The 288,358-nt window shown below is 42.8% G+C and overlaps 4 protein-coding genes across 4 annotated transcripts; 2 read left to right on the forward strand and 2 right to left on the reverse strand.

Moving 5' to 3' along the window:
- Positions 1-47,207: 47,207 nt before the first annotated feature.
- Positions 47,208-176,950, reverse strand: dusp22a (dual specificity phosphatase 22a). The gene is made up of 7 exons (XM_041192676.1): positions 176,709-176,950; positions 156,245-156,278; positions 152,202-152,284; positions 121,582-121,631; positions 75,840-75,914; positions 75,527-75,698; positions 47,208-47,909 (listed from the first exon to the last, which is right to left on the reverse strand). Exons 1-7 carry the CDS (start codon positions 176,727-176,729, stop codon positions 47,700-47,702), a joined length of 645 nt encoding a protein of 214 aa, XP_041048610.1. The 5' UTR covers positions 176,730-176,950; the 3' UTR covers positions 47,208-47,699.
- A 14,162-nt stretch (positions 176,951-191,112) lies between these two features.
- Positions 191,113-200,833, reverse strand: LOC121280491. Its single transcript, XM_041192535.1, has 5 exons — positions 200,715-200,833; positions 197,906-197,985; positions 195,349-195,513; positions 192,298-192,429; positions 191,113-191,376 (listed from the first exon to the last, which is right to left on the reverse strand). Exons 1-5 carry the CDS (start codon positions 200,825-200,827, stop codon positions 191,240-191,242), a joined length of 627 nt encoding a protein of 208 aa, XP_041048469.1. The 5' UTR covers positions 200,828-200,833; the 3' UTR covers positions 191,113-191,239.
- Positions 200,834-232,940: 32,107 nt separating this feature from the next.
- On the forward strand, positions 232,941-252,194 carry emc8 (ER membrane protein complex subunit 8). The gene is made up of 5 exons (XM_041192175.1): positions 232,941-233,154; positions 237,805-237,881; positions 239,973-240,042; positions 240,438-240,532; positions 247,135-252,194. The coding sequence occupies exons 1-5, from the start codon at positions 232,951-232,953 to the stop codon at positions 247,292-247,294; spliced, it is 606 nt and encodes a 201-aa protein (XP_041048109.1). The 5' UTR covers positions 232,941-232,950; the 3' UTR covers positions 247,295-252,194.
- Positions 252,195-277,478: 25,284 nt separating this feature from the next.
- LOC121280077 (40S ribosomal protein S28-like) lies at positions 277,479-277,712 on the forward strand. The gene has a single exon (XM_041191704.1). The coding sequence runs from the start codon at positions 277,479-277,481 to the stop codon at positions 277,710-277,712; it is 234 nt and encodes a 77-aa protein (XP_041047638.1).
- The last annotated feature ends 10,646 nt before the right edge of the window (positions 277,713-288,358 follow it).

Raw genomic sequence — 288,358 nt, forward strand, 5'->3', positions numbered from 1 at the left:
TCCAATGCCGACCCGGCGGCCGATTCAGAAGCGGCCGTGGCAGCCACTCGAAGGTTACCAGTGAAGCAGACGCACATCATCATGGAACTCATTACTGCTGAACAGGGCAGGTCAGCAGGGCAGTCGGCCCTGTGTTTTTCTGATGAGCGTCTCGCTGCCCTCCTGGAGGAGGTGACAGAACGAACAGAGATCCTTGTCCCCAGGGAGGGGAGGAGGAGGCATCCCCCCCCCACCCCCCCACCCCCCAACCTCACTAAAAATGCCTGGGAGGAGGTGGCATCCTGGGTCAGCTCCCAGGATGTGGTGAGGCGCACATGGGTGCAGCGCCATAAGCGCTTCAATGATCTCCTGCGATCAGGAAGGGTGAATATCGTGTTGGCATGGGTCACTTAGCACAGCAGTTAGGAGCTGCCCCCCCCCCAACCCAACCCCCAGGACCTCAGAGTTCTAAGAGTGTGAGTGGCAAATGTCACTGAGGCAGCATCTGGGCAAGGGCGTGAGCCCTGGCTGCTTGGAATGAGTGTCTTGTGGCTCCAGGGTCACAATCAGCTGAGCCCTGCGAGGTTTTCCTCAGGTGGGGTTGGCCAGGCTGCAATGGCAATGCAGGTACAGGGTGGACCAATCAATGCTCCTCTGTCCTTTCAGGAGAAGACATCCCATAACAATGCAGAGAGGTTGCAGACTGGCGGAGGACCGGCCCACCTTCTAATCCTAAGTAGGCATGAGCAGGAAGCCCTGGAGTTGGAGAGGCGTCATGCGCCTAGGCCAATCAGCCACGGTGAGGTTGGGGTACCACAGGGAGGTAAGATTGCAGTGCACTGAGGTCAGAATGTCCGTCATAGCAACCATTCCATTGTTGTCTCTATATTGAAGTGAGCCTCGAACATGGAATCCCCATTGATAATGGAAAAACGAGGGCACCCTGATCCGGGTGCCGGGCATGCAGAGAAACAGTGTAACAACTTCAACTAATAACATGTCCTCGTTCTTCCTTTCAGGTTCACCAGCAGCCCATCGGGGTGAGGGGCCTGAAGGCCCACCACTGACCCCAGTGGACTCCAACCATCACAACGCACCTGCGTTACACCCTCTCAGCCAAGCAGGCATCAGCGCAGATACCAGCACGTCGGTGGGCATTACATCGGTAGCTAATATCTCAGTGCACATCAGCAAGGGCACTTCACAGTCGCATGAGGTGCAGGTGGAGGCAGAGAGTGCCCAGGGCGCCAGCAGTTGGAGGACTGCTGGAGACCAGGAACATGCTCATTCGGTGGCTGATGATGTGCCTCTGGAGGCGTCCCTTAGGCAGCAGATGCTGGAAGTCCAGCAGGGTGTGTGGGAGAATCTGGTGGAGATATATGAGAGAATACATGCCATAGTCTCCATGATGGAGGAGTCCTTGTGGAGCATGAGCAATGCAATGATCCTCATGGCTGAGTGAACTGCCTCCACTATGGCGAGAGTGGCGACTCTCATGGAGAGGCTCCTCCAGGAGCTGAATTAGGCCTTCCTGGTGATGCGCTCGGACCTACAAGCCCTCACAGCGGCAATGACCTCAGGTGGTCACTGTCAGTGTGGGGGATGGATTGGCACCTAGTATCCCAGCCAGGTGCCCATCCATCGATGGTAAGCAGGGAGGTCCAAAGTGACCTCACGTTAGTGCACGAGTTGCTTGTTGTCTTTGAGGGCTCCTCTCAGGGCGCTCCAGATGATGGCAGCAGCTCCTCTGGCTCCTCTGCCAGTGACTGTGGCATCCAATGAGGCTGCGGCAACTGGGAAATGCCAGCCATGGCACTGGCCACTCCCTCCAAGGCGGGGCCAGCACAGGGTCCAAGGGCCAAAGGACGCCCACCAAGGTCATCAAGGCCAACAGGACAGCAGAGTGAGCAGGATATCCCATGATTCCATGAGTGATTTGTTTGTCATTCAACTTTATTGAAATGGCACATAGTGCATGTTCACAAAGCAAATGTTCACCAAACCAAGTATTGAGAATGGAACCTGCAGCCCTGGCATGTGGTGGGGGTTCTTATTTGGTGGGCTAGCTGAAGGAGCATTGGATCAAATGTCCTGGGTGCCCCTGTCTCCCTGGAGGTTGCCCAGGTCAGCGGCTATCCCCTCAGCGTTCTCCTGACTGTGCTCGTCCTCGAACTCACAACTGAACTCATCGTCCGTTGCCAGAGCAGCTGCATCAACATCTTATTCCTCCACTGCATCCCGCCTTTCCAGTGCCAGATTACGGAGAGCACAGCATGCAACCACTGTCAGTGACACATGATCTGGGGGGGTATTGCAGTGCGTCCCCTGAACAATTCAGGCATCGGAAGCACATCTTGAGAATACCGATGGCTCTCTTTACCACTGCCCTTGTGGAGGCATGGCTCCTATTGTACTACCACTCGGCCTCTGTTCTTAGATGCTGGAGAGGCGTTATGAGCCACCTTCTAAGGGGATAGCCCTCGTCACCCAGCAGCCATCCATCCAGCTGGATTGGAGCACTGAAGAGCCCCGGCACCTAGGAATGTCTCAGGATGTAAGTGTCATGGGAGCTGCCTGGGTATCTTGCACAGACTTGCAGAATCTGCATCCTATGGTCACACACTATCTACAGGTTCATGGAGTGGAAACCTTTCCTACTGTTGAAGGCACCCGGCTCACCCACTGGCGCATTGATGACCACATGTATACAGTCGATTGCACCCTGGGTGCGGGTGAACCCAGCAATTGCTGCAAAGCCTCTGGCTCACTCTGCCTGGCTGGCCTTGTCCATGCAGTAGTAAATTAAAGTCAATGCACGCCTGAACAGAGCGTCTGTCACCAGCTTGACACAACTGTGGACAGCTGATTGGGAGATTCCACAAAGATCTTCCTCCAACCCCTAGAAAGAGCCGCAGGCTTGGAAGTTGAGAGTCACTGTGACCTTCAGCACCACTGGCATAGGGTGTTCACCCACGCAGTTAGAGCTGATCTCAGGGCCGATCATCTGATAGATGTAGGTCACTGTCTCCCTTGAGAGGCAGAGCCTCCTTCGGCATTGCACCTCAGACATTTTGAGGTAGCTGCATCGCTGCCTGTAAACCAGCAAGATAGTGGCATCTTCTGCGGCCCCTTCCACCTTGGACTTCCTGTTGGCCTTGCACCCCTTGTGCCTGTGCCTGTCTTCCCACAGATCACTCCCCTGAAGGCTGAATACAGACATGTCTCTTCCTCCTCAGAGGAGGTGCCTCCAGCAGAGACCACAAGCCCCATTCCCAGGATAAGCGAAAGCTGTCTGATACCTGGAAGGACCCAAGCAGTATGACTCTTCCAGAGTCCTGAACTGAAGCCTTTTATTTCTGTCAAAGTAGCTCTGAAGCGAAATGAAGATGTTCTGTTCACACGAGCAAGCAGCAGCAACTGATAAGCTAAAGTACAAACAACTCGCATTAGCAAGCCCAGTCACCCATCTTATCCTGCCTGTGGATGAGGTTTTTGAAAATGTGGCCTATCGACCTGCCCGTTGCACCCGTGCACGATAATCGCACTGGCTTCGTAAAGTCTGAGACAACTGGTGTCTCAAGAGCCTTAATTGGCCCGTTAATTAATGGCGGGCGCACCTCTGTTTTCATCGCGCGCGCGCCTAACGAAATATCATAAGGGTGCGCAGTGACATCAGGATGCACGCTCAACATCATCACGCGTCATATTACGTATGGGCATGTTGGGCGCAAACCCGCACGCCCAATGTAAAATCCTGGCCTTGTTATACAGATAAGGTAGGTCTAAGGAAGAACAATTTAGATTTTGGCAAAGATGCAGGTCCAGACCTGGATCTTGGAATTCTTCAAAAGATCCATTAACATTGGCAGATGGGGATAGTTGATCTTTTTGTAGAACGTTGTGGAATGTTTTATTTAGAATGTTGTTGATTGTTTCAGAATGTTGTGGATTGTTGCAGCTACTGTGTAGCAATTTGTCACAGCTGTCAAAATGTGAGCAGAGTTTTCAAAGCAAGTTGTTGGGTGTCGATTGGCCTGAAACCTCCTCAGTGAAATGGAAGTTCTTAATAAAAATATTTCTTTATGCAGCTTTGTACTTATAGAGCTTCAAGCAGGCAGGGGAAAGCCTCTAAGAAGAACTGCATAATTGTAATAATGCCTGAGTTAATACAGCATGATGGAGGTGTACCCTATACTAAGGCATATCAATGCACCTGATGTTTTCATACATGCTCCTTCCATTGGTTAAGAATAAAGCATCATATATGATTACTGGAAATGGGTTATACAGCTCATTAAACAAAGGCAGAGCTGCAAGCAAATGGGCATTTTTCACTTGTATATAGAGTTGTTCAAGAAAATCTATTTCCTGGATTATTAGTTTTTCTGTAATAATTTCAATTCTGCTCTATGCACCATATTATCATCTTTATTTGTCCCTATCTTTCTGTTCTGAATGAGCATGTTTTTGAACAGTCAGGGATATCCCAATAGCAAATAAATAATAGAAACAAACACGTAGAAATAGAAATAACCTAAGGAACCATAGATTTTTTTCAATGTATATATATTGTGCAAAACACTGCTTTTCACGTTCATAGAGTCACAAGTTTTTGTAAGTTACATTTTTTTTTCCACATTTAGAACACCACACAATTTTCAACCAAGCTATACTACAGATTCAAAGAAGTGAAGCCAGCAGTAACACTGCTCTGTAACCACATGCAAGTATTTCAGATTCTGATTTCCTTCCTACCATTGGGAGATCACTCACTTCATGTGACAATCTAAAAGCATGGCTCAGATAAGGAATTCACCAACAATAGATATTCAGTTACACTGTAACTAAAGCCTACTGCACCGTTCAACATAGTTATAGGGTTAATTGGATGATAGCTTTTATCTGAAGTAAGATTTATCTCAGTGGTTTCCAATAACATGGCATCATGAAATCAACTGGTATCAACTTGTCCATTAACTTTGAGGCATTGAAGAAATGTTTGATGACTGATTAGATAACTGAGAAAGAGAACAAGCTATAAAATGCTGCTTGCTAGTGACAGGTTACAACGTGACTGAAGAGCAATGTTTTAAGTTTACTGGAGTTTTTTTTTGAGAGGGGATTATTTTTCTCAGAGTCTGAGAACGCCAGTGCTACCATTTCCAGTCAAGCCTGGCAGAATGATATCCTTGATCTTGCACTGTCATGTGAAAACACGTGCAGTGACGGGTGTCTCAGCCGAAGCAATCAAAAAGGTAATTTTAGATACTTCAGTTAACTTAGAATGAGTGAGCATCAAAGTAGGAGGTGATACACTCCACAAGTGGCTGCTTATCTCATGAAACCCATTCTTGATCTGCTTTAGTAGTGAGAGAGGAACCTCCTGGAATTTGAAATATTCAGAGAAGTAAGCTCCTCTGCTTGTTTTCGTTAGCACCCCTCTTCTGAGTGCAAGAACTCTTAGTAGGGTACATTTCCAAAGCCACTGGCAGCTTTCAGGTGCCTCATCCAAATAGGTATTTATACGTGAACATGGCAGTGAGTGTTAGCAAGCTGTTCCACCATGGCAGAATGTCACAGCCACATCCAATCCCATCCTACGTCAGCAGCAATGCCTGCACTCTTCCAAGCAGTCAGCACTTTCATAAGAACTTTCCATATACCCCAACAAAGTCTCTGCCAATCAAATACTCTACAGAAGCTCTTCAGTTCTGCTGGGAGCAGGGAATAGTTCTCCGTGGAATGCAGCTGGGTTAAATAGTAGAAGTAAAGATATTGGATTGTCAATGGCTGTGGTGTCAATGCAAGCAACTGAGGTGATTTCCAAGCACTCAGTCTATAACGTGGCCGTGATAAAAAGCTTTTTTTTTCTCTAGACTTGCCAAATTCTGGGACATTCCTGTCTGACATCAAAAGAGGCCCAGAACAGGTTCCAGGGGATAACAGTCACTATGAGGTATATCACCCAATAACCTTATCTGGTGTACACAGCAACATCAGACTCCACTAGGAACAGTCCAGATCCCTTTTCGAGATTTGTGGAAAATCCGCACTCACTGCACAAGCCAACAACTTTTTCCAAAAGCCTATAATCCTCGGTAATAACAAAGAAACACCTAACATCTAATTTAATCTTATGCCTAGGTAATTTATGTGCAGGTTCCCTCATTGTCACTAATCTAGTTCAAATGACTTATGCACATGTACACAGTTCAGTCCCTTCATCCATTTAATGTTTCAATCAAATAACCCAGACATTCATACTTTTCTGAGTAAAAGTGCACAGTTCTCTTAACCCACTGGCCACCCTCAAGCTGTACTGCCCCTGCTCGCTCCCCTTCTCACCTAACTACTAGGAGTGCTTCTAAATGCCAGTGCTACATCTCAGATCATTCTGATCCTGACCCTCCTAACTGGTACCTGACTACCTAGACCGTCATTGATTCCTCTTATCCCTGTTCCCATGAAATAGTCCCCTGCTCCCAGGCCTCACACCCCAATCAATTAGAACCTCAGGCCTAGTACTTCCCCTTGAGTTGTTCCCAGACTCTTCCCCTAAAATCTTCCCTGATCACCTCCTTCGGCAACACCCAGGCCTAACGCCTTCTCATCATTCTGAAGTCATAAACCCCACTCCATACACCCTTCCATGGATCCCTTGCTTGTTCCTGGCTTAACCCTCCAAAGATTCTCGGGAATGCAGTCTGCCCTGGTGCTTCTTGGCAAAATGCCCATTTGTTTGCAGCTCTGCCTTTGTTTAATGAGCTGTACAACCCATTTCCAGTAATCATATATGATGCTTAAATCTTAACCAATGGAAGGAGCATGTATGAAAACATCAGGTGCATTGATATGAGAAGGTGAGGCAAAGATAAAAGAAGGGAAGCATTCCAGAAGGCCAGAACGGAAAGAAAAAAGAAAAAAAGGAGGACTGAAAGGGGAGAGCAAAATGTAGGAAGTCAAATAGAAAGACAAATAGAGGATGCAAAAAGAATTTAAGCAACACATAAGCAGAGACGAGGGCCTGAATTTTCGCTCCCGGGTTGGGGGGGTACAGAGTCAGGACAATTCCCAGTTCGGCAAACCCCACCCGGGAGAAATTGCCCCAGAGGTTCAGATTTTCATTCCAGGGGTGCGGGTGAAAATGGAATTTTGTGGCCGCTGCCCACAGAAAGAGCTCGGAGGTTGCCACGGGCAGAGGCAGGCTGGGCAAAAAGCAGGCTTGGTGTTCTGGCACTTTGTTGAAGCTATGAAAAAAGGAATAAAACAAAAAAAAAACAACCCCCCTCACACTCCCCATGCCTATCCATGCCACCTTGTCCTCCACCCATCCATCATGGCCCCTATACCCTCTGCCAATCCATGCCACTTCATGTCCCCCACCCACCCCCATAGCCCCTCATACCATCCATGTGAACCCATGTCACCTCATGACCCCCACCCACCCTCCATGGCCCCCATACCCTTCATGTCAACCTATGTCCCCACGCATTCCCATAGCCCTTTATGGCCCCTATGCAAACTTAGTACCAACTCATGCCAACCCATACCCCCCACACACCACCCTTTGCCCTTACACTCTACATACCAACTCACCAACAATCCACTATGGACAGGCCTCAGGGCCCATGCTGAGTTTAAATAAAGTTGTGTCTATTGTTGAATTCACTATTTCAAAAAAAAGTCACTCTCATTGATAAAAAAATACCCATTCACTTGATTTAACTTCCTTTAATCCTTTATAAAAACAAGTATTTGTGTTCATAGTCCACTTTAAAGACTTCATAAGCACTTGGTGTAGTCAATCAAACTGTGAACTGACAAACACCACACTGTGGTAATGATAGGTTGTGAAATCAGTCATGCAGCACTAATTCTATAAGGGTAACACTCAGTGAAATAGCAAGCACTGATTTTTTTTAACAATGTAGACACTTTTTAAACATTTAAAGGGAAAGAGATTTAAATACCTTGACAGCTCCCTTTCACAGCTCCCTTTGACAGTTCTTGACAGTTTTCTTGACAGTTCTTGTTATAGAGTTGATTTTCCAGGCAATTCTTCTTGGTAGAAACATTGAACTTTATTTACAAGACAGCAGCAGTGTGCATCAAATTCTATAACTAAAGAAGAACTCTACTTCTAGAGGTTCCCCACACTGCTAACTCATTGGTTCACATAGATCATGTGACCTTACAACACAGGATTATTCTTAAAGCTACAGTCCTACATTTATCAGAACTATAATTACTACATTCCTGCCCCTTTCACTTTTCTGTACATTTTGTATTTACAAGGATATTTATCTCATGACATTACAATATTTACATAGATCGTGAAATTACATGTTCAGTCTTTCAGGTGGTTTCCTGATCTGTGTGGAATGTCGTAGCTCCACGACTTCCGATTCTTTTGCAGGAACCACATTCTCTGGAACCGCATTAACATCAGGTACCTCATTAGGCACAGGCAGTTCAGTGTCATCCACTCCAACAGAGATATCGGACATGTCTGTCCTTCGTTGAGCAACTTCAATAGGAACTACAGGTTCAGCAATGGTTAGAGGTGGAACATCATTTTGTTGGGGTATCTCCCTTCTTCTTAAATGATCCACATGCTTATGGTTGATCAGGCCCACCACTTCCACGTGGTATGACAATGGTCCGTTCACAGAGCTTACTTTACCAGGTAACTGCTCCGTTCCTCCACCAAAATTCCTTACATGCACTCCTTCTCCAACAGTAAATTGTTGCTCACAACTATGCAAATCATGAGTCAATTTTTGGTTCCCTTGACTTTTCTCCACCTTCCCTTCCAAATTGGGAAGTATCAGGCTTAGTCTTGTTCGAGGATGGCGCCTCATCAGTAATTCTGCAGGTGTCATAGTGTGGGGGTTTGTTCTGTAGTGAAATAGGAAATGAGCAAGTTTAGTTTCCAACAATTCACCTGTTAACTTTTTCATTCCCGCCTTAAAAGTTTGTACTGCTCTTTCTGCCAGTCCATTAGACGACCGATGGTGTGGTGTAGTCTTCACGTGGTTAGGCTGACAAACCTTTGAAATTCAGCGCTAGTAAACAAAGTACCATTATCTGAGATGATTACTTCTTCTGGCAATCCATGGATAGAAAAGCTTTGGTGAAGTTTTTCTATAGTAGTGCCTGACATTGGCCACTTAACCTCATAAACGTCTAACCATTTGGAATGAGTGTCTAATCAATAAAAACATGGTTCCAAGATAAGGACCAACGTAATCTATGTGCAATCTCATCCAGGGTCTGGCAGGCCACTCTTATGGTGTATTGGGGCTGCCACCAGCAACGTTTGTAGCTGTTTGCATTGCAGTGTTTAACCACCTTCTTAATATTGCCATCCAGCCACCAAAGATAACTTCACACTATCGCCTTCATTCTTGAGATTCCTGGGGAATGGGCACTGTGTTACTCTACTAAGAGGGGTTCCATTCCTTGTGAAGGAACTACTACTCATGTACTCCATAATAGAATATCATCTTTACTGCTCATTTCGTGTCATCAGTTGAAAAATGGCTTGAATTCATCAGAGACTGGTTCCTGGGACCACCCATGTAAAACTTAGCCTCTCACTCGAGACAGGACTGGATCACAATCCGTCCAGTTTCTTATCTGCCTGGCACAGACCGGTGAGGAATCCAGGGAAATTCATCACTAATACAAACTCTTGGGGAATTGGGACATAGTCGTTGTTCTCTTGCAAAGGAAGGCGACTTAGGGCATTGGCGTTGGTTATATGAATCCCTGGTCTATGCACAAAGGTGTATTCATATGCCACTAAAATTAGGGCCCATCTCTGAATTTGTGTAGAAGCTATGGGAAGGATGCATTTTCCTCACTAAACGGACCCAAAAGTGGTTTATGGTCTGATACTATCATGAAGTGTTGCCCATGCATGAATTGGTGTAATCTTTTTACACCAAATATAATTGGTAGACCTTCCTTTTCGACCTGAGAACATTCTTTTTCACCTATGGTAAATGTCCTGAATACATAGCCTATCAGCCTCTCTGTACCATGATCCATCCTGTGTGATAGTAGCGCTCCCATTCCATAGGGGGACGCATAGCAAGTTAGCACCAATTCTTTTGTTGGGTCAGGATGCACTAACAAATTTGAAGAGTGCAAGAGCTGTTTTACTTTCATGAAGGCCTCTTGGGGTGACTTGCAAACCCTTCGCTGGTTTGTCTTTAGCAGCAAATGTAAAGGGGCTAGAACTGTTGATAAATTTGGTAGAAATCGGCCATAATAATTTACTATCCCTAAAAATGATTTAAGTTCTTAGGCGCAGGTGCCTCTCTGATTGCTTTAACCTTCTCTTCAATAGGGTGTAACCCTTGGCCATCTACCCAGTGGCCCAAATAAATGACTTCATTTGCCAGAAAAGTGCATATTTCCCTCTTTGGGAGCACTCCTTCTTCTAAAAATTGTTTCAGGACTTCCTCTAGATTAGCCAAGTGTTCCTCTTCTGTGAATTTAGTTATTAGTACATCATTCAGGTAGACCACAACTTGAGGTAGTTCTTGTAGCAAGCTTTCCATTGTCCTCTGAAAAATGGCACAAGCTGAAGTAACACCAAAGGATAGGAGTGTGTCGTGACATAATCCTTTGTGGGTGTTTATGGTCACAAATTCTCGGGAGGCATCATCCAGTTCCAGTTGCTGATATGTGTGACTCAAATCAAGCTTTCCCAGTTCATCCTTGAGGACGGTGTCATTTATTTTAGTTGCTATGGCAGTCCTCCTGCTCACAACTGGAAGATTTTGGGTCCATTTAATTTAATCTCTTTCAACTAATCACGACCTAGAAGGCTTGGTCCTTCACCTTCTGCCACCAACACTGGTAGTTGTGCTGGTTAGTGTCTATAATAAACATGTACTCTGGTGATACATTTTAAATGGATTTCTTTGCCTGTGTATGTTTTCAACTTGGCAGAGGCTTGCTCCAAATTTAATTGTTGAGCACCTTTATTTAAATATGTGAAAGTGTGTGCTCCTACTACAGTGGCAGAAGCACCAGTGACTGTTCCATTTTTAAGGGTTTACCATTCACTTGCAATGTGAGAGTAATTGGCTCTGCCTTCCCAGTTTTCAAGTCGAATAAGGAAAAAATGTCAGAATTGGTTATTTCTGGCTTTTCCACACTATACATTGGACTTCATTTGCTGCATGGAAGGCTGTTTTAAACTCACTTTGTAATGTTTCAATATGTGCCCACTTTTGTGACAAAAATAACACTCCATCTTTTTAAATTGTCAATTGTTAGGAGTATGATTGTTTCCATGTTGATAAAAATTAGTTTTCGTATTTGCTGCTAAGCTGTTCCCTCTAAATTTTTGGTTAGCGGGGGCTGTTTCCTGCTTCACAGTGGAGTCCCAGCTTTTCGTGCCACTTTCAGCTGACCATTCCCGCCCATTTTGCGCACCTTAAATCACTTGCGCATCCCTTACAGTGCTTTCCATTGCAAGCGCTATTTCTAATGCTTTCTGAAAATCAAGATCCATTTCAGCCAGCAATATTCGCCGAATAGCATCCTCTTGCACACCACAGACCAAATGATCCTTGAGCATGTCACTCAGGGTTTCACTGAAATCACAATATTCCGTTAGTTGTTTTAAGTTTGCCACATAGGTAGCAATGGTCTCCCCCAGGGCTCTATTCTGTGAATTGAACCTGAACCTCTACATTGTGACTAAGTTGGAAATGTCCCTTAACGAGGTGTACTAATTCACTGAAGGTCTTTGAATCAGGGGCACTGGGGGCCATTAGGCTCCAAATTAAACTGTAGGTCTTGCTCCCACAAATACTCAGGACGATCGCTCTCCTCTTTTCCTCCCCCATGATTTTGTTGGCTTGAAAATAGAATGCAAGACATTCTATATATTGAGACCAGTCACCTGTGGCTGGCTCAAAGGGATCGATTCTGCCAAACTGCGACATCTCAGATAAGTATATCTTCTTTTCTTTTTAATTATCTCAGACACTCACAATCACTAGGTGAGGGGCAGCACCAGATCTGATTTATCCTCATTGCCAGTTTGTTATAGAATTGATTTTCCAGACAATTCTTCCTGGTGAAAACATTGAACTTTATTTACACTAGAGCAGCAGCAGCTACATGTGTGCATCAAACTCCATTACTAAAGAAGAACTCTCCCTCTAGAGGTTCCCCACACTGCTAACTCATTGGTTTACACACATTATATGATCTTACAACACAGGATTATTCTTAAAGCTACAGTCCCACGTTTATCAAAACTATAATTATTACCGTTCTCTTGTCAGTTCCCTTGACAGCTCCAATGATCTTGTCAGTTCCAATGAGTTTATGCACTTTTTATACACATTCATGGCTACTTTTAACAATCCCAAAGGGCACCTTACCTCTCCCAAGGACACCTGACCTCTCCCAAAGGTGTCCTGGGACCACAGCCAAAAGGGTACCTTATCTCTCCAAAAGGGTAACCTACCACTCCAAAGAACTCCAGTAAGTTTAGACCTCTCCTACCAGATCTAATGCGCACAAGTCATGTTTTGGAAATCCCACTAACAAGAATCAGATATGATTCAGGGCGTGGCACTTTAACATGTGCAATTGCCTCTGTGGGCCATGGATGTGCAATTTAGAACGCACCCCCATCATCCACCCTGCCACCCATGAAAATTTCAGGGCTGCTTTCAAGGGCAAGACTACCAGATTCATGCCTCCAAAGCCATTTTCACTAAGACAGAGATTTGCATGAAAAATTCACGCCAGAATTACAGGAAGGCAGAAACACAATGGGTGGAATCTTGCCCCCTTTAAGAATAATGGCAGGGCCTGAACCATTTCCTGGTTGTGACCCAGTACTTGTTGGCAGCACACCCGCCTCTGAGGCCTCCCCAGAGGCAGCCAATTAAAAGGACACATCTAGGATCGCCGTCCAATTAATGATCGTGGGCGGGGTCCTGAGGTCGCAGACCCAATCAGAGAGCCTGCAGCCTTGGAAGGGCGGCCGCCTCAACGGCAGAGGACTGCAAGCTCGTCAACATCTTGAGGCGCCTTGAGAAGAGGCTTCAGTTCTTTAAAAAATAGGCCACCCTTGTGGAAACCCCATCCACAGGATGGTCTGCAGCTGCAGCTCTGGCCTGCTGATCCCTCGCTGCTCAGGTGGAGGGTTGGGGGGCTGAGTATAGAAGGTCTTGCTTCCACCCCCGGCTCCCCCGACACTGGCCTGATGGCAGCAAGCCACCTTCGGGCACCTGCTGGGCTTTGGCCTCATAGGGTTGGGGGGGGCGGTGGCGCTGGGAGGGTGAGGAGAGGGTGGGGGGGGTGGGTGCAAGGAATGTTTAGGGGGTTGAGATGGTTCCCATTTACTGTCATGCCAATCTGCCCACAAATAGGCAGTTAATTATTCAACTTGGTCAACCACCACTGCCGGACAGGTAGCCATTGACAGTCACAACCCACCTCTGGCAAGATCACCTGGGAACATGTTGGGCCACTGACACTTCCCAGGCCCACCTTTAAGCCTGCCCCTGCAGGACCACAAAGACTCCACCAGATTATTTTTTTTAGTCTTGATAAAGAAAATAAATGAGCGAGTTTCTTTTCTATAATTACCACTAAAACCTTGAAGGCTGTACCAGAAAGTTTTATGTTCCAGCTGCAGATCAAATAAAAAGTCTAGAATTATTGGATTAGCTTTGACAAGCAAACAGTGTTTTCCAAGTCCTGTGGGTGTTTGGTATTAATTAACTATTATGTTTGTACAAGTTTAATAGATACGGTAAGATTAGATGTTAATGCTTTACAGTTCTGTAACTAATTGCCAACTGCCTTTTATAACAGAAAGCTTATCATGTCAGGTAATCATAAACAATATGTGCCAGTAATAGAGATCACATCCTGATTCCAGTAAGTATTACAAAGGCATTTATATTAAAGATCCACCCATACACCTCCAGGTATCCCTAGTTGTAAGTCACTTTAAGTAGTAGGTCAACAATAGTGGAAATGATAAGATGTAATATTAGTTTTATGTGGACTGGGTAAGCAGTGAATGAGCACACTTTCACTTTTGAGAACAGGATTTGAATCCAGTGCAAAATGTTGGGATGTAATCCACCTGCAGTCCCTGTCAGCCATAAGTGTTCAAAGTTCAATGATTTAGGGCAGTCCTATGAGTAATGAGTCCATAATAACTTGGCACAAATTGTTATTCTGACTCAAGGAAGTCACAAGGGTGGTCAGTGGGCAAAGTGGAAAAACTCATAGGGGGTAGGGAGTGAGGTTGGTGCTAAGGCATTGCATTGAGGCAGAATATGGGGTGCATCTAACCCATGCAAAATCTGTCCTGTTAATAATTAATGCTAGCAGGGTGGCAGGAGTAGAAAAGTGCCACATATATCTTAACACTGACAACTTACACCTTGATCAGTGCAATGATAATAATTTATTTAAATGGTTTTGTTCGCAAAATTACTAGTGATTATTAAAGAAAATAGGAAACAATACCGTCCTCAATAGGATCTCAAGCATCCTTTGCACGTGAAGCAGAATTTGAGTACTTTCTGCAATTTACTATACTGCTCACACTGTGATCTCTTCTCTATTCTAGAAAGCAAACAGTGATCACTTAGTCAAACACCACCACTCTGTCTGCAAATGTAACATTGACCAGTCTGAGGCCTTCCCCACACTGACCTGCCCTCTTTAAACCCCATCCTACTCTGAGCTTTGACCACCTACACAATTCCAAGCTGCAGCACAAGCTCCAAGAACAGAATATGATCTTTTTCCAGTGCACCCTTCAACACTTTGGTCTGAACAGTGACTTTAGTAACCTCAGACTACAGCTGAATCCAACCATTTTCCTCTCAATGGGGGCTGCTCGAGTTGTGGAGGAGGGTTGTTGGCATTCGGAGAGGGGTTGAAGTGGTGCTGAACTCTAATAAGGTGCCCTGCAATTGGTTCCTGGCCTCCCGTTGTCCCTTTTTGGGAGTAGTGCTTCCAGTTTTAATTTTGGATCTCAACCATTTGCTGTGTTGTTCATCATCCTGGCTATTTTCATGTTGATTTGGTCTTTTAATGCCTTTTCGTTATTTTACTGCCATGGTCTTTCATCTCCCCAACGAACATAAAACCTTCATTTCCTGACCTGGCACTGACTTCTTTTCCTCTGGATATCTTCCTGCCATCACCTCCAACCTCATGACAATTTATTGCTATTTGTTTCTAATGACCAACATTAAGTCTGGCACACCTTAATCTGGAGTGCAGATTTAAGTGCCTAATAAAGCCAGCTACATACACTGGATGTTCCAATGTGCATGTGCAGGCAATAAAGTGTCGCTTTAAATAATACCTAACTAACGCAGTTGCCCTGAGTACACCAACAGCAGTCATTCCTTGTTTCTGTGCCTAATGTTTTAAAACTGCTTGTCAGAGACAGTCTGAGAGCAGATATTTTAGGGTCAGTTTTTACCCCTGTCTGCCTGGTGAAAACTTAGCAGGGCAGTTGCTTAAAATGCCAACAGTGACTTACCCCATGTGATCTTACACTGCTACCCGTGGAGTTATAATTTTAACCCATACTTCTGAGCAGGCAAGAGGGACACCCACTGCAAGCAGTGGGGTCCTTCTTTAAATATGCAGATCAAGCTCAAATGACATCTTTTGGGGACCGATTGCAATTTTAACCTGAGGTCTGCATGCGGAAGTCATTGTGACTTTGCCGGCAGCCCAATTTAATGACCAAAGGAGCTGGGGTCAGATAAGGTGCAAACAATTTGATCATCGTTTATTTTTTATTTAGTTTATTTATGGGCCAGGGGCATCAGGAGTGCTCATTTGGACCCCACAAAGAAGCCTAAGGCCTTCTGTACCCCAGACTTCCCATCCCATCCCTTCAATATATATCACATTAAATTATTCATTCCCTTGGCACTGCTGCAAGCAACCCAGAGAGAATAATCAATGGGGCTTTTCGTTGTTTTTCATTTTCTTTGAATGCTTTGTTGGTAATAATAAAATCGGGAACAATCCAATAGAAAAACAATTGCTTTCCAGTTGGTGCAGGAAGGTGTTGCGGAATGACCAATGGCAGCAGAGGGGTCCAAGGCATCTTGAAGTGAAAAGGTCAGCTGCTGAAGCTTCCAGGAAACTGTCCAACCAGAGTTGGCAACCCTACATGTCTATGGCCCCCTACTACCTGGAAACCCTCTCCCGACCTTTGACCAGAGAGTTCTTCCTGCCAGGTTCAGGCACAAGACTGATGGAGCCACATGCAGATGGGGCCATCCGCCCTTGGACCCTACCCATCAGGGCTTCTGTACTGAACCCACCAACAATGACAAACTTGAAACTGTTTGCTCACAGCTCTCTCGCATCAGCCACAATGTCACTGAATCAGAGATTGTACATGAGTGTCCGCTACCACAATGCATCCAATCAGCAATTTAAAGCACAAACCACGGAAACAAGGAAGGATGAAGAGGTCCCAATAGAGCTATTAAGTCTTAAGGCGGCAGTAAATTAGGAGATGCAATTTCACAAGGGACACATCACAGGTTGCGAGCCAGCAGGTTCAGGAAGCTTTGAACTTCTGGTGCCTGCGATGGTGTAGTGGTATTGGCATTAGACTAGTAGTACAGAGACTCAGAGTAATGCTCTGGGGACCTAGGTTCAAACTTGAATTCAATAAAATATCTGGAATCATGTTAGTTGTAAAAACCTATCTGATTCCCATTAGAGAAGGAAATCTGCCACCCTTACGTGGTCTGGCCTACATGTGACTTCAGACCCACAGCAATGTGATTGACTCTTTAAACGGCCTCTGAAATGGCCTAGCAAACCACTCGATTGTAACAAACGCTAAAAACACATAAATGATGAATGAAACTGGACAGACCACCTTGTATCAACCTAGGCACCGGAAACAACAATGGCAAACTCGGCCCTGTCAACACTGCAAAGCCCTCCTTACTAACGTCTAGGGGCTAGTGCTAAAATCGGGAGAGTTGTCTCACATGCTCGTTAAGCAACAGTCTGATATAGTCATACTTACGGAATCATAACTTACAAATAATGTCCAAGACACCACCATCACCATCCCTGGGTAATTCCTGCCCTACCAGCAGGACAGAGCCAGCAGAGGTGGGGACACAGTTGTATACAGCCAGGAAGGAGTTGCCCTGGGAGTCCTCAACGTCAACTCCAGACCCCATTAAGCCTCATTGCACCAGTTCAAACACGTACCGCGCTCCTTCAGCTGATGAATCAGTGCTCCTCCATATTGAACACCACTTGAAGAATGCACTGAGGGTAACAAGGGCTCAGAAAGTACTCTGGGTGGGGGACTTCAATGTCCATCACCAAGAGTGGCTCAGTAGCACTACTACTGACTGATTTGGCTGAGTCCTAAATGAAATAGCTGCTAGACTGGGTCTGCGGCAGCTGGTGAGGGAACCAGCAAGAGAGAAAAACAAACTTGACCTCATCCTCATCAACATGCCTGCCGCAGATGCATCTGTCCATGACAGTATCAGTAGGAGTGACCACCACCCAATCATTGTGAAGATGAAGTCCCGTCTTCACATTGAGGATACCCTTCGTGTTGTGTGGCGCTACCACCGTGCTAAATTGGATAGATTTCAAACAGATCTAGCAATTCAAGATTGGGAAACCATGAGGCTGTGTGGGGCATCAGCGGCAGCAGAATTGTACTCAACCACTATCTAACCTCATGGGCCGGCATATTCCCCCACTCTACAATTGCCACCAAGCCAGGGAATGAACCCTAATTCAATGAAGAGTGCAGGAGGACATGCCAGGAGCAGCAGCAGGTATACCTAAAAATAGGGTGTCAACCTGGTGAAGCTATAACACAGGACTGCTTGCATGCCAAACAGCATAAGCAGCAAGCAATAGACAGAGCTAAGTGATTCCAGAGCCAAAGGATCAGATCTAAGCTCTGCAGTTCTGGCACATCCAGTCATGAATGGTGGTGGACAATTAAACAACTCACTGGAGGAGGTGGCTCCACAAATACCACCATCCACAACAATGAGGAAGCCCAGCACGTCAGTGCAAAAGATAAGGCTGAAGCATTCACAACAATCTTCAGCCAGAGATGCCAAGTGCATGATCCATCTCGGTCTCCTCCGGAGATCCCAGCATCACAGATGCCAGTCTTCAGCCAATTCGATTCACTCCACGTGACATAAGAAACGGCTGAAGGCACTGGATACCGCAAGGGCTATGGGCCCTGACAATATTCCAGTAATAGTACTGAAGGCTTCTGCTCCAGAACTAGATGCGCCACTAGCCAATCTGTTCCAGTTCAGCTACAATTTGTATTTACCCAACAATATAGAAAAGTGGCCAGGTGTGCCCTGTAAACAAAAAACAGGACAAATCCAACCTGGCAACTACCGCCTCATCAGTCTACTCTTGATCATCAGTAAAGTGATGGAAGGGGTCATCAACAGTGCTATCTAGCGGCACTTGCTTCAAAATAACTTGTTGCTGACGCTCAGTTAGGGTTCCAGCAGGGTCATTTCAGGCTCAGCTCCTGACCTCATCACAGCCTTGGTTCAAAAATGGACAAAAGAACTGAACTCCAAAGGTGAGGTGAGAGTGACCGCCTTTGACATCAAGGCAGCATTTGACCAAGTGTGGCATCAAGGAGCCCTAGCAAAACTGGAGTCAATGGGAATCAAGGGGAAAGCTCTCTGCTGGTTGGAGTCATACCTAGCACAAAGAAGATTGTTGTGGTTGTTGGAGGTCAATCATCTCAGCTCCAGGACAACACTGCAGGAGTTCCATTGGATAATGTCCTAGGTCCAGCCATCTTTAGTTGCTTCATCATCAATAACCTTCCTTCCATCTTAAGGTCAAAAGTGGGGATATTTGCGGATGATTGCATAATGTTCAGCACCATTCGTGACTCCTCATATACTGAAGCAGTCCATGTCCAAATGTAGCAAGACCTTGGCAATATCCAGGCTTGGGCTGATAAGTGGCAAGTAACATTCGCGCCAAACAAGTGCCAGGCAATGACCATTGAATGGCATTACCATCACAGAATTTCCTCACTGTGAACATCCTGGGCGCTACCATTGACCAGAAACTGAACTCAACTAGCCATACAAATACAGTGGCTACAAAAGCAGGTCAGAGACTAGGAATACTGCAGTGAGTAACTCACCTTCTGATTCTCCAAAGCCTGTCCACCATCTACAAGGCAGAAGTCAGGAGTGTGATGGAATACTCCCCACTTACCTGGACAAGTGCAGCTCCAACAACACTCAAGAAGGTTGACGCCATCCAGGACAAAACAGCCCACTTGATTGGCACCCCATCCACAAATATTTACTCCCGCCACCACTGACGCACCGTAGCAGCAGTGTGTACCATCTACAAGATGCACTGCAGGAACTCACCAAGGCTGCTTCGGCAGCATCTTCCAAACCCACGACCACTACCATCTAGAAGGACAAGGGCAGCAGATAGATGGGAACACCGCCACTTGGAAGTCTCCTTCCAAACCACACACAATCCTGACCTGGAAATCTATTGCGGTCCCTTCACTGTCGCTGGGTCAAAATCCTGGAACTCCTTCCATAACAGCACTGTGGGTGTAGCTACAACACATGCACTATAGCGGTTCAAGAAGGCAGCTCACCACCACCTTCTCAAGGGCAGTTAGGGATGGGCAATAAATGCTGGCCTAGTCAGCAACGCCCACATCCCATGAGTGAATAAAAAAAATGTTACTGCTGGAGGAACCAGTTCCACAAAATGAAATTCCTATCCAACAGTCTGACTGGCACAGTTCCATGCTGTACAGGCACCATTATCACTCAGATTCTCACAATTGATAATGTTCTATCTTATTCTGCCTGAAAAGAGAGGAGCAGTGTGCCAGGTACATTTAAGATCTTGGAAAGGAATGTGGTTGATAACTGACATTTATTAATTATTTTATTGTGCAAGCTGCCTTCTTGAAAAATCTCCAAATCTTTCGAAGATCTTCATGAAGCAATCACCAGCTTTCTGACAATTGCAATTTTCCTTTCTGAGTTTTTTGTGGTTTCTTTCCATGCCAGATGATGTGTTAAACTCACAATGAGATGTGGAACTGATTACACAACACACTGGAGATATATGCCATGTCATATATTTACATACATTACATCATCCCAATGGTTGAAATAGAATTCTGCTGGAAATTAGTCACAACTCTGCTCTGAAGTACAGTAAGTACGGTTCAATACTGGCACGCTTCACCAAATCATTCCTGGCACTTTCAATTGCATTGCCACTGTGGGAAATTAATTTACCTTTCAAACTGAATTATCTTTCATTTCAGGTTCACTGGCCACCTATTGGAACTTCTTAGAAATAGCACAGAATCACAGAATTGTTACAGCGCAGGAAGAGGCTATTCTGCCCATTGGGTTTGTACCTGCACTCCAAATGAGCAATTCACCTACTGCCACTTCCCTGCTTTCTCCCTGTAGAACTGCACATTCTTCCTTTTCAGATAACAATCTAATTCCTTTTCAAATGCCTTGATTGACCCTGCCTCCACCACACTCTCAGGCAGTGCATCCTAGACCTTAGCCACTTGCAGCATGAAACAGTTTTTCCTCATCTCCCCTTTGCTTCTTTTGCCCATTATTTTAAATCTGTGCCCTCTCGTTCTTGATCCTTTCGTGAGTGGGAACAGTTTCTCCCTATCTACTCTGTCTAATAATTATTTATTATTTCAATTATTTCAATACACCACCATAATGTTAGATATGGGAAATTATCATTTGGAAGAGAAAGTTATTGGGATGTTTGGTCTTTTTCCACTGGAGCAGAAAAGGTTGAAAAGGGAAAAAGAATACTCACAGCCTAAGGGCTCCCTAAGGTGATTTTCAGCAAAGCATAGTGGTATTGTCATGGGCCTAGTATTCCAGAGACCCAGGATAATGCTCTGGGATTGTGGGTTCAAATCCCGCCATGGCAGATGGTGAAATTTAAATTCAATAGAAATCTGCAATTAAAAATCTAGTGATGACCACAACATAATTACTGATTGTCATAAAAACCCATCTGGTTCACTAATGTCCTTTAGGGAAGGAAATCTGCTGTCCTTACCTGGTCTGGCTGTGAGAATGGATGTTTGTTTTTAATATTTTGGGGGAATATTGTGTTATTGAGTCTAGGAATAGTGTTCTCTGCAGTCACCATCGCTGTGAAGCAGTCTGGGAGGAGTGTCCTCTGCAGTCACCGTCGCCGTGAAGCAGTCTGGGAGGAGTGTCCTCTGCAGTCACTGTCGCCGTGAAGCAGTATGGGAGGAGTGTCCTCTGCAGTCACCGTCACCGTAAAGCAGCCTGGGAAGAATGTCCTCTGCAGTCACCGTTGCCATGAAGCAGTCTGGGAGGAGTGTCCTCTGCAGTCACCGTCGCCGAGTGAAAAAAAACAGAGTGACTTCACAGGAAAACCGTAAGTTCATTAGTTGGTAAGTAACTGCTAGTTTGAACTACCAATTCTAAGTTGATTTCAGATTAAAAGGTGACTACTGGGGCCCAGGATAGGAGGCCTAACACTTCAGCTTCAACTCAGCAGAGAGAGTGGGTTCCAGTTGATTTTAAAAAGTATATTTTGAATCTCTATTCTAACTTGCTTTCAGATTAAAGGTAAATAAGAGAAATATTTTATAGACTGATAAACTAAAGACCAGTAGGAAATTTGAAAACAAATTGAAAAACTAATTAAATAAAATAAAGATGCAGAACCAGGCGATGTGTTGTACCTGCATGATGTGGGAGCTGGTGGACCCCATTGTGGTTCCTAGTGACCACATCTGTAGCAAATGTTCGAGAAACTCGGGCTCAGAGCTGATGAGCTGGAGTCTGAGCTTCGGACACTGCGACACATCAGGGAGCTGGAGAGTTACCTGGACGCCATGTTTCAGGAGACAGTCACACTCCTTAGATTAACAACCTTAAATTCAGCCAGTGGTCAGGGACAGGAGGGTGTGACTATGAGTGAAGCAGGTTGGGAGGGATCCAGGAAGTTGCACTACAGGAGCCTCAGTCCTTGCCCTTATCCAACAGGTTCAAGACTCTTGCTCCCTGTGTGGACGAGAGCAGGGACTGTAGGGAGGATGAGCAAACTGACCAGAGCACCATGGTATAGGGAGCCTTTCAAGTGTGGGGAGAAAAGAGAAATGTGGTTGTAATCGGGGATAGTATAGTTAGGGGAATAGATACTGTTCTCTGTAGCCAGGATCGAGAGTCCCGAAGGCTGTGTTGCCCACCTGCTGCCAGGGTTAAGGATAACTCATCTAGGCTGCAGAGGAACTTGGAGTGGAAGGGGAAAGATCCAGTTGTCGTGGTCCATGTAGGTACCAACGATATAAGTAGAACGAGGAAAGAGGTTCTGCTGAGGGAATACGAGCAGCTAGGGGCTAAATTAAAAAGCAGAACCAAAAATGTAATAATCTCCGGATTACTACCTGAGCCACGAACTAATTGGCACAGGGTCAATAAGATTAAAGAGGTAAATGCGTGGCTCAAAGGTTGGTGTGAGAGAAATGGGTTCGAATCCATGGGACATTGGCACCAGTACTGGAGAAAGAGGGAGCTATTCCATTCAGACAGGCTCCACTTGAATCATGCTGGGACCAGTGTCCTGGCAAATCGCATAACTAGGGTTGTAGACAGGGCTTTAAACTAAATAATTGGGGGGAGGGTTCAGTTGCATGGAAATATAAAAAATCGAAGTTTAAGTAGAGGATAAGAGTGCAGGTTAGTAACGAGGCTGATTGTTACCAAAAAGTAAAAAGAAGGGACAGGGCGTGTGAACGCCATATTACACCAAAGAATCATACAAGAGTAGGGAAAATCGACAATAGGGCAAACTTAAATGCTTTGTATCCGAATGCGTATAGCATTCGGAATAAAATTAATGAGTTAACAACACAAATAGAGATAAATAGGTATGATTTGATGGCGATTACTGTGCCATGGTTCCAGGGGGAACAGGTTTGGGAGTTGATTATCCCAGGATACTCAGTGTTTTGGAAGGATAGGCCGGAAGGAAAAGGAGGTGGTTTAGCTTTGTTAGTAAAGGAAGAGATCAGTGCTATAGTGAGGAATGATATAGGCACTAGAGAGCAAGAAGTAGAGTCAGTCTGAGTAGAAATAAGAAATAGCAATGGAAATAAGTTCTGCTGAAGGGTCATGAGGACTCGAAACGTCAACTCTTTTCTTCTCTGCCAATGCTGCCAGACCTGCTGAGTTTTTCCAGATAATTCTGTTTTTGTAAGGGAAATAAGTCCCGGGTGGGAGTAATCTATAGGTCCCCAAACAGTAGGGCACAGTATAAACCAGGAAATACTGGGAACATGTAAGAAAGGCACGGCAATAATCATGGGTGATTTTAATATGCATATAGACTGGACTAATCAAATTGGCAAGGGTAGCCTCGAGGGAGAGTTCATAGAGTGTATTAGAGATTGTTTCTTAGAGCAATATGTTGTGGAACCAACCAGGGAGCAGGCTATTCTGGATTTGATTTTGTGTAATGAGATGGGATTAATTAATGATCTCATAGTAAAGGATCCCCTAGAGAACAGTGATCATAGCATGCTAGGATTTCAAGTTCAGTTTGAGAGCGAGAAACTTGAGTCCCACACTAGGGTTCTGGAGTTGAACAAAAGTAACTACATAGGCATGAGGGCAGATTTGGCCCTAGTGGACTGGGCAAGAAGACTACAAGGTAGGACAGTTGATGAACAGTGGCAGATATTTAAGGAGATATTCAATTCCTCCCAAGTAAAATATATTCCAAAGAGGAAGAAAGATGGTAAGAGGGGGAAAAGCATCCATGGCTAAGCAAGGAAGTTAACGATAACATAAAGGCAAAAACTAAGGCATACAAAATTCCAGTGGCAGGCTGGAAGATTGGGAAACTTTTAAAGATCAACAAAGGGTTACTAAAAAAATAATAAAAGGAGCAAAGGTGAATTATGAAAGAAAACTGTGCAAAATGTAAAAACTGATAGCAAAAGCTTCTACAATTATATAAAGCAAAAGAGAGTAGCTAAAGTGAATGTTGATCCCTTGGAGGGTGAGACTGGGGAGTTAATAGTGGGGAACGCAGAAATGACAGAGACACTTAATCAATATTTTTTCCTCAGTTTTCACGGTGGAGGACACTAGTACCACCCCAATAATAACAGGTAGTGCAAAGGGTATAGAGAAGGAGGAACTTAGAACAATCACCACCACTAGAGAAAAAGTACTGAACAAGCTATTGGGATTAAAGGGTGACAAGTCCCCAGGATCTGATGGCCTACATCCCAGGTTCTCAAAGGAATTGGCAGCAGAGATAGTGGATGCTTTGGCTATAATATTCCAAAATTCCCTGGATTCTTGAAAGGTTCCAGTGGTTTGGAAAAATGCCAGTATAACGCCCTTATTCAAAATGTCGTGGGTGGGGGGGAGAGGCAGAAAGTAGGAAATTATAGACTAGTTAGTTTAACATCTGTCATTGGGAAATTGTTGGAATCCATTATTAAGGAAGTAGTAATCAGGCATTTGGAAAATCAAAATGCAATCCATCAGAGTCAGCATGGTTTTATGAAGAGTAAATCGTGTTTGACTAATTTGCTAGAGTTCTTTGAAGATGTGACAAGCAAAGTGGATAATGGGGATCTTGTAGGTGTGGTACATCTGGACTTCCAGAAGGCCTTTGATAAGGTGCCACACAAAAGATTAATACACAAGATCAGATCACATGGAGTTAGGGGTAATATATTAGCTTGGTTAGAGGATTGGCTAACCAACAGAAAGCAGAGAGTGGGGATAAATGGGTCTTTTTCTGAATGGCAAGCTGTAACTAATGGGCTGCCACAGGGTTTGGTCCTTGGGCCCCAATTATTTACAATCTATATTAATGACTTGGATTCAGGGATAGAAGGTATATTTGCATATATTTGCATATAGCTATATTTGCACTTGACACCAAAATAGCTGGGAAAGTAAGTTGCAATGAAGAAATAAGAAATTTACAAATGGATATGGACAGGTTAGGTGAATGCGCCAAAATTTGGCAGATGGAGTTTAACGTGGATAAGTGTGAGGTTATCCATTTTGGTTGGAAGAATAAAAAGGCAACTTTTTATTTAAACAGAGAGAAACTTCAAAATGCGTCTGTGCAGAGGGACCTGGGTGTCCTCTTACATGAATCGCTGAAAGCTAGTATGCAGGTACAGCAGGTAATAAGGAAGGCAAATGGAATTTTGGCGTTTATTGCTAAAGGAATAGAGTATAAAAATAGGGAAGCGTTGTTGCAACTGTACAAGGCATTGGTGAGATCACACCTGGAGTCCTGTGCACAGTTTTGATCCCCTTACTTGAGGAAGGATGTGGTTGCATTGGAGATGGTTCAGAGGAGGTTCACTAGATTGATTCCAGAGATGCGGGGCTTGTCTTATGAGGAGAGATTGGGCAGTTTAGACCGATACTCGCTAGAGTTTAGAAGGATGAGAGGAGATCTAATTGAGGTACATAAGATGCTAAAGGGGATAGACAAAGTAGACGTGGAGCAGATGTTTCCCCTTGTGGGGCCTCCTTGAATGAGAGGTCATAGTTTTAGGCTAAGGGTTGGTAGATTTAAATCAAAGATGAGGAGGAATTTCTCAAAGGGTCATGTATCTGTAGAATTCACTACCTCAGAGTGCAGTGAATGCCGGTACACTGATTATATTTAAGGAGGAGATAGATAGATTTTAAATTAGTAACGGGTTGAAAGATTATGGGGAGAGGGCGGGAAATTGGAGTTAAGGCCAAAATGAGATCAGCCATGATGGTAATGAATGGCGAGGCAGGCTTAAGGGGCTGAATTGCCTACTCCTGCTCATAGTTCTTATGTTCTTATTCAGTAACGAAGGAAGGGTGTCTGTGTCTGTGTGTATGATTTAATTAAGCTGGGCAAGAGTTTGATAGGAGTCAGATTGCCTGGGTGTTTGGAAACATGAAAAGGATAGAGGCACTAAGTTGAGGTGCAAGTAAGTAGGTTAGATCTAACATCTGCATTTTTGTTCATTTGAATATCAAAGGGGAGTCAGAGGCAACAAGGAACATGTTTGCATTTTGCAGGAGTTCTTGGGAAAAAAGGTAGTAAGGATATGATATATTGTTGACCTAAAAGCAAAGGCAAGATGGAAACATGAAAGATCTTATATTTGGAAGGGTTTGAGTTTCAGATGGTTATATTAGAATTACTGAGTATAGTTGTTAAGCTGGAGACAGCTTTTGAGCTGGATAGCTGTTGAGCTAGAGATAGCTGGAGCTGTTGAGATAGCTGGAGCGCTGGGCTGGAGGAGGATGCACAGTTTGAATCATCCATCCAGTCAAGTCAGAAAAGTCTTGGGCTGCATCAAGCAACTTTACTTTGAAGTGAATCCCACCGCAGAGTGGAAGAGGTCAAAGGTTATGTGGTACACCTTTATTCAAGCTACAGCAGTTTGACTTATGTAATATTACTGGATTTTATTTTGAAATATCTATAAGCAAGTGTTGCCTGGCAGGTGTTTACTTGTGCATTTGCCCAAGTAGAGAGTTTTTTGGGGAATGTTTTGTAAGACTAACCTTAATTGTGTAACTGTAATCTTGAGTACTTAAAGTTTTTTTTATTTTTTGTTAATAAAACTATTACTTTTCATTTATAAAATCCTAAAAGTGTTATTGGACTCTTACTGCGGAGATCGCTACATCTTCCTCTCGGTTTCAGAAGACAAAAGAAAAAGACTGAGGCCCGCAAGCTAAGTTTCCCTCTGGGATTTGGTTTGCGCAATATTAACACCTGCGATTATAACATAACATGTGACTCCAGATCCACAGCAATGCGGTTGACTCTTAACTGCCCTTTGAACGAGGGAAATTAGAGATGGGCAATAAATGCTGGCCTAGCCAGCAATGCCCACATCCCATGGATGAATAAAAAAACACATCCAGGCTTGAGTTGATGAGTAGCAAATAACATTCGCAACATAGGAGTGACAGTCAATGACCATGCCAACAAGGAAATACCTAAACATCTCTCCTTGACATTCAATGGCATTATCATCGCTGAAACCCCCACCATCAACACCCTGGGGCATCACTAATCAGAAACTTAAATGGGCCAACCGCATAAATACTGTGGCTGCAAAAGCAGGTCAGAGGCTGGGATTTTATTTCCTGTGACAAGCACCTACTGATGCCAAAGCATTTTTCACCATTTACAAAGCATAAGTCAGCAGTGTGATGACGTATTCTCCACTTGCCTGGGTGAGTGCAGTCCAACAACGAGCTCAGCACCATTCAGAACAGAGCACCCCAACTACACCTTAAGCATTCACTTCATACACCACCAGCACAGTGGCAGCAGTGTGCACCATATACAAGATGCACTGCAGCAACTCGCCAAGCCCCTTTTGACAGCACTTTCCAAACCTGTGTCCTCTACCACCTAGAATAACAAGGACAGCAACACATGTGAGCACCATCACCTGCAAATTCCCCTCCACATCACACACCATCCTGACTTGAAAATATATCGGTCTTCCTTCATTGTTGCTGTGTCAAAATCCTGCAATTCCTCTAGTGCAAGGGGGATGAAGTATAATGTCTTGCTACAGCTGTACAATGCATTGGTGAGACCACACATAAAGTAATGTGCACAGTTTTGGTCTCCTTACTTAAGGAGGGATACACATCCATCAGAAGCAGTTCAGAGAAGGTTCACAAGGCTGATTCCTGAGAGCAGATGAATAGCAAAAGAACCAAAGATGACATGAGGAAAATCTTTTTCACGCGCCATCTGTTTAGGGTCTTGAACGCACTGACTGAGAGGGTGGTGGGGGAAGACTGAATCGTGGCTTTCAAAAGGGAATTGGATAATTAATGTGAAGAGAAAACACTTTCTACAGGGAAAAGGGAGGAGAATGGGACTGGTTGAGTTGCTCTGCAGAGAGAAGACATGGGCACAGAGGGCCTAATGGCTTCCTTCAGTTCCTTCACTTTGGCTTTAGGGGTGGAATTTTCCATGCTACTAATGTCGGCGTGTTCAGTGATGTGAGCAGACGATAAGGCCAAAAATCAGTTTCACAACGTTATGAAACCAGTTTGCGATCATCTGCTCAGGCTACCAATGGAGGGCCATTTTTCCCACCGTCAGACTTCAGGAACCTCATTGTAATACTATTATCCTAAGGCCAGCCTGCCGGAATCATCCCTCCTCTGGATCATTGGATTGTCCACCCCCATGCCAGTCTGATTGCACGCATAGAGGGCATCCAATGCCAGTAGCCGTGAAAGTGACTGGGGCACTCAATTTTTACAACAGTGACTCCTTCCAGGGCTCCACAGTTAGCTTCTGTGGGATATCACAAGCCTCCACCCACAAATGTATTTATGAGGCCAGAATGCCATCTTCATGAGGGCACACAACCTTATGCATTTTGTCCGGGACCAGGACAGCCAGGATGCAAGAGCGATTGGATTCACCCAGATTTTGGGTTCCCCATAGGTGCAGGATGCCATCGACTGCGCTCATGTGGCACTCAGGTCTCCGTCACAACAAGTGGTCAACTATAGCAACCACAAGGGCTTCCATTCACTAAATGTACAGCTGTGTGCAACCACCAGAAACGCATCCTGCAGGTGTGCACATGATTTCCAGAGAATGTGCACGACTCCTACATTCTCAGTCATTCACAGATCCCTTGCATCTTCCAGAGTTCACAGAGGCTACAAGGATGGCCTCTTGGGGACAAGGGCTACCCGCAGAATATGTGGCTGGTGACACCCGTGCGGCTGCCTCAGACTGCAGCAGAGCGACGGTATAGCGAGGCTCGTGCTGCAGCTCACAACTTGGTGAAGCAGACCACCGGGATGCTGAAAATGAGGCTAGGATGCCTGGACCGGCCTGGTGGAACCCTGCAATATAGTCCACAGAGGGCGTCATGCATCATTGTCGTCTGCTGCGTCCTTTACAACCTGGTACTGCGGGGTGAGGAGCTGGCTGAGGAGGAGATGGAGGAGCTCCACGTCTCCTCCAATGAGGAGAACACCAACAGGGATGAGGGTGAGGAGGTCTTCGGGGCGACAATGATGGTGATGAGGCCCTTGCATTGACCAGATCAGGCAGGCACATGAGAGGCCCTCATAACTGCTAGATTTGTGGAGGCTGATGATGACGACATGCAGTGAGGAGACACCTTAGACCCTCTCATTACATGTATAAACATTTGACTCCAGTCTGGCTAATGGCAGCACACATACCCTCTGTGTGAATGCTCTTGCCATGGAGACGCAATGGAAGCCCTAATAGTCACTTGATTGCAGGAGGATGATGTCGACATGCATTGAGGACACTCCATAGACCTTCACGTAGCCTCTGAGGATGTCTGACTCCTGTCTGACTGAGAGCAGCTCGCTTGCGTTCTATGATCAGGGTCACATCATGGAGACGCAGCCGTGAAACTTTAAATGCACTTGATCCTTTGTCAGCCTTCAGCGCCTCACCCCTTCAGGAGCACAGCATCAACGGTCATAGATGCTGAAGAGACGGGAGACCAGCCCCATCTCAAAAGGTGCTGATAGCACACAGAGAGAATGACGGAACTCTGTGATGCCTGCCCATGACATTCTGTAAGCAATGACTAGCAACATTGAGATGTGGGCATCAGTAATATGTCCAGTGAGTGAGAAGCTGGACCATCGCTTTGGAGTGAAGGTTACACATTGCACAGGGAATAGGCCCTGGATTAAGACACCTGCCTTTATCTTGTGCAAGCACCAAGGATTCACATCTGAGTGACATGAACACTGCTCATTATAACAAGGAGCCATAGGCAAGGAGATATTCTGTGGAGTTTATTTACAAGAGTGAACATTATGTACAATCGATTAATACCCGTGCCCAGGCTGTGAAACTACATCTTCTTAACCTTCCTAACCCGGCCGCTGTGTCTTGGTGCTCCCCCGACATCCACAGCGGAGGTGGAGGCAGCCTGCTGACTGCTACACCCTGTCTGCATTGGCCTTGGTGGGCATCCACTGGAGGGCCCAGGACTGCTTTTGGGGTCTTGCTGTGTGGCAGTGGTACCTTAGTTGACCTGTGGAGCTGGAGCTGCTGGGGTCATAGGGAGCCGGGATTCAGATGGGCCGGACACTCATAGGGTTACATGGGTGGATGGCCCCAGGGTGTGCACCTGCTGATCCTCCTCCCTGTGGACACCCAGAGGCCCCTGGCTGACTCCTTGAGGAAAAGGGGAAGCTGGAGTGAGATCAAGCTGCCCGGCACCCTTTTCGCGTACACACTGTTGGAGGCCAAATATGGTATCAGTGATGGGGTTCAGCCCGCGCAGCAGTGCAAGTGCATTTCCTGGAACAAGGTCACCATGGTGGCCGCCATCCTACCAGTGTTGACCTTGGTGCGTTGGCATGCCGGCGCTATAACCTCAGCCTGAAAGTGGACAGACTCCTCCATCATGCCTTGCAATCTGCGGAGTGCAGCGGACATCCCTTCCTGACATTCCTGAGCTTGCCTTTGCAGCTCCAGAAACTGTGACATGACCGAGTCCAGAGGCTCGTCATCTGGCTCAGACTCAACAGATTTCTGGCCTCCAGCAGCCCTTCAAGTGCCAGACACTTGGGCAGTCACTACTGTCACATGCTGTGGATCAGACAGTGCGATGTGCTCACCAGGTTGTGATTCAAAGGCTACTCTAAAGCTAGGTCCCACTGAGGTGTATCTCTCTGAGCTGGTGGAGGGTGTGGGTGAGCGCTGTGATGGGCCTTCCAGGACGGTACCTTCAGATTCCACTTCAGGGATTTCTTCGCAGCTTGACTGGAGGCCCTGGGTCGTGGACTCTCTTTCCCAGATGTGCCTGCAAAAGCAAGGGGAGGTAATTAGTGCATGGCACTGGTCTGTGAAACATGACACATCAATCACAGCATGGTTGTCTGATGGATGTTGCACTGCTGGGTCCTCACTTGGTAGAGCAGCACCAACCTCACCATCAGCACAGGAATAATCCAGATCATCTCTGGCCAGCTGGATGACTCTTTTCTCAAAGTCCATGTTGACCTTGATTTCAGGCATTCCTCCACCAGTCTGTGACCTCTCCCTCTTGTTGTGTGCCAACTTGTCCTGCATGGATGGAGATGGAAAAAGTGTAAGCAGGATGCCTGCCAAGCCAGACAATAAGTATACCTGGCCTGTGTGGGTGGTGAGTGGTCCCGTGGTCAGGATGAGGACAATGAAGGTGAGTGGAGAGAGTGAATGGTGATGCCCCTAGTATTGGCAGTGAGTGAGGGCCCTGAGGATGTGTGATGGGTTTGTGAGTGTGTGAGTTGAGAGTGATGAGAAAAGTGACTTTCCTGGGTGAAACAGAGGAGGAGATCATTCATCCCATTCATCCTCTTTCGGCACTTGGTCGCTGTCCCCTTTTGCAGGGCGTTGGCACTAACCACTATTGCCACCGCCTCCCACGCTGGATTGGTGATGTTGCTGCCCATCCTGCAGCCAGAGCAGGGGGTAAAGGGTCATTACAGTGGGCCTCCACTGCGTCCAAAAGGCAATCAAGGGAAGCGTCATTAAACCGGGGAGGGGGGGGTAGGCGGGGCTGGGGCTGAAGCCTTCTTGTCTTTCAGAGCCATGTTTTCTGTGCAGCAGTTGTGGGCTGGAAGCACTAAGAGATGTATGCAAGGCTGCACTTTAAATATGGTAGCCGGCGTGATGAAGCAGCGAGGTGATGGCATGGCGGGCAAATGAGTGCCCACCCACCATCGAAACGGCATATTTCCCACAAATGCATAATTAATGTGGTGGGATTGGGATGACTCAGCGTGAGAAGCCACTTAATTTTTCCCTGCCACTTAGTGCAAATCTGGGACAATTCCACCCTCTGATTCAAACAAGTGAAGAGGGCACTCAGTAGACGTGTACCTCCACCACACTGTATTACACAACATTATTACAATTATGCAGCTTTTGCATGAGGCTCTTCTCCAACTAGTTGATGTTCTATAATTTCAAAGCTGAAACAAGAAATCTTTTTATTAAGAGCTTCTATCTCACTGAGGAGGCTTCAGGCCAATCCACACCCAACAACCTGCTCTGAAAACTCAGCTCACATTTTGACAGTTGTGACAAATTCCACCACAGCAGCTGCAACAATCCACAACATTCTAAAACAATCAACAACATTCTAAGCAAACCACCCACAACCTTCCAAAACAAAAGTCAATTTGCCCTGTCTCTCAATGTTAAGGGATCCTTTAAATATTTCCAAGATCCAGATCTGGGTCCACAGCTTTGTCAAAACTAGGTAGTTCTTCCTTGGGCCACACCCTATCTGTGTACCAGGTTTCAGTGAAAGCACATATTTGTTTTTGAAATATATAGTTTACAGACCAAACAAACAGGGGTGAAAACATCATCTCCGCCCACCCTCAGTGGCAGTAATAATCAGGGATGCACTATAAATGCTGACCTTGATAACTATACCCACGTCCCATAAGGATTGAAAGAAATCTTGTATTTTCAGAGAAGGGAAGGTTAAAAAAGAATCAATATCTTTCAAAGGTAAATTATAACAGATAAGATTCTGGCACAATTATCCTGTATCATAACATGAATACCTGCTTCAGAGGAAGCTATAGTTGAAAAGCTATAATTAGTTCCATCACTGAAGGTGGGCAGAGGTAATGGTTTCAACCCTGTTAGTCTGTTTATCCATAAACAATATATCTCAAAAACAAATGAATGGATTTTAACAAAACCTCTTACACGTTTAGGTTATGGCCCAAGAAAGAACGATTAGTTTTTGGCAAAGATGCAGATTCGGATTTTGTTCTTGGAATTTTTGAAGGACCCATCCCCTAAATTGGGAGATTGGGCAAATTGACTTTCTTTTTAGAATGTGGTGGACTCTCTCAGCAGCTATCCCTACCAGAAAATTTTGGCATCGATTCTGCATTCAGTTGCACTCCAGTCAGGATATCATTTGACATCAAACGATATAACTTGGAATGAGTCTTGATTGCAGGTGATGCAATTTATCGCAGCTGTCAAAATGTGAGCAGAGTTTTCAGAGTAGTTTGTTGGTTGTGGATTGGTCTGAAGCCTCCTCAGAGAAATGGAAGCTCTTAATAAAAAGATTTCTTTTTCTCAGCTTTGCAGTTACAGAGCATCCAGCAGGCAGGGAAAAGCCTCAAGGAAGTGTTGCGTAATTGTAATAACATTGAGTTAATTTAGCGCGGTGGAGGTATGCGCTTTTCTGAGTTCCCACTTCATTTGTTGCTACTGTATTTATTTTGCATTTTCAGTTATTAAGCAAGGTGATATGCACTAATTAATTTTCACCAGTTGTTGGCTATATATGACCAGACTCTCAAAGAGGCAGTTTAGGTATGTTGTCAGGAGACGCCAGGAGCCACAAGCCTCCCAAGAAGCCACAGCTATCTTAAACATCTTCCAAACACTCAGATAAGAATTTCAATGACCGGTGTGTAGGAAAAAATGATGACAATAAATGCTGATTGGTTGACTTACAGAGGTAGGATGTATGCCCAAAACTGAAATCAATGTCATCTACAAACTTTAAGTATCATCAAAAAATTAAAATATAAAATACATTGTTAAAAGTTTACTCTGCAGCAAACGTGGCTTCTGAGGCTCGACAAGTCAGTGCAGTGTCTGAAAGCCCTCGACGAAAGAATAGAACTGAGCAACTAACTGCTCTTTTGAAGCCAATGGCTACTGCAGGCTGTTTGGTATAGAAAATAATTGAGTTATTGGGTAGAAATTCTGATTGGCAGCATTCACCTAGGAATGCTTGTACAACACTTATATAGCCTTCCTGATTTTAGACAAGCATTAACCTGTTTATTTCACACAGCTTAATGTTTGCATAACATAGCAAAGACTGAAATGTAATATGTCTGCTTTAAGCGTTCCTGTGTGAACTTCACCAGTTGTGACTTCTCCTCTCATAAGCCTAGCATGATGCAAACATATGAACATACAAACAAGGAGCAGGAATAGGCCATTCGGCCCCTCCAGCCTGCTCTGCCATTCAATAAGATCATGGCTGATCTGATAGTAACCTGAAAACTGCATCCCGCCTACCCCTGATAACCTATCACCCCCTTGCTTACCAAGAATCTATCCACCTCTGCCCTAAAAACATGCAGAGACTCTGCTTCCACTGCCTTTTCAGGAAGAGAGTTGCAAAGACTCACGACACTGAGTAAAAAATTTCACCTCATCTCCATTTTAAATGTTTACTTTTAAACAGTGAGCCCTAGTTCTAGATTCTTTCACAAAAGGAAACATCCTCTCCATATTCACCCTGTCAAGTCCCCTCAGGATCTTATATGTTTCAATCAAGTCGCCTCTTATTCTTCTAAACTCCAGCGGATACAAGCCCAGCCTGTCCAACCTTTCCTCATAAGACAACCCACCCATTCCAGGTATTAGTTTGGTAAATCTTCTCTGAACTGCTTCCAACAGAATAAGGTGACCAATGCTGTACACAGTACTCCAGAGGTGTTCTCGCGAGTGCTATGTATAACTGAAACATAACCTCCTTAATTCTGTACTCAATTCCCCTCGCAATAAATTATAGCATTCTATTAGCTTTCCTAACTGCTTGCTGTACCTGCATACTAGCCTGTTGTGATTCATGCACTAAGACACCTACATCCCTCTGCATCTTAGAGCTCTGCAATCTCTCATGTCTCTAATATGCCTCTCATTTATTCTTTCTGCCAAAATGGACAATTTCACATTTTACCACATTATACTCCATTTGCCAGGTCTTTGCCTACTCACTTAATCTGTCTATATCTTTTTGTAGCCTCCTTGTGTCCTCTTGACAAATTACTTGTCTACCTATCTTTGTGTCATCAGCAAATTTGGCAACCGTCCCATCAATCCTTTCACCCAAGTCATTTATATAAATAGTAAACAGCACTGATCCCTGTGACACACCACTCGTTACATCTTGCCAACTAAAGAAAGACCCATTTATGCCTACTCTCTGCTTCCTGTTAGCCAGCCAACCTTCTATCCATGTCAATATGTTACCCCCTATACCATGATCTTTTATCTTCTGCAATAACCTTTAATGTGTCACTTGATGATGTTCAGTTAAAGTGATTGAAATGAGCCAGCAACTTCTGGTCTCATATCCCTAATACTGATTACCTTATCTTTCCATAATTATATTGAAAATGGGTGGATGGACCAGCTAGGTTGCTTCCGAGATGATGCAGGCAATAGTAAAAGCTATGGCTTGGCTGTATTATCTTGTGCCATTCATTTAAGGAGCTTTAGGTAATCTTTAACAATTTGCCATGTTTGATGAGACTTCACTATGTATTCAAAAAGTGTCAATAACAACATACACCAAAAGCGTATACCGTAACAAAATGTTCATAATGAGACTGCTCCTATTTCCTATTATTTATTTAAAACTATTAAAGAAACAAATGAAAACTAACCACAATCACTCTCCAGATCCTTAAACCCTGACCAGTTAACAGTTTGATCGTGGATTCACCACCTCTTAGCATCCTTTTTTGAAGTTTCTGAATGACAGATTCAAACCACGTATTCATTAACCCTTTCCATCTGCAGTCACAGGGATATGCAATTTTGTATGGAAGTTCAAAAATGGGTGCACAGTTGGATGCAGTATATATTTTTCCTTCCACCAATTCTCTGCTACTTTTTGCCATTGTCCCCACTTCTTAAGTTAGGTTTAAAATGCTTCAGCCTCATTTATAGGGGCCACAGACCTAATGTATTTAGAAGCAGGAAGCTGTACTACACGGTTAAAGAAAAAATAACTAACCAACCTCTTAAAAGAGATATTATTTTTATGTAGTGAGGCCCCTCTGGAATTAAAGTGCCGGGTAAAAGAATTAAAATATCATGATATATCAAGATAGCAGATAAACCATCAGGAAAATAATTTTGGCTATCTCCACCTATCACTGGCCCTCTATCCAGCTCTACCTGTCCCACGCCCCCCCCCCCCCCCCCCCCCCAACGAGTTTATATTGCACCTCTTTTCTATTTTTCCTTAGTTCTGTTGAAGAGTCATGCAGACTCGAAACGTTAACAGTGTTCCTCTCCGCAGTTGCTGTCAGAACTGCTGAGTTTTTCCAGATATATTTTATTTTTGTTTAGGAAAATAATTCCACTGGAGAGAGTATTGTTCGTGGTGATAGATTATGGCATGCATTAGAGCTATGTTGTAAACTTGCCAAGTCTCAGATTATATCTTACTTTTGACAATCTGTGACATTCAGTCATTTGGTCACTGGTAAAGATTACAAGTCACAATCCCACCCAAGGTTCTTTCAGCTTTCAGTCCTCTTGCAGGGAAAGGCTTTGGCCCTTGATGCTGATTGTGGTAAAATGGAAAGCTGCCAAATAGCATCCCCAAGATAAAATATTAAGAAATAAATCTATTCCTGACGATATCAAAAACCCAATACAGCCAAAGTCCTTCAACTGGAACCTCATTAACATTACAGTCAGGTGCTTTATCATCAGAGAGGAGCTATATTTTATGGCATATAAACGATTTAATGTTCAGATCCTGCGGCAGAATAAAAATTAAACTCTGTAGCTCAAAAATGGATTTGAATGATAAGTTTAGCCAAATCACATACTCAACTGTCAGGAGTGGTTCATTGAATATTTCTCCACCATTCCTTTGAGTTATTTACAGGGCTTGATATTCTGAATTACTTCTGTTAAAATATTTATAAGTATTTGTGCCCTGAACAGAAACATATTGGATCCTGAATTGTGTTTGACAGAGGTGATTGCATTGCAAAAGGCTCCATATTGACTTAACATTGAGTTCATTCCAGTAAATCTGTTGAGTTAGAATGATAAGGTACACAGAGATCTATCGAGATTGGGATATGCCAGTGATTAAGTTTATGGTAATTAGATTCTACATTACAATAGCAATTACACTTAAAAGTACTTAATTCACGGTGAAGCACTTTGGGATATTCTAAATCATAAAAGGTGCTAAATAAATGCAAGATTTTTTGTTTGTTCATTGGATTACATGTTTATTCTTGATGTGAAACTTCTTACGGTTTCAAATTTGTTTATGAGGTTTATAAATTCTGTGTTTTATATGACTATAACTCTAAATGGGGGAATGGGATTAACTGGATTGCTCCATGGAGAGCCAGCTTAAACTCGATAGGCCGAACAGCCTCCTTTTTTCATTCATTCACCAGATGTGGTGATAGATATGGCATGCATTAGTTATGTTGTAAACTTGCCAAGTCTCAGGTTATATTTTACTTTTGACAACCTGTGACATTCTGTTGATTTTAGGTCACTGGTAAAGATTACGAGTCACGATCCCACCCTAGGTCCTTTCAGCCTTCAGTCCTCTTGCAGGGAAAGGCTTTGGCCCTTGATGCTGTTTGTGGTAAAATGGAAAGCTGCCAAATGGCATTCCCAAGCTAAAATATTAAGAAATAAAGCTATTCCTGACAATATCAAAAACCCAATACAGCCAAAGTCCTTCAACTGGAACCTCATTAACATTACAGTCAGGTGCTTTATCATCAGAGAGGAGCTATATTTTATGGCATATAAATGATTTAATGTTCAGATCCCGCAGCAGAATAAAAAATAAACTCTGTAGCTCAAAAATGGATTTGAATGTTAACAAGTTTAGCCAAATCCCATACTCAACTGTCAGGAGTGGTTCGTTGGATATTTCTCCATCTTTCCTTTGAGTTGTTTGCAGGGCTTGGTATTCTGAATTACTTCTGTTAAAATATTTAGAATTGTTTATGGGTTGTGCCCATCCCTAGTTGCCCTTGAGTAGATGGTGGTGAGCTGCCTTCTTGAACCGTTGCAGTCCATGCGGTGTAGGTACACAGTGCTGTTAGGGAGGGAGTTTCAGGATTTTTCAGGTTATTTGTTCCACCAACAGTGATGTTAGAAAGGGAGTTAGATCGAAACCAGGTGGTCCATCTGGTTTCATTCCTTTTTTATGATTTTATAGCGGCTTGATACAACTGAGTGTCTTGCTAGGCCATTTCAGAGGGCATTTTAAGAGTCAACCACATTAGGCTTGGAGTCACATGTAGACCAGGTAACACAGCAGATTTCCTTCCCTAAATGAAGGAAAGGACATTAGTGAACCAGATGGATCTTTATAACAATTTCATGGTCATCTTTACACTTTTAATCCCAGATTTTTATTGAATTCAAATTCCACCATCTACCATGGTAGGATTTGAACCCAGGTCCCAGAGCATTACCGTGGATCCTCATGGATTACTAGTCCAGCAACAATACCACTACACCATTGCCTCCCCTCTCATTGCTGTAAATGACTCTATAACTCTACTCTCAGCATAAAGTACTCATGGATTTTCATGATGGATTTGGGCAAGCAATTCCTTTCATCCTGCTTCAGTGAGCAATGTTAGTGCAATATAGAATAAGTTCCTCTGCTACTCATTTATCAAAAAAGTCAGCGTAAGTACAAAATTATTACAGCTTGCAAACCTGATCAGCATTCCAGTGAAAGAAAATAGCTGCAGTTTTGTTTCAGCCACTAGAATCATGACATTGACCTCGAGGTGCTTTGTATTCACTCATTTGCCTGCTATATTTATCTCATCATCAATGTGTAAGGTACAACAGCCATCTGCAAGCAGGTTAACCCATGACCTATGATTACAGTTGGCACATCATTGATCATCATTAAGCATACATCCCTGGTCTTACTTACTGTTTTGTGGTGCTGGTAGCAGGATACTGAGTTTCATGACCCAGCTCTTGTATGCTAAGGAGCCAAGATACTCTGAAATAATACCATCAAATATATTATCCTAAGTATATGTTGGGGTAAGTGGCTTTTATTAATTGAAGTAAGGTGACGGTTTGGTTTTGATCAATATTCCACAGTAGGTTGTTTACAAACTTATTTTTTAAATTCATGGCACCTGCCTGTTATTTTTCCATCCCTTTTAGACCACTGTATTTAACAAACCATTCTCCAAGTTTAATACAAGTTAGGTTCTCCACTCGGAATTCTCTCTAATACATTCTTTGGCCAACTGCTAGGAAGTGTGCAAAGGCCAGCTGAATTGAATCATTCACCGACATTTTCTATATGGTCAAACTGGGATTGGAAAATAATTCCGTCTGGAATATAGATATCAATCCATGTTCACCATTTCCAGAGCAATATACTCACTACATCAACATCTCAACAACACCAGATCTGTTGATTTTGTTTCCTGAATCTTTAATCAGGGCTGAAGGAGTGAACAGGAGCCTCTTGCTTCAAAGTAACTAGTTGAAGATCTGGCTCTGTGATTCTGGAGGAGAAAAGGGAGTCAAATTGGAGGTCATGTTCTTCCCCTTGAAAAGGGCCTGACATATGGGTGAGTCTACCTGTGGTAAAACATAAGTGTTTCTTAGCCACTGGCTTAACAGTGAAATGGGCAGAAACTATAGTTGCCTATTCTGTCAATCGATTAACCTGTAAATAAGCTACCAAAGGTTATCTTAATGATGCACAGCAAAGTCAGAAGGCAATAACTCATGTGCTGAAATTTGCAACCAAACAGGGCAACTACAACTCTCTACGACAATGAATCCAGGAATACAGATAATACAGGAAACATAAGGACTCTTCACGTATCCTTGATAACCATATCTGCAGGAAGTGCCTCCAGTTGTTCAAACTCGAGCTCAGGGTTTCTGAGTTTGGGGAGCAGCTGGAGTCACTGCATGGCATACGGGAGACTGAGAATTTTGTGGAACGCTTAGTCCAAGAGGCGGTCATGCCACAGCTACAGCAAGCCCAGGAGATTAACGGTCCTGCCAAGAGCTTTAGAATATTTGGGGTTTCATGGGTAGAAACCCGATTATTTTGACAACTGCTAGAGCTACAACTTCTCAAAGGAAAAATTTGATTTGGATTGTGAATACATGATGAACTGAGTTTACTTCCAGCCATTCCAACCCTGAACCACAACTTATTTTCCAACAGAGAAATGGCTCAATCTGTTAGTTGTTTGTTTCAAATACCAAGTTTATCGGAGTGTAATGTTTTGGGCCTATGTCTTTAACTTAGGGTGAAATGGAGGAATAAAGTTGGTCACGTGACCTGCTCTAAATTCTGCTGACACCTAGGCTGGGTGGCTTAGTTATTAAAGGTTAAAGGGGGCCCAGTTTGTCTTACTGGGAAGAAGGTAAACAATGACCAGAGCTGCTGTGCTGATGGTGGTAGACTGTTAGTCTCCAAGTCCCAGGGAGGAATGGTTGCTCTGCTGGTTAGTTTGGGTATTGCTTTCTCTGTCCTGGACTGCCCCTGTGCCTTTGTTGCATAATTAGCTGATCTGTGGGTTGGCTTCCCCACCACTGTTTATTTTCTCCTCTTAAAATTGTTTTGCGCTGCTCTCTGAGTTCTGACTGCCTAAGTTTCTGGATTGCCTTTTCCAGGGTTAGACCTTACTTTGGTTGCATGAGGTCAGAGAGTGCGTCGCCTGCAACTCCTGACCCTATTCTGTCTCTGGTGTGTTCAGATTTAAAGTCTCCATATTTGCAACCTCCTGCCACCCAGCATAGGTCATTGATGAGCTAATCAATGGGTTCTCCCAGCTGCTGGACTCGCTTGTCAAATTTAGCTCTTTTGAGTGTTTTATTGCTCCTTAGGTTGAACTAAACATTGAATTATTTTAGTACTTCTTCAAATTTAGCAGATGATTCATTGATTCCCTGTCTTGCAATAATGTCATCCACAATCAGGCCGACTGAGTAAAGCAGTGTGTTAACCCGCTCTGCTTGATTTTTGTCTGAACCTGAAGTGATGCGGTATCTCAGGAAATCTTTCCTCCAGAGTCCCCAGTCATGTGGTTGATCCGGGCCTTGGATTAGTCCAAATTGTTTTGAAAGCGTGGAATACTGTTCTGTGGTTAATTTGTTAAAAATATAGGTTCTGCTTTAAGAACTTTCAGGATTTCAAGATGTCGTCGTTGTTCACTTGGAGACAAAAAGAGTTACCACGCTTGCAGTTTTGGCGGGCTCCACTACAATGGATTCATCTTGAAAATAGATTTAAACAATGGCTGCCTGGATCGACTGCCTGCAGATTTCTCTTGCTCAACATTTCCTTTAAAGTAGCAAATTTGTTGAATCCTGGCTTTTGCTTGCAATCCAGCTAAGTTTGGAAATTACAATTCTTCTAGATTATTTAGTGAATTTTCTTTTCATTCAGTGCGAGCATGGATGCCATGTGTTTGAGCGCAAACTCGGGGCTCAGGTTTTAATGATGGGTTTTGTCAATCTGCACTTCTGACTCAGCATTATTTAAAGATTTCTCTGGACATACTGTCACCTGGAGTTTTAAAAGATTTAGCTCACCCCTGCTTGGTCTGCTGATTCCAAACTCTGGGATTTGAAGCTGGGCTTCCAAAACAGATTCAATGGAGTCTTCTGCTGCAGTAAGAAATTTTAAATTGCTGACCCCTACTTCCAAACCTTTGGAGCAATTTCCTGGTGATTTTATCCTCTGTGCCCCTGTTTCTGGAGATCCTTTTCAGGTCAGACAGCTTTGCTGAATTTTTTCTCAGTCTTCCAGCATTTTACCTTTTCTCCGCACTTTCTGCAAGGTCTTTGGGTTTTTCCACAAGCTGCCACCATGTTGTAGTGTGTTGGATACAGTTTGATAGGTCTGAAGAAGTCTTCGTAGTAACGCAGAGGTTAACTGTGAGGCTTTATTGACCCTTAGGCCTGAATCTTGCGCATGCAATCGGCAGGCCCAGAAGGCAGACGCGAAAGTGCTTCTGCCCGCGATCAGCCCCCAGACACAATTTCACGCTGGCTGGCCAATTAACAGCCACCCAGCATGAAATGCACACTGAGAAAAGCTCAGCACTGCCGGGAGGGGTGCAGCAAGAGTGCGGGCGTCGAGAGAAGGGAGAGTGTGGGCTTGCACTCCCTAAAGGCTGGTAGCTGCTGTGGAGCTGCCTCGGGGAGTTGCAGTAATTTAAAAATGAATTGAGCTCAATAAACTGCTGCAAACTGTGACAGTTCTGTAAATGCAAGCACCTGGCAGCAGACTACACTGCAGATCATCCCGCAAACACCTCCTTTTGTTTTATTTAACCCTGGACATTTCATCCCACCCTGGATGTAGTTTGCAGTGAAAACATGAAGGCCGCCTGGCCATTTGGCCCATTCTCCAACCATAAAAGTACACGGGTCGCGTAAAATCGCTGACAGTTAGCTCCTCAATGGGCTTAATTGCCCACTTAATTGTCAGCAAGCGCACTTCCAACTCCAGCGCAAGCCCGCCAACCGTAGTGTTGCGGGTGAGCGCAATGTCACCGGGGCACACAAGTGACATCATTTCACGCAATTTCACGTGTGTTCGGGGCACATGCCAGACCTCAGAATGCAGGTTTCTGGCCTTAGAACTGTTTACAAATATACAGGAAAGGGTACAAGCCAGGAGTTGTCTCCATGCTTGCTGGTACACACAGCTCTGTCCAACCCTCAACTAGCCCTGGGTGCAGGTCATGTGCTCCCTTACATCACTGTATGGGTAGTACTGTACTCAGTTCCACATTAACCCTATATATTCCAGACCTTTATAATGTAATCAAAATATCATGAACAGGTACAGAAAATAATCAAAAAGGCTAATGAAATGCTGGCCTTTATATCTAAAGAACTAGATACAAAGCCCTGGTTAGACCAAACCTGGAGCAGTTCTGGGCACTACACCTTCATAAGGATATACTGGCACTGGTGGACATGCAGCATGGATTGACAGAATGATACCTGGAATCCAAAGATTAAATTAGGAGAGGTTATACAAACTGGGGATGTATTCCCTGGAATTTAGAAAGCTAGAGGCTGATTTGGTCAAAGTTTCAATAAATGAAAGGAAAGTGATAGGATGAATCAAGAGAAATTATTTCCGCTGTTTAGGGAGTCTAAGGTTAGGCAGCCATGATCCAAAAATTAGAGCAAGACCTTTCAGGAATGGAATTAAGAAACATTTCTAACTCTTGATGGGTGGAATTTTATGCTGGCTGAATTTTATAGTCCCACTTGTTACTCACAATAAGAGTTTGTGGTGGAAGAATTAATCCAGGCTGGTCGCTTGGTTAAAGTTTGTTTATTTCCAAGACAACTCCTCAATGCTACTAACTTCCTGGTAGTTTCCACATAAAATGTTCCAGCTGTACCTTTTTATTCTATTCAATTGAGATAATTAATGCCCATCACCTGTTTAACTAGCAATTGGTTTTAACAAGACGATTACCATGTTAACACTGCTGAATTCAATGGACTTTTGAACAGCTCGCCACATATTATGGCTCCATCCCCACCATGACGGGGCATTAAAGTCCACCCTATGAACTCTTATTTTTTAGGTTGGAAGCATTTTTTTTTATTTTTAATTTATCTTTCTGCAGAAGCTCCTCTTCTGCTGCCAAAGGCAAGAAATGGACAGACCGGCTACTTTCTCGCCTTAGCGTCTTAATCTTCCCCTTTTAATGTGAACCTTAGATGAGGGATGAAGACACAGAGCACAACAGGATGCGACCAAGATGGACGAAGGCGGCACAACAGGTAATTTCACCAAGTCGTGGCCCGTACTGCTAAACAGGATGTTTCAGGACTAGAGGGTAGGCAAAAAGGAGAGGAACGTTCCACAGTGCTGAGTATCAGTGAACTGTAGTAGGAGATGGTGTAGTGAACACAGGAAGGAGGAAGATCAGACTAGATACTTTTACTTTCCAATACACATGATACCACTTCTCTAGCTGTATCATGCGCACAATCTACAATGAACTTCCTACATACTGACCACAATATCCCCAAAACAATAAACATGAGCTGAGAAGTTGAGCTAAGCTGGTGAAAAATTAATTGTTTGTGAGAGTGTGGAAAACACAGCCCTAAATGGCCGTGGCTGACCTATTTAAAAGGGAGGCATTTCTGAGATTGACCCAGCACAGCTGACAACATTTCCGAAGCAAGCTCAGCAGGAGGAATGGAGCACTCTTCATACAATTTTTTAATGATGTTTGGTAAAGACAGAGGGGCTGCCTTTGAAAGGTTATATTGTTATAGGGAAGAATCGTCACAGATTTGCAAATAAGTGCAGTAGTGGGCGTGGAAAGTCGTTTTACCCGCCGGCCGCATTGGTAGATTTTTGCGCCATTTCATGGTGTTCCCGGCGCAACCTGCCTCAATAATAATGCGTGCATGGGAATCACTCCAGATCACTGGCTGAGAAACTTCAGATCAAAGGCCAATGATCCAAGTGCCATATTTAAAGGGTGCCCCTGCACAGAGCTAGCTCTCTCTAAGGGATCGAAAGCTACTGCAATATCATGGCTGCCAAAGGGAGGAAACATGCTGCCCCATTATTTAGTGACACCTCCCTCGGGCACCAACTGGGAGCAGTGGAAGCATGCCATGAAGTCCTCTATCCCCACTCTGGGTGAAGACCAGCAAGCCAGCATGGGAGTCGGTGGCAGCAGTAGTCAGTGCCAATGCTCTGCAAAAGAGGACAGCCACCCAGTGCCGAAAGAGGGTGAATGATCTCCTCCATTCTGCCAGGGTAAGTCACTCTTCTCATCACACTCAACTCACACACTCACAAGCCCATCACACATCCACAGGAATCTCACTCTGCCAGTTCAAGGGACATCACCATTTGCTCTCTCGTACACATATTCATCTGCCCTGCGAATCATATCCTTATCCCATGCATGGCACCACTCACCACCCACGCATGGCAGGCATCCTTCTCATCTGGCTTGGCAGATGACCTGTTTACACTCTCTCCATCTGTTTTCATGCAAGAGAAGCTGGCAGACAAAAGGGAGAGGTCACAGACGGGTGGAGGAATACATGACATCACGGTCCTCACAGACTTTAAAAATAGTCATTCAGCTGGCCAGGCAATGATCTGGACCATTCCTGTGCTGATGGTGAGATTGGCGGTGCTCAACCAAGTGAGGACCCAGCAGTGCAACATCCATCAGACAACAAGGCTGTGAGTGAGTTCCCCTATTCTGCAATCCTCTGCCATGCACTAATTATCTCTCCTTGCTTTCGCAGGCACATCTGGGAAGCAGACAAGAGATGGGCAATAAATGCTGGCCTAGCCAGCGATGCCCACATCCCATGTCAAAAAAAAAAATCTGCCACACAGGAGTCAAACGTTCACAGATGCAAGGTGAGGATATCGGGGCTGTCCTTGCTGCATCTCATCATCACCTTCCACAAATCTTGTGGCCATGAGGACTCCCAAGTGCGCCTACCATGTCTGACCAGTGTGATGGCCTCATCACCATCATCATCGCCTTCGAGGACCTCATCATTATCATCCCCTTCAACATCCTCCACAAATGCGCGTCAGCTTCCTTGATGTCCTACGGGCAATGCTCGCAAGCGCTGTGCAAGGTTGTGTGCACTCACCTCCAAGTTCCCCTCGGATGTTCGGCTCGCCGCGTGCACATTTTTTAAAGGCAGTCGTGAAGCTCCCCATTTTGAAATCACACCGATGTGGGCGGTAAACCTGATGTTGTGGGGGAATGAATCTGGCGAGCAGAGCTTATAATGAGATGCTAAAGTATTGAAATTAGGTTCCCGACATGCAGCAGTGGGAAACGCGGCCTGCCATTGATGGACAGAGCAGATGATTGTAAACTAGGTTGACGATGGCGTGAAACTGATTTTTGGCCTTCTTGCCCTCATGTTCCCCCACACCGCTCGCCTTGAGGCCTGACGCCAATGGGACCAGACAATTCCACCCACGTTGCTTAAAGGCAATCTTCCTTCACGTCTTCCAAAAATTTGAAAAAAGTTGAAGAGCTGAATCTCAGTAGTTTTAGCACTCCCTTCCCTTTTTGAATGATGGATCATTGTGGGCATAATCATGTCAATACATGTGATACATATCCAAGTTGGAGAAAGGTGCCACGAGGGCAATGGGGCACTCATCTTGTTGAGGATTATAGCTTGCTAAACCAAAAATCACAGCCACAATCTCCCAGGCTGAATTTGGCTCTCCTGATCCTGTGCCATTCAGTCAGAATTTTCCCATAGCATGTGGTTGCCACTGGCAAGGCCAGCATTTGTTGGCCATCCCTAATTGTCCCTTATCTGAATGGCTTGCTAGGCCATTTCAGAGGGCAGTCAAGAGTCATCCACATTCCTGTGAGTCTGATTGTCTTATCATCAGACCAGGGAACAATGGCAGACTTCCTTCCCCAAAGGACATTGGTGAACCAGATGGGTTTTTAACAACAATCAATGATAGTTTCGTGGCCACTATTACTAAGACAGATTTTATGAATTAACTGAATGCAATTTCACCAGCTACCATGGTGGGATTTGAACCCATGCCTCCAGAGCATTAGCCTGAGCCTCTGGGTGACTAGTCTAGTAACATTGGCATTCCGCCACCGTCTCCCTGTAATAAAGTTTCCTCATCAATGAGGGAGGAACTGCGCATGGTTGTCATGTAATCCTGTAAACATCTTTTTGAATACGCTGATGATACCTTTGTGCATTGCAATTCTCCCCACAACCCATACACTGTGACTGTGAATAAGGACTGGATGGTGCAATTTAATTCTTCCCAGCTGAAACTGGTCACATGAGGACGAGTGTTTTGGAAGCAAAATGGGCTGCGCAGCCACGATTTCCTGAAATGCAGTCCCGGTGACAGCCCCTCCCCACTGGGAGCAGCAGATCAATGACAGCAAGTTGCATTTACATAGCAACTTCAGTATAACGAAACACCTCGAGGCGTTTCACATGAGCATAAGCAGGTGAAAACTGGCACGGCGTCCAAGAAGTGGACGTTAAGACAGGTCATCAGACGCTAAGTCAAAGAGGTAGGTTTTAAGGAGGGCCCTACCGGGGACAGAGACGCAGAGTTTTAGGAAATTCCATAGTTAGGGAGGGAATTCAAGAGGGAATTCCAGGGTTAAGGGCCGAGACAGCTAAAGGCGTGAAGGCCAATGGTGGGGCAAAGGAAGTGGTGGATGGACAAGAGGCCAGAGTGCATAGACCCACAACTTATTATTAAAAAAGTACAACAGATTCAATTTTCAATTTTATTTTACTCGTTTTAAAATTCAATTCGTTTAATGAGTAAAAGTAAACACAATAAACAATCACTGGCACGTGCTACATTGAAAACAATTTACATGGTTTCACGTCCATTTAACAATACTGTCAATGCCTGTAGGTAAAAGTAGCAACATTGTTAACTGTTGAATAATTTGTAGTCCTAAATGGCAGTGCCCAAAGTTACTGCAGCAAGCATCTGTTCTGAATAAAGGCTGGGAGCAAAACCAATTCCAATGCAGTGCAATTTAAAACTTGCAGTCTTAGTTAGGCACTTAGTTTAAGAAAAGGCACAACCTGCATACTGTAGCTAATGGGAACATTTTTGAAATGATAAATAGAAAAAGGAGAAACAATGGTATATAAATTATCTGCCTTTCTCCTGCTTTGTATTGCACTCTAGGTACATATGGCTGTATATATTCTTGCTGATTTACAATGAATAAAATGATGTTGAAACATCCAGCAGCCGTGCCCTGTCACACCCCTTATCTGTTCACCCAGCTGTGGCTGCTGCTGCTGCCATAGGCATTGTAAGGAAGAGGGTAGACCGTTGCTGTGTGGTTTGTCCAGTGACGCTCCCCATGTCTCAGCTGCTGTTGCTTTTGTTGTTCCTCGTACTGAGAGAGCAGCTTTTCAATCTCCTGCTTGTCATCAAATCGATTTTGGCCATATTCCGTCTGAAGCCATCTCCGATACTGAAACAAACCAGGCACATGTCAAAATTCTGTTTTTCTCCCCTGAAGGTACTCGGGCAGATTTCTGACAAGCCACCAAAGTTCTCCAAAGCGCAGGAGTGCCAGGATTTCCCATCCCAAGCCAATATCTATAGACTGGGGCTAGCCCTCAGCTGTGGCTCAGTTGGTAACAGTCTCTACTGAGTCAAAAAGTTGGTGAACACAAAATCTAAACTGGCATTCCAGTGCAGGACTGAGAGAGTGCTGCACTATCAGAGGTGCTGCATTTTGGATGAGATGTTGAACCAGAGCCACGTCTGCCATCTGAGGTGGACATAAAAGATGGCATTAAAATGAAATAGAGCAGGGGAGTTCTCCCCAATGTCCTAAATAGAAAGAAAGCTTTGCATTTATATAATGCTTTTCCCAACCATTGGAACATCTCATAGTGCTTTACAGCCGATAAAGTAGTTTTGAAGTGTAGTCACTGTTGCAACATAGGAAACATGGCAACCAATTTGTGCATAGCAAGATCCCACAAACAGCAATATGATAATAACCAAATAATCTGTTTTAGTGATGTGGATTAAGGAAAAATTTTGGCCAGGATACAGTGGAGAACTCCACTGCCCTTCTTTGAAATAATGCCATGGAATCTTTTACAGCCAGCTAAGCAGACAGATGGGGCCTTGGTTTAAAGTCTCCATGATGAGATGGCACCTCCAACAGTGCAGCATTCCCTCAGTACTGCATTGAAGTGTCAGCTTTGATTTTTGCACTCAAACCCTGGAATGCGACTTGAACCCAAAACCTTGTGACTCCAAGACAGGTGTGCTGGCAACTGAGCCACAGCTGACACTGGCTAATTTCAATGCTTCAAACAACATCAATTAAATGGTAAGATTCTATGCTTATTATCATCACACTGCTATGTGAGCGAGCTTGCTTTGCATAGATTGGCTGCTGTGTTTCCTACATTACAACAATGACGACATTTGAACAATATTGCATTGGTTGTGAAGTGCTCTGGGATGTTCTAAGGTTATGAAAAGCACTATATAAATGCAAGTCCATTTTTTGTTTCTGTCAGGACACATTGCCCAATATAAGTGGCTGTATATTGAAGCATAGCAACGTGTCAGATCTCCGAGATTGGGAGCTTTTGGCTACTGATGGAGGTCAGTAGCCAGAAGGTCCCTATTACTTGTGGAAATCTAGAGATAGTGAAGCAAGGGTAGAGATTTAAATTTAAAATTGTCTGTCTTTGGTCTGCCCCAGGACCTGCATAGGCCCTTCCAGTGAGCCCGGGTAGTGTCATGATTTCCCATCCCAAGTCAATAACTGTACACCATGCCACCCCTCAGAATGATAGTACTGATCACACAAGAATATCCTGCATCATGAGCACTGTTTCAACGGACCTTCACTCACTCTCGGCACAAGACCAGTCTTGTCCCACCCCACAGAAAACTCCTAGAAATCCCAGGACAATGCAAAAATAGTCTCCATCCCTGAGCCAAGAGTCAGGAAAATCTGCTTTACTGATTGCCATAGTGATTCTTGCTGGGCAATTGTCCCATAAGCACTGCCAACCCACCTGCACGTCATCCAAACATATGAGGCTGGCCATTTATTGGTCAAGTGGCTATTGAACCAGCAGCTGAGCCCAATCCTGTCTTTAGTCCATATCTACACGCTCTATGCAAGGATACAGGATGGCTTTTGGGGCACCCAGGCTGATTTTTTCTCTCCCTTTCCCAAGGCACCAATTAAGGCCAGGGGACTACCACCATTGCCACACTGGCTGAGATCAGTCATCAGCATAGGCTGAGAAACAATCCATTAGCCTTCCTGATCTGCATGACGCATTGGGCAGTGTGTTTGCCAACTAGGCTATCGTGGATTTTTTTTCTCTAACCATAGAAAAGTTCGGCCCATCTTATCCATGCCAGCCTGAGGACACCAAGGCGCCCTTTCTAATCCCACCTCCCTGCACCCGGCCCATAGCCCTGCAGCTTACATCACTTTAGGTGCAGATCCAGGTACTTTTTAAAAGAGTTTAAAGTTTCTGCTTCTACCACCATCTTGGGCAGCAAATTCCAGACATCCACTACCCTCTGCGTAAAAAAGTTCTTCCTCATGTCCCCCCTACACCTTCTGCCACTTATCTTGAATCTATGTCCCCTGGTTATAGAATTCTCCATCAAGGGAGACAATTTTATCCTGTCCACTCTATCTATTCCCCTCATAATTTTGTACACCTCAATCAAGTCACCTCTCAGCCTTCTTTGTTCTAAGGAAAATAACCCCAACCTATCCAATCTCTCCTCGTAGCTAAACTTTTCTAACCCTGGCAACATTCTTGTAAACCTCCTCTGCACTCTCTCCAGAGCTATTACGTCCTTCCTGTAACATAGAACTGTCAAGTGTATATTCAGCAATTATTGGCTTGTGATGATTCCAGGGATTTTGCAGATCACATTTTGCAATTGCCTTTTCACAATGAGACCCAGTGGATTGTGGTGCTTGAACAAGTCAAGTTTATTTTTAAAGCAGCATAATTCAGGATTATGATATTCCACAAGGCTCCTTAAGACAGTCCCTTCCAAACCCTCATGGGAACATCATTACCTGCAAATTCACACGCCATACCAAGCCACACACCATCCTGACTTGGAACCATATTGCCGTTCCTTCACTTTTGCTGGGTCAAAATCCTGGAACTCTCTCCCTAACTATGCACCAGAGTCAAAGGTCTTACTGAAAAGGAGTTGACTTTTTTCTTAGAATGAAATGAAAACCTATGTCTCAAAACATTTAGCTTGTCAGACACAGATGAAATCACATAAACAGACCAGCTTAGCTAAATATTAATGTAACACAAGAAACAGGTCCACTTTCATTACAGAGGTGCAGAACTTGATGCTAAGGCAAGACAGAAATAAAGTTGATCTGGAGAGGTTCTGTGTATGGGCTTAAAAAATGTGGCTTGACTGGCCTGTTGGACTCACCAGAGAGTGTTGATGTATCATCTGTAGAAGGATGGGCTTAATCAGGTAAATGGGCTTTTCTTATTCCAAACTTATGCTACTGTCATAACTTGTATTTTTATAATTATCAATAAGATTTATATTGTGCTTTTAACATAGCAATAAGTCCCAAGGAGCTTAACAAGAGCGTTACCAATAAAAATATTCTTAACACCAAGGCCTGAATTTTACCCTCGGGGTGCACCCGAAGTCAGCGAGGGCAGAAGCGGGCGCAAAACCCGTTCCTGGCTGAGATAGCGCTGTGTACGCGATCTTACGCTGGCTGGCCAATTGCCTGCATGAAATGTGCCCGGAGAAAGGCTCGGCATTGCCGGTAGAGGTGGGGAGAGGGCAGGCGCTGATGTCACCGTGGCCCACTGCGCTCCCTGAAGGCAGATAGATGCCTCAGGGAGCTGCAGAACTCCAACTAATACAAGGAAGCACAAAAATGCTGCAAAAAATGTCCATGCAGAGCAATCAAGCACCTGGAAGCATACTTCAAGAAAGAAAAAAGGCCCCAGATATTTCTTTTTATTTTATATCCTAACGGAGGTTTCACCCCACCCTTGGGTGAGGTCTCATTAAAAATGTAAAGCCAGCCTGGCCGACTGGCCCGTCCGCCAACCGTAGGGTTGGACGGGCCACTAAAAAAAATCACTTTTAATTGGGCTGCTAATGGGCTTAATTGCCCGCTTAATTGTTGGCGGGTGCCCTTCCGACTTTTGCATGCGCCCGCCGAGCGAAATATCTCGCGAGTGAGCGTTGATGTCGGACCTTTGCCCGATGTCATCTCGCGTCATCTTATGCCCGTTTGGGTCGAGCGCGCCCGCCTGCAAGATGTAAAATTCCAGCCCAAGGCACAGAGGGAGATATTACGATAGGTGATAAAATCACAGTCTTGATTCAGAGATGGATGCAAGAGCTGAGAGCAGGCTGAGTAAGTACTCTCAACGTCGAGGCTGCAGTCGACTAAGTTGGCACCAAGAAACCCTCGCAAGACCGAGATCAAAGGAAAAGCTATTTCGTGGGTGGAGCCATTTCTTTCAGAAGCGTGTCCCCAGAATCCACAAGGTAAGATCAATGTCACCTTGTACCTGGTTCCTGGCTTAACCTGCGGCTCTTCAAGTGCACTACTGCCGGAGTTATTGCAGACGTTGTGCTGAAGCGGCCAGTTTTCTGGCCCCAGGCTCTTTCTCAGTAAATCATAGGTTACTTTGATTAAACTGGAAACCCAGAATGAAGGGCCAAGGTACGTAGAATAGGGTAGCTCAAAAGAACCAAAGGTGAAAATGAAATAGATCGAGAAGTGATGGTTGGGTGAGATGGATAAGGAGGAGAATAAAAAGAGGGAAATCAGACAGAAAATAATCGCTGAGCTGAGAGAATAACATTATTTATGGAAATGGTAAAGATTTTGTATTTAAAACTCTTATGATCCCATGGCCTGTTTGCCCGGCAGCCCTAACTCCTACAGATCTTTCATTACTATCCTCACCGAGACCCACAGGCCCTATGTGCCCTAATGGAAGATCCTCAGCCTTATTTTCAAATCCCTGCATGGCTTCGCTTAACCCTATCACAGCGATCTTCTGCAGCCATACACCCTGTCCCATTCGCCCATCTTTCAGCTCCAAATTACTACATGCTCCCTGCTTCCTTCGCTCCACAGCCAGGCGTCAGTCATTCAATCACAACCGCCCCTGCCATCTGAAATTTCCTCGCAAGGCTTCACCTTGTTACTTCAAATCCCTGGCTTCAGAGGCAGGCAAAGCATATCTTTCACCGTCCCCCTCCCCGACATTTCTTGTGCATTTCCTGCCTGTTGACCACTTTTCCCCATGGTTCCTCAGGTTGTTGCTGAGTATTGTTGGATTGTCACTTTGGGACCATCAGCTGCTGCCCAGCTGCAGTTAAAAAGAGTGCAAAGGGTTAAATTTGTCAAGGGGCCATGTACACAGGGAAAGACATTATATTTGTGACTGCACAAGGCACTAGTCAGCACATTATCTGAGGAGATATTATTGTTCTATGGAGTTTAAAAGCAAACAATGAATATAATTCCAGGTGTCAGGAATTTTCACTTATGAGGAAAGGTTAAAGAAATTGGTCTCACTTTTTTTGGAAAAGAGAAATCCATGCAGTGACCTAACTGAAATTCTCAAGAAATGAGAAAGTTGGCTCCGGCATATTGATAATTATGACAAAGGATTCACTGTTGGCCCATTGAAGTATGCTGCATGAATGTACAATTAAAAGCTGTTGTATCACCTGCTGATGCCTAAATCTATTTAGTTTTGCAGGAATTACATTCAAATAAGGATCAATATCAATTGTGCTTTGAAAGAAAAGTTCTGCAGTTCTGAATGAGTCTTGGTTTAACAAGGCTGCATTCGTGTTGCAGCATATAACAATGAATGGCACAAAATGACTTCAGTGGGTGTTTTCTTACCAAACTGTACTAGGGTATTTCCAATAGAATTTCCCCCTGCTAAATTCTGGCTCAAAATCACTCTGTGGCTGATAACTGGTTTAACGCATTGTAACAATCATAAAGGCAGTCTGCCCTCCCATAACAACACATCCCCGCCTTTTGCTGGTTCACCTGATAAGTTGTTCGAATAGCAAACTGTAAAGGCATATCGATATTAAAGGTGCATTGTGCACTTAAAAAACATTTGGAAAAACTTTCATTCTCTTGTTTAAAATCACCCTCATAAATAATGTAAATCCCTTAGGAAGGTTTTGTTGCATCGCTTGGGAATAAAATCATCGAATCAATGTCAGGAATTATTGCTGGTGGGGATTTTGGGTTTGGAACTATTGCAGGAGAAAGCATCTTCGTTCTTTTCAAAAATAAAATTGGACAAGTGTCTTAAAGAGAAACTCATGATCAGATGAAACTATCAGGACAGCAGAGAGGTGAACTCGATGGACCTATGGCATCATCCAGCCTTAAGATGATCCGCTTCGAAAATTACACTCGATTTCCTGTCTATTGACTGTGAATGGCAGAGGATAAATCCAAGCCAACAGATATTTACCTTCTCTCCAAATCAAAAGAACATTCATCAGAAGACACAAGACACATGTCACATTAAGGAGCTGTGAATTATATGTACATAAGATTATTGCACTGTGTTTGGGCAATGTGCTATGGATAATCAGCAGGAAGTATGCACAGACAATTAAAGGTGGGTGTGATGCTGGCAGCATACATTTTATTCTTTCATGGGATGTCAATGTCACTGACAAGGCTGCCTATCCCTAATTGCCGCTTTAGAATGTGTTGGTAAACCACCTTCCTGAATCACTGTAGTTTGTCTGATTCAACTTTTCTGTAGTGGTTTGCTACAACTGAATGACTTGCTAGGCCATTTCAGAGGCCAGTTAAGAGTCAACCACATTGCTGTGGGTCTGGAGTCACATGTAAGCCTGACAGCAGACTTCCTTCCCTCAAGGACATCAGTGAACCAGATGGGTTTTTAACAACAATAAATGATAACATCATGGTCACCATTACCGAGGCTAGTTTTCAATTCCAGATTTTTATTAGTCCAAATTAATGCTATAGTTGATCTTTGACTGCAGCTGTACCACTTTTACTGTATTAGATGCAGGGGTACCAGAAAAGACTGAGATTGCCATGAAATCTGTGGTATTGATGCCACAGAAGCAGTAGCAGCAGGCAGGCACATCAGGAAAGAACTGTGGAGGGGCAAAGAAGATGATGGAGGCAAGGGCCAAAGAAGTATTACAGTACATGGGCCTTATGGAACAGAATGTCATACCTCAACATGTCAGAGAAGCAATGTGTCAAAAATTTATGCTTCGGCAGTTCAGCAGTCACTGACCTTTGTCACCTGGTGAATGGAGTTAAAGCCAATTGGCAGAACACGCAGAGGATTTCCTGTGACTCTGAAGGTTATGATGGCTTGTGATTTGTACTCCACAAGCTCATTCCAGAATGTAATGGGTGACATCTGCAGCATCAGTCAGTTTGCTGTCCCTTTTGCAAGTGATGGCTGCCTGCTTTACAAGGAAAGAGTAACATTACCTTCCCAATGCAGGCTGCTAATCAGGAGAGGAGGTATCTCCGATTAGCCCACACAGCTGGATTTCCCCAGCTTCGAGATTTCACTGGCTGCACGTACATTACCTTGCCTTCTCCCCCATCCCGAATCAGCCACGTACTATACATGGAAGGAGTTCCACTCCTTGAATATTCAGCTGCTGTCCGACCACAGGCAGCATGAGCACAGAGTGAAGAACAATACAGGAAGCCCCTGCCCATTCTCTCCACTAGTGCTCTCTATGGATTGATGGGCTGAGGGGATGCTAGTCTCCAGGTCCATTTTGGCAACAGAGCTCCCAGCAAATCAGAGCTGTCACCAGAGGCTCCATCAATGTGGCATTCATCGCTCCTCAGCTGAGTGCAGGGTCTGAACGCATCAGCAAGGGGCCAATATCGTAGCCTGTACTGCTTGAAGCTAGCCTATACCTCTTAAAGAGGAGGTGCATTGTGGCTGGAGCAGTCAGGAAGTGAACCTGGCCTGTGAAACACTGAGCAAAGACACAACATGGGAAACAGCCAGCTCCAAGATTCATGGGTGCACTGGCAGTCCGAGAGCAGGAGGCGGAAAGGAGAAGTGATGTCCTCTTCCGCTGGAGGCCTGCAGGCCCTCCAAGTACATGCTCAGAAGTGGGGGCAGATAGCCATGGAAGTCAATGCCAGGAGGCTGAATTTTCCCAACCCCCTGGCAGCAGCTTTGAGGGTGGGCACAGGGAAGCTGGGAAAATAGGGCAAAGCCAGATTGGAGTAGCTCCTCAATCATTCCCATCTCACGGGAATTTTCCCAACGGTGGACTGGGAACCAGATTGGTTGCCCACTACATAGAGGTGGCCAGCCAATCAACATTGCTGAGGCCCCATGAGGGCCTGATTTTACCAGTGACGGACTCTCCAGCATGCAGAGGTCAACATCTCAATGGATCTGGCCTCTGCGCAGCAGGAGAGTTCATGGCACAAAGAGGGGGGGGGGGCGGGAGGCTGCATTCACAAAACTCACAAACGTAGCTGAGACTGATCCAGCGAGGGGTTCCTCCCCCAGCTCGATTCACCGACCGGCCTCTATCCCAGTTATTCCAATCTTGATGTGCAGGTCAATGAGAGTGCTCCCATGTTGAGGCACCCTCATGGTCGCCAAACCGCCTCAGCAGCTCCCATTTCCCAGTGGGGTTGCCACGGCTCTGGAGCTCTGGCTTTCTGACTGGGCATGCGGCATCAGGAGCATACCTGCCATCCTTAATAGGATGGCGAGTCCAAAGGTGGTCAATAAGGCAGCTGCCTCCTGGAGATTGTAACTCTGGTCTCACTGCCGGCAACTGCAGGCTTAGGGTACCACTTTGGTCCTAAGGTCAAGGTCTCAAAGCCCCTGGGAAAATCTGCCCTGGAGTCAGTGCCACAAGGAATTCAATTATCCCACATGAATGGTCAAGGTCAGTGGATTCATTTTCAAATGTAAAAAAACAAAGACTTGCATTTATCTAGCATATTTCACAACCACAGGACATCCCAAAGTGCTTTACAGCCAATTAAGCACTTTTGAAGTATGGTCACTGTTGGAGGAAGCACGGCAACCAATTTACACACGGTATGTTCCCACCAACAACAATGTGATAATGCCCAGAGAATTTGTTTTTGTGATATTGATTGAGGGATAAATATTGGCCAGGATGCCAGGGGAGTAGGGCATTCTTACCGGTGTCCTGGCCAATATTTATTCCTGAGCCAACATTGCTGAAAACAGATTGTCTGGTCATTTTTCTTGTGTGCCCTTGCTGCCTGCAAACTTTGCTGCAAATTTCCTACATTACAACACTGATCGTATTTCAAAAGAACTTTGTTGACTGTAAAGCACTTTGGGACATCCTGAGATTGTGAACGGTGCAACATAAATGCAAACCTTTCTGTTGGATTTCCTCACCTGACATCCTCCCACTGAGGAAAGATGATGGGCACACAGCAAATAGATCCATTTCAGGTGAGGTACGTTCCTGACAGCTGAAGAAGCCAATCCTTGAGAGGCAGGTTCTACCGCAAGTGCCGCACATAAAGCTGCCAAGTATCATTGTGGGTTGTTGTTTTCAGTGTTGGCGTTTGTCATCAAGCCGCTGGTCATCATGGTGGTGCCCACAGGAGGTGTCACCATTTTCTTCTGTCGTCAACGAGTGACTCCAAGGTGCGATAATCAATGTCAAGGGCTTACATATCACGCTTGTAAGTAACCTTGAAGCAGAAGCTTTGGGCATCTCACTGGTCGCCTAGCCCTGGCTTCCTCACCACACAGATAGTCCTTGCATCCTGCAGACATGCTCAGGACAGTGAGGCCGCCTCTGAGGAGCGCTGACAAACGTGAGAGCTCTGCCTTCAAGAGCACTGCCGCATTCGTGAACTTGTCCTGCTGGGATATACCCATAATGCACCTCAGGCAGCAAAGATGGAAACTGTTGTGCTTCTTTTCTCGATAGCTGTAAGTCGTCCAAGTTTGACAGCCATGCAGCAAAGTGCTGACAACACAGGCCTCATAAACCATCAGCTTGGTCCTCAGGGTCAAGCTTGATGTTATTCCATTTTGCATTTCACAGATCAACCAAAGGTGGTAGCGGCTTCCCCTATTCCTGTGTCAAGTTGTGAATCATTGGAATTCTCTACCGTAGCGGGTTGGAGCTGCTCCATCACTGAAGACATTTAAGGCTGGGATAGATGGATATTTGGTCTCTCAGGGAGCGGGCAGGGAAATGGAGTTGAAGCCCAAGATCAGCCATGATCGTACTGAAGGGTGTAGCAGGCTCGAAGGGCCAGGTGGTCTACTCCTGCTCCTATTTCTTATGCTCTTATGTTCTTAACTTCTGCATCAAGGGGCAGATTGTCTGTCACCCTGGACCCAGGTTTAACTGAGCTAAGGTTCAACTGGGAAAAGCAGAACTCTCTTGGCGTGAGCCATACCCTGCAATCCACACACGGGCGAAGCCGATTTTTTTTAATCCTCAGACGAAGCTTTAAAAGGTGTGTCCCCACACGTGGGGGAGTACCTACAATAATGGAAGCAGACAATCCATCGGCAGGTGGAGGGAAGCTAAATTAACTGCAGCATTTTAAGCTTCCTGAACAGAGACAGACAGATGAGCATCGTGGATTGGCACACGAATGCATTAGCTCAGCTTCAACTGACTCAGCAGGCAACATAACTTCTGTCTCACCAGGAGCTGTGAGATTAGATGATACACTGGTCCTGACCTTTCTTCCAGAAAGGTTCAAAATGCATCGCAGTGGCAATTCTGGCATGTCTGTTTATTGAATCGTTTAGCCCCAATTTTAGCCTAACAAGCCCGGCAGGGGGCACATTCGGGTCAGACACCCGGGGCTGGATTTATACTCCCCCCGTTGCCCACTTTTTGATGCCGTGTCCCTTGATCAGCCTTTTGATTGGGGGGGTGGGGTGGAGGTAGGAGCCCCACCTACCCTGCTGGAGGTCACAAGCTGGCCACACAGGTTTATCTGTCATGCACGCTGCATGTGGGCAGACCTGCCTGATACTGGGATGAGGCCCTCAAGTGGTCATTAATTGTCCACCTAAGGGGCTTCAATTGGCAGTGGGGCAGCAAGTCTAACCACAGGCCTTTCCACCCTGACTTAATTCTGGCAGAGGCAGGGTCCAGGCACGCTAACCGCCACTCCCCACCCCCCCCAACCCACCACCCAACCCCCGCGCCCCCACCCCCACCACCCCCACCTAATTAAATGCCCTTGCCGCCTCCAAACAGAGAGAGGCCATAAAATCCCACTTGGTGTAACCACAGCTTTACAAAATACTGAAAAGCAGCCCAGATAGCCACAACCCACCCTAATATCAGAAAATTAAATCATCCACACCTTTCCAATAAAATTACCTATAAAAATGGATAGAGCTCTGAATTCATCATGTCTGAATTTTAAATTAAGGAAATAATAGCAAATAATACCTCATTACAGCCTCGCGCCCCCCCCCCCCCCAGGCGTAAACATGATCTGCCACATTATGGGGCATGTTTCCAACTGGCCACACACGTATACAACCGATGCTATGGATTGCCCTATGGTTTCAATTTCCTTTGGCCAGTTTTATAACATGGCAGAAAGTTGAAAATCCGGCCCCACTTTTAAATTTAACAGGAGCTTCTCTGTGTGAAAAAAATAAACAGTCTGAATGATTCCACCAAGACTCAGGTTTATGACGTTTGTTTTTATGATAAACTCTCCATCATTAGGCAGGAAATACCTGTCAGGAGCTTTTATACTTTTGGGTCCACTCCAAACTTTTTGATCAGGATTATTTCAGCTCCCAGATCATTTTTATGGTGAGACTGAACACCCTTACGCCTTCAAGAACATCCGTTCTTGCAATTCTAAACACTAAGTTAACTCGTTTAGGTAGCAGAGGTGCTTTGCCTTGTATTTCTTAGCAATCCAGTGGTTTCTCTTTCAAGAATATCAGTCTGACTCCTCGAGTAAGGAGACTTTGGGCGGAACAGTCCCTGATTTGTACTAAACGCGGTAGCGGGCGTGTAAAAGAACGTTTTACCCGCCGGCCGTAATGACAACTTTTCACACCGTGTCGTCCCAATCCCGCCTCAGTAATCACGCATTCCCGGGAAACACGCCGTTTCCATGGCAGTCTGGCTCACATTCACCCGCCACTCCGTCAGCTCGCCACTTCCTCACCTCATATTTAAAGTGCCGCCGTGCGCACACCTCTCACGACTGTGCTTCCAGCCCACAACTGCTGCACGAAGACATGGCCCTGGAATGTCTTTCTGGATGCTGTAGAAGCCCGCCGGGGTGTCCTCTACCCCTGCTCTGGCCCGCAGGAGGGGCAGTACCATCGCCAATCCAGCTTGGGAGGCGGTGGCAGCAGTGGTCAGTCCCCTGCAAAAGGGGACAGCCGCCCAGTGCTGAAAGAGGATGAATGATCTCCATTCGTTCTGCCAGTGTAAGTCGCTCTTCTCATCACTCTCAACTCACACACTCACAAACCCATCACACATCCTCAGGGATCTCACTCACTGCCAGTTCAAGGGACATCACCATTCACTCTCTCACACACCTTTATTGTGCTCATCCATGGCACCACTCACCACCCACACATGCCAGGCATACTTATCATCTGGCCTGGCAGGCGCCCTGCTTACAGTCTCTCCATCTGTCTTCATGCAGGACAAGCTGGCACACAACAAAAGGGAGAGGTCACAGACTGGTGGAATGTCTAAAATCAAGGTCCTCAGGGACTTTGAAAACAGAGTCATCCAGCTGGCCGGCGATGACCGGGACCGATCCTGTGTTGACAGTGAGGTCGGCGCTGCTCTACCAGGTGAGGGTCCAGCAGTGCAACATCCATCAGACAACCATGCTGTGAGTGAGGCGTCCTGTTTCACAGGCCACTGCCATGCACTAATTATCTCCCCCTGCTTTCTCGGGCACATCTGGGAAACAGCCGAGGGCGTTCACAACCCAGGACCTCCAATCAAAATTAGGTTATTTGTTATACAAATGACTTTGTAATACACATAACAAGCAATTAATATGGCTCTGTGCCATGTACTCTATAATAGAATTTGGTTTGTTGTCTTCTCTTTTACAGTTCACATCTCCCAAAAAGGTTTCTCAAAGTTTCTGCTATTTTTGAACCAAACTTTTACAGAGCACCCTGGTGTTACATTTCAGATCCCCTTGCGAACAATGTATGTACTTCCTCTTTTTTCGGGACTGTGGTCCCACAATACTTCCTTGTAGCTATCATTAATCTCAGTTTCAGTCAAGACATGGAAGTTTCAGGGCTAAAAATTCGTCCACATCATTTTTGTTGGGCACAGGAGTCTCGATTCTCAACCTGCCCCCGCCCCTTGAGGTGGAGGTAAGCAGCATGAAAATTTTGAGCTGTCATCTCCTTTATCTGATTATAGTGCAGGGCTGAGCTTCTGCCACATTGCTGGCTGCCTCAGCAATCAGCAGCAAGTTGAGCATTGGGTGTTAATAGCGCATGGTGCAGCCAGCCTTCTGTTCTTAAAGGTAGTCTGCCCCTCTTAATAGGAAGCTGCATTAAATGACATAAGGCTTCTGCCAAACGCTGTTGCTGAAAAAGAAAATGGAACTGTCATGTAGAGATATTAATGTCTATAACATTACTGGAAATTATTTTTAAAAAAGAGTTCTAGTGGTGTCTATGTGTGTGTCTTAATTGGATTAAACACAGCTAGTCTGGGTGCTTAAATGTATAGTAGTTTTGAGGTGTTAATTAGATAAACGTAAGGAGGATAGAAGGTAAAGTGTAAATTTGCAGTTGTTGAATAAAGCATTCAAGAGTGGGAGTAAAATCTTGCACCTAGCTGGGCGACGCCAAACAATGTGTTTATATTATTAATGAAATTAGTGGAATGAAAATGTTATTGTTAGGAGCTGTAATGTTAAACTCTAGTGACGCAATGGAAAATTTACATTCAAATGACAAGCTAGGTATAAAAAGAAAGGAGTTTGTGTGTATAAGGCAGAGGCAGTGAAGATCTAACCAGCCTGTAAGCCTAGAACTGTGTCTGCAAAGGAACCAAATTGTAGGGAACCTTATTTTGAATTTGTAAGGTCAAATGTGTTTTGCCTGGTGTTTGTTTAAAGTCTATGGGTTACTGTTGCCTTGATAGAGATTTACCTGGGAGTGATTAATTTGGGGATTTGTTTAAAAGTTAGTATGGCAGTAATTTGTAGATATGTATGTGTTTAATTTGTTGTAAATTAATAAATGTTCAATTTATTTTTATATAAAAAATACCTTCTGAGGGTCGGTGGTCTTATTCCTGAATTCAGAGCTGCATCTCAAACATACCAATTGAAAATATATTGAAATATAGGTATTGACAGTTGTTTCAAGTTTCCCTCTGGGGTTTAAACAACTCAGCCTTTTTACCAACTGCTGTGTCATAATGACTGGGGGCTTTTGGCAAGGTAATACTTATAATTCCTTGATTCATTTGGAACTGCTGAATCTTAAGGTTATGAGTATGAGAAGCACTTTTGAATCCAAAAGTTGGTGAGGTTTTTTAATAAGCGTTGAGACTGCAAGATGGCTTTGGCAATTGCTAAGACTTGTCTGGGAGTAGAACTTGTAACTCTGATTGGGTACAAAAAGTATCCAAGAATAAGTTAACAGAGTTGGCAGATAAGTTAATATAAGGGTTACCTGTAGGAGTGAAGAAAGCAGATATAATTAAAGGTATAGTACAGCATCTACAGTTGAAGTGATGCCTGACACTAGTGAGTCACAGCTGGAGGTAGTGAGACTTCAGTTACAAGTGAAGATGCTTGAACTTGAACAAGCAAAGGAACTGAAAACCTTAAATTAGAAGCAAAGGAAAGGGTATTTCAAAGGGAGCAAGCAGAAAGGCAGGATAAAGCAAGGAAGCTGGAACTGGAATTTCAGGCAAGAGAGAAGGATAAAGAAAGAGAGGTAAGGGAAAGAGAGAAAGAAAGAGAATGAGAATACCTGCTTAAAAGGCTGGAAGTTAAAAATGAGATCTCAGATTCTGAGGAGAGCTCTAATGTTGAAAAATCCTTTAACCTAAAACCCAGTGGGGAAATGTTTAGGTTTGTACAAACTCTTCCAAAGTTTGAGGGAAAAGATGTTGAAGCATTCTTTATTTAATTTGAGGAGATAGCTAAACAAATGAAATAGCCACAGGAATACTGGATATTGTTGTTGCAATCCAGGTTGGTATATGCTTCACTATCTGTAGAGGTATCAGTGAGTTATGATGTGGTGAAAAAGGCTATTTTGAGTGCATGTGAGTTGGTTCCTGAGGCATGCAGGCAGAAATTTAGGAAGATGAGAAAACAACCTTGGCAAACTTATGCTGAGTTTGAGAGAGTCAAACAAAGTAATTTTGACCGATGGATACGGGGATTAAAAATAGAGACAACATAAGCAGCTCTTAGAGAGGTAATTCTTTTGGAAGAATTTAAAGATTCAATTCCTTCAGTAGTGAGAATGCATGTGGTGGAACAGAAGGTTCAAATGGTAAGACAAGCAGCAGAGATAGCTGATGATTATGAGTTAGTGCATAGAGCTAAGTCTTTTTTCTGTCACCCTTTTAAATCAGAGAAGGATAGAAAATGGGAAGGTGAAAGGAAGGTGGGTAGTCAGGGAAGAGGAATAATCGTAAATTCCCAAGAAGTTTTTTTATCTGAATACAAAGGAAGGTGCTGAGGGTCGGAGTAACATTCAAAAATTGAGGTGTTTTCTTGTAATGAAATGGGGCACATGAAGTCAGTGTGTTGGAAATTATTGGGAAAATCAGTTGGAATAATTGGGGTGCAGAAAAGTTCTGGAAATAAACACACTGTGGATTCTAAGGTTCAGGCACAGGAAAAACCAGTGGTGTGGGCACAGGTAAAACAGGAAGAATCAGTGATAGGTAAAGAAGTGGGAATTTGTTCACAATTTACCCAAGAGAATTCTGAGGGGCAAGTTGCAGAAATGTTTAAAGACTTTGTGAAGGGAAAATCTTTCCATGTGTACAGGATGGAGTAGGTAAAGATGTTACAGTTTTAAGCGACACAGGGGCTAGTCAATCCTTAATGTTGTGGGATAGTGACATTTGTTGCTCAGAGGGAGTATTGCAGGAGCAGGTGATAATACATGGGGTTCATGGAGATGCTAAACCTATCCCCTTGTGGAAGATAAATTTAAAGAGCCAATGGAAGACAGGTGAAGTTATTGTTGGAGTAGTGGAAAAATTGCCCATTGCAGAGGCTCAATTTATTTTGGGTAATGATATAGCTGGCTCACAGATTTGGGTGATGCCTAGGGTAATTGAGTGGTTTCAACAGAGGTGTTACAGAAAGTGCATCCTGGATTGTTTCCAGATTGTGTGGTAATGAGATCACAGGCTCATAGATTAAAACAAGAAAAGCAAGAAGGGAAGGCAGTTCAAAGACAAGAAGAAGTGTCAAAAACCAATTATCTGGCACTGTATTTGATAACATTGTTCAGGGAGAAAGATTACAGGGCAATTCAGATGAAGTGCTTAACTCAAGGAGGTTAGTGGAGTTACAGAAAAATGATTTGCAATTAAAATAGTTATATCAGGCAGCTTACTCAGAAACAGAGGCAAAATATATTCAGTATGTTATTACCTCAAGGGTGATATTTTAATGAGAAAATGGAGGCCGGATAATGTCTCAGCAAATGAAAGCTGAAGGGAGGTGCATCAGTTATCCTAGTTGGGTATAGAAATAAGATGCTCAAGATTTCTCGTGAAATTCCAACGGAGGTACATTTAGGAATTAGGAAATACAGGAAAAGACACAGAGTTTTTTTCTGGCCAGGATTGCATGGGGATGTAGTCAAATTTTGTGGAACATGTCACATATGTTAAGTAATAGGGAAACCACAAGCAATGATTAAACGGTACCTTTAATCCTAATACCAGCATTTGAAGAACCTTTTACTAGGGTCACGACTGATTGTGTATGACCCCTCCCTAAGACTAAAAGTGACAATCAGTACTTACTGACAATGATGGATGTGTCTACTAGGTTTCCTAAAGTGGTACCTTTAAGAAATACCACAACCAAGAAGATTGTGGAGGAGTTAACTAAATTTTTTATGAGATATGATTTACCTAAGGATATACAATCAGATCAGGGGTCAAATTTCATGTCACAGCTGTTTAAGGGAGTAATGAACAGTTTAGGGATAAAACAGTTTAAGTCAACAGCCTATCATCCGGAGTCACAAGGGGCTTTGGAAAGATGGCATCAAACTTTGATAAGAGCATACTGTCAGGATTATCCACAGGATTGGGGTAGTGGAATTCCATTCTTGTCATTTGGTTTTAGAGATGCTCCTAATGCATCGACTGGTTTTAGCCCTTTTGAACTAGTTTATGGTCATGAGGTAAGGGGACCACTGAAATTGATTCATGAGAAATTGGTGGGTCAAAATTCAGAATCTATTCTCCTGGATTGCGTATCAAATTTCGGGAGAGAATGAATGGAGCATGTGAGTTGGCTAGGGAACATTTAAAGAAGTAATAAAAATGAAGGCAGACAAGAAAGCAACAGCTCGCAGTTTTGTTTCTGGAGAGAAAGTGCTAGTCCTGTTATCAGTACTAGGTGATTTATTAAATGCAGGGTTTAGTGGACATTACAGGGATGAAAAGAAGCTGAGTGAAGTAAATCATTTAACAAATACTCCAGATAGAAGAAAGAAGCAGGGGGTGTGTCATGTAAATATGCTTAAAAAGTACTTTGACAGGGAAGGCAAACAAAAAGAGGTATTAGTGATAGTGGGTGGTGAGAAAGAGGTGGAAGTGCAGGACTCTGAAATTGATTTTCCTCTAATCAAACTGGATATTGAGGGGGTGCTTGAAAATTTAAGTGAAATATTGAGTTACCTTCCAAACAAGTGTCAAAGTGATTTGGAAAAACTATTGTAGTCACACAAACCTATTTGTGGGAATAAGTAGTGGGGAACCGATTTAGCTATACATGATGTGTCTGTACAAGTTTCATCTTCAATAATGCAACATCCTTATAGATTAAATCTGGCAAAGTTATCACAAATACAAAAAGAAATTGACTTCATGCTTCAAAACGATATCATTGTATCTAGTTGCGGTAACTGGAGTTCGCCTATTGTGCTATCACCAAAACTGGATGGAACACAAAGGCTGTGTGTGGACTATCAAAAGGTGAATGCGGTGACAAAGGCGATTCCTATCCTATACCACAGTTGGAAGATTGCATTGAGAAAGTGGGACAATCAAAATTTATTACAAAAGTTAACTTGCTAAAAGGATATTAGCAGGTACCATTGGCGGAAAGAGCAAAGGAGATATCAATTTTTGTAACACCAAATGGACTATATCAGTTTAAAGTCATGCCATTTGGTATGAAGAATGCACCTGCGACAGTTCAAAGATTGACTAACAATCAAAATATTTGTAAGTCTAAGCAATTGTGCTGTTTATATTGATGATCTGATAGTTTTCAGTCAGATGTGGGAAGAGCATTTACAGCATCTGAAAGAATTATTTTCTCATTACAAGAAGCTAATTTGGTGATGAACTGGGCCAAAAGTGAATTTGCAAAAGCGTAAGTAACATATCTAGGCCATATCGTTGGATATGGTAAGGTGGCCCCAAGAGATGCGAAAATCAAGGCTATTGGATTTTGCAATGCTTACAACAAAACGAGAAGTTTTGAGATTTCTGGGCATGATTACGTTTTACCAGAACTTTGTACCAACTTTTAACAGTGTGGTTGCTCCACTGCCTGAACTATTAAAAAAGAGCAAGAGGTTTCAATAGACACTGGAGTGTCAGAAGTCATTTGACAGTTTGAAAACTATATTAACTACAACATCAGTTCCGCAATACTCAATTATGCCAAGCAATTTAAGTTGGCCATTGATGCGAGCGATATAGGCATTGGGCCCATACTGTTGCAAGAGGATGACACTGGAATTGAAAAATCGATAGGGTATTTTTCATGGAAGCTGAATGTACAACAGAGAAGCTATTCAACAATTGAAAAAGAGACATTGCAGCATTTTGAAATTTATGTTGCGAACAATTCATCAGAAACAATTGTTTATACAGACCACACTGTTTGAAGTTTTTGGACAAATTTTGAGACAAAAGTGCAAGACTTTTCAGACGGAGCCTATTATTACAAATAATTAATCTACGGATTATACATGTTGCTGATAGAGAAAAGCTGTTTGCAGGTGCGTTATCGAGAGTTTGAAGCTTAAAGGGAAAATTGGACATTAAAAAAAAACCTGGACACTGGATTGAAGTGATTTTTATTGATACCAAGGACTTGTGTGTACATATATTGTTATGTTAATGATCCATCTAGTAATGTAATAGTGTATTAAGTTCAGGAGAGAGTGTAAGATGGGTTATTAGAAATGACCATCTTTTAAAATTATGACAGTTCATTTTTCAATAGGAAATGGGATGTCATGAAGAGATATTAATGTCTGTAACATTACTGGAAATTATTTTTAAAATAGAGTTCTAGTGAGGTCTGTGTCTATGTGTGTGTCTCTGTGTGTCTTAACTGGACTAAAGACAGCAGGTCTGGGTGCTTTGATGTATAGTAGTGTTGAGATGTTAATTAGATAAACATAAGGAGGATAGAAGGTAAATTGCATTTGTTGAATGAAGCATTCAAGAGTGGGAGTGAAATCTTGCACCTAGCTGGGAGACGCCAAACAATTTGTTTATATTATTAATAAAATTAGTGGGATAAAAATGTTATGGTTAGAAGATGCAATGTTAAAAATCTAATGATACAATGAAAAATTTACATTCAAAGGAAAAGCTAGGAATAAACAGAAAGGAGCTTGTGTGTGTCAGTCAGAGGCATTTATGATCTAACCAGCCTGTAAGCCTAGAACTGTGTCTGCAAAGGAGCCAAATTGCAAGGATACTTATTTTGAATTCATAAGGTCAAATGTGCTTTGCTTATGCCTGTTTAAAGTCCATGGGTAACTGTTGCCTTGGTGGAGATTTTCCTGGGAGTGATTAATTTGGGGATTTGTTTAAAAGTTATTATGGTAGTAATTTGTACTCATATGTATGTGTTTAATTTGTTGTAACTTAATAAATGTTTAATTTAGTTTTATATAAAAAAAACCTCCTGAGGCTCGGTGGTCTTATTCCTGAGCTGCATCTCAAACATACCGATTGAAAATAATGGTTTTGACAGTTGTTTCAACTTTCCCTCTAGGATTTAACCAACTCAGCCTTTACCAACTGCTGTGTCATAACAGAAACACCAGGACCAAGAGAGGATTCCAGGGTCATGACTGTAGTGTTGGAGTTCTTAGTAGTAGAGGTAAACAAGAGGAGAGACGCCATGGTTCTGCAGGGTAATGGGTGGGGGTGAAGGAAAACAGGTAGTCCTCAAGGACAACCCTTAGAAGGGATTGGGAACAGGTGGCCAGGGAGGTCAATTCCTGATGTCTGGGACTGAGGATCTGGTGGTAGTGCCACAAGAAGTCTAATGACCTCATATGGATGTACAGCAGAGCCAGTGGGGAGGAGGATGCCTCCATCCCCTGAGGCTTACACAGGAGATGGCCCTCAGCATCATATGGCCAGCTGTGACCATGGTATCCAGAGCCACTGGGGATGACAGTATGTTCCTGCCTTATGCCCCTTCTCAACTCCAAGCTCCCTCTCTCCCTGATACCTATCATGATGAGCAAGCTGTAGATGAAGTGACCATGGACCTCTTGCTTTCCACCACACACCGCTCCCCTCATCCAAAACTTCCCCTACTGAATTTCTGATTCCACACAACCAAGAATTACCACCTGCCCAGCCACAGCACACTTAGAAGGTGGACAGATAGCAACAACATAGTACTAATGAAGAGGTCCATAGCATGATCCGACACACACAGCCACCAGCTCAAGTACTGACACTGTACACTTGGAAGCTAGTATAAAGTTGAGATCAGCACATGGTTAATCATCGGGCACAAGTAAGCAGTAGTGGGGCAACGGATAGTTTGTGTGCCAGGAGGACAAGTTCACAGCTAAGGTCTGCTACTAGGGACTCAGCTGAGGATCTCGATGTGGCAGCATGCAGGAGAATGCTGGTGGGCTTGCATTGGCTGACCTGCCAGATTGCCGCCTGCCATTGTCAAGGAGCCTGGAGGTGTCGTGTTCTGAGTTGGCTGAGGGCATCATGCAAAGCTTGCCCATTCCACAGCCTCTGCTCCATCCCTCTGTTATGCAGTAGACTCTGAGGCACTGCAACTGTAGCTCCAAGACCTGTTTCAGCCTTTGTGGGTCACCAATTCCTCTGTCTTCCTTGGAGAGAAAGACAGAGTTTTTTTGAAGAAGAGTCATACGGACTTGAAACGTTAACTCTGTCTTTCACTCCACAGACGCTGTCAGGCCTGCTGAGTTTTTCTGTTTCTGTTTCAGGTTTCCAGCATCTGCAGTATTTTGCCTTTACCTCTGTCTTCCTTGTCCGGGTGAAGCAAATCACCTAGCCAAACCCAGGAACTCACCACAACGCTTCCAAATTAACTACAAAGTAGTGACTTTGCAATAGTATAAGTTATTCATAATGACCTCACCTGTAACTTGGGTGCCTGGTGCGTTAAATAATACGAGTGCTGGGCCCCTATTGCAGCTGACTGTTTGATCTTTGTTGAGTGATAGTCGAATTTTCCCAAAGGTCCTGTGTGTTCCAAATTTGGAGAATTGTCATCATGTCACCCACTAGGTCTCTCTGACATAATGATAAGACTAGTTCAGTTGCTTCAGGTACACCGAGTAGGTGTCCGCATGAGTACCCTTCTCAACAATGTGTGCTACCCGTGCTGCCAAGCAGTGGCTCATCTTCCATAATGCATGCCAAGCACCACTATAACACAAATTTCACACCACTATTCTTTCTTAAGGCTTTCATTTAATGACCACAACTGGACACTTCATCAGCATCCCACTGTTAGATGTTATTACAGAAGATTCCTCACATTTTATACACCATTGACAGAACCTCTTCTCGCAGCTTTTTTCTTGGCAGCTCTACAACTATGGAGCTACAGCTATAGTTCAGACTACTAATGCAGCCTGGAGTCTACTGCAGTCCCCGCCCTTTTTAATTGTAGACCATAGAAGATGCTCCATGTATCTCTCAGGTTCCTTTCAATATCCAGTACAGGAGGTTGACCAAGTTGAGATTCAGTTTGCTCAAAATCTAAAATGATCTGTAACATCATTCAGTAATCGTTTCACTGACACTGCCTCATTTTGTTGGCTTTCCAGCACCTTCTCACCCTTCTTTACTGATTCCATTAAAAAGCTATTCATTTTTCATTTCCCAGCTCCAAAGAGGTGCCAAGCCCAAAGTATTGAATTTTTCTCTACAAATGTTCACTGACCAGTTATGTGCTTCCTGTGTTTTCTGTTTTTTTTTAATTCCCGTGGGATTCAATGTCCTTCCCTCTCCATTTATTGATTAGCAGAAGGCTGCATTAAAAAAAAATGCGCAGCAGGCTGTTATGAAAGGGCGGTGGGAGCAGATTCAATATTAATGTTCCAAACCAAAATGATATCAGAAAATGAATGGAAAAGCCAGACAGGTCTGGCAGCACCTGTGGAGAGAGAAACAGAGTTAACGTTTCAAGTCCGTATGATTCTTCTTCAGAGCCGAAGAAAACCAAATTGGATAAATACTGGAAAGGAGAAAACATACAGAGCTATGGCGAAAGGGCAGGGGAGTGGGGCTAGCACCAGCATGGACATGATGGGCCAAATGGCTTTTTTCTATGCTGCATCAATCTATGATTCTGTAAGAAGTTATAGGAATGCCATTAGAAGGAAAAGTTTTCCCACTTTCCAGACAGCAAATAACCTTGCTCTGTTAACTTCATAGTACTAATGATTCTGCAGAATCCTTAGGAATGTGCTTGACCTCCACTTGCTAATTGCCCAGTTACATGATTCATACCAAGAGCTCAGTGTGGTGTGGGTTAGGGTGGGTTGGGGTGAGTGGGTGGGTGGGGGGGGGGGGGGGGGGGGTGCAAATCAGATTAAGAACTGTGTGTGGCTGACCCAAAGTATCCACCCTGATTCAGATCACAAGTACCTAAATGACATGCTTTAATTAAATTGATGAGAGGAAAGCACCCTGAGATTTTTTTAAATGGATTTCAGTCAACAATTCTCTAGGGAAAGGTACTCTTATTTCAGCTTGCTAAGCAAATTTGGATGGCGAAATTGCCGGGTTTGATGTCAATGTGATGAAAATACAGTATTTCTCTCTATGTTTTATTATTTATTGGATGCATTCTTGCTAACCATAGTGCACACAGAAATAAGGTCTCATCGCTGTTTGATGTTTCAGGTTGCTAAAGGGACCCTCAACCAACACGCTCTTCCATGCTAACATTCCTTCCCCACTAAGATTCATTCCCTTATATCAGTAATGTCTTGGGATCTTTCATGAGGTAGTGGTTTGACTGACAATTCTCTGTTGTGAAGGTATGAGAGAGGCTGGAGCCAATAACTCTTTGTAAACCCTCTAAAAAACAGCTTTACTTGTAGAGCTTCCACTTGTGGACATACCACCTGTGCTGACCTCACCAATAAATCTGAAGCTACCTGTGGCTGGCAGGGGTTCCATATAAAAAGTGAGCAAACCAACAACTGAGATTCCCCATAGAAAACTGCTGTTACCAACCTCTTACAGGCTTTGAACATAGCCTGGAATTCAGAACTGTTATTCTTAAACCAACTGCTTCATTAACTTCCTTTAGGAAAGGGTAAACAACAGCAACTTGCATTTATATAGCATCTTTGACATAGTAAAATGTCCCAAAAAACTTCCCATGAGTGTTGTCAAACAGAATTTGACACCGAGCCACATGAAGAGATTTTAGGTAGGTTTTAAAGAACAATATAAATAAAGTTTTAGGTAGGTTTTGAAGGAACAATTTAAAGAATGAGATTGAGCTAGAGAGGCAGTGAGGGTTAGGGTGAAGTCTAGCGCTCAGAGCCTTGGCAGCTGAAGGCACAGTTAGCAATGGTAGACCGATGGAAACCGGACATGTGCAAGAGACTTGAATTGGAAGAGCACAGAGATCTCATAAGGTTGTGGAGCCTGTACTAGGAACTATCTTTTGGCCCTGGTGGGAGGATATTCTTGGTATCAAGAACTGTCTTATGTTAATACTCCATATGATGGCAGCATCTTGCATAAGCTGTTGGACCAGCTTATCATTGTTCAACTGTGACTAGCTGTCTTTCTCTTTCTTCAATGTTGCTCCTAAAACTTATCATAAGCAAAGTAGATCTATGTTGTATTTTTAAGAACCTAAATGTGATCAAGATCAGTCACAATCAGGTCCAAATTCAGCTCAGTTATCCAATTTTGTTCAGTTTGCCATCAGCTATGGTCACGTGCATCACAATATATCTCAATAGCTAAAAGTAAGGCTTCAAGTATTTCTAAATGTTTTTGTTCATGTGCTCTCATTTTCACAATGTGTTTATCCATGTAGCCTTCTGTCACTGAGAGCCCATGGAAATAGTTCTTGAAGCTTGATTTAGGGAATTGCTATATCTTTGGCTGAAATTCACCAACCTTCCACAATGATATAAAAAATACTTTGGAGAATCATTAAGATCTCTATCATTATTGTCAGACCTTAAACACACTTCAGTTCTCCCATACTGAAACTAACTCATCTGGAGATCATCAGTAATTTGAGAAAGGAAGCATATGAATGAAGTCCCGGATGCACTGTCTGTGGTGTTGAAAGTGTTATTGCTCTACATAGACACACTAAAGATATTCTCTGTTTAAGAACACATTTTCCATTTCGCTCAAAACACACATACTCTGTCTAAAGTAACTCTATATATTACTGTCTTATCCATCTTAAGAAGCTTTCCCTTATTTGTCTGTCATCCTTCACAATGTTGCAACTGAACTGTGTGCCTACCAAAGTCAGCCTGAAATGTTTGCTATTGTTGTCAGTTGAGAGCACCTGCTAATCCTTGCTTTAGTTTCAATTCTGCTGCTGCTTATTTTGGCATTAATAACTTGCTGTGTGTAAAGGATTTGAATTTCCACTCCCCCAACAAAAAAAGCCCAGTTTTGCCATTTTCAGAGTAGGGGCCGGGGGTGGGTGTAGTTGGGAATGGGCTGGTTAATAGCACAGATCAGTTGCGGTATTGATCCACTGATCTCACTTAGAGAGAAATCAGGTTGAGAACTTTGTTTAGTCACATAAGGAGAAAGATCATTCAGCCAATGAAGCCATCAAGCTAGCTCCTATACAGATCACATACTAGACTATCCTAAGGTCACCTCTGCCCCACTTACTTAATCATTTATGGGGCAGTCCTCAATAATTGCTTCCTGATTCCAATGATAATCAAGTCAAAGTACTCACATCTTCTTTGTTCAAACCTGGACACGTATCTTTCACAGATGATCCCCAACATTCATTCTCCCCCATAGGCTCATAGCAACCATCGCAAAATCAGAATATTAGAATACAGAGAAAGGTAATTTGGTCCAGCAACTCTGCACTAATGTTTTTCAGCCACTCCAAGAATCACCTACTCTCATCCATCCCTCCCCCCGTACCTTTTAACATTTCTCCTTTTCAAGCAACCTTCTACATCCCTTTTCAAAGATTTCCCTTTTAAAGGGGTTTTGCTTCAACAGTTTACAACAGAGAATTCCACATTCTAACCACTCTCTTGCACCTTTCATAATCTTGAAAACCTCTTCAATTCTTAACCTTCTCAGCTCTAATAAAGAGCCTTAATTTCTCAAAATTATCTTCATAATTGTAACCAAGCATCATTGGTGTGATAAACAAGGGCAGTAAACTGTTTTGTTATTCGGCACTCTACCGGACAGAATTACCTACTAACCAGAATTTCTGGTGTTCCCCTAATACGAATCATCACTTTAATTTATGTTTACATGTACTATTGAAGATCAGAGGCAAAAGGAATACTGTTCCTTACTTCCTGAATACGTGCATATTTGTTCATATTACAAGTATTGCACTGTATTCCATCAGTAAATGGAGCTCTCCATTAATCAGCATTTTTGATTAACTGGCACCATCGGTTCCCTGCACAATACAGGCACAAAAGATTTTACTGCATTTGCCATAGCACACTGTTATCAGTGTGATGTAATTCATAGAGTAGTTTAATGAGAATTTCCTCCTGCAAAAATTATACCAAGCTTCCTATACTTGGACTCACGTTCCTAATTCAGATGCTGGGTCCCTGCACTTTTCTACCCCTACCAAGCCCTCTCAACCTTTGAAATTCACACAATCCTGGATCACTAATGCTTGCTACACTTTATTTCTCTACAGAAGATGAGTCTCAGATTATGAATGGTCTGGATTTAAATTTAGCCACAGAAATTACATATGAAGGGTGCAGAACAAGACAAGGCTAGATATAATTAACTTGACCTTCTTAAAACTCCATTCTATTCCTGGTTAAGCTCAAGTCCATTTACCAACATTGAAACATGCCCAGTGCTCAATTTATTTTCATTCCACTCAGGAACATCATTTCTTTCCACAATTTCCTGGTTCTATTTTTCTCCCCCTCTCTAGTGTTTCAACTAAAAGCTTGAATGTTTCATTAGCCTTTAAACTGCCTGGAATGCAGACTGAAGCTCATGCACACATAAGAAAAATGCACATTAATGTTAATACTTGCTCTGGCAATCCCTTCCCTAGGTTGAATAATCCACAGGAAGCTTTTGTTTACAAAATCTAAGCATTGGCTTCCTGGTTTAATTAAAGCATTAATACTCAATGGAACTGGAATGCAAAAGCCATCTCCAGGAAACTAAACATTGTAAATCTGGATAGGCTGAGTATATTGGGTCTACATCCTCTGGAGTTTAGATGAATGAGAGACGATCTCATCAAAACATACAGGGTAGACACTGAGAGATTGTTTCAGCTGGTTGGGGAATCTATTTAGGACTGATACGAGGAGAAATTATTTCACTCGGAGGGTTGTGAATCTTTTGAATTCAGCATCCCAGAGAGTTGTGGATGGTCCATTTTTGAATATATTTAAAACTGGGATAGGCAAATTTTTGGTCTCCCAGGAAACCAAGGGATATGGGGATTGGGCTGGGAAGTGGAGTTAAAGCCCAAGATCAGCCACGATCGTATAGAATAGTGGAGCAAGCTCGACAGACCATGTGGTCCACTCCTGATTCTATTTCTCGTGTTCTGCAGCCTTGGCTTTACATTTATCCAGAACACAATGGGGAGATATTTGTTCATGTAGCGCCATTTCTAGAGGTCTATGCAGATTTACATCAATTCACCAGGGTAAACAGCATTGATATCAATCAGAAGCACTGCACAGAAAGTGGCCTGCCCCCAGGAAATCAATGTAAGTCTGCATAGTGCTGCTGAATTTCTCCACCTTATTCCATTAACTTATATCTGTACACAAAGAGAGTTCTGCCTCTATCTATTCTTCAGTGACAATATCATGGAACTTGTCATACTTCTTAGCATTCTAGTAAACCTACAGTGCACCTTTTCGATTGCTTTTATATCTTTCCTGTAAGGGAATTCCCAACAATGTACTTAACATCTAACAAAAACATTCCTCCAATAAGAGTTTACCTTACATCATGTCTGGATATAATGGAGACTAACTGACAGAAATTGATTGCTATGATGAGTCAGAAACTTGTATTGTGCAACTTACACCATGAACCAAATGGATCCTTTCTTTTCTTGTCTAGAGACATGGCGGGATTGCTATAGCAACTCCTGTGTATCTTCTTTATAATGAATTAAGCATTTCTTATAGGCCTATTCCAACAACAATCACAGCAACACCCTATGGCAGCTCATACTTTACGGTGAGTTCTGTTGCACACAAATTCTTAGATCGATGTATCGCATTTGACTTCTTTAGCATTGATCATTTCAGTCTAAAACTCAGAGATGTCAGAACATTGCTCCTGGGCTTCAGTTACCTCTTTTACAAGAGTCGCCTCAAACTCTTGGAGCTGTTGCTGGAAGCCATAGTTTGGGCTGACAAACGATCGGGCAGCCTTCACCGCAGACAAGCACTCTTCCCAGCCATAGTCGGTTACTGTCATGAGGTAAGCCACCACCACTGTTGTGCTGCGTGAAACTCCAGCTAAACTGTGCCATGAAAGACAGAGGGTTGACAAAGGAGAAGACATTTAATAATGCATTGTACTGCACGATTCTATGAAGGAAGCAACAACAGACATGGAATAATTTCCAAATTTTACAACGTTACGAAGCTGATGCTGCACCTACCAGTGAACAATGCACCCTCCTCCTTGCATTCGACATTCATGGATAAACTTGATACACTCCTTAAAGTGCTGCATCCTAGGAGACATAAATCAATGATTTTCATTGAACAGCCCATTTACATTATTTTTTAACACAGCTCCGACACAACAATGCAGGGTCGGCTGTCCTGTGAAAATATCTTGTCCATTTTCTCAAGGAACTTTCTGCCTCTGCAGATTATCACCATGAGGTTATCTTATCTTTGGCAGTCAAATTGGTCTTTGCCAGTGATGCGAAACACACTGGTAACTCTTTCATAGGGGAGCATTTGGCTCTGATAGACTCTAGCCTACCATTTGGAGGCTGCTAACTAGGAGCTGACAGGCACCACACTCAGCTGGGGGCTACTTTGCCGTTGGGGAAGTGCTGCCACCTTTGGAAAATGGCCCCTAACTAGGGTTTTAATTGACTGCTCACCAATGTGGAGCAAGTTGCCAACTTTTTGCCCAGGAAATTGCAATATCCCCAGCCCATTTTCCGCCTATTTTCCTGGACCCATCTCCACAGGGACGGGGAACTTTCAGCCTAGAGACTTACAGCACAGGGGCAGGCCAGTCATCCCATGGTGCCAATGCCAGCTCTTTGGAAGAGCTATCCAATTAGTCCCAATCCCCTGGTCTTTCCCCAAAGCTCAGCAAGTATTTATCTAGCTCCCTTTTAAAAGTTGCTACTGAATCTGCTTCCACTACCCTTTCAGGCAGTGCATTCTAGATCATAATAATGCAATTTAAAAAATTCTCCTAATCTCCCTTCTGGCTCTTTTGCCAATTAGCTCTTTTATGTTTAAGTAATGTGAGGTTCATACAGAAGATGTGTTGAGAACTGCCATTTCTATTTCTAAAAGAAAAATAGAACACCAGCTCACTTGCCCTTTAAAGATCTTTTTTTTTCTTTATTCTTTCATGAGATGTGGGCATCACTGGCAAGGCCAGCATTTGTTGCCCATCCCTAATTGGCCCTTGAACTGAATGGCTTGCTCTGCCATTTCAGAGGGCAAGTTAAAAGCCAACCACTTTGCTCTGGGTCTGGAGTCATACATAGGCTAGACTGGGTAAGGATGGCAGATGTCCTTCCCTAAAGGACATTGGTGAACCATTTGGGTTTTTATGACAATCAGTGATAGTTTCATGGTCACGGTTACTGAGACTGGCTTTCAATTCCAGATTTACCACCAGCTGTGGCAAGATTTAAGCCCATGTCCCAGAGCATTAGCCTAGGCCTATGGATTACTAGTCCTCTGCCATAATCACTAAACAATATCACTCTTCTAAATCATTTATCACTCACCAAAAAGCCCCAAATATAAAAATTTCCTATTGTGTATAAATCACTCTTCTTTGAATTAAAAACGAAGAACAGGGCCACTCTTTTTATTCTGTAGCTAAGGAAATTGCTTCACCATTTCCTGATGCTTATTAAAAGAGGTGACAAGCTCCTCTATTTCTGACTTTAAGAATTAACAGTCTCTTTTTCATTCAAAGGCATATGTTATTTTTTTTTCTAAAAGCCTCCCCAAGGGTTTCTCTTTAAGGTACCAACTCAGGCTAGATAGCCAGTCCAGTAGCTGCAATGAACCTGCAGTCTCAATAGTCACAGAGACAAGAACATTGAGAAGCAAGGAGTTCACACTTTCAAAGAAACATAAAAGGCAAAAAGCTGCTCCAGCGAGAAGTACTCAAGCTTGGAAAATGAATTGCGCCTCTTCGCTGGGGTGGAGAAGGGGCGCAGTGGGGAGAAGGCACCAAAGAACTGCCAATGTAGAGGAGGGTGGAGAAAATCTAGCGTATGGCTGAGACAGGAATAAGCATAACTCAAACCAGTACGGAAAAACCAGCTAAACTTAACCAATTGCCTTTTGGGAATTGCGGCCAATTGGCAGCGCTTGTCGCCAGTTGGCTGAGCTCCCCATTGGTTGCAACTGACGCCAGACGTCACCAGTCAGCTGTGTCTCCAGTTGGAAATAGTCGTTGCCAATAGCTACAAACACTCTTACAACATCAGAAAGCAAAACCATGATTTATAGGGCAGCTTTACGGTAACTGGGTTCCAAAAATGCCTCATAATTCAAAAACAACCTAAATTTAGCCCTTACAAGGCAGATATTTAAGCCAAAATAAAAGCAAAAAACTGCGGATGCTGGAAATGCAAAACAAAAACAAAAATACCTGGAAAAACTCAGCAGACCTGACAGCATCTGCAGAGAGGAACACAGTTAACGTTTCGAGTCCGTATGACTCTTCAACAGAGCTAAGGAAAAATAGAAAAGAGGTGAAATATAAGCTGGTTTAAGTGGGGGGTGGTGGGACAAGTAGAGTTGGATAGAGGGCCAGTGATAGGTGGAGATAGCCAAAAGATGTCATAGACAAAAGGACAAAGAGGTGTTAAAGTTGGTGATATTATCTAAGGAATGTGCTGATAGGTGACAATAAGGGTAGAAAGCAGGACGAGCAAGGTACAGATAGCCCTGGTGGGGATGGGGTGGGGGAAGGGATCAAAATAGGCTAAAAGGTAGAGCTAAAACAATGGATGGAAATACATTTAAAAATAATGGAAATAGGTGGGAAAAGAAAAATCTATATAAGTTATTGGAAAAAAGCGGGATCGGAAAGGGGTTGGGGATGGAGGATCTCTGACACCTCCCCTTCCTTGAACTCTCTGTCACAATTTCTGGTGATAGACTGTCCACCAATATTCATTACAAGCCTACCGACTCCCACAGCTACCTCAACCACAGCTCCTCACACCCTGCTTCCTGTAAGGACTCCATCCCATTCTCTCAGTTCCTTCGCCTCCGTCACATCTGTTCTGATGATGCCACTTTCAAAAACAGTTCCTCTGACATGTCCTCCTTCTTCATTAACCGAGGTTTTCCACCCACAGTGATTGACAGGGCCCTCAACTGTGTCCAGCCCATCTCCCGCGCATCCGCCCTCACACCTTCCTCTCCCTCCCAGAACCATGATAGGGTCCCCCTTATCCTCACTTATCACCCCACTAGCCTCCACATTCAAAGGATCATCCTCCGCCATTTCCGCCAACTCCAGCATGATGCCACCACTAAACATATCTTCCCTTCACCACCACCTCCCCCCCACCCCCACCCCCGGCGGCATTCCGCAGGGATCGTTCCCTCTGGGACACCCCGGTCCACTCCTCCATCACCCCCTACACCTCAACCCCCTTCCACAGCACCTTCCCATGCAACCACAGAAGGTGCAACACCTGCCCCTTTACTTCCCCTCTCCTCACCGTCCAATGGCCCAAACACTCCTTTCAAGTGAAGCAGCATTTCACTTGCACTTCCCTCAATTTAGTCTACTGCATTCGCTGCTCCCAGTGCGGTTTCCTCTACATTGGAGAAACCAAACACAGACTGGGTGACCACTTTGCGGAACACCTTCGGTCTGTCTGCAAGCATGACCCAGACCTCCCTGTTGCTTGCCATTTTAACACTCCACCCTGCTCTCATGCCCACATGTCCATCCTTGGCCTGCTGCATTGTTCCAGTGAAGCTCAACGCAAACTGGAGGAACAGCACCTCATCTTCCAACAAGGCACTTTACAGCCTTCCGGACTGAATATTGAGTTCAACAATTTTATATCATGAACTCTCTCCTCCATCCCCATCCCCTTTCTGATCCCCCTTTTTTCCAATAATTATAAAGATTTTTCTTTTCCAACCTATTTCCATTATTTTTTAATGTATTTCCATCCATTGTTTCATCTCTACCTTTTAGCCTATTTTGATCCCTTCCCCCACCCCACCCCCACTTGTGCTATCTGTACCTTGCTCATCCTGCTTTCTACCCTTAGTGTCACCTATTAGCACATTCCTTAGATAATATCACCACCTTCAACACCCCTTCGTCCTTTTGTCTGTGATATCTTTTGGCAATCTCCACCTATCATTGGCCCTCTATCCAGCTCTACTTGTCCCACCCTCCCCTTAAACCAGCTTATATTTCACCTCTTTTCTATTTTTTCTTAGTTCTGTTGAAGAGTCATACGGACTCGAAATATTAACTGTGTTCCTCTCCGCAGATGCTGTCAGACCTGCTGAGTTTTTCTAGGTGTTTTTATTGATATTCAAGCCAGTTGTGTTATCTGACTGTAAGCTGGAAGCATTGATTTTTTAAAAACTGTTTGACGACAACCAACCAACCTTTATAGTTATATTTCATTCTATATGACAAAAAGTTTATAAATAAGTTGCATTTAAGTCTGCTGATTTCACTTATAGGCATTCAACAACATGATATTATGTAAGTTTCTTTCTATCTACCTGCTTGTCTATTAATATATACAAAACCAGAACTATATGCATTCAATACAACAGAATCACTTCAAATACTCGAGCGAAAGCTAACACACTCAAACCCGCCCTCCATCTTCCTGCTTTCAAAAAGTAACACATTTAAGTTACAGATTTTCCAACTTGACATTGTCAGCTTCCTTTCCATTTTGGTTTGAAACATAGATTAAAAAAAACAAATTTCAGAACAGAAAGATGCATCAAGCTCACAGGAAGAATGATGGGCGAATACATTTCAGGTGCAATCACACTAGCTGAAACAGACCCACAGAATCACATAATTGTTACAGTGCAGAAGGAGGCCATTTGGCCCATTGTGTCTGCACCAGCTCTCCAAATGAGCTTCATGACTTAGTGACATTCTCCTGCTTTTTACCCGTACCCTTGCACGTTGTTTCTATTCAAATAATCACCTAATGCCCTCTTGAATGCCACAATTGAACCTGCCTCCATCACACTTCCAGGCAGTTCATTCCAGACTCGAACCATTTACTGCGTGAAAAAGTTTTTTTTCACATCACATTTGCTTCTTTTGCAAATCACCTTAAATCTGTGCACTCGCGTTCTTGATCCTTTTACGAGCGGGAACAGTTTCTCCTTGTCTGCTCTATCCAGTGCCCTGATGATTTTTAACACCTCTATCAAAGCTCCTCTTAGCCTTCTCCTCTCCAAGGAGAACAGTCCCAACCTCTCCAATCTATCTTTATAAGTCAAGTTTCTCATTTCTGGGACCATTCTTGTAAACCTCTCCTGCACTCTCTGCATCCTTCCTATAGTGTGGTGTGCAGAACTGTACACAATACTCCAGCAAAGGTCTAACTAGTGCCTTATATAAGCTCAGCATAACCTCTCTACTCTTGTACTCTATGCCCCTATTAATAGCGACCAGGATACTGTATGCTTTATTAACTGCTCTCTCCACCTGTCCCACCACCTTCAATGACCTATGCGGCATATACACCCAGGTCCCTCTGCTCCTGCAAACCCTTGAGAACTGTACCCCTTAGTTTATATTGTCTCTCCATGTTCTTCCTACCAAAATGCATCACCTCACACTTCTCTGCATTGAACTTTATCTGCCACCTATCTGCCCACTCCACCAACTTGTCTTTGTCGTTTTGAAGTTCTATATTGTCCTGCTCACAATTTACAATGCTTCCAAGTTTCATATCATCAGCAAACTTTGAAATTGTCCTCTGCACACCAAGATCTAGATTATTAATATATATCAGTAAAAGCAAGAGTCCCAATACTGACCCCTGGAGAACTCCACTACAAACGTTCCTTCAGCCGGAAACATATCCATTGACCACTACTCTCTGTTTCCTATTACTCAGCCAATTTTGTATCCACATTGCTACTGTCCCTTTTATTCTATGAACTATAACTTATCTCACAAGTCTGTTGATTGGCACTGTATCGAATGCCTTTTGAAAGTCCATGTACATCACATCAACAGGATTACCCTCATCAACCCTCTCTGTTACCTCCTCAGAAAACTCCAGCAAGTTAGTTAAACATCATTTCCCCTTTAGAAATCCATGCTGGCTCTTCCTAATCAACCCACATCTTTCCATGTGACTACTAATTTTATCCCGAATAATTGTCTCTAGAAGCTTCCCCACCACTGAAGTTAAACTGACTGGTTTGTAATTGCTGGGCTTATCCTTACAACCTTTTCTGAACAAGGGAATGATGTTTGCAATTCTCCAGTCCTCTGGCACCTCCTCTCGCTCCTCTCAGTCTAAGGAAGACTGAAAGGTTATGGCCAGTGCCCCCGCAATTTCCCCTCATGCTTCATTCAAAATCCTTGGATGCATCTCATCCGGTCCCGGTGCCTTGTCAACTCTAAGTACCAACAGTCTATTCAGCATTTCCTCCTTATCAATTTTGAACCCTTCCAGTGATAGAGTTTCATCCTCTGCCACCGTGGCCTCGGTAGTATCTGCTTCCTTGGTAAAGACAGATATAAAGTATTCCTTTAGCACCTCAGCCATGCCCCTGCCTCCATGTGTAAATCCCCTTTTTGGTCCTTAATTGGCCCTCCTCCTCCTTTTACCACCCTCTTACTATTTATATGCCGATAGAAGACTGGAATTCCCTTTTGTGTTGGCTGCAAGTCTTTTCTCATGATCCTTCTTTGCTTCTCTTATTTGCTTTTTCACCTCTCCTCTGAACCTCCTGTATTCCATTTGGTTCTCAGTTGTATTTTCTACCTGACACCTGTCATAAGCACACTTTCTCTTCTTTATTGTAATTTCTATCTCCTTTTTCATCTAGGGAGCTCTGGGTTTGTTTGCCCTACCTTCCCCTTTTGAGGGAATACACATTGACTATGCCTGAGCCATTTCTTTTTTGAAGGTAGCCCATTGTTCAGCCACAATTTTTCCCTCCAGCCTCAGGTTCCAGTCTATCCGGCCCAGCTCCGTTGTTGCTCCATTGAAGACGGCTCTCGTCCAGTTAATGATTCTTACTCTGGATTGCACATTGTCCTTTTCTACTGTCATCCTAAACCTTACGATACAATGAACACTGTCTCCTAAATGTTCCCCCACTGACACTTGATCTACTTGGCCCACCTCATTTCCAAGAACCAGGTCCAACAGTGCATCCTTTCTTGTTGGACTGGACACATACTGCTGTAGAAAATTCTCCTTAACACAAACTAGGAACTCTTTCCCCTCTCCACCCTTTACACTACCTCTGTCCCAGTCTACATTTTGGTAATTAAAGTCCCCCACTATAAATACTATATAATGTTTGCATCTCTCTGTAATTTACTTGCAGCTTTGTTCCTTGACATCCTTCCCACTGGTTGGTGGTCTATAAACTACACCGAGTAATGTAATTTCACCCTTTTTGTTCCTTAGCTCTAGCCAAATTGATTCTGTCCTTGAACTCTCTTCGATATTCTCTTTCAGCAGCATTGCAATGCTCTCCTTAACCAATACCGCCACCCCTTCTCCTTTTCTTCCTTTCCTATCTTTTCTGAACACCTTGTACCCAGGAACATTTAGTGCCCAGTCCTGCCCTTCCGTGAGCTAGGTCTGTTATTGCCACAACATCATATTTCCACATGGCGATCTGCACCTGTAACTCCCAATCTTATTTACTACACTCTGTGCATTAACATACATGCACAGTTACCCTGATTTAGACATCATGACTTTCGCCCTTGCTCTGATTCCAGCTCTTGAACAGATTGCAGCACACACTAATAATCTTTCCTCTGCAAGATAAAGTGGTAAATAACAGGAGAGAGCAGCAAAGAACCGCAGGGGACAGGCACACCTTCATTTCCTCACCGTCTTGTAGGAGACGGTGTTCCTCATTATTGGCATGACCTTCACTGAGATCACAACAATCGGCACCATTGAAGTCATCCAAGATGACGAGTTGTTTCTGCCTTATGCAAGATTCTTAGGGGGTTTGACAGGGTAGTTGAGAGGTTGTTTCCCCTTTTGGGGGAGTCTAGGACCAGAGGGCATAATCTCAGAGTAAGGGGTCACCCATTTAAAACAGATGAGGAGGAATTTCTTCTCTCAGAGGGTAGTGAATCTGTGGAATTCTTTACTGCAGACGGCTGTAGAGGCTGGGTCATTAAGTATATTCAAGACTGAGATAGATTTTTAATTAGAAACAAAAACAAAAATTGCTGGAAAAACTCAGCAGGTCTGACATCTGTGGAGAGAAAGACAGAGTTAACATTTCGAGTCCATATGACTCTTCTTCAGATCTAAAGAGAAGTAAAAATGTGGTGAAATATATACTGTTTAAGGGGGCAGGACAGGTGAAGCTGGTTAGAAAGCCAGTGATAGGTGGAGGCAAAGGAGAGATTGCAAACTATATCATAGACAAAAGGTCGAAGGGGTGTTGATGGTGGTGATACTGGCTGAAGGAGATGCTAATGGTGACATTAAGAGTAGAAAGCAGGATGAGCAAGTGACAGATGGCCCTAGTGGGGCTGGGCTGGGGGGAGGGGATGGTGTAGGAGAAAAGACCAAAATAGGCTAAAATGTGGGGATAAAACAATGAACGGAAATAAATTTTTAAAATAATAATAAGTAGGTGGAAAAAAAATATATATAAAAATTTTAAAATAAATATTTGAAAAAAGGGGATCAAAAAGGGGTGGGGATGGAGGAGAGAGTTCATGGTCTGAAGTTGTTGAACGCAATGTTAAGTCCAGAAGGCTGTAGAGTGCCTAATCGGAAGATGAGGTGCTGTTCCTCCAGTTTGCGTTGAGCTTCACTGGAACATTGCAGCAGGCCAAGGATGGACATGTGGGCATGAGAGCAGGATGGTGTGTTGAAATGGCAAGCGACAGGGAGGTCTGGGTCATGCTTGCAGACAGACCGAAGCTGTTCTGCAAAACAGTCACCCAATCTGCATTTGATCTCTCCGAAGTAGAGGAGACCGCATTGGGAGCAGCAAATGCAGTAGACCAAATTAAGGGAAGTGCAAGTGAAAGGCTGCTTCACTTGAAAGAAGTGTTTGGGTCCTTGGATCGTGAGGAAGGGGGAAGTAAAGGGGCAGGTGTTGCACCTTCTGCAGTTGTGTGGGAAGGTGCCGTGGGAGGGGATTGAGGTGTTGGGGGTGATGGAGGAGTGGACCAGGGTGTTCCAGAGGGAATGGTCCCTTTGGAATGCTGCCAGGGGGGCGGGGGGGGATGTGTTTGATGGTGGCATCATGCTGGAGTTGGCAGAAATGGCAGAGGATGATCCTTTGAATACGGAGGCTGGTGGGGTGTAAAGGGAGAACAAGGGGGACCATATCATGGTTCTGGGAGGGAGAGGAAGGTGTGAGGGCAGAATCAGTAAGGGAATCAAAGGATATGGGGAAAAGGCAGGAAAGTGGAGTTGAGGATTATCAGATCAGCCATGATCTCATTGAATGGCGAAGCAAGCTCAATGGACCAAATGGCCTACTTCTGCTCCTATGTCTCATGGTCTTATGGCCACTTCAACCTCATTTCAAAAACTGGTATCAAGCACAAGCTGCAGGTTAACTTATTAGTCTCTGTACCATTGCTATCTGTCTCTCCCAGTATTTTGTGCACACTGGTATTTCTCTCTAGTACGCTCTCCGGTTCCCACACCCCCGCCCTCCTAACAGCACTAGAAAAACGCCCCAAAAGGAAGTCAATCCCAGCTCTGTTCAGGTGCAACCTGTCTGGCTTGTACAGGTGCCATCTTCCCCAGAGCCAGTCCCACTTTCTGAGGAATCTAAAGCCCTCCCTCATGCACCATCTTTCCAGCCATGCATTCACCTGCCTTAACCTTCTATTTCTGTACTCATGGCTTTTGTCTGGGGTGAGACCATGAGCTAAAAATTGGAAAAGAACCATTGGTGGGTGCAGAGATCGCAATTGCGATCACCCCATGCTCAATAGAAGAAATGCAGGCAGTATGCAAGCTTTGTGCTTCCTGTTCATCTACATAATTGTGCATGCAGCCCAGTGCTAATCGTGCCACTGAGTGGCAGAACACCAGGCAGATCGAGAGGTTCATATGAGACTAGCACAAATTAAAGCCAGCCCACACTTCTAAAAGCTAGTCTGCCCACGTTAAAGTGGAGATGACCTCTTGCTGTATGGGAAAGATCCTCTCAACAGGAAAAAACCAGAACAGACCAAAGAGAGAGAGAGGAAGGGCTCCCAGGTTCAGCATGGGATGGTTTAGTGCAGGAGGTGGAAAGGAAAAGAGACTTCATCTTTCTACAGGCGGCTGGGAGACACATAAGACAAGCACTTAGAAGAGAGCAGAAGCAGATAGCCACCAAGGTCAATGCTAGGACTCTGGCCCCTGAACGCCTGGCTACATTGTGGGAAAAAGTTCAATGATCTCCTGCGAGTAGTCAAGGTCAGTGAAAGCTTCTTCAAATGCCATCTGTTACTTACCACACCACCAATCTCACACATCGCTCAAAGCCACACACCTGCACCACTGATCCATCCAGCAACCAGAACTCATGTCTAATATTTATATGATCCACTTCACCCTCACAGGCTTACCATTGCTGGAAACCTCACTCACACTTCACAGCTTCCATATGCTTCTAGCCATTCAGCTATGACAGGCACATTACTTAAACAGATTGCAATACACACACTAATAATCTTTCCTCTGGGAGACAAAGTGGTAGGTAACAGGAGAAGAGCAGCAGAGAACTGCAAGGGACAGGCACACCTCCATTTCCTCACCCTCTTGTAGGAGACAGTGTTCCTCATTATTGGCGTGACCTTCACTGAGACCACAACAATCGGCACCATTGAGGTCATCCAAACCGACGAGTTGTTTCTGCCTTTTCCACCTTCTGAAATCCCACTTCAACCTCATTTCGAAAACTAGTATCAAGCACAAGCTGCAGGTGGTATAAACGTGCACCTTTTGCTTTCCACGTCCTCCCCCTTCCCCCACCCCAGACCTCTCCTTGTGCAGTTATCCCTGAAGATGGAGGGTGTGAAGAAGAGCATTGCTTAGAGGAAGAAACACCATTGCTCAATCTGCCATTTAGAAGCACCGGCCCAGATACTGGCATTGCACATACCCTAGAGCATGGTATGGGGGTAGGATCTGCACATGGTGACCCAGAAGACACGAGTGGGCTGCAGAGGCAGAAGCCACCGAACGTCTTAACTGCTGCAGTGGAAGATCAGACTGAGGTCATGAGATCCATGCTCATTGCCAAGGAGACTCAGCTTGGTGGTATGAAGACTCAGATTTTTGCCATCATGGCTGTGGATACCAGTGCTTCAAGGGGCTTGTAGGCTCTCACTGCAGTCCTGCAATCTGTGCTACAGCAAATGATCGCATTGAGGCGCTGCCCCAGGGAAATGGCACTGGTGCTGTTATGCCTTCCCTCAGGATGACAGCCTTCATGCTCCCAATACTGCCACTCCACCAGTGTCCCTGCTGTTGCTGGTCAGCCGGTCCAGACTGCTTCCACCCATACCAAAGTGGTACGGTCCAAAGCCGAGCCCTCAAGGCCTAGAGCTGCTCGAGGGCATCCTGCAAGGTCCTCAGCAGTCTCCCCCAGAGAAAGTCAGGTGCCTTCCACCCACCATGCTGCAGCCACTGGGGCAGCAGTGCACAGCCAGGCAAAGACACCCACAAGACACGCACTAAGGGAAACCACAAAGGTGAACAGTTCAATTTTGTGTGTATTGCTGCAAGTGTTCTTGAATACTGGTATGGAATCTTTCATTTGTTATGTCTTTTATTTAAGGACTTTGGCTAGAACGACACTTTTAAGGTCCATAACAGAGGGATAAAAAAATGGAGAAATGTGGATCAACTGTAAACTGGGGATTTTTTCAGGGGAGTTGGAGTCTGATAAGACACTCATGGACGGCCTGTCTGGAGCAATGAAGTCCTAGATGCCTCATCTCTTCCTTTTCCTCCTCCTCCTGCTCCTCTTCCTCCTCCTGAGGTGGTTGCCAAAAGCCTGGAAGGCAGCACTGCACCCTCATGATTGTCAGGTGTTGGGATGAAGCAGACCATCATGAATTGACATCCTCCAGCACATACTAGAGGGTTCTCCCCAAGCGGTCCAAGCAGCAGAACCATTGCTACAGGGTGTTAATGGTCTGCTCCAAAATATTCCTAGTTGCACGTTGTTTCTCATTGTAGTAGCACCCTCCACATATGGTCAGGTGGCAGGGTGGAGTAATGAGTCACTACTCAGGGGGAGCCCTTGTTGCCAAACAACCACCCTCTGATTTGACAGTGGTGGTTCAACGATGGCTGGATTGGCTGAGTAAAACAAGATGGAAGCATTGTGGCAGCCGCGAGGATAATGGGAATTTACCAGCATGAAGGTCTGTGCATGGTCACACACCACCTGCATGTGCAGGGAGTGGAGCCCTTTGCGCTTCCCACACATCCTCCCATTGAGATGTGGCACCTGCTGAGCCAAGTGCCTGCAATCAGTAACTCCCTGCACCATTGGCAAAACCATGTGCGCACTCCCCCCGCTTCTCTCTGTCTAGAGAGAAGATAATGAAGCTTCTTTCCTGGTGTAGGAGGCCTAAGTGATCTCTCTGATGCAACGGTGCATGTTGAACTGGGAAATGTTAGTGATGTTGTTGGCTGCAGCCTGGAAAGATCCACTGGTGTGGACATTGAGGGCCATGTCAACCTTCACAGCCATTGGTGTGGACATTGGGAGCTATGGCAACATTCACAGCCAATGGGAGCACCATCCCCTCAACCTGCACTGAGGCTGTGTGCCCAATTATCGCAGGTGGCACAGTGCCTTCTTGGTGAAACCGCAGACACTGCGGCTGAGGTCTCTAGGTGGGTAAGGCCTCCTGCTGTGACACCCCCCCCCTCCCCGTTCTTCTGTGAACATCTCTTCCCTGCTGCCTCTATTCCATCTCCCTACGATGCTGCAACCAAACAGGAACTGCAACCTTAGCCCCCCCCCCCATCTCTCAGAGGGAATTTCCTGCTCAGAGACCTTCAAATTCCATCCACCCACTTCCACACATCTCTCCTCTGCCTAAAAGAACGTCTGTCAACTCCCCCATCACTAACATTTCCCAGTTCAACATGCACCGTTGCATCAGAGAGATCACTTAGGCCTCCTATACCAGGAAAGAAGCTTCATTATCTTCTCTCTAGACAGAGAGAAGCGGGGGGAGTGGATCGTCCGGGTATGTTGGCGGGTTTCACAAATGTACATAAGTGACGTGCACTCGGCGAGCTGCACTTCTCTCGGGACTTTGAGGTTTCTTTACCAACCTTGCTTCAGTCAGCACTTGCAGTCATCAGCGCCAGGCTTCACAGACAGCACCACATCACTGTTAGGGGGGGTCATGGGCAGGTATCTACCAACCAGACCAGCCGTAAGGTGGGGTTGGCTTTTCAACAGCTGTAGGGCCAGGGCTTGTTCGAGGAAGGGGGAGAAGTGGCCTCAGGCAAGGGAAGAGGCTGCAGGGCGAGGGCTGCATTGGGGAAATGGGGTATCCCAGGGTATGTGTGGGGACACAAGTTGATCGGTGCAAGTGGCCTCAAGCTGGTGAGGGCTGAGGAAACATCTCCAGAGGAGATGAGACCAGATGGAGATGTGAGGGTGTATGTGAGGGAGTGAGTGGTGATGTCCCTTGAGCTGGCAGTGAGTGAGATGCCAGTGAATGTGTGATGGCCTTGTAAGCGTTTGAGTTTAGAGTGATGAGATGGTTGCCTTACCCTGGTGGCACGGATGAGATCATTCATCCACTTTCTGCACTGGGTGACCAACCTCTTGTGTGCAGCATTGGGCACTGACCACCTCTGCCACCGCCTTCCAAGCAGGAGTGGTGAGACTGATGGGCCTCCTGCGGCCAGAGCTGGGGTAGAGGACATTGCAATGAGCCTCCACAGCGTCCAGAAGGCATCCCAGGGATGCACTTTTCTTGGCTTTTGGGGCTATGACTTCACCGGAGCAGTCCTGGGCTGCAGGCATCGAGAAGTGTGCGCGCGGCTGCCATTTAAATATGGCGTCCTGCATGAGGAAGTGACATGGTGGCGGTGTGGCCGGCAAATCGGAGGCCACCCACCTACATGTACAATTGATGAGGGGCGAATGGGACGATACAGCCCGAAAACCCACCATTGCGGCTGGCGGGCGAAACGACTTTTTTTTCCGCCTCCTACCACACTTTGTGCAAATCTGGGATGATTCCGCCCATTGTTACAAAATGCTCCTTTGTTCATTCTTTCAGTTCAAGGTAAGTGGGCTTCTGTCAAACTTGTGTGCTTTTGGAATTGTAACTGGGGAGCTTTATGCCTCCATCATTTATGCTCCTTTATAATGAATTGTAATGAGCCATGGCTCATCCATATGCATCTACTTCAGCACCGGCTATTTATATTCTGTTGCACAACATATGGTTTAAACACTAACTGCCCACTCCCACAGAAAAGAGGAATCGAGTTTTTATTTAACTTTAACCTAGAAATTAGGAATCAATAAACATTCAGTGGGCTGTTCTCAGTCCAACTGCGAAAGAAAGAAAGTATAAGGGAAAGGCAAAAGTGTTTATAGGACACTGGCTCTCCAATATGTTAATAGTGCCACATGGTAGGCCAACAGATGGTTGTCAACTGTTCAACAGTTGTTGATCTGGACTGTGCAGCCAGAGAGAGGTGTGGCTCAAGTACCAGGTGCTTCCTGACAGGCAATGAGCAACAGTTCAAATAGATAGTACTGAAGTAAATGTATACGGATGAGCCATTGCTCATTACAGTTCATTGTAAAAGAGCATAAATGATAGGGACATAAAGCTTTCCAGTTACAATTCCAAAAGATTCTGGATGGCTCCTGTGACATCTCTTCTCAGCTTGTCTCAAGACTTGAGAGGGGCAATTGTGACAAGCCAGCCGTCTGCCTTGTCAACCAAGGTCTTGCAAAGCAGAAGGGAAGAAGATCAAATGAGGTGAATTTTTACTTTGAAGCAGGAGAAAAGAAGTAAAGCTGACCAAATGGATGGCAACAAGCTAGAATTACACATGTAATTTAACAACAAGGGAAAGGATTGGATAAGGCACATTTCTGGGTGCCACCCCATCGAGCGAGGCAGCATGCAATCTACATGCTGTTCCCTCATCCCATCCTCATCTCAGCCACCTCATGATGTGCTGCTGACTGGCTGCAGCCTCCACAAGGGGCCCCACAGCCTCCATGGCAAGAGCTAACCTGGGCCTTAAAAAGATAGCCTACCCCTCGTAAACCGAACCACACTCACGCAACTGGAGATACAGCAGACTATTGTTGGAACACTTGGCTAGAAGGAAAAGCACAACAAATGGATCAACAGTAAAGGGAGGAGGATGCCAGGTTTGCTGATGGGGCGCTGGAGGTAATAGTGAAAGAGATGGAAAGGAGCAAAGATGCCATATTCCCGGAGGGGGTCAGGAGGATGTCAAAGCTCACACTGAGAAGGAAAGGAAGCAGTTGACCAGGGGGATTAATTCCCGGAGTCTAGCCCCAAAGACCTGGCTGCAGTGCTGGAAAAAATTCAATGACCTTACACGGCTGGTCAAGGTCAGTTAATGTTTCTTCATGTTAAATCTCCTACCCACTACTACCCCAACCTTTCACGCTGCTCAATACACTATGCACCCTCATCACTCACCCAGCAGCAATCAGGACCAATGCCTAAAAGATTCTCCGCCTCACCTTCTGACTCCTACCAATGCTGCCAGCCTCACATCCACCCCTCACAGCATTCACATACCTTCAGCTATTCAGTTATAGTGGGTACATCATCCAAACACATTGTGAAGTGCTTACAATTTTCCCCTTTCTTACAGGGGAGAGTGACACAAAACCACAGGGAGCAGCAAAGAACCAGGAGGATACGGGCTCACGTACATCAGCTGAGCCCTCTGAAGAAGTCATACAGAATCGAAACACTAACTTTGTTTCTCTCTCCAAGGATGCCGCCAGACCTGCTGAGTCTTTCAACATTTCAGTTTTTATTCCCTCCAATAACATTTTGATTGGAAGGATAGGGAGGACTCTTATTACTTGGAAGTTGCAAGACCAGTTCGGGTAGAGGAACAAAGGGATTTCAGAGTACAAATATGCCAATCACTAAAAATTGCAGCAAAGGTTTGCAAGGCAGCAGGTAATAAAAAAAGGAAACCAAGCACTGGGTTTTATTTCTAGAAGGATAGAATTGAAAAGTAGAGAAGTAATGCTAAACCTGTATCAAACTTTGGTTAGACCACGCTTAAAAGTACTACATGCAGTTCTGGTCGCCATATTATAAAAACGATATAGAGGCACTGGAGAATGTGCAGAGAAGATTTACAAGGATGATCCCAGAAATGTGTGGGTATACATATCAGGAAAGGAAGAACAGGCTGGATGTCTTTTCTCTTGAAAAAAGAAGGCTGAGGAGGTGACCTAATAGAGGTCATTAAAATTATGAAGGCTTTTGGTAGAGTGGATACAGAGGGAATGTTTCCTTTTGGAGGGAAGAGCATAATTAGAAGCCATCAATATAAGATAGTCACCAAGAAATCCAATAGGGAATTTAGGAGAAACTTCTCTGCCCAAAAAGTGGTGAGATTGTGAAACTCACTGTCACTGGGAGTGGTTGAAGCAGATAGTGTCGAAGCATTTAAGGGGAAGTTAGACAAACATATGGAGAGAAAGGAATAGAGGGTTACAATGATAGATTTAGATGAGGAAAGCTGAGAGTAGGCTAGACTGGAGTGTAGACACTGGCATGGGCCAAGTGGGTTGAATGGCCTGTTTCTGTTCAGTACATCCTATGCAAACACAGAACACAGTACTTCCACTAACTCTGCACCAACAAAAGAAAGTCAAAAGCCCCTCACCTGGAAGCTGGATGGTAAGTCCACATGCAAGGGGTCCCTCCTACAGCTGAATGCACGTCCAGCTTGGAGTGATTAACAGTGATTAACACGACCTGTGTGATCCAAAATTGCAGATTATGTGTCAAGTCAAAGTTAGGGGCTGTTTGATATCACAATTCACCCACTCTGCATCCTTCTGGCAATGGCAGGCCCATGCTAGTGCCCATCATTGAGGGCACGCCGTGTGGGCTACGAAGGGAGTGGCTGGAAGCAGCCCACCTGACATTTTTTGAGCTCGGGGCTTCCTTAGTTCCGGTGCTACATTCTCTTCACTTTGTGCAGGAGTTCCTTAGCAATAACTTACTCCCCAAGAATTGCGCGTGGAGAAAGAGGATTGGGACATTGATTTGCCATGCATTTCCTGCATTTTCGATATTCCTGAATTCAGGCACAAATCTTTGTTTGAATGTTAATCTTGTCATTTCCCCAATCTTTCCATTTAATTTAGGCATTTGTTAAAAATTTCTATAAAGTGGAGGTAGCATTCCAATGTCACCATTACTTTTGCTTGTTATTGGAACTCGCACGAAATTTTCCCGTGAGATATTATCCCCTCCACTAAGGCCAAAGTGCATACTAAACTTGTTTTCTTTCACGTGCTATGAGACTTGAACCTTGAGAAACATGATATGCAAATATTTGTGTATACAAGACAAGTTAGAGCAAGCATCAAAAAACTGATCTAACCTCAACGATCAGATCTTGGTTACGTGAACATGTAAATGTTCCTAAAGAAAGTCACCTTTCTGCCAGGTAAGCAAGTGCAGACATCTGCTTTCTCAGTGTTCCGATCATAACCTGAAAATCATGGCAACGCTGGCTAGGAATCAGTTGAGAACATAGGAAGTTAAACCACTAGAGGGCAAAGATGGAAGAAAGAGATGAATTAGGTGCTTATTAATGAGGGAATTGGCTTCTCAATGGCTAAGATAAAAGCAAAAAACTGCGGATGCTGGAAATCCAAAACAAAAACAAAAATACCTGGAAGGTATTCCTGAAAATACCTGCAGCTCTGGCAGTATCTGCGGAGAGGGACACAGTTAACGTTTTGAGTCCGAATGAGCCTTCAACAGAACTAAGTAAAAATAGAAGAGAGGTGAAATATAAGCTGGTTTAAGCGGGGGGGTGGGACAAGTAGAGCTGGATAGAGGGCCAGTGATAGGTGGAGACAACCAAAAGATGTCATAGACAAAAGGACAAAGAGGTGTTGAAGGTGGTGATATTATCTAAGGAATGTGTTAATTAAGGGTAGAAAGCAGGACAAGCAAGGTACAGATAACCCTATTGGGGGTGGGATGGGGTGAAGGAATCGAAAAAGGCTAAAAGGTAGAGATAAAACAATGGAACTGTGTCCCTCTCCGCAGATGCTGCCATACCTGCTGAGTTTTTCCAGGTATTTTTGTTTTTGTTCTCAATGGTTTAGTGTGTTCTATGTGGTACAGTACTAAAATATACAGGCCAGATGGTCCCAGGTTCAATCCCCAGTCTGTGCTGAATAGATTGATTTCAACTTGTTTGGCAGTTGGCACATTAGAATTTGAGTCAGCAACTTAGCTAGGAAGAGATGGAAATAATTCAGCCAGGACTCCTGCTACCAGTTACTTTCCAAACCCCTGTAAAAAAAATTAGCATGTGTGTGAATAGCAGGTAAGATCCATTGATCGATAACTAGCCAAGATTTACTGCCTAGATTTGTAAATGTCAATGATCCTGTGGATAAGGTACCATTGGGCTTTTGGTACCCATGGAACTATTCCCCAGTTATTGTTAGAGTCATTGTGATAGGAAGGATGAATACTGGTAATGAGTATAGAAATGAATATGGGTTTTTGGTTAAAGTGAAGAAGCAGAAATGGAGAAAGCCTGACCGCTAGAAAAGGTGCGGTGAGAGTTTGGTGCTGACAACAATAGAAGGTGAAACATCAAGAAAAAACAGGCCAAGTCAGAGAAGGATAGATAAACAACATCAGAAACTGGACTGAGGGAGGAATGACAGTGGAGCGCAGAATTGCAGTGGACAGGGAGAGATGGTTACTGCACATTGTCCACTATAGCTAATTATGGATGAATGGAAAAGAACAATGTTAGTGCCAGGAGAATGGAATAATTTTCCATTTTTATTCTCTACTCTTGTCCATAAGCATTCCCAACTTGGACTCAGAAGCTCATGAAACCAGCAGCTGATTTTACACCAGAATTAATAATTGAATCAAAGGAGGCAGTTGAGGAAATACAGATATTCTGATTAATAGATTCTAAGTGGGCATATCAAAGGCTGATGAAAATTAATAACATCAGTACACAGGAAAAGAAACATGGGGACGTGGCTCACAAGCAATGTGAAAATAGCTAAAGATGTCCGATCACAATGGAGTTGCAATCAGCAAAACAAATAAAGTGCTTTGACAGTACATTCAGGAAAGTACAGTACAAGTCAAAGTAAGTCATAATGAAACCGTACAGAGTTGAAGGCAGAGCATATTTCAAATGCCGCATCCAGTTCTGGTCACCAAAACTCTGGAGAGCCATGAAGGAGGTTCAGAGGAGAGGCACAAGGTCAATCCCCTCAGGGAGTTCTTTCTCTCTAGGAGAGTGACTTTCAAATTGAATACTGAAGGCAAAGACCCTGGAATCACTAAATAACCCATTACGTGTTGCAATGGGGAGGACATTAATGTCTTCTTGAATAGATAGACTAAATGGCCATCCTCAATCATAAGGAAGGACCTTATGATTAGTCTAGAGATTTGAATGGTTAGAATAGAATGAATTTGGAACTTTGGCCTATTTATCTCTAGTGGGCTTTCATGGATTTGCCTTACACTTCCAGCATTTTTGATATTCATGAATTCGGACAGACACCTTTGTTGGAATGTTAATCTTGTCATTTCTCCAATCTTTCGCTTAACTTAGCCATTTGTTAAAAGTTTCTATTAAGTGGAGCTAGAGTTCCAATGTAAGAACTGGTGTTTCTTAAACATGGGCTCAACAGGTGGTGTACAAGGAAATTCCAAGATAGGACATTCTTGTAGGGAATCTAGATAACGTGTGAGATGAGGTTTGTGCAGACCATTAACACCAGCAATAGATCAGTTGGGCCAAATGGCCTGTTTCTGTTCTGTAAAAGTCTATGCAGGAGGAAAATAATGATATGTCTCGAGAGGAATAGAGAAACCGGCAGAATGGGCAGACTCTTGGTGGATTAAATCTAATGCAGAGAAGTGTGGAATTATATATTTTGGTAGGAAGAATGATGAGAGGTGATATAAACTAAAGGGCACAATTCAGAGGGGTTGACATAACAGAGAAACCTAGGAATTGGTGTGCAAAAGCTGTTGAAGGTGGTAGAGCGGGTTGAGAAAGTTGCTAAAAATGCATATAGGGTCCTTAGTTTTATAAATAGAGGCATATAGAAAAAAGAGCATGGAGGTTATGGTAAAACTTTATAGAACACTGTTAGCCCCAACTGGAGCACTGTGTCCATTTCAGGGCACCACACTTTAGGAAGAATGGGTGCAGAATTTAGAGAGGCTGCAGAAAAGAATTAGGAGAATGGTTCCGGGGATGTGGAATTTCAGTTACACGGATTGACTGGAAAAACTGGGGTTATTCTCCTTAGAGAATAGTTTGACAGTAGGTTTGGTCAAGGTGTTCGAAATCATAAGGGGTCCAGAACAGATTCAGAAATAGAGACAATCTGTTAAATGTCACCAACCCTCTCAGCCCATGAAGCAAAGGCTTGTTGCTGCTTTCCAGTTACATGTGTCGTTGACATCTTGTTCAAAGCAAATAGTCATTGTAAATTGGTTCTACAATTTGAAAGACTATTATACAACAATCCAAAATTAAAGAGTAAAGTTACCAGTCTAACAGCTATCAATTTATGTGTAATACAATACAAGCGTCAGTCATTTGATTGGCAAGGACATCAACACTGCTGCTTTGCAATTAACTTTATAGCACACTAAGTTATGTTGCAAGCTTCAAATGGTTGCTATAGCTGCCATCTATGTTTACTAGCACTGAGCAGGCAGGCTACTCTCCAATAAAGATGTAACTTTCACCTGAGTTTTTAAAAGCTAATTTAAACTAGGAGGTACAAAAAAAACGATCCAGAGAAAAAGAAATCACAATCCATAAGACAAGAGAATCTAAAAGGGACACAAGTGTATTTAATATACATTTGAAGGAGAAAGTACTGGTCATGGAAAAAGCAAGTTCCAACACTCTCACTTGGACTAATTCCAGCATTTTCCATTATTGACCTTAAAGCTGTGACGCTGCTCCTGACGCCCATTAAGTAAGGGAACAATGGCCAGAGTTCATGTCGGTAGATCTTGCATGGTTTCTTGTAACTTGCAGAAAGATTTTCTTGCAGCTGCTGGCAGTTACAGGTTGTTACAGTCTAAATAAAGGTGTACTGCTCTCAAGGTACTAAATGATACAATTTTATTGCAGATGCAACAGCCTGGGGCTGTATGTGCACAAATCCACGAAGATGGTAAGAAGGGTTGAGAAGGCTGTTAAAAAAAATCATATGGGATCCATGGCTTTACAAATAGAGCCATAGAATACAAAAGCAAAAAGGTACCGCTAAACCTTTATAAAACACTGCATTGCCCTCAGCTAGAGTACTTTGTTCAATTCTGGACACCATACTTTAGGAAGGATGTCAAGAGGAGATTTGGTAGAGGTGTTCAAAATTGGGAGGGGTTTTGAAAGAGTGAATGAGAGAAACCATGGCCTGAATCTTGCGTGCGTCCAGCGTGCATAGTCAGCAGGCCCGGAAGCAGGCACAAAATGCAGTTCTGCCCGCGATCGGCCCTCAAACGCAAATTCACACCGGCTGGCCCCAAGGCCAGCATGAAATACACGCTGAGAAAGGCTCAGCGCTGCCGGAGGTTGCAGGAAGAGGGCGGGTGCCGAGAGAAGGAAGAGTGTGGGCTCGTGCTCCCTGAAGACTGATAGCTGCTGTGGAGCTGCTTCAGGGAGCTGCAGTAATTTGAAAATGAATTGAGCTCAATTAACTGATGCAAATTGTGACAGTTCTGTAAATGCAAATGCCTGGCAGCAGACTACATAGCAGTTCATCCCTCAAACATCTTATTTTATTTTGTTTAACCTCGGACATCTCATTCCACCTTGGATGTAGTTTGTAGTGAAAATGTGAAGGCTGTCTGGTTGTTTAGCCCGTCCGCCAGCCATAAGATTGGACAGGCCATGTAAAATCGCTGAAAATTATCTCCTTAATGGGCTTAATTGCCTACTTTATTGTCAACGGAAGCAGATTCAATAGTAAGTTTCAAAAGGGAATTGGATCAATACTTGGTGAGGAATCATTTTTGGGGCTAAAGGGAACAAGTGGTTACCTCTACCACAAATCCAATGGACCAAACAACATCCTTCTGCGCTGCACCAGTCATCATTCCATGATTCTATGCTACTAGTTTGGGAGAACATAGTTGCCTTTCTGTGAATAGAGCAAATGCCTATAAGAGCATAAAGGAGGATGGACCAGAAAGCTATTGAATAACATGACTTCCAAATAGCACTGTGCATTTTGCTGCCTTAACGTTATACACCCCTTAAATTGCACTGAGAATGTCTCTGAATCCAACCACTAAAAAGACCAGAACCACCATCTAAGTTACATGCGCTATTCGTGAGGAAGCATCTTGCCTCCTTTCTTGTGGTAAAGCCAAGAATCATGATAAACAGTGTGTGTTCTATCACTTTGTGGTTACCATGCTTTTATGCATTCATCAATCGGTTGACCAAATTGCCCAAAGTGCTTTTGATACTATCAAAGTTATCAATATTGAAAAGATTTTAATCTGCCTGGTCTCAGTCACTATTTCTGCTCCGCTAAAATGAAACGCAGCTTTAAAAGAAACACAGTAAATTGTGTAACCAGTATATCAGCTTCTATAACTGCACTTCACATTTGTCCTTTTATCCCATTATGCCACCCCAAATGTCCCATCAAATCCACATAGCTCCCCTAGATCAAGAGTCCAAAATGGTCTGTTCCATGGTCATCTCCAAGGACACATGAATGGAGCCAAGGTAGGTGGATGGAGTTAGAATACATATCAGCAATGATCTCGTTGAATGGCTCAACAGGAATGAGGGGCCCAATGGTCCACTGCTATTCCCGTGTTCCACTGCCATTCTTCAATTAGGCCGTTTGTCTGTAACCACAGCCTATGGAAACCCAAGAGAAAACCTCAATCAAGACAGACATGAATTGATTCCTCCTGGCAGACTTGCATTTCACACAATGACTTGCCAGATCTCAAAGTGCCTCAGAAACCTTCACATCCAATGGACTGCTGTAACGTTTTAGCCAAACTCAGAGTCATTTTGTTCACAGCAAGATCTCACACAGAATAATGAGATTATTGCTGGGTTTTGACAACATGCTAACCAGAAGTAACACCTGTAAAAAGCGACACCAACTGGAGATAGTATGGGAAATGTTATTGTTCTACAGCAATAAACAATGGCTTAACAGTTAAATTTTTGCAACGCGTTATATGGCCCATTAGTAATAATGTAGACAAAGTTGATTATGTATGTGTTTTTCTTATTTACTCATAGTCTGTGGGTACCACTGATGCGGGGACAGTTATTGCCTGTTATGACACAGCAGATGGTAAATGCTGAGCTGTTCAAATCCCAGGAGAGAACTTGAAACAGCTGTCACAACTAATTTTCAATTTGTATGTTTTAAGATGCAGGCTTTAAATACCAATAATAAGACCACCGAGTCTTAAGAGGTTTCTATAAAACTAAATTAAACATTTATTAATTTAAAAAAAGATTGTAAGCACATATGTATGTCTACAAATTGCTACTATAATAACCTCTAAATCCCCTAATTAATTTAACTCCCAATTACACTTTCGTTAAGGCAACACTCAGACACAGATTTTAAAAGACCCAGGCAAAGAAAACAATACCCTGAACAGTCGGATTCAAAGTGAGTTCTCTTAAGTTCAGTCCCTGGAGACAGCAATTTGGTACACAGGCTGTAGGCTTTTCACACTTGTTGGATCGTAACCTTCGTACTTACAAACAGCCTTCTCTCCTTTATACATATTTTCCTCTTTGAATGCAAATTCCCATTGTTTCACTATGTGTTTTGAACTTTACCTCTTTACTAATAGAAAATCAATCATAGCACCAATCCCACCAATAATCTTTAGGAAAATTAAATAAACATACTATTTCTTACTACTTCTGCTGGCTAGGTATACATTACACCTGCTCCTTTGAATTCAAGCCACTTTAGTTTGTTTAAAAATGTAAATATTCCCTTTACACTTCACATTCTAAAACATTCCCATGTTTATCTAAATAACATTTCAAACTTAACTTCTCTTCTTACATCAAAGCACCCAGACTAGCTGCCTCTAATTCAATTAAATCTCACAAACACACACACACATACATATAGACACATCCCACTATTACTCTATTTTACAATAAATTCCAATAACATTATGGAAATTATTATATCTTCCCAACATTGCCCACCCTAATTGCTCTTGCAAAGGTGGTGGTGGTGGTGCTTGACAACTGAGTGTCTTGCTCAGCCATTTCACAGGGTAACGAATTAGCCACATTGCTGTAGGTCTGGAATCACCAATATTCTAGACAGTGTAAGGACAGATTTCCTTCCCTAAAGGACATTAGTGAAGCAGATGGGGTTTATGACAATCTGGTAGATTTATGGCCACCATTAATTTCCCCCAAATTAATTTAATTAATTGCATTTAGATTTCCAAGCCATCATGGTCATATCTGAACTCATATCTGCCAATTATTCATCTAGGCCTCTGGATTACTAGTCTAGTAACATAACTACGATGCTGCCAAACCTGAGATTTACATGCCTTGTCTTGGTGCTTTTCTTGGTAATGCTGAATTTCCTAGGATACAGCATGAACTCATTATGCTATCTGTAGTTATACTCTACCAAACAATAACAAAGGGAGCAGGGAGGGAGCTTCTATACCAATGGAGATCCATTCATTTTTGACCCTCTTCTTGCAGCAGAATCCCCAATGAATCCTCCAAAAGCACCAAACCTTGCCACAAACACTTACTAACTCATTCCTTCTTCTTCAACTATTCTGCTCCCCTTCAATGGCAAGTTGCAGCCCTTTAAAAGCTGTTGTTTCACTTCTATTCTTTTACAGGGTGTGGGCATTACTGGCTAGGCCAGCATTGGTTGCCCATCCCTAATTGCCCTTGAGAAGGTGGTGGCGAGCTGCCTTCTTGAACCATTGCAGTCCATGTGGTGTAAGTCCACCCACAGTGCTGTTAGGGAGAGAGTTCCAGGATTTTGATCCAGTAACAGTGAAGGACCGGCAATATAGTTCCAAGTCAGGATGGTGTGTGACTTGGAATGGAACTTTTAGGTGGGAGTGTTTCCATGCATCTACTGCCCTTGTCCATCTAGAGGTCATGGATTTGAAAGGCGCTGGCGAAGGCAGCTTGGTGAGATCATCATGCACATTGCTGCCACTGTGTATTGATGGTGGAGGCAGTGAACGTTTAAGGTGGTGGATGGGGAGCCAATCAAGTAGACTGTTTTGTCCTGGATGGTGTTGAGCTTCTTGAGTGTTGTTGGAGCTGCACTCACCCAAGCAAGTGAAGAGTATTCCATCACACTCCTGACTTGTGCCTTGTAAATGACAGACAGGCTTTGGGGAGTCAGGAGGTGAGTCATTCTCCGTAGAATTCCCAACCTCTGACTTTCACTTGTCACCACATTATTTGTATGGCTGATCAAGTTCAGTTTCTGGTCAATGGTGACCCCTAGGATGTTGATAGTGGGAAAGTCAGCAATGGCAATGCCATTGAATGTCAATGGGAGATAGTTGGTTTCTCTCTTGTTGAAAATGGTCATTGTCTGGCACTTGTGTGGCACGAATGTTACTTGACACTTATCAGCCCAAGCCCAAATGTTGTCTAGGTCTTGCTGCATATGGACATGGGCTGCTTCAGTATCCGAGGAGTCGCCAATGGTGCTGAAAATTATGCAATCATCAGTGAACATCCCCACTTCTGACCTTATGATAGAAGGAAGATCATTCATGAAGCAGCTGAAGGTGGTCGGGCCAAGGGCGCTACCTTAAGGAACTCCTGCTGAGATGATTGACCTCCAACAACCACAATCATCTTCCTTTGTGCGAGGTATGAATCCAACCAGTGGAGAGTTTTCCCCCGATTCCCATTGACCCCCGTTTTGCTGGGGCTCCTTGATGCCACACTCGGTCAAATGCTGCCTTAATGTCAAGGGCAGTTACTCTCACCTCACCTATGAGTTCAGATCTTTTGTCCCATGTTTGGACCAAGGCTGTAATGAGGTCAGGATCTGAGTTGCCCTGGCGGAACCCAAACTGAAGGTCCATGAGCAACTTATTGCTGAGTAAATGCCACTGGATAACATTGTCAAAGACACCTTTTATCACTTTACTAATCATCGAGAGTAGACTGCTGGGGTGGTAATTGGCCTGGTTGGATTTGTCCTTCTTTTTGTGAACAGGACATATCTGGGCAATTTTCCACATTGCTGGGTAGATGCTAGTGTTGTATCTGTAATGGAACAGCTTGCCAAAGGGCGTGGCTAGTTTTGAATCACATTCTACAGTACTATTCTCAGAATATTGTCAGGGCTGATAATCTTTTATCTATCCAGTGCTTTCAACCGTTTCTTGATATCATGTAGAGTGAATTGAATTGGCTGTGGTGGTGGGGATCTCAAGAGGGGCCAAAGTGGATCATCCACTCGGAACTTCCAGCTGAAGATGGATGCAAATGCTTCAGCTTTGTCTTTTGCGCTGATGTGCTAAACTCCCCTAGCATTGACGTTGGGGATATTTGTGGAGCACCCTCCTTCAATTAGTTGTTTAACTGTGCACCACCATTCACGACTGGAGGTGGCAGGGCTGCAGAGCTTTGACCTGATCCGTTGGCTGTGGGATCGCTTAGCTCTGCCTTTTGTGTGCTGCATCCACTGTTTGGCACGCAAGTAGTCTTGTGCTGTAGCTTCACCAGGTTGACACCTCACTTTTAGGGTATGCCTGCTACTGCCCCTGGGATGCTCTCCTGCACTCTTCATTGTAACCAGAATTACATGAGTAGCATCAACCACTCTGCATATATTTTCCATACACTTTTGGGAAATTAGAGGAAAGGGCAGCCTCACAGAATTCAGCTAGGTTATTCTATACTGCTGCCAGCTCTGGCAGGCCTGTTCCATGACCCTAGTTTGGCTGCTCTTGCAGAATTAGCGCCATTAAATAGTTCACAAGATGGATCTGAATGGATAAAGTTGTTTTGCTCATTTGATCTCATCCTTTGAGAATATTAATTCTGTTGTCTCCCATCAAAGCTGTTCCCTCAATCTGCTGTCCTTGATTCAAACTGGTCACTTGTTGTATTACTAAGTTAAAAAAACATTTTTGACATCAGTCCTAAATTTCTTCTTTACCAGCCTGTCTTTGGCATACTTGCTCTGATAGCAATAGTGCATATGGAAGTATTGCTACAGGTTTACTTCCTCTATCCCATTAACCACTGTGTGTTGTTGCAGCTCAGTTGGTAGCGCTCTCATCTCTGAGTCTAAAAGTCCCACTCCAGAGACTTGACCATAAAATCTAGGCTGACACTCCAGTGAAGTATTGAGGGATTGCTACACTATGAGAGGTGCATTCTTATGAGTGGGACATTAAGCTGTGGCCCCATATCTACCTTCTCAAGTGGGTTGCAAGATCCCATGATGGTGTTTGGAAAAGAGCAGGGGAATTGTCCCCAAAGTCCTGGTCAATATTTAACCCTCAGTCAACATGCAAGTCTATTTTCTGCCATACATAAGCTCATAAAAAATAGGAGCAGGATTAGGCCATTCAAGCCATAGAGCTTCTTCGCCATTCAATAAGATCATGGCTGATCTGATTGTGGCCATAGCCCCACTTTTCTGCCTAAACCCCAATAACCCTTAGCTCCCTTGTCGATCAAAAATCTGTTGTACAATGTGCCCTGGCAGTTGTTGTGAAGTATTTTCTGTGCAGGTGTAGCCTCATCCAATGTGTTATTTAAGTCAGTAAACCCGTTCCCCACTCCCCAGCTTCAAACTTGCACCCAGTATCTCCCATTCTTTCATTCACACCCTCCTCTCTCTTTGCTCGATCAATCTCAATGCCACAAGAATGAATTGGAAACTATTCTGTTCCAGGAGCTATGAATATGTAACACATTTTAAAAATAATGATTGTAGTGAACCATTGAAAAGGAGTGACTGACCTTAATCACCTTGTAGTTTTCTCCCGAGTCATAGATATATAGTTACAATTAACTGTATTGTGCAATAAGGTTAACTATTTTTATATATCAGAAATAAAATTAAATGCATGTAGGGATTAAAATTAAAGGCTTTTCAATAACTGAAACAACTGAAAGACACACTGAAACAGGAACATATCATACGAGCAAGAGTAGGCTATTCAGCCCCTTGGTCCTGCTTTCCCATTCAGTTAGGTCATGGCTGACTGTGCCTCGGCAAAAATAGACACAAAACAACTTACACCAGGCAAGTTGTGAAACTGATGGGCCAGAACTTCCTGTCAAAATAACTGTGAGGCAAACGGTGTTCAGTATTATTTATGCACAAATCACAAGGCAACTTCAGGCAAGAACAGTTAAGTGAAAAGCGAAAATCCAGCAGTTTCTGAACAAGATACACTGCTCCATTGTTAGTGGAAATCTGGCTCCTCTTTCAAGCGTATTGAACATAAAGTTCCTGTACTTTTGTAGCAAGTAGGAATTATACTCACCACAGAAAATTAGGGCTTGTCCATTTCAGTCTAAATATCCTTTTTAATGGTGTGCTAATTTCCAATTGCTACCAAACAATCTTTCTGGCAGTATAAGTTAACTATTACAAGTGAGGTGTCTCATTCCTTCAGCTTTTAATTATTGTTGGAGATGTTTTTTCAAACTGTAAATTCAATTTTGTGTTTTTTTATTTCCATTTCTGTCAATTATTTTCTCTCTCTCTTAATTCTACCTTTCGTTCCCTCACTTTATTTTGCTTCCTTTACCTAATTTGACATTGAATTCACTATTCTTACTGGCACTTCCTGGTTCAAAATCTACACCGTTCATTTCACAATCCTTCAATTTGATTGGTTGAGGAGACACTCAGTTGCTTGCCCTATTCACACAGGTCCCAGATGTTTTGTTTCCATTTCCCACTTACAAAACTTCCAGTACAGAGTCTCATGGAACTTAAACAACCAAGGACAAGTCTAATGAACACCATGTACTGTTTGTTCACAGTAAATTCTGTTCCTCTACGTATTTCTTTTTGAAAGATTTTGGTGAACCTTTGAGCTAATTGAGGAAACTGAGCCTATTTTGCGAATGGAAAACCTTTTCACTTTGGCTAACCAAACATTCCCAGGTCAGGTATCCGTATGGTCACAGACTGAGTACAGGTTCCGCCAGACTCCCCCAGAAACATTCCTTTACCCCCCAACCCCCCCACCCCACCCGCCCACCAGCCCCACTCCCCCAACTGCCCAACCCAGCACTCTCAGATTTGCAAAAGTCAACTCTCTTGATTTTATTCTCATTTATAACATGGAGCAGGATTTCCCCCTCGTCAGGCGGGCAGGCCCAGGAGTGGCCTCAAAACTGTCCGCTGCCCGTGATTGGGCCACTACTGTGATTTCACGCTGGCTGGCCAGTCAAGGGCCAGCCAGCGTGAAACACGCGCTGGTAACCTCAGCGCTACTGGGGTAGGGGCGGGAGGAGCACGAGCGCTGAAGTGTACGCATGTGCAGGGGTGCACCCAGTGAAAGCTCCCTAAAGGCACAGAGCTGCCTCAGGGAGCTGAAGGTTTTTAACATGAAAAATAAAGATCTGAAAAATAAGGAAAACACGTCCCCACATGTGACTCTGTCACATGAACAGGGACGTGTGGAAAAATGAGTTTTAAATTTTTTTTATTGTTTTATTAGTGGCTGACCGGAAACCTCATCCCGCCCGTGGATGAGTTTCCCAAAAACTGTAAAGGCCGCCTGGCCTACTTGCCCACCCACCAGCCATAAGGCTGGACAGGCAGCGGAAAAATTCAATTTAATTAATTGACGAATGGGCTTAACAGCCCTCCTAATTGTCAGCGGACGTGCTGCCGACTCTCACGTGTGCCTGCAGACAAAAATATCACGCGAGTGCGCAATGACATCGGGACGCTCGCACGACATCACTGCGCGCTATTTCATGCTCATGCATGTCGAGCCTGCACACTGAGCTCAAAATCTTGCCCGTGGTTTCATAAAGTGTATTTTTGTTATTTAATAAGTTTATAACGTTGTTGATAAAAAGGGAAAATGCTGGAAACACTCAGCGGGTGAGGCAGCATCATTTGAGGTAGAAACACGAGTTGACATTTCAGGGGCAATGGTTCCACATCAGAACTGAAAGGTGTTAAGAGATTAGTGATGTTAGCACTCTCTGACACCTTCCAGTTTGATGAAAGGTCATTTTGATCTGAGGCATTGGCCGGGATTTTCCGATCCTGCCAGCGGCGGGCATCATTGCGGAGGGGACTGAAAAGTTTGGATAGCGGCCAAAAGTTAGTTGACTTTCCTACTGGCGGGGACAGAAAATCCCCCCAATTAACACCGTTTCCCTCTCCACATAGGTTGTCTGATACGCTGAATATTCCCAACATTTCCTGTTCAGGTTTCACATTTCCAGCGTTCACAATATTTTGCTCTTGTTCTAAAATTATAGATCTGTATCGTTCAGTTTCCTCAATTTGTGCTGTCTCCTGACCCGGGAGCTCAAAGTATGAGGCCTCTGGGCTACGTAGTGCTCCACTGCTTCTGTGTCAGTGTGGCGTTCCCAATTCCATCTCCTACACCATGGCAGCATCTCGGAACAAGACTGCAGTTTGTCCCAAACCACAAGTAGTTTGTTCAGCGATCCTGGGAATACGAAATGAAACTGCCCCAAAACCTGTATAAGGACCTACAGAGCCGGCACAGGAACTGGTTGCTTCCACCTAATTAGTTGGAAATAAATCCGGGGTACGAGAGTGGAAAAGATACCTCACTTTACCTCCCAGGAAACCATTCATGTATAGCTCAATCACATTTTATGCAAATTCGTAATTTCATCTTGACTCAGTTACCACTACACTGGCTTCTGACTCAGACTTGGCTTCAAGACACATACATGCTAGAATCAGACAAACTCTCCGGTGCTGTACTTATTCATTCTCTGGCTAACACATGAGACTTAAAGCCACCTGCTTGTGCCGGTGGATGTTAAAAAGATCCTAAGGCACTATTGGAAAGCGAGCTGGGAGTATCTAACAGTTCCCTGACCAGCATTTCTTGTTTGTCATGAACAGATTAACCCTGGATGAAATGGCTGCTTTATTTCGCTGGACAAGAACAGGAACTGCCCTTCTAATGATAGAATCACAGAAGCATACAGCATTGAAGGAGGCCACTCGGTCCATTGTGCCTGAGCTGGCTCTTTGAGTGAGCAGTCCATAACCCTGTAAGTTCATCATCGTGTACCTGCCCAACGCCTTTTCAGAATTATTCATAGAATTAGCTGCCATCACCTTTTTGGGCAGAGCATTCCAAATCTCAACAACTCTATGAGTATAATAAATACTTCTCATTTCCCTGCTAGATCTTTTTCAAATGGTTTTAAATCTATGACCTCTAGTTATTGACCCACTCACCAGAGGAAGTATTTTTTCCCAATTTATCAAAGGTTCTCATCATCTTGAAAACCTCTATAAGGACAGCTCTTTATCTTTTCGGTTCGAAAGAGAACAGTCCTAACTTTCCCAACCACTAAGTCCTCATTCCTGGTAACATCCTGGTAAACCTTCTCTGTACCCTTCTTAATGCCTTTCATTCTTTCCTGAAATGTGAGGTCCAGAATTGTCCACAATATTCTAGCTATGGCCTAACCAATGATCTTTAAATTTCTAGCATGCATTCTTTACTTTTATTCTATTCCAAGACTTACAGACCCAGTAACCCATTTACCTTATCAATTTGCCCTGTCAACATTTAAGGAGCTGTGTGTAGGGCCACCAAGGTCTCTCTGCTCATTGATACATTTCAAAAGAGTGCCATATATATTGTCATTTCACACCTTTCTGCATTGAACTCCATTTGCCATCCTTCAGCCCATTTCACCATTCTGCCTATCGTCCTGAAACCTATAACAATTCTTATCACTACCTACAGCTTTGCCAATTTTCATACCATCTGGAGTCCATACAATGGTGCTTCCTGCAGCCAAGTGAAGGTTGTTTTTAAAAACTGGGAGCACCACTGAAAACCACCCCTAGTCTGAAAAACACCCATCCATCACCACCAGCATTTGCTCACTTTTGTATCCACACTTCCAGTTTCCTCATAACCCCATGGGCTTTCATATTCTTAATAAGCCTCCTGTGTGGCACTTTGTCGAATACCTTACAAAAGGCCACGTAAACAACATCTACCAAACTACAGACTCCCCAAAGCCTGTCCATCATCTACAAGGCACAAGTCAGGAGGGTGATGAGTGCAGCTCCAACAACACTCAAGAAGCTTGACACCATCCAGGACAAAGCAGCCTGATTGATTGACACCTCATCAACAAACATTCACTCCCTCCACCGCCGACGAACAGTGACAGCAGTGTGTACCAACTACAAGATGGACTGAGGCACCAAGCCTCCTTGGACAGCACCTCCCAAACCCACGACCACTACCATCTAAAAAGACAAGGGCAGCAGGCACATGGGAATGTCAACACCTGGAAGTTCCCCTCCGCACACCATTCCTTTCCTATCGCTGGGTTAAAATCCCAGAACTCCCACCCTACACCACATGGACTGCAGCAGTTCCAGACGGCAGCTCACCACCCCCTTCTCAAGGGCAATTAGGGATGGGCAATAAATGCTGGCCTAGCCAGCAACACCCATATCCCATAAATGAATTTAAAAAAAACTACCATGATCAACCTTTCCTATTACCTTACCAAAGTATTCATTCAAGTTAGTCAAAGGCAACTTACTTGGCTCTCCTTGATTAATCAATGGGCTGATTTTAAGGGGCACTATATTCCCCGCCCCTCCAACTAGAAAGTCAGTAGGCAGCCCACCCACCCAACATCCGGCGGCCTCGCAGCAATATTACACTGGGAGCAGCCTTAGTTGTTGCAGAGTTGGAATTCTGGCCCTATCCGAGAGGAAGCCCTTTCCCAGAGAGCTGCCAGCTCTGTAGTCCCAGCAGCGCCAGGATCGTGCGGTGGCCACTGCTGGTACTACAGGCAGTCTCCAAGACGAAGAAGTGATAGACCCTGGACTTAAAGGTAAATCTGGGATTTTGGATGGACCTGGATGGCAGAACCCAGTGAGAGGGGGGTCAGGTTGGAGATGCCGGGGGAATGGTTGAAAGAGGGGTATGACCTTGGCGGGGTGCCTCCGATGGGCAAAGGGGACCTCCTAAAGGAGGTATCCCCACACCTTGCCCAACTGCAGCCCCGCAGAGTGAAAGATGCCAGGCTATCCTCCTTACCTCCGCCTTCCACTGCCACATGTAAAATAGCAGCGGAGGCAGAATGAGGTTCTCTAAGTGGCCATTAATTGGCTACTTAAGAGTCTCAATAGGCCTAAATGTGGACGGGCTGCCAGGCAACTTCCCCACCCACCGAAATACGGACGACTGGTCGGGGGTGTGCAGGAGGGAGGTGGGCAGGCCACCCGCTTTCTTTTATGAGTACTCCCTCCCCCCAGCTTTAATACACTGATGGAGGGCTGTAAAATCCAGCCCCATGTCTTTCCAAATGAAAGTTTCTTTTATCCCTGATAATAGTTTCCAACAGCTTCCCTACCACTGACCGTCTGTAGTCTCCTCGTTTGTCCCTCTCCCCTTTGTTGAATTAGCTAACCATCCAATCCTCCAACGCTATTTCTGTATCCAATGAGGGTCGAAAGATTGTGACCAATGCCTCTGCTATTTCTACCTCTGCTTCTTTCACAACCCAGGATGCATTCTATCTGGGCCAGCTGGCTTACCCACTTTCAGTAATGATGATCTTTTTATTACATATTCTCTATCTAGTAATGTCCTGTCCGTAATTTCCCTCTCCTCTGTCAGTGTGACCTTACATCATCTACATCCTTTGTGAAGACAGATGCAAAGTACTTTTGCCATGTCCTCTGTCTCTGCATGAAGATTTTCCTTTGCATCCTTAACAGTCCCATTCTTTTCCCTAGCAAACCGCTTACATTCAATGGCTCGGACTTTGCAGTCAGTTGCAAAGAAAGCCTCACTCAGAAATCTAGCAATCTTTGTGATGATCACTTTAACTGTCTCAATGTTCAATTAGTTGGGGTATTGTTTAATGGGGATTCCCAGTGTGCAGCTACGGTGATGTCACTGTCCAAACAGACACTCATATTAAAGAATTCTCATAGACAGCCAAACGGAAAATGAAGAACACTAAAATCAAGCTGAAACATCGACAATAGTTATTACGCAGATCACCATTGAAAACCCAGTTACACCTGATTAAACAAGGCTTAACTTTGTCAGGCTTTCCTGACAGTGATGTGAGAGTGGAAATGGGGAAGTTCTCGCCACATCAACTGATTTAAATGATTGCTGCCTCAAGCCGTGTATGGGGGTGGGGGTGGGATGCAGCGATGGCTAAGTAGCGAGGGACAGGCCGCTGCTTCAGGATTTTGGCGTAAGTCTGTCCATGCGCTAAATCCTGAAATTGTGGTTGGCTTCAGAGATGAAATGACGGTGAACACTGACAATTTGCCATCAACAAAAACCCTCATTACATCCTTTTGTCACCCCAGGCGCATTAGCTTTGGATGGTCTACTATTTCCCTGAAAGGAATATGCCTGGATTGTACCTGAACTACCTCTTCTTTGAATGCCCTTCATTGGTCCGTTACCCTGGAAACACCTTTTCTAATCTACCTGTACTGAAATTAGACATTTTTAGCTTTGATAGTTTCTGGCCTCTTTCCATAATTCCTTTGAACCAAAATATGTTGTCATCACTGTTAGCTACATGATCTCGTACCGCAACACACTCCATTTGACACACTTCATTTCCCAGAACCAGATCCAACACTGCTTCCTTCCTTGTTGGGCTGGAGACATGTTGACGGAGAAAGTTCCCCTGTTCCCATGCCAGAAATTCTTCTCCTTCTCTACCCATGGCACTGTGTTTTCCCCAGTCTGCATTATGGAAATTAATGTTGTCCCAGAACTTCCGATATCCAGATGGTCCTAACCGGACGTACACCCCAAGATGCTGTACGGGACCCCTCGCAAGTCCCGACACACCGACTACTCAGGAATTGCCCGGGAAGTTTGCACCTATGATGGGCAATGCCCCTGTGTCCAGAAGCCTCCATATAAGCCTCCAACTTTGAATTAGAGTTAGAGACTTCAGAGGGCTCCGATTTACTTACCTGGATAGTTAACCTGCCACTCTATCCAGCTAGCACCTGGCCCACCCTACACACCCTGCCAGCCTACTCACCCTGCCACCCGCCCCAGCTGGCCCCCTACCCACCCCTCCCACTTACTTAGCTCACAATCATTCACTACACAGTGAAAAGCTATTTAAATGCCCCACAGCCTTTCACCGTGTTGGCGAATGAAGACTTACTAGAAAATGGCAGCTCGTGCCTTAAAAAGGGGGTGTGGCTTGGCTTCCCCGGTGATCCTGCCTCCGAAGGAGGGCTCCCAGAACAGGTATACTCCGCACTTCTTAAGAGGCCTGGTTTGGAAGTCTAGACCAAAAATGTGGAGCTCTGGTGCAAGGTTTAAGAAGAGGGGCAGAGTGGCAGTCCGATGGTGACTGACACACCTCGGAAGTTTAGGCCCAAAGTTTCCTAATACTCTATCTTTGTTACACTTTTTAAAAATGTGCCAACAATCACTTTCTCAGTGTTCGGAGCTTCATAAAAAGACTCCCAACGATATAACAGCTCCATCCCATTCCTTAACTCAAATCATTTCAGTCCTAGAACCATCTAATAAATGCTTCCTACTTAGAACTGTAGTATCATCCTTAATCAATAATGTCAACACCTCCTCTCTTTCCTGCTTTCTCATTCTGGAATCTTTGGTAATTGTAATATAAGGGTCTGGAACATATAAGGTCAATGTGAGGCTGAGTACTGTACCACCCACACAGTGATGTAAGACAGCACATGACCCGCACCTAGGGGGTCAGTTTAGTGTTGGACAGAGCTGTGTGTACAAGCCAGCAGGGAAACAAATCCTAGCTTGAACCCTTTACTCTATATGTGTACCTAGTTCTTGTGGTTAATTAATACATACAGTTAACCTACTTAAGACTACTAAGAATCCATTAACTGTATCCAACACCCAACAACAGGGTGGCAATGAATGGAAAAACCCAAAACCTCTCAAAAATGCAGATAAAAACTAAAACCCTGCAAGACTAAAGAAAAATTCGAAGAAGCATTCTGACCTGAAGAAAAGCTCGAGAAACAGAGGAAAATCCCCAGGGAAAAGCTCTCAAGAAGGGGTTGGGAGCTAAAGACAGAAAGTTATAATTCCTCACTGCAGCAGAAGACTCCATAGGACCTCCTGGAAGTCCAGCTTCAATTCCCAGAATGCAGAGTCAGTAGATCTAGCAGGGGTGAGCTGAAGCTTTTAAATTCCAGGGTGCAGAAAGCCCTGAGAAACATTGAAATAGTTGTGGTCATAAATTGCCATTTATAAACTCTGTTGGAAAAACCAGGTTCCTGAGTCGGCGCCTGAACACGAGGCATCCGAGTTCACTTCAAAAACAAAAAAAGGAATTAATTCATTAATTCGGAAGAATGGCAACTAAAGAATCAGATTTAAAGGGCAGGTTTCAATGCTATCGTGACCCTAAAGCATGGTGCTGAAACAGAGAAGTCTGCAGCCAGTCAAGCAGACAGTGTTTAAAATTGTTTCAATGCTAAGCGCGATTGACATTGCAATGGGAGCCCATCAAAACTGGCAAATGCAAGTAAACCCTTTGCCTTCAAACGAATGGTGGGGCCATCTTGGATTTCAGCAATTTCTTAAAGCTGAACTTAAACTTTAAAATATTTTAACCATGGATCAAAAATCCAGTTTACCAGATCAGTTTGGACTCATCAAGAGCCATACCTAATGGAAAATTGGGCATCCTGCATATGAGAATTTTTAAACTACCAGAGTATATCAGGTCTAAGTAGGAAGTCAGAAAAAGTCCAGATTAATACCTTTTTATACTGGTTTGGTGTGCTTGCTGATGAAGTAATCATGACACAGTGCATTGATGAATCCTCAACCAGCTTTGACGAAATATTAAAAGCCTTTGGTGAATATTTTAATCTTCAAGGTTGTGAAGCTTAAAAAGACACACAGAAAGCTACCAGTGAAGCACTGAAAGAGAAAACGACAATACTCAATAAAACACACAAAGGCGTCAGAGAACCATAAGTCTCAAAAAGATATCTTTTCAGCAATCCCAACACATTACCTGAACTACAACAGCAGGTGACAGTGCGGAGTGAGCAGTTGGCTGTGAATGAAGGAAAACCATCTGATGAAACCCAAAATAAATAAAAACTTCAAAAGAAAAATGAAATAAGCTTAGAAAATGTTGGAAATGAATTGAATGAATGAATTGGAAGATTTGAAACTCAAGATTCAAGCTGAGTATATACCCTTGAAAATATATGTGATATTAAAGATGTTAATGAACCAAGCTGTTGAAGATCTAAACAAACAAAATTTTGAGGTGTCACAGAGGTACAAGAAAGAGGCTACAGAGCTGAAGAAAACGGTTGGACATTTGATAGAAAACTTGGAAAAACATTACATTTCCAAGGAGATATATCAAGAGGTAAAAATCAAGAACCTAGAATGACAAGATAAAGTAGAAGTTCTCACAGAAGAGCATGAAGAGTTTCAAAAACAATTAGTAGAAGCATAATTACAGAATCCAAGCTTGAACGATAGCACAAAGTAATTATACTCTGCCAAGGAAAAACTGATCAGTGTAGAGAATCAACTTTCATGTTCTAAAGATGCATTTGATTAGGAAAAACAAGAACTAATGAGAACACTAGAATATCGCTCACATGAAACAGAACACTTGAAAAAGAACTTGAAACACTTGAATGATAAACTTGTAGAAACAAATTCAACAAAAATTAAAACTTAATGAACTTCAAACATTAGAAGTCTCTAGTAAGCGTCATGCAAAATGTCAGGAACAGGGATAAGAATTGCTGATGAATCAGAACAGTTGCTTGAAAGCGGAATTAACAACCAAAACTAATGAAATTCTTGAACGTCAATCCAATCTGAACAACATGAAGGATGGAATGTGCAGTATGCAAGAGCAATCCAGTACTGAAGACTTGTGCTCCAGAACTTGCCGCACACCTAGCCAAGCTGTTCTAGTACAGCTACAAGACTGGCATCTATTCGGCAATGTGGAAAATTGCACAGGTATGCCCTGCACACAAAAAGCAGGACAAATCCAACCCAGCCAATCAGTCTACTCTCGATCATCAATAAAGCAATGGAAGGGGTCATTAACAGTGCTATCAAGTGGCACTTGCTTAACAATAATCTACTCACTGACGCCCAGTTTGGGTTCCGTCAGGACCATTCAGCTCCTGACCTCATTACTGTCTTGGTTCAAACATGAACAAAAGAGCTGAACTCCCAAGGTGAGGTGAGAGTGACTGCCCTTGACATCAAGGCAGCATTTGACCGAGTGTGGCATCAAGGAGCCCTAGCAAAACTGGAGTCAATGGGAATCAAGGGGAAAACTCTCGGCTGGTCAGAGTCACACCTAGCACAAAGGAAGGTTGTTGTGGGTGTTGGAGGTCAGTCATCTCAGCTCCAGGACACCACTGCCGGAGTTCCTCAGGGTAGTGTCCTGAGCCCAACCATCTTCAAATACTTTACTAATGACCTTCCTTCCATCATAATGTCAGAAGTGGGGATGTTCACTGCTGATTTCACAATGTTCAGAACCATTCGCAATTCTTCAAATACTAAAGCAGTCCATGTCCAAATGCAGCAAGACCTGGACAACATCCAGGCTTGGACTGACAAGTGGCAAGTAACATTCATGCCACACAAGTGTCAGACAATGACCATCTCCAATAAGAGAGAATCTAACCATCACCCCTTGACATTCAATGGCATTACCATCACTGAATCCCCCACTATCAACATCCTGGGGGGCTTACCATTGACCAGAAACTGAACTGGATTAGCCATATAAATACTGTGGCTACAAGAGCAGGTCAGAGGCTAGGAATTGTGTAACGAGTAACTCACTCCCTGACTCCCCAAAGTCCACCATCTACAAGGCACAAGTGAGGAGTGTGATGGAATATTCCCCACTTGCCTGGATGAGCACAGCTCCCACAACAATCAAGAAGCTTGACACTGTCCAGGACAAAACAGCCCACTCAATTGGCACCACATCCACAAACACTCTCTCCCTCCACCACCAACGCAGCAGTGTGTACCATCTCCAAGATGCATTTCAGGAATTCACCAAGGCTCCTTCGACAGCACGTTCCAAACCCACGACCACTATCACCTAGAAGAACAAGGGTAACAGATAGATGGGAACACCACCACTTGGAAGTTCCCCTCCAAGACACTGACCATCCTGACTTGGACATATATCACCGTTCCTTCACTGTCACTGGGTCAAAATCCTGGAACTCTCTTCCTAACAGCACTGTGGGTGTACCTACACCACATGGACTGCAGCGGTTCAAGGAGGCAACTCACCACCACCTTCTCAAGGGCAGTGAGGGATGGGCAATAAATGCTGGCCCAGCCAGCGAAGCCCACATCCCGCGAATGAATAAAAATAAAAAGCAGAAAAGTTGAATTCTACATAACAGATTGGAGATCAAATAATAGAATTGGAAGAATCTAAGGGGCAGTCAGTGACCATGGAAGAAAGATTCCAAAAAGAACTTAATGCCCAGGCAAAGTTGTTAAACTTACACAAGAGTTCTGCAGATAACTCTGAAATATAAACAGCTCAACTTGCTGAGCTGGATGAAAAACTTCATGAGCTCAAAAAGCAACTGGAAAAGGAAGTATTCAAAAATTTGGCTAAAGTTGCAAAACAATTGGGAATGAAGGTTTCATTGTTGAAATGTGAACTTCCATTAATGTCGCAGTGAGCAGCGTGATGAAAGGTGAGGGAAAGCACGATGGGGACAAGAACAGCATTCGCCCACCCCGGAAAAAGCAGGATAAATCAATAAGTACCTTTCACCACAACTGCCGAATCAACAAAGAGCGGTTCTAAACTAAGGGATGGAAATAGAGGATAAGGAGATACTCAGATGGGCGAAACAACCTCCAAGTCAACAGAGTTCACCTGCAACGACAGAGCGTACCACACCTCTGACAGTAATGCGAAAGGAATAATTAGAAGGCCTCCAGGCTGCCTGAACCTATGAACTCAAAGACTTGAAAGGGGGAGGTGGGGTTGTAATAATGATGTAAGTACATAGGGTAAACTAGGATAACTTGAAATACATTGGATAAAGACTTGGGGGGAGGTGTAGTATAAGGGTCTGGCACATATAGGGCAGAATTTTCATTCGGCGTGCGGGGGCAAGCCCGACACACCGGAATATAAAATGACGCACGATGACGATGTCCCACAATACTTCATTGGACAGGCGCATGCCAGAGTCGGCTGTGCACCCGCCGATAATTGATAGACCTATTAAGGCCATTAAAGAGGTAATTTAACATGAATTTTATGCTGCCTGTCCAACTTCATAGTTGGCCATCGCATAGGCCAAGCGGCCTTTATGTTTTTTTAGGAAACCTCAACCACGAGCAGGATGAGGTTTCCTAAAGCTAATAATGATTATATGAAAACTTTTTCTGAAAAATAACAACATGTCCCATCTCTTGTGACAGACACATGAGGGGACATGTTTTATTAAACTTTTATTGTTTTTATTTATTTTTTTAAAAAGCGCTTCCACACGAAAGAACGCTGGACCCGACTCTCCCTCTTCTCCCTGCCCGCAAAGGTAGCGATCAGAGCTACCGCATATGTATGATGCTGGGCGGGCCTTAATTGGCCTGCCCGCGTAAAAGGCAGTGCGGAGCTGATCATGGGCGGATTCCCGACCGCCCCCACCTGCTCCCACTGAGCCTGCCTGATGAATGGAAAATCCTGGCTATAGGGTTAATGTGGGATGTGTACAGTATCGCCCACACAGTGATGTAACAGAAAACATGACTCTAGAAGTCTGGCTAGTGTTGGACAGAGCCATGTGCACACACAAGCATGGAGACAGCTCCTAGCTTGAACACTTTACTGTATACATGTCCATTGTTGTAGTTAACGTTGTAGCTGACCTACTTAAGACTATGAAGACTTCATTAAGACCTACCAAACAGTACCCAGCACCCCACCACAGTAACCAGGAAGGCAACCCTTCTTAAGGGCAATATATACTGGCCTAGCCAGTGACACCCATATCTCATGGGTGAATTAAAAATATTAAGAATCCTTTTCCCGGCTATTTTTGCACCATATCACTGTTAAGGTAAACATGTTGCAGTTAGTGCCTGCAACTCACCAGGCTTACTAGTTACAATTAATGTATTGTATGTGTAGTACTTTGAGAAATTTGTCCGGTGCAATGCAGGGACCTGTTCACTGCAAACAAAAGGAATATGATCAAGAATTGCACCGTTTTTGAATTACCCGGGAGTTTGGGGAGCCTACAGTTCCGTGTTGCTTTCTCCATGACAATGCCTCAGTCAATCAGAGTCAACTTGTCAACCAATCAGCACCCTTTTCTCCTGTAGTATAAATTGTTGTGATCGTTTGAAATCTGGCATTCTTGCATTTGTCCTAATGAGTGCAAGATGAAAAGCTTCAGCAACATGTCTCTATTTTCAGCAATATCCTAGTTCTGTAATACCAAGTGACTGTTTGTCCTATGTAGTGAAGTTCCGCACTGTGCCTTGCACGCTAGCAGTACCTACTAGATGGTCGTGGACTTTTTACCCATAAACGTACAATATGCGTGGAATCCCCTTTTAGCATCACAGCCTTTCGCAAAATTCACTTTACTTTACTTCCACCTCCACAATATCACCTACTCCGACCCTGTCTCAGCTCACCTGCTGCTGAAGCAATCATCCATGCCTTTACTACCTCTAAAGACCACTATTCCAGTGCTCTGCTGCCTGGCCTCTCAACTTCCATCTTACCCCTAATTCATGGTAATCCTGCTCATCATCACCCTTGTGATATTGGTTCCTTGTCCAGCAACAGCTGAATTTTAAAATTCTCACTCTTGCTTTCAAATCCCTCACTGGCCCCTCCCATCCTTTCCACATAACCTCTTCCAGCCCTACCACCCTCCGAAATTACTACGCTCCTCTAATTCTACCTCTTGCGCATCCCTGCGTTCCACCATTGGTGATTGTGTTTTCATTTGGGTCCGAAGCTCTGAAATTCCCTCGCAAACCTCCATGCCTCTCTATTTCTGTCCCCACCCCCCCCTACCGCCCTTCAAGATGCTCCTTAAAATCTGGCTGTTAGGCCAAGCTTTTGTCCTTATGTGGCTCAGTGTTCAATTGTCCAATAATACTTTTGTGGAGTGCTTTGGGACATTTTACTATGTTAAAGACACTATATAATGTACGGTGTTGCTGTAATACAAAAACAGGTCTTTCTTTTTAGAATTTATCCATGCTGTCTGTTTTCATGACCTCTGACATCTCCACAATGGCAACCAGTGAACCCATTGACAGATCGCCATCCTTTTAGCATGAAATCGGCCACTGTCTCAATCAGCACAGCTGCTGGCTTACTCTTCTTTCAAAGATCTCGCAGCTGCAGTGTCAGCAGTTCAGGAATATTAGCAGAAGCCGAAAACGTAGACGGAGACATCTGCACCAATGCTTTCAGCTATCACCATTTTGCAATGTGTCTTTTAGCCAAACCAAGCTCCTTACTCTGCCAGCGGAAATCTAGCTGTGCAAAAAAGAAGCGTGTGCACAGTTTTTGATATGCAAAATGGTCTGCTTTTACTGTTGTGCTTTGGAAGCAGGATCAGAAATCTCACAGTCCCCCTGTTTGAAATGTTCTTGGTGTCTGCACGATCCCAGATGGATTTTCACGCTTATGGCAATTGTGAAATCAAAATTTTAAAAGCGCACACGGCTGCAGAAGAGTCACTTCTGTAAAAAAGAGACCTTGTGCCTTCCTTCCTGTGGTATTTCTCCTGGATACATTCTGATTGCAAAAAGGAATAAAAAGTGGTGTATTGACCAGAAAACCATTTCTTGTAAACGGAGACATTAGTTCTCTATAATCCAATTCGAGAGGCAGAGCCAACACTCACTTTGTTTCTTTATGTCTGATGTTCAACAGGGATGTTTGAAAACCTGTTCTCCTAGGGGGTTGGCTGAAGGGTTTGCAGTAAAACTAGCTTGCAGAGAGTCAAAACAGACTCAGCATAATATCCCCAGAGAAGATTTCCTTACAGGCAACAGGGTGTCACTCAATCGCTCCCATCAGTAGAGAAGTCTCTCTGGGGCAGCAATCGTTATTATTACAGTTAAACAAAGTGCAAAAAGCATTAATTGCGAGCACAAATTCCGGATTACATAGAGTTTCAGACACTGGAGACTCCGTTACAGTTTAAAATTGAACGTGAATGGTGGACAACACCTGGGCCACCCACCCAACCCCAGAAAATGCTGACTGCTCACAACTAAACTGGCGCACGGTATCTGAGGCAAAGCATTGCTTAAAAGGTAGCAAAGGATCAGAAAAAATCTAAAACTCCAAAAGAGCAGAGAGAAAAGATTTTTGCATTCATGTAGACTTTGACAACCTCAGGATGTCCCAAGGCACTTCACATGAAGCACATTTGAAGGGTAGTCATTGTTGTAAGAAACGAGGGAGCCAATTCACAATAAGGTCCCAAAAGCAGCAATGTCATAATGGCCAGATGTTGAATGAGGGGTAAACATCAGTCAGGACACTGGGGAGAACTCTCCATCTCCTCATTGAAATAGTGCCTTGGGATCTTTTATGGGGCCTGAGTTGAATATCTCATCTGAAAGACAGCACCTCTGACAGTAAGAATAGACCAAGGAAATGCTGGTACAAGCTAAATGAGGACAAGACTGAATATTAACTAGCCTGACCTCAATTCAAAGCAATGTAGCCCAGCACTCATTTCTTCAGTAACAGCCAGAATCGGTTTTCTGCCTATAAATTGTACTATAGTGAAATGACCATTGGAAAGGTATATTAAGCACAGTTAGTTCTTAACCATCTTACTGTTATAAACATCAAAGCCAATAAACAGGGACATCATAATGCATTTTTTGATAGCGTCTGAACACTCTCAATGGTGGAGGTGTGATGAAGGGGAAGTATTTTCAATGTGAACTACTTCTCTTCATCGAAGGGATTGCTTCATAGTTTCCACTGGGTGGAAGAAAGGAAAATCAGACATATCACAATGAGGATGCAGCCACCATGCTGGTTGCCTCCATCAAACCAGGTCAGACCAGCAGCAGTTTGACTACACAGGACTTTCATTATGTCAAGCAGGTATTCAAATTTTCCCTGGTATTCAAGTTCTGGCATTCAAACGTAACACCCTCTCTCCTGTGAACACTGGAAGTGATAGACTAACCGGGCAGAGGTTGTTCCACTACCATTTTGCTCTTTATTGACCGGACAATATTTTTCTATCCTGGCAAAATATGAAGACTGGCCCTGGAACGAACAACCATTTTCAGGAAGTGAATACCTTCTTATTAAAATCATCGGAACTGAAGAAATTAGAGATGGGTACACCTTCCCTGGATCTCAGACACAGTTAGCACTAGGAGTAAAACAGAGTTTCACTCTCTGGTTCTGGGTTGGGCAGTCTGATTGCTGGTGTGTCTAGAAATTTTCTAAATTCCAAACTTTGCTGCTTAATCAATTTTGAACTTAGCAAATGGTGAGAACAATATGTATACAGGCTTAAGATCTAAAATCAGATTGCTCCATTTATTTTCTGCCTTATTTCATATTCCTGTCTTTTCTTAACCATTGATCAAGACAACCTGTTCTTGGCTTCTTCCCAGAAAGGTGAGAGGTGTTTGAAGCCATCCTACTCAAATTTAAAGTTTTGGATAGGCTTCTGGTCATAAAGAGTTATCATCTGATCACCTCTAGCCTCTGTCCAACTCCCTCGTCAGGTCCTTGCTTTATGGTTATTTTTATGGACCTTTTTCTCTCTCCTGTTCCTCAGAAGTTCCAAATACAGCATCCTACATGCCCTTTCTTCTTCCTGTATCCTCAATGTTGAAATCAAGACTTGTTAAATTGTGCCTTACTCAAACTCATTCTGTGCCATTATGTCAAAATGTAGAACTCCTTAGCTCCCTTAGTTTTCCCTTCTTCCTACCACCCGCAGGCTTTAGAAACTGATTTCTGGCTTCTCTTCACCATTATCCCTTGATTTACCTCATCTTCTCTGTGACTCTTTGCAAACTTGTTTACGCCCTGCAATGCAGGCCTCGTCTTAATACTTTTCTCTCCAATAATTTTTAAAAAAGAATCAAAAGGTGCTGAACACCAGGTAGGTTTCTAAATTATATGAAACCTTGGTGCAGCCATGCACTGCAGAAATGCGATTTATCCTTGCAGCCTTTAATGCCACAATTATCGACCTCTTAAAACCAAATTCAGATTCCTCCTCTCTAGCATGTGAAACCAGAAACTAAAGCTGCCAGAGGGGAGGAACAAAAAGCACAGCAAGATATACAATTGTGCCAGTGCTTTCTCAGATAAACGAATGAAAAGGGTTCCTCAGTAAATCCCTCTCAAAGGTTTGCTTTCAGTTCAGCTTTAAGAATTTGTGGTGGTCAATACTTACAGATTCTGGCTTGAAGAATCAGCTGCAGCGATACAAAGGTATGTCATATCCTGCCAAGGGAAAAGAAGCACAGTGTCAGCAAGGTAACTTCTCTGCCTCCTGCGCTTTTCATACATGGTGTGGGGCAGTGTAATTTTATCCTAACCTGCTAGTGGGAAGAGGAAACCCAGACAAGGTTGAATGGTGGTGGATTTTACATCCTGTCTTATATTCCTCTCCAGTGATTTCAATAGTGAGGACAGGTGGTGTTTAAAATCAGCTTTGCATCTGAACCCCTGATTTTTGCGATGGGCAAGTTGGGTTAAACCTTTGAAGTGCAGCCACGTAAGGAATATATCAATCAAGTTACGCACAGCAAGCTCCCACAAACAACAACGCAGATCAACTGCCTTTTCTCGGTGACATTGATTGTGGGATAAACACCGGCAGGACAGTGCAGCAAACTCCCCTGCTTTTCTTCAAAAATAGTGCCAGGGGTTCAATTATGCCCACCTGAGGGAGCAGATGGGGTCTCAGTTTAAGTCCTCACCTGAAAGATTGGCACCACTGACAATGCTGCCCTCCCTCACTCCCGCACTAGAGGATCGGCCTGGGCTTCTGTGCTTAAGTCTCTGTCTGAAGTGGTGAATTTTAAATTTGTGTCCAGTAGCTCCTTTTTACTAAATACCTCATTCTTTACCAGCTTGTCACCACTGCTTATTGTTATGTAAGATCTGTATGACATAGGTGGGAGATACGATGTCATGGACACAAGATTTGTCAATGTCTCCTTAACTCCCATCTATCCCTGAACTTCTATCTTGCTCCACCTGCTCCACCCCTCCTTATACAGTATATATTTCTACTTCTCTCTAGCTCTGAAGAAGAGTCATATGGACTTGAAACGTTAACTCTGGCCTGAGTTTTTCAGGCGGCGGGTGGGCTCAGCGGGAGCGGGCAAGAGCAATCACAGAGCCGAACGCCGCCCGTGATCGGCTCCACACTGCCATTTTACACGGGCGGGCCAATTAAGGCCCGCCCAACGTAAGACGCGAGCCATAGCGCTCAGTGCTACCTGTGCAGGCCGGGGTGGGGGGGCGGGGGGGGAGCAGTGGTGGTGTGGAGGAGAGAGAGCCGGGGCCATGCACGCATGCAAAAGAGTGCTTCAATCTCCCTGAGGCACAGGGCTGCCTCAGGGAAATTGCATCGCTATTGTAAATAATGACTAGAAGGTTTACAAATTTATTTAAACATGTCCCCTGATACGACTGTGTCACATGAGATGGGACATGTTTTCATATTTATGAAACTTTTTTAATATAATCAATAAAAGCTTTAGGAAACCTCGTGGATGAGGTTTCCTAAAAAGCCCAAAGGCCGCTTGGCCTTTTCGCCTGCCAGCCAACCTTAAGGTTGGACGGGCAACATTAACAAGCACCTTAATCAGTTCCTTAATGGCCTCAATAGGCCGTTTACATATCGGCGGGCATGCAGCCGACCCTGGCCCGTGCTCGCCGAATGAAACATCGCGAGACAGTGCAATGGTGTCAGGACACATGCCCGATGTCATCGTGCGTCATTTTATGCATCGATGTATTGAGCCCATCCCCCACAGGCCGACTGAAAAATCCTGCCCTCTGTTCCCCTCTCCACAGACGATGCCAGACCTTCCAGCATTTTTTTTAATATTTCAAACTCCAAAACCTTTATACAGGGGTGGATATTACAACAGGAGCTTGTATTTATACAGTAACCTTGTAAAACATACCAACGTACTTCACAGGAGCATTATCAAACAAAGTTTGATTTCAAAAAAGCCACATAATGAGGACAGTATGACAAGCGTTTTGTCAAAGAGATGGGCTTTAAAGTGAGTCTTCAAAGAGCGAAAGAAGGGAAAGAGGCGGAAAGATTTAGGGAGCAAATTCCAGAACTTAGGGCCAAGGCAGCAGAAGGTATAGCCAGCAATGGTGGTGTGTATTTGGGATACATAAGAGGCCAGAATTGGAGGAGCGCTGATGCGAATTTTAAAATCGAGGCATTGCCAGACCAGAAGCCAATGTACATCAGCTTGGATAGGGATGATGGGTGAACAGCAAATACACAGCAAACCAGGCAATGCGACTGCCTGCCACGAATTCACAACTACAAGTAATGAAAATAGAATAGCAACAGAAAACATTAGAAATATACAACAGGTTCATCAGCATCTGAAAAGGAAAAGACTATTTAACAGTTTAGCACCCACAACTGAGCTCAGTGATCCAGATGGCATCTGACCAACCCTCTATACAACTGAAGTGCTGCGTTCTCACCTTTGACTTTCAATCCATTTCACATAAAGGCCAATATTCCAGTTGCCTTTTTTGATTGCATTTTGTATCTGTACACTAGCTTTTATGGATTTGTGTACAGGGACACCTAAATCCCTTTTCTCCTCCACAGCTCCAAGTCTTTGAACAATGAAGGAAAGATCCCAATTTGCCTTTTCCAAATTCAAAGTGAGGATTACAAACGTCCTCACATTGAGCTCCATCTGCATTAGTTTTGCCCATTCGCTTAGCCTATGTTCCACCCTCCAACTTACCATGGCCCCTTAGTGCCATACACTAATAGAGATATACAACTCTCTCTTCCTAATTGACCGCACTACTGACTTAAAAAAAAAATTAGTAGTTTACTCAGTCATGACTTCCCCTTCATAGATCCATGTTGTCTCCCTTTGATCAATACTTGTCCAAGTCCACCAGTCACCCTGCTGCTGATAAATACTTGCAGTAGCTTCCCTGCAATTGATTAAGGTCTCTCTTACCTTCCTGCTGTCTCCCTCCCTTTTTAAATAATGAGGTGACATTTGAAATGTTCCAACCCAAAGGCAAAATCCTTGCATCAGGAGAGCTTTGGAAAATCTTGCCTATAATTGCGAAATATGATCTGCGATTTCTTCACCTATATCTTTGAATATGAAAGCCATCACATCCCATTATTTTCTCCATTTTTTAAACTTCACTAAGTTAGTCCCCTTGCACTGCTACTATTTTGTCCCTTCCTCCACTGTGAAAGTGGATACGAAGTGCTCACTTAACAAGTCTGCAATTCACTTTTTGAGTATTGCTCAAAAAAGGGACATGCTGTCAAAACTTTTCATCTTAGACTTATCAGGACAGATTCATAAGAATACCAATTCTAAAGGGAAGAAAAACTTATACTGCATGAGAGAGAAATGAATTCACTTCTTGTCCATTACAGTCTTGGCTAAATCCATCTTAATGAGTCAACATTTCCCTTTACTACCCTTTTCTCTTAATAAGTCTTTTAATGACCAGCACAGTATTACTCAGTATTTAATTTCTCAGTACGGTATAGCTCATTATGCAATTTCTCAGTGAGGTGTCTCTTAGTGTGTAATTTCTCAGTGCCACATAATTCGGCGTGTGCTTTCTCAACGCAGTATAACTCAGCACATCATTTTACCGTGCTGTATCTCCCAGGATAGACAACTCAGAGTGTAATTTCTCAGCAGGTTGAAAGCAGAATCTTTGTGCAGTTTTGCCCTCAGTATGGGACCTCAGACTGTGCTATACTTAAACATTAAATTCTCAATGTGGAATCTAAGGCCAGAACTTTACGTCCCGCGGGTGGGTGAGCGCCGCACGACCTGAACGGGCATAAAATTGCGCGAGATGACGTCAGGCAAGTGTCCCGACATAGTCGCGCACTCGTGCGATATCTCACTCGGCGGGCACGCACGGCAGTCGGAAGAGCGCCCGCCAACAATCAAGCGGGCGATTAAGCTCATTAACAGCCCGAGTGTAAGTGACTTTTCGTGGCCGGTCCAGCGTTATGGTTGGCGGACGGGCCAATCGGCCAGGCGGCCTTCACATTTTTGATGAAAACTCATCCAAGGGCGGGATGAAATCTCCGTTAGGGTATAAAATAAAAATAAATATCCGGGGACAGAATTTTTAGGGGGTATGCTTTCAGGAGCTTGACTGTGCCGCAGGGACATTTTTTTGCAGCTTTTTTCTGCTTTCCTTTATTATTTGGAGGTCTGCAGCTCCCTGGGGGCATCTGTCTGTCTTCAGGGAGCTCAGCGGGAGCGCTCACCAGTACCCGCACTGGCGTCGGCACCCGCCCTCTTCCCGGCCCCAACGGCAGTGCTGGGCCTTTCTCAGGGCGCATTTCACACCGGCCGGCCGGCAATTGATCAGCCAGTGTGAAATCACAGTCGGGGGCTGATCACAGTTGGGGGACCTTTTCCCGTCCACTCATGGTCCTGCCAATCACATGCACCCGACGAGCGCAAGATTCAGGCCTTAGTGTGTGGTACGCTGAAATATAAATCAGCATAATGTGCTGGCCAGTTTACACCACTCTCCCATTTATTTTGTGCACCCAGCAGCTCACCCTCATCCTCCCCCTGAATTTAAAGAACTGGCTGCATTTGCACATTAAACTCAAATTAAACTTGCTGCTGAAGGGTTGGGTTTATGTTTAACAGCTTAAGTGTCCATTTAACAACGTAATTGTTAATGCGATGCCAATCACCCCTCCTGCCCTGAAAGGGAACTATTTAAGATAAAAGCTAAATATGCAGAAGCTAGAAATCTGAAATAAAAAGAGAAAATGCTGGAAAAACTCAACAGGTCTGGCAGCATCTGTGGAGAGAGCAACAGAGTTAACGTTCTGAGCCCGTACCACTCTTCTTCAAAGCTAAAGAGAAGTAGAAATGTAATGGATTTTATACAGTTTATACTTGAAAGTGGGTGGAGCGGCTGGAGCAAAATGGGTCAGCGATAGGTGGGGGCTAAGGAGAAATTTGACAAAGTTGCCATGGACACAAAGGGAGCATTAAATGCTAAAGAAGGTGCTGATAATAGCATAAAGGTAGGAAAGCAGAACTATTTAAACTCTTCATGCCCATTCCTGCATTTACTAAATTCTTCTAAGAGATTTTTAAAATATATGTATTTTTCTTATTTTTCCTTTCTGCTTATTTTTCCTCTCTTAATGGATATAATAAATAGTAATCCGTCCTGCTGAGCATTTCCAGCATTTTACATTTATATTTCAGATTTCCAGCATAAGCAGTATTTTGTCTTTCCTTTCCTCTCTTTATGTCTCCTTCTTTATCTGATTTGACAATAATTCACCCTACTTCCTCCTTCTGCTTCTTTCTCAATCTGTAAATCCGTTTTGGTTAAGGAGTTAGGCTGTTGGTCTTGGCGTCTGCTGAGGTCACAGATGCATCATTGCCCTCACCACACTCACATTCTATCAGCTCTCACTTACAGCAACTTACAGGGTGAAAGATCTTCTGGAAGAAGGTTGAGGAGGAATGTCTAACCAATGGTATATATCGCAAGATGGCCCATTCCCACAATATTTCAGCCATTATAGTGAATATAGTACATTAGGCAATCAGCACATTATATATTACAGTAAATTCACTAGACTGGACAAGGCAGAGACACATCCCATGTTGTAGTAATGATGATGCTTGACCTTCAATCTCAAAGTAATTGACATCAAGTGTCTTACTGCCTTATAACAGAGGACTAACTCTCCACTGCTGAGAGGAACACAGTTAACGTTTCGAGTCCGAATGACCCTTCAACAGAACTAAGTAAAAATAGAAGAGAGGTGAAATATAAGCTGGTTTAAGGGGGGGTGGGACAAGTAGAGCTGGATAGAGGGCCAGTGATAGGTGGAGATAACCAAAAGATGTTACAGACAAAAGGACAAAGAGGTGTTGAAGGTGGTGATATTATCTGAGGAATGTGCTAATTAAGGGTAGAAAGCAGGACAAGCAAGGTACAGATAGTCCTAGTGGGGGTGGGGTGGGGTGAAGGAGTCGAAAAAGGCTAAAAGGTAGAGATAAAACAATGGATGGAAATACATTTAACAATAATGGAAATAGGTGGGAAAAGAAAAATCTATATAAATTATTGGAAAAAAAGGGGGGAGGAATCAGAAAGGGGGTGAGGATGGAGGAGGGAACATGATCATGAACTCTCTCCTCCACCCCCTTTCCGATTCCCCCCCCACTTTTTTTCCAAAAATTTATATAGATTTTTCTTTTCCCACCTACTTCCATTATTTTTAAATGTATTTTCATCCATTGTTTTATTTCTACCTTTTAGCCTTTTTTGATTCCTTCACCCCACCCCACCCCCACTAGGGCTATCTGTACCTTGCTTGTCCTGCTTTCTACCCTTAATTAGCACATTCCTTAGATAATATCACCACCTTCAACACCTCTTTGTCCTTTTGTCTGTGACATCTTTTGGTTATCTCCACCTATCACTGGCCCTCTATTCAGCTCCACTTGTCCCACCCCACCTTAAACCAGCTTATATTTCATCTCTCTTCTATTTTTACTTAGTTCTGTTGAAGGGTCATTCAGACTCGAAACATTAACTGTGTTCCTCTCCGCAGATGCTACCAGACCTGCTGAGTTTTTCCAGGTATTTTTGTTTTTGTTTTGGATTTCCAGCATACTCAGTTTTTTGCTTTTAACTAACTCTCCACTCTCTTGTAAGTAATATAGCCCGCCATTGCTTTAACAGTAGTTATATCTAGGAAATATCAATGTTATTATTTCATGTCGTTATTTAATACTTTTATTAGATTCCTAATAGATTAAGAGACTTTGATACCCATATATCTTATTATTACAGTTCCAATTGCTTGGAGTTCCTGGAACAATAGATCTTCAGTCACCCAGGAGGCATGTTGGAGGTCATTTTTGGTGACGTGCCCAGCATGAAGAACAGGATGTTCATCTAAATCACTCAACAAACTTTGCTTAGCTATTGCTATGACAACATCTCACAGGGCAGTATTACTAAACAACTTAGTATGTCTCAGGAAGAATGCCATTCTGTCACCTTAGCTGAAATAGTTTTGTAGATGAACTGTGCAAGGAAGGCTTAAGTAGGGAAATTATCACATCGCCTCAATTATATCAGCACCAAAGGCAATTAAATAGCTTTTAAGAGTGGATCTTCTAGCATGTTGCACGAAATTGGAAGATACAGAGACAGGAATTACTTACAATTTTACAGCACAGAAACAGGCCATTCGGTCCAATACATTTTTTACATGTTTGTGCTTCACAAAAGCCTCCTCCCATCTTACCTTATCTCACCTTACATTCCATTTCATTTAGCATCTTTGTCACTTGTCAACTGCAGTCATGATCATGAATTTCCCTTTATCCTGCACGTAACTTCATTAGCACACGGGAGCAACAGCTGCCCCTACTTTACAACAGTGACTACACTTCAGAAGCATATTGGCTGAAAAGTGCTTTTGGACCTCCTGAGGTCATGAAAGGCACTATATAAATGCAACTTGTTTCTTTTTTTTTTACCACTCCTCCTTTCATCTGTTCTCCTCCTTTAAGACCCTCATCAAAACCCACCTCTTTGACTGAGATTTAAGTCACCACCTTCAGAAAGTCACTCTCTTTGGCTCGCTATCCAACTTTGGCTGATCACACTTCCATGAAGTACTTGGCCTGTTTTTGAACTCAAACTGTTCTAAACTCAGCTGCCTGTATCCGAACTCACACCAAGTCCTGTTCAACCTCACCTTGTGCTTGCTGACCTGCATTGGCTCCTTATCCCTACAATCCTGCAAGGTCCCTACTGTGCTCCTCCAACCTTGGCCTCTTGTGCATCCCCAATTTTCATTGTTTAACCGCTGATGATCATGCCTCCAGCTACCTGGGCCCTAAGTTCTTGAATTCCCTCCCTAAACCTTTTCACCGCTCTACCTCTCTCTTCACCTTTAAGAATGCTCCTTCAGGCCTGACTCTTTGACCAAACTTTTGGTCCTAATATCTCTTTTATGTGGTTCAGCGCTAAACTTAGTCTGAGAATGCTACTTGAAGTGCCTTGGTATGTTTTACTATGTTAAAGGTGCTATATAAATGTAAGTTGTTGTTGTTGCTTTACCCATTGGGTGCCCTCATCCAAATACCAATTATTTATGTGCCAGGCTGGAAAGGGAACGCCAGCAGGTTTCCCAACTTCCAAATGTGCCCACTGCTAGCTGCAAGTCACTGGTTAGTGATCACCTGCTTATTCTACCCTCCCTAACTCTGTACCAACTCGAACAATCCTGCCACACAACTCTTTCTGTTTGGTTTATCATCAGGGAACTGTGTACTGGATAGGAAGAGGAGCCACAGGAGTAAATTCCCTTTCAGTTTTCCCTCCCTGTAATTAACCTTTACCGAACCTTTACAACAATAACTGAAAGGCTTTCGGGTAAGCTATTGCCGTCCACGCTCTTAACTGCCTTAACCTCACATTAACCTAGATATCAGAAGCTGTAACAAAGTAAATTACAGTTTCAGCTTTCAGAGGTCCATATCTGCTCTGCAGAACCTGAGTAAAAGCTACTGCAAAGTGAAGATGACTTAACATATGTAACATGATACCACAGTGACAGAGGCAGTACTACCGCTTATTATTAGGCTGCAATGATAATCAAATTAGGTCAGATTTTGTTGTGGCAGGGCATCGAAGATGTTTTGTAGGGCACGTTGCTGATAGTGTGAGCTGATGACACCACAGTGAGGGAAAGAGTACATCTGGAGTCTGAGTGAACACAGCTAGCATCTGTGTTCAAAATGAAGGATTGTGAAATTAATGTTACAAGGACTGAGGAAAGAAAAATAGAGAGTGAAAAAAAGAACGGGTTGAGAGAGATAGAGAAAAGAAACGGAAAATAAAAAAATCATATTTTACATCCTTAAAATTTGCAACTGCAATTAATACATTAAGGAATAAGACTCCACACTCATACTAGTTAATTTTCAGAATCAGGGAGGTTGCTTGGCAGTAATTGACACAGATCACAGTGTTAAAAGCATACATAAACTGAAATGGACAAGACTTGACTTCCTGTAATGAGTTTAGTTTTTATCTACAGTGCAAATCTAGCAATGTCACGCAGTTTAGTGTATTCCAATGATCAGGCAGACTGCGCGATGTTGTATTTGCAAAGCTAATGGTGGAGCAAAAACTCTTGGATATTTGAGCACCATTAATCTTGCCATTATTTTGACAGCAAGTTATGGCCCAACAGAGACAAGTATAAGTGGAGCTGCTATTTGGCCCATCTAGCTCATGCATGAATCGAAACCTATCTTTTCTCTGCTCCCCCTCCCTCCACCTTCATCATATCATCTAGCTCTGTCCAAAGTATATTTGGGATGATATTAACAAGATTTCTGTCAAGCCTGGAAAGCAAGTGAAAAATTTCCTCTCAAATTTATGAATTTAACAATAGTTACTGTAGGATCTGTAAATCCCAAGATTGGAGAACAGGAATCAACTGGAGTGAGACATTAGAGTGAGTTTAAATCCGGAAATAAAATTACTTAAAACATTTCCCTACTGTTGTCAAAAACAAAATCCAACGCATATCATTTTAGTTATCGATGGGTTGTGTGGTTAGCTGAAGAAGGTTGGGAAAAGGTTAAGGTGGAGCATAAACACCAGCACGGACCTTTTGGGCTGAATGGCCTCTTAATGCGCTGTAACTTTGCAATATATTTAACTGAGGTGCTGCTTTGCCAGCTGATGCAATGGAGGCCTGTTACAACAGCAACTTTCAAAGTTTACATAGCACCGTTGACATAGAAAGGTGCTTCAGAGGAGCATTATTACAGAGATCCCTTTGACCGGTAACCCAAATGGTCACTGCAGCTGGCAGATCAATGTATCGGAAGACTGCAGTCCCTGATGTGTGCTACTGATTTTGTGATCCTCAATGTGTCCCGCTCTGCTGACTAGCACTGCTCAATACCCACTGACGCTTAAACCAGCCACCCAGCTTTTCCTCTCCAATCTGCTGCTCAAGGTTTCAGTGCTACATAATGAAAACATTTGCACTTTTAATTTGCTAAATTGTGAAGTGATACTCCAAACGAAACAATATTACACAGTTAAAATGTTGTTGTTTACCGAAGGAACACCACTCTTCTGAATCGTACACAGCCTTAATCGGCACTCAGGGAAGGGACTGTCACTGTCCAGGATGCATCTGAAGTGGGGAAGGTAGATTTGCTGACTGACTCAAACTCTGCTGAGTGATGCATAAGCTTTGTACTACTGCCCCCTGGTGGATTCCTGCTGTAATATATTGGCAGTGCTCACGTTAAACCTGGTTTTGTTTCCTGCAAGCAACGTAAGATTCCTTCCTTAGGAAAAGTTTTTATCAAATGATCATTTCATTCATAGCCAGAAGAATATTTCCTTGTACCGCGGTATTCTTGAAGTGAAAAGTTAAAAACTGTACAGTGCTTTACTGTTTATCTAAAACATCATGGAGAAACCTTGGTGAAAGATGCTATAGAATCCACTGGTGTAATGGATCATTGAGTTCATATACCACCAGAGTAAAGCATGTCCATGTACTACCATGGCACAGTATGTTCATATACCATCAAGACACAGTGATTATGTACCACCATGACACAGAGTATTCATATACCATCATGACACAGTGTTTATGTACCACCATGACACAGAGTATTCATATACCATCATGACACAGAGTGCTCATGTAACACCATAGCACAGTGTATTCATGTACCACCATGGCACGGTGCATTCATGTACCATCATGGCACAGTGTGTTCTTGTAACACCATGGCACAGTGTGTTCATGTACCACCATGGCACAGTGTATTCATGTACCACCATGGTACAGTGTGTTCATGTACCACCATGGCACAGGGTGTTCATATACCACTATGACACAGTGTGTTCATGTACCACTATGGCACAGTGCATTCATGTACCATCATGGCACAGTGCGTTCTTGTAACACCATGGCACAGTGTGTTCATGTACCACCATGGCACAGTGTATTCATGTACCACCATGGCACACTGTATTCAGGCTATTACAAAGTTAATAAAGACATCAGTCAAACAAAGCTAGCACTCCCCTTTGCAATTGGGTAAATAGACCATCGTAGGCTGGATCCATTCCTTATTCTTTGAGCGCAGCCAAGCATTCATATGGACACGATCTGTAAAAACAGATGTCTAGCCGTCGGCTCGACCTGCTTCTGCTGAAAGATGCCAGATGGACTCATTAGGAAAATGTTCATTATACCTTGGCAGCCACACCCCTCAAGTCAACAAAAGCCCTGGAGAATAGAGCAGTTATTGTCATCGCTCCTGTACTACATTGAGACCTGGACGATGTATCGGCGACACATGAGAATGCTAGGGAAATTCCATCAGCAATGTCTCCATTACATCTCGGGATTCAATGGAACAACTGTCAAACAAATGCTAGTGTCTTGTTGAAGCCAACTGCACAAGCATTCAGGCAAAACTCCTGCAAAATCAACTCCAATGGACTGGACACTGTCTGGACAGCTGAAAAATGTCTCCCCCACCAGGTACTTTTTACACAACTCTCAGATATTAAATTCACTGTTCATACATTGAGGAAAGGATAAATCTGGAGCCAGTCTTTTCCTTAATCCAGGTTTATTTGCAAGACTACAGATTAATGTACCACTATAACACAGTGTATTCATGTACCACCATGGCACAGTGTGTTCATGCGCCCACATGGCACAGTGTATTCATATACCACCATGACACAGTGTATTCATGTACCACCGTGGCTAAATGTATTCATGTACCACCATGGCTAAATGTATTCATGTACCACCATAGCACACTGTATTCATGTACCACCATGACACTGTATATTCAAATACCACCATGGCGCAGTGTATTCATATACCACCATGGCACAGTGTATTCATGTACCACCATGGCACAGCGTATTCGTGTACTACAAGGGCACAGTGTATTCATGTACCACCATGGCACTGTGTATTCATGTAGCACCATGGCACCGTGTTTTCTGTACCACCATGGCACAGTGTGTTCATGTACCACCATGGCTAAATGTATTCATGTACCACCATGGCACACTGTATTTGTGTACCCCATGACACTGTATTCATGTACCACCATGGCACAGTGTGTTCATGTACCACCATGGCACAGTGTATTCATATACCACTATGGCTCAGTGTGTTCATGTACCACCATGACACAGGTTGTTCATGTAGCACAATGGCACAGTGTATTCATGTACCACCATGGCACGTTGTATTCATGTACCTCCATGGCACAGTGTGTTTATGTACCACCATGGCACACATGTATTCATGTACCACCATGACACCGCGTATTCATGTACCACCATGGCACACTGTATTCAGGCTATTACAAAGTTAATAAAGACGTCAGTCAAACAAAGCTAGCACTCCCCTTTGAAATTGGGTAAATAGACCACTATGGGTTGGATCCATTCCTTATTCTTTGAGCGCAGCCAAGCATTCATATGGACACGATCTGTAAAAACAGATGTCTAGCCGTCTGCTCGACCTGCTTCTGCTGAAAGATGCCAGATGGACTCATTAGGAAAATGTTCATTATACCTTGGCAGCCACACCCCTCAAGTCAACAAAAGCCCTGGAGAATAGAGCAGTTATTGTCATCGCTCCTGTACTACATTGAGACCTGGACGATGTATCGGCGACACATGAGAATGCTAGGGAAATTCCATCAGCAATGTCTCCATTACATCTCGGGATTCAATGGAACAACTGTCAAACAAATGCTAGTGTCTTGTTGAAGCCAACTGCACAAGCATTCAGGCAAAACTCCTGCAAAATCAACTCCAATGGACTGGACACTGTCTGGACAGCCGAAAAAAGTCTCCCCCACCAGGTACTTTTTACACAACTCTCAGATATTAAATTCACTGTACATACATTGAGGAAAGGATAAATCTGGAGCCAGTCTTTTCCTTAATCCAGGATTTTTTGCAAGACTACAGATTAATGTACCACTATAACACAGTGTATTCATGTACCACCATGGCACAGTGTGTTCATGTTCCCACAGGGCACTGTGTATTCATGTACCACCATGGCACACTGTATTCATGTACCACCATGGCTAAATGTATTCATGTACCACCATGCCACACTGTATTCATGTACCACCATGACACAGTGTATTCATATACCACCATGGCACAGTGTGTTCATGTGCCACCGTGACACTATGTATTCATGTACCGCTATGGTACAGTGTATTCATGTGCCACCGTGACACAGTGTATTCATGTACCACCATGGCACAGTATATTCATGTGCCACCATGACACTGTGTATCCATGCACCACCATGGCACAGTGTATTCATGTACAACAATGGCACAGTGTATTCATGTAATACCATGACACAGACTGTTCATGTGCCACCATGACATAGTGTATTCATGTAGCTCCATGACACAGTGTATTCATTTACCACCATGGCACAGTGTATGCATGTACCACAAGGGCACAGTGTATTCATGTACCACCATGGCTAAATGTTTTCATATACCACCATGATACAGTGTGTTCATGTACCACAAGGGCACAGTGTATTCATCTACCACCATGGCTAAACATATTCATGTACCACCAGGATACACTGTATTCATGTACTACAAAGGCACAGTGTATTCATGTACCGCCATTACACAGATTGTTCATGTGCCACCATGACATAGTGTATTCATGTAGCTCCATGACACAGTGTATTCATGTACCACCATGGCACAGTGTATGCATGTACCACAAGGGCACAGTGTATTCATGTACCACCATGGCTAAATGTTTTCATATACCACCATGATACAGTGTGTTCATGTACCACAAGGGCACAGTGTATTCATCTACCACCATGGCTAAACATATTCATGTACCACCAGGATACACTGTATTCATGTACTACAAAGGCACAGTGTATTCATGTACCGCCATGACACAGATTGTTCATGTGCCACCATGACATAGTGTATTCATGTAGCTCCATGACACAGTGTATTCATGTACCACCATGGCACAGTGTATGCATGTACCACAAGGGCACAGTGTATTCATGTACCACCATGGCTAAATGTTTTCAGATACCACCATGATACAGTGTGTTCATGTACCACAAGGGCACAGTGTATTCATCTACCACCATGGCTAAACATATTCATGTACCACCAGGATACACTGTATTCATGTACTACAAAGGCACAGTGTATTCATGTACCGCCATGACACAGATTGTTCATGTGCCACCATGACATAGTGTTTTCATGTACCTCCATGACACAATGTATTCATGTACCACCATGGCACAGTATATTCATGTGCCACCATGACACTGTGTATCCATGCACCACCATGGCACAGTGTATTCATGTACAACAATGGCACAGTGTATTCATGTAATACCATGACACAGACTGTTCATGTGTCAACATGACATAGTGTATTCATGTAGCTCCATGACACAGTGTATTCATGTACCACCATGGCACAGTATATTCATGTGCCACCATGACACTGTGTATCCATGCACCACCATGGCACAGTGTATTCATGTACCACAAAGGCACAGTGTATTCATGTGCCACCATGGCTAAATGTATTCATGTACCACCATGGTTAAATGTATTCATGTACCACCATGGCACACTGTATTCATGTACCACCATGACACTGTATATTCATGTACCACCATGGCACAGTGTATTCATATACCACCATGGCACAGTGTATTCATGTACCACCACAGCACAGCGTATGCATGTACTACAAGGGCACAGTGTATTCATGTACTACCATGGCACAGCGTATTCATGTACCACAAGGGCACCGTATATTCATGTACCACCATGGCACAGTGTATTCAAGTAGCACCATGGCTAAATGTATTCATGTACCACCATGGCACAGTGTATTCATGTACCACCATGGCTAAATGTATTCATGTACCACCATGACACAGTGTATTCATGTGCCACCATGGCACAGTGTATTCATGTACTACCATGACACAGACTGTACATGTGCCACCATGACATAGTGTATTCATTTAGCTCCATGACACAGTGTATTCATGCACCACCATGGCACAGTGTATTCATGTACCACCATGGCACAGTGTAATCATGTATCACAAGAGCACAGTGTATTCATGTACCACCATGGCTAAATGTATTCATGTACCAAGATGGCACAGTGTATTCATGTACCACCATGGCTAAATGTATTCATGTACCACCATGACAGAGTGTGTTCATGTGCCACCATGGCACAGTGTATTCATATACCACCATGGCACAGTGTGTTCATGTACCACTAAGGCACAGTGTCGCCTACTTGGACTTCAGCAAGGTTTTTGATAAGGTCCCGCACGGAGACAGATAACGAAGGTAAGAGCTTATGGGATCCAAGGTAATTTAGTAAATTGGATTCAGAATTGCCTGAGTGGCAGGAAGATGTGGGTGATGGTTGAGGCGTGTTTTTGTGACTGGATGCCTGTGTCCAGTGGGGTTTCATAGGGATCGGTGTTGGGTCCCTTGCTGTTTGTGGTATATATAAACGATTTAGACTTGAATTTAGGAGGGTTGATCAGTAAGTTCACGGATGACACGAAAATTGGTGGGGTGGTAAATAATAGGACGATAGCCTTAGATTACAGGAGGGTATAGACGGGCTGGTCAGATGGGCTGATCAGTGGCAAAAGGAATTTAATCCAGATAAGTGTGAGGAGATGCAATTGGGTAGGACAAACAAGGCATGGGGATGGTAGGACCCTGGGAAGTACCGAGGGTCAGGGGGACCTTGGTGTGCATGTCCACCAGTCCCTTAAGGTAGCGGCACAGGCAGATAAGGTGGTTAAGAAGGCATATGGGATACTTGCTTTGTTTAGTTGAGTCATAGAATATAAGAGCAGGGAGGTTATGCTGAAACTGTATAAGACACCAGTTAGGCCACAGCTAGAGTATTGTGTGCAGTTCTGGAATCCGCATTATAGGAAGGATGTGATTGCACTAGAGAGAGTGCAGTGGAGATTTACCAGGATGTTGCCTAGGCTGGAGAGTTTTAGTTATGAGGAGAGATTGGATAGACTGGGGTTATTTTCCCTGGAGCAGAGGATATTGAGAGGGGACACGATTGACTGTATGAAATTATGAGGGGCATAGATAGGGTAGATGGGAAGGAACTTTTCCCCTTGGTAGGGGATCAAAAGCAGGGGGCATAGATTTAACGTAAGGGCAGGAGGTTTAGAGGGGATGGGAGGAAGAATTTTTTCACCCAGAAGCTGGTGGGAGCCTGGAACTCACTGCCTGGAAGGGTGCTGGAGGCAGAAACCCTCATAACATTTAAGAAGTATTTGGAAGTGCACTTGCGATGCCATGTCATACAAGGCTATGGGCCTGGTGCAGGAAAATGGGATTAAGATATTTAGCTACTTGTTTGACCGCCGCAGACTCAATGGGCTGAAGGGCCATTTTCTGTGCTGCAGACCTATATGACTCCATGACTCTTTGACTATGAGTGTATTCATGTACCACCATGGAACATTGTATTCATGTACCACCGTGACACTGTGTATTCATGTACCACCGTGATACTGTGTAATCATGTACCACCATGGCACAGTGTACTCATGTACCACCATGGCACAGTGTATTCATGTACCACCATGACACTGTGCATTCATGTACCACCATACTACAGTGTATTCTTGTACTACCATGACACAGTGTATTGATGTACCACCATGACACAGTGTATTCATGTACCACCATGACACAATGTATTCATGTACCACCGTGATACTGTGTAATCATGTACCACCATGGCACAGTGTGTTCATGTACCACCGTGACACTATGTTTTCATGTACCGCCATGGTACAGTGTAATCATGTGCCACCGTGACACAGTGTGTTCATGTACCACTGTGACACTGTGTATTCATGAACCATCATGACACAGTGTATTCTTTTACCACCATGACGCTGTGTGCTCAGGTACCACCATGACACAGTGTATTCATGTACCACCGTGACACTGTGTATCCATGTACCACTATCTCACAGTGTATTCATGTACCACCATGGCAAGGTGTATTCATGTACCTCCATGACACAGATTGTTCATGTGCCACCATGACATAGTGTATTCATGTACCTCCATGACACAATGTATTCATGTACCACCATGGCACAGTATATTCATGTGCCACCATGACACTGTGTATCCATGCACCACCATGGCACAATGTATTCATGTACAACAATGGCACAGTGTATTCATGTACTACCATGACACAGACTGTTCATGTACCACCATGACATAGTGTATTCATGTAGCTCCATGACACAGTGTATTCATGTACCACCATGGAACAGTGTATTCATGTACCACAAGGGCACAGTGTATTCATGTACCACCATGGCTAAACGTATTCATGTACCACCAGGATACACTGTATTCATGTACCACAAAGGCACAGTGTATTTATGTACCGCCATGACACAGATTGTTCATGTACCAACATGACATAGTGTATTCATGTACCTCCATGACACAATGTATTCATGTACCACCATGGCGCAGTATATTCATGTGCCACCATGACACTGTGTATCCATGCACCACCATGGCACAGTGTATTCAAGTACAACAATGGCACAGTGTATTCATGTACCACCATGACACAGACTGTTCATGTGCCACCATGACATAGTGTATTCATGTAGCTCCATGACACAGTGTATTCATGTACCACCATGGCACAGTGTGTTCATGTGCCACCGTGACACTATGTATTCATGTACCGCTATTGTACAGTGTATTTATGTGCCACCGTGACACAGTGTATTCATGTACCACCATGGCACAGTATATTCATGTGCCACCATGACACTGTGTATCCATGCACCACCATGGCACAGTGTATTCATGTACCACCATGGCACAGTATATTCATGTACCACTATGACACAGAGTGTTCATGTGCCACCATGACATAGTGTATGCATGTACCTCCATGACACAGTGTATTCATGTACCACCATGGCTAAATGTATTCATGTACCACAATGATACAATGTGTTCATGTACCACAAGGGCACAGTGTATTCATCTACCACCATGGCTAAATGTATTCATGTACCACCATGATACACTGTATTCATGTACCACAATGGCACAGTGTATTCATGTACCACCATGGCACAGTATATTCATGTACCACTATGACACAGAGTGTTTATGTGCCACCATGACATAGTTTATGCATGTACCTCCATGACACAGTGTATTCATGTACCACCATGACACTGTGTATTCATGTACCACCATGGCACAGTGTATTCATGCACCACCATGGCACAGTATATTCATGTACCCACCATGACACAGAGTGTTCATGTGCCACCATGACATAGTGTATGCATGTACCTCCATGACACAGTGTACTCATGTACCACCATGACACTGCGTATTCAGGTACCACCATGACACAGTGTATTCATGTACCACCGTGACACTGTGTATCCATGTACCACTATCTCACAGTGTATTCATGTACCACCATGGCAAGGTGTATTCATGTACCTCCATGACACAGATTGTTCATGTGCCAACATGACATAGTGTATTCATGTACCTCCATGACACAATGTATTCATGTACCACCATGGCACAGTACATTCATGTGCCACCATGACACTGTGTATCCATGCACCACCATGGCACAATGTATTCATGTACAACAATGGCACAGTGTATTCATGTACCTCCATGACACAGACTGTTCATGTACCACCATGACATAGTGTATTCATGTAGCTCCATGACACAGTGTATTCATGTACCACCATGGCACAGTGTATTCATGTACCACAAGGGCACATTGTATTCATGTACCACCATGGCTAAACGTATTCATGTACCTCCAGGATACACTGTATTCATGTACCACAAAGGCACAGTGTATTTATGTACCGCCATGACACAGATTGTTCATGTACCAACATGACATAGAGTATTCATGTACCTCCATGACACAATGTATTCATGTACCACCATGGCACAGTATATTCATGTGCCACCATGACACTGTGTATCCATGCACCACCATGGCACAGTGTATTCAAGTACAACAATGGCACAGTGTATTCATGTACCACCATGACACAGACTGTTCATGTGCCACCATGACATAGTGTATTCATGTAGCTCCATGACACAGTGTATTCATGTACCACCATGGAACAGTGTATTCATGTACCACAAGGGCACAGTGTATGCATGTACCACCATGGCTAAATGTATTCATGTACCACAATGATACAATGTGTTCATGTACCACAAGGGCACAGTGCATTCATCTACCACCATGGCTAAATGTATTCATGTACCACCATGATACACTGTATTCATGTACCACAAGGGCACAGTGTATTCATGTAACACCATGGCACAGTGTGTTCATGTATCACCATGTCACAGTGTATTCATGTACCACCATGGCAAAGTGTATTCATGTACCTCCATGACACAATGTATTCATGTACCACCATGGTGCAGTATATTCATGTGCCACCATGACACTGTGTATCCATGGCACAGTGTATTCATGTACTACCATGACACAGACTGTTCATGTGCCACCATGATATAGTGTATTCATTTAGCTCCATGACACAGTGTATTCATGTACCACCATGGCACAGTGTATTCATGTACCACAAGCGCACAGTGTATTCATATACCACCATGGCACAGTGTGTTCATGTATCACCATGTCACAGTGTATTCACGTACCACCATGGCTAAATGTATTCATGTACCATCCTGGCACCACAAGAACATAGGAGCAGATATTAGGCCCTTTGGCCCATCGGGTCTGTTCCGCCATTCAATCATGGCTGATAAGTTTCTCAACCCCATTCTCCCACCTTCTCCCCGTAACCTTTGATCCCCTTACCAATCAAGAACCTATCTATCTTGGTCTTAAATACACTCAATGACCTGGCCTCCGCAGCCTTCTGTGGCAATGAATTCCATAGATTCACCACTCTCTGGATAAAGAAGTTTCTCCTCATCTCTGTTCTAAAAGGTCTTCCCTTTACTCTGAGGCTGTGCCCTCAGGTCCTAGTCTCTCCTATTAAAGTCCGCTCTATCCAGGCTTTTCAGTATTCTGTAAGTTTCAATCAGATCCCCCCTCATCCTTCTAAACTCCATTGAGTATAGACCCAGAGTCCTCAAATGTTCCTCATATGTTAAGCCTTTCATTCCCGGGATCTCTCCAGGGCCAGAACATCCTTCCTGAGATACAGGGCCCAAAAGTGCTCACAATATTCTACATGTGGTCTGACCAGAGCCTTATAAAACCTCAGCAGCACATCCCTGCTTTTATATTCTAGTCCTCTGGAAATAAATGCGAACATTGCATTTGCCTTCCTAACTACCCACTCAACCTGCAAGTTAACCTTAAGAGAATCCTGGACTAGGACTCCCAAGTCCCTTTGCACTCCAGATTTCTGAATTTTCTCCCCATTTAGAAAATAGTCTATGCCTCTATTCTTCCTACCAAAGTGCATGACCTCACACTTCCCCATGTTGTATTCCATCTGTCACTTCTTTGCCCATTCTCCTAACCTGTCCAAATCCTTCTGCAGCCTCCCCACCTCCTCAATACTACCTGTCCCCACACCTATCTTTGTATCATCTGCAAACTTAGCCAGGATGCCCTCAGTTCCTTCATCTAGATCATTAACGTATAAAGTGAAAAGTTGTGGCCCCAACACTGACCCCTGCGGAACTCCACTAGTCACCGGCCGCCATCCTGAGAAGGACCCCCTTATCCCCACTCTCTGCCTCCTGTCAGACACCCAATCTTCTATCCATGCTAGTACCTTGCCTCTAACACCATGGGCTCTTACCTTACTGAGCAGCCTCCTGTGCGGCACCTTGTCAAAGGCCTTCTGGAAGTCCAAGTAGATAACATACATTGGCTCTCCTTTGTCTAACCTATTCGTTACCTCCTCAAAGAATTCTAACAGATTTGTCAGGCATGACCTCCCCTTGATGAAACCATGCTGACTTTGCCCTATTTTACCATGCACTTCCAAGTATTCTGAAATCTCATCCTTAATAATGGATTCTAAAATCTTACAAACGACTGAGGTCAGGCTAATCGGCCTGTAACTTCCTGTCTTTTGCCTCACTCCCTTCTTGAACAGGGGGGTTACATTAGCGATTTTCCAGTCCTCTGGGACCCTCCCTGACTCCAGTGATTCCTGAAAGATCACCACTAATGCCTCCACTATCTCTTCAGCTATCTCCTTCAGAACTCTGGGGGTTAATCCACCTGGTCCAGGTGATTTATCCACCTTCAGACCTTTCAGTTTTCCTAGCACCTTCTCCTTGGTAATGGCCACCATACTCACCTCTATCCCATGACTCTCTTGAATTTTGGGGATGTTACTCATGTCTTCCACCGTGAAGACTGATGCAGAGTACCTATTTAGTTCCTCCACCATTTCTTTGTTCCCCACTACTACTTCTCCAGCATCATTTTCCAGTGGCCCAATGTCCACTTTTGCCTCTCTCTTACCCTTTATATATCTAAAAAAAACTCTTGCAATCTTCTTTTTTATTACTGGCTAGTTTAGCCTCATATTTAATCTTCTCCCTCCTTATTTCTTTTTTAGTTGTCCTCTGTTGGTCTTTGTAGGCTTCCCAATCCCCTGGTTCCCACTGCTCTTTGCCACATTGTATGCTTTCTCTTTAGCTTTTATGCTGTCCCTGACTTCCCTTGTCAGCCATGGTTGCCTCGTCCTCCCTTTAGTATGCTTCTTCTGTCTAGGGATGAATTTTTGCTGTCTCCCAAATTACTCCCAGAAACTCCTGCCTTTGCTGTTCCACTGTCTTTCCTGCTAGGCTCATCTCCCTGTCAATTCTGGCCAGCTCCTCCCTCATGCCTCTGTAGTTGCCTTTATTCAACTGTAATACCGTTACATCTGATTCCAGCTTTCTCCTCTCAAGTTGCAGGGTAAATTCTATCATATTATGGTCACTTCCTCCTAAGGGTTCCTTCACCTTAAACTCCCTTTTCAAATCTGCCTCATTACACATCACTAAATCTAGAATTGCCTGTTCCTTAATGGCACCATGTATTCATGAGCCACTATGGCACAGTGCATTCATATACCACCTAGGCACAGTATATTCATTTACCACCACGGCTAAATGTATTTAGGTACCACCATGGCACGGTGTATTCATGTACCACCATGGTACAGTGTATTCATGTACCACGATGACACTGTGTATTCATGTACCGCCTTGGTACAGTGTATTCTTGTACTACCATGGCACAGTGTACTCATGTACCATGGTGACATTATGTATTCAGGTACCATCATGGCACAGTGTATTCATGTACTATCATGGCACAGTGTAATCATGTACCACCATGGCACAGTGTATTCATGTACCAACATGGCCAAATGTATTCACATACCACCATGGCACAGTGCATTTATGTTCCACCATGGTACAGTGTATTCATGTAGCACCATGACACAGGGTGTTCATGTGCCACCATGACACTGTTTATTCATGTACCACCACGGCACAGTGTGTTCATGTACCACCATGGCACAGTGTGTTCATGTACCACCATGGCACAGTGTGTTCATGTACCACCATGGCACAGTGTGTTCATGTACCACCATGACATAATGGTTTGGAATATATGCTGTAGGCAGGCTCCGCACACCCCAGCATAAATGTCAGAGGTAAGCCACATCTGTTTCACCAGCTCGCCCTACTTTAATTTTTTGGGCAATAGCCCTTTACTTAGTATGATGTTGGATTTGTGTCCATCTCCAGGAAGACGTCACAGTGCCTCATAGAGCTGCTGGCCAATCGGAGGCTGGCAGCGCCAGCAGGAGCCGCGGCCACTGCCAATACTGCAGGTAGGCTAAGGAGGTGGCATTCAGTGATAAACCCAGACATTCAGCTAAGTCCATGATCTCCCCTGGTGCCAGGCTGACAGGCCCCAGTGAGGTGGTGTGGGCAGCAGAAGGGAATGGTGGACATGGCGAGGGGCCTCCGATTGGCAGCGGGTGTCTGGCAAGAGGCAGTCCTACCACACCTCCCCACCCTCCCCCCCCCGCCCCCCCACCCCATACCGGGGTGCTGGTGGGATGAATCCTTTAATCACCCACTAAAGGGCCTCAGTTGGCTCAGAATCGGATGATCCATCTGATACCTCTCCTGCTATTCGTAACATCGCAGTGGGGATGCATACATGTCAGTGGCAGGCCAATGGCACAGCACCCAAATTTATGGGCACACCTGCCTGCTTTCCACTTGCCAATGACCCGTAAGATCCAGCCCCTGAATCTGGGGCCATGCTGGTACCGGTGGTCAGATGCCAGCGTGGCACAAATGACTTCTGATACCCCCATGGCACAGTGCATTTACTTCATGACTATTTGTGGGATCGCGTTGTGCACAAATTGGATGCTGTCTTTTCATTACAGCAATGACCATGCTTCAAAAGTACTCTTTCATCTTTGCAGCGCTTTGGAACGTCCCCAGGTTAGGAAAGGCATTGTATAAATTAAAACCTTTCTCTCCCTGACTCGTCTGCCTAACTCTGTCAAGGGCATGTACATCGAGAAAGATAAGGGGAGAAAAACAGGAAAAACATCGAAATGTGCAAGTTCCTGTGTCACTTTGTTTTTTTAAGGTCAGCCAGGTCCTACACCAGTGGCTACAGCAATAATTGCTCTACCGCTTCAATCAGGTCATGAATGGTAACAAGGTGAAAATAGGTTCCTGGCCATTATTACTTATTTTTGTTTTTTAGATTTTGTTTTTATTTATGAAACGTATCAGTTTCCTCTTAAATAGTTGTCAAAGCCCTTGAAAACAAGACAACTGCAGCCTACAATCTTGTGACATTTCCCTTCTTGATCTATGTTGCACCATTCGCCAAGTTTCTTTCTGTCGTCAACCTTAATCAGGTTGATCTGATGCTCAGCACAGAGTGCCTCGATCAAGTTAACACACTGTGCCTCGTCGCAGTTGCCTGCCAGGACACACAAGCGAGCCTGCCGTTTGTCCAGCACTCGGAGGCCACAGCACAAGCCATCGTGGATGTCTGCAGTCTGAGCATTTCCTGAAGCGCAGTGTTAACATCCAAGATGTCGCCTGCAGTTGTGCATCCCTCGGCCACTGAGCTGTTTCTTGTCCCACAGAAGGGCAGTTTGCCTGCGCAAGTGGAGCACAGGCTGTCACTGACCTCAGAATCCAGCTCAGAGGAATTAACTTCCAACTGATACCAGGCGGACACAGCAATTAGGCCTTCCGGATTTGGCAGCAGACATCGCTTGCACGCACAGTCACACCTCAGCAGCAGAGGACATCATTTGTTACATGTTATAATGCTCCCAATATAAACTGAGCAGCCTGAGACTCACTCTGACCGTACAGGGTCCACTAGAATTTTGAACACTCCATGGGGTCCACTAGCATTTGTGGACATTCTACCCGAATTCACCCAGATTGATGACACAGCATGAAGCTCACCCCAAGGGGTACCATCTGGCAAAATGGTTTAGAGCTCGCTGTACCTAATTTATAATCAGGAATGTCCCAACTGCCTCAACAATTGTCTGTTTAGGAAAACTATTGAAATCCATTAATTCAGATGGATGAATGCCAATTTAAGGCGAAAATAAGATCACAACTGACCGACCACAGTACATACTGGAGCTTTTGCAACAAAAGCCTTCCCAGGCAGCCAACATAGCAGCTCTGACACCCAGGTTAGGAGTAGACTGCTTGTCCCCCAAATCACAAGAGTGACCCTTTGGTACAATATCTGGAGTCACTCCTCAAACAAAGAATCACCAGCCAAGTTCAGAAAACCAACATCAATTAAAAAAGAACATCAGAGATAGCTAGATTTCTGGAGACTGATGACATCAAGGGATATGGAGATGGTGCGAGAAAGTGGCATTGAAGTAGATGATCAGCCACAATCTAATTGAATGGTGGAGCAAGCTTGACGGGCCGAATGGCCTACCCCTGTTCCTATGTTCTTATCATCTATTCATTATCTCATTGCTGTTTGTGGGATCTTACTGTGCACAAATTGGCTGCTGTGTTGCCTGCTTTACAACTGTGACTCCGCTTCAAAAGTCCTTTTTTGGCTGTAAAGCACTTTGGGGCATCCTCGGATTGTGAAAGGCACAAAATAAATGCAAGCGTTTCTTTCTGTTGTTACGACATCCGTCTTTTCAGGCAAGTTCTGAGCTCTGCAGCTTTCAAAAAGTGAGAAGCAAGTGCAGGTCTGTATCGCAAAAATTAAAATCGGTAGAGAGAAAAAAATCACCACGTAAGTTAACACCCTGCTCCAGACACGGCCGCTGGAACTCGCCACACTCTTCAGGCTCAGAAACCCCTTCCATCTCAGCTGACCCTGATCAGAATTTCCCTTTGTGATTCTTCGTCCAACTTACACAGAGGGGTAAAAGCAGGAAAGTCAGAGCTGCGGTGTCATTGCTTTCATGATAATCTATACTGATGGAGTAACCAGGCACTCGCTGGGCAGTTCATTGAAAGGGCCAAAACGGCATGACAGAAGTAAAGGGGTAGGGATGAGATGGATTGATGGAAGGGAATCAAACCTGGGGCAAAAAACGTCTTCCTCTTGCCCCCAATTTGCGAGCTAAAGGAAAGTTGCTTGCTCCAATTATGTGCTAAAAATACATTGAAATTCTAGTCTAGGAACTTTATTTTTCCATGGGATGTGAGGCAAAGCCAGCATTTGTTGCCCACCCCTAATTGTCCTTGAACTGAGCAGTTTGCTCAGCCATTTCTGCTGTGGGTCTGGAGTCACATGTAGGCCAGACCAGGAAAGGATGGCAGATTTCTTTCCCAAAAGTGAAGCAGATGGGTTTTTATGACAATCAATGATAGTTTCAGGGCCACTATTACTAAGCCTAGATTTATGGCCCCAATTTTTAAAATTGCATTCAAATTGCACCAGCTGCCATGGTGGGATTTGAAGCCGTGTCCCCAGAGCATTAGCCTGGGCCTCTGGATTACTGGTCTAGTGACACTACCACAACACCACCATCACCCCTTCATTGGGGTGTGATAAGTTAGTGAAACCTGTTTCACGCTAGCTATCAATGTTACATCACATAGAAAACCCTCAGCCAATGCTGGCGGTATGGTCAATGGGCTTTTCCCAATGCTGTGTTATAAATGGAGCCCATTTAACTCTCAGTGAACATTATAGAACTAGACCAGACTGCACAAGACTCAAAGCTTATCTTTTTTTTAAGCCATTTTTAAGAACATCTACAAGGCAATTTAAATCCAATTACTTTTATGAATAGCCCCGTCTACTACCCTAGCGCCTCACCATTATCGACTCTGGGTCTAAAGCATAAATCACCTGCTTTACAGCACATTTAGAATCAATCCCTTTTTATTTTGCATTCACACATGTGCCTTTATTTTAGTTTCTTGAGGTATCGCAAACTTTCCATTGCTTATTAAAAAAATCAAACCTGCTTTCCATTCATAACCATTTACTTTAAAGGACCTGTTTCAATTATAAAAAGTGAGAGTTGCCAATACTCACAAATTTTTAAAAATTAGCCATTGCAAGAAATTGATTGACTTTGTTGCTTTTACAATAACTTCTTTGAGAAGTTATTGAATACAAGGGAGCTGTATTAATTTGTACATTTGGGATGGCAGAGGTCCAAGTCTAACAACTGTCACTGCTCATTAACCCAGGTGCTTTGCACTATCAGATCCAACCGTTAGTCATTGTGGAAATTGCTTCTGAGCGTCACTCAGCTTGGTATCCCCTCAAAACCAGGCGCTTACAAATTTTCATCTCCAATATAAAATGGCTGCTTGTCAAGCTTTATAATTTTGACACTTTAACATGTGGCAGATTCAAAACACACATATACCCTTTTTTTTTTCCAAACCGGTACCAATGGTGATTTCCCCTTCCCTCCTAGCTGTTTTTTCTAGGTGCACAATACCATACCATTGCCCGGCAATCTGGGTGTGAAATTAAGAAGGGTGCTTAAAAAGGCCAAGAAGAGGGGGGGACGGAAAGGAAGAAACAGAATGGAGAGAAGTGGAGGGGCGAGGGGGGGAAAGAGGCAGGTCAGCGAGAGAAAAACAAAGAGAAAGAGAGTGCTGGAGAGAGAGAGAGGTAGGGGAAAGAGGCAGGGGAGCAAGAAGGAAAGAGGGAGTGAGAGATGGGACAGAGAGAGTGGAGAGAGAGCGACAAGGGAGCAAGAACAAGAACTCAGGAGAGAATAAAGGGGGGGAGAGAGGGAAGAGAGAAGCAGTGGATCAAGAGACAGAACAAGAGAGAGAGAGAAAGAGAGCAAGAGAGAAACACTATCATTTCATAATTCACTTCAAAAGTACCAAGGCCAAACTTTGTTTATGACAGCCTGTGCCTGCTTACATCCAAAGAAACCTATTACTTCTTTCCTATCTGTTACATTGCACAATCTAATCCAATTCAAATCTATTAATCTAAGCTCAATCTAGTCGCCCTAGCATCTGCACTGAAGCTTGATGTGGTTCACTGGAAACTGTCAGACCACCCAGCGGATGTGCCCTCTGGTGTGTCAAGACAGGACAGGAAAATTGTGTAGACGGGCTCCTAATTGAACTGTTTACACCAGCTTGATTCAAACCAATTTGCTTCTGGGTTTGTTTTTTGACCAGTATCAGGAAGTGCAAGGCTTTGCTCCAATCAAACATCATCGCAAAATTAATTTGCATCCTTTGTATTGTCCACTTGATTCAAAACAGCTGCACGTTGGAAAACCATGGACAGGGCTTTAAAAACCTAAAACCAAGGGGTTTTCACTCAATGTGCAATACATCACACACAATTTTGTGCCAGGATGGTACGCTGTGCTTACAAAGCAGTTTGAGTCATATACTGTAAAGAAATGTCAGTCCTATGGGGTTCAGCTTCCTTCAGTAATTTGGAACCCCAGGGCCAAATCAGCAACCCAGCTAAATACCTTAACGCTTTGTCAGCTAGGAAATTTAAAAATGGAAGAGTTCTGGGGAAAGAACAGGGGAGTGGGACAAACTGGATAGCTCTTTAAAGGGCCAGCACAGGTACAATGGGCCAAATGGTCTCCTTCTGTGCTGTGTCATACAATGATTCCATAAAGTTTTTGAGGTGCCCCTTTACAGTGCAGGCAATAATAGATATTCTGATTAATATGGTAGATGCATTAAAAGAAACATTTCTCAGGAGTGCCCTGAGTGATTGGCTATGGATTTGTAGCTGCTTCTATTGCACAGCAACTTTCCCCCAACATTAGTCTTGCCAACTTGGAAAGACACAAAGGAGAGACCATTCCCTCACTATGAAGAGGGAAAAAGGAAACAACAGCATGGCGAGTAACCAGGAGCTGCTCTCAGATACCCACATGCCTCCCAGTGGCGGTAATTAGTGCACGACTGGCACAGCTCAACTGGAAAGGGCGATGTGTTATGGTGAGATTTTAGTCCAAAGAGGCACAAAAGAAGAAAATAGTTTGCTAAGAAAAAGAGACAATGTTTACAGATCTTAATTCAGGTTGTATTTTGTAAAGTTTTCTGGAAAGTTTCACATCAAGAGTTGGTCTACATCTTTTTTAAGAGTTAGGAAAAGTCATTGATTCTTGGCAACAGCCACAATACCCTGCAAGCTCTTTACATTCTCACTGGCTGCTGATCTGAGCTCTGACGTTCACTCGATCTTACTTCCTTACTCACCCTGTTCCCCCCGCCCCAAACATATTGCTCATCTACCCTCACTGACCGCCTCCTTTCCAAACCTGTCAGCTATCACTTCATAATTGCCTAGTGGCTCTGTGAGTTTGTCCAGTGAATGCAGCAGACATACAGGCTCGGCTGAGATGAATTAGCTGTGATGAATTCATGTGGGATGAATTAGCAAATTGCTACTGGGGCACTGAGTTGGGTTAGGTTCACATACAAAGGATGTGTAAGTGGCAAGGCTGCCAGTGCCCACAGAAGTGAATGCCAGCACAAAGTAAATGGCGCAATAGCAACTTGGGGCTGAATTATATCGGCTGCCCATGGGCAGGAAAGGAGGCCAATGGACCTGTATATTAGGACATTGTGCCATCGGCGGCATGCCCGCTACCCATCCAGTGGCCCCCACCACCCCCCCCATTGCGATTTTACAAGCAGCATGGGAGGCATCAGGTGGATCACCCACACATGGCCCATTTCAGGCCCCTAAGTGGGCAATTAATGCCCAGTTAGGGGCCTCATCCTGCCGCTACTGGGAATTTCTACCGGCGAGAGAGACTCATGCCAAGCAGCCACCGCAGCAGGTTTCCCTGCTTGGCTGGTGATAGGCAGGGGGCAGCTTCCTTAACTGACCCCCTGGCCCATTGGAGGGTCCCCCCCACCCCACAAGGTGTAACCCCTCACCAGGTTCCCTTCCCTCCCATGGCCTCTCAAGCTCTGGCCCCAGTGCCCCTCATGACCAGGCTCCCTGACACCCGCTTGCAAATTTCCGATCCATCGCAGCTCGCCTCCTCAGCACTCGGGTGGAGTGCCAGCAGTGGCCATCTTTCCCACGGGAGGCAGCACTACTTCTTGTCCCTGAGGGGTGGAAATCGCATCTCCAGCCTACTAATGGCCAGGCAGTCGGTTATCCCCTCGAATTTTTAGTTGGGACAGGGGGAGAGGGACCACGACATTCTGTACAACTCAGCCCTTGATGTAGTGGCCAACATAATGTTAAGCTGAGATTTGGGGCAGGGTGGAAGCTATTCAAAAGAAAGAAGTTGCGTTTATGTAAAGCCTTTCACAACTCCATGATGTTCCAAGGCACCTTGGAGCCAATTAAGTGCTTTTGAAATGCTAAAAAGTAAGAAGCACAGCAGCAAGTTTGTGCATGGCAAGCACCCACAAACAGCAACGAGATAATAACCAGATAATGCTTTTAGTAATATTAATTAAGAGATAAATATTGGCTCGTCTTCAAAATAGTGCCTTGGGATCCCGTTCGGGAAAGCAGTGGTATTGTCACTGGACTCGTATTCCAGAGATCCAGGATGATGCTCTAGGGGCCCAGGTTCAAATCCCATCAAGGCTGATAGTGAAATTTGAATTCAGTAAAAAAGGAAATCTGGAATTAAAAGTCTAATGACGACCAATTGTTGTAAAAGTCCATCTGGTTCACTAATGCTCCCTTTAGGGAAGGAAATCTGACATCCTCACCTGGCCTACATATGACTCCAGACCCACAGCAATGTAAATGCCCTCTGAGCAAGGGCAATAAATGCTGGTCTAGCCAGTGATGCCCATATTCCATGAATAAAACAAAAATCTGCCCAATATCTCATCCAAAAGACAGTACTTTCAACATTCAGAGGGTGGCTGATGCCCATAGAACTGAACCCCAGTCAGTAGCTTCAGGAGAGGAGTGGAGTGCCAGCTTAGACGTTTGTGCTCAAGTGGGGCTGGAACCTGTCCTGAAGTGAGAATGTGGCCCACTGAGCCGCAGCTAACACTTGACCACAAACCAAATCGTCCAAGCTCCAACTTATGGTAACACCTTCCCATTAATGGCAGGAAATACCATTAGACAAATATAACTGTTGCAGCTCTTGCTGAGCTGAGTTGCGACACTTACCTCAAGCACAGGCTTGGCATTGTGGCAGATGGACAACACATGGGAGATGCCATTCTTTGCCAGGTTGTCTTTGTCCTGGGAGTCTGCAGGGGAGAGTAAATACAAAAACCATATTCATAGTGGCTAAACACCCAAACAAACACAAAGGATAAGGGTGAATTACAATCATGCAATTCTAACTTTCCGTAACTGTGGGATGTGGGTGGCATCACAATTAGTGAAAGTTTCTGGGTTATTTTACAATAGACCACATGGCCACATCAATAATGTTAAGTGTTGATTCAGTTCACAGTTCACAGTGAAGGTATTGAGGCAAGATAAGATCAAATAACAAAAAAGAAACACGAACTTTGGAAATCTCAAAAATAGAACAGAAAATGCTGGAAATACACAGTGGACTGATGACCTTCAAAACAAAGATATAACATGTGGGTGGGACCCTTTGTCAGAATGATTCTGATGAAGTGTCCCACCTAATCGGTGTCAGAGGACAATGGGGCTGCAGACAAGACTTCCTGTTACTCTTTGGATATTAGCAAAATATTCCAAAAATAAATCACAGCAAGGAGGAATTCCCATTCTCTTGAGCATTTACACAGAAGGCAATAGCACTGCTTGTTCCTGAGCTAACTGATTACAGAGCTCAATTTCAGTATTCATTTACACAATGGAAACAGCAAGAAATTCTCAGAGCCCAGGAGAACAGTGCTCGCATTTATCCCACAGTGACCCTGAACTTCAACCTCTGCGCACTTCATCTTCAATTCTCTGCTTCTGCCTCTTTCATAGCAGATGTAAAAGAAGTGATTTCCTTTTCCTTCATTTCTCCTCACTCCTCTCCTGAAGCTACGGACTGGGGTTCAGTTCTACGGGCATCAACCATTCTCTGAAGCACTTCTCCCAGGTGCCAAATATTTAATGATGGACCTATTTAACCATGGGAGCCATCTCGCCAGAGCCCACTCTTTCCTCACCTGACAATCCATGGGCGTGCGCTTTTCAACAGCTGTCAGATAGCAATCGGGAGCAGGAACCCCGGCTGTTCTTATTTTTCTCACCTTGTCTGGCCTGGGGGTTCTGAGGCTAGTGGCAAAACCCAAGCAACTTTGATAACCTTTTCTTCATTCGGAACATTGAAAAGAAAAATATCCCCAAACCTATTCCCTTGAGTGTAGAGGATTAGGAGATGATCTAATTGAAATAGTTAAAACGATTAAAGGATTTAACAGGGTAGAGAGAGAGCGAGAGAGAGAGAGACACATACATAAACTATTTCCTGTGGTGGAGGAGTACAGGATAATTGGGTGTAATGTTAAAATCAGAGTTAGGCTATTAAGGGGTGATGTCTGGAAGCACTTCTTCATATAAGGGGTAATGGAAATCTGGCACTCTCTCCTCCAAAAGCTGTGAAAGCTGAGGGTCACTTGGAAATTTCAAAACTGAGTTTGATAGATTTTTGTTAGGTCAGGGTTTTAAGGGATATGGAACCAAAGCAGGTAAATGGAACTGAGGTCACAATTAGCCACAATCTAACTGAATGACAGAGCAGGCTTGAGGGGCTGAATGGCCTACTCCTGTTCCTATGAAAGCATTTAACGGAGGGACAGCAAACAGAAAAGCAGCAAAGGAAGGTCAGGAATAAGTGAAAAGGGTCGAGCTCTGATTAACATCCTGTTGTTTAATGCTGACAGTTACACAATGACACTAAATATACACAAAGGAAGTATTGAAAACTTCACAGAGCAAGTGGTGAACTTTCAAAGTGAACTATAGCTAAGGATGGTGCCTCTGCCATCTCTGCACACACAGAGTTTTCTCCTCAAAACAATTACTATTTGTATTCGGAATTTTTTCTGAGAGCTCCCACGGGAGGAAATAAATCCAGTAACCATTACAGATCAATGAAATGTGGGAGGTGACAAGGATTGATTCAGAACTGGATGTTGCAACCAAATATAAAATTGTTTGCAGTGAGCCCGAGTGCCAGGTTAATTTGGGGTACGGTAGCATAGTGATTATGTTCCTGGACTAATGATCTCGAGACAAGAGTTCAAATCCCACCAATGCAGCTGGGGAATTAAATTCAGTTAATTAATCAAACAAATCTTAAATCAAAAACTGAAGCATCAGCAAGCAATGAGCCAAGGAGCTGCCTTCAGGCAGAGCATACATGAATGAACGAATGAAAATTAAAAACTAGTATCAATAATGGTGACCATGAGCTACCAGATTGTTGTGAAAGCCTTTTTGGTTCACTAATGTCCTTTAGGGAAAGAAATCTACTGTCCTTACCCGGTCTGGCCTACATGTGACTCCAGACCCACAGCAATGTGGTTGACCCTTAACTGCCCTGTGACATGGCACAGCAAACCCTTCAATGGAAATAGTGATGGGCAATAAATACTAGTCATGCACATATCCCGTGGATGAATAAATTAATGAATACTGATAGCCATCTGTCATATGGAGCTAGAGCAGAATGTTCTACCAAACACCCTGCTTTAAGGGACAGAAGAGAAGATCTGCTTTCTGAAGGTTTTCTTTCCCACTATTTTAATACATTCTTTTATGAATTGTAGAAAAGAGACAGCACCGAGAGAGGCCATTCAGTCCATTGTGCCTGCACCAGCTCTTTGTAACAGCTATCCCATCAGCCTCATTCCCCATTCCATCCTCGTAGTCCTGCAAAATTTTCCCCTTTATTATTTATCCCACTGCCTTTTGAAAGTTATCACTGAATCTGATTTCACCATCCTTTCAGGTAGTGCTTTCCAGATCATAAGAACTTGCTGCTTAAAAAAAACATCTTCACGCCGCCTCTATTTTTTGAACCATTGACTTTTCTTTGAGGTTCTCCTTTACTAGTTCACCCATTATTCTACCATGCGAGGTGTGCAACTCACTGTAAATCCTATAGAGCCTAGCAGCTTCGTACCTTAGCACGTCTGTCAGTCTGTGCATCATTCCTGACTATGGCGGCTGCTAAAATTTGCACCATTTCAAAGCTTATCATTATAAACAAAATTGCCTTTGGTCCATCATAGTCAGTTCCATCTTTATGGTTTAGCTCAAGGCTCCACTCAAAGAGAACTGACAGGAATTGCAGGATTCACTGTTAATTGACAATTTTGTCAGATACTCCACTTCGTGTAAGGTAGCCACAATGACATCTTTCTGCTATGAAATGCATTACATTATATTTCTTTCTCATGTCATGCCCACCAGAACCTTCTCCAGCCCTACTTCATCTCATTCTATCAGCATATCCTTCTATTGCTTTCTCCCTCATGTACTTACCCAGCTTCCCTTTAAATGATCCTAGTCTATTCACCTGATCTACTCCATTCAGTGGAAAGTCCCACAATCTCAACCAGTCTCTCAGTAAAGAAATTTCTCCTTAATCCTTTATGGGATTTAATAGTGATTATTTTATTCAAGCAGTAACATTTCCAGCTGGCGTTCTTTGTACTCACACCAACAAACTTAGCAAGGATCCCCTCCAATACTCGATACTAACTATGAATGGAAATTAAACTTGGGAGGTTGCAACTGGCAATAATAACCAGTTTGTTCTTATTCCTCCTGGTTGATGAGTAAGTGATAGGTGAAGGGGGAGTTATCAGTCTTGCACTGTCACCGAGAGTAAGGGAAGTGGTTGAAAGAAAAGTCTTTACACAGCAGGTTGATGCAAAATGTGATGCTTTGCCACAGAGACTATTGCATCATTTAAGGAAAGAACGGGCAACTACTCAAAGCAGAGGAAGATACAAGGCTATTGGAAGAGAGCTATTAGTTTTGGATTAATTTTCAGCAGGCTCAGACATGATGGTTGAATGGCCTCACTCTGTGCTGTAAGCTTCTACAGTTCTTTGACAAGAAATTCTACTGGCTACTAATATAGGCGCTGGCTATTGTATTTTAAAGCAGGTGATGGCTTTGTTCAAATGGTGGGCAGAAGAATGTCATGAGACATTAATGCAATTTCAATCCATAGCAATCTTGATAACAGACTTATACATGGAAGAAATGATGACCACACTCACCTCTAATATTTCCAAGATAGAGGCCATCTAAAACCTAGAAAGAGAAAAGGATTTCTTTATTAAATCAAGAATACATTTTCTAAATCCTCACCCCACAACTAACGGTGGGCTCAATGACATCTGAAAATGAATTTATCAGCAAGCTCGTCTTCTGCACGTGCAGCAAGTACGAGTCTATGAACAATAAGTTTGATGTACTACATGTGTGCTACTCAGCCTTACTGATCAGAACATGTTACTAGCTTTGATTTCCAGTCTGCACTTTGTTAGTGAATAGGACCAATGATAACTTTGTTAAGTCTTTTATTTTTTAAATATCTATAGAAACTCTCTTCTTTGTTAAATATCTATAGAAACCCTTACTCTGTCTTTATATTTCTAGCTAGCTTTCTCTCGTACTTTAATGTTTCCTTCCTTATCAATCTTTTGGTCATTCTTTGGCGTTTTTTTATGTTCTGCCCAATCTTACAACATACGAACATATGGACATAAGAATAAGGAGCAGGATTAGGCCATTCAGCCCCTCGAGCCTGCTCAGCCATGTATTAAGATCATGGCTAATCTGATAGTAACCTCAAATTTGCAACCCGCCTACATCACCTATCACATCGACACCAACACCCATCCAGGACCCTCCACCCCTGCCTGTCACTCTCTCCCCACCCCATCTTCCAATCCCAGCCCCAGCCGTGTATTCACTATATCCCCTGACCTTCCTCTCTCCAACACTGAACGTTCAGTGCTCAGCAAAGGATTTAGTTTCATGCCCTTACGCCCTAATCTCAATGAATTTTGGGCTCGGCACGATGCTGAACTCTTCTTCCGCCGTCTTCGTCTCCGGGCTCACTTCTTTGGGCAGGGGTCCTCTCCCCGTTCAACAGATCCTTTTACCCACCTCCAATATTCTCCCTCCACCTGGACCCCTCCCTCTGGATTCTTACCTTCTCTTGATCTTTTCATTGAGAACTATCGGCGTGACATTAGTCATCTCAATTTCTCTGCTCCTCTCACCCATTTTAACCTGTCTCTCTCTGAACTTGCTGCACTCCGTTCTCTCAAGTCTAACCCTAACATTATCATCAAACGCGCTGACAAGGGTGGTGCTGTTGTTGTCTGGTGCACTGACCTCTACCTGGCAGAGGTTCAGCGTCAACTCGCAGACACTTCCTCCTACCTCTCCCTGGATCATGACCCTACCACTGAACATCAAGCCATTGTTTCCAGGACTGTCGCTGACCTCATCTCCTCTGGGGATCTTCCTCCCACAGCTTCCAACCTGATAGTTGCCCAACCTCAGATGGCCCGCTTCTACCTCCTACCCAAAATCCACAAACAGGACTGTCCTGGCAGACCGATCATGTCAGCCTGTTTCTGCCCCATGGAACTCATTTCTCACTATCTTGACTCCATTCTCTCTCCCCTTGTCTAGTCCCTTCCCACCTACATCCGTGATTCCTCTGACACCTTACGTCACATCAACAATTTCCAGTTCCCTGGCCCCAACCGCTTCCTCTTCACCATGGACGTCCAATCCCTCTACACCTCCATCCCCCACCAGGATGGCCTGAGGGCCCTTAGCTTCTTCCTCGAACAGAGGCCCGAACAATCCCCATCCACCACTACTCTCCTCCGTCTGGCTGAACTTGTTCTCACACTGAACAATTTCTCTTTTAGCTCCTCTCACTTCCTCCAAACAAAAGGTGTGGCTATGGGTACCCGCATGGGCCCCAGCTATGCCTGTCTCTTTATGGGGTATGTGGAATATTCCTTGTTCCAGTCCTACTCCGGCCCCCTCCCACAACTCTTTCTCCAGTACATCGATGATTACTTCGGTGCTGCTTCATGCTCTCGTCAGGACCTGGAAAAATTTATTAATTTTGCTTCCAATCTCCACCCCTCCATCATTTTCACATGGTCCATCTCTGGCACTTCCCTTCCCTTCCTTGATCTCTCTGTCTCAATTTCTGGTGATAGACTGTCCACCAATATTCATTACAAGCCTACCGACTCCCACAGCTACCTCGACTACAGCTCCTCACACCCCGCTTCCAGTAAGGACTCCATCCCGTTCTCTCAGTTTCTTCGCCTGCATCGCATCTGTTCTGATGATGCTACCTTCAAAAACAGTTCCTCTGACATGTCTTCCTTCTTCCTTAACCAAGGTTTTCCACCCACGGTAGTTGACAGGGCCCTCAACCGTGTCCGGCCCATCTCCCGCGCATCCACCCTCACGCCTTCTCCTCCCTCCCAGAAACATGATAGGGTCCCTCTTGTCCTCACTTATCACCCCACCAGCCTCCGCATTCAAAGGATCATCCTCCGCCATTTCTGCCAACTCCAGCATGATGCCACCACCAAATACATCTTCCCTTCAACCCCCTGGCGGCATTCCGTAGGGATCGTTCCCTCCAGGACACCCTGGTCCACTCCTCCATCACCCCCTACTCCTCAACCCTCTCCTATGGCATCTCCCCATGCGAACGCAAGATATGCAACACCTGCCCCTTCACTTCCCCTCTCCTCACCGTCCAAGGGCCCAAACACTCCTTTCAAATGAAGCAGTATTTCACTTGCATTTCCTTCAACTTACTCTACTGCATTCATTGCTCCCAATGCGGTTTCCTCTACATTGGAGAGACCAAACACAGACTGGGTGACCACTTTGCAGAACATCTTCGGTCTGTCCGCAACATGACCAGACCTCCCTGTCGCTTGCCATTTTAACACGCCACCCTGCTCTCTTGCCCACATGTCTGTCCTTGGCCTGTTGCATTGTTCCAGTGAAGCTCAACGCAAACTCATCTTCCAACTAGGCACTTTACAGCCTTCCGGACTGAATACTGAGTTCAACAATTTTAGACCTTAATCTCCCTCCTCCAACCCCACCCCCTTTCCGTTTCTTCCCCCTCCTCCTTGTTTTTTCCAATAATTTATATAGATTTTTCTTTTCCCACCTATTTCCATTATTTTTAATGTATTCCACCGATCATTTATCTATACTTTTTATGCCCTTTTTGTCTTATTTCACCCCACCCCCACTAGAGCTACCTTGCCTGTCCTGCTATCCATTCTTAATTAGCACATTCTTTTAGATAATATCACCACCTTCGACACCTCTTTGTTCTTTTGTCTCTGACATCTTTTGGTTATCTCCTCCTATCACTGCTTGCTTGTCCCAACAACCACCACCTCCCCTTCTCCACCCCCCCACCACAACCCTTAAACCAACTTATATTTCACCCCTCTCCTATGTTTACTTAGTTCTGTTGAAGGGTCATGAGGACTCGAAACGTCAACTGTACTCTTCTCCGCCGATGCTGCCAGACCTGCTGAGTTTTTTCAGGTATTTTTTATTTTTTATTCACCAATCACATCATCTGATCTGCCACCCGTCTTTGCACAATTAGGTGCTTTTTCTTTAAGTTTGACACTATCGTTTAACTTTTTTAGGTAACCACGGATGGTGAGTCCTCCCCTTGGAATTTTTCTTTCTCGTTGGAATGTATCTATTCTGTGTATTCTGCAATATCCCGTTAAATGTCTGCCACTGCTTCTATTAATCTATCCCTTATCATAATTTGCCAGTTCACTTGAGCCAGCTCTGCTTTTGTGCCCTCATAATTGCCCTTATTTAAGTTTAACATACCAGTCTCGGACCCACTCTTCTCTCCCTCAAACTGAATGAAAAATTCAATAATATTATGATTGCTGCTACCTAGGGGCACCTTCACTATGAGGTCATTAATTAATTCTATTTTGTTGCACAATATCAGGTCTACTGTAGCCTGCTCTTTGCTTGGCGCCAAAACATACTGTTCTAAGAAACTATCCTGAAAACATTCTATAAATTCCTCATCTTGGCTATCTTTGCCCATCTGATTTTTCTGGTCTATATGTAGATTAAAATACCCCTTGATTATCACCATACCTTTCTGACAAGCTCCCATTATTTCTTTCTTTATACCTCATACTACCATATGGTTACTGTTAGGGGGCCTGTACACCACAAATGACTTCTTGCATTTATTATTTCTGATCTCTACCCAAACCGCTTCTCCATCTTGGTTTCCTGAACTTAGGTCATCCCTCTCTACTGCGAAAATGTCATCATTAATTAACAGAGCCATCCCTCCACCTTTTCCTAGCTTCCTGTCCTTCCTAAATGTCATCTACCCTTCAATTCTCAGATCCCAATCCATATCATCCTGCAGCCATGTCTCTGTAATGGCTATCAGATTGTACTTATTTATTTCTTTTTGCATTATCAATTCATCTGTTTTGATTTAAATGTTACCTGCATTCAGGTACAGAGCCTTTTGTTTTATCCTTTTATTATTTTTGTAACCTCTAACTTTATTCTGCTGATTTACTCTTAGATTTGTATTCCTGTACTCTTCGTCCTTTCCTATCACTGTCTGTTTATCAATTCCCACATTAATACCTTTCTCTTTTGCCTTGTCTCTACCCTTTGATTTACCACACCTTCCCAAATTTGATCCTTTGCCCCCACTATTTAGTTTAAAACCCTCTCTGTTTCCCTAGTTATGCAGCTCACTAGAACACCAGTACCAGTACAGTTCAGATGTAGATTGTCCCAACAGCACAGCCCTCACTTTCCTCAGTACTTGTGCTTGTGCCCCACTTCTCCCACACCAGTCTTTGAGTCACACATTCATCTCTCTAATTTTATCTACCCTGTGCCAATTTGCATGTGGCGCAGGTAATAAATCAGAGATTATGACTTCTGAGGTTCTGCTTTGTAATTTACTCCCTAGCTTCTCACACTCTCTATGCAGAACCTCTTTCCTAGTTCTACCAGTGTAGTTGGTACCTACATGGAGAACAACAACTGGATCCTCCCCTTTCCACTGCAAGTTCCTTTCCAGCCCTGAGCAGAGGTCCCGAATCCTGGCAGTGGGCAGACAACACAGCTGCCTGGACTCTCGTCCTTTGCTACAGAGGACAGTGTCAATCCCCATCACAGTGCTGTCCCCAACTACCACCACATTCCTTTTTGCTCCCCCCACTTTAATGTCTTCCCATGACATGGTCAGTTTGCTCATCCAGCCTGCAGCCCCCACTCTCAGCCGAACAAACTGAGAGAGCATCAAACCTATTGAACTATTGCAAAGGCTGGTGGACCTGCACACCTGCCCTTTGGGCCCCCCTTATCTGGCTCACTTGCAGTCACACCCTCCTGTCCCTGACCACTGACTAAATCAGAAGAACATATCCTAAGTTGTTTGTGGATGTGGTGCCAATCAAGCGGACTGTTTTGTCCTGGATGATGTCCAGCTTCTTCAATGTTGTGGGAGCTGCATTCATCCAGGCAAGTGGGGAGTATTCCATCCCACTCCTGACTTGTGCCTTGTAGATGGTGGACAGCTTTGGGGAGTCAGGAGGCGAGTACTCAGCGCACGATTCCTAGCCTCTGACCTGCTCTTGTAGCCACAGTATTTATATGCCTAGTCCAGTTCAGTTTCTGTTCAATGGTAACCCCCAGGATGTTGATAGTGGGGGATTCAGTGATGGTAATGCCACTGGACGTCAAGGGGCGACGGTTGGATTCTCTCTTTTTGGAGACAGTCATTGCCTGACACTTGTGTGGCGCAAATGTTACTTGCCACTTGTCAGTCAAAGCCTGGATGTTGTCCAGGTCTTGCTGCATTTGGACATGGACTGCTTCAGTATCTGAGGCGTCGCAAAATGTGCTGAACATTGTGCGATCATCAGTAAACATCCTCACTTCTGACCTTACGATGGAAGGAAGGTCATTGATGAAGCAGCTGCAGATGGTTGGGCCGAGGACACTATCCTGAGGAACTCCTGCAGTGATGTCCTGGAGCTGAGATGACTGACCTCCATCAACCACAACAATCTTCCTTTATGCTAGGTATGACCCTTGCTGTTTGTGTTATATATTAACGATTTGGACGTGAATGTGGGGGGCACAATTGGGAAATTTGCAGATGACACAAAGATTGGCCGAGTAGTGGATAGTGTAGAGGCTAGCCATAATCTCCAAAACAATATACATCTATTGGTTGGTGGAGTGGGCGATAAAGTGGCAGATGGATTTTAACATAGAGAAGTGTGAGGTCACACATTTAGGAAGGTCAAACAGTTACAGGGATTACAAAATAAATGGGAATATACTAAGAGGTGTAGATGAAGTGAGAGATCCTGGCGTACAAGTACACAGGTCCCTGAAGGCAGCAGTTCAAGTAGACAAGGTTGTAAAGAAGGCAGATGGAATGCTCTCCTTCATTGGTAGAGGTATAGAATATAAAAGTAAGGATAATGCTGGAATTGTATAAAACACTGGTGAGGCCACAACTGGAGTATTGTGTGCAGTTCTGGTCATCACATTACAGGAAGGACGCAGTAGCTCTGGAGAGAGTGCAGAGGAGGTTTACAAGAATGTTGCCAGGGTTAGAAAAGTGTAGCTATGAGGAGAGATTGGATAGGTTGGGGTTATTGTCCTCAGAACAAAGAAGACTGAGAGGTGACTTGATTGAGATGTACAAAATTATGAGGGGAATGGATAGAGTGGACAGGAAAAAATTGTTTCCCTTGGTGGAGAATTCTAGAACCAGGGGGCATAGGTTCAAGATAAGTAGCAGAATGTGTAGAGGGGACATGAGGAAAAACTTTTTTATGCAGAAGGTAGTGGGTGTCTGGAATTCGCTGCCCAAGTTGGTGGTAGAGACAGAAACTCTAAACTCTTTTAAAAAGTACCTGGATCTGCACCTAAAGTGCTTTAGGCTGCAGGGCTATGGTGGGATTAGAAAGGGCACCTGGGTGTCCTTGGGCTGGCATTGACAAGATGGGCCGAATGGCCTCGTTCTGTGCTGTAACCTTTCCATGGTTCTATGGTTCTATGATTCCAACCAGTGGAGAATTTTCCCCTGATTCATACTGACTCCAGTTTTGCTAGGGCTCCTTGATGCCACACTCAGACAAATGCTGCCTTGATGTCAAAGGCAGTCACTCTCACCTCACCTCAGGAGTTCAGCTCTTTCGTCCATGTTTAACCAAGGCTGTAATGAGGTCAGGAGCTGAGTGGCCCTGGCGGAACCCAAACTGGGCATCAGTGAGCAGGTTATTGCTAAGCAAGTGCTGCTTTATAACACTGTTGATGACCCCTTCCATTACTTTACTGATGATGGAGAGTAGACTGATGGGGTGGGAATTGGCCGGGTTGGATTTGTCCTGCTTTTTGAGTACAGGACATCCTGGGCAATTCTCCACATAGCCGGGTAGATGCCAGTGTTGCCGCTGTGCTGGACCAGCTTGGCTAGGGGCATGGCAAGTACTGGAGCACAGGTCTTCAGTACTATTGCCAGAATATTGTCAGGGCCCAAAACCTTTGCAGTATCCAGTGCCTTCAGCCATTTCTTGAGATCATGTGGAATGAATCGAATTGGCTGAAGACAGGCATCTGTGATGCAGGGGACCCCCAGAGGAAGCCAAGATGGATCATCCACTCGGCACTCCTGGCTGAAGATTGCAGCAAATGCTTCAGCCTTATCTTTTGCACTGATGTGCTGGGCTCCTCCATCATTGAGGTTGGGGATTTTTGTGGAACCTCCTCCTCCAGTGAGTTGTTTCAAGACTGGATGTGGCAGGACTGCAGAGCTTAGATCTGATCCATTGGTTGTGGGATCGCTTACCTCTGTCTATCACTTGCTGCTTATGCTGTTTGGTATGCAAGTAGTCCTGTGTTATGCCTTCACCAGGTTGACACTTCATTTTTAGGTATGCCTGGTGCTGCTCCTGGCATGCCCTCCTGCACTCTTCATTGAACCAGGGTTGATCCCCTAGCTTGCTGGTAATAGTAGAGTGCGGGGCCATAATATGCTGGGCCATGGGTTACAGATTGTGGTTGAGTACAATTCTGCTGTTGCTGATGGCCCACAGCGCCTCATGGATGCCCAGTCTTGAGTTGTTAGATCTGTTTGAAACCTATCCCATTTATCACGGTGGTAGTGCCACACAACATGAAGGAGGGTATCCTCAATGCGAAGGCAGGACTAAGTCTCCACAATGACTGTGTGGTGGTCACTCCTACCAATACAATCATGGACAGATGCATCTGTGGCAGGCAGGTTGGTGAGGATGAGGTCAAGTATGTTTTTCCCTCTTGTTGGTTCCCTCACCATCTGCCGCAGACCCAGCCTAGCAGCTATGTCATTTAGGATTCGGCCAGCTCGGTCAGTAGTGGTGCTACCGAACCACTCTTGGTGATAGACATTAAAGTCCCCCACCCAGAGTACACCCTTTCCACCCTCAACGCTTCCCCCAAGTGATGTTCAACTTGAAAGACGGTACATGGTAATCAGCAGGAGGTTTCCTTGCCCACGTTTGACCTGATGCCATGAGACTGCACAGGGTCCAGAGTTGATGTTGAGGACTCCAAGGGCAACTCCCTCCCAACTCTATAACACTGTGCCCCCACCTCTGCTGGGTCTGTCCTGCCAGTGGGACAGGACATACCCAAGGATGGTGATGGTGGTGTCTGGGACATTATCTGTAAGGTGTGATTCCATGAGGATGACTATGCCAGGCTGTTGCTTGACTAGTCTGTGAGACACCTCTCCCAATTTTGGCACTAGCCCCCAGATGTTAGTAAGGAGGGCTTTGCAGAGCTGCGATTGCTGTTGTCGTTTCCGGTGCCTAGGTTGATGCCAGGTGGTCCGTCCGGTTCCATTCCTTTTTTGTGACTTTGTAGCGATTGTTACAACTGAGTGGCTTGCTAGGCCATTTCAGAGAGCAATTTAAGATTCAACCACATTGCTGTAGGCCAGACCAGATAAGGACGACAGGTTTCCTTCCTTAGGGGGCATTAGTAAACCAGATGGGTTTTACAACAATTGACAATGGGTTCATGGTCATCATCAGGCTTTTAATTCCAGGTTTTTATTGAATTCAAATTCCACCATCTGCCACGGCGGAATTCAAACTCAGGCCCCCGAAGCAGACTCAGTCCCTGGGTCTCTGGATTACTAGTCCAGCGACAATACCACTGCACCATCGCCTCCCCAATCCAGGTAACTTTCCCCCTCCCTGATGCTTCTCAGTGTCAAACTTCCAGCTCAATGACTCGGACCCGAAGCGCCTCGAGCCAAAAACACTTACTGAAGACCTAATTGCCCTGGATCACAGTGGAGCCCCCACATGCTGCAGCCTTGACAGATCACCTGTCCTGCCATCCTTAATGTGTTTAACTAATTGCTTAATTATATTATTTAATTATTTATTTTCCCTTTTTTATATATATATATTATTAACCTTATCATCAGTTCATATACTATTTTAAACCTGAAGGCAGGATCATACCTTCACCACTTAACCAGATACCCAACGAACAGCTAGGTCCTTTCCCTGCAGCAGAGTAAGACCCAATTCCTACAGGTGAAGAAGTTAGAAAAAGCAAAAGGAAAGGAACACCTCCTTCCTCTCCTCACTGAACTCCCTCACTCACCAAACTCCCAGGTATGAGCTCAGTTCACTCAGTGGTTTTCAAACCTGCTGTTTCAGGGTATGTGCAGGAAGGAGTAATGAATTTGGCTAGGATATTCCAGTCTTGATCGTGGCAGGAAATGCCACATGGAAAATTTGATGACCCAGCAAAACATCCATTGACTTTCAGCGGGAATTTCCATTCCCGCCAAGAATGTCCCTTTACACAAAAATTTACTATCACATGTGAGAATGGATGGGGTTTTTTTTTAATATTTTGGGGAATATTGTGTTATTCAGTAAAGAAGGCTGGATGTTTGTGTGTGTGTGAAAGAGGGAGTGATTAAATTAAACTGGGCAAGAGATTGGTAGGAGTCAGGTTGTCTGGGGGGTTTGTAACATGAAAAGGGATAGAAGTGTTAAGCTTGAGGTAAAAGTATATAGGTTAGATCTAACATTTGCATTTTTAGATAAGTTGAGAGTTTGTTTGAATATCAAAGGGGAGTCAGAGGTAACAAGAAACATGTTTGCATCTTGCAGGAATTCCATAGTAGAAGAGGGTAAAGGTCATGTGGCGTTGAAACTACAGCAGTTTGCCTTGCATAATCTTACTGAATTTCATAGTAGAGATGAGGGAGTGTTGCCTGGAAGGTGTTTACTTGTGAGTTTGACTAAGTAGAGAGTTTTGGGGGGAATGTTTTGTAAGACTAACTTTAATTGTGTAACTTTAATCTTGTGTGCTTAGGTTTTCTTTGATTTTTGTTAATAAAACTTGTACTTTTCATTTTTAAAATTCCAAAAGTGTTACTGGACCTCTTATGACTGAGATCGGTAGGTCTTCTTCTTGGTTGCAGAATACAAAAGAAATAGTATGGCCTGTAAGCCAAGTTTCCCTCTGGGATTTGGTTTGCGCAGCAATTAACATCGGCTGTGGTCACAACACAGTTGAAATTATAAAATGTATGATACAATAAATGAGTCCTTAACAAGCTATATTATCTGAATAAAACTATTAAAATTTGATAATTCTTTTATATTTATGTTGGTCAAAATGAGTTATGGGAAATTTGGTGCAATTTTAAAATTAATTAATGATCAGTCCATTGGTAGTGCAGAACTTGAAAACAGAGACATGTTGTTCAAACTTTTTATCTTGCACTCATCACGACAAAAGCAAGAATGCCAAACTTCATTCAATCATAACAATCATATTAAGAAGAAAAGGGTGCTGATTGGTTGGGAAGTCGACTCTGATTGGCCGAGGCATTACCATGGAGAAAGCAGCAGGGAACTATAGGCTCACCAAGCTCCAAGGCAGTGCAAAAAAGGTGCAAGGCTTGAACATATTCCTTCTATTTGTAGAGAATTGATTCCTGAATGTATGTCACTTCTAGCAAGCTTAAATGAGCTACATTATGAGCTCGCCTCATTATCTTAAATTGGTTGTTAGAGGAGCTATTTGTGCCCTCAGGATTGTTCAGCAAGTGCTGGCCAATCATGAAATAACATCTAATAGTAGATGCCATGTATGAATTTCAACGCTGGTGTAATTTCAGCTATGTAGGCCGTATATCCCAGCAATTGGCTGATTGAATCAAACAGCATGTTCCTTTGGTTGTTCATCATAGACAGAGTACAGACCGTACTCAACCAGCCCACGCTTGCAAAACCCAAAACAAAACATATCATTGTACTCCCACATTGCTGTTAGATCTTGTAGATTTTTGCAGCAGTGTTTTGATACAACTCTGTTCCCTGGCTACCGATTCCATTTATCTCCCTAGCAAATGTCTGAGGCTGAACCAGACTATTCATAACCTTGGTGTCATATTTGATCCTGAGATGAACTACGGATGACATAACAATGCTATCACTAACACTGCCTATTTCCAGTTTTGTAATAATGCTCGACTCTAGTCTGCCTTACCTTCTGAAACCCTCATCCGTGCCTCTGTTACCTCTAGAATTGGCTATTCTAATGCACTCCTTGCTGGCCTCCTAAATGCTACTCACCATAAATTTGAGATCATCCAAAACTCTGCTGCCTGTGATCTTGCTTGCACCATTCCCCTGTTATCTTTGTGCTCACTGACCTACACTGGCTCCTGGTTAAGCAACACCTGAATCTTGAAATTCCCATTCTTGTCTTCAAATCCTTCCATGGTCTTGCTATAACTAATGGATTGCCACAGGGATCAGTGCTGGAGCCTCAACTATTTACAATCTACATCAATGATTTGGATGATGCAACCAAATGTATGAAAGCTAAATTTGCCGATGACAGCAAGGTAAGTAGGAAAGTAGGTTGTCAAGAGAAGGTAGAGAGTCTACAAAGGGATATAGACAGGTTAAGTGAGCTGGCAAAAATTTGGCAGATGGGAGTATAATGTGGGAACATGTGAACTTGTCGACTTTGGCAAGAAGATTAGGAAAGCAGTTTAGTATTTAAATGGAGGGAAATTGCAGAACTCAGTGGTACAGAGGGATCAGGGTGTCCTGGTACATGAATCACCAAATGTTAGAATGCAGGCGCAGCAAGTGATTAGGAAGGTAAATGGAATGTTGGCATTTATTGCAAGGAGAATGGAATATAAAAGTAGTGAAGTTTTACTACAGCTGTACAGGACCTTGGTGAGACCACATCTGGAATACAGTGTACAGTTTTGGTCTCCTTATTTGAAAAGAGATATAATTGCGTTAGAAGCCGTTCAGAGGAGGTTCACTTGACTCATTTCTGGGAATGAAAGGCTTATCTTATATTCAAGATTCCTGCCCCCACATAATTAACTCTGCCACCTTTCCCATTCCCGGAGTCATCATTAAATTCAGCCCTATGAGTGAACACTATCAGTGTTAAATATTCACCCATAACAGTAATCCTGGCTTTATTTAAGGGCTCAAAAATCTCCTCTTTTATGGGATTGTCTGGCAAGACATGCATTCAGCTAATTTGCCCATCCTGGAGTAGAGTAACATAGCCCAATGTGTTCAAATGGAGTTGATGCTTACAGTCTAATCCTAGACTGATATTAGGGCTTCTCGTCACCCATGGAGTATTAGCTCTGAGGAAGAGCACTGGAAACAAAGAGAGCCATGAAACCTGAAAAGAATGTTCTTTTGGTCTAGGCAAGACAATGGATAAGGGTGTGACTGAATCTGCCGGCTCAAGTCAATCAGGAAATGCAGTTCTAAGGTGAAGCAGTAAGTGAGCATTCGCGTGTATGTGTGCGTGCATGACAGTGAGTATGCAACTGAGTGTGTCAAAGAGTGAGTAGTGAGCATGCGTGTATCAAATAGTGAACGAGCATCCCTAGATGAAAGATGAGGACTGGTAGTTCATTATATGAGTGCATTGGTGCTTAATCATTCTCAATCCGCCAGCTTAATAGTAAAGGAGATTTTCAGACTATTTCATTAAAGACTGACTCCAATTCATGTCAATTCTAAATGTGAAGTAAATAGTTTCTTACTAAATGTCAAATTTTCCTGCTTTATTTCCACACTTACATTGCTACCACCAATAATATATTAAACATCTTACATCTGCACCCACTTCCTTTTACAAATCCTTACATCCTGTTGCAAGGCTAGCGTGGACTCGATGGGCCAAACAGCCTCCTTCTGTGCCATAATGACTTTATCACTCTGTTGCAATGTTTTCCCTCCTTTTTATGTCAACTCTCTCCCATGTCCACATTTATAACGAAAGCTGTAACTGTCATTACTGTAATTACAATGCACTACCAGTGGTAGCACTGTAGCACCTTAGTTTGTGTCCGCCAACCCGTGTGTTCTACATACCCCTTATCTGCATCCTAAACTGTCACAATTTTTCCTACTTAACCATAAATGATAATATAAAACCAAAATATTGTTTCAAAGTAAGGGCTTTAAATAAGGATTAAATTCCATGTGCACAACCTAGTCCATTTATCCCCCTGCCTTCTAACCTTGCTTCATCTGAAGACTACAGGGTGTAGCTCACTGTGCGCTTTTATAAGCTGCAACTACAATGCCATGGTACAGAAGGTAGAAGTCTTGTACCTAGCACAGAAGGACAAAGCCCTTGGATTTCTGGACTCAGGACTTTTATTTAAGTCCACAGGTATACATGGGGTAGTTTTGTAAACTTCAGGTATGACCCTCTAATTTTATGACTGGAACTGCATAACAAAGGAATTTAAAAGTGAGACAACTGCCCATAGAGTGGAAATGAGGGAGGGATGGTCTAACTGTCCACACCACCTTCCACTCTCCTTCAACTTGAGTTCATCCAAACTCTACTGCCCAAGCTTTTGGTCATCTGTCCTAATATTTCCTTTTATTGCTCAGTATCCAATGTTGTTTAATAACTCTTTGAAACATCTTGGGATGTTTAACTATGTTAAAAATGCTATATAAATGCACGTTGTTGTTGTACTCTATAACATCTGTGGCCCCTACCTGGGAGCTTCATATCAATAAGGTGCACAACACGTCATGTTCCACATCACAGGCCCATGCCAACAACCTAGCAGATGGCAAACTACCACTCCTTCAGGAAATCAGCAGCTTGAGCTGAATTTAGACCATATATTTACTCACACAGCATGCTATATTCTGCAGCAACTTGCAATACATCATTAGCTCCCAGCATGATAGCTTAAGCACAGACTGGGAGAGGGTTGTAATGATGCTGAATGCAATCCATATTTTCCAACACTGCACAAGAATATCAAATATCAGCCTATCCCAATACTCTCCTGGTCATTCTCCCAACTACCACCCTCCATAAACTTGAGCTGCTCCAAATCTTTGTTGCCTGTACCCTAATTCATACCAAGTCCTGTTCACCCATCATTCTTGTGAATCCTGTTCCAGTAATGCCTTGATTTTAAAACTCTCATCCCTGCTTTCAAATCCCTCATAACCTCATCAACACCCCCTCCCCCACCATCTTTGTAACCTCCTCTAACCCTCTCTGCACTTTTCTAACTCTGGCCTCTTGGGCATCCCCAATTTTAATTGCACTGATGGCCGTGCCTTCAGTCGTCTAGACCGTCAACTCTGAAATTCCCACCCTAAACCTCTCTGCCCCTCTAGCTCTCTCTCTCCTATATTAAGTCACACCTTAACCCTTGAACTCTTTGATCAAGCTCTTGGTTATCTGACGTAATGTCTCTTTATGTGGTGTCAAATTCCGTCTGATTACGCTCCTTTGAAGTGCTTGAGAACATTTTACTAGGTTAAAGGTGCTATATAAATGCAAGCTACTGTTAATACCCATTTTTTGCTGAGTTTGCTGATCGCAGTCAGAGCAGTAACTATAATTAGTCTCTGCTCTCCTGGTCAGGGACACGAGCTGTAGGATTGCCAATTCTGATTGCCCCACAGCAGTCCATGTTACTAAGTGACTCTGTGGTGCCAACTGGTGATGGAATTGCACACAGCTGTGTCCCCGAGCAGACTCTAAAAGCACCTGCGGTTAAGGTTAATGCATGATGAATGGTCATGCCTGCAAAGTACCACAGAGATGCTGCTACTCACAGCAATGCATTCCAGTGAGCAGTGCACCTTTGAGGCATCGAGGGGAAAAGTATCACTTCTGCTCTGCAGGAGCCAGATATGCACCTTCTAGAACATGCATGGCAGTCTGGACACAAACTGACCTTTTAAAAGAAATGCATTAAGCTTGCCAGACTATCTCAGGCATACAGTTGCCAAGAAAGGAGAATCTGTTTGCAATTAGTTTTTATTCATAGCAACATTATAAAAAAACCCTGAGATTTTGATCATTATAAATCCTCTGAGTTTTACTCCTTTGCTGCATATTCCTATGTGCAAGGAGTGCAACCAACCACACTGAGAGCAAGTAGCATAGTTAGTATCAGGTGAAACCTACAAGGTTTAAACTAGGGCCCCAGGTCTCTATTTTAATGGAACTGATTTGAAAAGTGAGCTATCTGCCCAGTTTTCAAGTTAACAAAAGTTTCTTACTTGCTGCGTGTTGGTTTGGCCTGTTAAGCAAGGATTGTCTGGTCCCTACTACTAATGACAAGATCTATATCTGCCTTGGCTCAGTTGGTAAGAAGTTGTATTTAGAAAGCACCTTTCGCAACCTCAGACTGTCCCAAAGTGCTTTACAGCAAAAGAAGTGCTTTTGAAATGTAGTCACTGTTGTTAACATGGAACTTTTGCCTCAACTTAGAAATTGAGTGCAAGTCCACTCCGGAGACTTGAGTGCATAATCTAGACCAACACTCCAGTTTAGTACTGAGGGAGCACTGCGCTATCAGAAGTGGCAGCTTTCGTGAGACATTAAACTGATGTCTTGTCAGTACTCCCCAGTAACCCCTAATTGAAGCACATTTTTAATTGGCTTTATATCCTTATAGTGGAGAACGGCCAAAACTACAGAGTTCTTCAACTGCAATCTTATTATGGACTTGTACAAATTCAACATAACATCACTGCTTTTGTGCTATGACTCTAGGCACAAAATCAAGGATTTTATTTGTCTTTCTACAGTGTTGTCCAATTGCCTTGCCAATTTTAATGGTATATGAATCTGCACATTCTGCTCTTCTATTCCACTTAAGCTTTTACCATTGAAGCTGTATTTCTTTCCCTTATTTTTACTTCCAAAATGTATTACTTCACATTTTCTGCATTGAACTGTATCTGCCCCTTTTCTGCCCATCATCCTGAAGTATGTCATAATCCTCATATATAATGGGGTTCTCAGGCAATCAGAATTTTCTTGACACAGTCTCATAATTGAAAGGTGAGGTTACTGTTGCTTTTGGAATCAGGTATCGGACTCACTATCCTTTTCATGTGAAAATATTGCTGCAGCACACTGGCTGAACAGCAAGGGTAACTTTTGCCATATCCATGAGCCAGGAAGTCTTCTAGGCTGGCATCACAAAAGCTGGGACATACTATCCACAATATCTCCAAATGGTCAGAAAACCTTGGTCCAATTTCCCAATTTGGACTACTAACAGGTGAGGACCCCTTCTGACAGCATGGGTTTGCAAAGTTACCCCCCCACCCCCCCCACCCCCACCACCCCACCCCACCACCCAACCCCCACCCAATCCATTCTTTATTCAGAAATAATGAAAGTTCAATGATTTTTTATTCATTTATGGAACATTGGCAAAGCTGGCAATGCCAGCATTTATTGCCCATTTCTAATTTCCTTAAGAAAATGATGGTGAGCTACTTGCTGGAATTGCTGCAGTTAGTGTGGCGAAGGTACTCTCAAGGTGCTGTTAGGTAGGGAAATCACTGCATTTTGACCCAGCAACAGTGTAGGAATAGTGATATATTTCCAAATCAGTATGGTGTGTGACTTAGAGGGAAGCTTGCAGATGATGGTGTTCATAGACTCCTGCTGCCCTTGTCCTTCTAGATATTAGGGGTCACAAATTTAGGAGGTGCTGTCAAGGAAGCCTTGACTCAGTGTATCTTGTAGATGGAATACTCTACTGCCAGTGGTGACAAGAACAAAATGTTTAATGCCAATCAAGCAGGCTACTTTGTCTTTCATGGTGTTGAACATCCTGAGTTTTATTGGAGCCTCGTTCATCCAAGCAAGTAGAAAGTATTTCATCACACCTGATTTGTGCCTTGTAGATGATGGAAAGGGTTTTGGAAGAACATGCAAACATACAAATTAGGAGCAGTAGTAGGTCAATCAGCCCATGCCTGCTCCGCTGATCTGATTGTGGCCTTAGCTCCACATTCATGCCTACTCCCAATAACCTTTGACTCCCTTTTTAGTCAAGAATCTATTTACCTCTGCCTTAAAAATATTCAATGATCCTGTCTCTTTGGATCTCTGGGGAGGAGAGGTCCCCAGGGTCACAACCCTCTGAGGGGAAATTTCTTCTCATCTCAGTCTTAAATGGAAAACCCCCTATTTTTAAATTGTGTCCCTTAGTTCTAGTCTCTCCTACAAGGGGAAACATCCTTTCAGCATCCACCCTGTCAAGTCCCTTCAGGATCTTATATGTTTCAATAAGATCACCTCTTATTCTTCTAAAGTCCAAGGAATACAGGTTCAGTTTGTCCAAGCTTTCCTCATAAGATAACCGTCCCCACCACCACCATCTCAGGAATCAGTTGAATGAACCTTCTCTGAACTGTTATCAACACATTTATATCCTTTCTTAAATAAGGAGACCAAATCTGTACACAGTACTCCAGATGTGGTCTCACCCATGCCCTGTGCAACTGGAGCAAAACATCTCTGCTTTTATATTCCATCCCTCTTGCAGTAAAAGACAACATCCTATTTGCCTTCATAATGACTTGCTGTGCCTGCATATCAACTTTTTGTGATTCCTGTACCAGGACACCCAGATCCCTCTATATCTCAGAGTTCTGCAATCTCTCTCCATTTAAATAATTTGCTACTTTTCTATGCTTCCTGCCAAAGTGAGGAAATACACATTTTCCCACATTATACTCCGCCTGCCAATTTTTTGCCTAGTCACTTAACTTGTCCATATCCCTTTGCAGACTACCTACATCCTCCTCATAACTTACTTTCCTACCTGCCTTTGTGTTATTTGCACTTTTTAAAAAAAAATTTCACGGGATGTGGGCATCACAGGCAAGTCCAACATTTGTTGCCCTTTCCTAAATGCTCTCGAACTCAGTGACTTGCTAGGCCACTTCAGAGGGCAATTAAGAGTTAACCACATTGCTGTGAATTTGGAATCACATGCAGCCAGGTTGGGTAAAGCATCGCATATTTCCTTCTCTAATGGGCATTAGTGAACCAGATGAGCTTTTACAAAAATCAATGATAGCTTCATGGTGACAATTACTGACACTAGCTTTCAATTGCAAATTTTATTAATTGAATATAAATCCCAACACCTACCATGGTGAGTTTTGACCCTGTATCCCTAGAGTATTAGCCTGGGCATCCAGACTTACTAGTCCAGTGACATTACCATTGACCCACCATCTCCTTTCACCACAACCATACATTCAGTCCCTTCATTAAAGTCATTGATATAACTTATAAATAGTTGAGGCCCCAGCACTGATCCCTGTGGCATACCACTTGTCATATTTTGCCAACCTGAAAATGACCCATTTATTTCCTGTTAGCTAACCAACTCTCTATCCATTCTAATATGTTACCCCCTACACCATGAGCTTTTATTTTGTGTGTAGTAACATTTGATGTAACAATGTCGGCCTGTTCAAGTCTTTCAAAAGCAAAGGGTGCTATTATTGCATTCACTTAAAGTATCTTATTGCCTGGGTGCATGGAAACATCTTTAAACAGACCCAGCTCCCAGAATAGCCTGTCCTGAACACTACTGAACAACTGCCAAGCTGCCTATTGATGACCACATTGCAGTGCTGGTGCATTAACTTTCAAATATATTTACAAAGGAAATTTTAGCAGCACACTTGAACAATAGTACAACTACATTGGTGTTCACATTATTTGTACATGATTAGAATCAAAGAAAGTTTATGGCACAGAAAGAGGCCAATTGGCCCATCCTGTTTGCACTGGCCGAAAAACCCAACTTAATCCCATTACCAGCATTTGGTCCCTAGCCCTGAAAGATAGCTTTTTGAATGAGTTGAGGGTTTATGCCCCTCCTACCGCTTCAGGCAGCGAGTTCCAGACCCCCACAACCCTCTGGGTGAAATTTCTTTTCTCATCTTCACACAATCCCACCCCCCCCCCCCCCCCCCCCCCCGCCCCAAGTCTCTCGACCACTCACTCTAAATCTGTGCTGCCTGGTCACTGACTTCTCTGCTGAAGTAAATGGGCTCTTCCCATCCACTTTATCCAGGCACCTCACAATTTTGTCCATCTCCATCAAATCTCCCCTCAGTCCGCTCTGTTCCAAGAACAATCCTTCGATTAGGAGGCCATTCCGCCCAGAAACAAACTCTTTGCCCCAAATCACTTCAGCGCAGCTTCGTCGGATTAACCTAACCTGCATGACCCTACCACTCCACGCTGTGATCACTCTTCGCCTGGGAGGCTTTATAAGCATCAACCCCGCAAAACACTTAACGGGCAACTCATTTACAAATCTGATGAAGTGGGCTGCCCCTTTAAGACTGGCAGCCCTGCATATTTTTAGGATCATTCTTATGGCAAAAGATGTCAGAAAGGTGCAGCAGAAATCTGTAAGGGGTAAATAAAAGGATTGGAGGGGGGGGTGGCATTTAAACCCAGAGAATGCGTGCTGTAGAGCAAAACCAGGCTACTAACTGATTGAGAACTGTCTGAATGCCCCTGTTGTCGAAAAGCAGGGCTCATGTTTAAGTCACGACCTTGGTTGGCGCTGACTAAAGATGCAGTTTAAACGCACGCACAAAATCGATAAAAAAAAAGAGTTCAGCCAAAGTCTGGGCTTGTCAGTCCGTCAAGCACTGGACCTGAACGTGCGTCTCCTAAATAAATCAATGCTTCTTTGATCTTTTGTTTTCGTGGTTGACACAACAACCCATTTCAGCCAGCGCAAATCTCAGCTGACAACATCTCTTACTTTCCTTTTCCACTGTTGGGACATCTTGGTGTTGGGGGGGGGGGGGGGGAGGGTCTCGATTTCAAAGGTAAACAAAAACTCCTGAGTTTAAAGCTAAGTTTATCTCCCCCCCCCCCTCCCCCACCAGATGGGACCCGAGAGGCTGGTGGTCAGAAACTGCTGTGAACGCAGCTTTGAGGGTTTTGTTGAACTCTTGCGAGGGCTCCCTTCAGCCTCTCGTTGCCTGGGTTTGACACCAGAGGCACGTAACGAGACACCCCCGGTTGATTTGCGACCAAATTGCCCCTGCTATTTCAGGGTGTCAGTGCTGCTATCGTTACATTGCTGGCAAGTGCCACTCGCTGCCGCCATGCCAAAGCGAACGCTGCAATTTCGCCAAGGGTTCGCCAATCGATTAAACTCTCCCCCTCCCCCCCACCCACCAACGCAGCAATCCGCAGAGACCTCCCTCGGCAACACTGTCAACACAGGCTGAACCCACATACCTTACTCATACCAGTGCCCATGGCTGTCAGGTAGGGTCAGATCGCACACGATCTGTGAGAGAAAGAAGCTTAAAGGGGCAACGACTTGTCCACCGATTTAGACGCAGAAGAATCCGGGAGCCTGGGTCGTGAGGTTTCGTTACTAAACGGCGCTTGCGGCCAGAGCCGAGGGGAACTCGTTTTGCAACGTGCAATGTCACCCGCTCTAGCTGCACATGAATCCTGTCTCGCTTCCGCACTCCCTGGAAAACACATCAAAACTCCAGTGACATCACCACTAGGTGTCTCCAACTTAAATTAAAGGGGCATGTCCTTCACACCCCTTCGTGTCATTCAATCACTCTTGCTTTTCATCCCACCACCCTCCCTTTTCTAGTCCTTTCCTTCCCCCCCCCACCCCCCCCCCCCCCACCCTTTCTCTTTTTGCCACCCCTTCCCCTGCCTCCCTGCCTTGTTAAAATCTGTTACATCTCCAACTTTTGCTAGTTCTGGAGAAAAGTCATCGACTTAAAACTTTTGAGTTCTCTCTCTCTCTCCAGAGATGCTGCCTGACTTGCAGGGTATTTCCAGCATTTTCTTTTTTTTATTAATTTCAGATTTCGCTGATGGGAAATGTGTTTGGCAAACTGTGTCCACGTTGTTTGCAAACACTTTTGACAGGCGCACCCTGATGGTGGTGTGGTTGTGATGAATACAATTCCTGATTCTTGTCACACATGCTCAAGGGCAGATAGGAATGGGCAATAAATGCTGCCTTAGCCGGCAACACCCACATCCCGTATCTGTTTGCCACAGATTCTGGGGTGGTAGGTTAACTTTGGGGGTTTTGGGGAGGTATGAGGAGCTTTTTTTTATGCAGAGAGTGTTAAGCACCTGGAACTCGCTGCCTGGTGGAAGTGGAGAGGATCAATGATTTCAGCAGGAAATTAGATGGACACTTGAGGCAAACAAGTTTACAGGGCTAGGGGGATAGAGTGGGGGAATGGGATTGACTGGATTGCTCTACAGAGAGCTGGCATGGTCTTGATGGGCCAAATGGCCATCTTCTGTGCCGTTTTGAGTCTGCTTATATAGCACCTTCACAATCTTTACTGTGCAGAAGGAGGCCATTCGGCCCAGCAAGTCTGCACTGACTTGCTGAAAGAGCATTCTATCTGATCCCACTCCCTGATGTACTGCAGCTGAAGGATGTGGGAATTCCTGGATGCCAGTCTGATCAAAGGAAAACACATCTGCTGTAAGTGTCTGCAGCTTGAGGAGCTTTGACTCTGAGCCATTGAGCTAGAGGCTGAGCTGCAGACACCGTGACACATCAGGGAGGGGAATATTACCTGGACATTTGTTCCAGAGGTGGTCACATCCCTTGGGATAGGGTCTTCTGTTTTGGTCAGTGGTCAGGGACAAGAGGGTGTGAATGCAAATGAGGCAGGTAAGGGGATCAAGAAGATAGAAGTGGAGGAACCTCAGCCTTTGTAATTGTCCAACAGGTTTGAGGTGCTTGAGACCTGTATGGATGAGAGTGGGGGCAGCAAGGTGGATGAGAAAACTGACGATGACATCATGATTCAGGAAGCCATTCAAGTGGGTTGAGCTAACAAGAATGTTGCGGTACCAGGGGACAGCATAATGAGGGGTCTAGACACAGTTCTCTGAAGCCAAGAATGAGAGTCCAGAAGACTGTGTTGCCTGCCTGGTTGCAGAGTTTGGGACATTTGCTCTGGGCTGGAGAGGGTCTTGCAGTAGGAGGGTGACAATGCAGTGGTCATGGTCCACATAGGTGCCAATGACATAGTTAGGACTAGGAAGGAGGTTCTGCATAGAGAGTACGAGGAGCCAGGCACTAAATTAAAAAGCAGAACCTCAAAGGTAAAAATCTCTGGATGCAAATTGGCATAGGGTAAATAAGATTAGAGAGATGAATACGTGGCACAAAGATTGGTGTGGGAGAAATGGGTTTCAATTCCTGGGGCCCTGGCATTGGTATTGGGAAAGTGGAAGCTATACTGTGGTGATGGTCTTCACCTCAACTGTGCTGGGACCAGTGTTCTGGTGGGTCATATAACTCGGGTAGTAGAGAGTGCTTTAAACTAAATAGTGGAGGTGAGGGAAGATATGATAAACTAAAGAGAGAGGAGATGGTAATAGAGCAGGATAGCAATAAGGAAAATGGTTATCAAAATGTGTCAGGAAGGGACAAAGCATACAAACATAAGAGTGCACTAGCAGTTAAGGCTAGAGATTGCGAAAATAATATGACAGAATTAAAGGCACTCTACCTGAATGCACGCAACATTCACAAGGTAGCTGAATTGACGGCACAAATGGAAATAAATGGAAAAGACATAATTGCCATTACAGAAATCATAGGATCAATGCATTAATGAGAAGGGATCTTAGATGAGAAGATCAAGGCATACAATCAGTTTGGGTGGAGCTAAGAAACAGCAAGCGGCAGTAAACTTTGGTAGGAGTTGTTTATAGGCCACCAAATAGTGGTGGTAATGTAAGGCATGGTATAATTCACAAAATTAAAGGTGCATGTAACAAGGGTAATGCAGTAAACATGGGGGACTTCAATCTACATATAGAATAGGTAAACCTAATTAGCACTAATGCTGATGAGGACGAATTCCTGGAATTTTTATGCGATGGTTTTCTAGAACAGTGTGTTGAGGAACCACCTAGAGAATGGGTTATTTTAGATCTAGTATTGTGCAATGAGAAAAGACTAATTAATAATCTTGTTGTCATGAGCCTTTAGGGAAGAGTGACCATAATATAATAGAATTTTAGATGAAGTTTGAAAGTGATGTGGTTCAATCCAAAACCAGTGTCTTTAATCTAAAGAAAGGAAACTACAAAGGTATGAGGGGCACGTTGCTGGGGTGTATTGGGATACTGCATTAAAAGCTATGAGGTAGACAGGTAATGGCAAGCACTTAAAGGATTAATACATGGTTTGCATAAATTTACATTCCTTTAAGGCACAAAGAGCCATCAGAAAAAGTGAACCAACCATGGCTAACAAGAGAAGATAAAGATTATATTAGATCAAAAGAAGAGGCTTATAAAGTTGCCAAAAAAGTAGTAAACCTGAGGATCATGAACATTTTAAAATTCAACAAAGGGGAGCCAAGAAATTGATTAAGATTGGAGAAATTAATGGGACTGAAAGTCAATAAATCCCCTGGACCTGATGACCTACATCACAGATTGTTGAAAGAGGTGGCTGTAGAGATAGTAAATGCATTGGCGATCATCTTTAAAAATTCTACAGATTCTGGAATGGTGCCTGCGGATTGGAAGATGGCAAATGTAACCCCACTGTTTAATAAAGGAGGGAGAGAGAAAACAGGCACCACAGACCCATTAGCCTTACATCAGTATAGGGAAAATGCTAGAATCTATTATAAAGGGACGTGAAAACTGGGCACTTAGGAAATAATGGCAGGATTGGGCACAGACAACATGAATTTATGAAAGAGAAATCATGTTTGACAAAGCTGTTGGAGTTTTCTGAGGAGGCGAGTTGCCTCATACCCTTTAAAAAGTACCTGGATGAGCACTTGGCACTTCCTAACATTCAAGGCTATGGGCCAAGTGCTGGTAAATGGGAATAGGTAGGTAGGTCAGGTGTATTTCACATGTCAGTGCAGACTCGATAGGCTGAAGGGCTTCTTACTAGCAGGATAGATAAGAGAGAACCAGTGGATGTGGTGTATTTGGATTTTCAGAAGGCTTTCGATAAGTTCCTACACAAGAGGATAGTAAGCAAAATTACAGCACATGGGATTGGGGGTAATATACTGGCATAGATTGAAGACTGGTTAACAGACAGAAAACAGGGAGTAAGAATAAACAAGTCATCCTCAGGTTGGCCGGTGTGACTAGTGGGGTACTCAATGATCAGTGCTTGGGCCCCAGCTGTTCACAATCTATACCAATGATTTGGATGTGGGGACCAAATTTCCAACTTTTCTGATGATAGAAAACTTGGTGGGAATGTGTGTTATGAGGAGGATGCAAAAAGGCTTCAACAGGATTTAGAGAGGCTAAGTGACTGGGCAAGAATATGGCAGATGGAATATAACATGGAAACATGTGGAGTTATCCACTTTGGTAAGAAAAACAAAAATGCAGAGTATTTCTTAAATGGGGAGAGATTGGAAAGCATTGTTGTCCAAAGGGACTCTGGTGTTCTTGTTCATGAATCATTGAAAGCTAACAAGCAGGTGCAACAAGCAATTAGGAAGGCAAGTGCTATGTTAGCCTTTATTGCAAAGGGATTTGAGAATAGGAGTAAGGAAGTCTTGCTGCAGTTGTATAGAGCCTTGGTGAAACCACACCTGGAGTACTATGTGCAGCTTTGTTCTCCATCCCAAGGAAGGATATACAGGCCTTAGAGGGAGTGCAACAAAGGGTCACCTGACTAATCCCTTGGATGCAGGATTGTCCTATGAGAAAAGACTGGAGAGACTAGGCCTGTATTCTCTATGGTCTAGAAGAAAGAGATGATCTCACTGAAGTGTACAAAATTCTTACATGGCTCGACAGGGTTGATGCAGGAAGGATGTTTCCTCTGGCTGGGTGGGTCTAGGCCAGGGGACACAGTCTCAGAGTAAGAGGTAGGTCAGAGATGAGAAGGAATTTCTTCAATCAGAGGATGGTGATTCTTTGGAATTCTCTATCCCAGAGGTCTGTGGAGGCTCAGTCATTGAGTATGTTCAAAGTTGAGATCAATAGATTTCTAGATACCAATGATACCAAAGGATATGGGGATAGCACATAAAGATGGCATTGAGGTAGAAGATCAGCAAATAGTTAAATGGCAAAGCAGGCTCGAGGGGCTAAATGGCCTAATCCTGCTCCTATGTTCCTATGCTATGAGCCTACAACAATATCTGAAAGGACTGAACTGAATTTAATCTTTATAAGCATTATTTTTTCTTTATCTGCTTTTAATCTTTGTAACTGTATTTTAGTTAATAACTTTTTCACTTTTACTTTAGTAACTTGCAGCAGTAGTTTTGTAATAAACTAACCTTTATCTTGTTCAAGAATAAAGCTTGGCTGCTGGGTTAGTTTAAATTGAACCACTCACAAATAAAAAGGGGGACACATCAAAATCCATCTGGTTTAAATATTGCAATGAAGCACACAAGCTCTTGGCTCATGGACCACTTTAAGGCCCTTCACGCGGTCATGACACATCTCTATGCCCTAGTCCAATTACCCCATGCTCTCTCATCCCATTTTACCTGAAGACTACACTTCTCCATTCCTATATGCAACGTCACAGGAGGTCAACTAGTAACATAAAAAATAAATTATAATGTAAAAAATGCAAAGTAAGTGATGTTAAAATGAGGATTGTGTAAATGTTGTATAAATATCTTTCAAAACTTTATGACTGTATGTCTTGTTCCAATTATCTTCTAACTCCTAACCACACTTGACTTGAAGAATATATTTTGTCTTTGTGTGCAACACTGTGAATGATCAACTGTAACTTTTTGAATGTACTAACCAGAGGAGAGAATATATTAGAAAGTCATTTAAAGCCGAAGCTTACATTCAGTTGTTTGATACCACATGGGTTCAAATTACATCACAAATCTTGAGGGTGGTTTATGAACTCAACACATGACTCAGTATATATACAGGATGTTATAATTATGAAGTTAAATTTATCCACAAGTTATGAGGAAAAACAGCCTACTGTGGTTTCATTCTCTCCATGATCTACTACAGCAGGACACTCCCTTAAGTGATATGTGGTGATATGTGATACATATCAACCAGATACTTGGAGCATTATTTCAGCCATTTCCATCAGTAAGATAGTCAGGAATGCCCAAGGCCTTTATTTATTTGAAGAAGGGTCATACGGACTCAAAACATTAACTCTGTTTCTCTCTCCACAGAGGCTATCAGACCTGTTGAATTTTTCCAGCATTTTCTGTTTTTATTTCAGATTCCCAGCATCCACAGTATTTTGCTTTTATCTTTATGTCTTTGCTGTTTTACAACATAATGGGTAAGGGCATAAAGTTGGTTCATGTGGACATAAAAGAATAAAGAATATGTGTGAGCATTTAAAATGTTCTTTTTATTGGACATTAATATACGATGTAAGGGTACAGTTATACTGCCATTTTGCATCAATATAGAGGATTTTCAGATGCATATAAAGATGAAGGGAAATGTAGAATCAGTTCCCAATTTTTCTCTGAGAATCCCTTGGGAAGGATGCCTCATACTGTCATATACATATACAATCTGGTATCAAGTTCGGTTTAAAAAGTCTTCAGGGATCCATTGGACCTTTATTAATTTACTCAAGCCATTTTTGATGTTTTGAGAATGCATTAAAAATGTATTGCATTAAAAATGTAAAGCTTTCTCCTGAATAGTAGACTGCAATTCATAGCCAGACATTAAAACTGGTACCTCGCCAGTTGCACTTCCAATCTCCAGCTAACATCTCAGAGTTAGAGCCTTTGCCTGACATACCCACAGGATAAGAATTACTGGAAGAGAAGCATATCATACTAGTCACATTACATTACCATTCCCTACCCACACGAACATGTGGAGGATCCAAAGCTGAGAAAGGGTCACATGGCTCAAAGACCCTTTTAGGCATGAAAGAAGATTGTGTGTAATATTTTATTCATTTTGTTACTCCATATATTGTGCACTGTTTCCTGAGAAGACTGAAAGCTATCTGCCAACAATTATCAACTATAGGATCTGCCTGGAGCCATAGAGCACAAAAGGTGGCCATTTGGCCCATTTTAATTATCCAAAATAAACTGACAACAGTTGACAAAAAGGGTACAGGGAATAAAAGTTTTACAATGTATGCAGGGCTCCTTTCTTACCCAGTATGTAAAAAGCTCAACAAGAGAGGGACTACTGCTGGGTCTAGGAAAAGGAAATGAACCAGACCATATAAGATGCATAGGGGAATGTCTGGGCAATAGTGATCACAACAGATTAAGATTTAAAACATTAAGAAGAACATAAGTAAGACAAAGACCGAAGTAATAAGTTGGGGAAAAAATGATTCTCAGGGATGAGGATGGAACCATGAAAATAAAATGGAAAATATTAACAACAAAGCAACAAACCAGCAGTAAGAAACATTTAAAATGATGATCAATAAAGTCCATGAGAAACATATCCCACTAAAAAGCGAGTACAAACTTGCCAGTGATGACACACCATGGATGCATAAAGATATAAGGGCAAAACTGAAATTAAAGAAAAAGACATAGTCTAAGCACATAAGTAACAAAGAGGGGGAACAGCAAAAGAGAATGCAAAGAGATTAGGAAAGAAGAAAAAAAATTAGGGAGGCAAAGAAATTACAGCATAAAATTATCAAGGAATACAAAAATAAATAGTAAAATATTGTAAAGATGCACATACAAAAAGAAAATTAGGATAGGCAAAAGGCCACTAATGGATACACAACAATAGACTAATGATAGTGAAATGGCAGAAATATTAATTACTTTGCATTGATATTTACCAGAAAAAATAACATGGTGGTCATAACTTTAGAAGAAGAGATCAAAAAGGATAGAAAGGCACTTAAGATAGAAAGGATCTAGATAATTGATAAACTAATTAAACTTAGAGAGGACAGAACTCCTGATCTGAATGAACTGCATCCACATACATTAAAATTGAGCAAAGAGATTGAACAGGCACTATTAAAAAATATATATATAATCTCATTAGAAAAAGGAATAGTGCCTGAGGATTGGTGGAACAAGTCCAGTAAATTATACGTCAATTAGCTTAACATCAGGGGTAGAAGAGATAATTGAGTCTTTACTCAAACATATCATAGAAAACCATCAAGAAGCTGAGGATATAATAATAAGCACAGATTTCAAAGGAAGTCATGCTTGACCAACCTTATTGAATTATTTTAAGTCACAGAATAGAGAGGAGTAATGCAGCAGACATAATAAATTTAGATTTTCAAAAGACTTTCAATAAAGTACCACAGACTCATGACTTAGATCCAAACATAGAGTCACTGGATGAGTAGCAGGATGTTTAACAAACTGACCACAAGATGAAAAACATGATGAGGGTTAAAGGCAGTTGCTCAGATTAGCACAAGTTGGGAAGTGGCATTCCACAAGGCTCAGTGCTGCTCACTATTTACACGAATGATTTGGACTCAGGAGTTGAAAGTGCAATTTCAAAATTTGTGAATGATACCAAACTGGGGATATAGATAATACAAGAGGACGGTAACAAATTACAAAGACATTAATAAACATGCAGGATGGGTGTGCAATTAGCAAATGAACTTCAGTATAGACAAGTGTGAGGTGGTACATTTTGATAAGATTAACAAGGCCATAAATGCCTTGGAAAATAGCTGTCTCTATGGCATAGAGAAGCAGAGGGATCTGGGGGTACAGATACACAAACCAGTACAAGTAACAATGGCATTTAACAGACCATTAAAAAAGGAAACACAGCATGGTGGCTCATATTTTGGAGGGATAGAAACAAAACCCAGAGAGCCTTAGTTAAACTTGTATAGAAACTTGGTAGATTAATGTTGGGGTACTATGAACAATTCTAGTCTCCACTTTACAAAATAGATATAGAGGCACTAGAGAAGATGGATGAAAGATTTAGCGGGATGAAACCAGAGCTGAGGGGGTTACATCTATTAAGAAACACTGAACAGGCTGGGGCTCTTTTTACTAGAAAACAAAGAAAACAGAGAGAGGTCTGTAAGGTTTTGAAAGGCTAGACATGGAAAAAATGCTTCCATTTAAAAGGGAAACATAATTTACAGCCCCTAATTTTTAAGATAATCACTAATAAATCCGATTAGAAATTCAGGCAAATATTTAAAGAGTGGAACTTGCTATGACCAAGTAGGAGAAAAGGATACATTGATGGCATCAGAAAGGAGGGCTTGGGGAGGTTTGTGTGGAACTTAAACATCAGCATTAAGCTGAATAGCTTGTTTCTATTCGTAAATACTTCGATGCAATGCTATGAAATGCCTCTGCCAACTCTTTAAATTAGCTATCCAATTAATCGCACTCTCCTGTTCTTAGCCCATAGCCCTGCAGAAATAGCTCAGTATGATTTTTCTTCAAGATTCACTAGTGAAGCCCTCAATGCCAATGTGAGAAAAATTGCAAGTGTTAGTCAATACCTCATGTTGACACACAAATGAGTCACCTTTGGTGTAATATTCAGCTGTCGTGCCCTGCTGAGGTATATAAAAAAGGCTCATTGGTAGGAATGTTTACAAGTGTATTATCGTTACTGTTTTAAAATGTCATTGCCAGTAATTGAATTTACCAAAACAACTAAATTAGAGCAATAGTTGGAATATGAAGTGTATTTTATTAGTAATTAAGGAGCTTTACAGTGCCAAAAAATTTTAATTGCTTCACAAATAGTAAATACACATACTGCATTTTTCTCTCCTGATTTGTACGCTTGTGTTGAAAAGTAACAACTTAAAATTTATGTAGCACTTTCAATGTCCAATGTGCTCTGTTGGTGAAATAGAGGAACTATGCTGAGCCAGGAAGAGGTTATGTCAAAAAGATGTCTTGAGAATGTTTTTAACAAAAGTAGCAGGACACAACCATTCTGGAGAGGATTCCAGAATAACAATGAGGTAAGTTAAGGTTCCAGAGTAAAAGGGGGGGTGGGGGGGGGGTGCGGGGGGAGGAACCACAGAAGACCAAAAGAGGAAGATAAAGCTGGAGGAGTTTATGACAATGGGCAGTATTGTTATTACTTTGTCAAATTCCAATATGTTATCAAAATGCCAAAGACAAGAATTTTAAGTTGTTTGTGTCTTTTTTATTCATTCATGGGACGTGGGCATCGCTGGCTAGGCCAGCATTTATTGCCCATCCCTAATTTCCCTGGAGAAGGTGGTGGTGAACTGCCTCCTTGAACCATTGGAGCCCATATGGTGTAGGTACACCCACAGTGCTGTTAGGGAGGGAGTTCCAGGGTTTTGACCCAGCAACAGTGAAGGAACGGCAATGTATTTCCAAGTCAGGGTGGCAAGTGGCTTGGATGTGAACTTCCAGGTGGTGGTGTTCCCATGTGTCTGCAGCCCTTGCCCTTCGAGATGTTGGCGATTGTGGGTTTGGAAGTTGCTGTCTAAGGATCGTTGCGGAACTCCTGCAGTGCATCTCGTTGACGGTACACACTGCTGCCACCGTGCGTTAGTGTTGCCAAACAGGAAGCTAGTGCACTTCAGTGAAAGCATAGGAACAGGTGGTCAGTCAGCCCCTTGAACTCGTTCTGCAATACAGCGTGAAGGAAGGGTGAGATTAAATGCAGCAACTATATTTTGTACAGCTAAATGTCAGCAAGGAGTACACTGAAATAATTGAGGATGGAACTAGGCCATGAGTAAGGGTTTCAGCAATAGAGGGATTGAAGTATCATAGAACCTTACATTACAGGTGGTGGCCATTCAGCCCATCATGCATGTGCACACTATTTGAAAGGGCAGTTGTGCTTAATCCCACATCCACACTTTTTGTTCACAGCTTTGTAAATCTCAAGCTCAAGCACTTGGGGCCAACTCCCTTTTAAAATTGTTTATGGAATCAGCTTCCAGCACCTTTTCAAGTACAATGGCCAGAATTTTTCAGCCCCTCGTGCCGGCAGGATCTTCCAGTCCCACCGATGTGAACGGGGATTTCAATGGCTCACCGGCCCTGTTGCCGGAAAGCTGGAAGCCAATATTTCAGATATCAACAACTCAATGAAAGAAACCTCATCTCTTCTCTGGATCCGTTCCCAATGGTTTTGAATGGATCATTTCTACTTATTGACACAATATCCAGGAGGAATATCCTTTCCTCTTTTTACTCTATTAAAACCTCCTATCATCTTAAAAACCTCCATCAAATCACCTCTTAACTTAACTCCGAGGAGAACAGCCCTAACATTTCCAATACCTCTCATAAGAGATGGGGTTTGTTCAAGAGGTTTAAGGATGGGGCATGCAGGACAGAAGAAAGGCTGAGAAACAATACTGTCCATTCAGGATCAATAAGCAGGTTAGCTAAAAATTAACAACAGTACTGTTACAAGACAATTTGCAGCTGAGTGCATACTCTCAGCAAGGCTAACATCCTACTTAACACGTTAAACCTTTGGAAACCACAAACCACTGTTAGCAGCCGTAATTAATGTTCAGTAGATGCTGAGAAATTTAAAAAGTTAACTGGTTAAAGTTCAGCCCATCATTTCCTAATGTGGAACCTTATTAAATTTACACTGTTGCAATTTTCTGAAGTGTCTGTAGTTATGCTCCTGTTAATTTCGTTCCAGCACCAGATATCCTTTTCTTCCAGTCAAAAATGCTTAAGACGTTCCCATCAGCTTTTGGAAGCAACAATGTTATCATTTTTTTTTAATTCATTCACAGGATATGGGTTTCGCTGGCTGAGCCAGCATTTATTGCCCATCCCTAATTGCCCTTGAGAAAGTGGTGGTGAACTGCAGTCCATGTGGTGTAGGTACACCCACACTGCAGTTAGGAAGGCAGCCCCAGGATTTTGACCCAGCAACAGTGAAGGAACGGCGATACATTTCCAAGTCAGGGTGATGAGTGACTTGGAGGGGAAATTCCAGGTGTCAGTGTTGTCCTTCTAGATGGTAGTGGTCATGGGTTGGAAGGTGCTTCAAAGAAGCCTTGGTGAGTTCCTGCAGTGCATCTTGCAGATGGTACACGCTGTTGCTAGTGTGCGTCGGTGGTGGAGGGAGTGAATGTTTGTGGATGTGGTGCCAATCAAGCAGGCTGCTTTGCCCTGGACAGTGTCAAGCTTCTTGAGTTGTGGGAGCTGCACTCATCCAAACAAGTGTGTATTCCATCACAATCCTGACTTGTACCTTGTAGATGGTGGACAGGCTTTGGGGAGTCAGGAGGTGAGTTAATCATCGCAAGATTCCTAGTCTCTGACCTGCTCTTGTAGCCACAGTATTTATATGGCTAGACCAGTCAGTTTCTGGTCAATGGTAACCCCCAGGATGTTGATAATGGGGGATTCAGTGATGCCATTGAATGTCAAGGAGTGACAGCTAGATTCTCTCTTGTTGGAGATGGCCATTGCCAAGCACTTGTGTGGCACGAATGTTATTTGCCACTTGTCATCCCAAGCCTGGATATTGTCCAGGTCTTGCTGCATTTGGACATGGACTGCTTCAGTATGAGTCATCACAAATAGTGCTGAATATTGTGCCATCATCAGCGAACATCCCCACTTCTGACCTTATTGTGAAGGAAGGTCATCAATGAAGCAGCTGAAGATGGTTGGGCCTAGGACATTGCCCTGAAGAACTCCCTATTTTCACAAAAATAAGAACTATATTAGAGTGAAGTGCAACATAAAAGGGACGAATGTTAGGAAAAAGGCATAGTTTGATATGTTGGTATTTTTAGGTGTTAGGGTTGAGTTTTAACTTTAAAGTTTACGTTTGATTTGTATTTCTGTACCTGTGTTTTAGGGAAAGATCAAATTGAGTTTCAGTTTCAATTAAAAAGGTGCCTGTATTTCTAGCGAGTTTTACGACTTCTAAAGAGAAGGTAAACAAACAAGGGTGGAAGGATTGGGCTGTTGCCTAGTTACAATGGTCCAGAGAGACAAGTTGCTTCCACACACACGCAAAGGCTAGAAACAGTAGTTTGATTTGGAAGCTGTTGGGAGTTCAGCTGGTTTGGAAGACAGCTGCCAAACAATAGCCACCTAGAAGGAGCAGGTAGCCAGTTCCAAGCTAAAGATCCCAGAATCCAGGGAAGTGGAACAGCAGAAAGTCCCAAGACCTTATCGTCAAAGGAAGGACAGGAACCTGGAAAAGGTCCTGTTAAGCGAAATGAGGGGCAGAAAGGCTCCAAGCTTCAGATTGAGAGACAGAAGCTGCAGAAAGCAGATTTAAAGAGAGGACAGCTTGCAAGAGGCAAGAAGGTCGAAAGAGACAACTGAAGGCCTGTAACTCTTTGCTATGGGCAAGCGAAGCAGCGGTACTGTTGACGACTGAGTCGGTGAGATAGAGTTTGTGGAAGACAGCTTGAATGCACATGGTGACCTAGGGAAGAGGAACATCAGGAGAGTTCAAAACCCTGGAGGTGAACCCTTACAGAAGGTGTCTGTGAGAAAGCATCGGTTTGGGAGAAGACTCCAAGGCAAGGTCTTGGAGAGTGGAGATTGGAAACCTTATGTGAAAGCCTGAGTTCAGTGAGACCGGTCGGCTCATGGCGTGACAAGCGTCTGAAGGGGGTAATCTGAGGAGAGGTCTATGGCGTCTGTCACTTGATTTCAGAGTGTGGTGTGTCTGACCACAGGGCACCTATTGGTACATGGCCTGTGTACTTACTGTGAACATTAAAATATGAGATAGCATTTGTAATTGTGTCATCCTTCCAAATCTGTGTGGGTGAAGGAGTTTTGAAATATAGTTCATCTTTTCTTGCTGAACCGATGTTTTATTCTTTTGTTAAAAGTTCATTAGCTGACTCCTGTGACTTTTTTCAGTAGTTAACTCTCCACGTATCTAAACAAACAAATAAAAGTTAGGATCTATCAAGCTGGGTTCCACTCTGGGATCATGACACTAAATGGATAAAATACATTCAGCATTGAACACATGACTTTCATGTGCAGAAACTCATTGTATTAATGGGATTACAGTAAGTTGCTTAAGACTCTCTCATTTGGACGTGGGGTAACTTGACTTTTATAATACTGTTTAGGTGACAGTAAACAGATAAAACCTTAGATCAACTTGATTTTTAAATATTGTTTTAAATTCATTATTGGGATGTAGTTTTCATTGGCGTTTACTTCCCGCCCCCAAATGATCTTGAGAAGGCGGTACTGGTGGACCACCTTGGTCCGGCTTTAGTGGGCAGTTCAGAGCATGCAACTGGATGCTTGGCTCAGCCATGAATAGCCTGCCAACACCAATGGATCTGTACCATGCAAGGTCTCAATGTCTTGAGGATAGAAAATTGGTGAGAATTAAGAATTCTACAAGTCACAAGTACATCTAGTACACTATTTATATATGTGCAGGTACTATAAGTGGCTGACAGACCCAGGCCAATTTCCTATGCTTTCTGAAAGGAATTCCCTCCCCACCAATATGTAGTGTAGGTAGAAAATTATAGGATATACATCAGTGGTCAGTTCAGGAAAGAGAGCCTTAAATGGCACTGAGAAAAGCCAAGTAGAAAAATAGGTCAAAACATTTCAACCACTCAGTCCAAAAGTTGAACTGGACTTTCTAATGTATAAAGTACTAGGGTATTGTTTGTATCCTCCCCATCTCAAGTTAGAATTTGCTGCTTTTAAAAAAAAAATACAACCAGCAGACAATCTCACGTAAACCAGTCAAGTTTATTATCGAATTTACAGATTAACTCTTGGTTAGGTTAAACTCCTGAACACACATGGGCTCATATTTGAAATGTTAAATGAGTAACTGTTAAGAATTCCAGTGTATATTCATTTCTTCCACTTGTTATTTTCATAATCCCACTGTGAAGCAATGCCTTCAACTGGGTTCATCTGCATGTCCAACATTCTCTTGATCTGCTTTGCCTTCCATTCATCAGAGAAAGTGTGAGGAACATCACCATATACTATGGGTAAGAAACACATATCAGATCACCTACAATTATTTTCTCCAGATGGAATCTAATACTTGAACAAGCTTTGAACCCTTTTAATGAGAAGTAATAGGAGTATAATTGAGAAAATTATTCAACATATAAATGCATATTTCCTCTGCTTGGAATTCTTGCCAGCTTAATCTAGTGCTTTGACCTTTTTTTGATGGCAGCATCTTAATTTTTTTATTATAGGAATGTTTACTTCATAAAAGCTACGTGCCTTGCTACATTGATGGAAAGGACTATAGTGTTTTATACAGAAAATTTTGTCAAGTTATTTCCAGATTCTGAACTCAATGACATTTTCTCATGTTAATATATTTGGAAATAAAAGGAAGTCTTTGTCATTAAAATGATGCAGAATTACATAGAATACACAGCACAAATAGACCATTCAGCCCCAACAGTCCATGCCAAAATGTATGCTCCACTTAGGGCTCATCTAACTATCAGCATAACCCTCTATTCCCTGTTGCCTGATACGATTCCCCTTAATTATGAGCTGTAACTTGAAAATATTCCTGAATATTTAATTAGTACATGAAATAAAAACTATATACATTCTTAAGCTACTCTTCCCCAAATCTGGGTATTCAGTTCAGTTCAAGTACAGATAATAGAGGAGGTGATCATGCTGCATATATATATGTGCAATGTAACCCAACATTTTAGTCATCAAAATTTACATAGCTGCTTTTATTTTGTACAGCCAACTTTGTTCTACTTAACATCCTCTGCCAGAAGAGTCTGTTCCCCCAATACCGGGTACTCATCCAGTTCAAGCACAGACAGTACAAGAGGTTTTGCTGCATATATGATATGTGCAACGTGACCCAACCCAAGATTTATATAACTGCTCTTATCTAGTACAACCAACCTCCTTCCACTTACCAAATAGCCTCTGCCAGAAGACAATCAGTCCAGTAAAACCCAACATGAAAAGGACTCCACCAATAACCGTTTTCCATTCATTTGAGGTCTTGTTCATCTCTGCAAAACTTTGGTTAAAGCGAATGCGATACACTGAGGAAATGAATGAAAATCATCTGAATAAGAATTTTTTTTAGCATACCTACTCAAAAGAAACTAACTTCAAAACAGAAGTCGTTAGGGAGATTTAATAGAGGTGCTCAAATAAGGAAAGGTTTGCCACCATTCAGTCTGATGACAGAAGGTTCAGACAATAAGAGTCGGGAGTCATATGTCGACCAGATCAGGTAAGAACGGCAGATTTCCTTCCCTAAAGGGCATTAGTGAACCAGATGGGTTTTTACAACAATCAACAATGGTTTCATATCATCATTAGACTTTTACTTCCACCATCTGCTGTGGCGGGATTCGAACCTGGGTCCCCAGAGCATTACCCTGGGTTACTAGTTCAATGGCAATATCACTATGCCATCGCCCTTAATAACTTTCAAAAAAGAATGGGATAAGTATGCGAGGGAGAAAAGTTTGCATGGCTATGGAGAAAGGGCAGGGAAATAGGACGAATCAGAGAGCCAGCGGGCACAGTGGGTCAAATGGCCTCCTTTTGCGCGGTATCATTCTCTGATTAAAGCTAGGTTTAGAAACAAAAAGCAAAGTGCAGTTATTTGTTTGCTACACAATCAGCATGTCCCGAAGGCTGCATTTCATTCATATTGACCTGCCTGTTAGGAGTTATTCGGTTTGTTTGCCAGGCTACTAGATAAAAAAAAAATGGCATGCAATAGCAAGGGGCTGCACTTTCGGGGCAAGACGGGGAAAGAACTGCACTTTGTCTCACAGCAAATGCTCTTCATTTTCTGAAATCAATAGGTATCATCACAGACACGTGGAGAAATCCACAACCATCTCCCAATAAAAGAATTCTTAGAACCAAAAGAGAGAACGAACCTGAGAGAGGCAAAAAAAATAATTGCAGTGGATTTTAAGGATACCAGCTGCCACACAGTTGTCTTAGTAAAAGGATAGAATGTAACCCAAGTAATTTTCAATAACCAGAATATGAAATTAAAAAATTAAAATAAGAAAAATTAAATAGCAAATTAGGTTTAAACACTTCGTGGTGGGAGAGGAGGCGGGGGTCGGTCCGGTGGGAGAGGGGGCGGGGGCACCGGGCCGGTGGGAGAGGAGGCGGGGGCACCGGGCCGGTGGGAGAGGAGGCAGGGGGGGCAAGTGTTGGGCCAGTGGGAGAGGAGGCGGGCCGTGGGGGGTGCAGGCCAGTGGGAGAGGAGGCTGGGTGGTGTAGAACAGAAGGAAAGAAGGAAGCATCAAGCAAAACTCAGGATACTTATCAAGATATCAACAAGAATGAGAGGTGATCTCTGAGACCAAATTTTTAATTTGATTATTACCCTGGTTGGGAGCCCAGAACAGACTCAGAATAAAAGGGTCAGCCACATGAGACTGAGGTGAAGGGAAATTTCTTCAAAGGGTTTGAATTTTTGGAATTGTCTACCCCAGAGAACTGTGGATGCTCAGTTGTTCAGTACACTCAACGACTGAGATCTACAGATTTTTGAAAACTGAGGGAAGAAAGAAATAGGGGTAATTGTGCAGCAAGGTGCAGTTGACATAGATCAGCCACAATCTTACTGGCTAGTTGAGCAAGCTTGTCGGGCTTGATGGTCTATGCAAGTTCCTATTTCTTACATAATTATTCTCAAGCCTGCATGTTCCAAAACGGGCTGGTGAGTATGTTGCATTGATTCAGAGATGTGCTTTTAACCCCATGCTGCACATTTCTGTGGACAGTTAAAAACTGCAAATTTGAATGAAGTGGATCTTATCTGATTATCTTTCAGGGAATGAAAGGAGAGGAGGATCAACTGCAAAACATTGACCAGCTTATCAGAAATTCTTTGGCGAGATATAAATTTAAATGCACGTAATTCTAATCTTCACCGCTCAATAATGAAAACCATATGTATAACTGTAGTTTTCCAGATATAAGATATATGAGATATAAGATAAGGAAAGATATAACCCAATAACCTAGCCTGTAAAGGAATTAACCTTGTACAATTTTAAGGTACACAGATCAGACAGCCACCAAGTTAACTCCCAGCCTGCACTGACACAAGCAGATTTCAGTCGGGCAGTAGGAGGCTGGGTAAAACCTATATCATCACAAAATGAAACACTTTAAAGGGAATGCTTACGACTCTTGGGGAAAACGGCTAGCGCAGCAACAGCAGGCTGACTGGCCTCCTAAACTCTAAGATTCTGATTTTATTTGACGAGAATTCTTGCTTAATTATCCAATGAATCTACCCAAAAATTATGCAGTGATGCCAGGCGATGACAGAATGAACTCAGTTGCAACAGCTTCCACTGTCAATTTAACTGCCAATCATCTACGCTCACACAAAAGGCCAATTGGTTGAGGTACCAAGTGCTAATTGTATAAATTAAGGTTAAGTATATACAGGTGAAGGACATTAGGTGATTACATGTAATCAGAGACACTTATTGACATTGGTGTGGTCGAGTTAGGCATTTGTAATGTCTTATTTCAATTTTAAATTTATTCACAAACTGAGATTGAATTTGTCTCCTCCTTCAACAACTGGCTGTCAGGAGTTTAACACCAGGGAATGGCTTGCATCCATGTCTGTTTCTCAGCACCTTCAGGCACAGTGAAAACACTAGGTAACTTCAAAAGCATTTTAGTTTGCCAATGACTGAATCCTAAGATGTGCCACATCTTATTTCACACATTTTATTTACAGACAACACGAACAACTTGGGTAAATAGATCTCTTCCTTCAGTATAATAACAGTGTACTTATTGAAGGTACCTTGTGATTCATGCAGTCATACTGTAGTTGAATGGAAGTAAACTAGCCCCAAACCCTCAGCATTGCACCCCCACCCCCTCCCCTCCAACCAACCACCAAAATGAGACAGCTCCAATTGTCAGCATGCAGTTTACACAACATCACTTCAGTTACTTACACTTCAGCTTCTCATCACTGGATAGAGAAACCCAAGAACTTTTCTCCTTCTCCTTCAGGGACTTCTGCTCGCCAGACAATTGATCCACAAAGTCAAGGGCTGGAAGCGGCTCATCTTTGCGATCGTAGTAAGCAGAAAGTGAAAAATCGTCAACCTTTGCAACACCTGCAGAGACAAGAGTCATCAGTGTACAAGATTAAACACAGGCATACCCACAAAGGAAACGCAGCATTCAACATATTTTGGATCATCTTGTGGTTTCCCTCCTCTAATGTTTGGATTAATTTCCAAGTATTGGTTAAAGTATGCTGAAACCAGTTACTGATCATACAGTTCAGTATTCATACTACAAGTAACGAACGATAAGCAAATGCTACATGGCTATGTGTTAAATTAATATATAATGTGGTTAGTGTAGCTTGGGCCTTACTGTTCTCTACATAGAACACACTCCAAGAATTAATGATCTTAGCTATTTTCCTGCTATCAGTATTTTTGACAAAATCATAAATCCCAGAGCTTCTGGTCTACATTTATGATCCAGATATTGATCTCTAATGTAAGCTTGAGTTTCCTCAAGACGTTAAAAATAGGACAGAGGATACAATTTCCAGAAGTATTTAGTCGTCTATGGCAAACTAAATTTAGCTCAAATATAAAATCTTACACTTTCCACATTCCAATGTACATAATATTACAATGAATGGGGCTAAATTGGCAGGCAGACTTAAGAGGAGACTTAATATGGGAGACCAATCACTTTGTGCCTGCACAGGTTGGAAGAACAATTGAAATGAAGTGCTGGAGCATATAGACAGAACAGCAGAGTGCAAGTCTTGAGGTAATACTAACAACTGATTCAATTCTGTGCATTTCACCAACAAAAGCACTGTTGCATACAGGCACTGCAAAAGGTCCATAACAGAACAAAACTGGTCACAATTAACAAGGTTTAATGATTAGAGATGCTCAAGGACTACTGTCTGAAATGAATGGTGGACCTCAAGAAGTAGTGTGAAAGATTAAATGCTGCAAACAAGAAACCTAGAACATTACCTCAAATTGAGTCAGTCAAGTCAAATTTGATGCCAAATTAAATTTGTGAAAAACACATTTTAAAATGGTACTTGGAAAGTCAGCTTTGAATATTTGGCCAGTGTAGTAGCAGAGGCAAAATTATTAGACACGCTAAATGCAACTTGAGAGTAACTGCAGAAAGTAACAGCGCTAGAGGGCTGAGCTCAACAGCCTTTCTTACCCTTGACTTATGTACTTAGTATTATTTTACATTGTTTGTGGAACAACCTCTTTTAGACAAAAGTACTACAGAGTGATTCACATGAGACACTCATTACATACATTTAGGATCAGGATGCAGCCTGTGCGTGTAGTAGAGTTGATAAATGTTAACACTACTGTAGGTTATATTCTCAGTATCAGTTCCAAGCTGCATGCCTGCATAGTAACCCAAAGTCCCCACACAGGCTGTGTACAAGTTACAAACAAGGAGGTGTAGGCCTTTCAGTCCCTCGAGGCTGCTCTGCCATTTAATAAGTTCATGGCTGATCTGATAGTAACCTGAAATCTGCATCCCACCCACGCCCGGTAGCTTATCACCTCCCCTTGCTTACCAAGAATCTATCCACCTCTGCCTTAAAAAATTCAAAGACTCTGGTTCCACCACTTTTTCAGGAAGAGTGTTCCAAAGACCCTAAGAAAAAATTTCACCTCATCCTTGTTTTATATGGGTGACCCCTTATTTTTAAACAGTGACCCCTAGTTCTAAATTCTCCCACAAGAGGAAACATCCTCTCCACATTCACCCTGTCAAGACCCCTCAAGATCTTATACGTTGATCCTTTTAAGTTGTACAAAAAATTTAAAGGGGCTACACATTTAAATAAATCACCCACCCACTTCAAAACAATTAGAGGGTACACTGGCTCCAATCAGTGCTGCTGCTATACGGATTAGGAATGTTGATAGCTTTTTCAAATCAAACCACCCTTCAAACTTTAGTTTATTCCCATCTTTCAGCACAGCAATCATACACTAGCAGAGCACTAATGTACAGTACACAAGTTTTGACTGAATAAAATTAGGTAAGCATATTTATCACTGAACCATGAATAAAAAGCTATTGTTTTAATTTAGACATCATCCTAAAAAAAGGCTTGGCATTGAAATATTTAGACTGATTTTGATGCAAAACTTCTGGCACTGCTCCATCATTGAAAGAAGAGATATTACAATACATCCTGAATAGTTTTAATTTAAATTTTCATTGAGATTTCCAATGAAAAAATTACAAAAACTAGCATCACCCCTGAATGTCATCCATCGTAAGGTGCTTACACCATGATCATTAGTAAAACCAAACAAGCATCAAAAACTGAATAATCACAAACATCTAATACTGCATTAGTCGTGAAGTAAGAGAAAGAATCAGCAATGCAAATATCATTCAGAACACGCAATCAGTAAATATTAGATCAGCATTCTAACTTAGCACTAGAACTTAGAACCTCTGACTACAGATACTTATTTTGCAACTCACCTTGTCCATGGACACGCATGCAAACAGAAGTAGAAAGTGCACGCTTAGTGATGAGGCTCAGAGCCCTTGAGGCCAACATCCTGTAAAGGTTTTACAAAGCACATTTGTCAGGGCAGTCTCTACTGTCAGTAACATGGCTGGAAAGTATTTATAAAGTGCAAGTCTGTAAGTATCCAGCACAGCAGGCAGTAGGGGTTACAAATACCAAAGCTTTGATAATTCATGAGCAAGGCCAAAGTTCTAACCCAATCACCTTCAAAACGTGAAAGGGCAACCTTCAGAAATGAACAGCCATTAGTAAAACCAAAGGCGGATTGATCAGCTGAATCCAGTCACCTTTGGAATTATAAGCTGCTTCAATCAAAAAGTACAGGCCCAATTTAACATCTTAATTTTCCTTATAGGAAGAGTTGTAAGGCAGAGGACTCGGAGTTCGTGGTTAATATGTATTGGTTATTTGCAAACTGAGCTAAAGCATTAAGAATGTTGGAAGTAAAATAGGCAGTGGCACCTCTCTCGGCCTGACTACAGAACAAACATTTCCTTGACTGTCCTTCCTCCCTTAGTTCAGTGAGAGGGCCCCCAATGGCACTACTGCAGACTACGAATCCTAGTCACACAGAAAAGTAAAAGCGTGTGCAAATACACAAAAATATAACCTGCATAAGTATTCAGATTATCAAACACAATTCTTGCAAGGTATCTTTGATGGGACACACTTTTGGTGTAAAGCTGACTGAACAATACCCAGTATGATCTTGCATGATAATTTTAGAAAGACATGAACAGGGGGAACCGAAATTATCTTGTGACATTCCTACTCAATCCAGTTAAGTGTCCACACCGAGAATGACTATTTCCTCAAAAGATCCACTGTAAATAAACTAGCACAAAGATTCCATTCTGTGGTTTCAAATTCCCTGATTTATATGTAACTAATTCAAATTGACACTTGGAGGTTCACATGTTGGCTAGACCACAATATATCACATATAAACTAACAGAACCCAAGGTAAATAATCCTGTAGAAAGAATATTCTATGGTGGTGTAAGGCAACTATGCAAAATTTAGTTGCAGAATGCACTCCAACAACAGATATGCAACATTTGCACAACAGGGAAGAGGAAGTATTTGGGGTTGAGTTTAATATTTAAGTTTATAATCCTTCTAATTGCCAATGGCTGCAGTAAGGATCCAGTCAGACAGTACTGCCTGGCTGGAACCGGACTTCATTTGTCCAAGTGGTTGAATGGCCCACTACTGTCTCTATGACCCTTACTAAGGACTGGTATAGATAGTATCACAGCTCAAGTCACCAGAGTCCATGGGGAAATTCAGACTGAATACAATGGATACTCCCAAATATTAAAGTAAAATGGAACTGGTGATCACTGGTTTAACCTCCATGATACACCATCAAAGGATGAAAAAAAGTAAAATTGTCATGAATGCTAATCTCGTACTGCTGGAATATACGTTAAGAGTCAAAATACCTTCATAAATTCTTCAAACCTTGATATCAGAACACCAAGTTATTGCGCTGCTAAACTCCAACTTATTCCTTAGCCTATAGTCATCCTAAAAGTCAAACTAGGTAAGCAAACAATAACTTCCAAATATTATCACTCTTTCAAATATTCTCTGTATGGAAATGCTGCAGACATCAGATTCACCTTGAGTTACTAAGGAACAACTGTTTCTTTTTAAATAAGTCATACATTAATGTGCAGCGTAAATAATTTCAGATGGGCAGTGCTTCAGAAAATTAAGCATAGGAATTTGTAACCAATCTTGTCATAAAAACTCAAATTGGAGACAGGAACAGGAACTTGGCTCATTCTCTTTCACATGAATTAGCTTGGACAGTCACACATTCACCCTGATTCAACCATTTAAAGGCTTGAGGAAAAGACAGACAATCGAATGGCAATCACACATCATTTCATTGCGGGCAGTTGGACTCCAGGCAACAACCCCAGTGTGCAGGCACACTTCTGTTTAAAGACTGCCGCTGCACCAATTTGAAAACAAGTTTTTAAGCTCTCCGCCATTTCACCCAATCTAATCATCTGACCAACCAACAGCAGCTAAGATGGCTCAGCAATTGAGAATTCTGCGAATTCATATTTTTCCACAGTTCAGCTGCCAAGGGGACCTGATATCTTCATCTGGTTGACGTCAAGTTCAACCTTTAATAAAACAACATTGGATTTACACATCGATGACAGGCAGTTGATGGTAGAGAATCCCATCACTTAACTCCTGCTTTTCACATAAAAAAATGCAGGCATTAAAAACAACAGAGGCCAAGGCTACGATTGAAGAATGGTCCCCAAGGGTTAAGGCAGCTGGTCTCTCTCTGTGGGGGGAGGTGTTTCTGCTGGGAAATCTTATCACAGGGCGGTTAAGGATGTCCTTGGCAGGTCAATTAGCTCCACAATTCTAAAGCTGCAATGTTACTTCCGGGTTTGACAGGCCCTTGTGAAAATGGGGCAGGTCCCCGAGCCTTGTCTCCCTGGGGGGGGGGGGGTGGGGAGGCCTGGCAGATGGGGGATCCGTCCACCCTCCGAGCTTCCCGGCCCGGCCAGGCCGCAGGCACCTCGCCAAGGTCAGGCCGAGCACCCCCACCCTCCCCCCCCCCCCCACCCGGCCCCGCTCAGGGCGGCTCCAGCTGCCTGGAGAAGGGGACAGCCGCCTGGCGAAGGACAGCCCAGCACCGGGGACGGGACACGACACCAACCCACCCGGCCCAGACCAGTGGCTCCACCCGAACCCCCAACCCCCTCGGCACAAGAACCAGAGACTCACTCGCTGAAGACGCCAAAAGGAACGCGGACAGCGGGCAAAGAAAGCAGAAACTGAGGCAGCGTCACCGGAAGTAGCGTCACATCCACCCCGCGGCGCAAAGCCAGCCGGGACATACTACCCAGCCTCGAACAGTAGAGGGAGCAAATCCAGCCCATTGATTTACACAGGGTACATGGACTGAGTGTGAAATGTCACACTGTATTTGGACAGAGGGTGAAATATCACTGTATATGGACAGAGGGTGAAATATTACATGGTGTATATGGACAGAGGGTGAAATATCAGTGTATATGGACAGAGGGTGAAATATCACATGGTGTATATGGACTCAGCGTGAAATATCACACTGTATATGGACTGATTGTGAAATATCATACAGTGTATAGGGACAGGGTGTGAAATATCACAGTGTACATGGTCAGAATGTGAAATATCACAATTAATATGGACTTAGTGTGAAATATCACAATTAATATGGACTGAGTGTGAAATATCACATGGTGTATATGGACTCAGCGTGAAATATCACGCTGTATATGGACTGATTGTGAAATATCACACAGTGTATAGGGACAGGGTGTGAAATATCACAGTGTACATGGACAGAATGTGAAATATCACAATTAATATGGACTGAGTGTGAAATATCACAGTGAACATGGCCTTAGTGTGAAATATCACAGTGAACATGGCCTTAGTGTGAAATATCACAGTGTATATAGATAAGTCTGAAATCTCACATTGTATATGAACTGAGTGTGAAATATCACGGTGTACATGGACTGAGTGTGAAATATCACACAGCATAAATGGTCTGAGTGTGAAATATGACACAGCATATATGGACTGAGTGTGAAATATCGCACAGTATGTATGGACTGAATGTGAAATATAACAGTGTATATGGACAGTGTGAAATATCACAGTGTATATGGACTGAATGTGAAATGTCAGACAGTGTATATGGACAGAGTGTAAAATGTCAGATAGTATATATGGACAGAGTGTGAAATGTCAGATAGTGTATATGGACAGAGTGTGAAATGTCAGATAGTGTATATGGACTGAGTGTGAAATATCACAGGGTATATGGACTGAGTGTGAAATATCACATGGTGTATATGGATTCAGCATGAAATGTCACACTGTATATGGACTGATTGTGAAATATCATACAGTGTATAGGGACAGGGTGTGAAATATCACAGTGTGAATGGTCAGAATGTGAAATATCACAATTAATATGGACTGAGTGTGAAATATCACAGTGTATATGGATAAATCTGAAATCTCACATTGTATATGAACTGAGTGTGAAATATCACACAGCATAAATGGTCTGAGTGTGAAATATGACACAGCATATATGGACTGAGTGTGAAATATCACACAGTGTATATGGACTGAGCGTGAAATATCTCACAGCTTTTATGAACAAAGGGTGAAATATCACAGTTCATATGGACAGAGGGTGAAATATCAGTGTACATGGACAGAGTGTTAAATATCACAGTGTATATGGAGTGAGTGTGAAATATCAGACAGTGTATATGGACTGAGTGTGAAATATCACGGTGTACATGGACTGAGTGTGAAATATCACACAGCATAAATGGTCTGAGTGTGAAATATGACACAGCATATATGGACTGAGTGTGAAATATCACACAGTGTATATGGACTGAGCGTGAAATATCTCACAGCTTTTATGAACAAAGGGTGAAATATCACAGTTCATATGGACAGAGGGTGAAATATCAGTGTACATGGACAGAGTATTAAATATCACAGTGTATATGGAGTGAGTGTGAAATATCAGACAGTGTATATGGACTGAGTGTGAAATATCACATAGTGTATATGGACTGAATGTGAAATATAACAGTGTATATGGGTTGAGTGTAAAATATCACAGAGTATATGGACTGAGTGTGAAATATTACATGATGTATGGACAGCGTAAAATATCACACTGTTTATGGACTGATTGTGAAATATCACACAGTGTATAGGGACAAGGTGGGAAACATCACAGTGCACATGGACAGAATGTGAAATATCACAATTAATATGGACTGAGTGTGAAATATCAAAATGTACATGGGCTGACTGTGAAATATCACACATTGTGCATGGACTTAGTGTGAAATATCACAATTAATATGGACTGAGTGTGAAATAGCCTCATACACATTGTGTATGTGCTGAGTGTAAAACATCACGCTATGTATATGCAATGAATATGAAATATCTCACCGTGTATATGGACTGAGTGTGAAATATCACACTGTGTATATGTACTGACTGTGAAATATCTCAGTGTATATGGACTGAGTGTGAAATATCACAGTGTATATGGGCTGAGTGTGAAATATCACAGGGTATATGGACTGTGTATGAAATATCACATATATAGACTGAGTGCGAAATATCACATGGTGTATATGGGCTCAGCATGAAATATCACAGTATATATGGCCTAAGTGTGAAATATCACAATGTATATGGACTGAACGTGAAATGTCACACAGTGTATATGGGCTGAAAGTGAAATATCACACAGCATATATGGACTGAATGTGAAATATCACACAGTTTAAATGGACTGAGTGAAATATCACACAATGTATATGGACTGAATGTGAAATATCACAGTGCATTTGGACTGACTGTGAAAAATCACACAATGTATATGGACTGAGTGTGAAATATCACACGGGATGTACAGACTGCCTGTGAAACATCCTTATACAAGCATATATAGATTGAGTGTCAACCATCCTCATACACGGTGTATATGGACTGAGTGTGAAATATCACGGTGTGTATGGACAGAGTGTGAAATATCACAGTGTATATGGACTGAGTGTAAAATATCACAGTGTATATGCACTGAGTGTGAAATATCACACTGGATATATGAACTGTTTGTGAAACATCCTTGTACAAGTGTATGTAGATTGAGTGTCAACCATCCTCATACACAGTGTATATGGACAGAGTGTGAAATATGACACAGTGTACATGGACTTAGTGTGAAATATCACAGTGCATATGGACTGAGTGTGAAATATCACAGTGTATATGGATTGAGTGCGATATATCACAGAGGATATATGGACTGAGTGTGAAACATCCTTATACAAGCAGAAATGGATTGAGTGTCAACCATCCTCGTACACAGTGTATATGGACTGAGTGTGAATGATCACACAGTGTATATGGACTGAGTATGAAATATCAAACAGTGTATTTTTACTGTGCGTGGAACATCACACAGTGTATATGGACTGAGTGTGAAATATCAAACTATGTATAAGGAGTGTGTTAAATATCATGCCGTGTATATGGACTGAGTGTGAAATAAGCTCATACACATTGTGTATGTGCTGAGTGTGAAATATCACACAATGTATATGGAATGAATTTGAAATATCACACAGTGTACATGGACTGAATGTGAAATATCACACAGTATTTAAGGATTGAGTGTGAAATATCACACAGTTAAAATGGACTGAGTGTGAAATATCACAGTGTACTTGGACTGTGTGAAATATCACACAGTGTATATGGACTGAGTGTGAAATATCACAGTGTATATGGTCTGAGTGTGAAATATCACACAGGATATACGGACTATGAGTGAAACATCCTTATACAGGCGTATACAGATTGAGTGCCAACCATCCTCATACACAGTGTATATGGACTGAGTGTGAATTATCACGCAGTGTATATGGACTGAGTGAAATATGACACAGTGTAAATGGACTTAGTGTGAAATATGACAGTGTATATTGACTGAGTGTGAAATATCACATAGTGTATGTGGACTGCGTGTGAAATATCACAGTGTACATGGACTGAGAGTGAAATATCACACATTGTACATGGACTTAGTGTGAAATATCACAGTGTACATGGACTAAGTGTGAAACATCACAGTGTATATGAACTGAGTGTGAAATATTACAATGTATATAGACAGAGTGGGAAATATCACAGTCTACATGGGCTGAGCGTGACATATCACAGTGTCCATGGACTGAGTGAAATATCACACATTGCATATGGACTGAGTGTGACATATCACACTGTATATGGGTTGATTGTGAAATATCACAACTTATATGTAATGAGGGTGAAATATCACACGTTGTACATGGAATTAGTGTGAAATATCACAGTGTACATGGACTGAGTGAAATATCACACAGTGCATATGGACTGAGTGTGACATATCACACTGTATATGGACTGATTGTGAAATATCACAACTTACATGGAATGAGGGTGAAATATTACACAGTATATATGGACTGAATGTTTAATATCACACAGTGTATAAGGACTGAGTTTGAAATATCACAGTGTATATGGACTGAGTGTGAAATATCACAGTGTATATGGACTGAGTTTGAAATATCATAGGGTATATGGGCTGAGTATGAAATATCACACAGTGTTTATGGGCTGAATGTGAAATATCACACAGTGTATATGGACTGAGTGTGAAATATCACACACTGTATATGGGCTTAGTGTGAAATATCACAGTGTATATGGACTGAGTGTGAAATATTACAGTGTACATGGACTTAGGGTGAAATATCACACAGTGTATATGGACTGAATGTGAAATATCATACAGTGTATATGGACTGTGTGAAATATCACACACTGCAAATGGATTGAGTGTGAATTATCACATTGTATATGAACTAAGTGTGAAAAATCACACAGTGTATATGGACTTAGTGTGAAATATCACACAGTGCATATGGTCTGAATGTGACATATCACACTGTATATGGACTGATTGTGAAATATCACAACTTACATGGAATGAGGGTGAAATATTACACAGTGTATATGGATTGAATGTTTAATATCACACAGTGTATAAGGACTGAGTTTGAAATATCACAGTGTACATGGACTTAGGGTGAAATATCACACAGTGTATATGGACTGAATGTGATGTTTCACACAGTGTATATGGACTGAGTGAAATATCAAACAGTGCATATGGACTGAGTGTGAAATATCACAGTGTATATGGACTGAGTTTGAAATATCATAGGGTATATGGGCTGAGTATGAAATATCACACAGTGTTCATGGGCTGAATGTGAAATATCACACAGTGTATATGGGCTTAGTGTGAAATATCACAGTGTATATGGACCGAGTGTGAAATATCACACTGTACATGGACTGAGAGTGAAATATCATACATTTTACATGGACTTAGTGTGAAATATCACAGTGTACATGGACTGAGTCAAATATCACACAGTGTATATGGACTGAGTGTGACATATCACACTGTATATGGACTGATTGTGAAATATCACAACTTACATGGAATGAGGGTGAAATATTACACAGTGTATATGGACTGAGTGTAAAATATCAGAGTGTACATGGACTTAGGGTGAAATATCACATAGTGTATATGGACTGAATGTGATGTATCACACAGTGTATATGGACTGAGTGAAATATCAAACAGTGCATATGGACGAGTGTGAAATATCACCGTGTATATGGACTGAGTTTGAAATATCACAGTGTATATGGGCTGAGTGTGAAATATCACACAGTGTTTAGGGCTGAATGTGAAATATCACACAGTTTATATGGGCTTAGTGTGAAATATCACAGTGTACATGGACTAAGTGTGAAATATTACAGTGTACATGGACTGAGTCAAATATCACACAGTGTATATGGACTGAGTGTGACATATCACACTGTATATGGACGGATTGTGAAATATCACAACTTACATGGAATGAGGGTGAAATATTACACAGTGTATATGGACTGAGTGTGAAATATGACAGTGTATATGGACTGAGTTTGAAATATCACAGTGTATATGGGCTGAGTATGACATATCACACAGTGTTTATGGGCTGAATGTGAAATATCACACAGTGTATATAGACTGAGTGTGAAATATCACACAGTGTATATGGGCTTAGAGTGAAATATCACAGTGTACATGGACTTAGGGTGAAATATCACACAGTGTATATGGACTGAATGTGATATATCACACAGTGTATATGGACTGAGTGAAATATCAAACAGTGCATATGGACTGAGTGTGAAATATCACAGTGTATATGGACTGAGTTTGAAATATCGCAGTGTATATGGGCTGAGTATGAAATATCACACAGTGTTTATGGGCTGAATGTGAAATATCACACAGTGTATATGGACTTAGTGTGAAATATCACACAGTGTACATGGACTGAGTGAAATATCACACAGCATATATGGACTGAATGTGAAATATCATACAGTGTATATGGACTGTGTGAAATATCACACACTGCAAATGGTTGAGTGTGAATTATCACATTGTATATGAACTAAGTGTGAAAATTCACAGAGTGTATATGGACTTAGTGTGAAGTAGCATAATTACATGGAATGAGGGTGAAATATTATACACTGTTTATGAACTGAATGTGAAATATCACAGTGTATAAGGACTGAATGTGAAATATCACACAGTGCATATGGACTGAGTTTGAAATATCAAAGTATGTATATGGAGTGCATGTGAAATACCGTGCAGTGCATATGGACTGAGTGTGAAATTCACTCACACACAGTATGTATGTGCTGAGTGTGAAATATCACACAGTGTATATGGACTGAGTGTGAAGTATCACACAGTGTATATGAACTGAGTGTGAAATATCACAATGTATATAGACAGAGTGGGAAATATCACAGTCTACATGAACTGAGTGTGACATATCACAGTGTCCATGGACTGAGGGTGACATATCACACTGTATATGGACTGATTGTGAAATATCACAACTTACATGGAATGAGGGTGAAATATTACACAGTGTATATGGACTGAATGTTTAATATCACACGTTGTACGTGGAATTATTGTGAAATATCACAGTGTACATAGACTTAGGGTGAAATATCACACAGTGTATATGGACTGAATGTGATGTATCACACAGTGTATATGGACTGAGTGTGAAATATCACACAGTGCATATGGACTGAATGTGACATATCACACTGTATATGGACTGATTGTGAAATATCACAACTTACATGGAATGAGGGTGAAATATTACACAGTGTATATGGACTGAATGTTTAATATCACACAGTGTATAAGGACTGAGTTTGAAATATCACAGTGTACATGGACTTAGGGTGAAATATCACACAGTGTATATGGACTGAATGTGATGTATCACACAGTGTATATGGACTGAGTGAAATATCAAACAGTGCATATGGACTGAGTGTGAAATATCACAGTGTATATGGGCTGAGTATGAAATATCACACGGTATTTATGGGCTGAATGTGAAATATCACACAGTGTATATGGACTGAGTGTGAAATATCACACAGTGTATATGGGCTTAGTGTGAAATATCACAGTGTATACGGACTGAGTGTGAAATATTACAGTGTACATGGACTTAGGGTGAAATATCACACAGTGTATATGGACTGAATGTGAAATATCATACAGTGTATATGGACTGTGTGAAATATCACACACTGCAAATGGATTGAGTGTGAATTATCACATTGTATATGAACTAAGTGTGAAAAATCACACAGTGTATATGGACTTAGTGTGAAATATCACACAGTGCATATGGACTGAATGTGACATATCACACTGTATATGGACTGATTGTGAAATATCACAACTTACATGGAATGAGGGTAAAATATTACACAGTGTATATGGACCGAGTGTGAAATATCACAGTGTACATGGACTTAGGTTGAAATATCACACAGTGTATATGGACTGAATGTGATGTTTCACACAGTGCATATGGACAGAGTGTGAAATATCACACAGCATATAAGGACTGAATGTGAAATATCATACAGTGTATATGGACTGTGTGAAATATCACACACTGCAAATGGATTGAGTGTGAATTATCACATTGTATATGAACTAAGTGTGAAAAATCACACAGTGTATATGGACTTAGAGTGAAGTAGCACAACTACATGGAATGAGGGTGAAATATTATACACTGTTTATGAACTGAATGTGAAATATCACACAGTGCATATGGACTGAGTTTGAAAGATCAAAGTATGTATATGGAGTGCATGTGAACTACCATGCAGTGAATACGGACTGAGTGTGAAATAGCCTCACACACACAGTATGTATGTGCTGAGTGTGAAATATCACACCATGTACTTGGAATGAATGTGAAATATCACAGTGTACATGGACTGAGTGAAATATCACACAGTGCATATGGACTGAATGTGACATATCACACTGCATATGGACTGATTGTGAAATATCACAACTTACATGGAATGAGGGTGAAATATTACACAGTGTATATGGACTGAGTGTGAAATATCACAGTGTGCATGGACTTAGGGTAAAATATCATGCAGTGTATATGGACTGAATGTGATGTATCACACAGTGTATATGGACTGAGTGAAATATCAAACAGTGCATATGGACTGAGTGTGAAATATCACAGTGTATATGGACTGAGTTTGAAATATCATAGGGTATATGGGCTGAGTATGAAATATCACACAGTGTTCATGGGCTGAATGTGAAATATCACACAGTGTATATGGGCTTAGTGTGAAATATCACAGTGTATATGGACTGAGTTTGAAATATCATAGGGTATATGGGCTGAGTATGAAATATCACACAGTGTTTATAGGCTGAATGTTAAATATCACACAGTGTATATGGACTGAGTGTGAAATATCACAGTGTATATGGGCTGAGTATGAAATATCACACGGTATTTATGGGCTGAATGTGAAATATCACACAGTGTATATGGACTGAGTGTGAAATATCACACAGTGTATATGGGCTTAGTGTGAAATATCACAGTGTATACGGACTGAGTGTGAAATATTACAGTGTACATGGACTTAGGGTGAAATATCACACAGTGTATATGGACTGAATGTGAAATATCATACAGTGTATATGGACTGTGTGAAATATCACACACTGCAAATGGATTGAGTGTGAATTATCACATTGTATATGAACTAAGTGTGAAAAATCACACAGTGTATATGGACTTAGTGTGAAATATCACACAGTGCATATGGACTGAATGTGACATATCACACTGTATATGGACTGATTGTGAAATATCACAACTTACATGGAATGAGGGTAAAATATTACACAGTGTATATGGATTGAGTGTGAAATATCACAGTGTACATGGACTTAGGTTGAAATATCACACAGTGTATATGGACTGAATGTGATGTTTCACACAGTGCATATGGACAGAGTGTGAAATATCACACAGCATATAAGGACTGAATGTGAAATATCATACAGTGTATATGGACTGTGTGAAATATCACACACTGCAAATGGATTGAGTGTGAATTATCACATTGTATATGAACTAAGTGTGAAAAATCACACAGTGCATATGGACTGAATGTGACATATCACACTGTATATGAACTGATTGTGAAATATCACAACTTACATGGAATGAGGGTGAAATATTACACAGTGTATATGGACTGAGTGTGAAATATCACAGTGTGCATGGACTTAGGGTAAAATATCATGCAGTGTATATGGACTGAATGTGATGTATCACACAGTGTATATGGACTGAGTGAAATATCAAACAGTGCATATGGACTGAGTGTGAAATATCACAGTGTGTATGGACTGAGTTTGAAATATCATAGGGTATATGGGCTGAGTATGAAATATCACACAGTGTTTATAGGCTGAATGTTAAATATCACACAGTGTATATGGACTGAGTGTGAAATATCACACAGTGTATATGGGCTGAGTGTGAAATATCACAGTGTACATGGACTTAGGCTGAAATATCACACAGTGTATATGGACTGAATGTGATATATCACACAGTGTATATGGACTGAGTGTGAAATATCACACTGTATATGGACTGAGATTGAAATATCACAGTGTATATGGGCTGAGTATGAAATATCACACAGTGTTCATGGGCTGAATGTGAAATATCACACAATGTATATGGGCTTAGTGTGAAATATCACAGTGTACATGGACTGAGTCAAATATCACACTGTATATGGACTGATTGTGAAATATCACAACTTAAATGGAATGAGGGTGAAATATTACACAGTGTATATGGACTGAGTGTAAAATATCACAGTGTACATGGACTTAGGGTGAAATATCACACAGTGTATATGGACTGAATGTGATGTATCACACAGTGTATATGGACTGAGTGAAATATCAAACAGTGCATATGGACGAGTGTGAAATATCACCGTGTATATGGACTGAGTTTGAAATATCACAGTGTATATGGGCTGAGTGTGAAATACCACACAGTGTTTAGAGCTGAATGTGAAATATCACACAGTTTATATGGGCTTAGTGTGAAATATCACAGTGTACATGGAATAAGTGTGAAATATCATAGTGTACATGGACTGAGTCAAATATCACACAGTGTATATGGACTGAGTGTGACATATCACACTGTATATGCACTGCTTGTGAAATATCACAACTTACATGGAATGAGGGTGAAACATTACACAGTGTATATGGACTGAGTGTGAACTATCACAGTGTATATGGACTGAGTTTGAAATATCCCAGTGTATATGGGCTGAGTATGAAATATCACACAGTGTTTATGGGCTGAATGTGAAATATCACACAGTGTATATAGGCTTAGTGTGAAATATCACAGTGTACATGGACTTAGGCTGAAATATCACACAGTGTATATGGACTGAATGTGATATATCACACAGTGTATATGGACTGAGTGAAATATCAAACAGTGCATATGGACTGAGTGTGAAATCTCACAGTGTATATGGACTGAGATTGAAATATCGCAGTGTATATGGACTGAGTTTGAAATATCACAGTGTATATGGGCTGAGTGTGAAATATCACACAGTGTTTATGGGCTGAATGTGAAATATCACACAGTATATATGGGCTTAGTGTGAAATATCACAGTGTATATGGACTAAGTGTGAAATATCACAGTGTACATGGACTTAGGGTGAAATATCACAGAGTGTATATGGACTGAATGTGATATATCACACAGTGTATATGGACTGTGTGAAATATCAAACAGTGCATATGGACTGAGTGTGAATATCACAGTGTATATGGACTGAGAATGAAATATCACAGTATATATGGGCTGAGTATGAAATATCACACAGTGTTTGTGGGCTGAATGTGAAATATCACACAGTGTATATGGGCTTAGTGTGAAATATCACACTGTACATGGACTGAGAGTGAAATATCACACATTGTACATGGAATTAGTGTGAAATATCACAGTGTACATGGACTAAGGGTGAAATATCACAGTGTACATGGACTGAGTCAAATATCACACAGTGTATATGGACTGAGTGTGACATATCACACTGTATATTGACTGATTGTGAAATATCACAACTTACATGGAATGAGGGTGAAATATTACACAGTGTATATGGACTGAGTTTGAAATATCAGAGTGTACATGGACTTAGGGTGAAATATCACACAGTGTATATGGACTGAATGTGATGTATCACACAGTGTATATGGACTGAGTGAAATATCAAACAGTGCATATGGACTGAGTGTGAAATATCACAGTGTATATGGACTGAGTTTGAAATATCACAGTGTATATGGGCTGAGTGTGAAATATCACACAGTGTTTATGGGCTGAATGTGAAATATCACACAATATATATGGGCTTAGTGTGAAATATCACAGTGTATATGGACTGAGTGTGAAATATCACAGTGTACATGGACTTAGGGTGAAATATCACAGAGTGTATATGGACCTAATGTGATATATCACACAGTGTATATGGACTGTGTGAAATATCAAACAGTGCATATGGACTGAGTGTGAATATCACAGTGTATATGGACTGAGTTTGAAATATCACAGTATATATGGGCTGAGTATGAAATATCACACAGTGTTTATGGGCTGAATGTGAAATGTTACAAAGTGTATATGAACTGAGTGTGAAATATTACAGTATTCATGGACTGAGTGTGAAATATCACACAGCATATAAGGACTGAATGTGAAATATCATACAGTGTATATGGACTGTGTGAAATATCACACACTGCAAATGGACTGAGTGTGAATTATCACATTGTATATGATCTAAGTGTGAAAATTCACACAGTGTATATGCACTTAGTGTGAAGTAGCATAATTACATGGAATGAGGGTGAAATATTATACACTGTTTATGAACTGAATGTGAAATATCACAGTGTATAAACACTGAATGTGAAATATCACACAGTGCATATGGACTAAGTTTGAAATATCAAAGTATGTATATGGAGTGCATGTGAAATACCATGCAGTGAAAATAGGCTGAGTGTGAAATACCCTCACACACAGTATGTATGTGCTGAGTGTGAAATATCACACCATGTATTTGGAATGAATGTGAAATATCACACAGTGTACATGGGCTAAGTGTGAAATATCACAGTGTACATGGACTGAGTGAAATATCACACAGTGCATATGGACTGAATGTGACATATCACACTGTATATGGACAGTTTGTGTAATATTACAGTGTACATGGACTTAGGGTGAAATATCACACAGTGTATATGAACTGAGTGTGAAATATCACAGTGTACATGGACTTAGGGTAAAATATCACGCAGTGTATATGGACTGAATGTGATGTATCACACAGTGTATATGGACTGAGTGAAATATCAAACAGTGCATATGGACAGAGTGTGAAATATCACAGTGTATATGGACTGAGTTTGAAATATTATAGGGTATATGGGCTGAGTATGGAATATCACACAGTGTTTATAGGCTGAATGTTAAATATCACACAGTGTATATGGACTGAGTGTGAAATATCACACAGTGTATATGGGCTTAGTGTGAAATATCACAGTGTACATGGACTTAGGCTGAAATATCACACAGTGTATATGGACTGAATGTGATATATCACACAGTGTATATGGACTGAGTGAAATATCAAACAGTGCATATGGACTGAGTGTGAAATATCACAGTGTATATGGACTGAGATTGAAATATCACAGTGTATATGGGCTGAGTATGAAATATCACACAGTGTTCATGGGCTGAATGTGAAATATCACACAGTGTATATGGACTTAGTGTGAAATATCACAGTGTATATGGACCGAGTGTGAAATATCACACTGTACATGGACTGAGAGTGAAATATCATACATTGTACATGGACTTAGTGTGAAATATCACAGTGTACATGGACTGAGTCAAATATCACACAGTGTATATGGACTGAGTGTGACATATCACACTGTATATGGACTGATTGTGAAATATCACAACTTACATGGAATGAGGGTGAAATATTACACAGTGTATATGGACTGAGTGTAAAATATCAGAGTGTACATGGACTTAGGGTGAAATATCACATAGTGTATATGGACTGAATGTGATGTATCACACAGTGTATATGGACTGAGTGAAATATCAAACAGTGCATATGGACGAGTGTGAAATATCACCGTGTATATGGACTGAGTTTGAAATATCACAGTGTATATGGGCTGAGTATGAAATATCACACAGTGTTTATGGGCTGAATGTGAAATGTTACAAAGTGTATATGAACTGAGTGTGAAATATTACAGTATTCATGGACTGAGTGTGAAATATCACACAGCATATAAGGACTGAATGTGAAATATCATACAGTGTATATGGACTGTGTGAAATATCACACACTGCAAATGGACTGAGTGTGAATTATCACATTGTATATGATCTAAGTGTGAAAATTCACACAGTGTATATGCACTTAGTGTGAAGTAGCATAATTACATGGAATGAGGGTGAAATATTATACACTGTTTATGAACTGAATGTGAAATATCACAGTGTATAAACACTGAATGTGAAATATCACACAGTGCATATGGACTAAGTTTGAAATATCAAAGTATGTATATGGAGTGCATGTGAAATACCATGCAGTGAAAATAGGCTGAGTGTGAAATACCCTCACACACAGTATGTATGTGCTGAGTGTGAAATATCACACCATGTATTTGGAATGAATGTGAAATATCACACAGTGTACATGGGCTAAGTGTGAAATATCACAGTGTACATGGACTGAGTGAAATATCACACAGTGCATATGGACTGAATGTGACATATCACACTGTATATGGACAGTTTGTGTAATATTACAGTGTACATGGACTTAGGGTGAAATATCACACAGTGTATATGAACTGAGTGTGAAATATCACAGTGTACATGGACTTAGGGTAAAATATCACGCAGTGTATATGGACTGAATGTGATGTATCACACAGTGTATATGGACTGAGTGAAATATCAAACAGTGCATATGGACAGAGTGTGAAATATCACAGTGTATATGGACTGAGTTTGAAATATTATAGGGTATATGGGCTGAGTATGGAATATCACACAGTGTTTATAGGCTGAATGTTAAATATCACACAGTGTATATGGACTGAGTGTGAAATATCACACAGTGTATATGGGCTTAGTGTGAAATATCACAGTGTACATGGACTTAGGCTGAAATATCACACAGTGTATATGGACTGAATGTGATATATCACACAGTGTATATGGACTGAGTGAAATATCAAACAGTGCATATGGACTGAGTGTGAAATATCACAGTGTATATGGACTGAGATTGAAATATCACAGTGTATATGGGCTGAGTATGAAATATCACACAGTGTTCATGGGCTGAATGTGAAATATCACACAGTGTATATGGACTTAGTGTGAAATATCACAGTGTATATGGACCGAGTGTGAAATATCACACTGTACATGGACTGAGAGTGAAATATCATACATTGTACATGGACTTAGTGTGAAATATCACAGTGTACATGGACTGAGTCAAATATCACACAGTGTATATGGACTGAGTGTGACATATCACACTGTATATGGACTGATTGTGAAATATCACAACTTACATGGAATGAGGGTGAAATATTACACAGTGTATATGGACTGAGTGTAAAATATCAGAGTGTACATGGACTTAGGGTGAAATATCACATAGTGTATATGGACTGAATGTGATGTATCACACAGTGTATATGGACTGAGTGAAATATCAAACAGTGCATATGGACGAGTGTGAAATATCACCGTGTATATGGACTGAGTTTGAAATATCACAGTGTATATGGGCTGAGTGTGAAATATCACACAGTTTTTAGGGCTGAATGTGAAATATCACGCAATTTATATGGGCTTAGTGTGAAATATCACAGTGTACATGGACTAAGGGTGAAATATCACAGTGTACATGGACTGAGTCAAATATCACACAGTGTATATGGACTGAGTGTGACATACCACACTGTATAAGGACTGCTTGTGAAATATCACAACTTACATGGAATGAGGGTGAAATATTACACAGTGTATATGGACTGAGTGTGAAATATGACAGTGTATATGGACTGAGTTTGAAATATCACAGTGTATATGGGCTGAGTATGACATATCACACAGTGTTTATGGGCTGAATGTGAAATATCACACAGTGTATATAGACTGAGTGTGAAATATCACACAGTGTATATGGGCTTAGAGTGAAATATCACAGTGTACATGGACTTAGGGTGAAATATCACACAGTGTTTATGGACTGAATGTGATATATCACACAGTGTATATGGACTGAGTGAAATATCAAACAGTGCATATGGACTGAGTGTGAAATATCACAGTGTATATGGACTGAGTTTGAAATATCACAGTGTATATGGGCTGGGTATGAAATATCACACAGTGTTTATGGGCTGAATGTGAAATATCACACAGTGTATATGGGCTTAGTGTGAAATATCATAGTGTATATGGACCGAGTGTGAAATATCACACTGTACATGGACTGAGAGTGAAATATCACACATTGTACATGGACTTAGTGTGATATATCACCGTGTACATGGACTTAGTGTGAAATATCACAGTGTACATGGACTGAGTCAAATATCACACAGTGTATATGGACTGCGAGTGACATATCACACTGTATATGGACTGATTGTGAAACATCACAACTTACATGGACTTAGAGTGAAATATCACACAGTGTATATGGACTGTGTGAAATATCACACACTGCAAATGGACTGAGTGTGAATTATCACATTGTATATGATCTAAGTGTGAAAATTCACACAGTGTATATGCACTTAGTGTGAAGTAGCATAATTACATGGAATGAGAGTGAAATATTATACACTGTTTATGAACTGAATGTGAAATATCACAGTGTATAAGGACTGAATGTGAAATATCACACAGTGCATATGGACTGAGTTTGAAATATCAAAGTATGTATATGGAGTGCATGTGAAATACCACACAGTGAATATGGACTGAGTGTGAAATACCCTCACACACAGCATGTATGTGCTGATTGTGAAATATCACACAATGTATTTGGAATGAATGTGAAGTATCACACAGTGTATATGGACTGAGTGTGAAATATCACAATGTATATAGACAGTGGGAAATATCACAGTCTACATGGACTGAATGTGACATATCACAGTTTCCATGGACTGAGTGAAATATCACACAGTGCATATGGACTGAGTGTGACATATCAAACTGTATATGGATTGATTGTGAAATATCACAACTTATATGGAAAGAGGGTGAAATATTACACAGTGTATATGGACTGAATGTTTAATATCGCACAGTATATATGGACTGAGTGTGAAATATCACACAGTGTATATGGGCTTAGTGTGAAATATCACAGTGTACATGGACTTAGGGTGAAATATCACACAGTGTATATGGACTGAACGTGATATATCACACAGTGTATATGGACTGAGTGATATATCAAACAGTGCATATGGACTGAGTGTGAAATATCACAGTGTAAATGGACTGAGTTTGAAATATCACAGTGTATATGGGCTGAGTATGAAATATCACACAGTGTATATGGACTGAGTGTGAAATATCACACAGTGCATTGGGACTGAGTGTGACATATCACAGTGTATATGGACTGATTGTGAAATATCACAACTTATATGGAATGAGGGTGAAATATCACACAGTGTATATGGGCTTAGTGTGAAATATCACAGTGTATATGGACTGAGCGTGACATATCACACTGTACAGGACTGAGAGTGAAATATCACACATTGTACATGGACTAAGTGTGAAATATCACAGTGTTCATGGACTGAGTGAAATATTACACATTGTACATGGACTTAGTATGAAATATTACAGTGTACATGGACTAAGTGTGAAATATTACAGTGTACATGGACTGAGTGAAATATCACACAGTGCATATGGACTGAGTGTGACATATCACACTGTATATGGACTGAATGTGAAATATCACAACTTAAATGGAATGAGGGTGAAATATTACACAGTGTATATGGGCAGAGTGTGAAATATCACAGTGTACATGGACTTAGGGTGAAATGTCACACAGTGTATATGGACTGAATGTGATATATCACACAGTGTATATGGACTGAGTGATATATCAAACAGTGCATATGGACTGAGTGTGAAATATCACAGTGTATATGGACTGAGTTTGAAATATCACAGTGTATATGAGCTGAGTATGAAAAATCACACAGTGTTTATAGGCTGAATGTGAAATATCACACAGTGTATATGGACTGATTGTGAAATATCACAACTTATATGGAATGAGGGTGAAATATTGCACAGTGTATATGGACTGAATGTTTTTTATCACACATTATATATGGACTCAGTGTGAAATATCACACAGTGTATATGGGCTTAGTGTGAAATATCACAGTGTATATGGACTGAGTGTGAAATATCACGGTGTAATTGGGCTTAGTGTGAAATATCACAGTGTACATGGACTTAGGGTGAAATATCACACAGTGTATATGAACTGAATGTGATATATCACACAGTGTATATGGACTGAGTGATATATCAAACAGTGCATATAGACTGAATGTGAAATATCACACAGTGTATATGGACTGAGTGTGAAATATCACACAGTGTATATGGGCTTAGTGTGAAATATCACAGTGTACATGGACTTAGGGTGAAATATCACACAGTATATATGGACTGAATGTGATGTTTCACACTGTATATGGACTGAGTGAAATATCAAACAGTGCATATGGACTGAGTGTGAAATGTCACAGTGTATATGGACTGAGTTTGAAATATCACAGTGTATATGGGCTGAGTATGAAATATCACACAGTGTATGTGGACTGAGTGTGAAATATCACACAGTGTATATGGGCTAAGTGTGAAATGTCACAGTGTACCTGGACTTAGGGTGAAATATCACACAATGCATATGGACTGAATGTGATATATCACACAGTGTATATGGACTGAGTGTGAAATATCACACTATATATGGACTGATTGTGAAATATCACAGTGTATATGGACTTAGCGTGAAATATCACACAGTGTATATGGACTGAATGTGATGTATCACACAGTGTATATGGACTGAGTGAAATATCAAACAGTGCATATGGACTGAGTGTGAAATATCACAGTGTATATGGACTGAGTTTGAAATATCACATTGTATATGGGCTGAGTATGAAATATCACACAGTGTTTATGGGCTGAATGTGAAATATCACAGTGTATATGGACTGAGAGTGAAATATCACACATTGTACATGGACTTAGTGTGAAATATCACAGTGTACATGGACATAGGGTGAAATATCACACAGTGTATATGGACTGAGTGTGAAATATCACAGTGTACATGGACTTAGGGTGGAATATCACACAGTGCATATGGACTGAATGTGATATATCACACAGTGTATATGGACTGAGTGTGAAATATCACACAGCATATATGGACTGAATGTGAAATATCATACAGTGTATATGGACTGTGTGAAATATCACACATTGCAAATGGATTGAGTGTGATTTATCCCATTGTATATGAACTAAGTGTGAAAAATCACACAGTGTATATGGACTTAGTGTGAAGTAGCACAATTACATGGAATGAGGGTGAAATATTATACACTGTTTATGAACTGAATGTGAAATATCACAGTGTATAAGGACTGAGTGTGAAATAACACACAGTGCATATGGACTGAGTTTGAAATATCAAAGTATGTATATGGAGTGCATGTGAAATACCATGCAGTGAAAATGGACTGAGTGTGAAATACCCTCACACACAGTATGTATGTGCTGAGTGTGAAATATCACACAATGTACTTGGAATGAATGTGAAATATCACACAGTTTATATGGACTGAGTGTGAAGTATCACACAGTGTATATGGACTGAGTGTGATGTATCACGCAGTTTTAATGCACTGAGTGTGAAGTATCACTCAGTGTATATGGACTGAGTGAAATATTGCACAGTGTATATGGGCTGAGTGTGAAATATCACAGTGTATATGGACTGAGTGTGAAATATCACACAGAATACATGGACTGAGTGTAAAACATCCTTACACAAGTGTATATGGATTTAGTGTCCACCATCCTCATACACAGTGTATATGGACTGAGTGTGAATTTCTGCACATTGTATGTGGTCTTAGCATGAAATATCACATTGTATATGGACTTAGGGTGAAATGTCACAGTGTATATGAGCTGAGTGTGAAATATCACAATGTATATGGACTGAGTGTGAACTATCACAATGTATATGGACTGAATGTGAAATATCTCACTTCTGACAAATCTCTTGATCCAACAGAGGGTGCTGGTGAGAAGTGACTGAAGTCTTCTGGGAGAAGTCGCCGCAGACACCGCGACTCACAAGGGAATTGAGGAGAGGTCCTCTTGCACTCAACAGGAGGAAGAGCATCCAACAGAGGGCGCTGGTGAGAAGTGACTGAAACATTCTGGGAGAAGTTGCTGCAGACTCCGCGACTCAGGAGGGAATCGAGGAGGACCCACTGTCAAACAACGGAATCTAGCTTATCTCGGGGATTCACAGCCTTGTCCCCAGGGAACAGACTCGGAGGGAGGAGCACCAGAGCGGTGAGTATAAATCTAGCTTACCTTGGGAATTCACAGCCTTGTCTCCAGGGAGCAGACTCGGAGGGAGGAGCACCGCAGCAGTGACCTCAGGGCACATAGCAATTGAAGCCAAAACTGAAAAAAGTGACATCACAGGAAAGCTGTGACCTGATTGGTCGGTAGGAAATAGGCACCAAATTTGAAAAAAAAACACTGCAAAGCTAATTGCAGTCAAGATGGCTGGGCAGGTGATGTGCTGTAGCTGTCTGATGTGGGAGCTGGCAGATCCCATTCTGAGTCGCAGTGACCACATCTACAGCAAGTGTTGGTTGCTGGAGGAACTCTAGCTCAGAATTGATGAGCTGGAGTCCGAGCTCCTTACACTGCAGCACACCCAGGATGGGGAGAGTTACCTGGACGCTTTGTTTCAGGAGGCGGTCACATCCGGTAGATTAAGTACCTCAAATTCATTCGGTGGTCAGGCTCAGCAGGGTGTGACTGCAAGTGAGGCAGGTAGAGGGATCCTGTGTTCAGGAAAAGAGAAGCCTCAGCTCTTGATCTTGTCCAACAGGTACGAGGTACTTGCTCCCTGTGTGGATGAGGAACAGGGCTGTAGGGAGGATGAGCCAGCTGACCACGGCACTGTGGCACAGGAGGCCATCCAAGAGGGGGGAGCAGAAAGACAAGAGGTAGTTGTAGGGGATTCTATAATTAGGGAATTGATAGCATCCTTTGTAAGCAGGATCAAGAGTCCTGCATAGTATGTTGCCTGCCCAGTGCCAGGGTGAGGGACATCTCTGACCAGCTTGAAAGGATATTGGAGAGGGAGGGGGAGGATCCAGTTGTTGTGGTCCACGTCGGGCCAAATAACATAGGTAAGACTAGGAAAGAGGACCTGTTTGGGATTATCAGGAGCTAGGAACTAAATTAAAGAACAGGTCCTCAAGGGTTATAATCTCCGGATTACTACCTGAGCCACATGCAAATTGGCATAGGGATGCGAGAATAAGGGAAGTAAACATGTGGCTAAAGGAGTGGTGTGGGAAAGAGGGGTTCCATTTCATGGGGCACTGGCATCAGTATTGGAACAGGAGGGATCTGTACTGTTGGGACGGTCTCCACCTGAACCGATCTGGGACCAATGTTCTAGCGAAAAGGGTAAATAGAGTGGTCAACAGGACTTTAAACTAGAAAGTGGGGGGGAAGAGAAGGGTAAAACTCCAAGAAGTATGACTAATGGGAAACAAAGCAGCAGGTTAGCGTGTGGGGGGGTGGATTCAACTTCATGGAAAATTATGACAAAACTGAAAAGAAAGGAGAACCCAGGAGAGACTATTAAATTCTCCAGAACACAAAATAGGACAGAGTGTTTGGAAAGGGCTAGGAATCTAACTTCAAGCACATCAGATAAAGGGACGACAATGAGAAAGGGGACGGGAAATACAGGACTGAAGGTGTTGTATCTGAATGCACGCAGTATACGAAATGAGGTAAATGAGCTTGTGGCGCAGATTGAAATTGGCAGGTATGATGTGGGCAATACGGAGACATGGCTGCAAGGGGATCAGGACTGGGAGCTAAATATACAAGGATATACATCCTATAGAAAAGATAGGCAGGTTGGCAGAGGGGGTGGGGTTGCTTTGTTAGTAAGAAATGAAATTAAATCGATAGCAAGAAATGATGTAGGGTCAGATGATGTAGAATCTGTGTGTTAGAGTTGAGGAACCGCAAAGGTAAAAAAAACCATAACGGAAGTTATGTACAGGCCTCTGGACAGTAGTCAGGATGTGGGGCACAAGATACACCAGGAGATAGAAAAGGCATGTAAGAAAGGCAAGGTTACAGTGATCATGGGGGATTTCAATATGCATGTAGACAGGGAAAATCAGGTTGGTAGTGGATCCCAAGAAAAGGAATTTGTGGAATGTCTACACAATGGCTTTTTGGAGCAGCTTGTGGTGGAGCCCACTAGGGAACAGGCAATTCTAGATTTAGTGATGTGTAATGAGGCAGATTTGATAAGGGAGCTTAAGGTGAAGGAACCCTTAGGAGGAAGTGACCATAATATGATAGAATTTACCCTGCAATTTGAGAGGAAAAAGCTGGAATCAGATGTAACGGTATTACAGTTGAATAAAGGCAACAACAGAGGCATGAGGGAGGAGCTGGCCAGAATTGACTGGTAGATGAGTCTAGCAGGAAAGACAGTGGAACAGCAATGGCAGGAGTTTCTGGGAGTAATTTGGGAGACACAGCAAAAATTCATCCCTAGGAAGGAGAAGCATACTAAAGGGAGGACAAGGCAACCATGGCTGACAAGAGAAGTCAGGGACAGCATAAAAGCTAAAGAGAAAGCATACAATGTGGCGAAGAGCAGTGGGAAACCAGGGGATTGGGAAGCCTACGAAGACCAACAGAGGACAACTAAAAAAGAAATAAGGAGGGAGAAGATTAAATATGAGGCTAAACTAGCCAGTAATATAAAAGAAGATTGCAAGAGTTTTTTTTAGATATATAAAGGGTAAGAGAGAGGCAAAAGTGGACATTGGGCCGCTGGAAAATGAAGCTGGAGAAGTAGTAGTGGGGAACAAAGAAATGGCGGAGGAACTGAATAGGTACTTTGCGTCAGTCTTCACAGTGGAAGACACGAGTAATATTTTCAAATTTCAAGAGAGTCGGGGGGCAGAGGTGAGTATGGTGGCCATTACCAAGGAGAAGGTGCTAGGAAAACTGAAAGGTCTGAAGGTGGATAAATCACCTGGACCAGATGGATTACACCCCAGAGTTCTGAAGGAGATAGCTGAAGAGATAGTGGAGGCGATAGTGGTGATCTTTCAGGAATCACTGGAGTCAAGGATGGTCCCAGAGGACCTGAAAATCGCTAATAAAACCCCCCTATTTAAGTAGGGAGTGAGGCAAAAGATGGGAAATTACAGGCCAATTAGCCTGTCCTCGGTCGTTAATAAGATTTTAGAGTCCATTATTAAGGATGAGATTTCAGAATACTTGGAAGTGCATGGTAAAATAGGGCAAAGTCAGCAAAGTTCATCAAGGGGAGGTCATGCCTGACAAATCTGTTAGAATTCTTTGAGGAGGTAACGAATAGTTTAGACAAAGGAGAGCCAATGGATGTTATCTCCTTGGACTTCCAGAAGGCCTTTGACAAGGCGCTGCACAGGAGGCTGCTCAGTAAGATAAGAGCCCATGGTGTTAGAGGCAAGGTACTAGCATGTATGGAAGATTGGCTGTCTGGCAGGAGGCAGAGAGTGGGGATAAGGGGGTCCTTCTCAGGATGGCGGCCTGTGACTAGTGGAGTTCCATAGGGGTCAGCGTTGGGACCACAACTTTTCATTTTATACATTAATGATCTAGATGAAGGAACTGAGGGCATTCTGGCTAAGTTTGCAGATGATAAAAAGATAGGTGGAGGGACAGGTAATATTGAGGAGGCAGGGAGGCTACAGAAGGATTTGAACAGGTAAGGAGAATGGGCAAAGAAGTGGCAGATGGAATACAAAATGGGGAAGTGTGAGGTCATGGTAGGAAGAATAGAGGCATAGATTATTTTCTAAATGGGGAGAGAATTCAGAAATCTGGAGTGCAAAGGGACTTGGGAGTCCTAGTCCAGGATTCTCTTTAGGTTAACTTGCAAGTTGAGTCAGTAGTTAGGAAGGCAAATGCAATGTTGGCATTTATTTCGAAAGGACGAGAATATAAAAGAAGGGATATGCTGCTGAGGCTTTATCAGGCTCTGGTCAGACCACATTTAGAATATTGTGAGAAATTTTGGGCCCCGTATCTCAGGAAGGATGCTCTGGCCCTGGAGAGTGTCCAGAGGAGGTTCACGAGAACGATCCCAGGAATGAAAGGCTTAACATATGAGGAACGTTTGAGGACTCTGGGTCTACACTCGATGGAGTTTAGAGGGCTGAAGTGGGATCTGATTGAAACTTACAGAATGCTGAAAGGCCTGGATAGAGTGGACGTGGGGAAGATGTTTCCATTAGTAGGAGAGACTAGGACCCGAGGGCACAGCCTCAGAGTAAAGGGAAGACCTTTTAGACCAGAGATGAGGAGAAACTTCTTTAGCCAGAGAGTGGTGAATCTATGGAATTCATTGCCACAGAAGGCTGTGGAGGCCAGGTCATTGAGTGTATTTAAGACTGAGATAGATAGGTTCTTGATTGGTAATGGGATCAAAGACTATGGGGAGGAGATGGGAGAATGGGGTTGAGAAACTTATCAGCCATGATTGAATGGCAGAGCAGACTCAATGGGCCGAATGGCCTAATTTCTGCTCCTATATCTTATGGTCTTATGAAATGGACAGAGTCTGAAATATCACACAGTGTATATGGACTGAATGTGAAATATCACTGTGTATATAGACTGAGTGTGAATTATCACACAGTGTATGTGGCCTGTGTGTGAAATATCACGCAGTGTATGTGTACTGAGTGCGAAATATCACACAGTGTAAATGGACTGAGTGTGAAATATCACATAGTGTATATGGACTGCGTGTGAAATATCATACAGTTTAATAGGACTTAGTGTGAAATATCACATAGTGTAAATGGACTGAGTGTGAAATATCAAACTATGTATATGGAGTGGGTGTTAAATATCACACAGTGTATATGGACTGAGTGCAAAATATCACACAGTGTATATGGACTGTGTGTGAAATATCACAGTGTATATGTACTGAATGTGAAATATCCTCATACACAGTGTATATGAACCGTGTGTGAAATATCCTCATTCACAGCATATATGTACTGAGTGTGAACTATCACATGGCATATATGGACTGAGTGTGAAATATCCCATACACAGTGTATATGGACTGAGTGTGCAATACCCTCATAAAGCATAATGGATTTTGTGTAGCACATCCACACAGTCTGTATTTGGGACTGAGTATAAAATGTCTACCCGTGTGAGGAGAGTTCAATGGAATATTTCCGCATACTGGACCAGAACTACCAACTCTCACAGATTTTTCATTTTTCTCTGATTTCCATCTCGCCATCTCACTTACATGTTTTCTAAACTTACAAAAAATGCCATAACTCCACCACCCACAGTGTTGTAGACATAGCTTTTTTAGGCCATTTATAACAGAACAGTGTGATGAACAATCATTGATCTGACAACGGGTTTTCGCGAAACCCCTCTCAAGCTCCTGCAATGCTCTATTGTGGTCACAAATTGCAGCTTCCACACATCTCTGGTGCAAGGAAATTTATGTTGTATTGAGACAGAGACTGGAGCACCAGCTAGTGTCAGGGTCGGATTTGACAGGGGTTCCCTGAGCTCTGAGTCCAGCCTTTAGATGGTGTTCTTCATCTGCTCTCGCACAGGGAGAATGGGCAATGAGTTAGTTAAACTTTCCCTGATGAAACTGAACTTATTTCATTCATTCTGTGACTTAGCGCTGCAAGGAGGCTGTGTGTGGATTCAATCCAATGTACAACTAATATGGTCACATATTCTGCAGCTCATGCCGCATTGTATTCTGTATCAGCGCATATTCCATATTCAATCCCATATACAGCCATTATGAGTACATAATGCTGGCAGTGCTTAAAGTGGATATGTCAGTCAGACGGGATGCATTCTAGTATGCTGAGGGAAGTATTACACAGGTCTTGGTCACAATCTTTTAATTCTCTTGGTGATGTGAGAGGATGATTGGAAATGTTACTCAAAAAGGAAAAAACCTGACAATTACAGGCTCATCTGTTAAATTATGGCAGTGGAGAAGATTTTTGAAACAATAGTCCAGGAGAAAATTCACAGCCATTGGACAAGCATGGATTAATAAAGATGAACAAGCATTAATTTGTTCAAGGCAAATTGTGTTTGAATAACCTGACTGAGTTATTTTCTGAGGTAACAGAAAGGGTGGATGAAGGCTATGCAATTGATGTTGTGTAATTGGGTATCTATGATGCGCTGTGGGCCATCAGCAGCAGAAGAATTGTACTCGACAACAATCTGTAATTTCATGGTCTGGCATGTCCCCCACTTCACCATTATCATCAAGCCAATGGATCAATCCCGCTTGAATGAGGAGTGCAGGAGAGCATGCCAGGAGCAGCACTAGGCATATCTAAAAATGAGGCGCCAAACCGCTGAAGCTATAACACAGGAATCTTGGCACGCAAAACAGCAGAAGCAGCATACATTAGGCTGAGCCAAGTGATCCCACAGCCAATGGATCAGGTCAAAGCACTGTAGCCCTGTCATAACCAGTCATGAATGGTGATCGACACTTAAACAACCAACTGGAGGAGGAGACTCCACAAGTATCACCATACTTAATGTTGGGAGAGCCCAGCAAGTCAGTCGAAAAGACATCTTCAGCCAGAAGTGCTGAGTGGATGATCCATCTTGGCCTCCGCCTCAGGGCCCAGTATTACAGATGCCAGTCTTCATCTAATTCAATTTCCTCCAAGTGATATTAAGAAATGCCTGAAGGCACTGGTTACTGCAAACGCTCAGGTCCTGACAACTGTAGTATTGAAGACTTTTGCTCCCGAACTAGCTGCACCCCAACCAAGTGGTTCTAAAGTAGCTACAACCCTGGCATCAACCAACAAAGTGAAATATTGCCCAGGTATGCCCTGCCCACAATAAGCAGGACAAATTCAACTGCCACTCTACATCAGTGGTGGAGAGAGTGAATGTTTAAGATAGCAGATGGGGTGCCGATGAAGTAGACTGCTGATGAATTGGGCTGCTTTGTCCTGGATGGTGTCTAGCTTATTAGTGTTGGAGCTGCACTCATGTAGCTAATCGCTGCAGAATTCCCAGCCTCTGTTGGAGCCAGCATATTTATATGGCTGGTCTAGTTCAATGGTAACCCTCCGCGATGCTGATGGTGGGGGTTTCAGGGATGGTAGTGGCAATGAATGTCAATGGGAGATAGTTAAATTCTCCTTTGGGGAATGGACATCGTCTGGCACTTGTGTGGTGCAAATGTTATTTGCCACTTATCAACCCAGGACTGAATGGTGTCCACTTTTTGCTGCATATGGACACGGACTGCTTCAGCATCTGAGGAGTTGAGAGTGGACTGAACACTGTGCAATCATCAGAACATCCCTATTTTTGACATTATTTTGGAGGGAAGGTCATTAATGAAGCAGCTGAAGATGGTTGGGTTCATGAGGAACTCCTGCAGACAAGTCCTGCAGCTGAGATGAATGCCTTCCAAAAAATTACAGCCATCTTCTTTTGTGCCATATGCCACCCATCCAGTGGAGAAGTTTCCCCAGATTTCCAATGACTTCGATTTTGCCAGGGTCCCTTGATGCAACACTCGGTCAAATGTTGTCTTGAAGTCAAGGCATTTCGATGCCTCAATGAAGCTTGTCTGAGTAGGTATTCTATATCCAGAGATGTCAAGCATTGAAATCAGTTGTATAATAAATGTGAAGCAGGGACTCAGCCACAGCAGACATGTGAAGAGGAGGCAGGTCACAAATGCTTTGAGCCATATTGTTAATATCACTGGGCTACACAGCATTTATTGGGCTGGCTTAGATGGGATATTTGTGGTTTACTACGTGCCGAAGTTAGTGAGAGCAAGCCAATTACTAAAACTTCCGTAGGATGTCTCTGGGTTACACTAACTGGCTGAGTTCACCAGAGCATCTGTTTTTGTGAGGGACATCAGTTCTGGAAACTGGAATCCTTTATTTAGTTTCCAAAGATTGTTTGCTACATTTCAGAAAATCCTTGGCAGAAACTTAAAGAGAACCTGGCTAGAAATGAGTCTGTAATTAGGCAGTGATAAAAAGCAGATGTTGTCCCAGGGAACTGCGTCAATTTCACAGTTTATCAGCTAAACTGAAAGTTAGCCTTCACATTGAAGGCATTTAAATGGGATTAGTATTAAATCAATTGGTTCCCACGCCTGGATTTATTTTACAGTAATTACTTATTATTTGTGGGGTTTGCTTCACAGTCAGGACACCACCTTGAAATAATTCTAAAAGATGCAGAGTCTCAATTAGAAATCAACGCTCTAAATGTACAGAAGATCTGATCAAAGATTGGGTTTTAACAAATGTCTTAAAGAGGGAGATGGAAGTGGAAAGGCACAGGGAATTCCGGAATGTCATTCCTAGATCGCTGAAGGCACAATTGCAAATGGTGGAATGAAGGAAGGCAGCAATGCACAAGAGATCATAGTGGTGAGGGGGGAGTTGTAATGCTGGAGAACGTTACAGAGATTGGGAGGGGCACCAAGGAAGTTAAGCACAAAGATGAGAATATTAAATTGGTGGTGTTGAGGGACTGGAAGCCAATGTAGGTCAAGCAACCTCTCGATTTTAACATTTTCATCCTTGTTTACAAGTCCATCCATTGCCTTGCCCCTCCCTTTCTCAGTAATTTCCAACAGTTCCACAACGCTCCAAGATGCCTAGACTCATCTAATTTGGGCCCCGATTTTTAATCGGGGTTGTGCCTTTAGTTGCCTAGGCCCTAAGCTCTGGAATTCCCTCCATTGACCTCTCTCCCTCACTTTCCCCCTTTAAGACATTCCTCAAAACCTATCTCCTTGACCAAGCATTTAATCATCCAACTCAATATCTCCTTATGTGGTTCAGTGTCATACTTTATAATGCTCCTGTGAAGCACCTTGGAACCTTTTATTATGTTAAAGATATGACATTAATATAAGTTGTTGTTGTACATTAGTAAGCACAGGGATGATCGGTGAGTAGAAAATAGTACAGATTAGGGTATGGGCAGCAGAGCTTTTGATGAGCAGATGGGTCATGGCAAGAACAATATTGTGAGAACAGGAATCCCTCACCAACAATACGTACAAGCTGCAATGTTTGCCATTAGGGCTGGGAGCAGCGTAGGGAGAAGACAGTGTCCTGTTATAATGCATTTGTTTTCAGGTTTGAGTTGGAAAGGTGGGGGTAAACATAAGGCAGGGAAAAGGGAAACAATGGGAGTGGCTAGAAATGAATAGATGAGACTAAGGCAAAGATGGGAGTGATATTTAGAAGTAAAAGAGAACAGCATTTTTTGATGGCAGAACGGGGGGAGAACAAATGTTGCGGTGGGACAAGAAGGAAAATGCCAGCATTGACCAAGGGGGAGTGACAACATGTAACAGAGCCAGTGCCAGCATGAGCTCTGCAAAATGGATGATGATTAACAAGTTAATTGAATGGTCAAGGCATTGCCGTGGAGACTGAACCATGCTTTTCACTTGCCAATGAATAAGATTGATGGGCCTATTTAGATAAACCAAAAAATTTGAAATTTGGCATTCTTGTATCAGTCTTGATGAGTGTCAGACAAAAGGTTTTGACAGCATGTCTCTTTTTTCAGCAAAACTCAAGTTCTGTACCACCAAGTGGCTAAAAGAGATAAAGGTTCCTTCTCCTGTCCCTTCCTAAACAAAAGAGAAAATACAAATTAAGTCATTCCATGGTTTATTAAAATAGACCCTCCCCTCTTACTGTTCTTTCAAAATAGGCCCTCCCCTCATATTCACCCATCAAAATTGTATTTGCCGCCTTATTAGTCCACCAGAATCGACCTTCCAAGCGTTTCGGTCCATCAAAATAATCTTTCTCTGCTTATTGGTCCAGTTAAATGTTTACTCTTCTCTTACTGATCATCAAAATAGGCCTACCAATCCTATTAGGCCATTAAATTATACTGTCAAATCCTACTGGTTCATCAAAAGAGACCTGCCAATATTACTAGTTCATTAAAATAGAGCCTTCAACTTTATTGGTCCACCAAAATTGGCCTTTCGATCTTATTGGTCCATCAAATTTGGCCCTGCAATCATATTGGTCCATCAAAATAGGCTCTCCAACCCTATTGGTTCATCAAAATGGCCATTCAACATTATTGGGCCATCAAAATAGGGCATTCAAACTCATTGGCCCATCAAAATAGGCCCTCCAATCCTATTGGTTTACCAAGGCAGGCCCTTCAATCTTATGATCCATCAGAATGGGCACTCCAATTCTATTGATTTATCAAAAAAAAACCCTTCAATCCTATTGGTCCATCAAAATAGGTCCTTCAATCTTATTAGTCCATCGAAATAGATCCTCTAGTCCTACTGGTTAACAGATAAGGCCATTCAATCTTATTGGTCCATTAAAATAGGCCCTCTAATCTTATCAGTTTATCAAAATTTGGCTAAATTTTCAGATGACACTGGGAAAATAAGTTGCAATGAAGAAATATCCAAATGGATATGGACAGGTTAGGTGAATGGGCCACAATTTGGCTGTTGGAGTTTAACGTGGATAAGTGTGAGGTTATCCAGTTTGGTCGGAAGAATAAAAAGGCGACTTATTTAAATAGAGAGAAACTTCAGAATGCTTCAGTGCAGAGGGATCTGGGTGTCCTCGTGCATGAATTGCTAAAAGTTAGTATGCAGGTACAGCAGGTAATAAGGAAGGCAAATGGAATTTTGGCATTAAGATAAAAGCAAAACACTGCGGATGCTGGAAATCTGAAACAAAAGCAAAAATACCTGGAAAAACTCAGCAGGTCTGGCAGCATCTGCAGAGAGGAGCACAGTTAACGTTTCGAGTCCGAATGACCTTCTGTTGAAGGGTTATTCGGACTTGAAACGTTCACTGTTCTCCTCTCCACAGATGCTGCCAGACCTGCTGAGTTTTTCCAGGTATTTTTGTTTTGGAATTTTGGCATTTATTGCTAAAGGAAAAGAGTATAAAAATAGGGAAGTGTTGTTGCAACTGTGCAAGGCATTGGTGAGACTGCACCTGGAGTACTGTGCACAGTTGTGGTTCCCCTTTCTTGAGGAAGGATGTGGTTGCATTGGAGGCGGTTCAGAGGAGGTTCACTAGGATGACTCCAGAGATGCGGAGCTTGTCTTATGAGGAAAGATTGAGCAGTTTAGGCCTATACTCACTAGAGTTTAGAAGGATGAGAGGGGATCTAATTGAGGTATATAAGATGCTAAAGGGGATAGACAAAGTAGACGTGGAGCAGATGTTTCCCCTTGTGGGGAATTCTAGAATGAGAGCCATAGTTTTAGGCTAAGGGGTGGTAGATTTAAATCAGATGAGGAGGGATTACTTTTCTCAAAGGGTTGTGAATCTGGAATTCGCTACCTCAGAATGTAGTGGATGTCGGGATGCTGAATAAATTTGAGGAGATAGACAGATTTTTAATTAGTAACGGGTTGAAAGGTTATGGAGAGAGGGTGGGAAATTGGAGTTGAGGTCAAAATGAGATCAGCAATGATCATATCGAATAGTAGGGCAAGCTCCAGGGGCTGAATTGTCTACTCCTGCTCCAAGTTCTTATGTTCTAAATAGACCCTTCAATCTCATTGGTCCAACAAAATAGGCCCCTGATCCTATTGGTTTATCCAAATAGAACCTTTGATCTTAATGGACCAGCAAAATTGGCCGGCTAATCCTATTGGTTTATCAAATTAGGATCCTCAATCCTAGTGGCCCACCAAAATCAACCCTTCAATCCTATTAGTCTATCGAAATGGGCCCTTCGATCTTATTGGTCCAGCAAAAAAAAAGGGCCCTTCAATCTTATTGGTCCATCAAAGCATGCCCTTCAATCCTATTGGCCCAGCAAAATAAACCCTTTAATCTAATTGGTCCATCACACCAGGCCCGCCCCGCAAATGTGAACCGGAGTTAGGTAGGATCTCACTTTGCGGCAGTTTGCGACCGTGTTTCGGTTTGCGGCGGTGCCGGTGAATGGGCCTGAGGAGAGGCTGAGGCGGCTCCGATTACGGCCAGGATCTCGGTGTCGGTGTCGGAGTAGGGGGACGTGGGGGGGGGTGGGGAATGTGAGACCGGGGCGGGAGGAGAGCAGGGAATGAGTGAGCGCTAACTGCGGGTGGAGGAAGAGGCAGAGCGCGGGAGGGCTGCTCGGCTCGGCCCCCTGAGGAGCAGCCTCTCGAGGCCTGAAGGAAGGAAGGAAGGAGTGAGTGAGTGAGGAGGGGGGGAGGACATTGTGGGATTGTTCTAATCCCGTGTCGGCCGCCTTTGGGGCTTCCTCCCCGACCCCCCCCCCCCCCCCCCCCCGCCCACCCAGCCGCGGCGGCCATGACTGTGTTCAGACTGACCACCCAGGCTTACTGCAAGATGCTGCTCCACGCCGCCAAGTACCCGCACTGTGCCGTCAATGGCATCCTGGTGGCAGAGAAACACAAGAGGAAGGACGGCCAGCCGGTCCTCTTCGTGGACTGCGTCCCCCTCTTCCACGGCACCTTGGCTCTCGCGCCTATGCTGGAAGTGGCCTTGACGCTGGTAAGTCAGAGGGAAACCAAATTCAAGCAGCAAATGCTGGGAATTCCCTCAGCAGGCCTGCGAGGAGAGCAACCCAGTGAACGTTTCAGACCCATGAACTTTTTACTCCTGTACAAAGAAACTTTGCCCTCTGAATCTAGAGATCTGGGAGTCTTTTATTTTGAAAAAAAAAACCCTAGAAGTTTTGATGGTGCAAGGGCAAAGTGAACCTTTTGTATATAAACCAGAAGACTCCCTGCAAAATGGTAACCCATCTTTGACATGCTTTGGGTTTCCACATTTTTCATAAAACTGCAACCAATCTGAAATCTTCTATATGCCAATGTCGCCGCTAGAATTTCAATCGAGTGCATGTGAAACTTTCCAATTTGTCTACTGCTGAACTCTCAAAGTAATTTGTTGTATGTGATGATAGGATGTAATCTGCCACTATATAAATGCAGGTCTTTATAATTGTATGTTCTGGTTCTAAATTTTTGCTTAGTGAGTGTTTTGAATTCTTTAACATCCTCTATAGCAGTAATCAGAAATATTATGGCACAGTGATACTTTATTGCCTCTCATCCAGAAGTTCTGGGTCTTGAGTCCTGTCCCATCCCAGGCTTGGCCAAGGAAGCTCTTTTCTTAAACAAAAACAAAAATAGCTAGAAAAACTCAGCAGGTCTGACAGCATCTGCGGAGAGGAACATAGTTAACATTTCAAGTCCGGATGACACTTCATCAGAACATCGAGTCATCCCAACTCGAAACGTTAACTGTGTTCCTCTCAGCAGATGCTGTCGGACCTGTTGAGTTTTTCCAGCTATTTTTGTTTCAGATTTCCAGCATCTGTGGTATTTTGCTTTTAGCTCTGTTCTTAATGTGGCCAGACAGGTTGATAGTTAACTTGCAATTCCTTCCAACACAATGGCAGGAGCGGAAGAGATTCCTGGTCAGCCATGTGATGGAAAGAACATTGGAGCCTCTACCATCACTATTTATGGCAGCACTCATGTGAAAATGCATGTTGCCCCACAACTCACTCCAAATGATCTGTCACACTCTCTCGCACTATGGTGACGTTTGTGTGTGTGTGTTATCCTTTCTGGATAATAGTTTAACTATGCAAAGCACCCTCTTCACTGGTGTTTTGCCTAGCTTTTTGGAACTGCTTTTGTGTGGTTCAGTTCTTTCTTCAGCAGTGGCTCTTCTTTTGTCCTTGAACCTTTCTGTTTCTTATTTACATGTTGCCTCTTGGTAATGTCACCAGCAGACATGGCATTTGCTTCAATTTGCTGATGACACCCGGCTCTAATCTCTCCTTGACTTCATGAGCACTTGCAAACAGTTTTTAACCATAAGTCTTAGATGAGTCACAACTTCCTTCAGATGAACATCTAGATGATCAAAGCCCATTGGCTCAGATTTTTTTTAAGAATAAAGCTGTGGCCTTTGAGCCTCACGTTTAACGAGTAAACTGGACAACACTTCCTGACATTCACAGTTAAATGCTAAAATCTAGAGGTGGTTGCCTGAGTTGTGCTGCTCCACAATCTTTGCACCAGTACTTCGCCATTCAGTTACATGAAGGACATGAAGTTGAAGTGTGTACCCAATTAAAGGCTGGGGAAAATTAAGACTTGTCCTTTGAAGGAATAAGTGAATTTTTTTTAACAGCATGATATGCCTCAGTTACTGCCCAGCAACCCCTCTGACATTGAAAGTGTGGAGTCTCACTCCTTCAGATTTCAGTTATTGAAGATTTTTAAGTTTTAACATTTATCCCTCAATCCCATCTTTCTTCCCCTCTTGCTTTTTCTTCTCAATGATTTGATATTGAATTGAATATTCTAACTCACTGGTTCAGATTTTGCATGTCTCAGCAAGGTTTTTTTCAGTCTGACTTGGTTGAGGAGACATGATGACTTGACCTGTAGAGGGCAATGTGCTGTGTTGAATTTCTAATTCCTGCAAGTTGCAGTGCAGAAGCCCACATAGTCAGAGGGTGGGTGGAATGAACAAGTGCTGTTCATTTTTCGCTGACTATAAAATCCAGTTTTTATTTTGGTGCCTATCATAAACTGTCATGCTTTGTTCAGAGCTGATTTTTGGATTCTGTGCCATCTCCTTCACCAAATTCACTTCTACGTATTTTATGTTGTCTGTCTCCAGTCTTGTCTTCACCCCCATCACACCACCAAAAAAAGGTACCTTTGTGGGAAATCTAGTTCAGAAAATTAATGGAAATGCTATTGACAGCCACATACTCCATCAGCTGGATGATGGGAGGCACTGTGTCTGTATGTTGCAGTTCACACGGAGACAGTTGATGTGGCAGCTGCACTTTACATGCATGTTGTAGAGTGGAGCTACAAATAGCAATGGTAGGTGCTCTGACTTTCTGCCATATGGCTGCCCAGGAATCACTCCCGCTGTTATCACCTGCCCTCTGCCCTCTGTTTGGCTGCATTATGGAGCCACCTTCCTTTTACCATCAAGACTTGGGGTGCCTGTCAAACCTGAAGCTTCTGACTCAGAGGCAGGGATGCTACCCAGTGCACTACAAGACCTCTATTAGGTCAGTGGAACTGGGAATTATTCTGGATGGAAGGGTGTTAGGTTAAGTACCATACAACTCTGAGACCAGCACTCTTCCAGATAATTTGTAAAAATATTGAAGAGGGTACCAGTAACTTCACCTTGAAGATTGCAGATAACATTAAAATGGGTGGACTTTGAACCAACTATAGTGGAATTTAAGCTTTATTCGGGTAGCTGTAAGGAAACGTTACTGAGGGTTTTGAATACTTTGCCAAGGAAGGTTGGGAAAAATATAAATTCTTTGTAAGGTAAAGTTAAGTGAGTTTCTTTGTATGAGGGACACCATCAGATACAACTGCTGGGACCCCATAGGGTCCTTTGAGGTTTTTTCTATTAATTGTCCTGGAGGCAGGCTGATGGAGAGAGGGATGCCATGCTGACAAAATGGACTGAATGGCTGAGTCCTATTCTCTAAAAAGATACCATTCACTCACAAACATTGATGGCAATAACATGTTTTTGTTACAGCTGTACAACCTCCCATTTGATAAAAGCAGCTGTTCAAACAGCCCTGCAAGTGTGGTCTCTCCAAATGTACTAGATTATATATTCCCTATGCATTCAAAATTAGTTTTTCTTGAACCCTGGTGGGAACAGGATCATACCTAGCTATGATGTTTGAAAATCCTGTTGAAACTCATTGACGTGTAAACATTTTCCTGCTACTTCAGCTTATTTGTGTTCAAATATATCACCCCAACTATTGCACCCTCGGGTACCTGAATTCATCTGAATCTTGTGTCTATTCTCAGCCTGTGCAATAAATAGCTTGTGTTCAATCATCTTAATTCTTGCTAGAAATCAGTCTGTCTTCATCCCATTCCCTCTTTCTCCCACCTCAGTGTGCCACCACTGACGGTTTCCTGCTCTAGTTCCTTTAAACACCTTTGTGCTCAACTCCTGCACCTGCATGCATGGTCGCCTTCTTGATCTTACTATACAAATTGTCTTGAGACCACCAACGTTTCTGTTATTGAGTAGACTCTGATTACTTGCTTGCCTCCGTTCTCCTGCAAATCTCTGCTTCGGGAGGTTACTACACACTCCCCCAGCACAGTCACAACTGTCTGCATACTTCTGACCTCCCTCAAGCCCAATCCTCTAACCTGCTGCCTGTATGAACATAGGAGCAGGAAGAGGCCATTCACCCCCTTGAGCCTGTTTTTTGTTAGATCACAGCTGATCTATATCTTAATCCTTAATTTCCTTGTCCAACCTTGATTTTTTTTCCCCCAAAATCCAAGCATGCATTCATCATTGTCTCACTGCACTGCTACCTCTCCTCCTGTTTCAGATTCAGTATCCTCCCATCTGGTTTCTGCACTGTTTATAGCAACAACCAAAGTAATAAACACTATCCTGTGCAGCTGTCACTGCCTTTCTATCTCTCTTCTCAGCTATCCTGATTGTGTTTTTTGATATTGTTGATCATCCTATCTTCTTTCTACATCCTTCCTCTAGTCTGCCTCCATTGCACCACTCTTGCCTGGCTTTACTCACAACTGTTGCAAAAAGGCAATTCTTCCCAGCTTGTATGGTTGTCATATGTATAATTTTCCTCACCAGCTCATTCCCCTTTTTTTCGCAAAAAAACCTCCAGATTTCATAGTTTCTCTGGTAAATAGAAAATTCAAAGATATAGCCAGTGTAATGGGCCAAATAAGGAACCACATTTTCTCTTTCTCCTTGGCATAGGGTGGATAGGAAGGCACGTTTCCCATTAGTAGAGGGGTCAATAACCAGAGGGCATAGATTTAAGTTAAGAGGGGATTTGGGGAGATATATTTTCACCCAGAGGAATTTGGGAGTCTGGAACTCACTGCCAGAAAGGGTGGTTGAATCAGAAACTCATAACATTGAAGTGTTTAGATATTCACTTGCATTGCCATAGCCCCCAGAGCCATGGGCCAAGTGCTGGAAAATGGGATTTGTGTAGTCAGATCTTTGACTGGTGTGGACACAATGGGTGGAACGGCCTCCTTCTGTGCTGTAAACATCTGACTCTGTGTAGCAGGTGGTGCTGTACAGCCAGCTGTTTTCTAAATGTCTTTTTATTCACTTTTCTCTCAGGTTGACTCTTGGTGCAAAGAAAATAACTACATCATAGCGGGATACTACCAGGCAAACGAGCGTATGAAGGACACCAGGTGTGTAAATGTTTTGATGGTTGTAGGGTGGGCAATGCTGTACTAAAAAACTTGCAAAATCTCAATTTTAAGCTTGAATTTTACACCGTGTCCCAAGTTCCCCGAATTTCCCTGCACCCGACCTTCTCCCTTAATTAAGGAAGGTGGCAAATCAGTTCCAGTGAGTGAGGTTCTTCAATTAATACATATGAGGTGTACAAAAACAACAGACTTGGCTTCCTGTTTATTCCTGGATTATGTACTCCTGAGGGGAGAGATGAATCATGAGCTCCATTTTTTTTTTAGAAAAACTGTTTCCCATGGGTTCAGCACCCAAAGTCCATGAATGCACTACTAAAGTCACTGTTTGTTGCTTTGCCATCTATTGTTTTGTAAATTGCATAGAACCACTTTTTAAACTGATTCACATACTTGAGGAAGGGCTATATAACTGTGCGCAACAGTACACTTTTTTTTTTTACAATACTTGTAGTTGCAGTGAGGATCTTGCATAGTTGTATGGTTCTATACATTAGGGCCAGTGATAAAACTAGAGGCACTCCTGGTCAGAGTGCTAGTGTCTTGCAGGAAGAGGTGAAATGGAGAGGATGCAACAGTAACCGGGACCTGTTGGAAGTGTGTTAACAAGCAGCCCTCAAGACAGTAGGGATTTGAGGTGGGTGGGAGATTGTCCCAGATTTGTTGATGCTTCTGCTGTTCCGTGTACAGTCTTTGTTCCAAGTACAGTCTTTGTTCCTTGCTCTGACTGGCGGATGCCCAGCATTAATTTACACCACATATTTGTTGTTGGGAATGTTGTGCCTGTGCCAAACCAGAGGACTACATCATCTTACTGAGAGTTCGGAGTGGTGGGAGTCCTTGTGTTGGTAAACTGAGTCCAGAGGAAGGTTATGCTGTTTATTGTTTGTGTCCTAAAGATGTGGGGCAGGACCAGGACATGTGCTGGAGCGGGCTCCTGTTACTATTGTTTAACAAGCACTAAATTGACTGTCAATGGTTTTCTGAGTGCTGGTGTCAGAAGGCCTGAGACCTGCTGATATGCTTACCTATCTTTGTGTTATGAACCTTTTTACTGGCAAAGAAATGGAGTAAATGCAAAAACAGTCCAAGTCTGAAGCTCTGATAAGCACATCCAGTCGTCTTAATCTCTTTCTCCCTCTTTTCTCAATTTTTAGGTACCCTGCAACAAACTGCTTTCAAAGTTATGTTCCATCATGTATTGCTGATTTAGCACAGGAATTATTTAGGGATTATTTTTCACCTGGAACTCTGGATCTCCCAGGACTCAAGATTATCATTGCATGTCAGACATTAAGAAAATGGAATAATTACTGGTGCCTGAGATGAGCCTTGATAGGAAGCAAGAATTGCTTAAACAGACCCAAGCCTTCCCACCCACCCCGTGTTGCAGCTTGTACCGGATGTTTTGATTGTGAAATCATGCCTTTGGTATTATATCACAATCTCTGTGCCATCTGTACTTCACAGCAATAGTCCAAGTGCTCTTTTATGACTTCATTATTCACTAAGTATTTGAATCTTTCACCTGTCCTCAGTCTATTTCTGTATAGATTTGACTTGTATACCTATCCGTCATGTTTTTGGGCTGTCTGCACAGAGGATATCAGTAGTAAATCTCTAATGTGGGGGGAGGGGGAGGAAAAAATAGTAAAATAACTGAGGAAAAGGTTGCAAAGGATTTGAATCCCTAACTTAGTGAAAATTTTTAGTTCAGTGTTTGCATCAATGTGAAGAGATGGTCGATGTCACAATGGCCTAGTTTGTATATCCTCTCTCCTTAGGGACTCTGCTCAGAACCATTGACTGCTCTGGGGGCCTAATGGTGAAATGAGTTCCTAATAGGTACAGACATGACTTACACCTTTGGCAATTTTAAATCAATGTGTAAAACAAAATTCAGTGTGACTGTATTTTGGAATAATTTGGCTTGAATACTCCAAGATGTCAATAAATGACCACTGTTTCTTTCCCTGGCATTGATGCCTCACGCCTTGCTGATAATATTTACATTGAAGAAGTTTTGAATAATTGCCAGTTTTAAGTTTGTTTTTCTCTTTTTTCCTTTTACAGCCCAAACCAGGTTGCTGAAAAGGTTGCGTCTCGGATTGCAGAAAACTTCAGTGATGCTGCCCTAATCATGGTATGGTATTGTGCAAATTAGTGTGTCTCAAAGCATAAGTTGCAGAGGAAGGATAGGGTAGTTTAGTGTGTTGAATTTCAGGACAATTGACATGTTGGCCATGCGAGGCTCGTCCATTAGAAAATTTTCAAATTTGGATTGAAATTCCACTTTTAAACATTTCATTTCCATTCTAGCAGATCTCCATGGGTCAGAATAGGAATGGCCACTGGGCCAAGGTATTGGATGGCTGCTGACACCTGACATTAGCTCAGCAAGTCTGAGCACCTTCAGGAGAGAGAAAGAAAGCTGTTATTAGAGAATGGAGAATCAAGGCTGCATCCATTTATTGAATGTGATTATGCAGTGCTGTTTGTGATACTTTGCCTCTAGTTCTATTTCTTGTCCTTTTTTAGGTGGACAATCACAAATTTACTATGGAGTGTGAAGAGCAATCGATTGTAGTATATGAACACCATGAAAATAAATGGCGATGCAAAGACCCAAATACGTGAGTACAGATGTTTTCCCAGTAAAACAGAAGTCTAGAGTGTTTAAATTGATTTTCCACAGTTCATTGTAACACAACAGGTTTCTATGTATTTAGTTTGGTATCAGCAACGGCTCAGTAGTAGCACTCGTCTCTAAATCAGAAGGTTCTGGATTCAGGGCCCACTCCAGAGACTTGAACAGAAAATAAGGGAGCACTGCGCTACTGGATAACACATTATACTGAGGGGTATACAGCCCCCCTTAAGTGGCGTTCTCTGGAGAATGGGGTAGGGGGTGAAGGAAGAGAGTTTAGCCAGTGTCCTGGCCAGCATTTAGCCATTAACTAAATGACTTTAAAACAGCAAACGTTGGAAAAACTCGGCAGATCTTGCAGCACCTATGGAGAGAGAAACAGTTAATGTTTTGAGCCCACTATGACTCCCCTTCAGAACAGTTCTGAAGAAGAGTTGTACTGGACTTAACATTAACTCTGTTTCTCTCCACAGATGCTGCCAGACCTGCTGAGTTTTTACAGCATTTGCAAATGCTGGAGATCTGAAATAAAAACAATATTTTGCTTTAATAGCTTAAGGAACTTCGGCTCAGAATTGATGAGCTGGAGTCCGAGCTCCGGACGCTGCGGCACATCCAGGAGGGGGAGAGTTACCTGGACGCTTTGTTTCAGGAGGCGGTCACACCCGGTAGATTAATTACCTCAAGTTCGGTCAGTGGTCAGGGTTAGCAGTGTGTGACTGCAAGTGAGGCAGGTAGAGGGATCCTGTGTTCAGGAACAGAAGAGACTCAGCTCTTGACCTTGTCCAACAGGTACAAGGTACTTGCTCCCTGTGTGGATGAGAAACAGGGCTGTAGGGAGGATGAGCCAGCTGACCACGGCACAGTGGCACAGGAGGCCGTTCAAGAGGGGGGCGCAGAAAGACAAGTGGTAGTTGTAGGGGAGTCTATAATTAGGGGAATTGATAGCATCCTTTGTAAGTAGAATCGATAGTCCTGCCTGATATGTTACCTGCGTGGTGCCAGGGTGAGGGACATCTCTGACCAGCTTGAAAGGATATTGGAGGGGGAGGATCCAGTTGTTGTGGTCCACATCAGGACAAATAACATAGGTAAGATTAGGAAAGAGGACATGTTTGGGGATTATCAGGAACTAGGAACTAAATTAAAGAACAGGCCCTCAAAGGTTATAATCTTTGGATTACTACCTGAGCCATGTGCAAATTGGCATAGAGACGCGAGAATAAGGGAAGTAAACATGTGGCTAAAGGAGTGATGCAGGAAGAGGGGTTCCATTTCGTGGGGCACTGGCATCAGTATTGGAACAGCAGGGATCTGTACTGTTGGGGTGGTATCCACCTGAACCGATCTGGGACCAATGTTCTAGCGAAAAGGGTAAATAGGATTCTCAGCAGGACTTTAAACTAGAAAGTGGGGGGGGAGGGAAGGGTAAAACTCCAAGAAGTATGACTAATGGGAAACAAAGCAGCAGGTTAGCATGTGGAGGGCGTGGATTCAACTTCATGGAAAATTATGACAAAACTGAAAAGAAAGGAGGGCCCAGGAGAGGCTTTTCAAGTCTCCAGAACACAAAATAGGACAGTGTTTGGACAGGGCTAGGAATCTAACTTCAAGCACATCAGAAAAAAGGACGACAATGAGAAAGGGGACGGGAAATACAGGACTGAAGGTGTTGTATCTGAATGCATGCAGTATACGAAATAAGGTAAATGAGCTTGTGGCGCAGATTGAAATTAGCAGGTATGATGTGATGGGCATCACGGAGACAAGGCTGCAGGGGGATCAGGACTGGGAGCTAAATATCCAAGGATATACATCATATAGAAAAGTGAGGCAGGTTCGCAGAGGGGGTGGGGTTGCTTTGTTAGTAAGAAATGAAATTAGATTGATAGCAAGAAATGATGTAGGGTCAGATGATGTAGAATAGTGTGGGTAGAGTTGAAGAACTGCAAAGGTAAAAAAAACCATAATGGGAGTTATATACAGGCCTCTGAACAGTAGTTAGGATGTGGGGCACAAGGTACACCAGGATATAGAAAAGGTGTGTAAGAAAGGCAAGGTTACAGTGATCATGGGGGACTTCAATATGCAGGTAGACTGGGAAAATCAGGTTGGTAGTGGATCCCAAGAAAAGGAATTTGTGGAATGTCTACACAATGGCTTTTTGGAGCAGCTTGTGGTGGAGCCCACTAGGGAACAGGCAATTCTAGATTTAGTGATGTGTAATGAGGCAGATTTGATAAGGGAGCTTAAGGTGAAGGAACCCTTAGGAGGAAGTAACCATAAAATGATAGAATTTACCCTGCAATTTGAGAGGAAAAAGCTGGTATCAGATGTAACAGTATTACAGTTGAATAAAGGCAACTACAGAGGCATGAGGGAGGAGCTGGCCAGAATTGACTGGGAGATGAGCCTAGCAGGAAAGACAGTGGAACAGCAATGGTAGGAGTTTCTGGGAGTAATTTGGGAGACACAGCAAAAATTCATCCCTAGGAAGAAGAAGCATACTAAAGGGAGGACGAGGCAACCATGGCTGACAAGGGAAGTCAGGGACAGCATAAAAGCTAAAGAGAAAGCATACAATGCAGCGAAGAGCAGTGGGAACCAGGGGATTGGGAAGCCTACAAAGACCGACAGGACAACTAAAAAAGAAATAAGGAGGGAGAAGATTTAAATATGAGGGTAAACTAGCCAGTAATATAAAAGAAGATTGCAAGAGTTTTAGATATATAAAGGGTAAGAGAGAGGCAAAAGTGGACATTGGGCCGCTGGAAAATGAAGCTGGAGAAGTAGTAGTGGGGAACAAAGAAATGGCGGAGGAACTGAATAGGTACTTTGCATCAGTCTTCACAGTGGAAGACACGAGTAACATCCTCAAAGTTCAAGAGAGTCGGGGGGCAGAGGTGAGTATGGTGGCCATTACCAAGGAGAAGGTGCTAGGAAAACTGAAAGGTCTGAAGGTGGATAAACACCTGGACCAGATGGATTACACCCCAGAGTTCTGAAGGAGATAGCTGAAGAGATAGTGGAGGCATTAGTGGTGATCTTTCAGGAATCACTGGAATCAGGGAGGGTTCCAGATGACCAGAAAATCGCTAATATAACCCCCCTATTTAAGTAGGGAGTGAGGCAAAAGACGGGAAATTGCAGGCCGATTCGCCTGTCCTCGGTCGTTGGTAAGATTTTAGAGTCCATTATTAAGGATGAGATTTCAGAATACTTGGAAGTGCATGGTAAAATAGGGCAAAGTCAGCATGGCTTCATCAAGGGGAGGTCATGCCTGACAAATCTGTTAGAATTCTTTGAGGAAGTAACAAGTAGGTTAGATAAAGGAGAGCCATTGAATGTTATCTACTTGGACTTCCAGAAGGCCTTTGACAAGGTGCTGCACAGGAGGCTGCTCAGTAAGATAAGAGCCCATGGTGTTAGAGGCAAGGGACTAGCATGGATAGAAGATTGGCTGTCTGGCAGGAGGCAGAGAGTGGGGATAAGGGGGTCCTTCTCAGGATGGTGGCCGGTGAGTAGTGGAGTTCTGCAGGGGTCAGCGTTGGGACCACAACTTTTCACTTTATACGTTAATGATCTAGATGAAGAAATTGAGGGCATCCTGACTAAGTTTGCAGATGATACAAAGATAGGTGGAGGGACAGGTAATATTAAGAAGGCAGGAAGGCTGTAGAAGGATTTGAACAGGTTAGGAGAATGGGCAAAGAAGTGGCAGATGGAATACAAAGTGGGGAAGTGTGAGGTCATGCACTTTGGCAGGAAGAATAGAGGCATAGACTATTTTCTAAATGGCGAGAGAATTCAGAAATCTGGAGTGCAAAGGGACTTGGGAGTCCTAGTCCAGGATTCTCTTAAGGTTAACTTGCGGGTTGAGTCAGTAGTTAGGAAGGCAAATGCAATGTTGGCATTTATTTCGAGAGGACGAGAATATAAAAGCAGGGATATGCTGCTGAGGCTTTATAAGGCTCTGTTAAGACCACATTTAGGATATTGTGAGCAATTTTGGGCCCCGTATCTCAGGAAGGATGTTCTGGCCCTGGAGAGGGTCCAGAGGAGGTTCACGAGAACGATCCCAGGAATGAAAGGCTTAACGTATGAGGAACGTTTGAGGACTCTGGGTCTACACTTGATGGAGTTTAGAAGGCTGAAGGGGGATCTGATTGAAACTTACAGAATGCTGAAAGGCCTGGATTGAGTGGACGTGGGGAAGATGTTTCCATTAGTGGGAGAGACTAGGATCCGAGGGCACAGTCTCAGAGTAAAGGGAAGACCTTTTAGAACAGAGATGAGGAGAAACTACTTTAGCCAGAGAGTGGTGAATCTATGCAATTCATTGCCACAGAAGGCTGTGGAGGCCAGGTCATTGAGTGTATTTGAAACCAAGGTTCTTGATTGGTAATGGGATCAAAGGTAACGGGGAGAAGGTGGGAAAATGGGGTTGAGAAACTTACCAGCTATGATTGAATGGTGGAGCAGACTCAATGGGCTGAATGGCCAAATTTCTGCTCCTATGTTTTATGGTCTAAAAACAGTTCAGTTGGTCATTTATCCCATTGCTGTTTGTGGGACCTTGCTGTGTGAACTGGCTGACACACATTCTTATATTTTCCTACATTACAGCAGCCAGTGCAGTTCAAAGTGTACTTCACGGCTGTGAAATACTTTGAGATATCCTGAGGTTGTGAAAGGAGCTTGTGTAAATGCAAGCTCTCTTTCTTTGCACCTCTTAGGAGTGAGAGATAATGGTTTAATTCTAGTAGATATGTGAATAGTTAACAGCACGTTCTCAGCAGTCATGAGAATGGGGACATTTAAAATATAGTATGTTATGCACTTTGCGAAAGGGGCTCCTCTAGAGATGAGGGAAATGGTCTGTCTTAAAGCCACACAATGATTTGCTTATCAATTTCTAATGTATAAAATTATGACCTGGTTTCACTAACAAGAAGATTTGCTTTTCTTTTAACATGTTACTAGATGCAGGAACTGACCTGATCACGTACACTAACCTCTCCAGTCAGGGATGCTCGGGGTAATTTCCGGATTTTGGGGTTTTCTGGGTTTTAGAATTACATTCAAATGCCTAACCATAAGTACGTGAACTGGAAAATCCCACAGATATAAATATTTACCTAAAGCATAAAACAGTGATTAAAATAAAAACAACAAAATGCTGGAAAATGCTTTCTGTCAGCAACAAAGCTGCCCTTGGCACATCTTTTTGTTTCTTGCCCCATCACCATTCCCTTTGACCCTGGAAGATTAACTCATCTGTCATTCAATATCTCCTGACTTTCACCCGATCACAGACCTTCCTCTTGCCCTTGTCCCACCTACCCCTTGCTTAAAAGCTAGTATGTTTCTAACTCTTCCCAGTTCTGATGAAAGATAATCCTCCTGAAATGTTAACTCTGTTTCTCTCTCTATGCAGGCTGCCTAACTGCAGAGTATTTCCAGCATTTTATTTCAGGTTTTCATCATCCACGGTATTCCGTTTTATGATAAATCAAAATGGTTTGACTTACTCAAATAGTGTATCTTCCATGTTTCCTCTCACAATACTCTGTGTTAAAATGATGCTGTGAATTGCTTGAGTATACTCAAAACAGTTCCAGACAACTGGTGTTTCTGAACAATAGGTTTTTGGACTGGAGAGGTAGTGTATTACTTTGAGCTTCTCTGAATTTACTCTTCATTTTTGTGGAAGCTATTTTAAATTTTAACTCACTGTCTCTATGTAACAGTAACGGGTGCATTTTGTGGAGCGTAATTTTGTTTAAGCTTCTAGCCAAGTCCTTATCTTAATTTGCCACATACTAAAAGTTTTCCATATATAATTGTTGGATAAAAGCAACTGCAAAGCAGGTGAGGAAACCTTTCTTCTTCAACTCAAAAATCTTTTGCAGAAATACATCCCGAGTATGGCTTCAGCAGTGATTTAAATTTTAAGTAAATTTTCTGTAATTTTTGAAGTAAAAAGGAGCTCTATTCAGCGCTGTGCACTCTTGTGTAGTGGCTGGTTCTCACTTGGAATAAAGAACTTCTAGGGCAGAGAATGGGAGGATAACTTATGTTTGGCATTTATTTCTTTAAATGTAATATTGAGGGTAAAGTGAGAGATGATTTTTTTTCCATGGAAAATGCTGAAAATATTTGTCAACATCTCAAAGAATAAGGTAACATTTTGTTGTAGATCCTTCTTCAGAACTGGCAACAGGTTGGCCCTGAATCCTCTTTCCGATGTTGAAAACTGTGTATTTCCAACATTTAGTTAAAAACTCCAGCAATTTTTAATAGGGGTTTAAATTCATTATTTTGGGGACACTTCTTTCCTTCAATTTTTGTACTTCCATTCATGGAAGAAAAAAAATTTCATGTTGTGTTAGTCCTTGCACATTTGGTCTGAATCCTGACTTTCTGTAAGAACCTGAATGAGAAATAGGGATGACAAGCACCTTTTGGGGACGAGAGGATTATACATAAGATATTTCCCTGCACCCAGAGTTGCTTTCTCTTGGAATGAGCCCTTGACACCCAGCTTGTCATGTCTGTATGTATTTGATAAGTGGTTTTCTTTTGCAGTGATTTCTGTGAAGACTGGTCAGAGGTGCAGCGAATTACAACCTGTCTCCTGGACAGTAAATCGTACGACTCCTTAGTGGATTTTGATAACCACATGGATGATCTCAGGAATGACTGGACAAACCCAGAGATCAACAAAGCTGTTCTTCACTTCTGCTGAGACAGCTTCCTATGAATGTTCTAGGGGCATTCTCTGGTAGACGGGGACCTGCAACCTCCTTTGGCTGCAATGAGCAACCCTTAATGAATGTGAAACCTGATAAGTGGTAAAATGAAAGAATGGAAAGAAGCACACCAGCTTACTGTGCTAAGAGATAAGTGAAATGTTTTCAGCCTTCTGATAATTGAGCCGTGGGTCTCTTGGTTTCTACAACTGGACAGTAGGTTTGTGATCAAATCGCACATCATTTTTTAGTTAGTTTGTCGTAAATCAAACTTTGGGTATTTCAAAGGAGACAAGTGAATTATGTGTGATTTTAAATATTTGCACCCTCAAATAACTTCTGTCTGTTATGTTTTAAATGAAATACTATTAGAATATTTGATAAAATGAGAGTTTAAGCATCTCTTGCCTGAATATTCTATAGCACGTGTTTGGTTAATTTTATTACTCCAGTTGCTAATGTGGTTCAACTCCAATTTATGGAAGATTAAACTTGGGCTAAATTACAAATAAATGGATGGGATGGGGGAAGATTTATTTTTGAGTTAACGGAATAATTTTTTCGGCCATGTAGTTTAAGTCTGCGTAAAATGTAAATGGTCCTTCCTAAACAAAGATCTTCCAAAATTGAATAACACCAGTGGATACTAGTGGCATTTTATACATAGGTACAATGGTGCGTTGCAAGAAAATTAACTGAAAATTGATGTTGGGATTGGGAGTTTGTACAAATTACATTGCAACAGTAACTACACTTCAAAACTCTTTCACCTGGGTGTAAAGCACTTTGGGAAGTCCTGAAATTATGAAAGGCACTATATAAATCCATGTCTTAAATCTTTCATATCCACAAAATATTTAGTAGTTACATCTTTTTAATTTGAAATCGATGCCCTAGGTGTAACAGCATTCAAGTTTGAAATGGAATTCAAAACATTCTAAATCCCTGGCATAATAACCATGAGCTTCTCTGAATAACTGAATAATCCTTACATCCTTGTAATCCATAAATTTAAAAATGTTGACTTGCATTTAAAGCTCCATGAATGAAACCAGTCACAATGAAACATTCATACAAACTTTTAGTTTCAAAATTAAATGCTGTAAGAAGTTCCATCCAATAGGAGCAGTTACTTTCATGTTGCACCATCTGAATTTTGTATTTACCTAACCAGCCTGCTGAAGATTGCAGTACCTGTATGTAACTTGTATGATGAGCAGCTGACTTGTTCATAAATTTGTTAAACGAATCCCATGTTGCAAGATTGATTTAACATTCTGTTTCAAGAGTTTAATCAGGATAAGGCTGGTTTTAGTATGTAAATAATTTGGCAACGTATTTTTGGTAGCTTGAATTTGTTCTGGCCGTTTTGAGTATTTGAGCAGCTTTCGAAATATTCCTTTTTACTTCCCATCTCCAATGATTAATGTTATACCAAGCAAGATGCAAAACAGTACGGCAAATTATTATTTTGGAATAAAAAATCGTTTTGCTGATACCACTGCTGTTCTTAAGTTAACTCCCTCACAAAACCCATTGTTTAAACCTGAGAATGATTTTGTTTATAACTACTCCATTAGTTTTGGAGATCACTCCAGAGTTTTTATAACCCTGGATTATATCTGATTCCGTATTCTGCATTCACAAATTGTAGTACATTACAAAAAGCACGAAATCCAAACCACTGCATTGTATCAAATATATTTATTTCACAATTAAGCCAATGTCTTTTATCTTTTCCAGCTTTCTGCTCTGCATCTGCAGATGTTTTTATTAAATGTGTTGCAATGTTCTGTGTCTACAGACTTGAAACCAAGTTTTTGTTTTTTGCGGCAGCTTAGGAAATATACAATAAAGGCAGGCTCAACTCTAGTTTTAAGTCAGCGTAAATGAATAGCAAAGAATTTTAATGTTAATTTAGCATTTTGAATTTTTGAGACAACTGCCTCCCAACTTTGGTGATGCTTGTCCTTAAGCAAACCTGCCAGCAGTTGAGCTGCCTTTAATGTTGCGGCCAACTATTTTCCAGCACTAATTTTTAAGAGTGCAAGGATAACCCAGTATTTTCCCCACGCTGTATGGAGAATACTAAGTGGAAGTTGTCACATTCAAGCACTGGCACATTGTCTGCCTGCTGCCTATAAGCTAGGCATTATATAACTCTTCATTGTGCATTTGTAAACTGACCTTAAATATTGCTGTTTCTGTGGTATTTGGAAAAAATACTTTTCAAATTCTTCATGAGTATATGCGAAACATTTACTACCTTGGAATTCAGCCTGCCTGGGAGCAATGAGTTGGAGATTTTGTGATATCCTCAGAGGATGAAGTGACTCATTTCAGAAAATGGTGGATCATGGCAAGTTGCTGGGAAGTCACATTTGCTTTTTGCTGTTGTGGAAAAATTTGGATCATCACATTGCACCCTCTCATCATGCACTTTGTTGAAATATGTTTGGGTTAGAACTGGTCTGCATTTGCTCTACAACCATTTTGTCACTTTCTGCTGAATTGGGTCTTCACATAGTGGTAAGTTTTTTTTTTAGATAGTGTATGTTTACAGAGCATGACCTAGATATACTGGTCATCGCTTCTGCTGAAGAAAAGGCAGTTATATCTTCCTTCCCCATCCACCACCCATCAGTCATTGGATCTTGGGTCACGGTTCAGCTATGATCTCATTAAATGATCGGCAAAACTGTGTGGGGGTGAAGGGCAAGAGAAAGGTTGCATGGTCTAATTCTGTTCTGATGTTGATGGCTTTTACTGCTTTGGGCTTTATTCTAACAAACTATTTGAAAATCTGTTTATAAATGTATATTTTTAAAAAGTAAGTATTCCATTTCCAAAAACTTAAAGGAATAATTTCACATCCTTTTTTTCTAAAAATGAGCTTAAAACTTCTCTCCCATTTCTCTTCTTTCATGCCCCCACACACACGCACGCACACAGCGACGAACTGACTTTTGAAAGTTTTGAGACTTTTTCTACCAACAGTTCCAACCTTCAGTTTTGTAAGGACAAACAGTGTGGGGACAGTAAAGTGGATCACAGAGAAAATGGTTAAAGTGGCCCTAGAGCAGTGCTTCCCAAACGTTTTTCTGCTTTGACCCCATTTTTAAGGCTTTGCACTTGGTGCAACCCCAGAGTACAAATTGCAGAGATAGGGAAGAGTTATTGAGAGGGCTGGAGGTTCAAACAGCTGAGATACAGGCACAAAAAAAACAGCTAAGAATGCCAGCACTTTGCAGGCTGTTTTGGTGTCAGCAATCAGGGATCGGGATTAGGCCAAGCCCACAAGCAAATAAAATCATCCAGCTTTAGCTGTGCTGAGACTGTCAAATTGGAGCCTCCACTCCACAACTGCCACTTCTGTCCTGGTGCTCATGACCCCTGTTGCTCGTCCCATGACTTCATTGGTGGTTGCAACCCAGATTTTGAGAATACCTGCCTTAGAATATAAGGATGGCAATACAATAGAATACATATCCAAGTTGGACACAAAGGGAAAAGTCAATGGAATCAATGTTTTGACTTTCTACTGTGGCTAACTTACCTTTTTCCTTAATTAAACGGTGACTGACCTATGTTTCTGGTATTGTTTTATTTCACATTTTCAGCAGTTGTTCAGTTTTTCTTATCTAAAAGAAAAATCAGGAAGTAGAGCTATCTTTCCAAAGAAGTGCCCTATTTTTAAAAAGTCAGCCAACTGGCTGCACAAACAAGCCATTCATCTGATCAAGTTTGTGCTGGTGTTTTTCTGTACAGGAAGCATCAAGTTTAATCCTACTTGCCTATGAGAATATCTGGCTCTGCTCTGTCAACCCCTCCTAGGACAGTGGATGTGAGGAATGCTGAAAGTCACCTCTCTGTCCTTGCATCCGACCCCCTTGCTGGCAACCCCCATCCCACCCCACTTATCTGCCTCGAGGGATCCAATGATCCCTGGTGAAGGGTTTAGAGCATAACCAGCAGCTACTGCTCCTGGTGGTACTGCCAGCAATAGAGAGCTGCTGGCCAGCAACTCTCAGGAGCAGGATTTTTGCCCTTCTGGGATGTTGGTCGCAGGGGAGGCCTGACCGTGACCAGTTAAAGTGTCTGATTGTACTTGAGTAGCATTGGGCCTCCTGGACATAAGTGATAGAGCTCCCATCAGTTCTCCAGCAAGTTGGGGTAGGGGGGAAACCCCTGTCACCAGAACTAAACTCCGCATATTTCTCGTCATATTGTTCCTTCAAATTTTGTTAATATTTTTCATACACAGTTGAAACGTTGCCACAGGGCATAGTTATACCCTTAAAGGAAAATCGTGTTGGGTAAGTATTTGAAACAAAGGAAGCCACAGGACAGTGAATATTTTCCAGCTGCTGTAGCATTGCTCAAACAGAATGGGTCACCTGTGCTTCTATTTGGCAAGTGCCCATGTTTCTATATCGCACCCCCTTAGCTCAAATCTGGTGAGAAATGATGACCATAACAATCACTACAGTTTCACCTAGGAAGTCTGAATTTGAACCTATGTCTTGACTGCCATTTGCATTTGTGTACCCAGCAAGGGATGGATCCTTTCTCTTGCATTTGTACTTGAAATTGAACTCCTGCTCAATTGGCTGAAGGAGCTGCAATATCTCTGTGTTGATTTGTGGCTGGACTAGAATTTTGCTGCCTAACTTGTAACTAATGTTTTTTTTTCCTAAAGCTCCAGGTACCAACCACCATTTTAATGTGCATCTTTTCAAATGACTGAACTTCTAATGTGACAATTTGAGGGTGTTTTAATATGCATCGCTCAAGATTATATTGAAGTTGTATAGACATATTTGTAATACACTAATACCAATGCTGTCACTTTGAAGACTATTGTGATAAAACCTCAATAAATAATTGAAATGGAAATTTGACATTATTTACTAAATGTGCTACAAAGTTTTGAAAACTTGGATAATTCAGCATTGAAAGAAGTTGGAGTTCTAGCTTTTTGTAAACTTGAGCCTAGACTGAATATCGAGCCAAAACTGCATTGTCAAAGTTCAGGAGTTAAATCGAATGACTGTTAAAGTAATAAGACAGAAGTAAAGTACTGCAGAACTGGACATCTGCAATGAAAACAAAAGGCTAGAAAATATTCACATCAGGGTATGGAGGGAGCAACAGAGTTAACGTTCCAGCTCTATCATCTTTTGTCAGAATTGGAAAAAGTTAGAGATGACAGGTTTTAAGCAAGTACTACCGTTTTTCTTTCCCCAACCCTTTTGCTGCCTCTGTACTTGCTTAAAATTGACTTTTCAACATGTTATCTTTTTTCCCCTCTGTGCATGCTGCCTGAGTATGGCCACCATTTTGTTTTTTTTTTACAAATGATGGAAACTTGTTTCTAATTGTACATTTTTTTAAACTCCCGATAGCCTCTGGATAATAGTGTTTAATGCCCTACAGTTGATTTCCTGGGTGGTGCTCCTGAGTTAGGTGGAACTGTATTTGGAATGCAACAATTGACCTTTCGAGGTCAGGGGCACTGTGAGCAGAGGCAGGTGGAGAACAAGGGACAGAATTCCCACTTCAGTTCCCAGTGCAGTGACCTCTGCTGTGATTCCGCCTAGAGTGAATTATCAGTATCTTTGGAGTACTGTGTAAAGAACACGGAGGTACTGAAAAGGGTGGAAAAACCATTTGCAACGATGATACAGCAACTGAGCTGTACCTATTGGGAAAGAATGAACAGGCTTGGGTTTCTAGAAGGATGAGAGGTGACCTCACAGAGGTCTTAAAAATTACAGAACGTTTTGATTGTGTTTCCACTTGTGAGGAAGATCAAAATTAGAGGTTGCCTCTATAAGATGGTCACTAAGAAATGGAAGGAAATCCAAAAGCAACATCTTTTTAACCAGAGAGTGGTGAGATTGTGGAACTTGTCACAGGGCATAGTTGAGGGGAACAGTATAGTTGTGTTTAAGGAGAAGCTGAATAAGCATATGAGGGCAAAGTGAATAGAGAGGATCATTCTGATAGTAGATGGAGGATGGAAGGAGGCTTGAGTGGAGCATAGACTAGAAGGGCTGAATGGCCTGTTTCTATACTAAATATTTCAATGTAATCTAGGCTTCCGGTAAAGAATCCCCACTCTCTCTAAGCGAGAGATGGTCTTTGTGGAAGTGAGTACTCCAGCCATCTTTGGGTGAGGAAATGCAATATTGTTTGTATTTGGGTGAGAAGATAAAACAATCCACATGTACTTCCTTACTAGGGGAGTAGATGCAATTGGATGCTCATTCATAAATGATGGTTGTTGTTGGTTTCTTTGTTTTAACTTTCACTGGTTCAGTCTTTCATTGATATCTATCTATTTATACTGTGTAGAAAGTAAGAAAGACTTGCATTTATATAGTGCCTTTCACAGCCTCAACATCCAAGCACTTTTACAGCCAATTAATTTTTATTAATTTGAAGTGTAATCATTTGCAATGCCAAGAAACACAGCAGCCAATTTGCACACAACAAGGTATCTCAAGTAGCAATGTGATGACAACTAGATAATCTGTTTGTTACTGATGTTGATCGATGGATAAATATTCACCAGGCAAGACCCCTGGGGGTAACTTCCCTCTTCAAAATCATGCCATGGGATTTTTCAATCCACCTCAGTCACACCGCCTCCATTTAACATCTTGCCCAAAATACAGCTGTTCTGACAATGCAGCACCCCCTCATACTCCACTGAAATGTCATTTTGTGCATAAGTCTCCAAATTGGGATTGAATTCGCTACCTTCTGCCTCAGAAGTGCTACTAACTGAGTCACAGTTGACACAACATAGGGATTCAAAGTAGAAATTTGAGGTTTAGCTGTTAACCTAACAAATAATAGTTGTCTGCATCAGGAAAGGTAAAAGAGGATTTTCCTTTTCCTGGATACCTTGTGTAGAGAGCCCTGATTCATGAGAACTAGGATTTACATGTCAACTATGGCTCAGTGGGTAGCAGTTCTGCCTCTGATTTAGGGGTTCAAGGCCCACTTCAGAGACCTTTACACAGAATCTAAGCTGACATTCCAGTGACTGAGGGAGTACTACCACTGTTGGAAGTGCTGTCTTTCAGATGAGACATTAAATTGTCTGCCCCCACTAACCACAATCACCGCCATCAAGAAGGACAAGGGCAGCAGATAGGTGAGAACACCACCACCTGCAAGTTCTCCTACCACACCACCCCCCTCCCCAAATCACCATCCTGACTTGGAAATATATCGATGTGTCGACACCCACCCCCCCACCCCACCTCCGCCACCATCCTGACCTGAAAATATATCACCGTTCCTTCACTGTTGCTGGGTTAAAGTCCTGGAACTCCCTCCCTAACAGCACTGTGGGTGCACCTACACCATATGGACTGCAGCAGTTCAAGAAGGCAGCTCACCACCACCTCGAGGGCAATTAGGGATGTGTAACAAATACTGGCCTAGCCAGCGACACCCACATCCCATAAATGAATTTTTTTTTTTAATTCACCTACTTTGAAAAAAGGCAGAGGAGTTCTTCCCACTGTCCTGGCCAATACTTACCCTTCAGCCAATGTTTTTTTTTTAAATCTGGTCATTTAAATCATTGGTGGTTGTGGGACCTTGCTGTGTGCAATGTGGCTGACACATTTCCTACATTACAACAGTTCAAAAGAAGTTCATTGCTCAATTTGGGATGAGCTTGAAGTGAAAGGTACTTTATAAATACAAGCCTCTTGCATGCTTATCTATATACTGTTGATCCTGGCAATCCTTTGAATAATAAGCATTTGAAATTATATGTGATTCTCGCTTGGATTACAGGAACAGTAGATATGGGCTAGTGCTTTCTTGTAAACATCACTTCTTAGTGCAGTGGTAAACTTTGTAAATCGAACATGTCTCAGATTCAGTAGCCTGTCTGTGCTTTTAGCTGGTTTCATTATGATAGGATGCTACATTTGAGCTGAGTAGTAACCAGTTAGGAAGGAGAAAACAAATTGGTCAATGTTTCTACACCTAATTGTTACCTGATGGACACTGCTGTTAAATGTGTACGCTGAGGTCAGGTGAGGAAAAAGATGAGAGATCAACTATGATGTTTCATCTGTGCATTTTACAGCCCTTGTCTGGGCCTGCACATGAAGAACATTGCTTAGGTGGAGCACAGCCATCACCCAGCATGAATCATTGCTTTCTGAAGAGATGGCAGAAAATTATGGGGAGGGGGAAAAGTGGTTGACTTACCTGGAATTATTACTTGGCACTTGAGCACCAAGTATTTTGTCAGGAAAGTCATGTCTCAGTAAATATGCTGCAACAGGCAAAACATCAAGGTATAATATAACCTTAACAATGGGAAGCTTTATATTCAAGGTAGGCATATTTCTCAATAGTAGTGTGTGATAGATTTGCATGATGAGACATGTTAGTATAATTATGAATGTAAGAAAAAAATCAAGGATGAGACATGGTTGTTCAGCCCAATAAGCTGATCCCGGTTGTATTTGAACTCAAATCTGGCACCCAGCTGCGTTCTTAATCTTGTTACCTAGTAAATCGTTGAACATTTATTTGCTTTTCGCTCATTTAAATTTGTCCTCTTCTATTTGCTTGGAAAGTAATGTTGTAGATTTGCCCTCTTGTGTGTGAGATTAATGAGGATCCAAGTATTTGCCTCTGAGATACTTCGCTCAGCAAGCCCCTTCACCCAACTGACTTTACACCTGAGTCCTGTTTCCTATTTTTAATCCAATTTCTAATCCAACCTCATATATATTTTACTCAGTGTTCCCATTGATTTTGTTAACCTTCCAATGGAATTGTGCCAAAAGACCCTTAGTTTAAATAAGCTAAAGTGTAAGGACATTCACTATCCAATAATGATGTATTCAAAAGCAGTCAAGGTGATCCTGTTTCCCTGCCCCCAACTTGCTGACAATTAACTTACTTAAGCTATTTCATGACGGTTACTTCTCCAAACTACACCAGAGTATAGTTACATTTTAAGGTTATTGAATTTATTGCCTTTTTTTTAACAAAAAGCATGGGCTCTGTTTTTGCCAATTTCCAATCGTGTGGAACCTCTCCAGTACCTGATGAATCATTCGTTCACCCCCAAACTCCATCAGCTCCTTTTTAATGCCGTGGTTTCCAACATACAGACTGAATCTGCCCCACTAGCTCCTTTACCTGATCATTGGTTCCCTCCTTGACTCTGCAATGCTGAGTTAACACTGGACCCCTGATAAGAATGGCTTGGAGCTTGTTACATTTAGGAATAGCTGAAAAGGGTATTATTCAGTCCTGGAGGTTTGGTAGATTTCACAGCCATTTATCCAGTTGATCCTCAGACATCACTGACTTTCAGGCTAAGCTTCTGGGCATGGAGGATTAGCTACATCTGCTCCTTGAATAGTGGGTTTTGACCGATCGAAGAGCAGCTTTTACCAGTTCTTAATGGCCCGGAGGCTTATTAAAGAGTTAGGGCTGAAGGTTCCAAGTTTGTAAACTTCATTATGCACTGGTGGCAGCAGCAGATATAAGCAGCGAAATGATCATCAATGTACAAGCAGAAGAGGACAGTGGGAGAGCAAACAAGGCCAGAAAATGAAGAGCGAAATGGTAAGTGAGACACATCCTTCTAACCAAGAAAATACATGGAAGACCCCTTGGCCCAATCAGCCCATGTTGATGTTTATTCTTGTGAGCAAATCAGCCTAATCACGTGTACCTGCCCTGTTCCCAGATCCCTTGATTACTTCCAGTTACTCTTGATTAAATTGCCTCAACCACTGAACTTGAAGTAAATTCCACAGCCTCAAAATCTCTTTCCCCCTGACTCCATGCTTTTTTTGGAACAAAAAGTCCCAGTTCTTTCAGGTTATGATGACAACTGAGCTTACTGGCTATGGATCATTCTAGTAGCCCTCCTTTGAAACTTCTCCAGGGGGTCTATATCACCTGCCGTGTGAAGGAGCCAGAACTGGACACACTACTCAAGATGACACCTAACCAGGATCTTGTAGAAGGGCATCATACAAGAGTGAAATACTGCAGATACTGGAATCTGAAGGATAGAAAATTCTAGAAATACACAGCAGGTCTGATGATGTCTGTAGAGAGAGAAAAACAGTTAACATTTCGTGTCTTGTGACCTTTCATCAGAACTGGGAAAAGTTAGAGATGTAATAGGTTTTAAGCAGGTGAAAGATGGGGAGACGGATGGGGAAAGAGAACAAAAGGGAAGGTCTGTGATAGGCTGGAAGATGGGAGAGATTAAATAACATCAAAAAAGTCATGCAGGGCCGAAGGGAGTGGTGATGGGTCAAGAAAAGAAACCAAAGATGTTAGGGCAGATGTGAATGGCAGAATGATGAACAGCTGGTGTCCAAAAACAAAGAGAAAAATTAGGGTTAAAAACTGAAACCTGCAAAGAAAGGAAAAACTGGGGACGGAGGTTACGGCCTGCAATTGTTAAACGCAATCCGTTCTTAACGTTGAGTTTAATAAGTTCAGGCCATCGTTGCTGCTTCCATTGTTTCCTTTTCCTTGCAGGTTGCAGTTTTTTACCCTTAGTTTTTCTTTCTTTTTTGCTTTTGAACAGCAGCTGTTCATCATTTTGCTATTTGTATCCGTTCTAGGCATACCTTCTGTTTCCTTGCCCTGCAACCACTCCCTTTGGCTCTGCACAACTCATCCTTTGTCGTTCAATCTTCCAAACAATTGCAGACTTTCCCTTTTTTGCTCTTTTATCCACCCTCCCCATTTCACACTGCTTAAAACCATTTCTAACGCGCCCAGTTTTACAGACCTGTACTTTCTCCCTCCACAGTTGCTACTGGACCTTTCTGAGTATTTCCAGGGCTATCAGTTATTTTGGATGGATATTGAATTGGCCTTGCTTAGTAATGTCCTCCATTTCTTTTTACATCCTGGGCGTTGCTTACCCTGATGGCAGCTGCCTGTCAGCTTTACATATGTTTCAGAAATGCGCTGAGGTAATTGCATCTTGATTTGAAATTGCAGTGCTTCGGTTCAAAAGGCATTTGAACTTCTACTTGACAATCTATGAGCATGCAGCAGAACCTCGTGATTAACTGAGGTGGTGCAACAGAACAAATTTCACTCCCAAGAAAACAGGTTATCTGGTCTGCAGCCACAAGAAGTTTGAAGAAGTGTTGAATAAGGTTTTATCAATATTCATTTTGAGATTCCTTCTTCAGGCCCTTTAAATCTACTGGGCAGAATTTTACATTCCCCTGCCGGTGGGTTTGCAGGCGGGGGTGGTGTGACTGTAAAATTTCTCGGATGGCCTTCCCGCCAGGGTCCTGCCCACCCAGACCACGCTGAAATGTTATGCCAAGATGGTTGAGGCTTAGGCCGGCCCACCTCACCCACCCTTGCCCCAAGGCCCTTAAGTGGCCAATTATTGACCACTTAAGGGCCGTTTCACACTCAGCCTCAATTTTCAGACTGGCAGGAGGAGTTCAGGGGCAGTGGGGAAGCCCATAAAGTTCAGGCCTCAGGTGGGTGGGGTGGGGTGAGGGGCACCTCCATTATTCCATGAGTAGCCTCTTTTTTAACATCAGGTGCCCCCCAACTGCCATAAGGCCCAGCCCCTGCAGTTTGTCTTTCTCTCTCCAACCACCCCACCCATTGCCAGGCCACTCCTCCAACATCTCAACCCCACTCTGCCAACTCCCCTGGGCCTCCCTTCCCTACCCTGAGACCCCCAAAACTTACCTGGTCCTGGAATCTTGGGACTGAGGCTGCGGGGACTGCTTGCAGTCCCAGTCCTGTCCACTGCAGCTTTTGGCACTGTAGGGACTAGAGAGCTGCTGGCCAATCAGGTTGTCCGGTAGTTCTCTAAGGTGGAATTCCCACCGCCAGCCAATTAACTCTTGTTGGATTCTCTGCCGACGACTCCAATGGCAGGAAGGGAAACCCTGCCATCCTAAAAATCCTGGCCACTAGAAACAACTGAAGCGGGTCAATTTGCACCACAGCAACTGAGACGATCCACAATATTTTAAAACAATCAACAACTTTCGAAATAAAACCAACCCACCACATTCCAAAGAAAAAAGTTAATTTGCCCTATCTCCCAATGTTAACAGATGGAACCTTTTTTTTAGAAAAGAAAAATCCCACAATCCAGATCTGCATCTTCACCAAAGACAGATCCCATGAAGTCTCGTGGCACCAGGTCCTGGTAACCATATGCATGATCCAGCTCCTCTCGGAATGAATCTTGGCTGAAATGTGTAAAACTTGGCAGACTCTGTTGTGAACTGTTATTTTCTGTTTGCCTTGCTGACGCATGTTAATCAAATTTCTGCCCAAGACCGTAACCTGGATTCAGTCACTTGTGAGAACAGGTGAGTATGCGTCACAGGGACCAGACAAAATTACCAGCAGGTATTCTGCATTTTGCACCATTTTATACATGACTAAATTTAGAAAGAAAATATAGGTTGTAGTATAAGGATCTGGCACATATAGTGTTAATGTGCAACTGAGTATAATACCACCCACACAGTGATGTAAGAGAATACATAAACCTGCAGCCAGGGTCAGTGTGGTGTTCAACAAAGCAAAGCGTGGAGAAAGTTTTCTAGCTTGCATCCTTTACTGTATATTTGTGAACTATATTTACTATACTGTATATTTAACTACCAGAGCTAACAGTTTTCCTACTTCAGACCATGAAGATGTCATTAAAAACCTACTGAGATGTAACCAGCACCCCATAACATGGTAGCAGCTTGTGGAAAAACCCAAGGCCTTGCAGAAAATACAGAAAAAAAGCTAATATGCTGGAAGGCTGAGAAAAAATTCAACAAAGCATCCTGACCTGAAAACAAGCTCCAGAAACAGAGGAAAAAAAACCAAGAAAAGTCTCCACAGAAAGGCTTGGAAGCTTAAGGCAGAAATTTAGAATTTCTTACTGCAGCAGAAGGCTCCACTGCAGCTCCATTGGAAGTCCAGCTTCAAATCCAAGAGTACAGAATCAGCAGGTTAAGCAAAATCTTTTAAAACTCCAGGCTATAGCAAGTCCTGAGAGATCTTTAAATAATTCAGAGTCAGAAGTGCAGTTTAAAAAAACCTGTCACTAAAAACTGATCCCAGAATCAGTGTGGCACCTGCTTGCTCTGAAATGGGAAAAAAAATAATTAATTAAATAATCCAGGAGAATCGTGACTTCTAAACTCAGTTCAAAGAAAGCAACAGCCAGGATTCGACAAATTTGTAACTTTAAAACACTGAGCAAGCCAAGTCTGCAGGCAGTCATTGTTAAAAACTTTTTTAAAAGCTGCGCACGAACACCATTGTAGCGAAGCCTGCCAAAACCAGCAAGCGCAGGATATCCCTCTGTCTCCAAGAGGATGGTAACACCATCTTGAAATTCAGAAAGCTCTTAAAGTAGAACCTACACTTTTAGAATTTTGAACATGGATCAAAATCCACACGCAACTTCCAATCCTGCCAAAAAAAAACTCACCGGGGTTGGTAACCAAGGATTACCAGGATCCAAGCAAGAGAGCAGTCTTACAGGCAGAAGTAAGCTTCCACCTACAACAGGAAGTACTGCATCAGACACTTTCTATAATTACAGCAATGTAACAACATCTGGATTAAAGACCTCAAGAGCAGGTATCGTCATTGAAAAGAACAAGGACTAACCTCATTCCTACCTGGTTGGCACTGCAGAGGACACAGTCAGGAGAAATAGGGCAAGTCTCCTCCCCATCCCTAGACCACCTGTCCTGCTGTGCAATGGAGAGATATTGAAGAACATACCCAGATGCCAGAGCAACCGCCAAACCTACAGGAAGAACCAGTAGCGACAGAGCCTACCACTCTTCTGATTGTGGCGCGAATGAGGTATGGAAAGGTTATAAAGCCTCCAGACTGCCTGAACCTTTGAATTCAAGGACTTGAAGGCCGGTGGTGGGGGGGGGGGGTGGTCTAGTGATAATGTAGTACTTCTGATAATGTAGTGTTTACAATGTATTACTTCATGTCTTACTGCTAAAGTAAACTAGTATAAACTAAAGACTTGGAGGAGATGTAGTATAAGGGCCTGGCACATATAGGGGTAATGTGGAGCTGAGTATAGTACTGACCACAGAGTAATGTAAGAGAACACATGACCCACATCTAGGTGTCAGTGTGATGTTGGACAGTGCCACTTGCAGACCTAAACATAGAGACAGCTCCTACCTTGTACTCTTTAATGTATATTTGTAAATAGTTCTAAGAATTAAAGTTAACCTACTATAGACAACAAAGATGTCATTTAAACCTACTGAGATGTAGCCAACACCCCACAACAATATTAAGTCTATCTTTCTGACTGACAGTGGTAGAGAGTTTTGGGAACTGACATTTTTTCCACGCCATGTCTGGGTCTGTTGTAAATGAATTGTTCGAAATTGATTGCTATGATTAATCAATCCATATGAGGGCCTTGTCTGCCCCCAGGTAGGCATACAAGATCCCATGGGACTACATCAGAAAAGATCAGGGAACTTCTCCCTAGCTTCCTGACCAACAGTTATCTCTGTCTGTTATTATGATTTTGAATATCAAGTCATTATCACTTAGCCATTTGTGGGGGTTTGCTGTGTGCAAATTGGCTGCTGCATTACAACAGCGACAGCAATTCAAAAGCACTTTGGCTATAGATGCTTTGAGATATAAAAAAAACCTTGCATTTATATAGTGCTTTTCATAATCAGTTGGTAACACACTCACCTGAGTAACAAGGTTCCAAGTTCAAGTTCCACTCCAGGACTTGAGCACAAAAATCAAGGATGACACTCCAGTGCTGTACTGAGGGAGTGCTACACTGTCAGAGGTGTTTTCTTTGGATGAGATGTTAAACCGAGGTCCCATCTGCCTGCTAAGATCCAATGACACTATACACTATTTTAAAGAATAGCAGGGGAGTTAGCCTGTGTTCTGGTCAATGCTTATTCCTCAATCAACATCACAAAAACATTATCCGATCATTATCTCATGGTTTGTAGGAACTTGCTGTGTGTAAATTGGCTGCCAGCATTCCCCGCGTTACAACACTTCAAAAGTATTTTGTTGTTGTACTGTGCCCAGAGATAACCAGTGATCATGAAAAGAACTATATAAATGCAAATTTTTTTTGTTTTTCTACCATCTGATTATTAGGATGGTAGAAGGTGAATAAGATAGGAATTGCTAGATGAAAAAAAGACTGTTCCTATCGTGAGAAGCATCGATTAGGAGTAACGCTCACCTTGAATGGTGACCTGGAGGATATCAGTGAGAAAACTAATAGAAAAACAAATTAAAACCCAGAAATACAGCTTTGAAGTGAATGCAACATAAAAGGAACATTCATCATGTTTTAGTTCTATTTTACAGGTACCATTTATGATTGTAACAGTATATTTTGCATTACAGTTAATGCATTTAACCTTTCCTATGAAATACCAGTTTAGAATTTCAACATAGAAATAGATTACAGGGGGAATTTGACCTGATTTACCAGATTGAACTTGCTCTTGATACTTGAAGGATATTTATATTAGAAAGATAAAGGTAAGTAATTCCAAGGTCTCATCAACCCCTATGAGTTGCAATCAAACAGTTGCCTATCCAGATGTGTCTTCAAGTTATGTAATGAAGCCCTTATGGTTCCTTATGTGCGCTGCTCAACTCAAGGTGGCAGATTTTGTCTGTATGCAAAACGGGAGCATCTCAGTGACCTAATCAAGTAGTCCAAACCAAACACCAGAGATCCCTTTAACCTGCCCCAAGCACAGAAGGACATTCCCTCCTGAACCTCAGTGTGCCTTCAATTCCCTGCGTCAGCAGAGTGAAATTGTCAATCATTTTCCAATTTTGTTTTATTCATTCCACCTTTGAAAATAACTGTGACTCAGGTGAGAGTGTTACCAACTGATTGAGAAGCACTATATAAATGCAAGTTTTTTAAATATCTCAAAGCATTCTATAGCCAAAGTCCCTTTGAATTGCTGTCACTGTTGTATTGCAGGAAATGCAGCAGCCAATTTGCGCACAGCAAACTCCCACAAACGGCAAAGTGCTAATGACTTGAAAGTCTGTTTTTATGATGTTGATTGAGAGATAACTGTTGGTCAGGAAACTGGGGAGAAGTTCTCTGATCTTTTTTGATGTAGTCCCATGGGATCTTGTCTGCCCCCAGGTAGGCATACAAGGCCCTCATATGGATTGATTAATCATAGCAATCAATCTCGAACAATTAGTCTACAACAGACCCAGTAACAAGATAGGGATATATCCTATAAACCTATAAATCCTATAAATTTGTGGATCTTGCTGTGCTCCAATTAGCTGCCGCCTTCCCTCATTTTATAGGGCAAAGGACTTTATTGAGCCGTGAACTTGCTGTATAAATGCAAATAATTTTTCTCCATGGAGATGTCTCCCGTGATAGGTTCACAATGACCATTACACAATTTTACATTGCCTTCAAGAGGTGAAGAGCTATAAGTGCCGCTTACCCAATAAAACCCCAGATTGCAATCTATTTTAATTTCCAATAGCTCTTTTTTTTAAATAAAAGAAAAATGCCCTTTTGTATAACTAAATTATTTATCCAGACATGTCAATGTAGCCACTTCTCATGAGCCCGACCTGCAGAAATTCACCTGATTCCAGGTGGGGCGCAAATCCCCACCCCGACAAAACTTTTCTTTTGGACAATGTGAATTGATACTCCTTCCTTACAACCCGGGTAAACATTACCTGGAGCTGCATAGTAACACTCAGCAAATCATTTACCGCTCGCCATCACTTTACATGCACGGGAGGATCTTGTGACCTCAAATTATATATTTTTTTGTTTGACCGAACAGCGACTATTTTGTTTTAGGGTGGGTGGGGGTGACTGTCTAGAAGAATGTGGATCGAGGGAGGCAACTTGGCGAATTATTTAAAAAAAAGATAGAAATGTTTCTTTGAACGTGACGGAAGATTTGGCTTACAGGAAGAAGGGGGAACAGACACGAGAAAACTGTGTGACAGCGTGTGGAGGGTACAGCTAATAGCACGGTAAAGTATACTGGATACTGGTAACTTCTCCTGTAACCCCCTAAACTTAAAAAGCTGACTCGGAACCGAGAGCGCCCTGTGCCCAGAGTGTCAGCCACATAAGGGTGTAAGCGGCTGCCCCTCTCCCTCCATCTGCCTCCGCCACTCATGTTCTAAATGTGGAGTGTTGGTCTCTCAATATTCTTCTGTTTTGTAATACTTAAGCGAATACAGGAGAAGCGTTCATGTTCTTACTTTTAAAGACCCAAATAACATCTTCTCCAGTTTCCCTCAAAAATGTCTTATACCATTGCCAGTCGCTGCATTGAAGCCTGAAAAATAATTAGCCCCCACTGCTCCCCCTAGAAAGAGTTTGTTTGACAGCCCGTTCGGAGCTAGCTTTTAATTCCTCGCATACTTACACAAATAGGTGGATTTAAATTATTTTTGTGCGAGCATTTTCTTTTTTAGCTCCCTTCAGTTGACGCCTGTCTGTTAAATGTTCCTGAGAACCGGTTGGGCTGAGGAGGAGAGAGGGTGGGAGGGGGGAGGGGGTGTATGCGAAAAGCGTGTAGTGAGCAAGATAAAGCAGTTCGAGGTCTGTTTGAGGGACTTAACCCAGGAGAGACTGTAGTAAGGGGCTTCCTAAACGTATCTTACATCCACTTAAGCCGCGGACGACAGGAAATCACCGAGGCTGCATGTAACTCCCAGTAGGGTTGAACAAACCACGTACACTCATTCGGTTGTACAGTGCCTGGAGGTTTTACTGGCGTCTTCCAATACTTGCTAACGTAAGGTGAGCTGAAAGCAAACCCAAGTTACCGTGTGAGCGCCCTTTACCTAGAGCGTTTGATGTGTAATATGAAAGAAAATAACAAAAAAAAAAAAAATCCTGGTGCCGACTCAGATCGTTTGAGGGTCAGAATCCAGGAACTCCCTCCCTAACAGCACTGTGGGTGTACCAAACCACAGGGACTGCAGCGGTTCAAGGTAGCTGCTCACCACCACCTTCTCAAGGGCAATTAGGGATGGGCAATAAATGCTGGCCCAGCCAGCGAAACCCACATCCAGTAAATTAATTTAGAAAGAGTAGGAGCTGGCATATGTAGTGACTTGCAGAAGTCTTGTCCCTGTAAGTTTGCTTGTTTCGAGTTGCTAGGTAACACAGTTGTTCCTTTTTTTGGCTCTGAAGCCGCCGTCTCTTCCCATAAGCACCCCCAATCGGTGTTTGACTTGAGCTGCACTGGTAAAGCTAATTCTGCTTTTCTTAAACTATGGCTATAATGCTAACAACAATGAATCGTGTTTTTAATGTCCCTTTAACCACTCCAAGATGTGTTGCCTTACAAAATTTGGCACAGAACCACATGAGGAGATAATAGGACTGGTGTCCAAAAGTTTGGTTGAAAGAGGTAAGTTTTAAAGTGTGACATGAAAGAGAGGTAGAGGAGACAAAGAGCAAATTCCAGAACTTGGGACCCAGGCAGCAGCCTATTGACCGTAGAAATCTTGAAGGCCTGTAGGGCTGGAGGAGGTTAGAGACAGTGCAGAACATGATAACGTAAAAAAGAGGAGCAGGAGTAGGCCATTCAGCCCTTCGAGCCTGTTCCACCATTCAGTAAAATCATGGCTGGCTGAAACTCCACTTTTCTGCCTCTCCTCCAGAACTCTCAACTCCCCTTAGATCAAAATTCTATCTAACTCAGCCTTGAATATGGCAAATCTGTGGAGGGATTTAAAAGTAAGGATAAGAGTTTTAAAACTGAGTTATTACAGTCTGAGGGCCCAATGGAGATCAGTGAGAATAGGGGTGACAGGTAAACTGGACTTGGCCTGAGTTAGGATATGGGGAGAGAGTTCTGGGTGAGGTTAATTTTACAGAGGATGCAAGATGGGAGGCTAGTAAGGAGAATATAATTACAACTTGCATTTATATAGTGCGTTTCACACATTATCTTAAGGTGCTTTACAGGTGGCGAATGGATACTGAACAGGGAATAGGAGAGAAGTCAGGGGAGGTGATGGACGAACTATCCAAGAGATAAGTCTTGAGAAGACATTTTAAAATGAGGGGGGTGGTAAATAGGCATAGGTTAGGAAGGGAATTCCAAAGTGCTGGGCATACTGGAATAGGGGGTATAGTTAGTGGTGGGGCCTAGGGGAGGGACGGGGAAGAATCCCAAGTCTTAATATAAACAGCACTAAAGGTTATTTTATAAATTGATCATTTATATTTAAGCTATTTTTTATTGTTCAACTAAAATGTATTTAGGTGTAAATCATAATTAACAATGAAAACCTGCCGGGTCAGCACGTTGTCATTCAGCCTCTTTACCCTAGATGCAGATGGAGCTGAAGCTGATGAGGTAAAAACTTCTTGTAAATGTTTGAAGTGAACTGACTTTATGATAGTCTCAGCTCAGTTGCTAATTGCCATGGCACCCCATCGCAAAACAAACCATAACTCAGCATCTAACTGGCAACCTCGGTCATTCCTTGTTTAGAAACATGTTAGAAACTGGCTCCTGATGTGTTTTCAGATTTCTCCCCACCTTTCCTGACAGTGCTGTCTCTTGTTGATGTACATTTCTAATGGTGCTAAGTGGCCAATCTTCGTTTCTGACAGTAGGCAGCGAGTGTCAGCAAACTGTACCACTGTGGCGGACATCCCATCTTCTTCTCACCCAATGTTCACATGGATACACTTTCTATCAGGAGTCACAGGATAGATATAAGAATAGCAATATAATTACTTTTCCCCTTGCTAACCTAAGATTATGAAGCCAAGTGTAATAGCCTAACTCCTGTTGGTGTTGTCTGTAGCATGGGGTACTCCCACCATCAGGGAGGATAAAAATATGATTGTTACAAGCCCAATCTTCATCCATCTGTAGCTTCTGTCCTTTCACATTCCTCTTCATGCGATTTTAATTCTGCCTATAGTCTGTCTTCTGGACAGATTATAGATCGTGCCATTCTAAAGTGGAGGTGATGAAAGTGCCAAAAGTGTTATTTTTCCCCCTAAGATCATGCAAAACATATTGCCAGGATGCAGAGGAAAGTACTGTTAAAACTACTTGTGAAGACATGAAACCACTACAAATTCAGTTGTCGAGCTCATTGGCATCTATGCTGACGCAAATTTAGAGAATGGAAATAAACAAACCCACCAAAAAAAAGAGCAATTGTAAACCGGTTTATATTCGATATTGGCTTCAGAGTCAAATTCCACCCGTTGCTAATTCAGCTCTAGTTTTTCACACCAGATATCAAAAAATGCCACAAGGTTGGCTATTATGGAAATCTCACTCCTGGAACAGGAACTCTTTTGAGTTTAGGGTTAAGGCACATTATTGAATCAGGATAAAGTCGTACTAAATAAAAGTGGAAACGTTAACCAGATGTGGTTTCCTTCAGGCTTGGTTAATGGCAGGAAGCTGGGCTGAGCTGAGCTGGGCTCAGCCCTTACCTGAATTGTGAGTCATTGTTTTAGTATACCTGAAACTTAAATATATAAAAAAAAAGGAAAACGTTCCATTGCCATTAATCACTCTGGGAAGCAAAATAAAAAAGTTCCAGCCAAGCAACTTGGAAGAGGCTGTGGAATTACTCACCATACTGAAAAGAAAAACTTGCATTTATATAGAGCTTTTCACCATCACCGAATTTCTAATGGAGTACTTTTTGTTTTAGGGAAGTATAGTCATTATTGTAATGTGGAAAATGCAGCAGACAATTTGCGCACAGCAAGCTCCCACAAGCAGCAATGTGATAATGACCAGTGTATCTGTTTTTGTGATGTGAGGGATAAATATTGGCCAGACACTGGGATATCTCCCCTCCTCTTCTTCATCCATCTGAGAATGTAGACAGGGCCTTGGTTTAATATTTCATCTGAAAGACGACACCCTCAACTGTGCAGCACTCCCTTCAGTACTACAATGGGGGTGTCAATTTTGATTTTTGTTTTCAAGTCTTGCAGTGAGATTTAGAACCTGGAACCTTGTAACTTATTGATAAGGGTGCTACCTACTGAGCCGCAGCTGACTGTAACGTACTGCCCTAAAATTATTTTAATATTTAGTGTATATATAATGTGAAACTCAAGTAACCATGGCAATACAGTTAGGATTAGCCAGTAATTAAAGCAAAAGAAAAAAAATCAAACCCATAATCTATTTGTTTAGAGCTACATGTCATGGCTTCAGTGCACCTTACCACTGCACTGCCTGCTTAACAATCCACAGGCTAGGTTTGGCATCACAAATTCTAATTTTTAACTTGCAAAGTCTCCTCCCCTACTTTTGTCAGCTTTCTAGGGTTCTTTCCAAGACCTTACCTGTTTACAGAAGTAAATAAATGCACAACCATCTTCCCCTGTTTCTAGTGACATGGTCACTCGCCTTAACCAGAAAGGGACAACTTCTGCACGTGATACAAGCACGTCACAGGAATCCGAGGAGAAAGAAAACCCAGATCCAATATTTTTTTTTTTGCTTATCGCCCTTTCTTACTTCATTTCAAATACATCATTAGTTACTTAGTAATGACATGATAAAGAGACAAGTTGTACACATATGTTTTAAATGGATGTAACATCTTTCAGAGAACTCGGTTGACGATGGCACAAAGTGATAGATTACCAAATTATTGAGCTATTTGACCAGCCACTGCACAATCGTTTAAAAGATAAGTAATGAATCAAAAGGTCCGAGCAGCATTAACTTCTGAAGTGAAGGTTGCTCGAGCAAATAATTAACTACAAGCAACGTTTAATCATCAAATTAATGATAAACTCTAGTGCTTCTCTCACTGGTAGGTCAGTTTAACACTTAAGCTTGTAACAGGGCTGCCTTTAGGAAGAGGTTTAACTCAGCAAATAACAATTAACTTTTCATTTTATAATATTTTAGTCCATCTCCCATTGCATTGCATACAGGATGTCAAGAATAACTGTAGTTTTGAGACAAAATGGGGTTCAAGGCTGGGAGAATAATTGAATCAGGGAGTACCACACTACTTTCAAGTCATACATTTTCCTTATTTTAACATATATTTCCATCACAAATCCCTGCATCTATGTTTATAAAGGAAACTAACTGCCTATACAAATTTGTCATGGTGTAATTACAATTCTATACCAGTTGGTGGCACCTCTACAGAGTGAGGGGGTAATTTCAGGGTGGCAAATTTACATAGTTTCCATTGTAAGTATGAACATCAGAAATTATAATTTTTTTTTAAAATGATGAAGTGCAGAGAGGCAAGCTTTTAAAAATATATTAATTGACTTGATCAAGAAACAAGCTGCAAGGTACCTCAAAGGTTGAAAAGAATTAAGAGAAGATGAGGTAAATTAACAATTTAAGTAGGTGAGATCATGCTTAAGGAGGTCTTGTGGCACAAAAAGATAGCGCTGAGCTAGAAGCTCTGGGTTCAAGACCCACACCAGGACTTGATAATGTGGCCAGACTGGTTGATTATCAGCCTGTAAATCCTTCCAATATTGCCTGATGGCAGGTGGTAAGAGTGGGAGGAGTTCCTGGTCAGCCATACTGCAGAAGGCAATGGCAAACCACTGCAGTACTTTCCAAGCATAATCATGGACCAATCCAATAGAAACCCATGTCACCTACACCCTTTTAGGGCTTGGTGCCTGAAGGAGGAGGATATCAAGCTTGGATTTTGAAAGTCTGTAGGGGGGAGCGAATACTGAGGCATGAAAGCATTCAGTTTTTGGGCAAGAGTGCGTTTGAGTGGGAAATTGTGTGGTGCGTCTGGATTTCAGTACAGTGATGAAATGGGGAGGCAGAAAAGCAGATACCCTGAGCTTTCTGAAGGCATCTTCAACTGTGGGATTGTGCGAATTCCCCTTGACATCAGAGCAGATGATGAGCTGAAGAATGTCGATAGCTGAAAAAGGACCAAGACCAAAGAGATCTACCAAAGGCAAGAGGTGGTAGCAGTCAGTTGGACTTGTAAGATTCATGTAGCTATGGCACTTTCATAGAAATTAATGAAAGTAGTTTTCATTGCTCCATCGAATGGTATAGAGCATGGGCCACACTGGTATGTTGTAATCCTGTGCATTACTATATGGATGTTGAAATTACTGCTTCAGAATCACTTCCATATACCCAGTGCTTTCCATTTAGCACTTATGGTGTTGACAAGATAATTAACACCAGAATAGCTTCTTGAAGCATGAAACCAGTTTTTAATCTGTCAAATGTTCTTTCCTTTTAAAAAATTGAGGGGGTCTGGTGTGTACATAGAGACAGATGAATTTGATTCAGCCTCGGTGAAGAAATAGGATTATTTACAGTTTGGGACAGCCTGGTGAAAGGTGTCAGGAGATAAAATCTCCTGGTTCAATTACTGTAAACTCATTGGGAATGGATTAAAAATGCATAGCCAAGCTAACTTCCTGAGCATTAAAGAAATTCAAAATGCATTTATTCTTTAACGTTCCCCTAATAGTCTCCCCCAAGAGTCATTTTTTTTAATTCATTCATGGGATATGGGTGTCACTGGTTAGACCAGCATTTATTGCCCATCTCTAATTGCCTTACACAGAGGGCATTTAGAGTCAACCACATTGCTGTGGAGCTGGAGTCACAAGTAGGCCAGACCAGGTAAGGGTGGCAAATTTCCTTCCTTAAAGGGCAACAATTATTAGACATTTAATTCCTGATTTTTTTAAATTTTATATTTTACATTGAATTCAAATTTCACCATCTGCTATGGTGGGATTTGAACCCAGGACCCAGATCTTAGGCTGGGTCTCTGGAGTATAAGTCCAGTGACAATGCCACTATGCTATTACCTTCCCATTAAAGTCACTGATTCATTCACAGCTACTTGTCCATGTGGCTGTCCTTTATCTTTTGAGATTAAATAAGTGAGTGCTGGTATGCTGTTATGCTATGAAGTACGTCAGAAGCAAGTCTTGATCAAGCTTTACCAATTATCCAAACACAGACAACATCCATCAGCAGGACATGGGCCAGTGACCGTTAGAGAGGACACAGGCAGATTTTGCCCTTTCCCAGCCTGAGTGCACTGTGACCAACCAAAGTAGCCCCACTGCTGAGACCAACAATTCGGGTCAACCCTAGAAAGGACTTGGCTGATTTTATATAAATCAGCATCAGACCAAGCAATAAAGTTACCTCCTGAGCGATCAGGGCAAGGAGCCCGACTTCTTTCTTTAAAAAAAACACCAGCAATCTCCAGAACCTTGATATTCATGAATAAAAATAAATTGTTCCCCACATTAGTAAACTCTCTCCGCTGTTGTTTAAATATGTGACTTTGTCATGACTTATGTCTGTTTAGACTAGTAAGGTTGTAAAATGTACTGCTTGAATATATTTTTCCTTATTAGGCCACAGTGCGACTGATATTTGTACTGGAATTAGCCAACACACCATTGGAACATATCCCCACCCCTTGTATTTTTCCTGAAGGCATTGGATTGGAATCTTCAGTTTAGCCATCCATGTTCCTCTGTTTAAACATTCTGCACAGTTCTGCTTCAGCCATTGATCACTCCAAATTATAATGTTCTTTAAAGCTACAATGCAATAGAAAGATATTGTGCACATATAAAATCACCAACACAGTTAATTTACATTTATATAGCAGTTAGTGTAAAAGAAGTCCCAAGCTGCTCCAGGAGGGGTGGGGATTAGGGGATTTTAGTGTCAGCTGTGACACAGTGGGTTGCATTCTCACCACTGAGTCAAATGGTTGTAGATTCATGACCCCATAGAGTTCAGCATAGTTCATTGAAGGAGTGCTGCACTGCTGGAGGTGCCATCTTTCCAATGAGACGTTAAGCCAAGATCCCATTGGCCCTATCAAGAGGACATGAGAGATTCCATGGCAGTATCATTTTCCCATCAGATTGGAAAATAGCGAATGTAACTCCTTTTAAAAAAGGAAGGAGACTGAAAACAGGAAACTACTGGACAGTTAGCCTAACATCTATCTTCGGGAAAATACTTGAATCTATTATTAAGGAGGTAAGAGCAGGGCATTTTGAAAATCTTAATGCAATCAGGCAGAGTCAATATGGTTTTGTGAAAGGGAAATCATGTTTGACTAATTTATTAGAGTTCTTTGAGAAGGAAGCAAGTAACGTGGATAAAGGGGAACCTGTAGATGTGGACTACTTGGATTTCCAAAAGGTGCTTGTTAAGGTGCCACGTCGAAGGTTATGACAAAATAAGAATTCATGGTGGAGAGGGTAACATATTATCATGGATAGAGGATTGGTTAGCTACCAGGAAACAGAGAGTAGGGATAAATGGGTAACTTTTGTGTTGGTATCTGTAACCAGTGGAATTCCATAGGAAACAGTGCTGAGGCCTCAACTATTTACAATCTATGTCAATGACTTGGATGAAGGAACTGAATGTATGGTAGCTAAATTTACTGTTGACACAAAGGTAGGAAAGTAAATTGTGAGGTGGACGTAGAGTCTACGAAGAGAGACAGTTAGGTTAAGTGAGTGGGCAAAAATTTGATAGATGGAGTATGAAGTGTAAAAATGTGAACTTGCCCACTTTAGCAGGAGGAATAGAAAAGCAGTATATTATTTAAATGGGGAGAGATTGCAGAACTGTGATTCAGAGGGATCTGGGTGTCCTAGTATATAAATCACAAAAAGTTAGTATGTACGTACTGCAAGTGATTAGGAAGACAAATAGAATGTCATTTATTGCAAGGGGAACAGAACATAAAAATAGGGAAGATTTTTCTACAGTTGTATAGGGAATTGATGAAACCACACCTGGAGTGCTGTGTACAGTTTTGGTCTCCTTACTTACGAAAGGATATAATTGCATTGGATGCAGTTCAGAGAAGGTTCACTTGACTGATTCCTGGAATGAAGGGGTTGTCCTATGAGGAAAGGTTGGAGAGGCTGGGCCTGTATCCATTGGGGTTTAGAAGAATGAGCAGTGACCTTATTGAAACATATAATATCCTAAGGGGACGAAAAGGTGGATGCTGAAAGGATGTTTCCTCTTATGAGAGAGAGACTAGAACTAGGGAACACAGTCTAAAAATAACAGGTCTCCCATTTAAAATGGAGATGAGAATTTTTTCTGAGGGTTGTTAGCTTGTGGAATTCTCTTCCCCAGAAAGCAGTGGAGGCAGGGTCATTGAATATTTTTAAGGCTGAGTTAGATTGATTCCTTGTCAATCAAGAATCTAAGGACCTAGGAGGTAGACAGGAAAGTAGAATAGAGGCCACAATCAAATGAGCCATGATCTTATCAAATGGTGGGGCAGGTACAGGGGATCAAATGGCTTATTCCTGCACCTAATTCGTAAGTTTGTATGCAATATTTTGATGAAGAACAGGGGTTCTCTCTGGTGCCATGGCCAATATTTATCCATCCACCTACCTCACTGAAACATTATCACATTACTGTTTGTGGGAGTTTGCTGTGTGCAATCTGACTGCAGTGCTTCCTACATTACAACAGTGATTACGCTTCTTAAAAAGTACTTCTTTGGCTGGAATGTGCTTTGGAACATCCCTGAGGTCATGAAAAGTGCAATATAAATGGAAGTTTTTTTATTGGCAGAAGAAAGAGTTTTGATAAGGGATTTAAAAAGGACAGAAATGAGATGAAGTGGTTGATGGAGGGAATTCCAGAGTATGGGAATCTGCTACCCATGATGGGGCATGGGGAAGGGAGATATGCAAAAGACTGGAGTCAAGGGAAAAGAATGTTCAAGGGAGTTTTGGGGGAATTTCAGTTTGGAGAAGATTGCTGATATAGAGATTTGAAGGTGCGTTAGAGAATTTTAAATGTACAATGAAGCCAACAAAGATCCTTGAGAACAGGGTGATGGCTGAGTGATACTTAATGCAGGTCAGGTACATATAGCAGAATTTTTAATATCTTTCAGTATTCCCACTCTTAATTGCTAGCTAGTCAATCTCACTGAAAATTACACACTGGATAAGTGAAATCAAAACAAAATGCTGGAAAAACTCAGCAAACCTGGCAACATCTGTGGAGAGAGAAACAGAGTTAACATTTTGAGTCTATGTGACTCTTCTTCAGCTCTGAAGAAGGGTCAGACAGACTTGAAACATTAGCATCTATGAGGAGAGAAACAGAGTTGTCAGACCTGATGAGTTTTTCCAGCATTTATCTGTCTTTATTTCGGATTTCCAGCATTGGCAGTATTTGGTTTTTACACATTGATTAAGGATTGGATTGTACTCTGCTGTGGTGTTCCTCTGGGATTCACTCTGAGGGCTCAGTATACCCACCTTGGTTGGTTGCAACAAAGATTTTAACATTTATTTTCCTTGTAAATACCTTTTCCAATCCAAATATATTTAATTTTTAATAACGAGCCAATCAAACCAGGTTTTCTTGAGTCAAAGAAGAGTAAGTTACTAACCCCGAGGGAAAAATAATAAAGACCTGACGATGTGCACACCGATATAAGAAGAAAGTTAGAATCCAAGAAAAAATTAAAAGAATATACGATGAAGTCCTCTGCTTGTCTTTGCCACATAGATTGTGGAACATTGCGACCATTTGAAGTTAAATGGTTTCCTGTAGAATTCTGGAGTTTCTTGGTTTAGGCCTACACTTTGTTAAAGGCACACTTTAGCTTCAAAGAGAGAGAGAGATCTTTACTGCTCTCTTCCAGCAGTGTTTTTAAATGACTGATGTTTCTTTTCCTCCTTTTCTGATTCTGCTTTTTAAAACTCCTGTCTGTATATTCCCAGAAAGCAATATGATTGGCTTGTCTCGCTATCATTATTTCAAACCATGTAATCCCATTTTTGATCTTATCACCTCTGAAACTTTTGACACATTTCAAGATAGAAATCAACAGGAGATGGGGTTATTTCACCCTTCATAGGGGGTTTTGAAATTCTGATGAGTATCTGTCTGGTTAGCAGTTCTCATTATCTTGATAGAACTACAGCTGATCAAAGTCTAGTACTTTGCATTTTTAATGTCTTCCTTTCAAGAGAGTCTCTGTTTGAAGAGGACCAGGACGTGTGAAATTCCATGCAACAGGTTTGCAGTGCAACCCGTATAGAAACTTTCCAGAGAAGTGGTCAACTTACAGAATCAAACATCAGGTGACTCGTGAGAGCCATTTTTTGATCAATGTCTTTTCTTGTTATTTTTTGAAAAACAGGCCTTCTTTAAACAGTTCAATATGTCTGTGATTAGCTGGCGAAGTTGCAGGTAGATCTCACTCAGTCACAGCTTCCCATCGTCGTGACAATATGCATCTATACATATACATACATATGTATATAATTATATTAGATGAGAGAATAGGGTTGTGTATCCTAGTTAGCAGATAAAGTTGTATAAATGGGGACAAGAAGATACAAAGAGACATGAATAGATTAAATCCATGGGTAAAATCTGAAGTCATTCACTTTAGATTCAAGAAAGATATTTCGGAGTATTTCTTAATGGTGAGAGACTACAAACTGGAAGAGCAAGAGAATTTGGGAGGCAAACACAAACCACTGAAAGCTAATCCACAGGCACAAAAAGAACTCAAAAAGGCTATTGGAATTTTTTTTTATATGTTAAAGGTTATGGGGAGGAAGTTATGCTTCAGTGGTATAAAGCTTTGGTCAGACTCAGTCAGAGATATTGTGGACAGTTTTGGCCACTATTTCTCAGGAAGAGTATTTTGGTCTTGTACAGTAGGTTTACCAGAATGATAGAGCTTAAAGGATTAAATTATGAGAACAGATTACATTAACTTGGCTTATCATCATCATCATCGTCTGTCCTTAAATTTGAGAATGACGTCTACTCAGGGTTGTGAGTTTCTGCCATGGGTCTTCATGTGACGGATCAGGCTGATTTTCAGCCCACCGATCTTTGGGCACCTGGGATTCGATGTCCCATGAGGTACTGGGGCCCAGAGTGCAGGATTTGTCTCTTTTATTTTTCCTTCTATGCTACTACTCTGCCTCTTCATTAAGGCATTGGGACTCGATGCAAGATGCAACTTGATGGACAAGTTGTCACCATTCTAAGAGCATAAGATCATAAGAAATGAATGATTGGTAGCAATCTTCTCACAGTCATTAAGGTCAATGCTGCTGCACTTCAAAAGAGTTTCAGAGTCTCTTGGAAGCATTTCCTTTGCCCTCCTTTGGAACGTTGGCCATTTGAGAATTGAGAGAATAGGACCTGGCAGGGGAGATGGATTTTGGCCATCCAAACATAATGTCTATTCCATCAAGTAGATTTTGCAGTTTTGCCTGAATGCTGCTGAACCTGGCTTCAAGAAGGACACTAGTGTTTGTTTGATGGGCCTCCTATTGAATCCAGGCTTATATCACATTGAGTTTAGACATTTCTGGGGCTGTCTAATTAACAATAGAGTAAATACTGAGGAACCAGTTAACCCTGGTAAGGGAAGCCTAACAAAGGGCTTAGTCTTAAAATTAGAGCTACATCATCAAAATGAAATCCAGAAGCAATTTTTCACAAAAAGGGTAGTAGAAATCTGTAATTAAATCCTTAAAAGGCTGTGAATGCTGTTTTAGTGGTAATTTTCAAGACTGAATGACACAGAGTTTGATCAGGTAAGGATCTCAAGAAGTGTGGATCTAATGTTCACAGTTCAGCCATGACTGAATTGAATGGCAGAACAGGTTCGAGGGGATGAATGGCCTGCTCCCATTTCGAGGCTTTCATGCAGCCTGCTGGAACTCGCTATTCAAGCTCATGTTATGAATGATTCTTTGTATCTGGCAACTACAGAATTATAATGCAGCAAAATTCTGAAATATCGCAAGGACAGGAGGGAAGTTGAATGGGGAATAAAATTTTCCCCGATGACTCAGTTGGTAAGTGCAATGCCTGGTGTAAAACTAAACCATACAGGCCAGGAAAATTACAGCAGCAACAACAATGACAACAACAGCAACAAAAATAGCTGGAAAACCTCAGGTCTGACAGCATCTGCAGAGAGGAATACAGGAAAATTACAAGTTCAGTATGCAATTGACTTGTTGGCTCAGCTGGTAAATGCAACATCCTGTGTGTTGGCAAGTGAAACAATTAGGGAGGGCCTTTTTTTGCCCCCATCACTGCCACCATCATGGAGGGTCCACGGACTCAGACCGTCAAACTGGTCCGAGCTACTAAAATTCTTGGAAGGACGGGATCTCAGGGACAGTGTACTCGGGTCCGTGTGGAATTTATGGATGACAGCAACCGATCCATCATTCGAAATGTGAAAGGAGCAGTCCATGAGGGAGATGTGCTCACACTTTTGGAATCTGAGCGTGAAGCAAGATTACGAAAGCAGATCGTCAAAACTGATGCCAGCTGAAGCTTCTATCGAAGTAATTGGTTATGGACATTTTCACAAAGCTTTTTTTTTTGACAAAATAGGACAATAAACATTATAAATAAATAATCTTTTTTTTTAAATTCACTCTGTGCTGAGTTTATTGATTCCATTTATGAGGAAAGTGGGTAGGATTGGGGTGAGCGCTACAATAAGCCTCAGTAACCTTAGGCTAGAGAAGGAGAACATAAGTGATCAGTGCTGCCGTTCCAGACTTCCTATCCTCCCAAAAAGTGATTGTGCAAGGTGACAACAGGAGCATACTCCATTACTGTTAAGTAGCTTGCCAACACATCATCTAAACTCACACATGAAATAGCTAAGAGATATCGGGGGTGGTTGAATAGTGCTAGTGAAATTGCCTCCCAGCTCCTCAGTGCCCCCAGGTTGCAAAAAAAAAAGCTAGGACACTTCAAGTTGAAATGGAAGAACTGGGAAGGTGCTAAGGAGAAATATTTTTACACAGTGAGTTGTTATGATCTGGAATGCACTGCCTGAAAAGCTGATGGAAGAGGATTCAGTAGTAAATTTCAAAAGGGAATTAGATACATAATTGAAATGGGGGGCGGGGGGGGAAGATATATATGCAGGGTTTTTGAGGAAGGAACGGGCAATGGGACTAACTGGATAGCTGTTTGTAAGGAACTCGCTCAAGCATCATGGGCCAAAGGACTTTCTGTGCTGTATCATTCTGTGGTTCTACAGAATTAGAATTAGAATGACAATTAACATTCAGTTATAACGGCCAACTCACTGAGTGGATTCAAACCAGCTCAATATACTCAACTCAGTCTGTTTATCTAGTTCTGAGCTCATCTTTATTGTGCAGACGAAAGATGACCAGAGACATTGGTATAGTGGTAATGTCACTGGACCAGTGATCCAGGCTAACACTCTGGGGGCATGGGTTCAAATCCCTCCATGGCAGCTGGTGGGATTTAAATTCAATTAATCAAAGTCTCAGCAATGGTGACCATGAAGTTATCATTGTTGTAAAAAAAAACCCTGGTTCACTGATGCCCTTTAAGGAAGGAAATCTGCCACCCTTAAATGGTTTGGCCTACATGTGACTCCAGTCCCACAGCCATGTGGTTGATTCTTGACTGCCCTCTGAAATGGCCTAGCAAACCACTTAATTCAAGGATATTTAGGGTGAGGCAACAAATGCTGGCTTTGTCAGTGATGCCCACATCCCATGAAAGAATAAGAAAGATATTACACCAGCAGAATGAATATTGCAAAACACATGGACAGATACAGATTCATGTTGAGAATGAGGTAAAGAAACCTGACAGAAAGGTGCTGTCACAGGGAGGAGGAGAAAATCCTTGGTAAGGATCTGAGAAAACATGTTCTTAACACAATGTATAATTTGGTGGATTTCTCAAGAACATAACTGTTTCCCTTTTTGCTAATTCATATAAACTCCTACCCTGCTGAATAAAGTACTTATAAAAACAACAGGAGCTCAACAGATGTTGCCAAACTGAGAATCAATAGTGTTACAGCTCAGTGCCCCTCAGTGCTAATTAGTATTTTCCTTTGTGTTAGTTTTAACCAATTCATAAGCCCTCAGAGAAAAATACACTGGACTCTGGTTGAGTGAAGTGTGTATGCCAGGTCACTATTCAAAAGCCTTATACCAGCCAGCATTTGCTACCCAGGTGTCTGTGGATTTCTTAAAGGTGGCTTGAATTTGATACAATAACAACATCTGTCTGTCCTACTTTTCTACTTTCAATGTACACAGAATTTAGACAATTAGGAAGGGGATCAGTCCCTTTATAAATCATAAGGCTGGTGTTTGGTGGCTTGTTTGCAGTTTCCATTTAACACTTTCTTGGTTACCCAATAGCCATGAATAACAAGGGTTGATAATTGTTTTTTTCTGATGCAGGAAATCAATGTTGGGCTGTTGACCTGGAAGACATCCTAGATCAAAGTTCTGTGTACACCGCCTCTTATATCACAATTTGCACCACTCCGAAGGATGAAACTATGGGTCTGAGGCAATCCTGCTTGGGTGGTAAGATAATCCCCCCACCTCAAAATAAGGCAGCTTCTTGCTCTGTCTCTACTAACACCCTACAGCCTGTGGCCAGGTAGAAGTTATCCCAGGTCACAAGAACGTGCTCACTCCCTCTGATGCCTAGCTTCTGGTTCCTGTTTACTGCTTATAACCAATTGTTTCAATATGGGCTTTCTTGATGCAGATTAAATATAAATTTGATAAGTTTATCCCTCCCTAACAGCACTGTGGGTGTACCTACCCCACATGGACTGCAGCGGTTCAAGAAGGCAGCTCACCACCACCTTCTCGAGGGCAAATAGGGTGGGCAACCAACGCTGGCCCAGCCTGCGATGCCCACGTCCCATGATAGGCGAACTTTTTAAAAAATGTATACTATTTCCCTGTCTTTTGCTCGTGTCAGCTTTTGGAAAACGAAAATGCCTTTGAAATTTTGCTCTCAAATTTTCACCTACAGCATCCAATGTTGGTTAAATACCTAACAGTCCCTGTTCCTTCCTAGTTGAAACATGTGTCAAACAGGAAATTATTTTCATTTCTTAGGTTACAGACAAGGTGTGGCGTGTTTCCGTGCAGCTGTCAGTCCCCTTTGTAGTCACAGGAAATCAGTGAAGTTCATTTTTATCACTTTTGATTCGTGTTTTTTTTTTAATCCCCCCTTCTCTCCCTCTCTCTCTCTCTCTCTTTCTCCCTCTGTCTAGGCTGCAGATTATGTTTACAAGGTGAATGTGATAGAAGCAGCACTTCAGTAGAGAGTGGTCTCCAAGTCCCTGATATTATAATCACACCCCCGACACCCACAGTTCTCTCTACACCCGGGGGCTTGAAACAGGCTGACAGGGACTCGCTGCTAGACGACACTCTCCCAAACAGATGTTAGCCACAAAAAACCCCTGATATTTATGCAAAAGCCCGAGCACCGAGATCACATCAAGAATGTTTCTTGTTTGAAGAAGCGTTAAGAACAGATTGCTCAGCCGCCATCTGCCTCATTTCACTTGGTGTGTGAATGATAAACTATACGCAGATTTATCTACCAATCTGTGTTTTTTTTTCACTTTAAAAATGAATTCTGATGACAATAGCAATATTGAGCTTGGATTTAAAACTTAAACACCCGCAAAAAATACTGACTGCTCTGTTTAGCTGCTTTGCACTATCTCCCTTAACTTCCCTGCCTACGCCTGCTGGACCTCCAAGTGCCACAAAGCACCTTTGAAAAATATTACTTGAAAGTTGAAAGTATAAACCGTGGTTACAATTTTTTTGCAGTTACCCTTTTAACTAAAGAGGAATTCTGCATTAGGCAATACACAAGTAGCCTGAATTCAAACTCCCAATTTACATCCAAAGTACCTCAATCCAAGTCCATGACACGAACTCCGGAGATAACCAAAGATGTTTTCTATAAGGTGGTGAGATTATCAACATGCAAAAATTATCAAAGATCTGTAAAGGAGGACCAGATGGAGTGTCATTTCATCCTGATACTGTTGATGCCTAAAGGAATTTTTAATGGAGAGGCAGACAGATGGAAATTCTTAATTCATGATGACAGCCAACAGATGGCAAAAGGCATAATCTACAACTGCAAGATTCCAGAGACGTTTTCTTTAAAAATGTCAGCAACCAAATGGATAACAGTGCCTTTCAATTCATCCTGCCTCCCCTGTCTATCAGAAATGGAAACCAGATCTTGTTTTCTGGGTAAATGAGACACTGGACTTCAGTGCCAGCTGTACACACCAGCAAACGTGAAGGGCTATTGCAACCCAGACTGAATCGGGAGCACTATTGAAATCAGAGAAGAAATCAGTAGAGAATGCTATTGCTGGAGTTACAGCTCTCATTTTTAGGATCTCTGCATTTTTAAGGTTTGAAAACAATGCTCTTCCCATTGTATTTCTGAAGGGTTCTCAAAGGTCCTCACTTGCAAATGCTGAAGATTGCATCGACATTTATTCTTGCACAATGGCTCAGTTAGTAAATGCGGTGACTGGTATGGTGCTAAATTGACCAGGAAGATCCTCAGTTAGTATCCCTGACCTCATCAGACCTAGCAATCGTGTGTCGACTATGAGTCAGTTGGCAGCACTCTGAGTCAAAAGGTTGTCAGTTCAAGTTCCACTCCAGAAATTGACCTCAAAAATCTAGGTTGACACTCCAGCCCGGTGTTGAGGGTGTGCTGCACAGTCAGAGATGCCGTCTTTAGGATGAGATGTTAAGCCAAGGCCTGGTCTATGCTCTCAGGTGGATATAAAAATCCCAGGACATTATTTTGAAGAAGACCAAGAAGTTAACCCTGTGTTCTGGCCAATATTGACCCAGCAATCAATATCACTAATAAAAAATGGATTGTCTGACTATTATCACATTGCTGTTCTGTGCACAACGTGGCTGCCATGTTTCCTACATTACAAGTGACCGACACTTCAAAATGATATTATTGGCTTTGCACTTCCAATGGCTATGAAAGGTCATATATCAATGCAACTTTTTTTTTGCTACAATTGACATCAGTGCCTCTCAATTAGGAAGAGAAAGAAAATCATCCAGAGTTCCTGATTAATACTCTGTGACTGGCACTGTAGAGTGCGTATTGGTTGAGAGCGGGATCTGATTCAACTGGTGCTCATCATGGCCGAATAGCCAGTCACTGTCCAGACCCGATTGGGTGAGGTACTCTATGGGGACATTGCCAATGGCACCATAGCTCAGAAAGCTTTCATCATATTTTAAAGTGCCAGGTAGAGATTTTTAAAATTCTACCCATTCATAATCGGAGTGATCCATCTCGTCTTCACTCTCTTAAAAGTAAGCAATTGTTTCTTTATTGCTTACTTTGATTTGAAGCAATTTCTGTGTAGTATTTAATTTGACTTCAATTTTTCTCAACAGAATGAGTGCTAATAGGATTTGCTTCAGCATTTTCAGTACACCCTAAGGAAATGACTTCGTGTTGCTCTGATGTTCACAATCCTTGTGGAGATGAAATTCCATCTTCACAGTTATGACTCTCTCCATTGTATTGTGTGGCTCTGCCACCGTGCTAAATCGGGTAGATTTTGAACCAAACTAGCAACTCAAATTCGTAGCAATTCATGAGGCGCTGTGGGCCATCAGCAGCAGCAGAATTGTACTCAGCCACAATCTGTAACCACATGGCCTGGCATATCGCCCACTCTAACATCACCATCAAGCCAGGGGATCAACCCTTGTTCAATGAACAGTGCAAAAAGGCAGGTCAGGAGCAGCACCAGGGATACATAAAATGAGGTGTCAACCTGGTGAAGCTATAACACAGTACTATTTGCATGCCAAACAGCAGAAGCAGCAAGCAATAGACAGAGCTAACTAAGTGATCACACAAACAACATCTCAGATCTAAGCTCTGCGGTCCTGTCACATCCAGTCGTGAATGGTTGTGGACAATTAAACAACTCACTGGAGGAGGAGGCTCCACAAATATCCCCCATCCTCAATGATGGGGGAGCCTAGCACATCAGTGCAAAAGATAAGGCTGAATCATTTGCAACAATCTTCAGTCAAAAGTGCAGAGTGGATGACCCATATCTGCCTCCTCCAGATGTCCCCAGCATCACAGATGCCAGTCTTCAGCCAATTCGATTCACTCCATGGTGATATCAAGAAACAACTGAAGGTGCTGGATACTGCAAAGGCTATGGGTCCTGACAATATTCCAGCAATAGTACTGAAGACTTGTGTTCCAGAACTAGCCATGTCCCTAGCCAAGATGTTCCAGTACATATACAACACTGGCATCTACCCGGCTATGTGGAAAATTGCCCAGGTATGTCCTGTCCACAAAAAGCATGACAGACCCAACGTAGCCAATTACTGCCCCATCAGTATATCCTCGATCACCAATAAAGTGATGGAAGATGTCATTAACAGTGCTATTAAGTGGCACTTACTCAGCAATAACCTGCTTACTGACGCTCAGTTTGGGTTCTACCCAGGTCATTCAGCTCCTGACCTCATTACAGCATTGGTCCAAAAGTGGACAAAAGATCTGAATCTAAGGTGAGATGAGAGTGACTGTCCTTGACATCAAGGCAGTGTTTGACCGAGTGTAGCATCAAGGAGCCCTAGCAAAACTGGAGTTAGTGGGAACCTTCCCTCCATCGTAAGGTCAGAAATGGGAATGTTTGCATTTGTGATTCCTTAGATACTGAAGCAGTCCATGCCCATTTTCGGCCTTGGGCTGATAAGTGACAAGTAACATTCGCGCCACATAAATACCAGGCAATCGCCATCACCAACAAAAGAGAATCTAACCATCTCCCCTTGATGTTCAATGGCATTACCATTGCTGAATCTCCCACTATCAACAACCTGAGGGTTACCACTAAATAGAAACTGTAATGGACCATCCATATAAATACTGTGGCTACAAGAGCAGGTCAGGGGCTGGGAATTTTGCAGAGAGTAATTCATCTCCTGACTCTCCAAAACCTGTTGTCCACCTACAAGGCACAAGTCAGGAGTGTACTGGAATATTCTCCACTTGCCTGGGTGAGTGCAGCTCCAACAACACTAAGGAAGTTCAATACCATCCAGAACAAAGCAGGCCGCTTGACTGGCACTCCATCCACCAATTTAAACATTCAGTCCCTCTTCCACTGATGTACAGTGGCAGCAATGTGTACCGCCTATAAGATGCATTGTAGCAACTTACCAAGGCTCTCTCAACAGCACCTTCCAAACCCACGACCTCTACTAACTAGAAGGACAGGACCTGCAGATGCATCAGCACACCACCATCTGCAGTTTCCCCTCTTGAGCCCCACACCAGCTTAACTTGGAACAATATTGCCGTTCCTTCACTGTTTCTGGGTCAAAATCCTGGAACTCCATTCCTAACAGCACTGTGGGTGTATCTACACAACATGGATTGCAGCAGTTCAAGACAGAGCCTCACCAACACCTTTTCAAGGGCAGTTAGGGATGGGTAATAAATGCTAGCCTAGCCAGCGACGCCCACCTCCCATGAAAGAATGAAAAATAAGCTACAGTATAGCAATAACAGCCTCATATTGCACAGACTATTCCATGTAACGCCATGTCAGGTCCTGTACAAATGTGCATGTTTTCAAGGAGTTATTGAAGTACAGGGAAATGTTGTGGTTGAACTGTGCAGCACCACTTTGTCCATTCATGCTGCCATGATATTGAAGCCAGTGTCAAATCAGTTCACATAGAGGTTATCTTGGTGGCCCAGTGGGTACATACAATGCTTGGTGGGATAGTGAGTCACACAGATCAGTAAAGTCCCAATTCCACACTAGTGGTGGAAGTGTCTATGACTTCAGGGCCATTGAGCTAGACAGGAGGGAAGTCATCCAGAATTCCGGTTGTACTATCCATTGACTCCTGCTGAATCTACAGCATGTGGGTGGAGAGGATTTGGTTTAACTGTGATAACTTCTCGACTTCCACCAACTAGAAGGACAAGGTCAGCAGATGCATGGGAACGCCACCACCTGGAAGTTCCCCTTCAAGCCACTCACCATCCTGACTTGGAAATATATCGCTGTTCCTTCACTGTCGCTGGGTCAAAATCCTGAAACTCCTCCCCTAACAGCACTGTGGGTGTACCGGACTGCAGCGGTTCAAGAAGGCAGCTCACCACCACCTTCTCAAGGGCACTTAGGGATGGACAATGAATGCTGGCCTAGGCAGTGAAGCCCACATCCTGTAATCGAGTTTAAAAGAAAGTTAAACCAATTGTTTAGGCTGTCTTATAGAGAAGGGCCAATTAAGTAGCCAGTCTCCTATTGAACCATAGGAAGAGCCAGCACTTTCAGGAGAGAAAGGCACAAAATGGGGTTGTGTTCTTTAAACTCAGTCTGTGATTCAATGCCATAAATGAAACATGCTTTCCAGCCCTAAATGAACATCCCTTTATCCTGAGACTGTGTTCCTATATTTTCTGGTTTCCCCAACCAGAGGGAACAACCCCTCAGTATCTACCCCGTGAAGATCCTTCTGACCATTTGGGTGAGGGTGTTAATGCCCCATGGATCCAGGCTCCAGCAGGAATAAGCAACTTGAGGAGAGGAGAGCAAAAGTTGGCAAACAAAGGCAGCATTACAAAAAAATTACAAATGTTAGAAACAGAACACAAAACTATTATTTAGAACAGAAAATGTACAGCACAGAAAGAGGCCTTTCAGCCCATTGTGTCTGTTCCTGCTGAAATAGATCTGTCCAGGTCTAATCCAATCTTGCAGATCTTGTTCTGCAGTCCTGTAGGTTAAAATGTGATGAGGATTTCTGCCTCTATCATCCTTTCAGGCAGTGAGTTCCAGATCCCCACCACCCACTGGGTGAAAAGATTTCTCCTCAACTCCCCTCTAATCTTTCTGCCAATTATTTTAAATTGATGTCCCTGGTTATTGACCTCTCTGTTAATGGAAATAGGTCCTCCCTGTCCACTCTATTTACACACATTAAATCTGACCTCAGCCTGCTCTGTTCCAAATAAAATAATCCCAGTCTATCCAATTTTTTCTCATGGCTAAAACTCTCCATTCTTGGTAACATCCTCACTAACCTCCTCTGTATCCTCTCGAGTGCAATCACATCCTTCCAACAATGTTATGATCAATAGTATTCAGGACCAATAGTCCATAGTATTCAGGCTGTGGCTTAACTAGTGTTTTGGACACTTAGCGTTACCTCCATGTTCTTATATTCTATGCCTCGACTAATAGAGGAATGTATCCGGTATGTCTTATCTACCTTCAAGAATCTGTGGACATACACTCCAATGTCCCTCTTTCCCTCTACACTTCCCAGTATCCCTTGTATATTGAATATTGTATATTCCCTTACCTTGTTTGCCCTCCCCAAGTACATTACTTCACACTTTTCAAGATTGAACTCCATTTGCCACTCTTCTGCCCATCTGAGCAGTCCATGATATCTTCCTGTAGTCAACAGCTTTCCCCCTCACTACCAACCACACAGCCAAGTTTTGTATCATCTGCAAACTTCTTAAACATATCCCCTACATTTAGATAAAAGCAAAAAAATGGGGATGCTGGAAATCTGAAACAATTGAAAAGGGGATGGGGATGGAGGAGGGAGTTCATGATCTGAAGTTGTTGAACTCAATATTCAGTCCGGAAGGCTGTAAAGTGCCTATTCGGAAGATGAGGTGCCTGACCCCACCAGCCTCCACATTCAAAGGATCATCCTCCGCCATTTCCACCAACTCCAGCATGATGCTACCACCAAACACATCTTCCCTTCACGCTCCCTGGTGGCGTTCCGCAGGGATCGTTCCCTCTGGGACACCCTGGTCCACTCCTCCATCACCCCCTACACCTCAACCCCTTCCCACATCACCTTCCCATGCAACCGCAGAAAGTGTAACACCTGCCCCTTTACTTCCCTCCTCCTCACCGTCCAAGGGCCCAAACACTCCTTTCAAGTGAAGCAGCATTTCACTTGCACTTCCCACAATTTAGTCTACTGCATTTGCTGCTCCCAATGTGGTCTCCTCTGCATTGGAGAGACCAAACGCAGACTGGGTGACCACTTTGCAGAACACCTCCGGTCTGTCCGCAAGCATTACCCAGACCTCCCTGTTGCTTGCCATTTCAATACACCACCCTGCTCTCATGCCCACATGTCCATCCTTGGCCTGCCACAATGTTCCAGTGAAGCTCAACGCAAACTGGAGGAACAGCACCTCATCTTCCAACTAGGCATTTTACAGCCTTCCAGACTTAATACTGAGTTCAACAACTTCAGATCATGAACTCTCTCCTCTATACCCACCCCCTTTCCAAACCCCACTTTTCCAATAATTTATAATTTTTAATTTTTTTTATATAGATTTTTCTTTTCCCACCTATTTCCGTTATTTTATATGTATTTCCATCCATTGTTTTATCTCTACTTTTTAGCCTATTTCAATCCCTTCCCCCCACCCCTACTAGGGCTATCTGTCACTTGCTCGTCCTGCTTTCCACCCTTAATGTCATCATTAGTACATTCCTCAGCTAATATCATCATTGTTAACACCCCTTTTCCTTTTGTCTATGACATCTTTGGCAATCTCTTCTTTGCCTCCACCAATCACTGACCCTCTATCCAGCTCTACCTGTCCCACCCCCCTCAACCAGCTTATATTCCACCTCATTTCTATATTTCTTAGTTCTGATGAAGAGTCATACGGACTCAAAACGTTAACTGTGTTCCTCTCCGCAGATGCTGTCAAACCTGCTGAGTTTTTCCAGCTATTTTTGTTTTTGCCCCCTACATTTATGTTTAAATCATTGATACGAGCCAATAAGATTTATTTATAACCTTTATGCATTTCATGAACCCAGCCATTGTAACAAATGCCTGAGCAGGACTCATTGGTTATGAGAAGGGAATCATTTAAAAACATAAATCCCTGAAATCACCAATAGTATTTTTAGGTATAAGTAAGAATAGCCTATCCAGCCCTCTGCCTAACCCTTTTATTTACACCTTTTTGTTTCACGATAGTGGGTGAGAATTTTCTCAAAGGCCCTTCTGCTCTGCAGCTATAACTTTGCCAGAGAAGCAGCGCTTATGTGCG

This window comes from Carcharodon carcharias, chromosome 7, assembly GCF_017639515.1.
Source record: "Carcharodon carcharias isolate sCarCar2 chromosome 7, sCarCar2.pri, whole genome shotgun sequence".
NCBI lineage: Eukaryota > Metazoa > Chordata > Chondrichthyes > Lamniformes > Lamnidae > Carcharodon > Carcharodon carcharias.

What these genes read in the sequence shown, in the direction of transcription:
- dusp22a (XM_041192676.1), bottom strand. Translation starts at nt 176,729, where the DNA reads ATGGGCACTGGTATGAGTAAG. An exon ending in TGGGCACTGGTATGAGTAAG is followed by an intron (nt 156,279 to 176,708) that starts GTATGTGGGTTC and finishes TTCTCTTTCTAG; the next exon opens with GTTTTAGATGGCCTCTATCT. An exon ending in ATGCCAAGCCTGTGCTTGAG is followed by an intron (nt 121,632 to 152,201) that starts GTAAGTGTCGCA and finishes TTCCCTTGGCAG; the next exon opens with GATATGACATACCTTTGTAT.
- LOC121280491 (XM_041192535.1), bottom strand. Translation starts at nt 200,827, where the DNA reads ATGTCCCGGCTGGCTTTGCGCCGCGGGGTGGATGTGACGCTACTTCCG. An exon ending in CAGTGATGAGAAGCTGAAGT is followed by an intron (nt 192,430 to 195,348) that starts GTAAGTAACTGA and finishes TCATTTCCTCAG; the next exon opens with TGTATCGCATTCGCTTTAAC. An exon ending in CTTCTGGCAGAGGCTATTTG is followed by an intron (nt 191,377 to 192,297) that starts GTAAGTGGAAGG and finishes TCTTACCCATAG; the next exon opens with TATATGGTGATGTTCCTCAC.
- emc8 (XM_041192175.1), top strand. Translation starts at nt 232,951, where the DNA reads ATGACTGTGTTCAGACTGACCACCCAGGCTTACTGCAAGATGCTGCTC. An exon ending in GAGCGTATGAAGGACACCAG is followed by an intron (nt 237,882 to 239,972) that starts GTGTGTAAATGT and finishes TTCCTTTTACAG; the next exon opens with CCCAAACCAGGTTGCTGAAA. An exon ending in GTGATGCTGCCCTAATCATG is followed by an intron (nt 240,043 to 240,437) that starts GTATGGTATTGT and finishes GTCCTTTTTTAG; the next exon opens with GTGGACAATCACAAATTTAC.
- LOC121280077 (XM_041191704.1), top strand. Translation starts at nt 277,479, where the DNA reads ATGGAGGGTCCACGGACTCAGACCGTCAAACTGGTCCGAGCTACTAAA.